The 260,508-nt window shown below is 43.8% G+C and overlaps 2 protein-coding genes across 6 annotated transcripts; one reads left to right on the plus strand and one right to left on the minus strand.

Annotated features, from left to right (window-relative positions):
- The first annotated feature begins 75,498 nt into the window (after positions 1-75,498).
- PHYHIPL (phytanoyl-CoA 2-hydroxylase interacting protein like) lies at positions 75,499-141,984 on the plus strand. 3 transcript variants are annotated; one of them, XM_020998238.2, is made up of 5 exons: positions 75,499-75,824; positions 127,634-127,830; positions 129,247-129,421; positions 134,502-134,619; positions 140,861-141,984. In XM_020998238.2, the coding sequence occupies exons 1-5, from the start codon at positions 75,716-75,718 to the stop codon at positions 141,393-141,395; spliced, it is 1,134 nt and encodes a 377-aa protein (XP_020853897.1). In that variant the 5' UTR covers positions 75,499-75,715; the 3' UTR covers positions 141,396-141,984. The 3 variants fall into 3 exon arrangements, with proteins under 3 accessions (XP_020853897.1, XP_020853898.1, XP_020853899.1); XM_020998239.2 differs by lacking the exon at positions 75,499-75,824 and adding an exon at positions 117,189-117,446; XM_020998240.2 differs by lacking the exon at positions 75,499-75,824 and adding an exon at positions 120,660-120,735.
- On the minus strand, positions 141,965-242,648 carry FAM13C (family with sequence similarity 13 member C). Of its 3 annotated transcripts, none has more exons than XM_020998236.2 (14): positions 242,382-242,648; positions 232,465-232,521; positions 228,601-228,778; positions 204,367-204,485; positions 188,267-188,330; positions 174,203-174,287; positions 159,710-159,920; positions 159,058-159,190; positions 156,762-156,843; positions 154,517-154,731; positions 151,405-151,500; positions 148,972-149,171; positions 147,883-147,984; positions 141,965-143,655 (listed from the first exon to the last, which is right to left on the minus strand). In XM_020998236.2, exons 1-14 carry the CDS (start codon positions 242,441-242,443, stop codon positions 143,532-143,534), a joined length of 1,728 nt encoding a protein of 575 aa, XP_020853895.1. In that variant the 5' UTR covers positions 242,444-242,648; the 3' UTR covers positions 141,965-143,531. The 3 variants fall into 3 exon arrangements, with proteins under 3 accessions (XP_020853895.1, XP_020853896.1, XP_078006841.1); XM_020998237.2 differs by having other exon boundaries at positions 148,972-149,168; positions 242,382-242,647; XM_078150715.1 differs by lacking the exon at positions 242,382-242,648 and adding an exon at positions 235,251-235,325.
- Between the last annotated feature and the right edge of the window lie 17,860 nt (positions 242,649-260,508).

Consider the following 260,508-nt stretch of genomic DNA (forward strand, 5'->3'; position numbering starts at 1 on the left):
AATATTTATTGAATTGAATTGAGCATTGCCTCTCAAAAGATAATCCTATAATGCAGTTGCTTCTTACTTCCATATTTCCTACCCTTGGACTGCACTGCAGCCTAGCAGCCTTTAACCTGACACTGTAACAGCAATATAGTGCAGCCCTACCCCCAATGGATGATTATGTAAAACTTCTCTCTCATACCAAGAGAGACAACAGTTAATCATTTCCATTAGGTTTTTAGTCCAGTCACACACTCGGTATTTCCAAAGCCCTCACATGACAGAATTACGGGGAAAGTTTGGTGATCCATAGAAAAGATCTCCTGAAGTGTGCAGGCCACCTGCCTTCCAAAACCATGATGTTCCTTGGTGTCCTGAAGGTATGACTAATATCCTTGGCTCCCCACTGGTTATCCAGGGCCCTTCCCTTGGCCAAGCAAAGGTCACATGGAGACATAGCTGAGGAAGCATTAGGAGAGTGGTAAGCAAGCCGGGATGTCAGACAGAAGGAAGTGGAGTGAAGGATGACAGATGGAAGAGGCTGGAGAGCAGAAATGAGCAAAGGTGACCAGAATAACAACGAGGCCAAGGAACAGAGGGTAAGGAAGAAAGAAGCAAGGAGAAAACAAAAAGAGATGATAATAGTAACAATAAGAAGGAACCAGGCTACATTCCCTCACCTATCTTTTTCTAACTCTAGCTTCCCTACATGGGCTGTATTCCACTCTTAGAATGTAAGCTCCCTGAGGGCAAGTACTGCCTTTGACTGCTTTTATATCGCCAGGAATTAGCATCATGCCCTGTATATGTAAGTGCCTCAACATTTTTTTCATTCATTCACTCTTGAGCACTTGAAAGCTTGCAAAATGCTTGATATACATTTGATATACTCATTTGATTCTCACAGCAACCCTGGAAGGGAGGATCTATTATCAACTGCATTTTACAGATGAGAAGGTTGAGGCAGCCTTGGTGAAGTAACCTGCCCAGGGTTACATAGCTGCTAAGGGTCTGAGGCTGGATTTGAACTCAGCTCTTCCTGACTCAAGCCAAAGGATTCTATCCACAGCATCACCTAGCTGCCACAATTCTCACTTTACATAAAACCAACACATGCTTATTAAGAGCTTCTTACATAGACAGGATTGTGCTAAGTACTAGGAAAGATGCCCAGCTTAGGTGAGATGCTCCTTGCTCTCAAGAAGCTTGCAGTTTAACATAAGATATAAGTACAGACAGGTGTAATATTCAAGGTTATATAATAATATGGTATATATTTGGGAGCTGATAGTTATCCAGGGTGCCTGGAAGGTAGACATGGGATATGTGATATAGTAAGTTGTTACTGGGTAGCAAATGGTGTGGTGGATAGAACACTGGGACTGGAATCAGGAAGACCTGAGTTCAAATTTGTCTTCAGGCACTTACCAGCTGGGTGACCCTGGGAAAATTACTTAACCATGATTGCCTCAGTTCCTCATCATAAAATGAACTGGAGAAGGAAATGGCAAACCACTCTAATATCTCTACCAAGAAATCCCTAAATGGAGTTAGAAAGAGTTGGACACAAGTGAAACTATTGAATGACAGCAACAAAGGTTGTTATTAAATAACCCACTTCATGTTTGCTTCCAAAGACCCACTTTGGTGCTTTCACCATTAACACAGATCTGTTCTATACCTTTGTGTAGTGGCGTCTGAGGCAGCTAGGTAACATGCTGAATGGAGCACTGGGTCTGGGGTCAGGAAGACCTGAGTTTGAATTTGACTTCAGACATTTTCTAGCTGTGTGATCCTAGGTAAGTCACTTAACCTTTGCCTCAGTTTTCTTCGCCATAACAAAGGGATCACAACAGCACCCTTCACAGGGTTGTTACAAGGATCAAATGAGACATCTGTAAAGTGCTTAGCACAGTGTCTGGCATATAACAGTTACTTAATCAACGGCTGTTTCCTTCTTCAGGAATTGTCTTTGCCCAAAATTTCATCACCCACCCATGAGCCAGGTTCTCAGTGATGAACCTCTCCATATTTGGCTAAATGTCAGAGCTGGTTGGAAGTCCAGCAGCTTCCTAATCACCCTTTAACTGAGGACGATTTCCTCTCCTATGTCCCTGACAAGTAGCTACCCAGTTCCCACATAAAGGACTCCAACAGAGAGGCACCTGTTATCTGTCAATATCAGCCTTTACACAAGTCCAATTGTTAAGAAGATCTTCCCTGAAAGTTAGTCTAAATCTGTATCTTCTTACCTTCTACTCAGTGGACATGGTTCTTGGCAATGAGCTACCACCATGCCCACACTTACTGGACATGGTCTTTGAACAATGGTCTCCCGCCAAGCTCACACTCAAGCCTTTGCTGCTGAGTAGGTCTTGGAGTAGGAGCTTGGGTAGACTTAGAGGACCCAGGTTAAGTTCCATTATATCAAGAAGCATTGGAACAGGACTCCCCAGTTCAACTCAGCAGGCATTAATGGAGCCTCTACACGATGTAACACATGGTGCTAGGTCCCTGGAATACACAGATAGAAGAGAAGCTGTCTCTATTAGAAGATGGAGTACCGGACTCCCAGAAAATATTAAACTATTCCCCCTGCTTACATTACAGTCCAAATTAAATGTAGAATTAGCAGAGCTGCCAAATTGATCTGACAGCCAGCAGCCTATGTGTTTTCTCCAAAGGCCTTAAGCATTTCTGAGAAAGGGAGGGGCTAAAAATTCCGGCAGAGAAGCTTTACCTCGGTTACTCTGGTCTCCTGAATTGGGCCTGTGAAGACAGGAGGCCTGGGAAGGCCACAGAAATCCCTCACACTCAGTGTAGGATGGACAGAGGATGATAAAAATCCCCAACTCAACACAATATTGAGGAAAGATCATAATTCTGGAAACATTTCAACCCATCAAAAAGACATTTATGAAGCTCCAGGTCACTAAGGCTAGAAAGAGAAAAGTGACCTAAGTCCAGCCCTCAAAGAGCTTACGCTGTCTTGGGGAAGACAGCATGGATGCATATAGGTAGATGTGACGCATTTAAACATGTGGTTCATGGTGATGGAGGTGGGAAGGGAGGACGCCAGCATCCAAGGGTCAGGAAAGGCCTCATGTGGAAGGCCCCTGAGCTCAGTCTTGAAGGAAATGCAAGAAATAAAAACAGACAACCTGTGAGAGATAGCATTCCCAATCTAATAATCAACAAGCATTTATTAAATGTCCACCATGTGCCAGTCACTGTGCTGGGATGATAGCTGAAAGTTTGCCAAGTCCTTGACATGTATTATCTCAAAGGAAGAAATTAAATGACATGATGAGGTCATGCAGCTAGTAAGCAAGTAAAGGTGGGATACAAACATTAGTCTCTTCAGCGCTTACCTCTGAACCACACTGCCTACACTCTTACCACTATACCACGTAATCAAATAGGGATGTGTTCATTAATCATGCCCAAAAAAGACATAATGATTTACCAGCTCAAATGGCTAGGATGGCACCTATGAAGTCCTACATTCCAGACCTCTGTGACCACCTCTTACCTTCCAGACTACTGCCATTTTAGGAAGAGAACAACACCCAACGCCTTCCTCAGTAACTCACTCCCACTTTCACACCCCTCTACTGTCAGGAGTTCAGCCTAACTTCATCTGCTTCCACAGAAACCTATTTCTTTGAATGGTCATGGATAACCAGTCACGGTCCCTTCAATAATAAATAACTTTTCACACTTACAATGACATATAGATAAGAAGTGAGGTGTGGCACCTCATTAAGCAGACATATGCCCAGAAAAGGAGGGAAGGCCATCATGGATCAAGAATGGAAAATTACCTTCCAGAAACTACATTAGGACCCCTAAGAGGTCATAAGATCTGAGAAAGAACCCACACATATTGGGGGGGGTTGGTAGGATTTAAGGAAAGACATGAATAAGAGCGGAATGGGGAGACTTTGAAGATTTGCAGTCTGCTTGGAGGGAAGGATTGCACACACCGATGAAAGCTCTGAGCCATCCAACTCAAACCAACTCAACCAACATTACTTAAGCACCTACTATGTGCCCAGGGGAATCAGAGGACTCTAGATCTACAGCTTCCAGGGACCTCAGAGACCTTCTAGTGACTAGTGACTAGAGTCTAGTCCAACCCCTTATTGTATAGGTTAGGAAGCTAAGACCATAGGAGAGGAAAAGACTTGGCTAAGGTCACAAGCATCAGAGATCTCAGAGGCAGAATTTGAACCCAGATCTTCTAACTTCAGAGCTCATGATCATTGCACTGTACTATACTGCCTCCAGAAGAAAAAAAAGAAACAGTCTCTGCTTTCAATCAGATGGTCAGTTAGTACTTATTAAATGACTAATATGGGTCAGGCACTGAACAAAGTACTGGGGATACGAAGAAAGTCAAAAAGTCCCTTCCCTCATGGAGCTCGTGTTCTAAAGGGGGAGATAACAAGTAAACAAACATGTGCAAGCAAAATATATCTGGGATACATGGAAAGCAGTCAACAGAGGGTAAGTAAGAGTTAAGGAGGATTGGGCAAGGTTTCCTGTAGAAGGTAAGATTTTAACTGGGGCTTGAAGGAAGCCAGGGAAGCCTGGTGATGGAGATGAGGATGGAAGAGCATTCCATGGATGGAGGTCAGCCAATGAGAATGCCCAGAGTCTGGGGATAGTGTCTCATTCAAGGAACAGCAAGGATGGCCAGTGTCACTGGGTCTCAGCATATGAAGTAGTGGGTAATGTGCAAGAAGCCTGGAAAGGTAGGAGGGGCAGCTTGTGAAGTGCTTTGAATGCCAGAGGATTTTAGATTTAATCCTGGAGATGACTGGGAGCCACTGAGTTTATTGAGGTGGGGGTCAGGGGAGGTGACCTGGTCAGACCTGCACTTTAGGAAGATTAATTTGACAGCTGAGAGGAGGATGGACTGCAATGGGGAGAGGCTTGAGGCAGGGAGATCTTTGGTAATTTTGCAGCATCAATTGAATTTTGAAGTCAGAAGCTTATGTTCTATTAGGGAGAGATGCATCCTTGATATTTGAATTTCAGATAAACGTAGAACCATAGCTTTAGAAGTAGAAGGGACCTTAGAAGAGGACACTAGCCCAGCCATTTTATTTTATAAGTGGAAATACTAGATCCAGCAAGATTAATAATAATTCCAAGGTCATAGAGGTAGTAAGCAGCACAGGCAGAATTTGAACCCAGGTCCTCTGACCCTCCAAGTCTAGCATGACACCAAGACACACTTAGAGCTACTCTTCAATAGTCACCCCCCCCCCCAACACACACACACTTCTTTTTATCTTTTTCATAGGTCTAATTGAACATTTAAATGATCCGGTGCTGCTCTTTTCTGTATGTAGCCTAAGTCTGGGTTGAGCCTACACCCCAGCAAAAGTGGACCTATCAGAATGGCCACTGGCTCTTTTTCACCCTAGCAGAGTTCTCTTTTTAAAGGGCTGTGTAGACTGGCTTCAGCCCCTGAACTATGAACACCCTGAAACTTCCCCCAGGCTCAGATGGAGATCTTAGACCCAGCTCTGGCTCTGGCATACATTCCTCCCAATTGCCAGCACCAGAAAATGAACAAACAAAAACCAGGTTCTTTAAACGTCTGCCCCACCTGGTGTGTTTCATTCTGAAATGCTCTTTGCTGCACACAAAGGGCTCTGGGATTGTTCTGCTAGTCACAATATGGCTTGCCATTCTCAGGGAGACACATGGTTACATTTCTGTCAAACATGGTGTTTTTTCCAATGACTATTTATCATCTGCTCTGTGTTCATCTGTTGAACAAAAACGAAAGGCAACATTGTCAGCTTCAGGAAGACAATGAGCAGTGCCTGTGCATTACTGCTTCGGTAGGGGAGGTGAAAGGAAGGGAGGGGGCACCAGCTCTGACGAGCTCCTGAATACTCAGAAAGAGCATCTGTGTTTTTCCACAAGTTAATAGCGCCAACTGTGCCCACTAGCTGGAACCACCCAGTGAAACCAGCCAGCCGGCAGAACAGCCAGTCATCCCACAGAAGCATTCAGGTGCTTCCATGGGATGCAGTCAATCATGGCACTCACAAAGGACCACGATTAGATTCCACAATTCATGGACATGCAGACATTTCTACCACCTTCCATTCCTCCCCCAACACGTTCCTCTAAGGGAAAGAGTTTAATATCTGAACACTCTCCCAAAAGAACCCGGAGATGAGGGAAGAATATGAAATGATTCTGGAAAACCAAATGAAAGGAAGTTACCTACATACTCTGCTGCCACTCTCTCCGCCCCCCCCTCCCCACTTTTCCAGCTTCCCTTTATGTGTTCATTAGAATGTAAGCTCCTTGAGGGCAGAGACTATCTTATTTGCTTGTCTTTGTAGCCCCAGAATTTAGCACAGTGCCTGACATACACTATATACTTAATAAAAGATACATCTAACTATCTAGCTAGATAGCTAAGAATATATTTGCTGGGTGGATTTTTTCATAAAACAATGCCAAATGCAGTAACTTTCCTGGAGATCCCAGGAGCCACGGGCAGGACTACCAAATGTCAGAATGAATCAGGAACTCTGGACAACCAGCCAATTCCCTGTGATGGGAACCAATGTCAGGTGGTGGCAGGGGAAGTTCAAAAGGGAGATATGGTTCCAAGAGAGAATAGTCAAAATTAATCCTCCCCTAGCAGAAGTTTCACAAAAACAGAAAGTGACACCTGGCTCCACTCTGATCGGAATTACAATGACAGGGGAGTCACTTTTTGAGAGTGGATTTGAAGTTCTTTGGAAGGCATATTAAGAGAAGCCAAAACACTGGAAATGGTGGGTGCTCACTGACTGGGAGATGGCTGATGAAAACTGGTGGGTGAGTGGAATGGATTATTATTGCACCTGAAGAAATGATAAGTATGAGTAATTCAGAGAAATGTGGGAGGCATATCAACTGATGAGGTAACTAGAATCAGGAAAACAATTTAACAATGGCCACAATACTCTAGAGGAAAACAATACTAAATGACATCAGACTTCAGGGCAAATGCAATAAAAAGAAATTATTGGGCCTAGAGGACCTATGCACTCTCAGGAGTGAGGCAGTGGGCTGTGGGTGTTGAATTAGGCATAGATTGGCAGGCTTGGCCAGGATGGCATCTTCTCTGAAACTTTCAGTCTTCAAGGGTCACCTAGAACATCAAGAGGTTAAGTGACTTGCTCAGGGTCACGAAGTCAGACTGTGACTAAGGCAGGGCTCAAATCCATATCATCTTGTCTCCAAGTACAATTATCTATTCATTATGCCATTTTTGTTGTTCAATCATTTCAGTCATGTCTGACTCTTTGTGGCCCCATTTGGGGTTTTCTTGACAAAGATACTGGAATGGCTTGCCATTTCCTCCTCTGACTCATTTTTACAGATGAGGAAACTGGGACAAACAGAATTAAGCAACTAGTCCAGGGTCGTAGAGCTAATAAGTGTCTGAGGCCAGATTTGAGCTCAGGAAGATGAGTCTTCCTGACTCCAGGTCCAGCACTATTCACTGCACCACCTACTTGTGGGTAGGTGGGTGTTTTTGCCAAATTAATAAGGAAGATTTACTTTTGAAAAAAACATTATATTAAACAAATACTAGTGCCAGATAAATCCAGCCCACACATACCTGCATTCCTGGAGGGGGGGCCACATTTCCAAAGGAGGGGATGACTTTGGCCAAGTCATTTTATCTCTTCTTGCCTTAGTTTACTCATCTGGAAAATAATGGAACTGGACACAACAATCCCTAAAGTTCCTTCCAAAGCCTAAAATATCATGATTTTATGATTTATCCTAATTGAATGACTCAGTAGGAATCATTATTTCACCAGCTCCTTCCTTCCACATGAGCTCCACCTTCTACTGATGTTAAGATTCCCAAAGAACCTTGAGTACTTTATCTAATCCTCATAAGAGCCTCATAAATCAGGTAGTCCTGGGATCATTCAGTTCAATTTCACTTCACAAGCATTTATTAAACTCTACTGTGTACAAAGTAATAGTCTAGGTCCTAGAATTACAAATATACAAATAAAGCACTTACTGTGCTTGGATTCCCTTTGGGGTTGAGAGAATGGCAGGGATGGGCCAGTGGTGTCCATACTGAGTGTGTAAGGAAGGTTGAGGAAAGATCTCAAGGCAAGAAGGATCTCACAGGCCGTCTGGTCCAATTTCATCATTTTACAATTGAGGAAACTGAGGCCAGCAAGATTAAGTGAATTGCCTGAGGTCACAGAAGTAACAACTACAGGACATGGGATTAGACAAGGTTTCATAGAGGAGGTTAGCCCACATTTTACAGATGAGAAAAGTGAGGCTCAAGGAGGTAAAATGATTTGCCTATGGCCAGATATCTAGCAAATGCCAGAGCAGAATTTGAATCCCAGTCTAATATGCTGCACTTTCATATACAGTATGCACCTGTCAAGCAGTACATGTGCTCTTATAGACAAGGATTTAATCCTAGGTATCTCTATCTATCTACAATAGTTTTATTTGTTGCACTCATACACTTGCAATGTCTACCCTGAACATTCAGATTAATTCCCTCATAGACCATTTATTAAGCACCTACTGTATGCTTGTATAACATGATTGTTTTTAACTCTCTATCACATTGGACACCTTCCAAGGAAAAGTTTCAGTGATTATGAGGAAAATAGGAATGCTGATGAAAAAAATAGTGATTTTTGATGATGAGAATAAATATTAGAGGGAGCTACCCCAACACAAGCTGTCTCCGAGCCATGAGGGATGGAGGAGTCCTCAAATCTGCTTTCCTTTGAGCCAATCTGTCAGGGTTGAAAAGTATTAGTCTAATTACTGTGATGGATCTTTGATGTTGGAGTCTGAGCTACCAAAGAGCTAGGCAGATTTAGGAGACAGAAGCTGATATTTCACTTCTATCACTAACAAGACACTTAACGTCTTATTTGGAAAGAGAAGGCTAGATTTCTCCTGACTTTATCCAGAAAAGTACCGAGACTTTGTCAGTCCTACCTAATTATATAGGGCATGGCTTCATAATGTCAAAATCAACAAGTCATCAAACTGTTGTCAAGCATGTGCTATGTGCCAGACACCGTGCTAAGTTCAGTCTAATATAAAAACCAGGCATTGTTGTATCAAAGTAGCATCCATTCCTATAGCCCTTTAAGGGTTATAGGATGTTTTCCTAGGTGACTGGCCAGCTCAATCAGTGGGACTTGAAATGCCACCAAGGTCTAGAGGTTTGAGCTACACAGTAGGCACAAGAGATTTTCTTTCATTATATGAGTCAATGGCGTAATATTACAGCCAAGAAAGCTAATCCCAGGCCTCCAACTGACAGCATCCTGTGTTAACCATTCTTATTGAGTGCTGAGTTCTGTTATTTATTATGCTGTTCTGAAGGATTACAAATGTTGTTGGTGCCCTCTAAATTCATCACCCTGAGCCCAAACACTTATTGCCCCACCCTAGTTACACTCTGGTGCCAGTGAAGTATAAGCTATGGCCGGCCTTACAAAGTTAAGAGTGTCTGAGAATACAGGCCTAGTGATCACTCTCTGTCAGTCATTTGAGAAAAGGTCTGGCTCCCTTCGGAGAGTCTCATCACCGGTTTGGCAGCAGGGTTTGGCAATGGCATCTTGGGGCACAGTGACACTGGATGACCATCTGCTAACACAGAGACAGCTTGTAATCTGTTTTGGTGGAAAAAGGAATTCAGGAGAAATCAGAGATCTCTGGTGGCTTGAAGACTCATTATTATCCCATCAAAAGGGTGTAGAAGATTGAGATTTAATGAGAACCTTTCCAACTAAAGCCCTTGTTTCAGCCCCAAATACATTAGAGTATTCGCAATGCCCAATAACTGGGAGGAACGGTGCTAGATCACAGTCTGTGCTTGTTGGGTTTCTCCCTAAATTTCTGTTTTGTTCATAGAGGTTCCCAAGACACTGGAGGTTCATGTATCCTTGAGTTTAATACCTCCTTCTCAGGAATGCAGGAGAGTGTTTATTTTAGGCACAGGATGAGCTGTGCTTTTAAACCCACTGTAGTTTCTAGAGATACAGAGGTTTTAACTAAGTCGTTCAGGTCAAACCAAAGCCAGCCTCCACGTGAATAAGATTTTCTATTTACAAATGTGCACAAGCACAGCTATTCATCCCATGCAGAGACAATGAAGTCAGAGGCTGAGATCATTCTCTGCACAAGTAGCACAAAAATCTGCCTAAAATAAATTACATTTGGCCAACTGGGTTTCATTATACTTTAATTAATTAAGAATCCTAACGCACACAGTATTCTGGTTGGGGCTAGCCTTTTCCTTGGAGGGTGGGTGCAAGTGGGGGTTGGTAGGAGAGGGGTACTGTTACGATTTCAGGTATCAGCCCCTCTCCCCTCCCCCAAGCCACTCTAGGTTAATGCTTAAAATTCAACTTGGAGTTTCATTCATCTAGCTCAAGGCCCTGATTCATGTAAAAATGCAAATATTCTTGAGAGAAGCAATATTTGCAATCTTATCAACTCTGTGTGTGTGTGTGTGTGTGTGTGTGTGTGAGTGTGTATGAATTAATCACATTTTTTATAAAGAGTAGGTTTTAGAACAAGGGAAGAGAGAATTACAGAGCAGGGTAAATGCTTTACTCCCAGAGTATTAACATTTTACAGATGAGGAAATTGAGATACAGAGAGATAATTTGACTTGTCTAAGGCCACATAGGTAGCAAGTGCAGAGACCAGATTGGAACTCAGGTCCCAGGACTCCAAGGTGAGCAATTACCACTTAATGGGGGGAGGGCACTTTCTTCAACTGGGGAGTGAATTTCCTTCCAGGTAAGACATGTTTCTTCCTCATAGCAACTGCCACTCCCATGCCTCTCCAGATGGCCCATACCATTATATGACATGACTATCTCTCAGATCACTGTCTCTGAGGTCCCTTCACCATGATGTTTCTTTTCCAGGAAATGCCTCCCTCCAAGGCATGGGTCAGACTCTCTGGACCTGAGCTGCGCTCTCCCTATTCCTGACATAGCTTCTCCTGTAAATAGATTGTGCTCTGTGTCACTCCTGCTGTGGAATCTTTCCCTCCCTCCCCTATCAACTGAATCTGCCCTGAGCATCAGAATTCTAGCTAAAGCTCTGGGAGGATGTGCCAGGACTGATTTTCCCTCACATGAGAGGGGAAAGGGGGGGACTACTAAGGAGGAAAAGAGCACAACAAAACAGAATCTTCACAAACCCTCATCTCTATGTGGTCAGATGATTTTAAAAATAAGGAAATAGCAAAGAAAGATGGTGTTTGTGACTTTTGGCTAATACCTTCCCTTCCTTGAACCTCACAGAATCATAGCTTTAGAGCTGGAAGCATCCTAGGTGTGTGTGTGTGGGGGAGAATCAAGTCCTCTCTGAGGGCCAGAGAGCTCAAGGGACTTGTCCAGGGTCACACTGCTGCCACTAAGTGTCTGAGGCACCTGACTCTTCATTCTAGGTCCTATTTACTGCACCCAGAAGCTGCTCAGTTTCCTTCGCTATTCAATAAAGAAGTTGATTTGATACTCTGTCTCTAAATCCTTTGATGCTAAGCACAAGGTCAAATTCAAAAATCACCCTCAATATTCTCAAAGTTTCTGGGGTTTATCACAGATGGCTTAAGTACAGAACAATGTTCATAAATACACAGTCAAGGAATTTGTTGTCAGATGTCCTGAGTTCAAATTTCATCTCTGCTCCTTTGTCTTTCTAGACTTGATCTCTCTAGATTTCAGTTTCTTTGTCTCTAAGCCGGGGAGTGGATGGTGCATAAGGCTATAGCTGAGACCCCTGAACCTATGAAATATTTCTGGTTATAAGGAATCTTAATGCAACTGGTCTGATCCCAGCATTTCTCAAACCTGAATCTGGAGACTGGAGCCAAACCCTGCAGGGCTTGCTGCAACACCTGACTGATTACATTTTATTCTCACAGAAGATAGCTTGAAAATTAAAAAAAAGGAAAAGAAAAGAAAAAGAAATGTTCGGAAATGATTGATTGCCTTTGAATACAAAAGGCTTCACAGCAAGACAGAAAGGGAGAAATTCTCCTAGACCATGACCACACAAGGCAAAGAAGGCAGGTGGAGGAAATGTCCTACTTGTTGGCAGCTTCTTCTCCCAGATGTCAAGGCATGTGTAGACAATTCCCTCTGAGGTGCTTCTGTGTGAGTGTACTCCCAGAAGGATGCCGCCACTCCCACAAAACCCCATGCTGAACATCGGTCACCTCTCCTGGCTGTTTTGCTGACTGGCTGAACCTTCTCCCCTCCCTTCTCCTCAGCCTCCGTCTTGTTCTGAATCAGCTAAAGAAACTTGGGTGCTGGGGGTTACTCACAGCCTTTGAAAGGTGGGAGTCAGGAGCAAAACTAACAGAGGAGAAATAGATAGGCCAAGTGTCTTAAAACTATGAAAGAGGAAAACAAGCCAGACAGGAGCTACACTTGGGTAAAAATCCCAGCTTTACCATTCTATTGGCTATGTGCCCTTCAGAAGCTTGATAAGGTCATGGATGCGAGGATCTCAGAGGCCATCTATTCCAACCTCCTCACTTTACAGATGAGGAAACTGAGGCCCAGGAAGATGAAGCAGCTTGGCCAGAGTCCCACAGGTACTAAGAATCTAGTTTAAGCCTAGACTCTCTGACTCCAGAGCCAGAGTGCTCTTCGAACCATGAAAGTAAGTCTTCTGACCCCAAATCTAGTGTTCCATTCCCCGCACAACCCTTGCTCTACCTAACTCACAGAGTCTATGATGAAAGCACTCTGTAAACCATGTTTCTATAGAAACATGAATTTTAGGGCTTTATTAGTTTATAATGAACTGAACATGAAGCTTTTTAAAAATCTCCCTTCACCAACCCTTCCTTCTACATCAAACTGCCTGTGCCCATCGTTCTGTATGTATTCCCCCTAAAAAGTCCTACCAGACCCTCAATTTACTTATCTGGTCAGAAAGAAGTGTCACGCACACTATCCTCTGTGTGTGACTCAAGGGACTCTTGAAAATATAAGGGGATTCGGCCCCTTCTTAGGTGATCCAGTTCAGCACATGGACTGGACATTCCCTGGTCTGTTCTCTCCAAAGAGGACCTACCCTGGATAGTTCTAACTGGAATATTTGCCCATCCAGGTACTAGCTTCTAAGTTCAGATTGGCTGAAGTTGACATCTTTCCTTATGGGCAGCCAGAGTATCCTAAAGGAAGCAACTAGAAGAAAATGGGAAATTCAGCAATGATCACATTCTCCTAACACATTCTTCCAGCCAAGAAGAATGATGGGGGTCACAAACACCCTCTCCCTTTCCCATTCCCAGGACCAACCCTTCTTCCGGACCTTTTTGATCCAGCTGTGGAATTGCAACACTTCATATGAAACATGATTTCTCACTGCTGCTCAGTGCTCTCCTTAATACACACTGATTTGAAGCACCCAAAGGTCAAGCAATTAGGACCCAAAGGTATCAAGAATATTTTCTTTGCTTCTGATTTTGTCCAAAATTGCCAGAAAAGTTAAGCACATCAAGGTGTCTGTCCTCTGGACGTTTATAATCTAAGACAGATGATGCTGATGCAACCAGTGAAATCAAGGTCATAGATGAAATGATGAATATATTAAATGAGGGAATTTTTATATGCAGCAAAGCCAGTGGTGCATGTCAGTGAGTGGTAAGTGAAGAGGAAGGTACCACAGCCTCAATGAGATCACATTTAGGGATGCCATCCTTGACATGGATGATAGATGATCCAGACAGAAAATACTGATGTGGCCAGACATGCAAATGGGAGAGAAAGGATAAAGGAAAATCTTTAGTTCCATGCAAACCTAGAAGGCCAGGTATTCAGACATGAAGAGAGATCTGTGATCTCAGAGATGTGGAAGAGCCTTCCAATTATGCAGCTCTTAACCTAGCTTCATCTGCCCATCTTGGACTATGCCCGTTTATGCAGTCTGACAGTCAGTCAGTCCATCAGCAAACACTTATTAAACACTTGGTGTGTGCCATAACTCTACTAATCCTTGAGGACACAAAGAAAGGCAAAAATGCAAGCCCTTTCCTTAAGGAGCCTGCATTATGACAAGGGGGACACCATGTCAATATTAGGTAAATACAGAATTAATGGAAGGTAAAAAGAGGGGAAGACACTAGCAAGGATCAGGGTGGGGGATCAGAGAAGGTGTTCTGTAGGAGGTGGGAGTTGAGTTGAGTTCTAAATGAAGCCAAGAAAGCTAAGAGGCAGAGGGTAAGAGGGCAGAGTATTCCAAGGATAGGGAACAATGAATGCAAATGTGTAGAGTCGTGGGAGATGGAGAGTTGTGTTCAAATGCTCCAAGTAGGCCAGTGTATCTAGATCATCAAATGAATGGAAGGAAATTAATTCTAAGAAGATTGGAAAGGCAGGAGGGATGCCAAACAGAGAATTTTATATTTGATCTGGATGATAATGGGTAGCCTTTGGAACTCATTGAGCAAGCATGATGTTGGAGTTTGAGGAGGAAAGGGGTGACATGGTCAGACCTGCATTCTAGAAAAATTGTTTTGGAAGTTGAGTAGAGGGTGGATTAGAGTGGGAGAAACTTGACAGAGGGAGACCAGCTAAAAGGCTTTTGCAATAATCAATGTGAGAGGTGATGAGGGCTTGAACTAAGGCTGTGCCAATGGAGAGAAGGGGGTAAATTGAGAGATGCTGTGAAGGCAGAAAGAAAAATACTTGGGAAGGGACTGCATCTCTGAAGCAAGCACATGAGAGGCATCAGAGATGACAACAAGGCTGTGAGCTTGAGAGAAAGATGCTGGCCTCTTCGACTGCAATAGGGAAATTTGGAAGAAGGTGGAAGAAGGGGAAAGAGAACAATCCTGTTTTGGACATGTCGAATTTGAGATTCCTATGAGCCATCCATGACAAGACGTCCAAAAGGCAGCTGGTGATTAATGGAATCTCAGGAGAGAGAAGAGGGCGGGATCTATAGACAGGGCAATCATATGCATGCTGGTAATAATTGAGCTCGCGGGTGCTGATTAGATCACCGACCAGGACAGTGTAGAGCAAAAAAGAGAAGCAGGCCAAGGGAGTCTTAGGGCACACTTACAGTGAGTGGGTGGGGTTTGGATGAACACTCAGAAAGGGTGACAGATTGAACAGCTGAGATGAAACAAGATAGAGCAGTAGCACGAAAACCTAGAAAAGAGAATTAAAAAAAACCCCATAATCAACAATGACAAATGCTTCAGGAGGAAAGAAAAAGAATTGAGAAAAGGCTATTAGATTTTGTTCTTTTTTCCTTAAATGACTCTTCTCTGCCTTTTCACCCTATCCTTCAACATCTGTCTTAAAGCCACCTCTTCCATGATGCCTCTCTTTATTCCTTTTCGGCAGGAAAAACCTGTACCACTCGATCCCATATAGCACTGTGCTCTGCATCTCTCAGTTACAGGGATTTTTTTTTTATCTAGGGTCAACTAACTTTTTAAAAAATTAGATAACTATTTCAATATATTTTTCTTTTGCAGTCCTATGTAGTTTATTTCATGGATTTAAATGCCTGATTTTAAGAAAGAGCCTGTAAGCTTCACCTGATACTGCCAAAGGATTCCAGAACACAAAAAAGCTGAAAAGCCCTTGGGCTATTACATTTGTGGTATAATGTAATGAAAGGGTTGACTAAATGACTTCTAGGTCTCATTTCATAGAGGAAGAAAATGAGAGCCTGAGATTTGCCCAAGGTCACTTAGCTGGGTGTAACAGGTCTGGGAAGATCTGAACCCGGCTCTTCTCATCCCAGTCCCAAAGTTCTAAGATCCCAATTGGTAGAAAAGCTTCACTTCTGGCCTGAAGGTCTCAAGCAATCTGGTACTTTTCATGGAAGCACTGCCTCTGTCTCTGGAGTATTTTCCCTGTAGCAATGCTGTCATCATTTTTGGACCTCCCAGTGGAAGCATCCATTTATACTGGACACTCTGGTATCAATTGAATGTTCACAAAGAGGGGAGATGATAAAGTGAGGTTCATTTTATCTGTGTTCACCTTGTTGTGTCCTTTGGCTGAAAATCTGTAAACATGAAGTGATGAGGGCACAGGAAAAAAAGAGAGGGAGGAGAAGCAAGGAGACAGTGAGAGAAAGAGACAGAGACAGAGACAGAGAGACAGAGAGAGAGAGAGAGAGAGAGAGAGAGAGAGAGAGAGAGAGAGAGAGAGAGAGAGAGAGAGAGAGGGAGAGAGGCCCTGGCCATGCATGGCCTGTCCCTGATGCATCTTGCATAATGTCACGTTACATAAGAAGAAACTTATGTAATCATTAGCCAGATCATATTGTGGATGTGTATTTGCCATGGAAAGATCTATATCCAGAGCCTGAGGGTATGAAGTACTGCTTTATGCCTGAGAGGAGTCAATTAAGGAAAGGAAGGGCTCAGACTTGGGATTCATAATTCATCCTGATGAAAATGTGTAGATGTGGTTGATTTCCATTAAGCTCTTTGAAAACAAAAACAAACTGCCAAAGGCAGCTTCATGGACACACTGTTTTACCACCTCCAAAAGAGGAGGAAAAGCATCTTGTTTTGTTTCAGGCTGTTTAACATACCAAAAAAGGTAACTATGATCTCTTTTATTTAACAGACCTATATTTTCATCCTTTGTTTTATAGGTTGAAAGTTGTAAGGATCTATAAGAAACTTTTTTTCTGCTCACCAAGCGGTCTTCCCTCCTCCCTTCCTCCATTTCTTTCCATCTCCTTCCCTTTCTCCCTCCCTCTCTTCCTCCTTCTTTTCCTAGAATGGTGTCTAGGTCACCTAATAGAAAGCTTATTAAATTTGAATAGTAATCAACTGAGACAAGACAACAAAATAAAAAGGCAAGATGCATTTATTAAGTCTTTTTGTATTGCCAGGCTCTGTGCTAAGGGCTGGGAAAATAAGCACAAGCAAAAAAGAAAGAAAGCCCCTGCCCTCAAAGAGCTTGCATTCTGATGGGTGACTTCAACACGCCTGAGAGAGGTGGAAAGAGGAGGGGAAAAGGGGGATGGGAGAAGGACAAAGGTAACTCCCTAGGGGGAAGATGTTGAAGTTCTGAAAGTTAGAACATCTTGGAGGGGAAATCAATAAATCAGTAAGCAGGTAAGTTCCTAGAGAGCAGGGACTATCTCACTTTTTCTCTGTATCCTCAGGGCTTAGCACAGTACCTAGCATATAGTAAATGCTTAATAAATTCTTTGTGATTGATTAATTATAAATATTGTCGAGTCATCTCAGGCATTCCCACTCTTTGTGACCCCATTTGGGGTTTTCTTGGTAGAGATACTGGAATGTTTTGCTATTTCCTTCTGCAGCTCATTTTACAGATGAGGAAACTGAGGCAAACAGGGTGAAGTGATTTACCCAGGGTCATCGAGCTAGTAAGTGTCTGAGGCTGGATTTAAACTCAGGTCTTTCTGACTTCAGGCCTGACACTCTATCCACTCTACCGCCTAGCTGCCCTTTCATGATAATAACTCACATTTCCATAGTGCATTAAAATTTACAAAGTGTTTTCCTAAGGTACTAACTATTGAATCCATCTTGTAGATGAGGTAACTAGGGCTCAGAGATACTAAGTATTTTACCCATGGTCAGATTGTTACTAAGTGTTAATTAAATTGAAGTTTAATTACATTGTTTTAAAAAAACAATCTGTTCTATAATACACATGCTGACCTGCCCATTTAAGGACTGTTAGAATGTCCTTTGGAGAACAGCTCCTGGTAATTAAGATACCAGGATGTCTAGCCTGAGTTTCAGGACTTGACAAACAATCAACAGTGATAATAAGAGCAACAATAATAAATGACATTTATATAAAGTCTTAAAGTTTGCAATGCACTTTACATGTATTATTATCTTATTTGACAAAAAGCAGTAAGTCTGAAAAGGAGAAGTGTAGAAAGGGCTCCAGTACAGTTAATGGGTGGGGACACTGTGTGGAAGATAAGTTGGATGAAGCAGCCCCAGGACATAGGTCAAGACCACTTATTAATCACCAATTGATTTATCAAGAAACATTAAATGCCTACCATGGGCCAGGCAGCAGTTCATCAGCACGTATCCATTATGTCCACTAGGAGCTAGGTTCTGGGAATTCCAAGACAGAAAGCAGTTCCCACCCTCAAGGATCTTGCCTTTGAATGGGGTAAACAGAATGTACATACATAAGTATATGCAGAATTTTAAAAATGTAATTAAATACAAGTAAGGTGGGTGATAGAAGAGCTGATGGTAAAATTTTCGATGTGAGCACTTACACCTGAAAATCAGCAGCAAATCAGGGCTGGGCTGATTGTGTTGTTGATTATTTAAACTGAAGAAAGTAATGAAGAAAATGCTAATAATTGCAAATTAGACTTAAAAGTGTGTCATACTTAGATTTTTCCCCAGAGAAGCTTTTAAACATTCAGCAGCCCATCCCTGGAGGGACGGCTCCAGCTTCTGGAGGGACAGCTCCAGCTTCTGGAGGGGCGGCTCCAGCCTCTGGAGGGGTCAAACAAGGCTTCATCTAGGAAGTGGTGCTTGAGAAGAGTCCAGAGGGAAACGGGGCGCTCCTGTGTGATAGAGGTGAGGAGGAAGAAGATGCCAGGAAGAGAGGACAGTCAATGAAAAGAGACAGGGATGGTATATGAAGTGTTGTGTGTGAGGAACCACGAGAAGGCCATTTTGGCTAGACTCTAGAGTGAGTGGAAAGGGATCTTATGTCAAAGACTGGAAAGATAGCATGAAGTCAGGACCTGATGAGCTTTAAAACCCAAACTGAAGACTTTATGTATTTATCCCAGAGATAATAGGGGCCCATGGGAGTTTATTGTGTGTAGTTGGAGAGAGAAAGTGTGTGTGTGTGTGTGTGTGTGTGTGTGTGTGTGTGTAGGGGATATTACATGATACCAGATGTGTGCAGGATGGATTGGATCGGGAGAGACTTGAAGCAGGGAGATCAATTAACAGGCTGTTCTAATATACCAGACAAGAAGTAATAAGGGCCTGATCTGCCTATGCAGAGAGATAGGTCTGCTTGTGAATGATGGTGTGTAGATATAAGTGGCAAAATTTGGCAATTTATCACATATGTGGAGTGGGTAAGAATGAGGAGGTCAGGGTGACCCTGAGGTTTTGAACCTGAGAGAATAGAGGAATGATGGTGCCCTCAACAGAACTAGAAAAGTGATTTAGAGTTAGACTCAAGAAGAAAGATCATGACTTCTATCTGGAGTTTGTTTTTGGAAAGTAAGGCTTATAATTATGCTTAGTTAAGGTGTCAGGGTTAGGAGAGAGGAGAATAAATTAATTGGGATGGAACATACTTATTTTCACTTTCAAGATTAGGTCCCAAAAGTCATTGCTTTTAAAAAATTCATTCCTCAAGTCTTCTGAAGTGGCATCAGAAGAAGGAGAGTGGAAAATGTATAAGTGAAAAAACACGGTATTATCTACTTGCTCCACACTCTGTGCATATTTTCTCCTAGACTTCTTTTTTGAATTTCTGATGTTGCTCCTGTAGAATTCAAGTTCCTTAAGGTAAGGAACTGGTTTAATTTTTTGCCTTTGTAGCCCCAGCATGTACTATTGTGCCTGGAACACAGCAGCTGCTTAATAAATGTTCATTTGCTTAAATTCAATTGATCTTGAACTTTAAAAATATGTGATGAGCAGGGGCAACTTCACCAAACTCAGTTTCTCCATGCTCAATTCTATTGCCCAGCCCCTGAACGTTGACTCCAGCAAAGAAGCTATATGACAGTGGGCTTCATGTTGGGTGATGGGGAAGGAACCATACAGGGTATCCTCATGGATCCCTTTCAAGGGCTGCTGTCAGGCTCCTCAGCCAGCCTGTGTAGAGACTCATTAATCGTTGCTTTTCATTTGGAGAGAACCCAGGGCTTAATGAAGCAGGAAGATGTGCACACAAAATGAGGATGTTCTTTGGGGGACCATTTTCACAATTCGGGATAGGTACCATTTCTCCAAGGTTTTCATTCAGATGGAGAGTGCATATTTGGTGTTACATTAAAGGACTGCAGCTCTTTGGGTCTCAGTTCTCCACCTATAAAATGGTAGGTAGCAATGCTTGCAGTACCTAACTCATGAATTTGTCACTGGTAAACACTTTATCAGCTGAAAACTGTGCTATAAATGTGAGCTAGCTTCTTAAAATTTCTTAGAAAATGTCTAGAGTTTTATAAATTCAAGTGTGATTTAAAAAAAAAAAAACTAAATAACTAACACACAATATATTCACAAAACAGCCCAAAGCAAGAGAATAGATATGATAGAGTAGTCTACAAATCTAAACTTGTGTGTGTGTGTGTGTGTGTGTGTGTGTGTGTGTGTGTGTGTGTATGTTTAAATAGTAACTGCCTGACGGTATCTGCCGCTATTTAGACAAGGCCGGGGCCTTCTTTAGTTGGTTGTCTGCAGAATCAGGGAGCTGTCCAGCAGGAGTGAGATCAGAGAAAGCAGGTAGGGAAAACCAATGTCATCTTCACCCCGATATAAAACCCAGAATGATAACCCCAAAAGATATCAAGTATGCAAATTGGTAGGAATACTGTGTGGTGCTCATACCTCTTTTATTTTTTCATAGAACCCTTCATTCTTTAGACTGTTTAATTTGAATGCTACTGCCTCTGACTCCATTTGACCCTGCCCAACTGAATCCATATTTCTTGCCCTCACTCTCACCTTTCCTTACTCCCCAATCCAGGAGGGTTTCAGTCTGCTATGTCAAAGACCTCTATACCTAGTCCATGACAGCTTGGTGTTGGCTCATAGCCAACAGTGTCACAGCCTTTCTTAACTCTCGCTTTTCTGATATAGACCCAGAATGAGCTAAGATTCCTGGGGTGATGTCAGGCATATAAAAACAAAACTTTGGATGTATTAATTAGCACATAGAAAAAATACATTTCAAAGAAAAGCAGCAGTAGGCCACTGTATTCAGAAGCCCTTTTAGGAAGCCTGTGTCTAGAAGCAAGCTTAATTTCTGTTTCTGCTTAAGACATGTTGAGTGTTTCCACTGACCTCCCAGTGTTTTGGTTTCCTATTTGTTCTTATCAACTTGTGCCATGAGTTTTTATGAGGATTAATTGGGAGACAGTGTAAGGGATTTGATGCTACTTGGGAAGGAAATGCTCACCATAAAGAAAAATAATAGGCATCCTTTTAGTGTTATGTCCCTAGAGTAGAGCTGGGATGGAACTGAGAGATGAATTCTTCTTTTCATAATCAAACTTCATATGGATAAGTAAACTGTGAGTTCAAATCATATATGGTTGTAGTCAATTATTTAGCAGGCAAATGGAGACAAACATGGTGGACAAGAGTAGTTTTTAGTATATTATGAACAAGGAGTTGTACAGGAAAAGATGTATAGTTGGAAATGAAGGGCAGCCAAGTAGAATAGAATGAGGAATCTCTGATAGGCAACTGACACTGGTATCTATAAACTGTTAATAGATCAAAAACTGCCTCACCTTCTCTCAGTGCATAATGGGTAGACCATCTAGGGAGGATTTGTACAAGGATTTGGAAAACAGTCATGCAGGGTAAGAAGTCGTTTATGAGTTGTGGTCCACATTGCCCAAATCAAGAAAGTAAACAGATTGAAGTGTGAAGATAATAAATACTTCCTTTTTTGTAAGAAAATAAGGAAAGAGATCCCAAAAACCTAGACTGGTTTTAATCACCTAGTGCCTAAATTCGCTGGAAGGTCTGAGCCATTTTATGATTAGAAGAAAAAAAGAGTCAATGAGGAATTCAAATGAAATAAAGCTTTAGAAGACTGATATGGTGCAAGTGGATCTCCATGCAGCCATGACACTATTTGTTGTTTCTCACATGTGACTCTCCATCTCCTATGCCTTTGCACTGACCATGCTTGGAATTATTTTCTCACCTTTATCTCTTGGATTCCCTGGTTTTCTTCAAAACTCAACTCAAACTGTATTTTTCTCATGAAACTTTTCCTGAGTCCCCAGATGTCAATGAACTCCCTTCTCAACTCTACCTTGTATTCATTTTGTACATATTCTTTATATGCTTGTGTATGTACATGTTACCTTCCTTATTAGAATGTAAGATCCTTGAGGGTAAAGGCTATTCCCATTTTTCCATTGTATTCCCAGCACTTAGCACAATGCCTGGAACATAGCTGGTGCTTAATAAATGCTTATTGATTAATTGATTTTATGCATACACACACACACATATACATGTACAGATACAAACAGACATATGTCTGGTGGAAGAAATAAGGCAAATGTGGATTTGGTGATGATATTGTAATCATCGTATATATATCTGGTAGGAGTACTAAGAAGAATGTACTAAGAAGAGCTGTGGAGAGAAATGATGTGAATATCTGAGTATGTATTTAATAGAAAGAGTGGGAAACTATGCTATCACTCTTTGCGGATGATATGATATGCTTAGAGAATGCTAGAGAATTGAGTAAAAAACTACTTGAAATAATAAACAACTTTAGCAAAGTTGCAGGATATAAAATAAACCCACAAAAATCATCAGCATTTCTATATATTACTAACAAAGCCAACAGCAAGAGATAGAAAGAGAAATTCCATTTAAGGTTACTGTAGACATTATAAAATATTTGGGAGTCTACCTGCCAAAAGAAATGTAAGAACTATATGAACACAGTTACAAAACAATTTTCATACAAATAAAGTCAGATCTAAATAACTGAAAAAACATAAGTTGTCCATGGGTAGGCTGAGCTAATATAATGAAAATGACAATTCTACCTAAATTAATTTACTTATTCAGTACAATACCAATCAAACTAGCAAAAATGTTTTTATAGAGCTAGAAAAAATAATAACAAAATTCATCTGGAAGAAAAAAGGTCCAGAATATGAAGGGAATTAATGAAAAGAAATCCTAGGGAAGGTGGCCTAGCCATACCAGATCTAAAACTATATTATAAGGTGGCAATCATGAAAACTATTTGGCACTGGCTAAGAAATAGGGTGATGGATCAATGGAATAGGTTGGGTATATAAGACACAGTAGTCAATGACTATAGTAATCTACTGTTTGATAAACCCAAAGACCCCAGCTTATGGGGTAAGAACTCATTACTTCACAAAAATTGCTGGGAAAACTGGAAAATAGTATGGCAGAAACTGGGCATAGACCAACATCTTACACTGTATACTAAAATAAAGTCAAAATAGGTACATGATTTAGATATAAAGGCTGATACAATAAGCAAACTGGGAGAGCAAGGGATAGTTTACCTGTCACATTTATGAAGAATGGAAGAATTTATGACCGAACAAGAGATAGAGAACATTATGAAATGCAAAATGGATGATTTTTTTATTACATTAAATTGAAAAGCTTTTGTACAAACAAAGCCAATGCAACCAAGGCTAGGAGGGAAGCAGAAAATTGGGAATTTTTACAACCAATGTCTCTGATAAGGCCTCATATCTAAAATATATAGGGAACTGAATCAAATTTATAAGAATACAAGTCATTCCCCAACTGATAAATGGTCAAATGAATAGGCAGTTTTCAGATGAAGAAATTAAAGCTGTCTATGATCATATAAAAAATGCTCTAAATCACTACTGATTAGAGAAATGCAAATCAAAACAACTCTTAGGTACCACATCTCACCTATCGGATTGCCTAACAGGACAAAACAGGAAAATTATAAATGCTGGAGAAGATGTGGGAAAATTGGAACACTAATGCATTGCTGGTGGAGTTGTGAACTGATCCAACCATTCTGGAGAGTGATTTAGAACTTTGTCCAAAGGACTATAAAAATGTGTATACCCTTTGACCCAGCAATAGCACTTCTAGGGCTATATCCCAGAGAGATCATACAAATGGGAAAAAGACCCACATGTACAAAAATATTTACAGCAGCTCTTTTTGTGGTGGCAAAGAATTGGAAATTGAGGGGATGCCCATCAGTTGGGGAATGGCTGAACAAGTTGTGGTATATGAATGTAATGGAATATTATTGTGTTGTATGAAAGCAGGCAGACTTCAGAAAAACCTGGAAGGACTTATATGAACTGATGCTGGGTGAAGTGAGCAGAACCAGGAGAATATTGTGCACAGTAACAGCCACATTGTGTGATGACTGACTTTGATAGACTCAGCTCTTCTCAGCAGTACAAGGATCTAAGACAACTGCAAAAGACGCGTGATGGAAAATGCTGTCTACATCCAGAGAAAGAAGTATGGAGTCTCAATGCAGATAGAAGCGTATTATTTGCTCTCTTTCTCTCTTTTTTTGTTTTGTTTCTTCTTTCTCCCATTTGTTCTAATTCTTCTTTACAACATGACTAGTGTGAAATTACGTTGAATAAGAATGTTTATGTAATGGGCAGCTAGGTGGCGCAGTGGATAAAGCTCTGGCCTTGGAGTCAGGAGGACCTGAACTTAAATCTGGCCTCCGACACTTGACACTTACCAGCTGTGTGACCTTGGGCAAGTCACTTAACCCCAATTGCCTCACCAAAAAAAAAAATGCATATGTAGAGCCTATATCAGATTGCATGCTGTCTTGGGAAGAGGGGAGAGGAGGGAGGCAGAGAAAATTTAAAACTCAAAAGCTCATCAAAGTGAATATTGAAAACTAAAAATAAATAAATTGATTTAAAAATTAAAAAAAATAGCAAGAATGGAGTCTGCAGTGGGGAAGGAAGAAGAGAAGCAAGGATTGGCCTTGGTAATGTGGTGAACTAGGTACTATTGGTATTTGACATATGCCTTTGTTTTAAGGGGAAGTCCCTCCCCCCCCCCAACATACCACCACTCTCTAAAGCACTTCATTTGTGGTCTTATTTTCAACTTTTAAATTTTACTAAGCACCTACAAAAATCATTCTCTTATGGCTTATCATGGAATCACAGTGAAGCTACGTTCATGAAAGTAAAGAACATGCCTTGGCAGATCCTGCCTGGAAAGGCTTCAAGGTCAAGTTGATGACAGGTACAGAGTAGCTGCCTATTTCCTGAGGACCAGCCTCCTTCCTAAATTTGGAGATGCTTATCACCAAAAAGTTGGTCATCAGAAAATGACTATTTTTGGCTACAACAACTCATAATAATGTCAGTCAGTAAGTGTTTATTGAGCACCTACTATATTCCAGGCAATGTGCTAAGTGCTGGGGAAATGGAAAGGCAAAAGACAAATCCTGACATGCAGGAACTCACAATCTAATGGGAGTGACATATATTTACAGACAAGTTATATTCAGGATAAATGGAATATAATTTATCAAGGGGAGGATCTTGAATTATGAGAAGCGGAGAGAGGCTTTCTGAAGAAGGTAGGATTTTAGTTGGAACTCAAATGAAGCCAGAGAATCCAGGAGGTAGAGATAAGGAGGGAGGGCATGCCAGGCATGCATGAGGAACAGCCAGTGATAATGCCTGTATTCAGGAGATGACATGTCTTTTTGTAGAACAGCAAGGAGGCCAGTGTCACTGAAGCTTTAGAGTGGCTATGACCTTTGGATGAAGTTCCTATACTGATGGCATTGTGGATCCTTGAAGTATTGAAATCAATCATTTATTAGCTAATGTAGCATCAAAAATGGTTTAAAACACCTGATACCCATTTCTAGCTAGGGTTAGAGCACTGGGCCTGGAGCCAGGAAGACTGGAGTTTAAAATTAACCTCAGCCATTTACTAGCTGTTGTGACCTTAAATCATTCACTTAATCTCTGCCTCAATTTCCTCAACAGTGAAAAGGGGATCATAAAATCACTTACCTCACAGAGCTGTTGTGAGGGGCAAATGAAATATTTGTGAAATGCTTAGCAGAATGCCTGGCACAGAATAGGTATTTAATAAATGCCTTTTTTCCCTTCCTCTCATCTTTTTCTATGTCTCTTCTTTCCTCCTTCCTCCTTTTAGCCATCTCATCTGTCATCCATGTCAGCTTTCTTCTTTCCATTCACTCCACTATTCCCTCCAATCCACTCAATTTCTTGGAGCCAAATTATCCTCATTGGTCACAGGACTCTTGGCATCTAGTTGGAAGGTAACTTAGAGGCCTTTTAGTCCAACCTCCTCATTTTATAGACGAGGAAACTGAGACCCAGAGAAGAAAAGTGATTTGTCTAAGGTCACATGGGTAATAATTGAAAGGCAGGATTTTAACTTAGATCATATGACTCTAAGTTTAGTATTCTTTCCATGCTGCTTCATCTGAATGAATGAGTGAGCAAAACTCACATGGCTCATGATATCTGGCCAGCCCAGACCTTGCTATTATATTTCACATTCTATATGCCCCAGTTATTTTTCTGTTGTCTGTCCTACATGTTCTATGTTCCTCATGTACATTCTTGCTTCTTGTCCTTTATGGCTCTGAGAACTCTGCTCAAATGAGTACTACCACTGTTGTTGGAAAGAGCACACCAATCAATTACCTGTGGTTTCATTCACCCCCTCCCATGACTTCCAAGAACGAAATACCCTTCCTTAGATGTCACTCCCACATATATGTTGTCTCCTCTCATTAGAATACAGTAGAGACTATGCCTCTTTTGCATTTGTATGTTTAACACTTGGTGTGGCAATTGGCTTATGGTTGGCACTTAGTAAATGATTTTTATTCATTTATTCTATTCCTCCTTTTCTTCCTTCTAACTCCACTTCTCATTCTACCCTTACCTTCTTTTTTTAACCTATGCCTCTCTTTCCCCTTGATTTATATTTCCTGAAGTGAGAGGTAAGGAGATATAATGATGACGACGATGATGATGATGATGACAATAATGATGATTGTGATGATGGTGGTGATGGTGGAGGTGGTGGCTGGTGGTGGTGAGAGAAAGAGATGCTGGATGTTGAATCATGTCAATTTTTATTTTGTGCACTCTGTAGTATTGGCCCATTGAGTGCTTCATGTTTAACAATTTAAATGTGTGCTCTCTGAGGAAATGTTCTCGGGCTCAGGATTTAGTGTGCCATGTATGGCTAAAGACCTTGGGGAAGGCCTAGTCCAGTACATTGGGTATAGCCTCCATGAGTATTTATTGGAAGATATGGGTAAAATTGCACAGGACAAGAAAGCATGGATGGGTTGCAACTAGAAGGAGTGTAATTGATTCGTTGAAATATTAAAGAAGTACATGATCATCCTTCTCAGAATTCCTTGTTCATTGTTCAGGGGAAACATTATGTGTTGTGATTTCTTGTCCATCCTTTTCCTTGTCTTGCAATCCTTCAGAATTGAAGTGGGAATCAAAGAGAAAAGAAGACTGGAAGTGAGGTGGGTTCACTCAGTTCACAAAACCTTTATTAAGCCTACATTTGTTAAGACCTACTTTGTTCAGGTACCACACCAGTCTCAAATACAAAGACAACAGAGAAGAAGAAGAAGAAGAAGAAGAAGAAGAAGAAGAAGAAGAAGAAGAAGAAGAAGAAGAAGAAGAAGAAGAAGAAGAAGAAGAAGAAGAAGAAGAAGAAAAACTACCATACCTGTCTTTACTTACATACTCCTAGGGAAAGTGATGTGTACATAACCAAATGATTGCAAAAACACATGCAAATTGAACCAAAAGCAAAAGATGGGGGAGGCTTCTAAGAACTGGGGGAAGAGGATCTGGAAAGGTTTCATGTGGGAGGTGGTATTTGAAATGAATCCTAAAGAAAACTAAGAATTCTAAGAATCTGGGCCAGGATGCAATGCACATAGGGACGGGAGACAGTCTAGCCAAAAGCTCAGAAATGGGAAGAGGGAAGAATGGACAAGTGGACAAGAGGAAAGAGAAAGCCACTTCCCTGGGACTTGGCTTCTAGGCCACCTCCTTGGTAGCCAGAGTCCAGCTACAGCCCGTCTCATTAGGAAGCCACTCTCTCAATCCTCAGTCTTACTCTTCCTCATCAGCTTCCCCTTCCCAGTGACCCAGAGTCAATGAAATGACCAAGCTTTCAGGCTTCTCCTCACCCAGAAGAACCTTGATTTGAGCTGTTATCTCCACACTTCTGCTGGTCCTAAGAATGTTTCTATGTGCACAAAATAGCAACTGTAAGAATAGCAGAAGAGCTTTGAGGAAGCAAGGCCTTGATGAACCCCTTGAAGCCTACATAAGTGCATGAATTTAAAAGAGCAAATAGGTTAAACACCATGCTCAAAGCTCAGCCTCTAGTGAGGTGTATTTAGTAATTCACCCCCATTCTCTCCCTCCAACCCCATGACTTACAATGCCAGCTCATAGGAGGTTTTCTGACTGGAATGGTAATGGGTGTATCACAAGGACAGCTTTGCCAAATCGTTGGGCAGTGCTGTGAAATTTCTGCTTCCAGCCATTAGCTTTCAGTCCCCTTCTCTCATTGGCTCTAATCAACAAATCGGGAGTGCTCAGAGGAGCCGGAGCAGAACCAGGACATCTTCTTACAGTGGTTGTAGATAAACCTCAGGCAGGACAACCCCAGCCCAAGGAAATTCTCACAAACTACCTGTAAATATTCCACTCAGCTTTGTTTTTTTACCTGATTCTTAAGCATTAACCTGAAATAGTTTTATTAATCCAGTTCATATTTAGGGGGAAAGAACAAAATCAATTTCTCTAGGAGCAATCTTTTATTAAAACAATTATAATGGTGCTCTGTGTAGTAATTCAATTCAATTCACTTGGTTAGGAAATAGACCCATTCTTTTCAAATTATAATTATGCTTGCCAAATTCTGCTTAATCATAAATCTTCCCAGGCCTTCAAGATTAGACATCAAGCTCATAAATTTACAAAGAATGATGATGGAAATCCAAGATTATCACCATTTTGCAAACAGAATTTTTCATTTGTTCAATTTAACGTCATGAACAACAGGCCTGCTCAATACTGACCAGATCAACAGGTTTAACAAAACTGGTCACTGGTTGACAAATCATTGATTCTTTGCTAGTGAAAAATAGGATGAATTTTTCTACGACAAAAATCACTCCAAAGAGCAGTGAACTTTCCAGAGACCTTATCATGTCTCTTTTTTTGTGTCACTTTTTACACATTTCATTTATACAGCACCCTGCAAATCCAAAGTATCTTTTGAAATACAAAATTAAGCATCTTCTTTTATGGATGAAAGTTCTGAGATTAAAACTGATGTTTTAAATAAGCCAACCAAAATGCAATATCATGTCATTAAAAAGTAGAGTTCAATGTCAGAACAATCAGACGAGATAGCTTGGGATAACAGAGCAAGTACTTATGTTAGGAGTCAGGAGACCTGCATTCTAGGGTGACCTTAGCTAAATTATTTAAATTCTAGGCCTCAAATTCCATAACTAGAAAATGAGAGTTGGCCGGGATAACATACAATTTCTAAGGTTGTCTAAGTCTAGATGACCTCTAAGGGCCCTCACAGTTTTAAAATTGTATGAAATTACATTATAAAACAAGCTCTCTTCCTAAAGACCTGCAGACATAGAGACTCCAAAACATAAGCAATGCACTCATTCTTTTTTCAACCAGAAAGAGTTGCGGGATCTTAGAGTTGGAAGGAATCTTATATAAACTCTAGTTCAATGTCTCATTCAATGAAAAAAGTTCCTCCCTTCCTTCAAAAATATTCAGTCCTTCTCTATCACTTCTAAAATATAGCTCTTTTGTTTAGCATTTAAAATCCTCCACAAATCGGCTCCCATCAACCTTCCCAATCTCCTGCCCCTGACACCACCTATGTGCTCACTGTCAAAATGGCCTGCTAGTTGTCCCATATACAAACCTTTCCATGTCTGAAATGTATACTCTCTGCCTCAGTAAGTCACAAAATCCCCATTGCTTGAAGTCCACTCAATTCATCAGTGATTTATCCAGCACACTTGGTACAGTCAATGGCTTCCTCCAAATCAGAGCTCAGGTCCCACATCATACATGAAGCATTTCCTCTTCTAGTTATCCTCTTCTCCCAGTAGAGTTTAAGCTCCTTGAGGGCAGGGACTGCTATATTTTTGTCTTTGAATGCCTGGATTCTAGTGCACTGTCTTGCACATAGTAAGTCTTTTGGAGACATTTGCTGAATTATTTTGAATTCAAGGAATAGGGATTTTACCACTTATCCATTTTCAATAGTCTTTAATATTTAGCCATTTCTGAAGCATTCTTTACCCTAAGAACAAACAAACAAACAAACAAACAAAATCTTTCCCTCTGCACTTCTAAACCTCCACATATTATCTCTACTCTTGCTTCTCCTCTGCTGCCAAATCTCTAGAAAGAATAGTCTCCTCACAACATAACCACCTACTCAGGCTTCACCCTCTTGAAACCTGGCTTCCATCCTCGGCACTCCACAGAAATTGCTCTCTTGAAGGTTCCCACTTATTTTCTAAATACCAGGCCCAAGGGTGTTTTCTTAATTCTCACCTCCTTGAACTCTCTGCAAATAATTGATGTTCTTTCTCAAACCGTCCTTGGTACACTCTTCATCTGGCTTCTTTGACAAATATGCAAGCTCTTCCTAACCTGGCCCCTTCTTGCCTCTCCAGTTTTCTCACACCTTACTCCCATTCACATACCTGCAATTTAGTGATGCTGGCCTTCTAACTGTTCTTGAACATAACCCTCCATCTTTCGACTGAATTTTTCACTGGCTGTCCCCCATGTCTGGAATTGTATCTCTCCCCATTTCTGCTTCCTGACTTCCATGACTTCCTTCAAGCATCTTTAGTTCACATTTCTGGCTTCAAGTAACATTTCTATGTGAGTGACTCCTAAATCTTTATCTCTAGAGCCAGCTTTTCTCCTGAGCCACAGATCTATATTTGTGACAGTCTGTAAGATCCCCGCCCTCCCCGTGTTCTACTAACACCTCAAATTCACTATGTTTAAAATCAAACAAAATCTAATCTGATCTAATCTTGGATCTAAAACTTTCCCATCTACCACTTTTCCTGTTTCTATTATTGACACTATCATTGCCCCAGTTACTCAGGCTTGGAACTAATATTTCTTTTATTGGTCTCCTTTACATTCTCACTATCACCTTTAATGGACCACCATAATAACCTCCTACTTATTTTCTCTGCTTTTTAAAAAGTTAGTATTTATTAAGCACATACAAAGTTCCAGGCAAAATGCTTTGGCAAATATCTCATTTGATCCCCTCAACAACCTTGAGAAGGGGTAAATGCTATTATTGCCTCCCATTTTACAAATGAGGAAACTGAGGCAAATAAAGATCAAGTGACTTGTCCAGGATCATACAGCTGATAAGCATCTGAAGTCTGATTTGAATTCAGGTCTTCCTGACTCCAGGTCCAGTGCTCTGTCTACTGCCTCACCTAGCTTAGCAGCCTCTTAAGTTATTTCAGTTTATATCTACAATCCATCTTCCACATAACGACCACTATAATCTTCCTAAAGGGTATCTTGCTTTACCACTCCTCTGCTCACAAATCCTGAAATGGATCTTCAGTGTCTATTCAAAAAAGTTGGCCTGACCTTCCACAATCTGGCTTTAACCATTTATCAGACTACTCCTTTCAGGTATTATGCAGTCAAGCAAAATTGGACTACCCACTCATTCCTGTGCTTACCAGGCCCTTTCCTATCAATCTACTTAGTTCCAAACATAAACGTGGCAAACTGGCATGTCTCCAGATGAGAGTTACCAGAAAAGTACAGAGTCTGGAAAAGATGGCATTTAAGGACAGATGAAGAAAGTGGAGATGATTAGTTTGGAGAAGATTTGAGGGAAATTCTATTTCTCTTCAAATATATTGAGCCCATGACAAAACAGGAAAATGATAAATGTTGGAGAAGATGTGGGAAAATTGGAACACTCATGCATTGTTGGTGGAGTTGTGAAATGATCCAACCATTACGGAGAGTAATTTGGAACTATGCCCAAAGGGCTATAAAAATGTGCATACCCTTTGACTCAGCAATAGCACTTCTAGGGCTATATCCTAAAGAGATCATACAAATAGGAAAAGGACACACATGTACAAAAATATTCATAGCAGCTCTTTTTGTGGTTGCAAAGAATTGGAAATTGAGGGGATGCCCATCCATTGGGGAATGGCTGAGCAAGTTGTGGTATATGAATGTAATGGAGTACTATTGTGCTATAAGAAATGTGAACAGGCTGACTTCAGAAAAACCTGGGAAGACTTATATGGTCTGATGCTGAGTGAAGTGAGCAGAACCAAGAGGACTTTGTACACAATAGCAGCCATGTTATGCAATGACTAAGAATGTTAAACTGAACCCTTCTCAGCATTATGAGCATCTAAGACATCTCCAGAGGCCTCGGGATGGAAAATGCTATCCACATCCAAAGAAAGAACTATGGAAGTTGAATCGCTATCATTTTTTTCTCTTCTGTTGAGTTTTGTTTCCTCTTTCTGATGGTTCCTCCTATTGGTTTTAATTTCTACTTCCAACTTCACTAATGTGAAAATATGTTTAATAGGAATGCAAATGTATAGCCTATATCAGATTGTGCGCCATCTTGGGGAGGGTGGTGGGGAGGAAGGGGGAAGAAAATTTTAGACTCAAAAGCATATAGAAGTGATTATTGATAAATCAAAATAAATTAATAGAATTAAAAACAAATATGTTGAGCCTAAATCCAGAATTTAAGTTTCATCCCCATTGAATTTCATCCTGTTAACTTAATTCATTGTAATAACATGTTGCAACACTTTGAATCTTAGAATAACAGAATCCAAGGACTGGAGGGAACTTTGCATGTCAAACCTCTCACCAGATACAGGAATTCTTTCTATAACACAATGAGGAGGAGGAGGAGGAGGAAAAAGAGGATAACTTACATAGCATACTTTATCCCTTTGACAACATGATGGATGGAGTTTGGGATTTGGAGTCAGGAAGATCTGAGTCTCAATCTTGCCTCAGACAGTCACTTCATCTCTCCTAGCCTCAGTTTCTTTATGTGTAAAGTGGAGATAATAACAGTAGTACATGCATGAGCTGCAATGCTCAAAGTGAGATAATGTATTTTAAATACACTTTACCAACTTTAAAACCCCATATAAATGTTGGTCTTGGTCACTTCATTTTCTCAATGTTCTCTTGTGATGCCTAGAACTAAAATCATGCTCCCTTTGTGCTCTGACCGGTAGAAAACACTGGCGTTTCCATCATCCTTATCTTGGACATCACAGTTCTGCAAATGCAGCCCAAGATTGTAGCAGCTTTTTAATATACTATTGACTCATATTAATCTTTTAATGTACTAACCCCCTCAGGTATTTTCTTTATGAACTGTCCTTATACCACATTTCAGTAACTTGTACTTAGGGACCAAAAAAAATCATGTTTACAAGTAATGGTTTTTTTCCTATCAAATTCTAATCTATTTGATTTCCGCCCTTATACCGGGCTATCAAGATCCCTTTGAATCCTAATTCTGCTGTACAACATGTAGACTACCTCTTTCAGCTTTGGATCATGTGTAAATTTCATCAGTGTGCCTTCTTCGTCTTTGCTCAAGTCAGAAATGTGAACCAGGGCAAGAATGAGGTCAGAGCCTTTATATCCCTCCCTGGAAAACTCCATCCAGGTCAACATCAAACCAATAGCCACTTTTTGGGGATATGTTCATTCAACCAGTTGTGACTCTACTTACCATCCAGCCCTTGTCTTTCCATCTTGTGCATCAGAACATTATCAAAGACCTTCCTAAACATCAGATACACTGCTTCCATTGCATTCCCCTCATCTGCCAGTCTAGCAACTCTAGGAAAAGAAATCTGTATTCTGTCAGTCTATGTATTAGCTATCACTCTTGGCTGTGTGCCATCCACAAACTTGATCAACTGTCCATCCATGCCTTCATTTAAGTTAATGCCAGGCTTGTTCATCTGTAGTTTCTGGGATCCTCTTATCAAAAATTCAATTTATTTATGAATTCTATGTCAATTTCCTCTTGAGGAACATTAAACAGCAAGTCCTCATCCTTCTCAGAAAGGACCTTCAGATCCTTGAAAACAATAATTATCTCAGCCTTCTCTTCTCCAGGCTAATTACTCCCTGAGTCAGGGCAGTACTGTTAAAAGAGTGCTGGATTTAGAGTCAGAGGAGGTGAGTTTGAAGCCTAGTTCTATTACATACCAGCTGCATGATCTTGGGCAAGTCATTTAGCCATCTGTACCTCAGTTTCCTCTTTTGTAAAATTAAGCTAATCTGGGATATAAAGAACTGAAACACTTCAACTACCTGGTAGCTTTTTCTTTTAGTTAATTCATAGAAACATCCAAGACTGGAAGTTGAAAGGGACCCTATCCATTATTTAGTCCAACTTCCATTTTAGAGATGATAAAACTGAGACCCCCTGACTTGGCCAGGATTTGAACACACACTCTCTGACTCTAAAAATCATCATTCTTTCTACTGAACCATGCAGGCTATGACAGGCTATTGTACCACATGGCTTCTCAAAGATAAAAGCCTCCATCCTGTCCTTCTAAAATCAAATGTTTCTTCTCGTGTCTTCCATTGGTCAAGGAGTACAAGCAAGGCATGGGGTCTTTGATAAGGTCTCTGACATTCTACAGCATGGCAGCATCACAGATCATAGATTTAGAGCTGGAAGAGCCCTTAGGGGCCATCAAGTCCACCTCCCTTATTTTACAGATGAGGAAACTGAGGCACAGAGAGGTTAATTGACTTGCCCAGGGTCACACAGCTAAGTCAATATCTGAGGTGGGATTTGAATACATATTTTTGTGACTCAGTGTCCAGTACTCTATGCCCTCACATAAGTGCTTGGGTTCTTAACCTTTTGTCTGTGAACTTCTAGAAAATTTTTTGATAATTTTATTTAATAGAATTATTTTCCTTTGCAAACCTGTTATTTTATTTTGTGAATGCAAAATGTCATTCCAAGAAAGGGTCCATAGGCTTCAGCAGACTGACAAATGAGCCCATGACACAGAAAAGGTTAAGATGCCCTGCATTAGTGGATGGAAGCATGACTCCCCAGCACTGGTACACTAAGTGAGCCATTTAGTCATTATCTACTGCTGGAGGGTATTGCCATCAGCACTTTTTGTATTTCAGCACACAAGGGCAAAATTCTAGCTGCCCCCAACTATTTATATTTCATTTTCTTCTTCATATCTCTTAAAAAGGTACAGTGACCAAAATTCGACCCAGTCACTCTGATGAAGTTTGATTAATACTGGGTGATTTTAAAGTATTTTTGTAACTTTCCACCTCAATAACTTTAGGCTTACTTGTGAACAAGGTACACTGTAACTGGCATACAAAAACTGAAATCTTAAAGTCTTAGAAATAATTGAGTTTAGTTTTTTAGCTTTCAGCCTAACTGTCAAAATTCATGACACATTTTTCAAACCAATTTCCAACTCATTGAAAACATTCCTTGTGTCACTTAATAAAGAAACAATAATTAACCTGTCCAATACAACACGAATACTTTAAAAACTTTGAGAATTCACCTTTTATATGTCTCTACAGCATATTTAAGTTATGTGTTATTAAAGGTTTAAGTTACACAATGACTTTATAACCACATTGTATTTGGCACAGAAGATTTTCTTTGTTATCCTTCCATCGTCCCAATCATATCAATTTCTGTAGTCGTTCTTGATACCCAAGCCCCAAACAAGCTAAAATCACTGAGTCATTAGTTTGCAGTCAAATGAAATGACTGGGTATTTTCCCCACTAATATGAGCTTTCTTTTTCTTTTTTTGCACTTAATAGTATTTTATTTTTTCCAATTACATGTAAAGGTAGTTTTCAGCAATCATTTTTTGTAAGACTTTGAGCTCCAAATTTTTCCCCCTTCCTCCTTCCCCTCCCTTCTCCCCAAGACAGCAAGCAATCTGATATAGGTTATACATGTACAATCATGTTAAACATATTTCCACATTAGTCATGTTGTGAAAGAAGAATCATACCAAAAGGGAAAAACAATGAGAAAGAAAAAAAAACAGAAAAAAGTGAAAATAGCATGCTTTGATCTGCATTCAGACTCTAGTTCTTTGTCTGGATATGTATAGCATTTTCCATCATGAGTCTTTTAGAATTCTCTTGAATCATTCTACTGCTGAGAAGAGCTAAGTCTATCAAAGTTGGTCATCCTATGATGTTGCTGTTACTGTGTATAATGTTCTCCTGGTTCTGCTCACTTCACTCAGCATCAGTTCATGTAAGTCTTTCTAAGTTTTTCTGAAATCCACCTGCTCATCCTTTCTTATACAACAATAGTATTCCATTACATTCATATACCACAACTTATTACTGGGTCCTTTTCTTTAATACTGTCCCTATCATCTGTGTATATATTTTTATTATTCTGTCATCATCTTCCTCTTCATCATGAGCAGTTAGGTCCTAATTGCACATGGCTGAATGTGTCCCTATTGAATTTTATTCTGTTTTTGTTGTGCTGCGTGGGGATGGTCTCACCCAGAGATGCCCATGTCTAAGGGTGCTGTGTGTCTCTGTCAGAGTCTGCCAGTATTATGGAGGGAAAGTCAGTCCTGAAATATTTAACAAGTAACATGTGGGCACCAGGATATCTTTTCATACCTCGCTCCTCAGATGAGCCATGTCTTCCTCAGGACAGGGAAGCATAAAAGATAATCATTAGATGTGTGAGTGTAAGGAGTGTGAGGATGGGGTGGGGGGGAACTTCAGAGAGATCTATAGCCTGAGAAAAATACAGAGAATTGTAAGATGATATGGGAATAGCTGAAACACTCCATGAAAAACTGATAGATACCAAGATAAAAACCATGAAACGTCCCTCCTCAGAGATCCTGGGTCCTGAACACTCAAGTCCTGATTTGGCCAAGGTCACATTCCAGAGTCCCAACCACCCTGACATAATGTCATCTGCATATTTGATGAGCGCATTCTCAGTTTCTTTATCTAGGCCATCAATAAAGATATTGAACCAGACACTGTTAAGAACTTTTCCCTTTGGAGTATCACTCAATCTGTCTGCCCAGAATGACCCTGAATTTGTGGTCTTCTGTGAGTGTGATTTGAGTCAGCTGCTCTCCTCAACCTAACATCACATACACATAAGAAATAAAAATAATAAGGTAGTTGTTATAGCAAATTGAGAAACCACTCAACCCTTTGATCCTGCCATATACAAATGATAGAAAACCAGTACTAAATTAATATTAAATGCACCACTAAAGCAGTAACCATAATGGCTATTGCTTACACGGTGCTTCAAAGTTTGCGATGCCCTGGGGACAACTTGGGGCAGCGGTAAGAGCCTGGACTCTGAAATCAGAAGACCTTGGTTTGAATCACGACCCTGACACTTGCTCCTGAATCACCTGTGTGACCCTAGATACATCATTTACCTTCCTAACCAATAAAAAGATGGGGTTATACCAGATGGCCTTGGAGTTTCCCTCCAATTCCAAACTTATAACAATACAATGCTTTCCATGTGTTATCTCACTTGAGCCTTACTGTTATTACTTTGTGACATGGATAGAGTGAATTAATGAATGAATGAACAAAAAGCCACTCAACTGGTGATTACCACATGTGAAGCACTGAAAGTGGAAAAGCAGACAGAACACAGAAGAATTGATAACAATAAAAGCTAATGATTATTAATTTTAAGGATTATAAAATACATATTATTCCATCTCATTCTTACAGCAAGGCTGAGAGGTAGGAGCTATGATTATCCTCATTTTACAGAAGAGGAAAATGAGGCAAGCAGAGGTTAAAGGACTGGCTCAGTGTGGTCATCTGCTCACAGTCACCCAGCTAGTAAGTGTCTGAGACTGAATTTGAACTCAGATCTTCCCGACTCCCAGCCTAGTGTTTTATCCTCTATCTGTGCCACTTGCCTGCTTATGATAATGTATGGAGGTGGCACACATAGAAAGGACATGTCAGCACATGGTGGATAGAAAGGCCTTATGGTCCTTAGGGTACAGTGGCAAAGCAAACAATAATGTGTCGTCTTGGACGCCATGTCTGTTTTTGGTGTTGAACCATTTTAGAGTGCCTTTTACAAGGACTTTGGGGGCAAGAACTTTCTTCCCTGGGTCTTTGGGAGCTATGGCCCAAGCCCCAACTCTTCAAGGATCCCATGGATCTACAACAGCAGTCTGGGGCTGCTGCTCTTCTTTGGGCTCTTGGCTTCAGAATCTTGGCCCTTCTCCATCAAGACCTAAAGGTAGGGCAGGGGGTGGTCATGGTGACTTGGCCCATCTAATATATGTCCCCCCTCCCCCCATCTCTCCTTCCCAGTTTATGGATAAGGAAACTGAAACTCAGACAGGTTGTGATTTGTTCATGGTCATATGGCTGGCAAGAGGCTTTGAACTAAAGATTTCTTAATGCCAGGTTTAGTCCAGCATCATCACTGCCTCCCTCTATTTCACATCTTTTGTGTCATTTAGTTTTCAAGTTTTCAATCTTTGGTTACATATAAAATCTCAAGTCAAATTAGTTTAAGCGGTAATTATAACCAAATAACTAGACACAAGGAGAAACGTTAAAAAAAAAACAGGAACACCTCCACTGGGATGGCATACATTCAATCCTACATTGACTATGTTAAACATTTAAAGGTCTATAATCCCATTTTTAAGAATTAACACAGCACATGTTTCTATCTATAACAATCCCTCTCATTCATTTCCTTGGGGGTAGGAGAAACAATAGGCCCACGTGGGGGCCCTGTCCACAGCTTGTCAGAGGTTTGCCTGTTTAGCCATTTTGGGCAACTTAATTCTCAAGTGGCACTTGAGAATCCACATGTTTTGGATGTGAATTTAATACCTTTCCCTCCCCCTCTGGCTCCTGACTCTTCAATAGTAGCCCCTGACATGGGCCCTGTGATTGCCCCGTGTTTCAAAACTGACTTTCCTCATAAAAAGGGATGCCCACACTGGCATTCATCTCTGGCAGAGTTTGGAATGTAGAAAGTCAGATCCTGCCTCCAGCGTTAGAGGGCAGAAGTAAGCAGTCTAGATTCTAGCAAGGAGAGATTTAACTAGGAACATGGGACTGGGTTAGAATGGGAGTTGTAGAGGAAGGAAAGAAGAAAGGAAGAAAAGAAGGGAGAGAAGGAAGGAAAGGGAGGGAGGGAGGAATGAAGGAATGAAAGAAGAGAGAGAAGGAAAGGAGGAAGAGATGAAGGAAGGAACAAAAGGAGAGAGAGAAGGGAGGGAGGAAGGAAGGAAGGAAGGAAGGAAGGAAGGAAAGAAGGAGGGAAGGAAGGAAGAAAGAAAGGAAGAAAAGAAGGAAGGAAAGAAGGAGGGAAGGAAGGAATGAGGAAAGGAAGGAAGAAAAGGAAGGAGGGAAGTTTCTTCATATGTAAAATGAAGGGGGTGGGAATTGACTAAATGATGTCTAAGGTCCTTTGCAACTCTCCTATAATCACATTCCTATGGTCATCTGCCCAACCCCTTACCCATCTTTAGAAATTGTCACTTTATCAAAGATTAGTCTCACTGATAGTTGTTGAAAAGATTCTTATGACACAGAGACCCTCGGCCCTAAGCAGATGGGGGTGGCTGCCCTGGTGCTGTTAGTGGAACAGCCAAACATCCCTGGACTATGTGATTCAATAAAGTTCCACAGCTGTAAAGGCCTCTCTGGCTTGTGGCCCAACGTATGTGTATGTGACATCTCCACCTGCATCCAGTGGGCAGCTACCACAGTACACAAATGCACCAGGCCCATGGGTGTTTTTCTGGTGTTTATATTATAGATCATCTAAGTGTAAGACTGAGAATGGTGACATGGGGAATTCACCATGCTCACCTACAAAGGTAAAACTGCCCTGTGAAGGACCATGTGGATCATTTCACCCATTCATGTCTTCAGCCCTTATCCAGCACTATGCTAGGGGCAAGGAAATGGGATGACCCTGGAGGGGGGGAGGTGCAGGGATGAATAATGACTAAGATACCATTCCTGCCTTCAGGAAGCTTACAATCTAGTATTAGATAAGACCTGTAAAAATATAGACAATGCAAAGTGCAATAATGATAATGATATTGATACAGCACTTCAAAGTGAGCACAACACCTTTTATACAATAGTTCATTTGGGCTTCCATCTCACCCTGTGAGTCAGGTAGTACAGGGCCCCACTTACATTTACCCACATTTACCAGAAAGTAAAACCGAGGCTCATAGAGTTGAAATGACCTATCCAAGATGACATAGCTAGCATCAGAGGCAAGTTTTCCTAATTCCAAGCTGAGCTCTCTATCCATTATGCCACCCCACCTCCCTTTCAGATACTTAGTCTCATTTGATCTTCACAACAACCTGGTGAGGTATCTTAAACAAATGTTATGCTCCCCTTTTATTACTTATTTGTTACTAAAATCCAGACACATGCAGTAACTTGCCCACAGTCACCCAGCCAAGCAGTGGTAGAGTTGGAACGTGAACCCAGGGCTTCTGACTCCAACTCTATTGATTGTTCATGGTATCACATCATTTATTTTAGTGCATTAAGAAACCTGTGTTGATGTCTCCATTGGCTACCACAAAAATAATTTTATCTGTTCTTTTTTACAGATTATTATCAATAACCTTTAATCAACAGTGCTATCTTTCATCCTGAGGATTTCCTAAGTAGTATGTAAGGACTAAAGTAGTAAGGAGGAAAAGGAATAAAAATATAAACATTTTCCTGCTAAGTGGTACTCAACGTGAATCTCATCTGTCGTTACTCTTACCCATGGTAGGTATACCTTTGAGGAATGGAAATAAATTAAATAGAATTACTGGAGGGACATGACCTGTAGCTGACAGCCAGCTAACCTAAAAATAATGGGTCAGATCTATTCTTAGCAAATAATTGATTTTCTGGAATCTTTACTCTGTAGACAACTCTCAAGTATTTGTGTTGATGAGGAACAAGGATGGTGTCGATTAATGAAATCCACAGGTAATAAAGAACTTCATTCTGTCAATTAGTTTGGGTCTGTGTATGTGGAACTGACTGGTCGGAGACTGGTTAACAAGTTACTATGAGACAAAAGCATGAGAAGTGAAAGCGAAGCTGATTTAGGAAGTCAGAAGAAGGAAACAGACAGCTTTTTTGGGGGGGATGAATGTGGGGGAAAGGAGAGATCAAGGGAGGTTTCCTAAGGAAGTAGTGATTTTTTTACTGTGTTCTAACTTCTTTTAAAATTATGATTCTGTTCTCTTCATATAAATATGGTCAATCTAAACACATACATTTGACTGTGTTTAATTGTGGTCAGAGAGTGCAAGCTTATTGAAGCTCTGTTTGATTGATGTCACAGAATATAACTGGCTAGGATATTTCCTTTCTGGTTTAAGGTAAAGACTTCTATCTCTGGCCAAGTCTTAGAGGCTTATTTTTTTAAATCAATAACTCTATAAACTCAAAAGAACAGAAGTAGTATCAGCTGCCTAACAGCTGTATAATATATATCAATGGTAGCTGCTAGACTGGTGTTTGTAAAGTGCTTAGCATGGTGCCTGGCACATCGTTGGCACTATATAAATGCTTATTCCCTTCTCTTTCCCTTCCCCTTCCCTCTTTAAAGGGGCAGAGAAGGGATTACAAGGATCTCGGATCATTGTCTTTGAATGTATATGAACCTGGGCATGGCTGATAAAATCTCCAATTCTGACTCTAGTGAAAGAAAGGAAAGAGGAGGAGAAGAGATCGTGGTGCCCAGTCTCTGAAGCAAACAAAGTCTCTGCCCTTTTTCTGAGGTGGTTGTGCAAAGGGAAGGCCCTGACTTGAGCCACCCTCATTAGCTGGTCTGGGAGCATTCAGCCCTTCTACCTTTCCGTTGAGAGAGGAAATGAAGACCATCACCATTTAGTCAACTTGCCACGTTGATACCTATAGACTACATGAGCAGAGACTACATGCAAAGTAGGTAGTGCTAAGCATCCTCAATACTCTTTTTGGCCTTGAGAGAGAGATAGCAATATGCCCTTCTGGGTGCCAAGAGGTAAAAATCATTCATTTGCTTCCTTCTTGCGTCTTTCCCTTCATTCAGTTAAGGTTACTCTGTGACTTTTCAATAGACAGTCCCCAAACTCCTACCTTTCTTCAGACTGTCCTTCCCTACAGAAGAAAAAAGTAAAAGGTAGAATCAGGTAAGTGATTGCCCCCAAACTCTTTCTAATGATTTATTGAAAAGAATCAGTAAGTAGGGAGAAGAACTGGAGATAAATTTAAGGCCAAGTTTTGTAGAGTAGGCTAGGAGGAAAATCTCTGAATTTGAAAGGGAGTGAGGAAGGCAATTTTTCTTTCCCAGGCAACAGAATTAAGGTTAGAGGCAAAGATCAGGAAAGGGAAAATCAACTGTTTTGTTCTCCATTCTCATCTTTAAATGAGGAAATGGGAGTTGAACTAGACCAGAAAATTTCTAAGGTCCTTTCCAGCTCCAGATCTTACAACCCCATAATAATCTATCCTCTTTATTAAGATCTCGGAAAAGAGAGTATACCACAACCTCCCTTAGCAAGCCATTACAATTTCTAATAACCCAATAGTCAGGAAACTATTTCTGATACTTTAATGAAATCCACCATGTTTCAGTTAAATGATACCACTAGGGTACAGACTCATTGACAGTATGGGAGAGAATTAGGCAACTTGCCAAAAATGTCCATATTACTTTGCAGACCACCAGGCAAATGCCCTTTAAGAGAACTCATTTCTGGCATAGAGTCAGCAATCATAATCTGTGTGGTATTTCACATCTCTCAGATGTTTGACATTGATCTTCCAAAGGCAAGTTCTATATTCCCAGTTTAATCATGATGTTTGCTCAAGTGGAAGGCAAAAAGAAAGCATTTCAAAAGTGTTCGTTAAGACCAAAAAGAAATATACCCAAAATACCAACTTGTAGCCCAGGATGCATTCACCGTTACCCAGAATTTCCTGAATCAAAAGAAAAATTACAGATCTTTGTAGTATTTCAGTGGTTAGAAAAACGTACTATAAGTAACTACTTGGAAATTCTATAATATGAAATACCATAGTCATAAGTTCAAATCTGGCTTTAGATACTAGCGAGCTGTGTGACCCTGAGCAAGTCACTTCACCTTGTTTGCCTCAGTTTCCTCATCTGTAAAATGAGCTGGAGAAGGAAATGGCCAACCATTCCGGTATCTTTGCCAAGAAAATCCCAGATGGGGTCACGAACAGTCAGACACGATGGAAATGACTCAACAACAGTAAGGTTCTGATCACTGTTCCTCATCAGAGAAAAGAGCACCCCAATCTTTACATCCCAGGCTTGCCCCCTTCCTGCCAGCTGCCAGCTCCACAATGAGCATGCACAGCAAACAGCAAAGAAACCCAATTATCCCAAGCTGGTCACAAAACAGGAATCGGACAAAGTCTACATAGGAGAACACATACCGGATAACATAGATTGAAGCAACTTCCTCACTGGGAATTAATTGACCCAGTTCCATCTAGAGACAGAGTCGCAAATCTTACCCAAGGGGAAAATTTCCCAATGTCTCTAGCTAATATATCGAGCTGAGGATAGGGACATGATAGAGATTTCCAACTCCTCACCTATTGGCTTCTTCCCAGAGTCTTTCTCTCCCTTCAGTCACATGAAGATCCATTTGCATCAAAAACCTTTTCTCTTAAATCTGGAAGTCAGAAGACCCAGGATCTCTCTTCTATAGCACTCATTAGCTCCACCCTGACCCTCACAAGGGCACTGGACACAGATCTCCACCAAAGAGCAGAGAGTCCTTTATCAACGGGCCCTCTCCCAGTGGGAAGACAAGGTATCCCCAGAAGGCTTGAAAGCACCCAGTGCCCTTCCTAAAGTTCCTCCTCTCCATAAAGCTCTAATGTATAAGGAAGCACATCATTATCCCTGGAACAACTCGATCTCCACTCCTGAATAGTCAGGGACCCAAAAGTTCCCTGTCTTCTTAGCCTAAATGTGGCACAGAGCTGTCCAAATCCCTCCTCAGAGAAGCAAGTACCATGAAAGACCTGTACTCTAAGAATGACAAGTCGCCAAAGGGACCTCGCCTCCAGTGGACGACTCTCAGACCTCGTCACTGAGCCCTGGTCTGCCCCCTGAACATCACTACTGCATCACCAATTGAGTACTGGATATTTCAAACTGGGTAACCCGGAGGGTTCAAACTCAGTTTGCCTAAAACTGAATTTACCTTTCCTCCATTTCCCAAACAGCCCTATTTCTATGCAGAGTGCTGTTATCCTTCTGGCTTTTCAGGTTCATGATCTTGGCATTGCCTCGGATTCCTTACTGTCCCTTACCCCCATATCGGGTCAGTTGTCAAATGTTTCCATTTCTACATTCACAATATCTTTTGCACACTACTCCTTCCCTCCGCCCCCATAGCTATCGCTCTAGTTCAGGCCCCATCACTTCTCATCTAGGTTATTGTGACAGCCTCTAGTTGGTATCCCTGCCTCCAGTCTCCCCCTACCCTTCACACTTGCTGCCAAAATAATTTTCCTTAAATGTAGATCCTACATGTGTCTCCTGTTCTCAACCAACGTCATTGACTACCTGTTGCCTCTAGGATCAAAACCAAACTCCTCTCTTTAGCTTTTAAATCCCTATAAAGCCTGGCCCCAACCAATCCTTCCAGCTTCATCAGATATTACTTTACATGCTACACTGTGTGATCCAGCCAAATCAGGCTGTAAACCACTCGTAACACGCCATCTCTCCTTTACGTGTCTTTTCACCGGCCATCTCCCATTCTTGAAATCTGCTCCTTATTTACCTATACCTTATCGAGTCCTCTTCCTTTAAGGTGGGGATTCTTAACCCAAAGTCCAGGGCCCCCAACAGGTCTGTGGATAGATTTCAAGGAGTCCATGAAATTGGATGAGGAAAAGCTACGTATTTATTTTCACTAACCTTCGGTTTCATTTGTAATCTTATGTATTTCATTTTATGCACTTAAAAACATGATTCTAAAGATAGGCTCACAGGTTTCACCAGATTGTCAGGAGGTAGCTGACCCAAAGAAGAGTAAGGCCATTTGTTTCAAACATCATCAGCTTCATGAAACCTTTTGTGCCCTCTATCTCAAATTGCCTTGTATTTAACTACTTTGTGTATGTGTATGTGTGTGTGTGTGTGTGTGTGCGTGTGTGCACGTGTGTATAAACTTTATAATTATGAAAAAAGTAAGTAGTATGAGATGGAAATTTGTGATTTCATATAGAATTCTCTTTTGTGTGTGTTGTGCTGTATAAAGAAATGTTCTTTTTTGGTTTAAACATCCAGAATAATATATTTTTTTAAAAATTTTACATTTATGGTGTACATTTTTTAATATACTTATTGTCTCCTTCCACTAGAATGTAAGCTTCTTGAGAGTAGGAATTTTTTTCAGTATTTTCATTTGTATCTCCAGAGCCCAGGACAGAACCTGACCCATAGTAGATATTAATAAATACTTACTGATTAATTAATTAATTGACTGATCTCTGCACTGCTTGGAAGCTGCATTACCCCCTGACTGATATGACCAATAGGAGGATGATCTTAAAATCAGACAGATCTTCCAGGAACACTGTGAGGAATCATGTGCTCTAGGATGTTGGTGTCTGGGACAAAACCCTGATGGCTCCAGCCTAGTGACGGCTCTGCTATTTCCTCTTGAAAACACCCTTGTAGATGACTATAACAGCTATCTGCTTATCTCAGCTGCTCTTGGGCAATAGGGAGCTCTTGGAAATGTTCCCTTTAGGCCTGCTTACCTTCTACTTCTCCCCTCAACTAGGTTAGCCTTCATTTTTATCAGCCAAATATCAAAACCAGCCTTCTTCAGCAAACACAGACTCATGGGCTTGTAGACTTAAAGAGCCAGCTCCAGAAGGGACCTCACAGACCATTCAGACCAAAGCCCACATGTGGCAGATGAGAAAACTGTAAACCAGGGAAGTGACTTGACCAAGGTCACACAGGTGGCAGAGGCACTTACTGCCTGGGATCTGGGGACACCAAATTCCTCACTCCACATTAAACATTTCTCTCTCTAGCTCACATTCTATCCAGCCCGGCCAGGGCTGACGTGAATCACATCTTCCTTACCCCTACAAAGCCTGCTGAAGCATCATCTGGTGTGTCAATATAGGTTCAAGAGGGAGGGAATGTAGAACTGTTTGACCGTATGTCATGAGTCTACCTTGCCGTGCTCTTTCATACCTAGACACATGTCGTAGGAACGATACATCGATCAGTCTTCAAACTTTATTTCTAATCTACATTTCATAGCTCATGAGGAGACATAAGGGCCATGCTGCTGCACATGTTTAAGTTACGTTTCTGTGCCTGCAAATGGCCATAAAATTAAGCAATTCCAAAGACTAATTGCCCATTATCCTGTGAAAAAGACATAATATAAATAGCCATTAAGTCCCTATCACCAAGTAATTTTACCTATGCGTCTGAGGACACCAATCTGTGATTTACAGGGGAAGTTTAGCTCTTTTACTCACTGAATATCTTCAGCCCTTTTAGTGAGAATAACTGCAGGGCCACCATTAGCTCACTCTGCTTGTGAATTTGATGAGGCAGGCAGCTGAGAATGCAGCCTAATCTGAACCTAAGCTGATTTGCCCAGAAGGATCAATCAGAGTTTCCAGAAGGTTCCTTCTATCACCCAGAAGACCTGGGGATGATGTTTTCTTTTCCCTATAAAGACACATTTAATTCCAAATTAAACTGCCAAGTGGAAAGAAATGGTCTTCTAACAATATGAATGGAATCAAACCACTGAAGTCTCTGTGAGAGCAAGATTCTGGAAGGGCAAGTCCCCATAGCCTGTTAGCTGTTCCCAGAGCCTCGAGTCTCCCATCACTGTCAACATCGATAAGAAATTGCCTAGCAATGGTTTGCATCAAGCCAGCATATACAAACAAAACAAAACAAAACAAAAAAAACCCACCAAAAACAAATAAACCAAAAAAACCCCCCTACAAACCGAAAATGAATATGTATTTGGTGTTTTTCTTTCCTCAGGAGGTAAGAGAAGTATGAAGTGATTCTTTGTGAAATGATAATTACAGAAGAAAGTCATCAAACTCTTACCTATTTTCCCCTTTCGCTTTTTAGAAAATGGAGCATCAGTCTCTGCTTTGGAAACATTTTCATCAACATGGCCACGTGAGACCAAAACGACCAATTGAGTTGATTGATTCATTTTAACACACACACACACACACACACACACACACACAAACAATCAATTCACTCTAAAAATTAATTAAATGAATTGCTTGCTATTTGTTTGACTGAATTCCTCTTGCCTTAAGCAACTATATTGTCCTGCAGGTACAAACCAAGAGAGAAGGAAAGAATAAAGTCAGAAAAGCATGGGGTTGAAGCCCAACGACCTGGGTGTCATTGGTTGTGTGACCTTGGCCAAGTTATTCTACCTCTTTGAGCCTTAGATTCCTCATATGTAAAATAATGGGTCTGGATTAGATGATCTTCAAGCTCTCTTGTTATTATAACATTTAGATCTATTGAGTATGAAATATATTAGAGTGTGCAATAGACATATTTGAGTATGAAAATTGAGATATTGGAGTATGAAATACTCCCTTACTCAGACACCTCACTATCAGACTCCTCACAATTGTTTTCTAAATACTCTCCCTCCCCAGTGTCTCCCTGTTCTAATCCAGCCTGTGCTCAGTTGCTGGATTAAGCCTCTTTATGACTGTATCACTCCTCAGAGCAAAGGCTGTCAATGGTTGTCCACTAACCACCAAATGAAGTCTACCTGTAGCCTAACTTTCAAGGTTCTCCACAATCTTGATGCGACCTGTGTTTCCAGCTTTTTCTCACATGGCTTTCTTTCATGTACCTTGTGCGTCAGGCAAATGAGGCTATTAGCCACTCTTCAAATTCATCTTATATTTTCCTACCTCCGAGGCTTTGCTCACATACCTCCCTGTGCCTGAATTGCTCTCTCCTCCATATCTAGCTGTTGAGATCCTATGTACTCTTCAAGACCCAGTTCAAATAACATTTTCTCTAGGAAACTTTTCCTGGTCCTTCTGGCTAGAAGCAGCCCCTTCTTCTCTCGACCCTCATAACAAAATCTTCTGAATTCTATGATGAACTACGTATTCTCCCTTATATGTGTATATGCCATATTACTCCTCTTAGGGGAGTTAAATTACCTAGTGTATGTAAAATGCTTTGCAAACCTTACAGTACCATACATAATATCATATGTAATATGTGACATGATATTATAATATATAATAATATATATTAACTACTACCACTGCCATAATTATGGTGCAAACTCTTTAATGTCAGGAGCTGTGGGTTGTTGGGGGGGGGCTTCCTGAGTGGGGGAATACATTTTTGTATTTTCCTCAGTACCTGCTTAGCAGAGCATCTTGTGCATAGGAGGCACGTATTCAGAGAATGGAATGGAATTGGATGACATCTGAATTTGGTAGCGCATCCGTGATCAGTCAGTAAATTTGCCATGCCTGGTGCCTCCTGGGTAAGAAGGAGTGGATCTCATGCTTTTGCTTTAAAGGGTACGTACATTTACCCAGACAGGTTCTCATGTAGCAAGTGTCATGGGAACACACCCTATTCACAATTATATTTTAGCTGACAATTCATCTGGGCTGATCATAACTTTCTTAGGGTAATAAGGCTTCAAGATGGAAGGGACACCAGAGGCCTTCTGGTCCAACCCCCTCATTCCACAGAGGAAGAAAACAAAGATGAGACATGGTTTGTTTCACATCCAAAGTCATGCATCGCAAATGTCAGAGGCCAGATTTGAACACAGATCCTCCAGCTCCCAAGGTGGTGCTCATTCCACCCTATACACCTCAAAGTTAAATGGCCTCCAACTTATGTGAATTCTGAATTCCCCACCTCATGATGATCATCCTAATTTTCTTTGTAGCAGACTTTAATTAGAAAAGAAATGACCACAGATATGTCCAGCATCTAATCAGCAGAAGATTACCTGCAAGAAGATTTGGGTAGTGGGGGAGGTGCACAGCAACCCAGAAAACCTTTTCCTGTGACAGAGAAGGACTGTGGGCTAGACTTAGGCAGGAAGTACTCACACCAAGGAAATCCCAAATCATTTGGGGTACGAAACTGTCAAAGAATTTTACCTGCAAGCCTGTTTCTTCTGCTTCCAAATTGACCCACTGCAGACCTCAGGAGAAGAATATTTTCATCATCTGAAAAAGAGTAAGTAGTAATCCTATAATATACTTTCTGTGATTTATAGGCTAGTTTCTATGTTATGAGGTGGCTCTTAAATCTACATTATAGATTATTGGTCAATAACAGGTACATTTTATGTCAGTAGAAATTGGCTATCTTCACTATTTCATGGATCTGGGAGACCACTGGGGTGCTTTGTTTACCACGACAAACCCCCTTAAAAGCCTTTGTGAGTTGGTGAAACCACTTAAAGCTTGTCTTCAAACAACAATCTGTTACTGGGCCTGTATTCAATCTCAGTAAGACTTGCCAGGTTTGTTGTCTGTTAGCAAAGTCTTTGAAAGCCCAGGGTCACCTCCACAACAAAATGAAACACCAGGAGAATGGCTTCAGTGGAGGCAGTAATGACAACATATGCTCACATCAATTCAAAATTATGGGTGTGATTAAGGAAAGTAGTTCTTAGAGCTGAAAAACCCATTGAGGTAAACACTGAAAAATTGAATAAAATTATTTTTATAGAGCAGTGACTTTAGTATAAAGTGTTATTTCATCAGAAAAATCCAGGATAGCCTACTTGGAGCACAGACTAGAGGTCTCTTGCAAATCTTTTGTAGAGATGATGGGCTTTGGCAATGGAGACAGGACCCATAAGACCACCAAGTGTAGTTGTTTTTGTCTTGCTTTGTTTAAATATGTGGACAGAGACATGAGTTATTAAGGTCAAAAATGTGAAAATAGCCCTGGTTTTATTTCAGAGAAACAACATTCTGATGTTTGTGGGAGGATAAAGTGCCTGAGGCTCTCTAAATGTTAATAGTCATGGATTTATAAATGGGTGGTGATTGATAGTAACTTTAATTTCTATCCTTTTGGCAAATGAAAGTAAATATTTAGAGTATGAAATGCAATAGCTCAGAAACAAACAATGCAGGTTCTACATTTGGAAGTAGAGATTTTCCAAGAATAATTCTGCCAGATGTACCTGAGGGCTCCATTAGCCATAGACACAACTATAAGATGAAGCATTTCACCTTGATGTATGTGCTAATATTGAATCAAATTAGAATCATAGGATTTAGAGCAAGAAGAGACCTTGGGGCTCATTTGGTCCAACTACCTCATTTTGAAGATGAGGGAATGAGGTCCAGAATGTGTAAGTGACTTGCTCAAGGTCACACAGCCAGTAAGTGGCAGAGGTAGGATTGAAATCTAGACTCTCTGATCCCTAATTCTGTGGTCTTCTCATTGTCCAGAGATGCTTGCCTCTGTTGTTTATGGAAGGGGAGACATCCTAAACTCCTGACAATATTTGATGCTGAGATATAGCTTCAGATCTACCTTTTTGGTCTCCTAATATTGATGATGGATTAATGGGACTGATATCAGATTCAGGCCAGTATATGGAGTTTTGAAGAAGAAAGGACAGAGACTGTGGCACAATGGTACCTGCAGAGTGTTCAAGGGGCACACAGCATCCATGCCAATTCCCATTACTAGGCTCTGAGCTGTGCTGTGCTGGCCCGAGTATCCTTTCAGTAAGTGCTCTTGGAAGAAGGATTCAAGGATAGACAGATCCTCCAGGCAGAATGATGCACAATTGAATTCCAGACCCAGGAGCAGAGTCCCCAGAGCCTTGTGTCTGGCATCCTGGGCTCCTATTCATCCTCGCAGTGGTGACCACGAGAATCACTGAGAGCTTTCACAATCGAATCGTAGTGGAGACATAACCAGGTATGTTCCACTCTTGTTTTACTGGAAGGTGGGAGGTCTATTATAGGACACCAACTTATGGGAGAGTTGACTACTGCTTGGGTTCTGCAACTGGAGAGAGGAAGAGGGAGAGAAAAGATTTTCACATGGGAGGGGGGTTATTGCCTAGAGGGTTGAAACTTGGAAGGAGAGAAATGTTCAGCTCTGCTCTTCCATTTACTGTCCTTTTATCCCATTTAATTCTACTGCTCCATGATTTGAGCTGTACATGCTGCTTCTCCCGGTAGAGTGTAAGCTCCTCATTTTTTGCCTTTGCATAGTGCCTGGCATAGAGTAGGAACTTAATAAATGAATGTTGAGTAATCGAGTGATCGACCTTGAGTGGTAGTTGGTGACTAAAGTAACACTAAGTCTGGAAAGAAAGGAATATGGTTAGTCCGTGGTGCCCTAGCCATATGAGTGAGATGTCATACCTAAAGTATACTCTTTCATCAGAGCCCAGGATATAACAAAGAGGAGTAGATTACTGAGTGTTTGACAGCTACTTTTCATAGGCCCCAAACAGGTTAGTGATGGAACTTGCTTAGTTCAGTAACAGTTACTGAAACCCTCAACCCTTCCCTTTGGAAGCTCATACTATAAGACCAAAGGTATTGGGTATATCGACATGGAATTGAACAATCAAATTCACTTTGACTTAGATGGTGTTGTCACTTATATGCAAAGCAGGGGAATATAGTTTCCAGGGACAAATGAACGATTTGGGGGACCCATCTCAGTCTGTTTCATTGTTAACTCAGCTCTCCTTGTATAAGTATATCAGAGAGCCTGGGGAATCAACCTGAGGGTACTTAAGCATGCATGCAGTTCTTAGGCTAATTAAGATGAGTAATTAATTTTCATGGGGATCAATTATAGCAAATTCTCTGATCAGATACCATGGTAACACAGCTGTTCAAAGTAGTTTATATTTGTATGGGCTCTAGTCATCAGCCAGTTAGATGATAAACACTGAAAGTTCTCTCTGCTTAGGCAAGGGGCATAGGAGAGAAAGTCAGGCTGGTTGAACTCTTTTGAAAGATTCAATCATCGTACAATTATTAGTTGGGTGATGGAGAGAAGTAGAATTAGTCAAGGCTGAAGTTAAAGGTTTTAGCTGTCCTAAAATGAGAGTGTTGAAGGAGAACCCTAAGCTTCCTTCTGTCTCAAAATCCTATGATGTTACAGGCGTAATAATCACTGAATCCCTGATTTCACCTTTTTAAAGTGTCCAGCCATTTTGAGCATGTTTATGGACACTGCTCTTCTCTAAAAGAGTTTTTTAGTGTAATAGAAAATAGTGTACCCAAAGTCCAAAGAAAAAGAGAAAAACCTGCCAGTGAAGAGGCTCTCCAGGTGATTACTTGGAGTCCTTAAAACGCTACAAGGCATCCCCAAAGAGATTCATCATCATTGAAAAGACACTACATGGAAAAACATAGTAGGTGAAGTACACTATGCCTAACCCGTCCTCCACGCTCACCTATGAATATGACATGCAACTGGATATCATAATCCATTGAGTTAGGCCAATAATATATAGACAGTGTACTTCAGCAAGGAGTTAGTCTTTCTCAGGCTCCTCCTAGGCACAACCTCCATAGAAACATTTATCTTCTGTAGGTATAACAGATAGGCAGCGATGCAGACTCATCTCCAAATCGAATAAGAGGACATTAGTTAGGAATTATTTGGGAAAATGCATTTCCCATTATCCCAAGTGAACCACTTGGGATAGTATCTAGAATCCCAACTTCTTTTTTCTAAAATAACATTTCATTTCCACCCAATTACATGTAAAACAATTTTAACACTTTTTAAAGTTTTGAATTTTAAATTCTATTTCTCTCTCCATCCCTCCCCACTCCCTCATTCAGAAGGCAAACTATCTGATAAAGGTTATACATGCTCAATAATGTAAAACATTTCCATATTAGTCATTTTGTGCAAGAAGACCTAAAAAATAAAGGAAAAAAAGAAAAAAAAAGAAAGAAGGGGCAGAGGGAAGAAGGAAAGAAAGAAAGAGAAAAATAGCATGCTTCAGTCTGTATTCAGATAGTATCAGTTCTTTCTTTGGAGGGGGATAGCACTTTTCATCATAAGTCCTTTGGGATTATCTTAGATCATTGTATTGCAGAGAATAGCTAAGTGATTCACAGTTCTTCATCATAAAATATTGCTGTTGCTGTGTACAGTGTTCTCCTAGTTCTGCTCACTTCATTTTGTATCAGTTCATGTAGGTCTTTCCAGGTTTTTCTGAAATCATTCTGCTTGTCCTTTCTTATAGAGTAATAATATTCCATTACAATCATGTATCACAACCTGTTTAGCCATTCCCCAATTGATGGGCATCCCTTTGATTTCCAATTCTTTGCCACCACAAAAAGAGTTGCTATAAATATTTTTGTACAAATAGCTTCTTTTCCTTTTTTTAATTTCTTTGGGATATAGACCTAGCAGTGGTATTGCCAGATCAAAGGTTATACACAGTTTTATAGCCTTTTGGGCATAGTTCCAAATTACTCCCCAGAATGGTTGAATCAGTCCACAATTCCACCAACAGTGCATTAGTGTGCCAGTTTTTTCACATCCTCTCCAATGTTTATCATTTTCCTTTTTTTGTCATGTTAGCCAATCTGATAGGTGTGAGGTGGTACCTCAGAGTTGAAAAAAATCCCAATTTCTTAAGAACAAATTTTCTTTTTCCCAGTAAGAGTACAGGGATTCAAACTATTAAAGACCATGGTCTCAGAAAATCAGAATTTCAGGTGAATCAAACAGTCATCAAGACACTCATGGTGTGCATAAGTAGGCTATGGCATATTGAGAGAGCTGTCTTGCCACAAGAGTGGTCATCAAAGACATCATCAATGACCCATATGACGGGAAAAAGAGTATATATCAAGCATAAGATACAGCAGCTAGAAAGCCTGTCTAATGCACTGCTATCCACAAAATACTAAAAGCACTAGACAGGTGCCTGTTGTAAGTTGCGTGGGTGTTTTATGAAGGATTTAAAGAAATAAATGGTCAAAATCATCCACTATTACAAGAAATGGATTAGTTTCAAGCTGTACTTACAAATGGATAGAGAAAACCCATACTTATGAGTTAATGAATGTGTGGCCTATGGGTTACATGACATGGTCTAGTCTTAGCAATACTCAGTATTGTTTAAGCTATCACAGCTTCAAGCCCCCACCAAGGTATCTTTTCACTCCAAATCAAGGCAGATAACCCATGAATTAAGCAAAGATATTTAATTAAAACAGAAATGTAAGGTAATGAACATCCTATACAACTATTCCCAAATGGCAAATCACACATTATGTCTCCCAAGAGTGGGAGTTAAGTCCAAAATAACCCCCCATTCTTCCCAACACAAGGTCATAGCAGTTTGCTCACTAGATCACTAAGGAAGAAATTCAAGGAAATCTCTTTGCAGTGGGAGTTTTAGGAGCAGTTATTTCACAGAATGGCAAATAACGTTGCAGAAATGTCTGTGGACTTCTCTGGGAACAGCAGCTGAAGTCTAGGATATGTTGAGCTCTCTCACAGTTTCATTTAAGTCTGCCGGTTGTGACAGCCCCAGAGGTCTAGATGTGGCTGTCCCAAGGCTAAATAGTCTGCAGATAGAGTGCATGCATGCCTGTTGATGTCCCCATGCTCTAAGGCTCATGGTAGGCTGATGGAAGAGGCCTCTCTTCTCTAAAGAGAATTTCCTCCAAAAGAATGAGGATCTCTGGGGTCCTCTGTGAGCACAAGCTTTGTACACATACCCATACCTCACCACATTAGTATTAATTGGATAGAATAAGCCCCTGGAACCTCCAGATGAATTTGAAAGAAGAGAATGTCAAGGAGGGCACTAAATGTATCAACACTTGTCTGCAAGTGAGACTGTCAAGTCATTGCAGTCCTATTTCTATTAGGATGACTTTTGCTGACAACGTACATGACAGCGACAACCAGAAGACGGATTTGAACAAGTTTCAGTGCTAGGCATATTAGAAGATTCACGTCTAGATATGGCCAAAAGAAAATGGCATTGGGCAGTACTTGGGGGAAAAATCATTTCCTATATACCAGCAAAACGATCATTGGAAAAGTACAAAATCAATTGATTGCTTTGTTACGTAATTCCAAACAAGAATGGCTGCTTTTCACTGACCTGACAGATTTCTGAAAACTGGCCAGTTATTTCAGTACAATATTTATAGCCACTGTTTTGTAGAGAGAAATTAAGCAGCTGCCTCAGAGGTACAATGGTGTGACGGAAATACAATGTAGATTCCTGGGTTGGAATCTGCATTGCTACTTCTGTGTGAACTCAGGCAAGACACAGCTCTTCTGTGAGACTCAGTTTCCTCATCTGGACTAGATAATCTCCAGAATCCCTTCCAGCTCTAAATTCTACAGTCCCATGATAGCATGTAGGGAAGAGTTTGGGAAGATGTTGAGATGCGGGGGCTTAGTCTTTGCTTTTACTCTACAGCCTGCTAGAGTGTGAGAAAGGAGACAGAACAAAGGGTGGGGCTGCAGGTTAGTGAAATGTATGTGTGTAGCAAAAAGACTTAAGGGTGGGGACTCCCCTGTGTTGCTGGGAGTAGTCCAACTGTACCTGAATCATGTTTCTATTCTGCACTATTAAGCAAATTAAGGTATTGGAAAGAATTTCCTACCATGTTGTTTTGGACTTGGTCCTTGCTGAGCTAGAAAACTTTCCACAGGCTCCAGGTTGGAGGGAGGTTCCTTTTGCCAGATTTTATGAGGATCTTAATTTCTCTAAGTCTCATATTCTAAAGAGTTCAGTCATTTTCTGGCTGTATTTCTGTGTGTGGTGTACTGGGGTCTGGGAGGTGTTCAGGGAGGACCAGCACCCCTGGTATGAGGGCTTGCCAAGCCCTTTTCAGGGCCACTCATCCACCTTTGGTGTCCACCTTTCCCCCAGCTCTCACCTAGGGCTCCAAGAAGCTCTAACGTGCGCAGCAGTCACACCCTGGTAAATCGTGGGCTAAACCAGGTTGAGGGTAACTGACAGACCACAGACCTGTAGGTGAGGTAGGGGATATCTATCCCAAGCATGTGAAGACTTCCCCCAGCAGAACAATTTGTTCCAATGGCCATGAAGGTCACTGAAGGAGCCACTGTGGAGTGCTTAGGGCTTGGGCAGACATCAAAGATGCCAAGGTTATCCACCGCATCCCCAGCCAGTGCCATCTTGACTCTGTCTGCCACTGGACTTTGATGACTCTGGAAGAGAGGGTGAGGCTGACGACTTTGTGCAGCTCTGCCTCACTTAAATCAAATTCATGTGCAAGTCAAGACATCACCATACTATTTTATTCTTTGACTACGTAACTATTTCATTATTTTGCTATGTTGTTATTTTACCATTTTACTGACCGTGAAGTCCTGTGGCAAAGGGTGAGTGACAATGCAGCAGATGCTGTAGTCACAACCCTGCACACACCCGGCCCAGGCCATAGGATCATCTTCTCACTAGGCTGAAGCAGCAGTGGGATTTGGCAGCCCCCTGGGTGTCTGAGCAGCTCTTTTAAGGACCAGAGCACTTACCTCCTGGCCTGAGGGAGGTACTAGAAAAGGTAGCCTAAAAATTGCTTGCTTTACCCAAACCTGGCCTGCTTACTGTAGCAGGGAGTAATTCCACCCTGTGGTTGAAACATACACACACACACACACACACACACACACACACACACACACACACACACACACACAAAAACTTTTGCAAAGATGATTCCATTCACTATTGGTATATGGAATGTGTCCCCGTTTATGGACAACATGAAATCCAGTAAATCTGAAAGATAACCAGCTCTTGTTGGGAGAGAACTCAGCAGGTATCACATCCAAATAGCAGCCCCGAGTGACACAAGGCTGGCAGATGAAGGCCAGAGTATTTAAGTCAAAGCTGGAGTGGCCGCAGTGAAGGGCAGCACCATGAAGATAGCGTAGGTTTTGCAGTCAACACTAATCTAGTCAACAAGCTTGTACGCCTCCCAAAAGGAGTGAATGACAGGCTCATGAGAATGTGATCACCACTTGTGGGAAAGTGCAACGCCACCATCATCAGCCCACGTGTTCTCATATGCACATATGAGAAAGAGGTCAAAGAAAAATCTTACGAAGGCTAGGAGAGCCTCATCATCAATGTGCCCCAAGAGCCCAAGCTCGTAATTCTGGATGACTTTAATGCTAGAGCAGGCTCAGCCTACCAGACATGGCAGGGAGTCCTTGGGAAGAATGGAGTCAAAAACGCCAAGAGCAGTGATCACTTACTGTGGAAGTCTTCTGGATCTCATCACCAATACTGTCTTCTGTTTACCCAAATGCAACAGAACGTCAAGGATACACGCTTGCGGAGAGCACTGGCATTTAACAGGTTCTATCACTGTAAGGAGAAGAGATCCGGTGTGAGAGTGCCTAAAGCCGTGTGCGGTGCAGAGTGCTGGACCAATCCTAGACTTGTCATCTCTAAGCTAAACATTTGCATTCAACAAAAGTGGTGGTTCCAAGGCATGATGACTGCCAGAAGACTTAATGTCCACAGATTAGAGTGCTTCTCTGAGAGTGCACAGCTTGTGGTTGTCTGGGAGGGAGAGCTGAGCCAACACCTTTGGCAATAGAGGAGCAGAAGAGGAGTGGGCGGCTTTCAGAGATTTGGTGTATAGCACTGCATTTACTCATCTGGGCCAGAACCCTCACAAACATCAAGATCAGTTTGACAAAAGAGTGATGGGAAAATTCAGAAGCTGTTAAACAAAAACCAACACCCCCATAGGGTTTACCAGCAGGACAATTTGTCCATCTCTAAGAAAGCAAGCAAAGCTTAGACAGATGTAAGATTCTTGGCTCAGTAAGAAGGCAAATGAGATTCATTTTTACACCAACAGCAAAAATCCAAAGTGCTTTTATGAAGTGGTACGAGGACACTCTCAAGGTCTCTCTGAAGAACTTTGGAATTGATTGTGAGACATGGGAGATATTGGCGCAGGACCACCCAGCATAGCATGCCCTCATCAAAGAAGATGCTGTACTCTATGAACAAAGCAGAATTGCAGTAGCTCAAAAAACATGTGTAATGCACAAATTTAAAGATATCCCCCATCCCAAATATTCACACAGACTATTTGTGCCTGACCTGTGGTGGAGCTTTCTTGCTCATATTGGTCTGATCAGCCACAGCTGGACACTCTCTACATTGACTCCAACATAGTGATGTCATTTCGGTCCTCTTCGAACACAAAGGACAGACAACAACAGCATCTCTGTGTGTGTGCGCAGTGCACATATGCACATGTAAGTGCAAGGCAACCCTATGCTGTAATGAGAGAAGTATCACATTAGAGACCAAAGAAAGAATCTCCTTTATCCAAAGCCTTGTGAGACTGTCATATTTGCTCAGTGACTCTCCCAAATTAGACTTCTTCAGAGCTTTTCAAGGCTTGTCATCACCTTCCACGCCATCAATGATTTGCCCAGGATCTGACCCACCAAATGTGTGATTCTACAGACACTTTGTCATTCCCTGGCACTTATCATACATAGACAATCTTATTGTTGAGATTTGTGATACTGCCGGAGTGAAGGTCTTAGGGATCACAGAGCAGCCAAGAGCATACAATGCAATGGGAGTGCACAGCAGCAGTCATTTTCATTTGTGATTTGTCATGCAAAATTAGCTTTTAAGGCAATCCGTGATTTTGCCAAGGGAACCTGTAGGCATTTATTTCAGATTGGAAATAGGAAATTTCAGAAAGGTTTCTTGTCAGGAATAACAAATGCCAGTAATTGCAAAGGGCTTTTCAGAGTTCTAAACAAATGTCTGCTGATAATGGAAAAAGAAAGAGAGAAAGGAAGGAAGGAAGGAAGGAAGGAAGGAAGGAAGGAAGGAAGGAAGGAAGGAAGGAAGGAAGGAAGGAAGGAAGGAGGGAGGGAGGAAAGGGAGAGAAGGAAGGAAGGAGAGAAGGAAGGAAGGGAGGAAGAAAGGAAGGAAGAAAGGAAGGAAGGAAAGAAAGAAGTAAAAAAGGAAGGAAGGAAGGAAGGAAGGAAAGAGGGAGGGAGGAAGAGGGAGAAATAAAGAAAGAGAAAAAGGAAAAAGAAGGAAAGAAAAATAAGGGAAGAAAGAAAGAACATTCCTAAATGTGAACGAACCAGCTATTAACTCACGATAGAGAATGGTAAGAGTGGGTAATTTGTAATCAAACAATTCGGAAAGATAAGACATTTACTTTTTTGAGAACTGTTTAGAGAAGGGTTGAATTCAATTCAGCCAGAATGTATTAATCACCTACTGTGTATCAGGCACTGGCCAGAGTGCTCAGGATTTCAAGAAAAATAATGCAACACTTCCTGTCATCAAGGAGTTTGCTTTCTAGATCTCCAATCAAAGCTAGAGCAGACACTGTTGGAGCAGGAAGGTCAACAACAGACTGAATTTTTTAAAATTGTTTTTGTATTAATAAGCATTTATTTTCTCTCTCTCCTTCCCATTAGGAAAAAACAAAGAAAATCAAAACCTTTGTAACAAATATGTACAGTAAACCAAAGCAAATGCCTGTATAGGCCATGTCCAAAATTGTGTTTCTCATTATGCAACCTGAGTCAGGAGAAAACTAACTTTTTAAAACAAGTACTTATAAAGTGTCTGCTATGTGCTAGACATTGTGCTAAGTGTTTTATTAATCTGATCTTATTTTATCTGTACAACTGTGGGAGGTAGGTGCTATTTTTAGCCCATTTTACAGATGAGGAAACTGAGACAGACAGAAGTAAAGTGAACTAATGAATATCTGAGGTCAGATTTGAACTCAGATCTTTCCAACTCCACGTCCAAGGTTCTATCCACTGTGCGATCTCTTCATTATCAGCCCCTCTGGAATCTTTGTTGGTCATTGCATTGCTCAGACTTCTTAAGTCCTTCAAAGTTTGTTTTTACAGTGTCACTATAGTATACATTTTTTCACCTAACTCTGCTCCCTTCTCTCAGCATCACTTCATACAAGTTTTACAAAGCTCCACTGATACTGATCTTTTAATAATTTCTTATGTCATAGTAAGTATGCCATTACACAAATATACCACGATTTATTGACTCCTTCCTCAATTGATGGACACTCCTTTAGTTTCCAGTTATATTCTGCTGCAAAAAGAGCTAATATATGCATATACATAAATATGTCTGTGGAGAGAAAGAGATACAGTGAGAGAGAGAGAGCAAGAAAATAGGAAAAAGACCTAAGTATAAAGATAGACAGACAGATGGACGGACGGACGGATGGACAGAAGGATGGATGGATGGATGGATAGATAGATAGATAGATAGATAGATAGATAGATAGATAGATAGATAGATAGATGATAGATGATAGATAGATAGATAGATAGATAGATAGATAGATAGATAGATAGATAGATAGATATCTGCCAGGGTTCTTGTGAGGACCAAATGAGATAATAATTATAAAAGCACTCAGCACTGTTCCTGGCACATAGTAAGCATTATATAAATGTAAGTTTTTATTATGATAATTTTTGGGGCCAGTTCCACGTTACTTTCCAGAATGGCTGAACCAGTTCGTAGTTCCACCCACAACTTTGTGTCTCTATGAAGAGATGGCAAGAAAGCATTGAAAGCCTTCAGGGAATTCAAGTCATGAGATTTGCCAGAGAGAGGCAGCAAGGGGGCACAGTGAATAGAGTATTGGGCCTGGAGTCAGAGAGACTTGACTTCAAATCTAGCCTTAGATATTTACTAACTGTGTGACCCCAAGAAAGTCACTTTAATCTCTACCTCAGTCTCTTCATCTGCAAAATGGGAACAATAATAGTACTTACCTCCCAAGGTTGTTATGACGATCAAATGAGATGATATTTGTTACGTGCTTAGCATGGTGCCTGGCACATAGTAGGTGCTTAATAAATGCTTGTTCCCTTGTTTTCTTCTTTTGGAGAATTGAAAATACCAGAGGTTTTGATTTGAGCCACTGTCAGATATCATTAGGAAATCACAAGGGACAGGAGAGACATCACAGGAAGGGCAAATGTATCGATATTCCAAGAAAAAACAAAAGGAAGAGGGGAAGGAGATAAATCCACCAAACTATAGGCCAGGAAGCGTCACTCTGATTCTTAGCGAAACTTCAGAATGTGTTATTAAATGGATGGTGGGTCAGCATTTGAGAAGAGGGACAGTGACGAAGCCAGCATCCAGAACAGGTCACGCTAGACTAATTTCCTCTTGGACAGGTGTATGAGACTGGCGTCTCAGGGAAGTGCTGTAATCATAGGACGCCAGGATTTCTGCAAGGCGTTTGACACTGCCTCGCTGCAATTCTCTGGATAAGACAGAGATGGGGGCTAGATGACAGTGCTCAGGGAGGTTCAGGACTGGACGCACAATTGGACTCAGAGTAGTGATCACTCACCCCAAGGACTGCAAGTAAAATTCTGGGGCATAGAACCTAGGGGAAGAGTAGTCCCAGATTTTCTAGAGGTACATCCCAGGAGTTGCTTGTGTGCTCAGAACCTTTAAGGTCACCTTAGATGCTATTATACTCTCTCTCTCTCTCTCTCTCTCTCTCTCTCTCTCTCTCTCTCTCTCTCTCTCTCTCTCTCTCTCTTTCCCTCCCTCCCATCCTCCTCTCCCCTCCCCCCCTCAAATCACCATATATGCACTCTCTCTCTTTCCCTCCCTCCCATCCTCCTCTCCCCTCCCCCCCTCAAATCACCATATATGCACTCATCTACTTATATGCCCCATCTCTGCATTTAAATATTTGTAAGCTCTTTGAGGGCAGACTTCTTCAATCCTTGCATGCGCAGTGCCTGACACGGCATCTAGTACGCAATAGCCATTTAACCAATGCTTGTTGAATTAAATTGAATTGCTGGCTGAATTGTTGAGTTTAAGCAGCCTCAAGGAGGACTACAAGAAAATAAGACTGACTTTACGAAGTCTAAAGGACAACACAAAATTCAGTTCTTGTTATTATTGTCAGGAGTAAGTGAGTGAACTCAGCTTTGGTCCTAGTGCACACCCTAGCCAGACAGAGTTTGTATTCCAACCCTAACCATACACACACGCGCATGCGTACACACACACACGCACATGCATACACACACACAGAGCCACATTGTGGCAGGCCAGTTGTCCACCAGAATCTGTTAAAGCTGTGATTGAGTGGGCATGGAGGAAGAGGAGGAAGAAGAGGAGGAGGAAGAGGATTTATTGAAGAAGAGCAAGTCAGGTAAGGTGATTGATTTCAGGTGGCCAGGGCCGGTCAGGTCTTTATTCACCCCTAACATACTCATTAGTAGCAATAGAACATTATCCAAAGCAAGAGAATCGGTTAGGGGTAACTGTGTTAATTAACTAATTAATAACTAACATTCCTTTAGACCACTGAGATTTTCAGAAGTATTTTAATATGCATCACTTTCTTGATTTACCCTTGCAATAACCCTGTGATAGATGTGAATGGGCAGCTAGATGGTACAGTGGCTCGAGTACCGGGCCAGAAGTCAAATCTGGCCTCAGACACTCACTAGCTATGTGAGCCTGGGTAAGTCACTTAACCCTCAATTTCCTCTGTCTGCCTCAGTTTCCTCATCTATGCAATGAGCTGGAGAAAGAAATGGCAAAACCTCTCCAGTGTCTTTGCCAAGAAAACCCCAAATGAGGTCAGGAAGAGCTGGACAGGACTGAAAACAACTAAACAATAACGACAAACACTTATTGATTGATTGTTTACTTGTTCAGGCCTCCCCTCCATTTACAATATAGATACACTAAGCCCATTTTACAGATGAGGATGCTGAGACTCAGAGAGATGAAGGCTTGTGCCTGTTAGCCCAGAGCTGAGAAGTATCAAAGGCAGGAGCTTCACCAGGCCTTGATGATGCCGAGGTCAATATTTGATCCCGGGCCCCGCGGGCCTTCAAGTCTGAGAGCTGCCCTGCTTGAGCCTTGTCTCAGTACAAACCATGCAGGCAGAGGCTGGCCACTGCTTCATCCCCATGCTTACACTAGAGTACTGACCACCTTTGGTCTTTCGTGGTGTAAGGGTGTGTACACCACCACGTCCTTGGCGTACACACGCCACATTTTGCCATTTCCATCGTTGCTGTGCGCAAACATTTATAGCTCCCCACCATCAAGTACACGCTGTTATGGAAGCAAATGATTTAGTGCTGGGAAACATTCAAACATTGATGGATCTTTCTCCTGCCTTCATCACAAAGGGTTGTATGGTCTTACGAATACCCTGGATTTGTGTCTCACACAGCATTGCTTCTTTTTCATTCTAGTGGAGACTGTCTTGATAGTAGATTTCAGAGCTAGAAGGAACTTTGAAGGTCTAAGCCCCTCATCTTACAGGTGAGGAGACCCGACAAGGAAAAAGACTCTCATAAGGACTCAAAGGAGTAAGTAGAAGGTTTAGGCTTCAACCCCAGGGCTTCTGTTCCAAATTCCTGATCACCTAAGGGCTTTCTTCCAACCATCCGCTTTATTTCACACATCTCTTTCCCCTCCCCCAACACACATATACACACACACACACACACACACACACACACACACACACACCCCACACACAAATCCACCCAATAGATCCAGTAATTCCTTGAAAACAGGGGCCATTTTGTTTTTCATCATCTCCCTTGCACCCAAAACATTGCCTTACGTTGCCTAGTGAAGGCTTATTGATTTTAATTTAATTGATGGGAATAGTAACTGAACTTGTGACTTCACTGACATAGGGAACTCCCAAATGAGAAGACTTCCTTTGCCAATTTTGGTTTGGCATCCATTTTGCAACTTAGCATTTTAGAGAACTTCCAAGAGTATTGAGAGACTAAGTGACTTGCCCAGAGTCACACAGACACTATGTGTTAAAGGCATGAATTGAACCTAGGTCTTCCTGGCTTTGAGGCAATATGCCATATTGCTCCTTGAATTGTTGAATTTAATAGGGTCCATACCCACGTGGGTAGATATGGGTTCAAATATGCATGGTATCTAGAGGGGACAATAAGGAGATTGATCTCACTATAAGGAAGGAATAAAGTTTGATAGGATATGGACAGATTTTGGAAGACTTTGAAATTTAGGTAAGAGTTTAGTCCAGACGCAATAGGTGACAGGGAGTCATAGTGAATTCTTGAGCAGACCAGTAACCTGATGGAAAAAATATATATATTTTAAAATTTTTGGTTAGGCAATGGGGTTAAGTGAGTCGCCCAGAGTCATACAGCTAGTAAGTGTTATGTGTCTGAGGCCGGATTTGAACTGCGGTCCTCCTGAATCCAGGGCCAGTGCTCTATCCACTGCACCACCTTGCTGCCCTTAGGAAACAATATTTTAGCAAGATTAATCTGCTAAATAATTAACTTATTAATTTATAATAATAATAATTATATTATAATATAATAATAAATTAATTTGTAGGATGAATATTGGGAGGAAGAAAGGGTAGAACAAATAATTAAAATTAAGGAATCCAGGTAAGGAGAGATAAGGGACTATACTGTGATGTTAAGAATGAAAAGGAAAGGATAAATCTGACAATCATTGAAAGTAAGAATCCCCTTAGTGACAGATTCCATGTAGGAACAGAAAGAAAAGATAATGCAAAGCCGATTAAAATAATTTGAGCTAAGAGGTAGAGACAGTTTTGATGTCATAAACAGTTTCATATTTAGAGTTGATTTTGAGGTGATAATGAGATGTCCAAGTGGAAATGTTCTTTAAGGAGCTAGAAATAAGGGATTTGAGGCTGAGGAAGAGGTTGAAACCAGAATTAAAAATATAGGAGTCATCTCTTAAAGATGATGGTTGAAATCAGAAGAGAGTACAGCCTCTCGGAGGAATATAAATACTTTTGGAACAGATACAGTTGGGTTTTTTTATCTTTGTATTTCCCATGCCTAGGACAGCATTTTGCCCATGCTGAGTACTGATCACCATGCTTGTTGGGTCAATTTGGAATGTAAAGAGAAAATATAGCAAAGGGTAGAAAATGAAATGAGCCTCATAGAGCATTCATAGTTGGGGTGCAGGAGGAGAAAGGGTTGGCAAAGAGATGAGAGAACCAGAATAATTCCTTGTCACAGAAGTTAAAGAAAAAGACATTTTCAAATAGGTGAGGTGGGGCGTCCGGCAGTGTCAAATGCTACTGATGAGCCAAAGAAGATGAGAATGAGAAAAAAGCCTTAAGACTTGACTAAGGAAGACACCAGTGGTGATTGTTAATAGTGGAGTGTCTGGAAAGAAATAGGAAGAGGTTGAAGAAGATTAAAAAGTGAATGGATGGCAAAGAATTGAAAGCAGTGAATGTAGCTCTCTCATTTGAGAAGTCTGGCCGAGAAAAGGAGAGAAATAAGACCATCGTTAAAAGGGACAGTCAGCCTAAATGATGGGATTTTTTAAAAAGATAAGTGACATTTGACCATGTTTGGATACAGAAGGAGACAGATTGCAGAAGCTAAAGAGGGGACAAGTAGAGAATGAAAGTCCCTTGGGAAGAAGAACAGGTAGGGATGAAGAGCAAAGATAAAGAAGTTAGCTTTGGAGAAGAGAAATTTTTCTTCCTCTAAGACTGGAAATAAGGTAGAGAGGATAGATGGTGAAACATATATTTTGGAGAGAATGAAGTCCAGCTTGTGTCTGATAGCCTGGATTTTTTTTCAGGAAATCCACTGAGAGTGAAGATGAGGGTAGGTAGGTCTCTGAGTTTAATGAGAGAAGAGATGGCCAGAAATAATGATTGTGCAGGCAGTAATCCTGAGAGTGCACATGAAAAATATTAAATAATTGGCCAGCAGCAGCAAGGGTCAAACTGAAATTGCAGAGGGCCAGATCTCCACGGTCCTATGTTTTCCTCTAGCTGCACTTGTCAGCCTGGAATCAGGAGCAGAAGAGTCAGTGTGGATGATCCAGTGCAGGGAGTTTACATGACAGGTCCAGCAAATGGTCAAATGAATGTCCTGCTAAATGAAAACCAAAAGCCCAATGATCTGATATATACGCATGTGAAACCAAACCAAACCCAAGCACAGGGGAATTCGAAATATGGAAATCCTCTGTGTTCAAGACACCATTTGAGATGTTTCTGAAGATTTTTCTACCTGTGGAATAGACTATTTCCCCCTAAAATTTGTCAGCTAGCCCTGTGTGATGAAGTTACTGATGCCTTTGCCTCAGGGGTTAAGTCATTAAATCTTTACTTCAGTTTAGCAATTTAGAGGCTAGCCTAAGATAATCCCAGCAGTGGGCAATCCAGGAGCACCTTTCCAATTTTCAGAACCTAGGGCTAAATTCAATTTAATTTTGTCCAGTGAGTAATTGCTCCTGGTGGGAGCTTTACCATGGCAGACCGAAGCACAGAATTCACCATGATCATGATGGAGTGGCCTTTTAGAAGGTGTCATGTGGTCAATATCCCCATTCTGAGTTATTCCCAGGAGGCAGAGTAGAACTAAAAAAACTCCTTTACTTACTAGTTCAGATTTATGGAGGCATATGAAAATGGAAACTGTTTCTGCCACATAAAACCGAAACAACTGGCTAATTTGACCAACCAATTCATTTCAGTGAGTCAGTGAACAAATATTTATCCAATTCAATGCACCAAACCTTTCTCAAGCAACCATTCTGTGCAAAGCTCTGTGATAGAGGCTGAAGACACAAAGACAAAATGGAAAGGCAGAACCTGTCCTCAAAATTTGGGATAGAGGGAAGGGGCTGTGGCATTTATACAGATCAGTAAATGCAAGGTCATTTGAAGCATGGGAAGACACTAACACCTAGGGGAGTCAGGAAAGGCTGAGTGAAAAATATAGAAACCAGTCATGTTATTTGAATTAAATACATAGTTGACTAAGTGAACCAGTCAGTTAAGGCAGAGTAATCAACTCCAATTCAGATAAACATAATCTTATAATAATCTTATTTCTCTCTTTTTTATTTTAATGAAATTTCTTGCTTGTATTATCTTTATCCCCCAATATAGTCCTCCCTCCTCCCTTTACCAGTGAACCATTCTGTATAATAAGGAATGAAGAGAAAGAAAAAAAAAAACAGTGTAGCAAAACGAACCAAGCTATCTATCAATCAAATCCAACATGATACTCTGTGTTCACACCCAAAGTCCCTCCCCCCTACAAAAGAAGGGGGGGCCTCATATTTCTTCTTTGGGCACCAAATTTAGTCATTATAGTTACATAGCACTGTGTTGCTCCTTTGGCATTGCTGTCCTTAATGATATTTAATGATATTTTAAGTATGGGTATATTATTTTCATTGTTTTTTTCTTCTTTTTCCCCCAATAAAAGGTCAATGTCTCTTTTTTTAACCCAACTTTTAAGTTGAATTAACCATGTCAGTAGGAAAAAGAAATCAATATTTACTCTCTTTATTTGGTGTAATTATATTCCCTATTCAACTAGAATATAGGCCAATGACTTTTTTGTCTTGGTTGAAGTTCAGATATAGTACTATATATACTAAATATGGACTGGAAGCAAAAGCATACCTAACTGAAGGCTGGGTTGGGATCAACGACAAGGAGTATTTGAGGGCTACCCTTCAGCTTCATTTCGTCGTACTTCTGTCAAGATTGATGTCATATGGGATCCTCCAGAAAGGAAGAGGTAGATGGGAATGTCCTACTTTTGAAAAGTCATTGTGGCATGGCGGTAACCCTGGGTTATCGATGAAAATTGATAGGAGTACAGGCTTTGACAAGTTCTGCCATATTGGAAAGACTTCAAGTATGGTTCTGATGACAATATAGTCTGCTTTCTGAGGCTCAACTTGGCTACAAATAAGACAGATTTAGTGTCAGCAGTCTGGCCTCTAGTTGATGATGAAATGCTAAATGTTCCTTGACCCTGTGCCATTTTCTGCTACTTTGGAATGATGGCTACAGACAGGTGGAAAACAGAGAAGAAGGTGCTCAGAATCACCGTGTGAGAAAAGCATCTGGATTGTGCCAAATTCACAAATAAGGTCTATATTGAAGATGACACAGTTTTGAGATCATTTAAAGACTGAGTCTCAAGATATCTGAAAGAAGGAATAATACTGAATGCTTAAGAAAATTCCTGGATGTTATTCAGGGATGTATTACCCCTAGAAGGCAATCAAGAAAATATGAATAATACTAACAATCCATCTACCTATTTTCTCACCTCTATGTAATCTTTGAGAACATTCTATATGTATATTAAAGGCATCTTTAAATAAAAATATGTGAAACAAGCAAGTATCTGCAAATTATATTCTATGGCACCCAACTTCACAGTCACACACCTGACAGGACTGAGAAGGCAATACAAGATTCCATCACAAATTATCCAATCTTCATGAATCAAAGGGATGTAATGCTTACTCTTGCCTTAGGGTCCATATAATTATCACATAATGAAGAGAACTGTATTTGGATCCAAAGAACCTGGTTGAATCCCTGGCTCTCTTACTTGTATATGGCCATAGGAAAGTTATTTAATCTCTGTAACCCATGTTAATTTTCTTATGTAAACTGACGTTGGGTTAGATAGCTTGCAAAGTTCCATTCAGGTCTCGATTTTATGACTTAATGCAAGCCCGAAAGATATAACCAAACTGGTTTAAAGTCACCGAGGCTGCCTTGTATACAGATTCATTTTGAAGTGTGAGGAGTACTGAATTGGGGACCTGGTCTAAGACATCAGTTAGACAACTAAACAGCCCTATCAGGAGATGCAATCTTGCTTGAAAACCAAAGTACTTATTAAGTACATTTCACTTTAAAATGTATAATTTCTAACATAAATTTAGTCAACTCGTAGCTGTGCCTAGTTGTCTTGCCAGCTCATTTTAGCTAGTCTTTAAGGTTTATGGGGTTTCAATTAACTAGATTTAGTAATGTTATGACTAAATGGATGTGACCAGAAAATGTGGCATGCAGCACTGTGTACGTAAATTTGTGCTGTATTGTTTAACATTTATGTTCCAAATTGAAAAATCAATAAAAAAAGAAACTTAAAAAGAAATCAATGGCCAGAATTTTTTCATTGAAATACCAACCCTACAACTACCTCCCCTGGGAAAATAGCTCAGAAAAGGAAAAAAGGGGGGGGACATCATTCTTGAATTATAAGGTAGGAGTGAAACTTGGATATTTTCCCAATGAAACCATAAGATCATAGAATAAGAGACTCAAAGGTGGAAATGACTTTAGGGTCATCTTATTCAACCCTCTCATTTTACACTTGAGGAACCTAATGCCCATGTAAGTTAGTAACATGATGGAGGTTAGATAGAATGAATGACTGAGCATTTATTAAGAGTTTGCTACATAGGTAGTGATTTGAACTCAGGTCCAGCAACTTCAATAATTTACTATTTATTTCATAAATTTAGGAAATGCCCAAGCACTCACCAATTACATAGCAAAGGTTTCAATGTCATCAAAGAAATAGGTGTATTATTTAGCTCCTTTCACATATTCTCCATTTAATTACACTGGTCTGGTAGTATAATTGTTCAGTCCTGTCCAGTTCCTCATGATCCCAATCAGGCTTTTCTTGGCAAAGATATTGGAGTGGTTTTCCACTCCTTCTCCAGCTCATTTTATAGATGAGGAAATACAGGCAAACAGGACTAAGTGACTTGCCCATGGTCACATAGCTAATAATATCTGAGGCTGGATTTGAACTCAAGTCTTCCTGACTCTGTTATGCCATCTCTGTGTCTTTATGTGAATGGCTGTTGCTGTTTGTCCTTTGTTCTCAGAGAGTATCATGACATCATGGAGGTGATGCCATGACACGCAAGTGGAATTGGATTGAAGTGAGGAAGGACCACGCAAACACTCTCTCCTCTGGAGCCACTGAGTCCAGTGGCCAAATATAGATCAGGACGACTGCAGATGACCCAGGATACAGCCTGGATGGACGTCATGTCTGGAAAGCACCATCTCCTCAGTTTTCCCTCTTCTCATGCCTAGCTTCCTTCACAGCACAACTCAGGAAGGACCTCATGCACAAGACCCTTCCCAGGCACTTCACGGAGTTAGTGTTTTATCCCTCTTGAAATGAGTTTGTATTCATATTTACTTATTTATATACATGTACCAGGGGGGCAGCCAGGTGGTGCAGTGGATACAGCACTGGCCCCAAAGTCAGGAGGATCTGAGTTCAAATCCGGCCTCAGACCAAACACTTGACACTTACTAGCTGTGTCACCCTGGGCAAGTCACTTAACCCCAATTGCCTAAAAAAACCAAAAAGAATATATATGTACACAATAAACTGTCCCTTTAGGACAAGGACTAAGGTTTTGTCTTCGTATCCCCAGTGCCTAATGAATGTTTGTTGACTTGAATTGAGTTTAGAGTAGCCTATCCTACAAACTTAATTCAGAAAGGTCAAGGTGCTGGCCTCTTCATCCCAATAGGTCCTGCTTCTCCCTACAACTGAAAGTGACCACCCTTCTCTGATTTCTCCTGGCACTTTGTCTAGACCTCTTCTCCACACTTATTTCAGTCTCCCTCCTGCCATATTTATTCAGCACTCCCTCCATGCATGCAGATACCACACTTCTGATCTTTCCATTTCCTTCACAGAGAATCCGTCCAATGCACTGCAGCCTGTCTTCTGGGTGTCTGGATGTCTTCTTGATGACCATCTCCTCTCTCTTCCTTTGTTTTACTCTCCCACTTAGACATGTTCTTGATGATCCAGGCAGCATGGAGTAGTGGGGCAGACCACTGACATTAAGGATGACCCATCTTAAAATCCTGCCTCTAAAACTTGCTAAAAGCCTTGCTCTACATCTCTATGTTTCAGTTTTCTCGCCTGCAAATCAATTAACAAGCATTTCATAAGCATCGCTGTGTGCTGGCGCCATGCTAGGAGCTGGTGATAAATACAAAGAATGAAGCAATACTCTACTCTCAAGGAGTTGTGTTCTATCAGGAGGGATAGTATGAACTTACATAAGTATATATGGAATAAGTGCAAGGCAGATGGATACGAGGTCATTATGGAGGCACCAGAAATTGAGGAAAACCAGGAGAGGCTCTGTGGAGAACAAGGGTTCTTCATCTGGGGCTTATGGATCCTTAAGGAGCCCATGGATAGATCACTAAGTGATCTATGAACTTGAATGGAGAAAATAATTACACTTTTATTTTCAATAAAAATCAAAATGTTTACATTTCCGTCAATTATGAAAGTTAAAAAAAATTGTTCTGAGAAGGGAGGAGTCTGTTGGCTTTACAAAACTGCCAAAGAGGTCCATGAAGTAGAAAAGACTAAGAATTCCTGGTGTAGAAGGTGGCATATAAGTTGGGTCTCTAAGGAATAGATTCTATGAGACAGAGGGGAGAGTGTATTCCAGGCATGTTGTTGTTCAGTCATTTAGTTATGTTGTACTCTTTGTGATCCTATTTGGAGTTTTCTTGGCAAATATCCTGGAATGGTTTGCTATTGCCTTCCCCAGATCATGTTACAGATGAGGAAACTGAGGCAAACAGGGTTAAGTCACTTGCCTAAGGTCACACAGTCCATGTCTGAGGCTGGATTTGAACTCAGGGAGATGAGTTATCCTGACTCTAGGTGGGCGCTCTATCCACTGTGCCATCTAGATGTCCCATTCCAAGAATCAGGGATGGTCAATGCAAAGGCACTGAGATGAGGAATACGAATATCATGAGTGAGACAGAACCAAGGAGAGCTCAGCCGGGTCATAGGATACAGGTAGAGGAGAGATAGTCAGGCTTCAAAGATAGGTTAGGGCCAGGCGGTGAAGGGCTTTAAAATGGGATTTCAATAGTTTATATTCAAGAAGTAATAGGGAGCAGCTGAATTTTATTAAACAAGGCAGTGACATGGTCAGATCTGTGCTTAAGGAAAGTCACTGTGGCAGCTACATAGAGGACAGACTGTCGGGGAGATGCATTAAGAGGTTAATGTTGTAGTACTAGATTACACTATGATGGGGGCTTAAACCAAAGCCCTAGCACTATGCATAGAGAGAAGAAAAAAATGCAAGAAATGTTATGGAGGTCAGACTGGAAAGATGTGGCAGATGTCTGGCTCTGTGAAGGGGGTGAAGGGGAGGAAAGGCTAAACGGTTCTACCAAGTGGTGGAGAGTATTCTCAACATTCACTTACTACCAGATACCCCAGGTAAGAGCTTTACCAATCCCAGGTATTGGGCCTCGCACCATGTACCCTGCCATTTTTCCCTTTGGATGAGCCAGAATTGTGGCTTTTCTGACATTTTATGCACTGGAGCCACTTGGAGAATGTTTGGTCTTAAAGAGATGTTCATTCAATGGAAATGAAGCTGTCTGCAGAAAAATAAACAAACAAACAAACAAAAACCAAAGGAGTCTTTCACTAACCTCTGAAAAGGGAAGGGAGAATGATTGTCACTCTTTGGTTCCTGTAGAATTGACCCATGGTTTCTGGGGTAATTTTTCTGAGGCATTTGCCTGGTTCTAGGTCCCTGCTGGAAAGTGTGGCTGCTTTCTCCTCCTTGGAGGGTGGTGGAGAAGGACAAGTCTATTGAGCCTCAGGACCCTATCCTTACGGGCACCCCAGCCTACCTGCTCTCCAACCTCTCTAGAGCAGGGCAGCATATGGGCTCCAACTGCAAATCTAGTTACTTCTCCCTCACCAAAATATTATTGAAGGAAGTCCAAAACTGGGAAATGATCTTCCTTCCTTGGAGAACCTCAGAAACAAGGTGGTGCTTGTCATAGTGCCTGCCACAGAGTAGGCCTGACTGCTCACTGACTTACTGAGCAGAAGAGCCTTGCCCAGGAGAAGAGCTGAGAGTCAGGAAACCTGGGTTGGAGTCTCAGCTCTGGCACCAACTTATTCTGTGACTTTTGGCAAGTTCCATAACCTCCCCAGTGTCTTCCACCTTTAAATGAAAAAATGAGAATGCTGGATTCCATGATCCTTTCTCCTTCTTAATAATCTGTGAATTTATAGACTTTCCCCTAATCCTTTCCAATAGAATTCAAGACCTGGGATCAGGAACCATTTTTACCTTTGTACCTCTCATATCTAGAGTGGTTCCTGGTTCCCCTTTTGGAGGGGGGGGGACCCAGATCTGTGATGTCAAAAGTGTAAGGAGGTCCTGGGAAAGAACTTCCTCTATCAAATGCAGACTAGCACTTACCTGAAATTTAATATTTTCATTGAGTTGCTCAGGGCACAGAGAGGTTAAGGGACTTCACTATGGTCTTCCAAGGCAATTTGTCTCAGAGATGAGATGTGAACCAAGTATTTCTGATCCTGATCCTGAGGCTGGCTCTGTATTCACTGTAGTATGCTGCCTCTTCTTCACCTGGCTCATTGTAGGGTCTTAATAACTGTCTTGACTATGTATTTTTATGGATATATCTGTAGCTTTTTATGTCTATCTTCATGCAGATAAAAATTGAACTATCCATATATACACACTTACCTATACATGCACATATTTTATAATGAATATATGTTATATCTATAGTAGGAAGCAAGTTCCTTGAAGGCAGGAATTCTTCTGTTTTTGTCTTTGTAACCCCATGCCAAGCACACAGTAGGGGCAGTGAGGAGAGGTCTACAGGTGTCAGAAGACCACCAAAACAGTTGAGGCAAAAAGGGTTATGAATTCCTTATGTAGAAGGGGGTGTAGGAGTTGGGTCTTTAAGGACAGAGGGATCATATGAGGCAGAGGGGAGGGGAGGAAGGGAATGCATTCCAGGCATGGGAGAAGACATAGAGATGACTATAACGTTCAAGGAAGAAAGACAAGGCCAGTTTACCTGGACCAAACAGGCCCATTCATTGCGCTTGTTTTAATGAATTTCATCAGAGTATGAAGCTGTCAGTGGGGCAATGCAGGCAACTGGTCCTTACCACTCCTTCTGTAACTCATGGCTCAGAGAGCTGCCTGGAGCATGTGGGGATTAAGAGACTTGGCCAGGCTGTGAGAGGCAGGGCTGGAACTTGAGTCTTCCTGATAAGGTTTATAAGCTTTGTGGAGCATTTTCTTTGATCCTTACAACAACCGCGTGAGGTTCCTGCTGTTATTATCCCCATTTTACAGATGAGGAGACTATGGCAGAGGGCAGATAAATGTCATGCCCAGGGTTAGTGAATCTCCAAGCCCTGACTTGAACCCATATCACCCTGACTCCAAGTTCAGTGCTCTCTTTCCACTGAGCCACCCAGGTGCCTCTATATGCTGTGCACATATGAGGACCATAGGATTTCAGAGCTAGAGCTGAAGAAGACAGCAGAGGCCACTTAGTCAAAGTGCCCGCTAAGAGAGACAGAGACAGAGAGAGACAAAGCCAGAAAGAGAGAGAAGAGAGAGACAGAGAGACAGAGAAAGAAGGAACAGAGACAGAGAGCAAAGGAAGAGAGAGAAGAGACAGAGAGACACGGAGACAGAGACAGAGAGAGAAGAGAGACAGAGAGACAGAGAAAGAAGGAACAGAGAGACAGAGAGAGAGAAGAGACAGAGACAGAGAGACAGACACTGAGACAGCAAAGGGAGAGAGAGAAGAAGAAAGAGAGAGACAGAGAGACACAGAGAGAGAGAGAGAGAGAGAGAGAGAGAGAGAGAGAGAGCAAAGGAAGAGAGAAGAAGGAAGAGACAGACAGAGGGACACAGAGACTGAGAGAGAGAGAGAGACAGCGAGAGAGCAAAGGAAGAGAGAGAAGGAGAGAGAAGAAGAGAGAAGAGAGAGAGAGAGAGAGAGAGAGAGAGAGAGAGAGAGAGAGAGGAGAGATGGGAAGACAGACAGATGGCTACAGGGACAGACAGATGCAGATGGAAAGATAAATACAGATAGATAGTAGAGATAGCTAGGCAGACAGACAGACAGACGGATGGATGAATGGGTAGACAGAGAGAAATCTGCACAGGCAGACAGCGGGGTTCGTGCACAGAGGCACAGAGGTCAGTCAGACACAGGCACCAGCAGCACAAAGACATGGACAGATGGGTCCGACATGCAGAGACAGACACACGGACAAAAAGACACGCACACCGACAGACACACACAGACAAGGAGGGCACAACGTCAGCCCGGTGAGGGCAGGCGCTGCCCCGGCTGTACGGACCAGCGCCGAGCGCCCAGCACCGGCCCGGCCCTTAGGGGGCGCTCATTCACCGCCGCAGCAAGGGTTGGGGGGGGCATTGGCTCCTCCGCCGCCGTCCACCCTGGGCTGTGCGCGCGGGCGGCCGTTTTTTATCGCCCCTCTCCCATGCCTCCCCGACCTGTCCTCCGCCCCGCCCCCGCCCCCCCGCCCCCGCCCCTGAGCCAGCGCTGGGGAGCCCGACGCTGTTTTCCCGCGGCGGTTGGCACCGGCACAGGCCGGCTGGCGGGCAGGCGGGCGCGCGCCCCTGCGCCCTCCCGCGGGCGCCCGGCCGGCCTGGACGCTCCCTCCCCACCCCCAGCCCTCGGGCGCGCGCGCCCTCGCGCCCTCCTCCCGCCGCCCCCCTCCCGCAGCCTGGAGCCCTCGCGCCCCCCTCCCGCTCTCTGCGCACGCGCGCCCACTCTCGGCCGGGCTCCTCCGCCTCAGTCGGTGTCAGACGCTCACACGGCCGGAGCCGCCAGAGCCGCCGGAGCTGCCGGAGCCGCGTCGGGCCCCGGCGCTGGGGGAGAGCGGAGCGGAGCGCAGCGGAGCCGGGGAGGGAGGGACAGAGACACAGAGAGACAGAAAGAGAGAAAGCCGGAGCCGGAGCCGGAGCATGGACGTGCCGCCGCGCCTCGACCCTGCCCTGGGCAGCCCGGCCAGCCCGTGCGAGGACGTGATCAAGAACCTGAGCCTGGAGGCCATCCAGCTGTGCGAGCGCGACGGTGGGTCCGGGGGGCGGGGAAGGAGGGGCGCGGCGGGGGCATAGTCAGTCAGCGGGGGGCGGAGAGGGGAAGCACAGCTGGGGACAAGGGGGGGTCAGGGAGAGGCAGGTGCAGAGAGGGAGGGGGCTAAGTGACAGGAGGCCACCCCGCGGGGGTGCCGGGTACAGACACTGACCCACAGCGCGGGGGGGGGGGCGGTCGAGGGTCTGGGCACGGGTGGGGAAGGTCCCGGTGGTCAGCGGGCTTTCCAGGGGCACAAAATGAGGGGACCCGGGGGGGCAGAGGAGGAGGTCCGAGCTGAACCCGGAAGGGGGCGCTGCGGCCCCCCTTTTGTGGCTCCCCATGGCCCGAACTCCGAGCTACCCCGGCTGGGCACGCGGACACACTCACACACACTCGCTCACACTCGCTCACACTCACCCCGTCGGAGAACAAAAGAAAAGCCGAGCTCGCCCCCTCGGTGCCCTGGACGAGGCAGCCCCCTGCCCCTCCCCGCTCCTTTGCCGTCCCTCCTCGGGGCAGGGCAAGGGTCGCCTGGGGGTCTGTCCGTCCCGGAACCTTCCTAACTGTGCGACCTTGGGCGAGTCACTTGGCCTCTTGGCCCGGGAGCCTCCCTCCTGTGCCCGAGCAGGGCTTGGGCGCCGTGCCCCAGCGGCCGTGGGTTCGGGTGCCGACTGCGGCAGGCCCGATTGCTGCTCGGCCTGGATGTGGAAATGCCCACCAGGACCGCTCCTTCAGTTCCGTGTGCATAAACTTACCCTTTGTCTAGGAAAGAGTTTAAGCCGTGAAACCCATTCACCTATTTCAAATCCTCCTTCCCTGCCACCCAAGTGCATGGCCCACCGTCCTGGTGCTGTACGGGGGTGCAGACGAGAAAGCGTTTTAAGAGGCGGCCGCAGGCTTTCAGCACCACGGACAGACACAGCCTCCATTCTCGCGGATGTTCAGGAGCTGTCAAAGCCTCGAGCACGAGTGGCCTGGCCCAGCTGCTGGGAGTCAGGGTGTCCTTTGTGTGTCCGTGCCGAATCTCAGCTCCCCTGACAAAGTTTGTGTCTCCTCAAGGGAGGAGGATTGGCAAACTGTTACTCTGCCCAGTATGGCTAGTGATGCTATGTCTGCCTTAAATAGATGGGCTGGGCAGTCAGGGCTGTTTCAGCAATGCAGAGCAAAACTTTATTCATTTAAGAATCATCTGGCTAGTCAGAAAACTGTGAAATTGGGCATTTGACTCAGGAGAAATCCTTTTTGTGTTGTTATGAAGATAATGTTGTCAGTTATGAATAAATTGAATATTAATTGTGGATAGCTGAATATTACTTTGAACAACTTCTAGCCAAGGTAATGCACAGATTGGAAGTAGTTAACATTTTGATCGCCAAAATTATTTTGATATATGATCCTCGTATATAGGTGAGCAGAGGGTTCTTCTGGCCAAGTAATTGAAAGGGTGATAAATTGGTTAGACATTTCAATTCAGTAGAGGGTTTAAGCAATTTAGGACCTTATGTTGATAAAAGGAAATAGATAAACAAGATGATCATTGCTCTTGCAAAGGGTATTTGTATTTTAAAGGTTTTTTTTCCTCTATGCTTTGGTAATATTTGGTCACATTGTAGGATTCACAAGTTGAAATTTTCATCCTTTCATTTTTTTTTATTAATAGTACATTATCCATTCTGAATGACTAGATTTATTTCACACAATAAGGCTTTCTGATTTATTCTGTGCTACTCGTGAAATGCTCTTTTTATGCCACCATATCAAAATACACTTCTTTTTGTTCTGTGTATATATTGGTTTGAGAGAGAAAAATTTGGAATTCCAGAAATATGGATTTCATTTTTATTTACTTTGATCATTTATCAAATGCTTATAGCTGTAGCAACTGAAATAGACAACTCATTATTTCACTGTGTCAACCCATTAATCTCAGCTTGAAAGAAACTGAATTTAGCATATTCTTCTATACATTTCAGGAAATATGAAGGAAAACGAAGCTTTGGTTGAATGTTTAAATCCATGATACCACACTATGTGAAAATTATGCTTCCTTTTTTTTCTGAAGTAATAGATGTATTGTTTTGATAATGCAAGTATGGTTGCTTGAACATGATATAGACCTTTCTAATTGGACAAATCATATAACATTTAATTTTTTTAGAGTCATTCCAAGGCAATGCTCAGAGAGAGTCCTAGTTGTTGAAGATTTCTAATTGATTCAATATAGACTAATGAAGTAATGTTCAGCTTTATATTAAAAAAAAAAAAGGCTTTTAATCTTCCAATCCAAAAAGTTGACCTATTTGAAAATTTATTAGAATTAAGGAATAACCAATGCAGAAAATTTACTTGAAGATAAACAACTACTCTTGCCATTATGCTTTACAAACTAATGCTCAGGAAACTGAATGTACTATACCATCTGTATTATTTTAAAAATAATAAAATATAATACATTTTAAATAGCAACAGTTTTTGTTGCTTGTTGAAACTATCATTTAAATACCTCATGTTAAAACATAGTTTTTATGCTAGTACATTTTTAATAGGAATTATTTAAGGCTTCTACCCTCCAGCTATCTTCATTTCTTCCAGTCTCCTAATTCTCTCCCTCTCTTTTTTTCATCTATAAATCCATAATTTAGAAAGGGCCAGTTGACAAAGGCATTGTAACTGTGTTTTTGATTGGTTAAATTAACTACTGAATATTTTTATAGGTTATATACAGCAAAACACCTCTGATTTATTTGCCCTTTACATCATCACTTTTCTTTTACTTCATCACTCTATTACTATTCCCTCTCTTTTACTCCATTAATCTGGATGTTTTACTATTCACACTATGAAAGTAAAGCAGAGATTAAAAAAATACTCATTAGAATTTGAACAAAATATCTGGGGAATAAAGTTAGTGCAGTTTAACAGCTGTGTGTGTCTTTCTTTGCACTATTTTTACTCATATGAATATTAGACAGTGTTTTATATACTGCCCATCAACAACAGCCATAGTTTTATGTGTTGTATCTCTGTGTCTTATGCTATCCTTTCTCTTGTATGTCTATTTCTCTTGTTTACATGCCTTTTTCGTTGTATACTACAGATTATTCTAGAGATTAATAGTAGGAATTTACAGTGGTTCCACTTTTTAATATTTTCTCAATGTCTTATTTTTAATATTCTGTAAGATAAGACTATAGAGTCTAGGTGGTACCATACTTGAATAATTATTTCTTTGAGCAAAGGGGTTATTTTACCTATCATTCTTTTGTATCAGTCCTAGAGTCAACATGTTTCTAGTGTAATGGATTTTCTTTTTCAGTCCTATGCATCTTTGTTACTAATATAAAGCCATTCCTTACCTAAGTCTTTCTGACAATTTCGTAAAGTCTAAATCAAAAGTTCTTTACCTTTTTGTGTGTTATGAGTCCTTGAAAAGTCTGTTGAAGCCTATGGACCCCCATCAGAATTAAGTTTTTAAATGCATAAAACAAAATAATATGATTACAAAGGAAACAAATTACATTGAAAGACAGTCATAAAAATATTTTTAAGTTACCAGACCCTATTTTAAGAACCCCTGGTCTAGGGAGACCTTTGGTGGGAAGTTACCACAAGGGGTTACCAAATAGGTCTTCTATGTCTCTCCTTTAATGGAGATGCCTGTTTGTCAGTATTTTCTAAAGGCAGAGTTTTCTACTGACCTAAAATGTGTACTTTTTTCAGATTATATACGTGATAGATTTTAATTAAGTTCCTTTGAACAGAAATAAAGATAATCCACATCTGGAGGCATCAATAAAATGGAACCTACTTCTAATTCATTTCTTTCTTTAGACATTTATTCCCCAATGATGGGACAGATATCTATCTATATTTTCTTAATCCTTTTATCATACATGTACACAATTTCACTGTTATTTTTCCTTCCAGAAATGAAAGAATTTTATCTCTGTTTTTTTTTCACTTGAATCCAAGTTCTTTGTTTTCTTGTGAAACCATTTAGAAAGAAAAGACAAAATTAATTTTTAACATAGAGCACTGGAGAAGTACATGCTATTTTCCCCAACGCCAGACTTTCCAGGAGGTGTTAATTCTACAATCCAGACATTTTTGTTTGCCTAGGTCTACTTTATCCTAAGGGTGAAAGCTCAAGATGCTAGTCAGCAAAAGAACACATTTTAAATGAATTGTATAGCCTGAAGCTGAGAGGTTTTTTTCCATCTGTGATTCCAAACAAAGGTGTTCAGGGTGTTGAGAGGAATTTTTAAAAGATGTTCTAGCCTTTAAACACAAAAAGAATGGATGGTCTTTTAATTTGGCAGGATTCCCCATATTGTAGGGGCTTCCTATCTGATGGTGATTTACATGAAAATGATTTAGTATAGATTAACCAAATTATAAATTTTAAAATCTAAAAGGACATAAACATAATACAATACTGTTAAATTCAGCACTATATTATTACAGCTCCATTCATGAGGGCCAAATGAGATAAAATGTGTAAAATGCATTGCACACGTTAAGTGTTGTGTGGACATGAGCTAATGAACTAATTGTCCTACTTCTGCCTGTTAGAAGTAATCTCCATTAAAATAATAGGATGACAGACCAAAGACAATCATCACTTACCTGGGAAAATTCATTTTTCATATCTCTCAAGATGAACTAGTCCTTTTGTATTGGCAGTGATTGAATCCTCGTGTTTCTTTTCATTTCTTCTACCAGTTGTGGTTTAGATAAATTAATTTTATCATTTCATTTCAACATCCTTACATGGTTAAGTGGATCTGTATATCTCCTAATATGAGAAAGAATAGTGTCATCATACACATTTCATTTCTCCTAAAATCTTCTACTTTAGTATGCTATCAAATAAAAATAACCTGGAGAAGAGGCTAGAGAGTCTTCCTTGTAGTCAAAATGAGCTGGATTCAAGTCCAGTCTTTGCACATAATGATGAGGGGAACTAGAACAAGTTATTTAACCTTCCTGAGCCTCCCAGCAACCCTCCAAGACTAGAAGTTGTAGAACAAGTTCTGCTTTGGAAGAGGAGATTTACTGACCAAGAGATCCTTGCAGGTGATATCACAGGTCCATACCCTCCTTCCTACCTCCCTCCAGTACCCTAAATCCTTAACTGACAATATCAGTGTGAACTTTATTCTCAAAAGCTATTTTCAGCTTCCAGTTGAACAAATATAATGTCTTGTAAGCTATTTGCTACATGTTGTCAAACACATTATTTTATATCTATATTTTTTAAAAACTTGGTGAGCTCATTATAAACTTCCTTTGGCCCTGCTTTACAATTGTATTTGCAATTTCCTCTGAGTTGCTCTATAGTAGCTCACTTGAACTCTCAAATCACTTCTTTGTCTGTGCTGTGTATAAAAGTGCATTGAGGTTTCATTAGTTGGTATGGGGAAAAAACCCACCTTGAACAATGTGAGATCATGTTAAAGCAATTTCTATTCCTAGTAAGAGTTCTAATTTGTTCTGAAGGTAGACCAGAAAGCTGTTTGAGCAAAAGGCACATCAAAGTAGATGTAACTTGGCTCCCTCCAGTGGCAGGAATGATTCAAGTCATTATTGGTAACACCAGCAACTTGTTTTCCAGCTAGGCTGAAGGGTCAGAGAGCCTCACTTTTTGCAAAATATTATCTAGGAAGCAAACATGAATTTTATATCCAAGGCACTTGGATTTATTTCCAGTAATATTTGCCCCTAATGTGAACCTAGTTTTTCTCATTTTTGGCTGTGTGCAGTATGGTTTCTTGATCTTTTATACACACACATATACATGAATATGAGTACATATATACAAGAATATGTGTGCGTGTTACATGTATATATGTGGGTGTATGAAAGATCAAGAAACCATACTGCGTAGTCTAAAAAGGAAGAAACTTATGTTCTGTGTGTGTGTATAAAGATAGACGGACAAATGGATGGAGAGATACATAGTTGTGTAGAATTCTCACTCTCTTCCTCAGTGCTAGTGAAAGATTCTCCTCTATCAATAGTTTTAACACCAATTATAGTTTGATTCTTTTTTTAATTGTCCTTGTAAAACTTTTTTTCCTACTGAATTGTTTTCTATTTCACATTCTGTAATTCCCTTCCTATCTTATGCTTATTTTTCCTTTCTGCTGAGTTTTTAATAAAAAGGCTTTCTTTGTCCTCAGTTGATGATGTAGATTTCTTTTTCCTTTTTTTTTCCAAGTTGTATACATTACCCTTTGGCTATAGGAAATATTTTAAGATTACTACTACTGGCTATCTGTAGGATTTATTGAACACATTGTATGCAGAGCATTATCTGTCTGTATGTGTAGATGAGGGATTTGAAAGGGGACATTATACTTCATTAAGGTTAGTTGAGGACATACATAGTGCATCTTCACATGCAAGTATAGATACATATAAAGAATGATTTCATAAAACAAGAAATAAACACATGACAAATAACATTCAGAAGTACTGGAAAGGCCTGGTAAAGTAAACATCTATTCAGATAGCTTCAGTTGTGGAATCCTGACTAGAAGTTTTGAGTTTTGAGTGGATTTTGAAAGTGAGGGCCATAGACTTGGAGGGACATGGAGAGGAAGGAGGCAAATTTTTTTTTTTATTATTTTCAGGCAGAACAAATGAGATGTGTTAAGACAGGGGTTCTTAGTTCTTAGAGATTCATAACCAGATTTTAAAGGGTCTATGAATTTGGATAGGAAAAAATTACATCTTTATTTTGACTAACTTCTAACTGAGATTTAGCATTTCCTTAAATAATGTAAAAGCATTATTCTGAGAAGGGGTCCATAGGCTTCACCAGTCTTCCAGAGGGGCCCATGATATGAAAATGGTCAAAAATCTCTGTGTTCTTAACATCTTTGCATTGAGTGTTAAGAACACCCATGAGACACAAGTGTTCTTATAGCCTCTTTGAAATGGAGGCAAAATGAGCGTGCAGTATAATGGCAAGCAGATTAGCTGGTCTGGAGTGAGGAAAATCCAGAAAATAATATTTGTTAGGGCATGGAATTTGTGGGCCAAAAGATCACGGAATACAGAAAAGTCTACAGTCGTAAATGGGTAGTCATATTTTTTAAATGGAGTTAGCATATAAACGGGGCCACTAGGTTGCTAGGTGAATGGGGAAATACATGTCATGCACATTTAAGTCTGATACAAGAGAATTTGAATAGAGGGAAAACATGAACAATTGGTGGGATGAGGGGAAGACTTCCTGAAGGAGATGGCACCTGTGCTCAGTCTTGAAAGAAAGCAAGGATTCTGAAAATTGGGAATGGTGAAGTGCATTCGCGGCACATTCAGGGAAGGGATGCAAAGACTGAAGACAGAATGCTGAGATCAGGTGATAGCTAGTAATATGGTAGAAAGAGTACTTCCTCTGGAGTCAAAGGACTTGAGTTCAAATGGCGCAGTGGATAGAGTGCCCTGGAGTCAGGAGGGCCTAAGTTCAGATCTGGCCTCAGATACTTACTTGCTAGGTGACCCTGGGCAAGTCACTTAACCTTGTTTGTTTGTTTCCTCATCTGTCAAATGAGCTGGAGAAGGAAATGGCAGATCACTCCAGTACCTCTGCCAAGAAAACCCCCAATGAGGTCGTGAAGAGTCAGACACAACTGAAACAACTCAACAACGATACCTCGGTAACCTCCCTGGGCCTCAGTCTCTTCATCTGTATAATAAGGATTGGACTGGATCATCTCTGAGAGCTTTGCTAGCTCTAGTCAGAGTAGCTGTTTTGACATGAATGTAGAATTTTTGAAGGTGGGGAACATACAATAAGCCTGGAAAAGTCATGGGCAACTGCTGAAGATTTTTGAGTAGAGAAATGGCAGGGTTAGAGCCATGCTTTAAAGTTATTTTGGGACTTATTTATTTGGAGGTTGAATTGAAGAAGGGAAAGACTAGATCCAAGGAGTCTGTTGCAGTAATTTAGCACAGAAGGCTATCTTGGCTCTTCTTCCACCTGTCCGATGACTCTTCCTTAATTTTCTTTTCTGTGTCTTCATCCAGGTCCCCCTTCGTAACTGTGGGTGTCCCGTGCCCCACCCTCCGGGCTCTGTATTGGCCCCTCTTTTCTTCTCCCTTTATACTGTTTCATCTCGTGATCTCATCAGCTGTCATTGATTCAATTATTATCTCTGTCCTGATGATTCTTAAACCTATTTATCCAGGTATGACCCCTCTTTTGACCTTCATTCTCACATCTTCAGCTGCCTACTGGACACCTCAAACTAGATGTCCTGTAAACATCTTAAACTCAGCATATCCAAAACGGAACTAATTATCTTCTCCGCTTCCATTTCTTAAACTCATCAAGTATAAAATACTCTGTTGGCATTCAAAGCCCTTTATAGACTGGCCTTCTTCCACCTCACTCATGTATGCTGTGACTCAGCCTTCTTACTATTACTCAAGCAAGACATTCAGTGTCCTAACTCTGGCCATTTTCACTGGCTGTCCTCCAGGCCTAGAATTCTTTCCCTCCTCATCTCCACCTGTTGGCTTCCCTGGCTTCTTTCACGTCCTAGCTGAACTCCTGTCTTCTCTAAGAAGTAGGTCCCCCTGAATGCTAGTTAGTGCTTTCCTTCTGTAGATTATCTCTGCTTTATCCTTGTATATAGTATGCTTCTACATCATGTTTCCATGTTGTCTCCCTCACTAGATTCGGAGTAACATGGGAACAAGGATTTTCTCTTGTCTTTCTCTATATCTCCACCATTTCACACAATGCCTGGTGCATAGTATGCACTTAGTGAGTGTTGAGGAATTGACTAACTGAACTAGGGTTGCATCCGTGATGAATGAAAACATGCCCTACGTTTAAGGAGCTTAGGTTCTATTGGAAGGATATAATATACAAATAAATTAGTGCATAAACTAAATCATCCTCAGAATCATAGAGTTTTTCTGGAGGAATAAAATATGTAAACAGGTTAGGGTTTATATGATAATTTGAGGAGGAAGGGTAGAATACTAACAATTATGGGAAACAGGGATAGATTCCTACAGGAGATGTATATTGAATGAAGCTGAGATGTAGAGAAGATGAGGAAATATATTCCAGCTAGGGCGGATAGTATATACAAAGTCATGGAGGCAGAAGGTGAAATACTAAGTTTGCAGAATGTCAAGGAGGCCTGTTTGGTTCAAATACAGAGTTTGCTAAGTTTACTGATAATTCAGTAAGCTTGAAAAGAGAAGTTCGAGCCAGCTTATAAAGGGCTCTAAATATCAAACAGAGGAAGTCATATTTTTCATGGATGAAATCAAGAGCAAGCGAACCTTCTTAAGGTTTTAGTGACATGGTCAAACTTGTGATATAGGATGGTTAACCTGGCAGCTATGGGTAGATGAATTGAAGATAGAAGAGACTGAAAGCCCACAATCCAGTTTGGAAGCTTTTCTGATAATTCTCAGCCTGAGATAAGGTGATGGAAGTGTCAGGAGAGGTAAGGGGAGATCAGATGAGAAAGCATCATGAAAGGAGAATTGACAAAACGTGGCAATTTCTAAATATGGAGAGTGAAGGAGCATCAAGACATAATGATGGCACTAGTTTGCAAACCTGATGATTGGAAGCATCTGTTTGTCCTCAAAATAGAGAATGTTTAAGGTTTAAGGGGTAAACTGATATGAGTAGTTCTGTTTTGGAAATAATGTGGTTGACGTCAGTTGGTAGGATGTTGGTAGGAAATGATGTGGTAAGGTATTTTGTTGGAGATGTCCAACAGGAAGTTGAGGATGTGGGATGTGAGCTTAAAAGAGAAAGTAAAACTGGATATATAACTCTTGTAGTCATATTACAACAGTGAAAATAACCTGTGGGAGCTGATGAAATTTTGAAAAGAAAGAATGTAGAGGGAGAAAAGCAGAAGGCCTAAGGAGAACCTTGAGGGAAACTAGTTTTTAGGGGGTAGAAAATGGTTGATGATTCAGTGAAGGAGACTGAATAAGCGATTGAATAAGCAGGAGGGGAACAGGTAAGAGCAAGGCCGTGAAATCTAGAGAGGAGACAATATTTAGGAATGGGGGTGTACATCATTGTAAGATGTTGCAGAGATGTCAAGAAAGATGAGGAATCAAAAAAGGTCATCATACTAAGCAACTGATAAATCATTGGTGACCTTGGAGAGAGCAGTTTCTTTTGATTAATGAAGTAGGAAGCCATATTAGAAGGGGCTGGAAAATGAGAAATTAGAAGAGGTAGAGAGAGCTTTTCTGTGAATTTGGCTGTAAAGGGGAGGATTGCTCAATCGATCAACAAACATTTATTCAGTTCTTTCTATATGTCAGGTGCAGAAAAAATGGAAGATAACCTGCTGTAGCAGTTGGGACCAGGAAAGGTCTCCCACAAAAAAAAGGTGGGATTTGAGATGTCTTGAAGGAAGTAAAGGAGTCTAAGAGATGTGGGTAAAGAGGGAGAGAGCGTGGAGGAGAGCCAGGGCAAAGACCCCTGGAGAGGGGATATGGAGTGTTGTTTGTGAGAAGGGGCAAGTCGGCCAGTAGAGCTGGATTTTAGAGAGTATGGAGGGCAGCAAAATGTAAGGACTGTAGAAAGGGAGGCAGAGGCTAGAGCTTGAAGAATTCTCTCTTCAAAAGGATTGAACATTTTGTCCTGTAGGTAATAGTCATTGGAATTTGAAGAGGGGGTGATGTGGTCAGATTTATGCTTTAAGAAGTTCACTTTGGCAACCAAGTGGAGAGTAGATTGGTATGAGTAAGGAATTGAATCATGAAAACCAAGTAGAGAGCCACTGCAATCATCCAGGTGACGGGTGGTGAGGATAGATAGACAATGGTAGCTAAAGAAGATGGTGTTTTTCTTTTTCCTTTTCTTTTCTTTTTTTTAACTAGGCAGTGAGGTTAAGTGACTTGCCCAGGGTCACACAGCTAGTAAATGTCAAGTGTCTGAGACCAGATTTGAACTCAGATCCTCCTGACTCCAGGGCCACCTCTCTATCCACTGCGTCACCTAGCTGCCCCAAGGAGACGTTTTTTCAAGTAGAGATTTTTAAGGATTTTCACCAAGTATTTTGAACAAAGGCTTTTTAAACCTTTCCCCTAATTTTAAATTTAGTTAAGCATATGTTTAGCTCTTCTTCTAACACTGCCCCTCCCCCATTAGATTGTAGATTCTTTGAGGAGAAGGACTTTTTTTTTTCATATTTGTATTCACAGTGTCTATGTAATACCAATCTACAAAGAATTAATGTTGTGGATAACAGAAAAGAATATGATAGGGGTGAGTAGGATGCAATGCTTTGCCAATGAAGAGTTGTTCAGGAGGAGGAGAAGTATCATCATCAGATATATTCGGGAGTATTGTCATCAAAAAGAAGTATGAGCAGAAAAGAAGGTGGGCTTGTCCCCAGTCAGAGCAATAGCAAATCAATGGAAAACCTGTGTATTCTACTGGTCTCCTTGCACTGTTGAGAAGTCTAGATGAAGACATATTGGCGGAGTATCCATGGAGTATTTATGGAGAATAATGGGAAGAGGGTCACATCAGATGAGAAGTTTGGATGGTTTGTGACCAATTTTGTTAGAAAGAATTACACATAACAGTGTGATGAATTGATGAATGAATGTGTGAGTAAGTGAAAAACATTTATTAGTTACTTACCATGTGCCAACCTCTGTGATAAGAATTGGAAATACAGATACAAAAGTGAAGACGGAGCAGTCATAGAAGGCTCTGCCTTCTAGCCTAGTGTCTTGCACTAGGAATTATGTACTAGTGTCTTGCTTGTTGAATTGAAGTTGAAAAGACTCGGTTGACCAGAGGTTCTTCACCTGTTTTGACAATCTGGTGAAGCCTATTGACTTCTCAGTCATATTTTTAAATGAATAAAATCATAATTTACATAATTATATAGGAATAATTATAAAGGAAACCAATTATTTAATAGTTTTCAAAAAAAATTAATGTTCCCAGATTGTAGTTTAAGAACACCTACCTTAGACCATCTGCCATGATTCTTTCTCTCCGCCATTCCTTCATTTCACTATATTATGCTTATTCTATAATGTTCCTGAATTCTTCAGGACAGTATAATAAATATATGGATTGATTAAGCAGGGAGACAACAGAACCTAGGACAGTTGATACAATATCACTGAAAAGGGAAAGGGAGAGGACAGACTTTGCCATATGAACACCCACTTCACTTTACTCCTCCTTCCTCCCAGCACACTGCATGAAGTTATTCACATGTTCCTCCACCACACCCCAAAACCAGATGGCCATACATACGTGTGTGTGTGTGTGTATATATGTGTATATATATATATATATGTATATATGTATATGTGTGTGTGTGTGTGTGTGTATGTGTGCGTGTCTGTGTGTATATGTGTATGCATGTGGCAACTAGGTGGTACAATGGTTAGAGTGCTGGGCCTGGAGTCAGGAAGAACTGGCTCTGCGCAAGTCACCCACCCTGTTTGCCTTAGTTTCTTCATCTGTCAAATGGGGATAATAATAGCTCCTACCTCCTAGGATTGTTGTGAAGATCAGATGAAAATAATTTTAAAGCACTGAGCACAGTGCCTGGCACATAGTAAGTACTATATAAATATTATTATGCATATGTGTATAATACATACAGAGCCTTCTCAAATAGATGAGGAGCTCAATGACTCCTCAATCACCCATTTTCCTGGTCCCCAAGGTCTTAATGGTTGCTAATACATGTAGAAATTCTGAACTTGAGGCATAACGATGCACACATATTTGCCATTTACCTGTATAGAGGACATTGGAAAGCATCTGAAAGGCTGAGTTTCTTCCCAAGAGAGAAGGTAAACAGCAGTGAGAAGTTGAGTTCTGTTGACATTTGGAAGCTAACAGAAAACGTTGTCATGGACATTCAGGATAGAAATGGCCCATTTCCTTGCAGATTCTTTGGTGGGGAGTTTGAACAGAAAGAAAGATTCCTTTTAGCAGTGAGTCCTCCACTAGGGGGTGACGGAGCTCAGGGAAAGCGGGAGAAGACTGAGCTTTTACTTCACTGTGCAGAGTCCTGTGTCCAGATGCTCGAGGGGAAGGGAAGGGAATGGAATAGAGCTCGTTGCCAAGATTCCCCTTTCAGGGTATGAGCATTGGGTTAACTTCGAGTTCAGGTTTGTTCAAGATCTAAATAAAAGCCCAAAGCAGTGCCTGATACATAGGAGGCACTTGGCAGCAATACCCTTCTTTTTACTTGTATTTGTATTCCTAGCACTTAGCATAGTGCCTGGCATATAGTAGGTGCTTAATACATGCATATTGACTGGCTGAATAAACATTAATTAAATGGATAAATGATCTGGGAATTCTGGGGAAAGAAAGAGAATTAATTTTGTCCATTGATATTATTATCTAGACTAAATTTGTTTATATTAAAAGGGTGGATCTGGGGTTTTATTTGTGTGTGTGTTACTTGTTCTAGTGTTTTGAAAACTGTGTGTAAATGAATCTGTCTTTTTTTTTTTTTGGTAACCTGTGGGAGTGTTGGTATCCAGTAATAGCATGAGAGGCTTATAGGCACCCTTTAGGCACATTCCAATAAAGAGGGAGTTCAGAGAGGATTGTAAAGGTACTTGTACTTTAGCCTATCTGAAAGGTTGTTGAATAATCATTAGTCCCATTTCCCCCAGGCTTCAGTGGTTGTGGCATTTTACCGGAGTAATCTTATTCCAAAACTTAAAGATAGACAGGAAATAAGAAGTTGCCCCTCAGATATCACATAGTAAGTTTTGCAGTTTTCTAGTGCATTTATAACATAATATTGTATATTCTAATTTTATGTGTTTATGTATCATGAGGCAACCTAGCACAGTGAACAGAGACTGGGCCTTGAAGCCAAGAAGATGTTGATTTAAGTAGCCACTTTGATGTGGACTGATTGTAGGACCCTGCTGGACCTCTTGGGCCCCCTGGGCTTCGGCAGAAGATGCTGATCTTCATGGGGGAGAGGAAGTTTCTTCAACTGAGAGTCCTCAGATCAGTGCAATCCCAGGGCCAGCCCCTGTCTCTGGCCTTACACCCATCAGCTCCATGGACCAACATACATGTATTGAGTGAACACTTCTCACTTTGGTTACCCCTGTAATCAAGATGATTAATTACGATGATTTAGTCATATCTGACTCTTTGTGACCCCATGAACAAAGTCCGTGGGGTTTTCTTGGCAAAGATACTGGAGTAGTTTTCCATTTCTTTCTCCAGTGTGTCCCCATTTTATGGATGAGGAATTAAGGCAAATAGGGGTTCACTGGCTTTGATAGAGATAATATGATTATGTGAAAGATGGTTCTCTGAAATAAATTTTTCTGTGATGTTTGCTCTTCTACATCAAGCAAAACTACAGAATTTTGGGAAACAAAGTGGATAGCCCAGCCCAGTGGGTATGTAGCTGTCTCAGGGATGGGGAACATCTCTGAATCCCTTAATAAAAGGTTTTGTTCTGTGAAGTTTGGATTCAGTCAAAGGGTTGCACTCAAGGACCTAGACAGCCACATGTGGCCTCAAGGTCGCAGGTTCCCCATACCTGTCAGACAGATAGGTGGTCATTTCAAACTGGGAGATTATGTTAGACAAGCCCATGAGGCACAGAAGCCTCAAAGCTGTGACCAAAAGGACAGTGGATTTTCTTTCTATGTTGCTTCTGGGAAGCATGTGAAATGTATAATTTTCAGCATTACTGTGTAAAGAGTCTGTATCAATTTTCCCCTCTTTAGCAGCATACACACAGTAAACCACATACTGGCATTCAAAACAGTGGGAAAATAATAGTACTGAGATTAAGGAAAGACAAAGATTCAGCAAATTTAGTTTGAGGATGTTTTCACTGCATGCAGTTCTCTACTGCCAGAGGTTTTCTTTAACCTTGAAACTATTTATTTTTAAATGTTTAATGAGGCAAATATTTGTTTGTTAGTATCCCAACTCAGCCATATTCTTTTCAAAAGTTCACCCATGTCCTTGAACAGTCTTGCTGTGTTTATGCTATTCACATTTTTATATGAACATTTTAAAAAATGAGTATTTGTTGTATTAGGTATTTTTCAAACTATACTGAGACTTGGCAGTTAGGACTTCTATGATATATTTTTTATGATGCTGTCAGTTAAATAAGCCAACTCCCCTAGAGTTTGACATAAACATCATATATATATTTATATGTGTGTGTCTGTATTTTTAATGAGAAAGCAGAAAAAAATGTTTATAAATCTCGTGGCCAAGAAGCAGGAACTCTGTAATTTGCATCTCATGTTCTTCTAAGGAATCTTTTCCTCATTGAAATTCTAGAAGTACAATTTATATAAATAGTTTTATTTTGAAATATTGGTAAATATTTGAACTATTGTCTAGCAACACTTTCTTCACTTTTATTTTGTATTATGGTATAGTTTTTTATGTAATTCACTATTTTCAAGTAAGATCTTTTTTCACATTATGTTGACCCTTTCATTAAGCATTTAATTCTGTTGTATAATGCTTTGAGGAAATTGTTTGTTTGTACTTTAGCTTTTAGTTTGTCCAACTTTTCCACTGAAGTCCTCCCTCTCCTCCAGCCCTGTCCTCTTCCCCAGCGTGTTAGGCTCTAGAAGGTCATGTTAACAAACCATAAGCCCTGGGAGGTCCTACTGAACTGCAAAGACATTGAATCAGGAGCCAGCCACTGGGATCATCTGCTGTACCCCAAGCCATCACCAGTTGCCTTGACTTTTCTCTTGTCGCTGGACTCAGATGACTCTGGAAGACAAAGTGAGGCTGACAACTTTGCTCAGTTCTGCCTCACTTAAATCCAATTTATGCATGAATCAAAAGACATCACCCATACTATTTTTACCCATCTCAAAGGCCTGTGGCAATGGGCGAGTGACAAAGCAGCGGGTGCAGATACACTGGAGCTGTAGTCACAACCCTGCACATACCCAGCCCAAGCCATGGGGTCTTCTTCCAGGCCTGAAGCAGCAGTGGGATTTGGCAGGTCCCTGGGTATCTGAGCAGCCTTTTTGAAGGACTCGATTGCTCACTCCCTAGCATGAGGGAGGAGCTAGAAAAGGTGGCCTAAAAATTGTCTGCTTCACCCAAACCTGGCCTGCTTACTACAATCCCACCCTGTGGTTCAAACACACACACACACACACACACACACACACACACACACAATACAAAAACTTTTGAGATGATTCCACTTACCATCAGGACATGGAATGTGCACACACTTATGGACAACATGAAATCCAGTAGACCTGAAAAACAAACAGCTCTTGTTGTGAGAGAGCTCAGCAGGTATCACATCCAAATAGCAGCCGGCTGGCAAATGAAGCCCAGTTTACCAAAGTCAGAGATGAATACACATTGTTCTGGAGTGGCCACAGTGAAGGGGAGCACTCTGAGGCTGGCATAGGTTTTGCTATCAAAATTCATCTTTACTAGTAAACAAGCTTGTACGCCTCCCAAAAGGAGTGAATGACAGGCCAGTGAAAATGTGATTGCCACTTGCAGGAAAGTGCCTCACCACCATCATCAGTGCCTCTACTCCCACCATGATGAAACCTGATGAGGTCAAAGAAAAGTTTTATGAAGACTTAGAGACCCTCATCATCAGCATGCTGAAAGAGAACAAGCTTATAATTCTGGGGGACTTTAGTGCAGAATAGGCTCAGATTACTAGACATGGCAGAGAGTCCTTGGGAGGAATGGAGTTAGAAACAGCAACAGCAGTGTTACTTACTACTGAAGACTTCTGCATCTCGTAATGTTCTCATCACCAGTACTGTCTTGTGCTTACCTAAATGCAGTAAAACTTGGTGGACAGACCCTAATGGCAAACATTGACATTTAATAGACTGAGAAGAGACAGGATGTGAGAGTGCTGAAGGCCATGTGTGATGCAGAGTGCTGGACTGATCATAGACTTGTCCTCTCCAAGCTAAATAGTCTCATTCAAGAAAATCGGTGGCTCCAAGACAAGATGACTACCAGAAGGCTTGGTGGCAACAGATTAGAGGGTTTTCTGAGTGGGAACAGTTTGTTGCTAACTTGGAGGGAAAGCTGAGCAGTTGTGGAGCAGAAAAGGAGTGGGCAGCTTTCAGAGGGGTGGTGTACAGCACTATATTTACTCCTGTAGGCCAGAACACTTGTAGGCATCAAGACTGGTTTGATGAAAATGATGGGAAAATTCAGTAGCGGCTAAATGAAAAAAATGAGAACTCCCCAGGGTTTACCGGCAGAATAGTTTGTCCTTCTCTACAAAGTCATTGTTGGGAAAGTTCTTGCCAGAGTCTTCCTTAATAGGCTGATCCTTCACCTAGAAGATGACCATCAACCTGAAAACCAGGGTGACTTTACAAAGGACCAGGGAATGGTTGAAATGATATCTGCTGCCTGACAACTCCAGGAGAAATGCCAAGAATAGAATAGAGGTCTGTGCACAACGTCTGTCGGTCTGACCAAGGCTTTTGATGCCATCATTCATGAGGGTTTGTGGAAAATTATGTCAAAATTTGGTTGCCTAGAGAAGTTCATCAGTATTGTAGGTCAGTTTCATGATGGCATGCTTATATGGATTCTGGATAAAGGACAATGCTCTCTCACTTTCCCAGTCACCAGTGGAGTGAAACAAGACTGTGTGCTTGCCCCCATGCTTTTTAGCATGACTTTTTTTAGCAATGTTGTCAGATGCCTTCAGAGAGGCTGAACGCAGTCAAGGTCAGCTACTGCTCTGATCGTAAATTATTTAAGTTAAAAAAGCCACAAGCCAAGACTAAAGTGGAGGGAGAGTTGGTGCATGATTTTTTTTTTTCGTTTGCGATGATTGGGCGCTCAATGCAGCCTCTGAAGCCGAAATGCAACAAGGTAAGTGCTGCTTATGCTAATTTTGGCCTAACAATTAACACCAAGAAAACACAGGTTCTCTACCGGCCAGTGCCAAACCATCCGTACGTGAGCATCAGTTACAGCAAATGGAGAAATTTTGAATCCTGTGGATAAGTTCACTTACCTTAATAAACTTTCCATGGAGGTACACATAGATGATGAGGTTGACACATGCATTGCCAGAGCTAGCTCAGTGTTTGGGAGTCTCCAAAGGAAAGTATGGAAGAGAAGAGGTATTAGACTGACTACCACCCTGAAAGTCTACAGAGCTGTTGTGCTGACTTCATTGTTGTACGTCTTTGAAACCTGAGCAGTATACCAGTGCCGTGCCAGAAAACTGAATTGCCTCCATTTGAATTGTCTTAGGAAAATTCTGAAGATCACCTGGTGAAATAAGGTACTGAGGTCCTTTCTCAAGCTAAACTGCGGAAAGCACAACTCCAATGGGCTGGTCACAGTATATATCTGCCTGAAAGACTCCTACAAAGAACACACACAAGGCAAGCACTCACACAGAGTTCAGAAGAAGCGATACGAGCACACTCTCAAAGTGTCTGAAGAACTTTGGAATCAATTGCACTGGCAAAGCACCACCCAGCATGGCATGCCTGCATCAAAGAAGGTGTTGTGCTCTATGAACAAAGCAGAATTGCAGCAGCTCAAAAGAAATATAAGATGTGCAAATTTAGAGAGTCCACCCCAAAAGTTCACATGGACTGTTTGTGCCCAACCTGTGGCAGAGCATTCTGAGCTCCTACTGATCTGATCAGCCACAGTGAGACACACTGTACCTTGACCACAACTTAATGATGTCATTCCGGTTCTCTGCAAGAAAGAAGGACAACAACCAACCAGTTGCATTTGGAAAAGCTCATTTGCAACAGGGGGCTACAGTTGCTTTTCTTTCTGTAGATATATTTCAGTAACATCAACTCATAAAGACATCTTTTATTAGTATTGCATCGGAAATTCTCTCCTGGATCTGATTCTCACCAGCAGGGAACAACTGGTTACCGGAGTAGAAGTAACGTGAATCCTGTGAGGAAGTGAACATACTGGCCTCAAGTTTGTGACAGAGAAGAAGAAGTCCAACGTGCATCGTAGATTTGGGAAAAGAAGATTTCAAAGTGTTCAGAGGAAAGTTAGGTATATTCTCAGGTTAAATCAACCTTAGAGTGGTGGCAGATGCTCAGTAATGACATTCTGAAGGCATAAAGGGCAACAATTCTAATGAGGAAGGCTGGGATTTTTGTCTACAAAAACCAATGTGGATACACAGGGAGCTTGCTAATCATCTTAGACTTTGAAACAGAAATGTACAGACATTGGAATCAGGGTACAGTCTGGTAACGACCCAGAGTGAAATAAGGCTGAGAGGGAAACTAAGGGCAATCAAAAGTGGTGGTGTTTGTTGTTTGCTTTGCTGTGTTGGGAGAAAAAAGGAGGGTCCAGTGAGGGGGAGGCCTTTGTTAGGGGCAGACAGGGCGATGACAAATGTCGACAGAAATTCTTAGTTCTTCCTTGGTTTGTTTGTTTCTGTTTTCTCTGTAAAGTAGAACAGCTTGTTTACTAACAATGACAGGATAGAATTGACCAACAGAATCGATACCCAAAATAAGTAAAGAGATAGTGAGCAGGTACCTCGTCACCCTTGATGAGTAGAAGGCACCTGATCCAGATGAACTGCATCGTCAGGTCCTGAAAAAACCGGCAGATGCTGTTGCTTAACCACCTTTGGTGATGTGGAAGATCATGGAAAATGGGAACGGTGCCACACGAGTGGGAAAGGGCAAACTTCTGAGTTTTCCAAAAAGAGAAGAGAACAGAGCCTGAATACTCAAGGCCTGTGAGTCTGACTTAAAACTCCTGGGAAAATTCTAGAACTCATCGTGAAAGAGATTATTGGGGATCATCCAGATAGGGAAGTGATGGTTACAGAAATCCAGCTTGGCTTCATCAAGAACAGATCAAGGCAAACTCACCTCATTTTCTTTTTTGACATGATTTTTAAGACTAATAGGGGATAGGAATGTTATGGATGATGAAAATAATAATAATGATAATAAGCAGCATTTATATTGTGTCTATTATGTGCCAGGCACTATGCTAAGCACTTTACAAACATTATCTCCTTTGATTCTCACAACCTTGGGAGGAAGGTTCTGTTATTTATTCCCATTTCACAGTTGAGAAGACTGAGGCAGACAGAGGGCAAGTGACTTGCCCAGGGTCACACAGCTAATAAGATCTGAAGCTGGATTTGAACTTGGATCTTCCTGACTCCAAGCCCCTGACTCCCTGATCACATACCTCTTCGGTACATCTTGAGTTCTCTTGTGTTATTTGTTCTCGCTCATTTGTTTTGTAACTTGTTGTGCATCTAGGTTGTCTCATCAGCTGGATTTGTGTACCCATCCAAAATTGTGGAGGGGGAAGGGCATGAAGAAAAAAAGTGGAAATCCCTCTTGATCTGCATTTCAACCCTATGGAGGAGGTATTGATGGGCTTTCCAGCGTTAGAGTACAGGACTGGCTCTCCTACTCGGCAAAGGGAAGTCAGAAAATGGATCCGGGGTGAGGCTTTGTAGTTGCTCCACTGGATATAAGTAAAGAGGCAGCATAAGCTGGCTTTCAAACTGATAGAACTTGATTTCTAAATAAATTACTGCAATATAGACTATAGAAACCTAGCAGGTACAAGTCATTAAAAACCAAAAGAGAATAAAACTTGGACATTATTGACACAGGGCCCTCCTGCACCCTGTTCTATTTCCCTAATAAGCTCAAAGGAAATGCGCTTTTGTAAAACTTTCTTGTGATACGGTATTGGTATAGAAAGACCAAGTGATTCTGCTCCAGCCATCGAGGTCAGAAAAGAATCCTGAAAAGTGGTGGTCACCTCTGGCTCTGTAGGGCAGGTTTCTAATGGTTCATTTGTCAAGTTACCCTGGTAAGAAGGCTTTCACAGTTACCCAGTTTCTCTCTGGACCAGCACCACTCTGGGCATTTTATAACACAGGCCCAATGATTGCAAGTGTAGTGGCAGCTACTATATAATTATTATCAAAGATTTACCTTAGTGACAAAAAGGAGTAGAGGGTACATGTGAATATGTATGCTTCTGGTATCTGACATATGTTTTATATGTCTTGCAAGTTTCCTAGTAAGTTTTGATGGAGATAGTTAGGACAAATCTTATAGCATTATCCCATTAACAGTTTACCAGAATTGACTCTCCTTGGAGATGGAGTAACTTGTTGAGCCATGAGACACTTGCCAAGCCTTGGTGGTCACTGTCTGCTAACAGTCTACATGAGGTACGTCTCTTGTACTAGGCCTTCTCATTGGGGTAGTTCAGTCATTTTAGTCACACCTGACTCTTCGTGACCTCATTTGGCTTTTTCTTGGCAGAGACACTGGAGTAGTTTGCTGTTTCCTTCTCCAGCTGATTTTACAGATGAGGAAACTAAGGCAAATAAGGTTAAATGACTTGCCCAGGGTCACAGAATTAGTAAGTGTCTGAAGCTGAATTTGAACTGAAGTCTTCCTGACTGCAGGCCCCAAGTTCTATCCACTGTACCACCTAGCTGCTTCACCATTTCTGGCCTCACTGCTCCCTGACTCTCCATATGCCATCACTCCTCTCCTTCCCTTTTCACCTCTATCTCTGGGAATAATAATTAAATCTATGCTACAATTCCTAGAAAAGACATGTCAATCAATTGTTCTATGACTCTAGTCACAATCCCTGCAAGCACCTTGAGGGCAGGGAGACTTGGATTTGTCCTGTTTGTATTAACAGCATAGTACCTGGCACATTAAAAATACTCAATAAATGAGTTTCATTCCTGCACCATCCTTGCAGCCTACGCATTTTCTATTGGATAATAAGTATGACATTGACAATTCATATGAGGTCCACAAACTCCTTAAACTCAACTGAGACAAATGTTTTGAGTCCTAGTCATAAATGATGATGTATGGAAATTGTGTGTTTTCAACTATCGAAGGGTTTTGAGTCACATTGACAGAGTCACAGTAGAGGTTTGAGATGGAACTAGGAGCATTTCAAGCAAATTTGAGGAGCCAAGCAGGCCTAGTAATTCTGAACAATCAATGCAAATTCTTGATCAAAGCTTCTTGGTCACTTATCGTGGAAAAATAGATCCTCTTGCCATATTTCCTTAGAAATTAGAAACAACCTAGGGCCACCATATATAACTTGTAGTAAAGGTTTTCATGAGACTGATTCCTAAGTATACTATATTTGTCATCAAAACAATATGCTGTAATACCTCATATCCCACCTTCTGTACAGCAACATCATTTTCCCACAAAATAGGCATTGGTTATTGCTGCAGGCGCCTGCATCCGCAGCCGTGGTCTGATGCCGGCAGAGTGTGAAGAGAGAAAGAATCACAGGTCAGGTGGGAGCAGTGAAGAACAAACTCCATTTATTGATCTGAGGGCTCAGGCTTACATAGTCCTGGATCAATCAATAGTAACATTATTTTCCATGAAAAGCACTAACCTAATTAAGTAACTTCCTTACTTCCTTGTGCCTTGTCTGTTACTTTCTTTCCTGCATTCTGTCCTGTACCCCATCCGTTTCCTCCCTTCCCGCATCCTGTTCTCAAGAGACGGAACAGGGGGGTGGTGAGCCTACATCCTGAGTTTCACAGCTGTTGGGCTTAGTACAATCTACAGGTAAGACCCGGGCTGGCCTAAGCCCTCCAACTCCCCAGAGCCGGCCCTCTACAGGTTATGACCAGACACTCATTTTCATGGGCTGTAAAAAGCTTCAGTTTATTAGAATGTTACTCTGTTGGCTAATTCCTTTATATCTAATTCAAGGCACAAACTAACCTGTGTGATTTGATGAGCCTGAGGCTGGGAGGGTGAGGGAGATGATCTGAGACCTTTCCGCAGAAGTGCCAAAGCATTAACTAGGTCTCTAGTGGCAGGTTGTTCAGGGCTCAGCCTTCCATTTTGATCTTACAGGCTTGTAGACAAATCATAAGCATGAAGCTCAAGACTCCAATACTGTGCACCTTTTTGCATCATTAAGCATGTAGATTTAGCCTTTGATCACTACAAATCGTAATGAGAGGGCTAAAGCAATTGCTGTGGAACTTGTTGGTTCTCATATAACCAGCAAAGGTGTTTTTTTCATTTTTTCTATGTAAGTATATTCTAAAGACAGCTTTGTTCCTAACTAGTAAATATTTGGTGCCTTAGTGTTATATGGCATTTTGTGACTTACCTCCAACACCTCCAGATAAAGTCAGTGGTAGGCGTAGGTGAGTGTTCATCATTAAGAACTAATAGATCAGGAAATTAACAACTCTTGAAACCACAGAAAGAGATTTTGTGCTACTTGATTGAGTCCAAGATCAAGAATGACTCCCTGACCTCTAGGCCCTTCAGAAAATGACAAAGTAGATTAAAAGTAGGAGGAAAACATGTTAGAAATTGAGTAGTTCCAGGAAGACCTGAAATTCTTGTGTGTGTGTGTGTGTGTTCATGTGTGTGTGTGTGTGTGTGTGTGTGTGTGTGTGTGTGTGTGTGTGTGATTTGTAAAAGTAATAGGTACATAATGGATTTGCATATACCTTGTCATGGATAGAATGAATAAGTATTATTGATGAGATAGACAAGAGAATGAAAGCTATGGCAAATCTGCAGAGCATACTAAAAAGCAGAGACCTCACCTTGCTGACAGAGGTCTGTATAGTCAAAGCTATGGTTTTTCCAGTAGCAATGTATAGCTGTGAGAGTTGGACTATGAGTAAAGCTGAGTGCCACAGAAGCAATACTTCAAATCAAAGACTTTTGAGAGTCTCATGGACAGCAAGGAGATCAAATCAGTCAATACTTAAAGAAATTAATTTAGTCTATTCACTTATTTAGTCAAATAAGCCTAAATACTTTGGCCACATGATGAGAAGATGGGACTCATTGGAAAAGACCCTGATGCTGGAAAAGATTAAAGGCAAAAGAACAAGGGGACAGCAGAGGATGAAATGGGTAGAAAGTGTCATGAACATGAATTTGGACGGACTGCTGGAGGAATTGAAGCAAATCCATGTTGCCATTTTGCTGTAAATAAATTAGAAGACACAAAGAAATAGTATCTAAGTAGAAGGGCAGTCTGAAGGCTCTCCAGGGAGGTGGTGAATGGAAGAGGTGGTAGAGCTGGTTTTAATCCCACACCTAAAGGCAAAAGAAACATCCTTTCATGGGACATTTGATTGTTTTGCCATAAAGATTTTCATGATGATCACAAGCAAAGAGACCACCAAAAAATGTTGTTATTCTAAGTTATGGGCCAGCATCTGTTACAGAGGGTGAAAAAATAGAGAAATTCTCTGTGGAAAAGATCTTTATCTTTCAGATGATGAAACTGTGGCTCAGAACATAGCCAAGGTTAGACAGTTAGGAAGCTTGGCTTTTTGTTTCCAAATCAGATGTCGTCACTGAATTGCTACCATATCTTTTAGAAACCAGGTACTACCTCACACCTATCAAATTGGCTAATTTGACAGAAAAGGAAAATGACAAATAATGGAGGGAATATGGGAAAAAATAGGGACCCTAATGCATTGTTGGTGGAGTTGTGAACTGGTTTGAGGAACAATTTGGAACTATGTACAAAAGGGCTATAAAACTGTGCATACCCTTTGACCCAGCAATACCACTACTAGTTCTATACCCCAAAGAATCAAGTTAAAAGGAAAGAGACCCATATGTACAAAAATATTTATAGTAGCTCTTTTTGTGGCAGCAAAGAATTGGAAAGTAAGGGATGCCAATCAATTGGGGAATGGCTGAACAAGTTGTGGTATATTATTGTGAAGGAAAACTATTATGCTTTTTTGTAGCATGACTAATGTTAGTTCTAAGATTGTATGGAGTAGGCTGTAACCCTGAGGATATGATTTGAGGGGTGCCAAAAGACCCACCTATTCCCCAAATCTTTAGCTGCTTATCTTTTTTGTAAAGAGTCAAAACATGTAATTTTGTTGGGTACAGGGAGCTCTTGAGGAAGAAACTCCTTCACCAGAGCAGATCAGCAACTGTTCTCCAATTTAGAGTTAGACATTTTCCTTGGGCATTGCAGAGTTAATTAAGTAAGTGAGTTGCCTAAGGTCACATAGTCAGTATCAGAGACAGGCACTGGTCATTTCAAATTTGAGACTGGTTGTCCCTTAAGATGCTACCCTGCTTTATATCAATTAGTCTGCCATAATGCTGGATATTCTCACGTTAGTCATTCATTTAAATTGTGGCAGGAAGAGGGAATTTTTTCCCTATCACACTACTGGTTCATAGAAAAAGTCATTTGTAAAACATGCACAAGTAATAAGCAATTAAACTTTTTAAAGAGAAATTTTAAAAATGTTTAGTTCTCCATTTTAAAAAAATAATGAAGAGGTGGCATAAAATATTATTAAACTAAATCTATATATTTACACCTACAATTAACTATAGTTTGATCAACTAAGGAAAAGAGGTCAGTATGGAAGGGGGAGGGGAGAAGAGGGAAGAGAGAAAAAAGGAAAGGCAGAATGAAAGCAAGAAAGATGAGATGAAAGAAAGAGAAATAGAAGGAAATGAAATATCACAAACAGTAAAGAGGAGGGGGGGAGGGAGGGAGAGGGAGGGAGGCACAAGTGAGGGGAGAGAGATCCTGAGAAGAGGGAAAAAAGATGCTCAGGAAGCTACAGGAGCATTGGGATCTTACATGGGAAATTTTTTTATATCCATTTTATATCCTGCCTTTCAGCTTAAAGTGTCACTTTGAGTAGCTAATTGCTCTGAAAAGGGTTTTACCTTTTCTATACTGGACCATTTAATATTGGAAAAGGGCTAATTTTTTCTTGGAATTCCTGAAATGAAAAACATTGAACCAATGGGAGGTGATATATATAGATATGTTTGTTAAGGCATAGTCAAATACTAAGAATGGGAGAGTATGACTTAGCAAAAAAAAAAAAAGTGAGCCATTTGGGGAGTATCATCCCCAAATAGTCAACTCACTTTAAAAAAAACCAACTTTTGTTTTTTGCAAAAAAATTAACTCAAGCAAGCTATTTGGTTTCATGTAAGTAATCAGATATAGTTTAAAGGGAATTAACCAAATCCCTAAACCTAGAGACTTGTGTAATATATGGAAATTTGAAAAAAGAAATCTTCCTTGGTCTATGTCACTTCTTCTCAAGAAGTACCAATAGTTCCTTGATGCTTGCACAACCACATATCGACTCCTTGGTTTGGAGTCTGAAGCCTTGTATCATTTGGTCCTAATCTATCTTTCCAGATTAATTACGTGGCCAAACTGATCCCTTCGGTATTCTCTATCATGTGACATTCCAGCTCTCACCTTCCCTCCTCACTACCACCTGTTGGGCCTCTTGGAAGCCCTAGTTTTCTTCAAAGGTCAGCTTAAGTCAATCTCCTACAAGAGACATTTCCTATTCCTCAAGTTAAGAGTCCTCCCACGCACTCCATCCACACTCAAAGACAAAACAAAACTTTCTTGATGTATTTTGTATTTACCTACCTGTGTATACGTTGTTCCCTATTTGCCCCACCTCACCCCCTCCTGTAGAATGTAAGATCCCTAGGGGCAAGGTCCATTTTTTTTATCTTTACAGCCGTGGTGTTCACAATGATGCTGAAAGGATAGGAAGTACTTAATGTGTGTTTTTTTGCATTGCAGATAATAAAAATTATTATAAATAAACCATAAAGCCTTTAACTTAAATATTAGGTTATACACTTTATCAGACAAGACTCAAGCAAATTTTATCGAAAGTAAGGCACTGCACTGGAGTCAGAAGAAGCTGGATTTTACAGAAGGAGAACCTCTATTAAAAGTGTCCCTTGGCTGGCTTCCCTGCCTGTGTGATCTTGGACTAATGTAGTCTTCCTGGCCCTGAGTTTTCTCCTATGTAAAATATGGGAGGGCAACTAGGTGGCACAGTGGATAGAGCACTGGCCCTAGAGTCTAGAGGACCTGAGTTCAAGTCCAGCCTCAGACACATAACACCCACTAGCTGTGTGACCCTGGGTAAGACACTGAACCCTGATTGCCTCAAAAAAAAAAATGAAAGCATTGTTCCTCTTCCCATCTTGTTGTAGTCTGGAGAGGGCAGCCAGAAGAACAGGGATGATGAGTGTGTTTTAGTGCTATAGACTCCTGTTGGAGATTGTTGTAGACTTGCTGGCAGCATGTGACATGCCACCTGAGTGGCTGACAGTACATACAAAGATTCTCAATGTTTTTGAGCAGGTCTCCTCCAAATGCCACACACGAAAAATGCGTAGAAGAGAGTATAACTGAAAGATTGAGTGTGGTAAGAGCACAAGCGGGTCTTTAAAAACTAGAGTAACAGCTTCAGGCTGGTCAGCTAGTGTGGTGCTGTTGGCTGTAAATTAACTCTGGCAAGAAAGATGGTGACATGATGCCCTCAGGGGAGCAACTAGCAGAAATGGCCAGTATAATCAAAGTGCCCTATCAATGGTGTCTAATTGCTTTAAAAACTCATTAAACATCTGCTTAAATACTATTGAAAAGTAACATGAGGGGGCTGGACTAGGTGGCCGGGGAGGTCCCTCATATCTCTAGATCTGGGATCCTTTCATTCTTTTAATTAATAAGAAACTTACCAAGGTTTCCTCTGGACTTTGCACTCGCTCATCTGTGAGATTAGGATAACAAAATCTGTGCTCCCTACTCCACCAGTCTGCCGCAAGGAAAGCTCTTGGTAAACTTCCAAGCATTAGACAGAGATGAACTCGGGTAATGCTGTTCCACATGTGGCTATGCTGAGTGGAGATGGGGCATCACTGCTGAGGAACCAAACCCTTAGGATTCATTCCTTCCCGTTTTCTACATTAGCTTTTAATGCAGAAAGTTTGAAATTAAAACATAGTCATCAGGGATTTCTTAAAATTGGGAATGCAAATAGAAGGCAAATCAGAAGCTTAATTAATAACTATATTTTGAGACTATTGGTTCAGTGGAAGATTTCCAATCATCTGCCTGAAGCCTTTACATCTGTACGTGAAAATAGAACTGAAGAAATTAACTTGATCATACTAGCAAAACCAGAAAGACCTTTTGTTTCAATTGCAGCCATGGAAAGTCAGATCTGAGCAAATGCCAAAGCAAAATGTCACAGTCTATGGAGTGCTCAAGTTCATGGATAGGTTTTGGGGGACATTTTCAGGGGGAAGTACCACCCCTTCTTATTGGCTTTAATTGTCCAAATAATTCTCTTCCTTACTTTACTTTTGTGTGTAGCTAACCTTAAGGTTGCTTAGTGAATGTTAGTTGTTCAAAATGTATACTTGGCAAAATCAAATGGAAGAGTTGTATCAAATAGAAGTAATTGCAATGTGGTTCTCCAGCTTACATGTTTTATTTTTTAAACCGAGGCTTAAATCACTATGATTGTATAAACTCACATAACTATAACGGGTTCTTGCTATCTCTAAGTTAAAAATTTGAGGGAAATAGAAGGTTATTTTGTTACCCCTGGGCAGGAAGATTTAAAGTCTAATTGTGTACACTTGAGCAAAGCTGAGTGATTAACGGACTGGCCACACATCACATGCAAATTCCTCGAATTGTTCATGTAGTAGAAGGGGTCTAAGGAAGACTTCCCAGCATCCCAGCTCTGGTGCTAAAATCTGTATGAAGGTGTATCTTGTGAAAAAGGAATTAGGCCTGTTCTGTTTGGTCCCGGAAGCAAAAATTAGGAGCAGTGGGTGAAAGCATCAGGGAGGTAGATTTCGGCTTAATGGAGCTATCCGGTTAGAGCTACCCAAAAGTGGAATCGGCCTCCTGGGGATAGAATGAATTCCCCCTTGCTTGATGTCTTCAAGCAAAGGCTGGATGTTGACTTGTCAGCTATATTGAAGTGGGGATTCCTGTTCGGGTGCATTTTAGACAAGACGCCCTGGGAAGTCCCTTTGACTCTGATATTCTTTGATGTTATATGCAAGGCCTGGAACAACCTAAGAGGTCCAGGGCACCATTTGGTTATCTGGGAAGTTATGGATTCCTCCAGAGAACTCTGTAAAACTCAGAGAAAGACCTAGAAAGACAAGTGAGAACTATTTCTTGAACCTCTTTTCTCTTCTCTCCCTTCCCCCCTTCCCACATTGGGTCAGTTCATTCAGTTGTCTTCCGGATTGAAATTCATCACCAATTTGGCATTCCCATCTCCTTTTGCAATCTCCAGTTCTTACTTAGTTAAAAGTTTAATAAATCCTGCATTGCAACCTAACAGGGTCTTTGTGAGAATCAATGTAGGCATAGAAAAGTGGGTAGTGGGTTCAGTAAGCATACTTTAGTCTGGGCCCCAGCTTACTAATAGGCCAGGATGGCTGGATGGCAGGAAGTGTTTATTGCTATTTTTGTTATTCTAGATTCTTTTATTTGGCTGTGCGTTCGTTATCATGAAAACATGGCCATGCACTTGAGCGCTTCACAAATTGTGGCATTTTGCTTTGGCATTTGCTCAGATCTGACTTCCCATGGCCTCAGTAACTGAAGAGTGCCAATGGAGAGTGACGTGGGTCTGCCATTTAATTCTAAATATAAGAGAGCTGGAGTGTCTATGGAATTTTTCCAATAATAGACTATGATATTGACTGTAGATTAGGGATTCACATCTGTAAAGCATATTGGAAAACATCATAGATGTTATTGTTCTCTGCAGTCTAGGGCTAAGGTACTGCCATACCTTATCTGTCTTCCAAATGATGTGGTCACTTGTGAGATACAGGATGTTAACTCTTATTCACTTGCGCATCATTTGCACAAATCGTGAACTACTGATACAGCAGAATTTAGTCACTGTGATTGTATTTGGATTCATTAATGATCATTTTTTGCTTGCCTGTATTATTTTGAAATGGTGGTTAATAAATCTCTTCTTTCTTATTCAGACTCACTATTAGCTCCTAACAGTTTTCTATTGTGCCTGACAATCGACAAAATTCCAGTCCATGTTCTACTCACCCATCCAAAGGATCAGCCTAAATCGCAGCTCTGACCATGGCACTTTCTACTCAATCAGCTCCAGTTACTCTGCCATTTTCAGGATCAGATAGACTTTCAAAGCCCTCTATAACATGCCCCCTCCCACTTTTGTACTTGCATCTCTCCCCTCTCCCAACACACACACACACACACACACACACATTCTAGCTTCTTTTTACTGTTTCTTGAACAAAGCACTCTATCTCCTCACTCTGTGCATTTTCTCTGTCTCCCTCCTTATCTCTGCCTCTTGGTCTACTCCAGGAGGGATGCCTTTCCTGATCCCCCTTAATCCCAGTGTTTTCCTTCATTTCCAATCTCTCCTGAATACAGTTGTCTGTGTTCCACAGTTGTTTGCTTGCTGTCTCCCTCATTCGATTTGGAGCTCCTTGAGAGCCAGGACTGTCTTCTAAATCCTTCCATTCTCCGGCTTCTGCAAGTGCCCTGTCTTTACCTGGCCTTTTCTACCTTTCAGTCACACTTTTTTTATCCTATTCTTTTCATCTTTATTTTTATTTAAAACATTTTCCCCAGTTATGTATAAAAACAATTTTTAACATTTGTTTTTAAAGCTTTGATTTCCAAATTCTCTCCCTTCCTCCCCACCTGCCTCCCATTGAGAAGGCAAGTGATTTGATATAGGTTACACGTGTGTAGTCATGCAAAACGTATCCATAATAGTCATGTTATAAAAGAAAACATAGACAAAAAAACTCAAGAAAAATAAAGTAAAAAAAAAGTATGCTTCAGTCTTTATTCAGACACCATCAGTTCTTTCTCTGGGGATGGATAGCATTTTTCATCATAAGTCCTTCAGAGTTATTTTCGATGGTTGTATTGCTGAGAATAGTTAAGTCATTCACAACTGATCATCTTACAATAATGCTGTTACTTTGTACACAGTACACTTCACATCAGACCGTACAGGTCTTTCCAGGTTTTTATGAGAGCATCCTGCTCATCATTTCTTATAGTACAATAGTATTCCATCATAATCACATACCATAACTTGTTCTGCCATTCCCCAATTAATGGGTATCCCATCAGTTTTCAACTCTTTGTCCCCAGAAATGAAGTCTTATAAATATTTTTGCACTTATAGGTCCTTTTCCCTTTTTTTTGGGGGGGGGAATACATATCTGGTAGTGGTATTGCTAGGTCAAAGTCTACTTAATGGTTTTGTAGCCCTTTAAACAGAGATCCAAATTGCTCTGCAGAATGGTTGAATCAGTTCACAACTCAACCAACAGTGCATCCCATTCTTAACTGGGGCATCATTGCTCAGAATCCAGGTCTTGGTACTTCCCTTTCAGGGTTACAGCTTCCCAAAGAGAAAAGCAAATCTTTAATTTTCCAGTAAGGTTAAATCAAGAAGCAATTAACAAACACACAAAAATCTGGATCTCTTGGGGAACTTTTACTCCTCCCAGGTAACATGGTCTTTCTGGGCTAACTTTTTCACCCAGATGACTCTGATTTCAGGCAGATCATTGGGAGAAGTATTTTCAGATGGAGACTTACAGTGGCCTTCAGACGCAGGAGCAGCTCACTTACTGTCTTGCTTATAGGGCCAAACCAGTCTCTGAGCTTTAATGAGCAACAAAGGACAAGGCAGGTAACTAGGGAGCATTGGCTACGAGGAGAGAGACTGGAGAAGGACCAGCCTTGCACTGAGTTCCAGTCTCAGGAGGGAGGCGATAGAAAGGGTACTATTCTGGAATAGTCTGAACTTTGTCGATTCCAATGCTCTTAGCAAGGGTAACTCTTTACAAATTATTTAGACTAACTGTATGCTGCAGGAAATTGAAGAGTGTTTCTGTGCTCACCACAATGTGCAGCATGGGAAGCCTACCAGGGAGGCAGGCTCCAGGCTATTACCAACTTCAACTCCAACAGCCACGACGTTCTTCCTACCAAACAGAGTTCCTTTGAGTTAGGGGGAAAAATTCCTCTTAATTCTTCCTCTTTTTTTCACTGGCCATTAAGAGTCTTCTACAGAAGCAGTACTTTGAAGCTGGGAGATTTCTTGGTGGGCTGCCCACCCTGCTCGCAGGCCTGCTAGCTTTAACAACTCGGATTGTTTAACTCATAAGGATGTGATGAATGGCTGCTAAAAAGATCAAAGGAGAAACTGTTTGTAAGAGGAATTCCTAGGTGGCAGGAGGAGCTAATGCTCAGGACAAGGTGAGCTGAAATCATACACGTTCAGAGCCGAAAGGGACCTTGGAAATCAGTTGTTCAAGCCCTCATTGTGTAGATGAAGAAAGGTCTGAGTCTGAGAGCAGAAAAAGCAGCTTCTGGAAAGAAGTGAGTTAGAGGCACAGCTGGAAGGAAGAACTCTTTCTACTACTCCGTATTCCTTCTTTATATAAGGTGTCTATTAAAGTCCAACATCACTGGGAAAGGGAGAAGCACAATGGGAGCGGTAACAGAATAAGTAACTAAATAAGCAGTAACTAAAGCATGAACCGGGCGGCTAGGTGGCGCCAGAGTGCATAGAACGCCTGGCCTAGAGGCAGGAAAACTCATCTTCCTGAGTTCAAATCCAGCCTCAGACACTTACTAGCTGTGTGATCCTAGGCAAGTCTCTTAACCCTCTGTGCCTCAGTTTCTTTATCTGTAAAATGAGCAGGAGAAGGAAATGGCAACCACTCCAGCATCTCTGCCAAGAGGATCCCAGCTGGGCTCACAGAGAATCAGATGTGATCTGAAACAACTAAACGACAATAACAAAAAGAGTAAACTGAAGCCAAGAGTATTCGAAGTAAGTGAGGTAACATTACAATGGTAGTAAGGCTGTGACGGAGAGGCAGGGTGGTGTAGTGGAGAGAGAAGAGGCCGGAAAGCCCTACCTCTGACGTAGTGATCCTCGGTGATCAGTGTCTTTGGGGCCACTTTTCAAGACCTGATGATGAAGAGAGGCCTGCCATGGTGAAAGGACTTTGCTCCTCCAGGAGTTCCCACTAGCAATGCTGCCATGTCCAGATCCTCTCCCTGTCCTAAGGCTGTAACATTGAAAGAAGGCCAAGAGAAGAGACAGCAAAAGGACTTGGTGTATGCTTTATATTTGCGTGTGTGTGTGTGTGTGTCTGTGTGTATGTGTTTGTGTGTGTGTGGTTTTTGCTGTAGAGCAGATATCCTTTGAGGGCCGAGACTGTTGTATTTTGTCTTTCCAGCACCAACCACAGTTCCTTGTGAACACGTAGTTGTGAATACAGGCTTATTGAATTGAGTTGCATCTAATGAAGGCAGTTGATTCTGGGAATCTGAACTATGCCTTAAGAAGAATCTTTTGTCGGCTGCATGGAGGATGGGCAAGAGAGAGAGGGGCTAGATGCAGGGAGACCTCTTAGGGTATTAGAGTAGTGCAGGTGAAAGAGGGTGAGAGCTTATGCTAAGATTGTGGCTGTGTTTGTGGAGAAAACTAGGTGTCAGTCAGCCATGTATCCAGTGCCATCTATGGGCCAGGCATTGTGCTAAGTGCTAGGGACAGAGATACAAATAAAAACAGTCTCTGCCCTCAAAGATTTTATAATCTAATGTGGCAACTGAAAAGCTCAGGGCTGGGGGAGGTGGAAAAGGTGCTGGGAAGCATGAGGAGACTTCCAAAGAAGTCCCAAAGTAGGGTAGCTTATGGGAAGTGGGGAGAAAAACTGGGCTGAGTAGAGGCCCTGGAGCCTATGCCTCTGCTTTCCTATCAAAGGATTCAGTCAGAAGGGCCAAGGGGACAGAAGAGATGGGGGATCTGTCATGGAGGCAGACTAAGTAAAATGGGGCAACTGACTGAAATTGGGGGATGAGGTAGAGAAAAGTTAAGGATGATTCTGAAATCATGGACCTGAGTGATGTCACATGGCGGTTCTCTCAACAGGAGGCAGGCTTTTTGGAGGAGATGTGTGTTTCAGGAAAAAGATGTTTAGACATGTTGCTGTCCCATTCATAAAGCAGCTGGTTTCTACCTTGTTCACTTCTAGATGTTTCCTTCCATCCTTTGGGTTATAGATTGGTGCTTTTGAAACCTCTGAAGGTGCCAGTTTACCTTGTTGTAGGTGTTGCCCCAGATACACTATTTACAAGTCAGTCTATCGAAAACTAAGTTAAACTTAATAAGCCTGATTATCATGAAATAGTGTATTTCATTTATTAAATAATCTCCTTTATTAGGTCACAGGCTTTAACAGGTAACAGGACTACTCATTGAAAGACATCAGTTACCTAGAGTAGAGAGATTATTTGTCTTCTACCAGAAGGAAATGTGGAAGCCTCTCCTTGCAAGACACAGTGTGAGAGTCAGTAAAAACTTAAGATGCAAGACTATAACCCTTCTTTGCTGCTATTGAACTCTCAGCCAACTTCCAAACAGTATCTAGCCAAATAGCCAGACACTCTTTGTTCTGTTGTTCTTACAGGAAAATCCCCATCTCGGGAGCTCCCACATTTGGCTCATGAGAGCTGCTGTGAGCTGCCAGAAGCCTTTTGTGGCAGATGATGGAGTACTACTACTAAAGATTGGACTATCTCTTTGCTTATTTTTTTTTTTATTAAAGTTGCTTTTTAGTATTTAAACTCTAAAAGTAGTCTGAGGGAAGGAGAAAAGAGTCACCCATTCTGGTGGCTATTCTCAAGGATGTACTTAATTGACATACTGGAATTCTGTGGTGTGTCAGTAGCTTGGATACTTTGGATATCCTTTTTTCATCTTTATCTGAATTTCATGGGAATAAACAGATTTATCTTTGATTTAAGAATAAAAACGTTTCCATGATTCAGGCAGATTCTCTGGTGTCGGCCGGAAGTACTTTACACTTGCAAGTAAAAATGAGACCCTTAAATGATGAAATGTTTCTTTTCAGGAGGAACTATTATGACTCATTTAAACATTCAAGTTATTTTCATCTTAAATATAGATATAAATGCACATAGTTCTTCCACAAAATGAGCATTTTGTCTATAATATGGGCCCAGGCTGAAGCAGAATTATGATGTTGGCACTCCCGAGGAGCGTTCCCTCTTACAAAGTATCAGCTGCTTTGCTGCAGGATAACGTTGGCAGCAGCAGTGTATGGAGGGCTCTCAGCCACTTCAGACATTGCAAGATTGCCTCCTGCATGCTTGTGAAAGGCAGATATCCAGAAAGCTTCTCTGGGGCATAGGACCCACCCTTTTCAAATAGCCATTGTTTGCATAGCTTTGAAAGACGCAGCTGAACCTGGTGCTTCTCAGCAATGATTCATAAGCAAAGTCGGCTGAAATGAACTGAAGGTCTTTTCCCCTCAGTAGGCACAGCTTACACAGAAGTAGATTTCCATCTTCCCTACTCTCATCTGATACAGAATTAAAAAGCAATAGCAACCTGTCTCCCTGAATGGTCAATTTATCTTTAGTGTTCACTGGACCGATTGAAAATGGTAGCTGTGCAGCCAGATCCGATATCATCAGGCTATTTTCCTGGGCAGATTTTTACTCCATTTTGCTCTTCAGGTGACCTTCAGAGCAGAGCAACTTAGTCATCATTTCATTAAAACCCATAGCAACCTAGAGGGAGCCAACTCAATTCTCTGAGTCATCGTAATCCCTCTGCTAGAATCATTCTCTAATTTCACTAGCTGCTCTGATTTTTGTTATTGTAGCACTTTGGTATCTTTTATTATTAAAGGAGTACTCTGATTTTTCTTCCTTGAGCCTTTTGGGAAAGATAGACCAGTTAGCAGTTCTACTGTGGTCATTTGTAAAAACCATACTGGCTTGGCTTGGTGATATGTGCCAAGCCGCATTTTTCCCCTAAAGTTATTTGAAACAAAGGTTGATCATGCAGGCTTGCAATAAGAGATATGGTTTCTATCAGTGGCTTCCTACGTACAATAGGAGCCCACTTTTCAGACTGAATAAGTAATTCAATATATATTATTCTCTGTGGGAAGATGCTAAAAGAGTAGGACATTATGCCATCATAAACTCATTTGCTATTCAAGGTTTCTTTGCTATTCAGTTGTATATTCTCTGTATATTTCAATGCCTTTAGGATCTGTGGTTTTTATTGGTTTTCTCTATCTCTCTCTCTTTCTCCCTCTGTCTCTCTGTTTCTCTGTCTCTGCCTCTCTCTGTCTCTCTCTCTCTCTCTCTCTCTATCTGACTGGATCTCCTTATCTTGTCCAAGCTGGAAGTACAAAAGCTACTCATGATCTCAATGCCACTACAAATCACCGTGGGCGTTCTCACCTGCCCCATATCTATCCTAGGACCTTTCGTTAGGCACCCTGGTAGCCTCCTGCTCCTGGGAGCTCACCATGTTGAGTCCAGACTTACTGCAGACACCCATTCAGCATAACTAAATGTAGCTCAGAACTTCTGAGTTCAAGAGATGTGACTGTTTGGACTTCTTCAGTCCTGGGATTGCAGGTGTGTGCCAGTATGCCTTATAGTGGGTACTCCTTCCTCCTTTCATCAACATAGATCACAGCCTCCTATGACTTAGAAGCAGGTCTTTGAGAGCTGCAGTGGGAGGAGGGGACAGTCATTTTTCTGAGCAAATGTGATAATGATCTGTAAATGTTACCAGACTGGCCTTTAGATAGTAGTCATACAGTTCATCATGGGACCTTGACTCGAAGCCTTTGTGGTTGTATTAGAGTCTTGCTAGAGATTGTATGTGTTTCTGTCATAACATAACATAACATAACATAACATAACATAACATAACATAACATAACATAACATAACATAACATAACATAACATGTCCCTCCATGCTACAGTAATTTAGGAAGGGAGACTTGCACACAGGACTGATGGCTGGCATCGCCACAGTGGTGGGTGAAAAATAATTTGCACCTGAAGGAGCTGAAGAACTTTAGCAGATAGAACCCTGTCTACTCTTCCTCCAAAGGCTTTGGAATCTTCTTCCACAGAGTCTAGGATGCATGTTGGACAATGCCTAGCCTTCCTCTCTTCAGTCACAGTCAGTGATCCCTTCCAAGACTCCCCTCACTGACCATCTCATTAGCCAAATTTCTATTAGTGAAAATCAGATCCAGGATAGAATTTCCCCTTGTAGGTTCCTCTAACTTTTGAAGGTGAAATTATCATTAAAGTAAGTCAAGATGTTATCAGCTAATCTGATTTTTTGGAGGGGGTGGTGGTGAAGGGACAGAGACAGAGAGAATTCCAGCATATGTATGGTAAGTCAAAGTCCCCCATCACTACTATACGCTATTTCTCTGGGCCAGGCTTGTGATTGGCTGATTGAGCTGCTCTGTTCCCTCTTTCTTTGCAGATGGTTTATTGTACACACTGATGCCAACATAATCTTTGTAGTTCTTCTTCCATTGGTCTTTGGCCAAATGTTCTCTACCGTTGTTCCTCTTCTGGTTTCTGTATTTCCTTACATGAGTATTTTTTGCCTTTCTTTTTGTGTTATGTTTGTTCAGTCCTTCAGTTGTGTCCTACTCTTCACAACCCTGAGTAGGATATTCTTGGCCAAAGATACTGGAGTGGTTGCCACTTCCTTCTCCAGAGGATTAAGGCAAACAGAAGTCACACAGCTAGTAAGTGTGTAAGGCCAATTTGAACTCAGGTCTTCCTGACTCCAGGCCCAGTGTGCTTGAGAGCCATCTAGCTTCCTCCTTTCTTTTTGTAGTAAGCACTTAATAAATGATTGTTATTGGAGAGGAACAGCATTATGTATGTGTTTGTGCACCTACGTGTACATATATACATAGACAGATATGGTATTACATGTGTATTGTTATATACGGGTATATACATACATGTATGTATTTATCCATTCTTTTTGTTTTCGTTGTTGTTAAGCCATTTTTCAATCATGTCCAATGACCGCCTTTGGGGTTTCCTTGGCAGAGATACTGGAGTGGTTTACCATTACCTTCTCCAGCTCATTTTCCTGATGAGGAACTGAAGCAGACAGAGTTAAGTGACTTGCCCAGGGTCACACAGCTACTAAGTGTCCAAGGTCAGATCTGAACTCAGAAGATGAGTCTTCCTGACTCCAGGCCCAGTACTCCATCCACTGTGCCACCTAGCACTTGATAAAGGATTATTATTGGTGAGGAAGAGCATCGTGTATGTGTGGATTGTATATATAGATGTATGTGTTTGTATGTGTATGGCTCTAGACAGGTATACCATCCTCAAATGAAACAAAAATGGAAGAGGATTAGCAGTGGGTGTGCATAATGCACACACACGTGTGTGTGGATGTGTATGATATATGTGGTATGATACATAATCTAGATGAGATGTCAATGTATGTGTATAACGTATTGTATTATACATGTTGGTCGTTATCCGTCGTTCTCTAAGAGGACCGAAATGACATCGCTGTGTTAGAGTTAAGGTACAGTGTGTCCGACTGGGGCTGATCAGACCAATGAGAGCTCAGGATGCACTACCACAGGTCACCTACAAATAGTCCATGTGAACATCTGGGGTGGATTCTCTAAATCTGCATAGCCTTTTCCTTTTAAGGCCTTTTTCTATCAATCAATCGAAAATATTTATTATATGTCTGTTATACACCAGCACTGTACTATGAAATGGAGGCACAAAGATAAAAAAAAAATCAAATAGTTCCTGCCCTCTCTATTGGACAGAATACAATGGACATCCAGATCAGTAAACCTATAAAACATGCAAAGTCATGGGAGGGTGGAGGGGTGGGGTCAGGAAGCACTAACACATCTCTGGGATTAGGCAAGGCCTCCCGTGGGAGATGGCTTTTGCTCCTGGACCTGGACTTCACTGGCTGACTGTGGGCATACCTACCTTTTCGCTTGCTGCGTTTCAGATCTCTCCGCTGTAAAATGAGAGGATTATACCATATGACCTCTAGGAGTCTCTTCCAGTATCAACACCATAACCCCTCCCTCTCCATTTACCTTGAGGTAGTGTGGTATAATAGACAGTTTTCAGAATCAGGAGACCTGGTTTTGAATTTCATCTAGATACTTATCAGCTCTGTGACCAAGCGCAGAACGTTGGATTTCCGAGAGCCTCAATTTCCTCATCTGTAGAATGGGGATAATCATACTTGCACTACCTAAACCAAGGGTTTTCTCAGGAAAATGCTTGCAAACCTTAAAGTGTCATACAAATAAAAGGAATTTTTTTTCAATGAAATTTATTTTGATTGTCATCTAAGTTTCAGTGGAAGGAGCATATGTTAAGTGAGACTCACCAATCTGTCGTGGAAAAAGGTACTCACTGGTGGTGAATTTCAGCTCCAGGGATGGCTCCATCCCACAAAGCTGCAGATTTAAATGATATTGTGCTAATCAAGCCCATCCCCATTTGAAGTGACCAAGTTCTGTTTTTATTGAAGAGTAGGCTTAATGGCCATGACTGTGCAGGCAGAAGTCTTGGGTTTGATCATTTGTGCCCATTATCCTGCTTCATAAAGTAACTAGCATGTATGACCATTAATTTTGAACAATTATTCAATGCAGAGTGAAGCAGTGATTGAGACTGAATGACCAGGAATGAAAGAGGAAGGTGCCTGCTAATAGAACCATTTAGCAAAACTTGATGGTTGGTGTTCCTACGGTAAAGTGTGTGGGACCAAGCCAGCCAAGGGCTCCCTTTTAGGAGGGAAGGAGAGGATGGCCGAGGTCACCTTGGCTGGGGAAGGAGCTTGGGCTGGGCCACCATTCCTGGACATGGGGATCCTTCAGCCTCTGTGATGTGCAGAAAACTTTTCTTCTGTTACAAGGTCAGGTCCTTAAGGATAATTCAGACTCAGAATTCCTCTCTGGCAGCCCTGTAGCTCTTCTCTGCACAGATGTCTCAAATTCTTCTAAAACAAGCAAACAGAAACCAAACCAAGCCCCATGCTGCACAGTAGGGCTAAAAGGACAGCTGTGTGAACTCGGGCAGATCGCAAATCTCATCTGTAAAATAAGGGGAGCAGACTGTAACCTCTAGCTTCAACTCCATGATTGTATTAGTTGGAAAAAAAGAAGATTTCTCCTTATTCCCTCTCCTGGTGATTCTCTACGGTAATAGATAACAGCAGCAGGTATGCTGGACTGGTACTTAAGAAGATTCCCCACAGTGTCCTGCCTAGTGCCCTGCACATGGTAGGAAGCTAGTCTTTATTTAGTTAAACGCATGAATCAATTAAAACCCAGAGCCTCTTTTTGTTCCTGAGTTGCAGCATTCTTTAGCAACATCTTTGCGGAGCTTCTTAAGGACAGGAAGCCAAGTTGGCCAATGGTTTTTCTTCCCCGCCCCCAGTGGAGGTGCTAATACCAACATCAGCTAACACCAGCATTGGTAGGCCCCTTTAGCTAAGGCCTTTTCAGCTCTCTTTTCTGATTCCAGCCTTATGAGTTGTCTTTTGGAAAAACAAACTTTACGCATCATAGAAATTAAACTTGCTAAGAAGCAGCTTCACCTCCCCGTTTACGATTCCATCTTGGCCACATAAGGAGAGATGAGAGGACTCTCTTTGCTCTCATGCAACCCCCCCAAGCATTCACACGCGCCTTCCGAACTAGAACTCAGCAGCGGCGGGCACCGAGTGAGTTTCACTTCTTCATTTCCTGCTCATTTGCTGGTGCTTCAGTTGAAATTCAGGGGGGACAATCACATCCATTTTAAAATCGATTAGACAATTTAATTTGGGATTTAACTGCGGCTGTGGCTGAGAGAGATAAGCCTCCGAATGGGAGCACGGGGCATTAATCTTGTGGTGCTCCAGCCGGTGTCAGTGAAGCCGGCATTTTGGGTTTATTCTGTGACTTGGACAGGCTGCAAAGCTGAGTGTAAAGTGTGAGCAAAGCAGAGAGAAGGGCTTGTTTTGGCTTCACACAAAGGCTCAAAGCTCTTCAATCCATAGACTTTATATGTGAACTAAGTTCAGATTCATTCAAAAACTGGGGGCCTGGGTCTTGGAATTTCTCATTTCAGTGTACTCATTCTCCACCACTTTTCATACGGTAGCCTGGCTTTGCCTTCAACATTTGAATTCATGCATTCAGTGACTATGTCATAAGTGTCTGCTGTGTGTAAGCACACTGTTCTCTGATGGAAGAGATGCAAGGATAAACTAGTTAGAGGCCTTATCCCCAAGGAGCTTGCCATCTAAGAGATGCTGGAAGGGCCAAAGTAAAATAGATTCCCTTAATAGTGCAGGAGGATTATATTTTCATATCTCTCAACAGTTCTCAGCTCCTAGAGTAGGGACAGATTATGAGAGAGATGTATTCTTGGGGGTGGAGTTACAAAGCATGTCAATGATCCCTTGGCAAATAACAAGAGTAACTGGAGTTCTCATTTATAGAGCACTTACTGATTTACAAGAGATTTGCAACAGCCTGGGAGAGGGGGAGGTAGCGAAAGTACTATTACCTTTTTATAGATGTGGAGATAGAAACGGTTTGAGGTTAAGCAGGTGGTGCAGTGAATAGAGTACTGGGCCTGAAGTCGGGAAGACTCATCTTCAAATCTGGCCTCAGACACTTATTAGCTGTGTGACCCTGGGCAAGTCATTTTACCCTGTTTGCCTGAATTTCTTCATCTGTAAAATGAACCGGAGAAGGAAATGGCAATCACTCCAGTGCATTTGCCAAGAAAACCTCTAATGGGGTCATGGAGAGTCCAGGACGACTGAAATGACTGAGCAACAACTGTCTGCCCAGAGTCCCTTAGCTGGTAAGTGTGCAGTGAGTGTGGACCTAGATGCAAAAGCTGAGTCTCCAGACTCTGCTCTCTTCAGCTTGACAAATAAAATGGGATTTCCTGGTCTGGAGAAAGGCAGTGTGGTTTATTGGTCAGGGAGCAGGAGTCAGGAACCCCTAGGTTCAAGTCTTCTTACCAGCTGGGTGATCACGGGCAAGTCACTTCACAGTTCGGTGCCCTAGACAACTCTCTAAAATTTGCCCTCCCTTGTGTGTAGAGGAAATTTCCACTAGGGTTTGCCTAAACTGATGAAATCATAGATTCTTCCCCAATAGATTAGGGTCCTTTCCTCAAAGGGGGGGAAATAAAAGGTACAAGTGCCATCCCGCAAACTTAAAACAAGCTTTGGTATTGGTGAGCCCAGAGTACTTCCAGACTATAGCAGCTCTGGTGATGGGGTCGGTGTTCCCTAGGGTGGGAAAAGACATTAGCGTCACTCGTGCTTTGGAGGAAGAAGGGGCATGCTGTGAATTTGCAGGTGATCAGGAGGTGTACAGTAAGCGTGAGTCCAAGAGGAAGGTCACGCATAGAAGGGGGAACAAACCTAAAGAAAAGGCTGCAGGAAAGAAATGACAGGAGCCACTTCCTGGGGGAAGAGGAGGGGGAAGGTCACCCGTAAGGACAAAAATGTACTGAGAGAGTGGGCAGGCCCTGAAGTCAGGAAGGAAGAGATTTGGGACCTGCCGGGCATCCTCACTGAAGAAAGAGGAGAGGGGGAGGAGGATGTTGGAATCCGGGAGTCGTTTACAGAAAAGTGGCATGGCACATCAGAGATTTGGGCCTCTTTTGGCGTTTTTAAAAATAATCACAAGAACACCTTGAATAATTCTGGACACCTGAGTATTAAGTGGATGTCAGCAAATTGAAGGAATCGCAAAAGAAAAAAATCAAAATAACTCTATAGAATTGAGTAAAAGGGCCAGATAGATGTCGTTTTTCCACTTGGCAGGCTGAATTGATGATACCGTCATTTAAGTTGGTCCGGTGACTTTAATAGTGATATTAATCTCAGTTATTCCTTTAGAACCATACACTACCAGAATTGTAAATTTAAGAATTATTGGCATTTTGAAATAGAAATAATAACAATGGAAATGAAGTATAATAGGGCAGAATCAGATTGAGCAAAATGAAGATATACAATATATTTCAGGACTAGGAGGTCAATTGGAAGTGAAACCTACTTGTTTGGTCATCTTTAGACCAGCTTTAGTGTCTGTTGGACTATGAATGAATCATTCCATCCTTATCCCTTCCTAGGCCTGTCCTACTAGCTATTCTGGGTACTGTCTCCCTTCCTGAATGATTCCTCCATTCTAATAGTCCGGAATCACTTCTTACTTTGAGGGGGCTCCCTTCATACTTCTTCAAGTCCCAGCCCCATGCTTTTTCCTTTAAATTTCTCAGGTTTTGGAAAAGATCCTCACTGTAGTATCTTTCTTTTAGTATCTGTATAGAGCAAGCATTCTTAAACATTTTTTTGTGTCATGGATCCCCTTGGCCATCCAGCGAAGCCTATCTATCCTTCTCTGAATGATGGTCAAATACACAGAACACATAAGATTTCACTAGAAGCCAATGATATGAAAATAGTTACCAAAATGTTTTTTTAAAATGAGTTCATGGACCCAGATTAAGGACGTCTAGTCTAGCAAGACAGTATAAAAGCACGCACTATTCTTAATATGTAATCTAGACTCGATGGATGCATGGATGGGATGCCACTAAGCAGTACATCTGGGGACACAAAGCCTGCCAAAAATGGAGCATTAGGCTGTTTTCATAAGGTCCAAACAAATTTTAAGTTCATTAAAAATTTAGTCAGTGAACTGATATTTTGACTAAATGTCATTTTTTACTAAATTGAATGGATGTTTTAGTGCCATATAAAAAATAGGTTGTAGGTCACTGAACCACAAGAGAGATTTATATGGTGATACAGGAGACAAAAAAAAAAGTTAACCATTCAAATGCATCATGGAATTATGCTAATATGTAGAAAAATAAGAATAATGAGGTAGTATAATAAAAATTTTGCTGATTTGGAGGAGAGATAAAGTTCATAATAAGTAGCTCTAAAGATTACTGGAGGGGCAGCTAGATGGTGCAGTGCATAGAGCATGGGCCCTGGATTCAGGAGGACCTGAGTTCAAATCCGGCCTCAGGCACATAACACTCACTAGCTGTGTGACTCTGGCCAAGTCACTTAAACCCAATTGTCTTTAAAAAATGAATTTGACAAATATTAACAAAAATATTACTGGAAACTACAGGAGGTAAAAGCCTCAGTATCCTTTTTTGTTGTTTTTTTGGTCCTACTCAATGTGTTGTGAGCCCACAGCAGCGAGGTTGATTTTTGGAATGGAAGGAAGTTGAGGACATGGAGTAAAATGGACTTTAACCCAGCAGGTTTTTCTCTTTTTGGCAGGAGCAACGCTCAGTTGGCAAGATGGCAGCCAGGTCCTTTAGAGAAGGCAGTGTCTTATACCATCTCCTGAAGTGCCCAGCTCTCCCAACAAATGCTTGGCTTGTTTGAGGAGCCAGTTGGAACACTGTGTCTGAGAGGAAACTGTAATGAAATTCCACCTTGAGTCTATAGTTATTGAGTGTGGGGGAGGAAAGGCACTGAGTCAAAGGCAAAGATGGTTATTCCTCATACACCATCTCCCTGCTATCTCATCTTCATGCCTTTGCTGGTTCTTTTCTGTCTTCCAGGAAGGCCCACCAAGCCCTGCCTTTGTCTGTCAAAACCTGACCTCTCCTTTCAAAGCCTAACATAACCCAAGGCTGGTGCTGTTGTGAAATCCTTGTCATACTACCTTAGACTACTCAAATAAGAGAACATATGTACTGTCTGCAGACTTAAAAGGCCATGTAAATGCTAGCTGTTTTTAGTAGTAACAATAATAATAATCAAAGACTTTAATTTAGCTTTGTCCACTTATCTCACACTTTAGACTAGCAGCTCTTTAAGGGGAAAGAAACTGTCTTATTCATTTTTATGTCTCCCAAAGCACTGCGTTTGGTAGGTGCTCAATAGACATTTGCTGAATGACTTGAGTCTTCAAAGGCTTGGTGGTTGATCCAATGTAATGTCAAAGTCTGTAGAGTAATAGCCTTCACCCTCTTGTCAACAGGGCAGATTCCTTTATGTGATCTGTCACAATGGATTCATAGAATCCTGAGGCTAGAAGCAAGCTTGAGAAGCAATCTGATCCTCTCCACTCTCACCTCAAGTAGAGGCCTACCTAAATCTTCCCAGGTAAATGAAGAAATCTCTAGGGGAAAATGTTTCAAATCCTTCATTGGAAACCTATGCTGGTTTTTAATAACCTTTTACCATTGAAAGTGTAAAAATGGAACATAAGTTGTTCCTGCTATAGTTTAAGTAAGATGAGTTGAGATTTAAAATACAAAACCAATTTGTCAACAAAAGACAAAATTAACCTGAGGGAAATCAAGATGTACCTATTTACTGACAAATTTACTATCTAAACATCACTGGTTTCAGAACACATAGGTCTGGTTGTCCTTTCCTCGGGCAATTTCAGTTCCACAGAAAACAGGAGCCACATGAAGTGCTGTTAGTCAGCTTCAGTCATGCTTGCAGCCTTATTTGCAGTAATTGCTGTGGTTCGAAAGGGTGTGTTTGAAATGTTTGTTCCCTAAAACCATTTTTGTCTTCTAGATGGTTTCAAAAGCATTTGAAGCCACCATTTATACTGACATTTGTGGACACCTCAGCCGCTAAGTTTACATTCAGTACTTTTGATTCTAGAAGTGTATCTACAGGAGTCAGAATCATACATCAATGAATAAAAATATTGTGGCTACAATTATGCTTGAAATGAAAGTTTATTAATGGAACAGAAATGAATAATAATTGATTATATAGATAGTGAGATACTAATATTGGAATTCCTGTTTCATAAATTTTATAGCTTGAAATACAGATTTTGGTTGCTTCTATCAGTCATAGATGATCTCTAAATATCAAATATTGAGCTACATAAGCTATAGATGAGTTTCCTCATCTGTAAAATTGGAAAAATAATAGTCCCTACCTCCCAGCATTGTTCTGAGGCTAAAATGAGATAATATTTATAAAAACACTTTGAAAATCTGAAAGCACTATATAAGTACTTATTATTATTATCATTATTTTTATTTTTTCTTTTTCTTTTTTTTTATTAATTTGTTTTGATTTATCAACAATCATTTCCATATGCTTTTGAGTTGAAAATTTTTCTCCCCCTTCCTCCCCCACCCTCCCAAGACAGCACAATCTGATATAGGCTTTACATTTACATACCCATTAAACATATTTTCACATTAGTGAAGTTGTAAGTAAAAATTAAAACCAATAGGAGGAACCATCAGAAAGATGAAACAAAACTCAACAGAAGGTAAAAATAAGTGATAGCGATTCGACTTCCATAGTTCTTTCTTTGAATGTGGACAGCATTTTCCATCCCGAGGCCTCTGGAGGTGTCTTAGATCCCTGTAATGCTGAGAAGGGTTCAGTTTAACAATCTTAGTCATTGCATAACATGGCTGTTATTGTGTACAAAGTCCTCTTGGTTCTGCTCACTTCACTCAGCATCAGACCATATAAGTCTTTCCAGGTTTTTCTGAAGTCAGCCTGTTCATCATTTCTTATAGCACAATAGTTTCCACTACATTCATATACCATAACTTGTTCAGCTATTCCCCAATTGATGGGCATCCTCTCAATTTCCAATTCTTTGCCACCACAAAAAGAGCTGCTATGAATATTTTTGTACATGTGGGTCCTTTTCCCATTTGTTTGATCTCTTTGGGATATAGCCCTAGAAGTGCTATTGCTGGATCAAAGGGTATGCACATTTCTGTAGCCCTTTGGGCATAGTTCCAAATTGTTCTCCAGAATGGTTGGATCATTTCACAACTCCACCAACAATGTATTAGTGTTCCAATTTTCCCACATCTTCTCCAACATTTATCATTTTCCCGTTTTGTCATGTTGGCCAATCTGATAGGTGTGATGTGGTACCTCAGAGTTGTTTCGATTCGCATTTCTCTAATCAATAACGATTTAGAGCATTTTTTCATATGACTATAGATGGCTTTAATTTCTTCATCTGAGAACTGTCTGTTCATATCCTTTGACCATTTATCAATTGGGGAATGGCTTGTGTTCTTATAAATTTGTCTTAATTCTCTATATATTTTAGAAATGAGGCCTTTCTCAGAGAGACTGGTTGTAAAAATTCCCAATTTTCTGCCTTCCTTCTAATCTTAGTTGCATTGGCTTTGTTTGTGCAAAAACTTTTCAATTTAATGTAATCAAAATTATCCATTTTGCTTTTCAAAATGTTCTCTTTATCTCCTGTTTGGTCATGAATTCTTCTGTTCTCCATAGATCTGATAGGTAAACTATTCCTTGTTCTCCCAGTTTACTTATGGTATCAGCCTTTATATCTAAGTCATGAACCCATTTTGACTTATTATTATCATCATTTTTAAATCATCATGGAAGAAGGTTTTTCCCATTCATCAGCCTGGTCTGTTTTAGCATTCGAAATTAACCTTTCAAGCAATAGCTAAAAGACTCTAGTTCTTGACATAATCATCTCAAAATGAATGGATTTCCTATTGTGCTTTGGGTAGGATAGCCACTAAATACTTTCTGTCATCAAAATACAAAAGTGTCTCATCTAATGTTAATTGATTCAGTGAAAAGAGGGTATTTATTAAAACCCAGGGGAGGTTAGTTCCGTAACAGCAATGTTGTAAATGGACAGTTGGCCAGAAGTCATTACACAGAGGGTTTCTGTGTGAGGTGGGGTTTGTTTATAAAATAATTAGGATAAAATTATGTGAGCTATGCCCTTATTCTAAAAATGAAGAAGGGATCATTAAATTCAGAGTTGTTTCTAAAGTTTTTTAGTTCAGAATGAGTTTACTTAGGGTATCTTATCCTTTGTTTGCCTTAACTTTTCTCTGCCTACATCAAATTAAATAAGCCAAGCCCTAGGGCATTAGCTGAAGCTGTATTAAGGGAACAGATGGGAATGGGGTATGGAGGAAGGAAGGTTCTGGTCAAAACCCAACCAGATGGACTCATCTTTTAACAGACAGTGCTTTCAGGAAGAGATCAGGAAAAGGTTTCACTGTGTATTTGGGGGTTGGGAAGCACTTGTCCTAGTCAGAATATGGGGCAACCACTGGCCATTTTCTGTTATATGTATCCAACTACGGAAAACTCACATTGGAAATGCAGTGCTAATGAGGACTTGCCCTCAGTTCGGACTTTTATTGTATATGTGATCTAGTACAGGTCATGTCACTGTAGCTAACTCTTCCCCCTCACTCATGGACAGGTTTGGGACCTGTCAGTTACCCTCAGCCTGGTTTAACCTATCTGCTAAGATGGTTTTTCCTGGGGAGTGGCCACGTGATAACAGCTTCTTAGAGCCACTCCAAGCATGTGAAGACTTACCCCGGCACAATGGGTGGGTTAGAGCAATTTGTTCCAACGGCCATGAAGGCAGCTGAAGCAGGCACTGTGGGTCACTGAGAGCTTGGTCAGACATCGAAGATGCCAAGTGCCGGCAGCTGGCATGGGTGCAGGACGTGGCAGTGGGAAGAAAGGAGGAGAAAGGAGAGTCAGGCTAGGCGAGTCTTAGAGGTTAATGCTCGAGGCTACTTTATTTCAGGCGTTTTCTTATTATATACTCATAGAAAAATAACTTTGTATCTTAAGAAATGATTTACAAATTCTGCGAAGCCCTATTAATAACATAAGCAAACTAAGCCGCCAAAGATCATCTTTTTCTCAAGGGAAAGTCGTTCCAGTGCCAAAGTTCATATCTATTGTTATTTTCCTTCTCAGTGTTTAGTATTGTCTACCTCGAGTCAGCCTCCTGACTCCAGAGCTGGTAAATAATTCCTCTTTTATGTACCGAAGATGGAAAGGACATTGCCCTAGGGGGAGGCCCTGCGTGCCCGCTCTGGCACTAGCATTGGAGCCCTGCTTAGAAGGCTCTCCAGGTTAGACGTGGTCCTCTGCAGCCAAGGCCATCCACTGCATCCCAGACCGTCGCCAGCCCTCCTGACTTTGTCTTGCTACCAGACTGGGATGACTCTGGAAGAGAGAGTGGGGCTGACGACTGCGTAACTCTGCCTCGCTTGAATCCAATCCACACACGAGTCAAGACATCCCCTGTGATGTCACTGGTCCTCTCTGAAACGAAGGACAATCAACAGCAGTTAACTCTTCGGTCACTTCATGTATAAAGTAAAGCATCAGGCGTGGAAGTTAGTTACTTGAAATTAGAAACATTCAGATACCTCACACACAGCCAAGGGCTTTGTCTTCTGAAAAAAACCACAAGCTTCAGAAATGTATTTAGACTACAATTCAAGTTGTCAATTTGCTGTATTACGATGAAAGTAAATAATGGAAAAGATGGGCTGCTACACCCTGGGCTGTCAGGTAAAGTAATACAATACCAGGGAAGGAGGAGTAGGTGGGCATGTGGGCTTCCCATATAGGTAGGCTGAGGTATTCTTTCTTTAATCTCCTTGCTCCCTCAGCTCTTGGAAGTATCACTTTGTATAAACTGAATTAGGACCATCTGAAACTGACACACTGTAGTAATTGGAGAATGAAAGCCAGGCTACATCCAGCCTCCTTTGAGTCAAAAAAAGGAAATACCCAAGAAAGAAAACGCTTGTCTTCTTCTTGCTCAGGAATTTCTTTCCATTTTGTTGCTAACTTTTTTCTCCCTCTGCTGTTCTTTGCCATCCTTTTTCCTTCTTATTTTCTTTTGGTCTTCCCCTTAGGCCTTCTTTGTTCATCTCAATTGGCACGCTTATCCTACTGGACTGCCTCTTTATGGTGCTCTGCTGTCTCCTTGGTGCCACCCTTAGGGAGCCCTGGAAATAACACCAGCTGGCATTCTCTTTGCCTAGAGTTCTTTCCTTTTGGCATGGAAAAATCCTGTTGTTCATTTATGTCAGGAAAATTGTTCAAATTTAGTAACCATGTGGAAATTAGAAGGCAAACTTTCCATTCCATGGACTGTAAGAATAATTTGAAAACAAACTGTTGAAAACATTTCATTTTTTAAAAGTAATGTGTGTATGTTAAAAGTTAAATATATGTTCTTATTTATCATCTATTATGCAGGCAAATGTGTGTCACTCTTATGATGTGCAATAAACATGGGAACGGTGAATATTGGAAGAATCATGTTTCAAAGATCAATCTTTTAGTTTGGATTCCTGGGCTACGTATTGGTAACTGGAATGGCAGAGTAAATAAAAGTCATGGCTGCATTCCACTTTTATTGCCCAGAAGCATTTTCTATTGAGAATGGTGAAACCCCCACATTTGGGTACTGACGTCACAGCTCCAGTGGTGTTTCCTAATGGGACCAAAGAAAATAAAGATGGACAAAGGAATGGGAACAGACCAGTTGTATCCAGAGGGCAGTACTGGAGGCAGCGCAATGATGAGAGCGATGAGAACTGATTCTCAGGTTATCTGAAAGAAAAGAGAAGGGCAAAGCGCATGGGGAAACATCTCAGACCTCTTTTTTATTAAGGATCATGACTGAAGAAAACATCTGACTTATGACCCAAATGTCTGTTTTCCATCTATTTAAAACTCTTATGAGAATAATTTACGAATGTAGCAATGAGGGTATTAGAAGGGAAGGGGCAAACATTGACAATAGACCACTTTTTTGCCATTGTGAAAGTGACTGAGCGTGCACACGTGTGTGTGTGTGTGTGTGTGTGTGTGTGTGTGTGTGTGTGTGAGATATACAGATTAGTTCAGCTCAGAATTGAATAGGACTAGAGCAGGCTGAATTGCCTTGAAAAATTACATCATTCTTTGAATGGCACCAAGCTTTTCCTCAAACAAAGAGCCACCTTTTCAATACAAATATTGTTCCAATGCTATATGGCTATGAGCCATGGAACACTGCAGTCACTAAAGAATTGAGATTGAGGATCACCCAAGGGGAGATGGGTAGGCACATAGAGGGTGCCAGTAGGTGACAGCCCATTATAAATAAGGAATTTCTCAAAAGAGCTATAAGGGATGTCATAAAAGCTCATCAACAAAGATGTCACCCAAGTGGTATGAATTAGGGATAACCAGTGGGACAGCATGGTTGTTCTATTGGTAGCGTCATGATGTCAGGAGAGCATGAGGAAGTACCCCGGCCCGCTGGGCAAGTCCCCTTTGACAAACTTTTGGGAAGACTCCAATGAGAGGTATACAGGAATGGCAGGCTTAGATGAGTTGTGATCTGCATTGTTGGAAGGAGGGGGTCAAGATCTGTTGGAGAATTGGAGTCCAACCTAGACCTGGCCAAGGCTTCTCCTTTAGTAAGCACCGGTCATTAGTGAGTCCTTGCTTATACATTTGATTCCCATATGGGCCAGCTAGTTCTGCAGGGAGAGAAACAGTTCTGAGTTCACAAACAATATTCCTAGCTCCATCTATCTCTTTTTTCACTTTTAAATATCAACATTTTCATATGAAATGAAGGGCAGAAAATGGGGATTTGCATGAAATTGCAAATCATCTATGTACAGCTTGTGTTTTATCATTCCATAAATGTTACAGGAGAAACAAGCTAAGAGAAGGTAGATGACTAAGTGAAGCCCGCCCCTCGTTGTGGGCATCATGCGGGGGCTTCTTGTTCAGGTAAGCGTTGGCCTAGATGGTGCTTCAGGCACACCTTACAGCTCTGAGCTTCTGGATTTGGAGACTTATTCCTGCTCTTCTGGAAAGAATCAACTCTAGCTTTAAGGCCTACAGATGGTTAAGGCTGAACTTACTTCGGGAGGCACTATGGCACAGTGAATAGAATGAGGGACTTGCAGCCAGAGAGATGAGAGTTTAAATCTTGTTGTGTTTTTTTTTAAATTTATTAGCTATATTGCCAGGGAATGTCACCTAATCTCAGTGAAGTTCAGTTTTCTCATCTACAAAATGGCGATAATAATAGTGATGGTACCTACCTCACAGGGTGGCTGTGGGGCCCAAATTCTAAAACCTATGTAAAGTACTATATAAATGCCAGTTACTGTTATTTTCCAAAACTCTGCCTTTGACAAGTGATGCATACTTAATGACTTTTATGCTTATTGTCCTACAGGAAACAAATCCGAAGACAGTGGCATAGCAGAAATGGAGGAGCTTCCAGTCCCACACAACATCAAAATTAGTAATATCACGTGTGATTCCTTCAAGATTTTGTGGGAAATGGATTCCAAATCAAAGGACCGGATTACACACTATTTCATTGACCTGAACAAGAAAGAGAACAAAAATTCTAACAAATTTAAACACAAGGTAAATAGATGCCAATGGATCTCAGCCATGCAAAAGCATGTGCTGTTTTTCAAATGTAAACAGTAAATGAATGTTAAATTATCAAAGGCTTTTGGAAGAATGCTTTCTGAAAGGAGAGTGGCTCTTAATATCTGGATGGATCTGACATATCATTGAGAGGGGGAGAAATAAGCAGAATGCGTTAAAAAAAAACAAGCAAGGGGCATATTTTTAGGATAAAGAAAAACTTGTTGATTTGATTTTCCCTTTTATTATGAAGGTGATATGTGAACTGAAAGTAGAGAGGAGAAAGAGGGTCAGATTCCCAGTTCTTCAATAATCATGGTCACATAGGAAATATGAAATCAGCAGGTTCAGCCCCTCACTACCCATATATTTGTTTGGAAAACAGAAGCTTGGTTTTGTTACAAATGTACCCTGTTGAACAAAGGTGAGAAAATTCATTTTACCATACTTCCTAGGTTAAAAAATGTTTCCCATAATTAAAAGATATATGCTTTTTTAAGCTGGAAGCATGACCCATTCTCTGTGCAAAATATTCACTGATGAAGTTTTAAAAACTAAGGTTAATTGTTTTTACTTGTAATTGGTAAAATAAAAATACTAAATAAATAATTTTAAAAGCTAAAAAAGAGTAGCTAAAAATAGAAAAAGAAGAGATATGCAAAGACACCTCCTGCTCCTTTGCAAAGGTGAAGATCTCAGATATGAGACATCAGAAATTTTAGGTATTCATCTGTTTCACTGATCTTTTAAAATCTTATTTTTTAAAAATAATTTGTTTGTAAGTGATAGCTCTCTTGAAGAAGGAAAAAATACGGAAGTGTATTTATACATATGTGTATGTATGCAGTATAAAAAGAAAAGATATCAACGGCAATTTAGTTATAAAAATAAAATTTTCGAAACCTTCAGAACATATTCTTTGATGACCTGTCATGATGTCATTGGATAATACAAAGAAATGCTGTGAGCAGAGAGATGATTTTATTTCAGCAATTTAAAGATAATTTACAAAGTTGTACAAATTTTAAACTCAGCGACCAAATGTCTTAATTATCTTTATAGTCGGGATAGTGGATAGAAGCTAGTAGTAGAAATCTAAAACTGGCTTCTCGTTCTTACTCTGCCAATGACTCAGAGAAGACCTCGGCCTTTTTGAAGGGTCAAGTTCAGGTTCTTTCTGATGCTGAGCATCTTTCATAGGCTGGTGTTTCAATATTTCCTCCTATTGGTGTGGCTCCTCTTCTTAACTTGATGTGTGACTTTGGCTAAGTCACAGCCTTACTGGGCCTCAATTTCATTATCTTCCCAATGAAAGCATTCTAGGTGATTTTGTGAATTCTCTCACAGCTCTAAACTTCTAGACCTCTTGGGATTCATGTGATTTTTACGATGTTGTCTTTCTTGTCATAGGATGTTCCCACCAAATTGGTGGCCAAAGCTGTCCCTCTGCCCATGACTGTGCGTGGACACTGGTTCCTGAGCCCAAGGACTGAATACACAGTGGCAGTGCAGACAGCCTCGAAGCAGGTAGATGGAGATTACGTTGTGTCGGAGTGGAGTGAAATCATCGAATTTTGCACAGCAGGTAAGAGGGTGGGGAGGGGAGGAGAAAGCAGATGAGGCCAGAGAGGCCTCAGGAGTTACTAAAAAACTAATTACAGAAGAAGAAAGAGATTCCCTTACCTCCAGCAAGTGCTGGTAAATATTGCAGTGATTTTTTTTTTTACCTTAACAGCATTTTACAGCAAGGTGATGCATGTTCTCTTGATTAGAGGGTCTCAGCAGTAAGAATGTGTATAAAAGAGCTTTGCTTTTTAGCCCTGTTCTTCCTTTGGCTTTTAGGTACAAAATGTTAAAATATTTTGCAAAAAAAAAATAAACTGTTGTAAATGAAACTGTTTTCAGTGTATTTGCTGGATTTCATATTGTAGGGCAAATAAGTTTCTTCAGTCTTCAGTTTCCTCTGAGGTCTCTCCCTTAATATCTGTGAGGCAGCTCAGGGGTGCTGCAGTGCACACAGTGCTGGAAGATCTGAGTTCAAATTCAGCCTTCGACATTTACTTCTGTAAAATGGGAGTGAGAGTGACGGCACCTGCCTCCCAGGACTGTTGTGAGGATTAAATGAGATCATGTTCATAAAGTGCTCAATACAATGCCCGGCACATAGTAGGGGCTTCACAAGTGCTCGTTTCCTTCCTATAACCACTGCTTCTTGATAGCCACTGTAGAACGAGGGAGTTTGCCCAGGTCTTTCTGGCTTTTAAATGGAAGGCCAGCTCCCACCAAGCCAGTGACAAAGCAGTGATCTGCCAGTCAATGGGTGCTTATTAGACACCTACTGTGTGCCAGGCGCTGCACTAGCCATTGGGGGCACAAGTACAAAGAATCCAACAACCTCTTCTTGAAAGGTTTTGATATTCCAGCAGGGAAGACAAGTCCAGTAATCACGTGAATAAGTATGTACAAAGTAGTGTCGTGTGATATAGTTTGGAATGGAGGACAAGAGAAGGCAAGGAGAGAAGAACCCTGGGAGGTGGAGGTGAAGAGGGAGGGCATTCCAGACATGGGGCACAGCCAGAGCAAAGGTTTGGAAGTGGGAGAGGGAGTATCATGGGTGAAGAACAGAGAGGTCAGGTTGGCTGGATAACAACAACAATCAGAAGAATAACATTTGTGAATGGAAGAAATATCCAGTGAGGCTGGAAAGCTAGATTGGGATCAGGTTGTGAAGGGCTGGAAAAGCAAAAGAGAGGAGTGCATATTTGATCCTTGAGGCAATAGAAATCCCAGGGTCAGAGCTGTGCATAAGGAACGCCTGTTGCTGCTATGGGTAGGATAGACTAGGGTTGGGCAAGCCTGGAGGCTGGAGGCCACTGCAGAGGCTTTTGGGATAGTTGATGTGAGAGGTGAGGAGGGTCTAAGGGAATGGCCACAAGTGGGATTAGACGTGGTAGAGATAGGTAGAGATAGGGAAGTTTGAAGTGGGGGAGGAGAGATGGCTTGGGGGAAGATAATGAGCTCAGGTTGGGATATGTGGAGGTTAAATTTTCCCTAGAACACCCAATTTGAAATGTTCAATAGGCAGTCGTTGATGGGGGTCTACAGATCAGGGTGAGACCAGGCCTGGATAGAGAAATCTGGGCATCGTCTACACTGAGAAGAGGGCTAACCCCAAGAGAGGGAGAGAAGGCGCAGGATGGCGCTTGGGGAACCCTGAACCCAGGGGCTGTGATGCGGATGATGATGCCAGCAAAGGAAACCCAGGCCCGGTCACCCAGCATTGGGAGACAAGCCTTTCTCTAGTGGAAATAATCCAGCCCCTTGAGGATAAAGAATGCCACCATTTCCTCCATTTATTGAGTTAACAGATATTTTTGAGTCCCTAGTAAATGTAAAGCATTATGTTAGCTGTTATGGGGGATGCTGAGATGCCACTCCCTGGAAAGTGTCCGTTGTCCTCTTGCGCTGCTTAATTGTGAGGTTTCCCTCATCATTTCTTTGTCCTGTCTATTGTTTGCAATATGGAACTGTCAAGAGAGGTTGTGCATGTATTTAAACATTGAGGAGCTTGTAGAAATGCCACTAAAAGCACGCCTTTTGCCAATTTCAGGTTGCCTAGCAACTTTCTCTAGCTGAGCCCTGGTGCTGAACAGAGAAAAACTAGCTCTCTCCCACTGGGGTGGCCTCATATTTACTTGCATAATTCTGGGCCCAGTGCACTCCTGCTTCTCCTTTATTCCAATGTAGTCTACTCCCTCTGAGCATCCAACTCAGTAACTGCCTCTTCAGTTTGACTGACATTTGCTAAACAGTCCCTTCCTCGTCAAGATAAGACCTCATGTCTCATCGCATTTAAGCTCTGGGTTGAATTCTTACAGGCGGACTGTTGTTTTTTCTCATACTGTTTTGACCTTAAGAAAGCCAGAATTTAGAGCTGGAAGGAACCCCAAGAAATAGGTTTTATGTACAGGTTTTGGGGGAGATTGAATGCACAGCAGACTGAATTCAGTAAAGAGAAAATATATTTTGTTTTTCCTTCTTTAAAATGAATTTGTCAGTCACTTAATATTAAGTTTTATTCCAAACCAAAAATTACATCTTTGGCCCCCAGGTTTTTGGCTTGCCAGCTCAAAACATGGAACCTGCGGATCTGAAGTGATTCTGTTGCCTCTAACTCAGTGTGCTGAGTCTGCGAGTGACTCAGGTTGGATGGGTTACAAAATCAAATCAGTTACTGCTTGACTTGGTTGAATGAACTCATGATTTTTAAATAGAAAGGGTCTGCCATTGAATCAGATAATCAAAGAGGATGTTTGTAGACATGTAGCCTTACAGGTGTGTGAGGACGCAGTGGGTTTGGTTAATCTGTTGTTCCCCAACCTTGGGGAGCCAACCAATGTTGGGCAGATCTCTCACATGCGTAGATACATTAAGACGTGGTGTAGATTTCAGGGGATAGAATTCAAGTGCTTTGAATTTTGGTTTATTTTATTAATTCTTATAAGGAAATTGTTAATCCTGGAAATGAGTAGAATGATCATCTTTGAATAGAAAAAATATTTCTTTTATATATTGTCCTTATTTATGTACATATGCAGAAAATGATAACTTACTATTCTTTTATCTCTGATGAAAGAAAAAGGAAAAATAGCTTTTATACTCATTTGAAGGATTTTGGTCAATGAATATTTGTCAGTGAGCTGCTCTGTGATATGTGCTAGCAATGGCTTTATAACCTTGAGTTGTTGATCATCAAACAGCCTATCAGAGGAAGTAATGATACATCGTTTCCTAAGAGGTCAGGAAAAGAATAAAGATGTCTCTGTCTGCAGGTGTGCAAACACATACTGCTTAAAAAGCATCAAGAGAGGTGGTGTCCTAATGCCCTTTTGAGCTCCGAAGGTTTAAAATGTCATTTGAGTTCATTTTCTGGAACATAACAGTTTACTCTTTCCAACACGTCAGGTTTAACCCTGAAAGTTTTGGGATAGAAGTCTTCCTGGAATTGTGTACCTCCTGTAAAGCATGCCCAGTGCTAATCAGAACATAAATAAAAGTCATCCATATAGAAATGGAGCACAGCTCTCTTAAGTTGGCCTCAGTCCTTCCTGAATTCCTAGGAAGAAGACAGTTTCTCCGAGGGAGGCTTTCTGTCAAATGTACTGATCAGTTTCCAGATCATCATTGGTGGGATACCCATAAGCACCATTTCTGTGACATCTTGACCCCTGTTTTAGCTACTTGGTACTGAGTTTGGACTGTTTTGGAATCATTAAAAATTATTTAAATGAAACCACATCATTCCATTATGTTCAGCTAGAGTTTATCAGATGTAACTGGTATCTGAATTTTAGTCAAACACTTTGTCCCTCTTGGTCTTTTTTCCACAATCCCCACAACTATCTTGGGGAATTTTGTTTTGGAAAAAAGTCTAAAATCTCAAAGGACCAAACTGTTCCTTATTGTTCATCAGTACAAGACTTTGATTACTACAGAAAGGCTCTCAGAATACTGAGTTGGTGAACAGAACCAGACTGTTTACCAAGGACTTTAGCTCTTCAGGAATCTTGAGGACCCAGAGAATCAGAACAGGGTTCTATTTCTTAAGTACTCCTGACTGTTGTCCAGGGACAAGTGATTCTATAAGATTCAGTTTCTTCTCTTAAATTGGAATATTATCTGCCCCACCTATCTATCTCATAAGGTTGTTAAAAGAATCAAATGAGATCCTTTAATTATGAGAAGGTTCTTGAAAACCCATAAAGTTTTGTAAGACTGTACTGGAAAGTATATAAGAGATGATGATGAATCAGCTCACCTCATATCACGTTTTTTAGCTTTTCATTTAAATTAGCAACTCAGTAAATGGCCATACGTGACCGGTTGCCATGAGTTAGATTGCATGAGGTCCCTTTGAGCTCCAAACCCGTGATCCTATGAGTACCTTCCCTAAACTCTCCTCCAGATTTTCATTTGGGGGTCTTTATATCTCCATGAGTGAAAATAAAGACAGTCTAAACAACTCATGGGAACAGAACATAATCGTAGAGTTGGAATGAACCATAGGGTTTACCTAATTCTCCTCTCCCAAAGGGGCAAGTGACTTGTTCAGGGTTGTCTGTTGAGGGCAGTGAAGTGTCCTTGCCATAGCTGTATTCTTAACAAAGCCATTGTGGATGGATATGCAGACACGTGTGTGTGTGTGTGTGTGTGTGTGTGTGTGTGTAGACACATATAGATATGTATATTTATGTGTGTATATAGACATGTATACACATGTGTTTATTGTCAAGTAGTTTTCAGTCATGTCCAACTGCTTGTGACCGTATTTGGGGTTTTCTTGGCAGAGATACTGGAGTAGTTTGCCATTTTCTTCTCCACAGATGAGAAACCTGAGGCAAATAAGGTTAAGTGACTTGCCCAGGGTCACACAGCTAGTGAGTGTCTGAGGCCAAATTTGAACTCAGGAAGATGGGCCTTCCTGCCCCCACGCCGGGTGCCTTATCCACGGTACCAACAAAGAAATAGTGATTTTTTATTTCCTACCGAGTATGTAATGATAGTTTTATTCTTACTCCCTAAGGGTGAAATGGAATTTTCCTCAGTTCATTAAAGTCTAAGTCTCAGGCCAGAGTTTTAATAACATACTGTCTTCTCTTTTGCAGATTATTCCAAAGTTCACTTAGCACAACTCTTAGAAAAGGCTGAAGTGATTGCAGGACGTATGCTTAAATTCACCGTTTTTTATCGTAATCAGCACAAAGAATACTTTGACTACATTCGGTAAGAACCCAAGAGTATCATTTTGAGAGAGTAACTTACATGTCACCTAATTTAGCACTTATATAATTCATGCACAAGAAAAGAGCCTGCCTGGTCCAAAGTGTGAACAGAAAATTATATTCTGTTTATTTTGAATTCTGAAAGGAAAAAGACTAAAACAAAACCATTTCCTCAGAAGTTCCATTCAGCAATTTAATTAGCATGGAAAATAAAAGCACATGTGAACTTGAACTAGAATTAAATGAATAAAATTGCATTTGAAATTCTAACCTGATATAACCCGTTGCTAGTATGATTAAGTGGCCTTTTACATTTTATATTTTCAAATACCTAATTCTCTTTGGACTTGTCCATCTGTAAAGGCCTCCAAAGTGTGTGGTCTTTGGGTCCCTGGCCTGGTTACCATCCCACAAGTGCTGCTGTGTGTGCTCTGGGTCAGGGAGCATCTGTGCTCCCTGTGAGCATTAGCCATCTCACGCACCCCTTTCTTGTTTTTCTTCTGCCAAACATTTAACCTTTAAGCCTTTTTAAAGTCTCTTATAGACGTTGAAAACAAGAAAATTAGATGGTCAGTTCTGGGCTGCAGTCATGATGAAATCACGTGAAAACTAGGTTTCTTGGCACCTTGAAATCCCTTTCCTTTCCTTCCTTCCATACCTGTGTTTTCTACAGGTCATGCCCCCTTGGCTCCTTCTGAACCCTCAAACATCCATTTGATTCATGTTCCTAAAGGTTGACAATGGCTAGTTACCACAGAAGCCAAACAAATCCTTAGAAAAGCAGGCAAAAGATTTAATCCTTTGGGCATTTTCTAACGTTTTTAGTGATTAGTTCATCTTGGGAGTGAATTGCTCCCCAGTATTTGAATATAGATTTTCAAGTGGAAACCAGGTTTGGAGAGTGGGGAAGGAACTTAGCCCATGATCCCAACCTGCAGCTAGCAGAGCTGCTTAGCCCAGCCTGACCGCGGCCTTGCTCTGTGTCCTCAGCCAAGCGTCTGTGTTCCTTCACATTTCTTAGCCCAATCTGAATGATCTATGCCAAGGGTGGGGAACTTGCAGCCTCGAGGCCACATGTGGTCTTCTAGGTCCTTAGGTGTGGCCTTTTGTCTGAGTCCAAGTTTTATAGATCAAATCCTTTTATTAAGAGAATTTGTTCTGTGAAGTTTAGATTCAGCCAAAGGGCTACGCTTGAGGACCTAGAGGGCCACATGTGGCCTCGAGGCCGCAGGTTCCCCACCCCTGATCTTTGCTTTGTGGAGCTTGTATTCTAGTGGGTGATAAGGCACACATGTGACTATCACACATGATTAACAGACAGAATATGATTAGTAATGGTAGTAGCTAGACTCCTCCAGGATCTTTGAGTGACAGACCTGTAGAGATGAACTGTCAGAATCCCCAAATGGCATTTAACAGAGCCTTGTAATCATGGGGCATGTGAGGGAAATTAGAAAAGCAGAGGGACTTAGTCTTCAGCTCTAGGGCTTAGCAAATTTCTATCAAAACTTGTGTCAGATGAGTGTCACTGCAAGGTTGGCACCATATTTTTACCTGCTAAAGGTTCTCCCTTAGAGTGTGATGAATGGTAAATGCCAAAGAGTAGCTAGTGATGTGTTTCAGTTATGAAATCTGGCCAACAGATGGACCAGGAATGACTCTAAGTTAGGAACCATCTTGTTTTTATACAATATACCTCTTAAAGGAGTTACTCTGTATGTCTATTTAGAGTCAAATTTATAAAATCAGTCTGGTCATTGCTGTTTCCTTTAACAAGGAATATACTTGGAATGACAGGCAGGATAAAGAAGAATCTTTGGCATAGAACTGAATTTTGACTCCTTGCAAAATAATGCAAATATAGAATTATTTTTGCTAGCCACTGGAGGGCAGTATTACTCCACAACATATACCCTACAGCTCAGTTCTGGGTGTGGTTTCTCTCCAAACCTGTTTCAACCCTTTTCACAAGCCAATATCTAATATGTGGCACATTGCTTAAGAATATGAGAAAGAAAACTGTAGGAAAGTTTATCATTTGTTACAAGCTGTCAGTCAAAAGGATCCTTCTACTACTGGGTTAAGCTTACATAGCTGGCTTTCCCATGATAGCTGTAAAATTGATGTAAATCACGTCTCTTGCAATATACTGAACATACTTTGCACTGTTAAGGGAGCTTTAAAAAGGATAAAGAGATCTAAGATGTGAATTTTTTGGAGGGGAGGGGCTCACTTATTGAGAGCCTGAACAGAATTCACTTCAGATGTCATCCATGCCCATGTTGTAGACGATGGTTCTAGAAAAATCCATCACGACCCACAGAGGCCTTCACCTGCCCTTTCGACTAAACTTGTATGCCAGAACAGCTGACAAGTGTAGCCCAGGGGGCAGGCTGACCCTTCTGGAAGCTCTGGGCACTAGGATGGCGGATAAAATGTTTATGCCTTAAGAACTGGCAAGCATTCTGTCACTCCTCATGAATGTGATATATAAAATCCCAGAATCAGCATCATTTTTGTTATTTAACTTAAATATGCTTGAGGTAATCTTCCCGAAAATCTAGGTAGATCACGTGTCATCTAGATTTTTACCTTCTGTTAATATCATTTAAAACAATAGATTTTTTTAGGCCAAAAAAAATAAAGTGCTTAGGGCTGAGGAATTAAGAAAAAGCTAAGGAATGAATTCACTTAGACAGAATCTATTTTCTCTAGCCTTATTTTCTGGGCAAACAATTTGTTTACACCTTTGGGACTTAGGTTATTCTAGACAATTAGGGTAGAAGAGGCCTTCTGTTCTTTTGGATAACTCCCTAAGCCACCACCTGACAGAGTACTGCACATACCCAGGACTGGCCCTCGCCCGATTATGAAGTGAACCTCAAAGGCTACTTAGTGACTCTGCCACTTGATGGTGGACTAGGAGAGTTAGGGCTGGAAGACCTTAGAGACCCTCTGGTTCCCCTCCCTCAGGGTCAGTGTGAGGATGAAATGAGATGAAGCCCCTAAAGGATTCCACAAACCTAAAAATGAATAATGATAATAATAGCTAATGGTTACATAGTGCCTACTACATGTCAGGCACTGTGCTCACAGTGTTACAATTATCTCATTTGATACTCACAACAACACTGGAAGAAGGAGCTATTATGCTTCCCATTTTACAGATGAGAAAACTGAGGCAAAGAGAGGCAAAATGACTTTCTCAGAATCACACAGCTGGTTAAGTGTCTGAGGCTGGATTCTGAAGAGAGGCCTTTCTGTCTCCAGGCCCAGCTCTCTGGGCACTGAGGTGCCCCCTTGCTGCGTGAATGCTAAATAGGTAGCTGGTGGCCCAGGGGATAAGGGTGTAAGGGCTTGGTGTCAAGAAGACCTGAGTTCAAATTCTGCCTCACAACCTCAATTTCCTTATTTGTGAATTAAAGCCAAGAAAAAGGTTCTTTCCAGCCCTAAACCTATGATCCAGTGATCCATTAGTTATTATTTAACCCTTTCATTTTCCAGATAAGAACATTGAGGCCCGAGGAGGTTAAATCCACAGCCAAGGACCTAGGAGTCAATGGCCATAAGGATTTGAACCCAGGCCTTCTGACTCCAAATCCTGTACTCATTCCCCCTTACTGCGGATTAGACTGCTCCCCAAATCAGCTTCTTCCCTATGACTTCTCTGCGTGTCCCTGCTGCCGAGGCACACGAGGCAATGGCATGTCCTGGGGAACTTGGCCTGGAAGTATTGTTTTAGTTCTGAAATGGGAACAACGAACAAGGCCAGGCAGGCAGGGTTCTCCAAAAGGCACCAGGGCGGGAGTGTGACGCCCTGAGAGTCTGCCAGAGCCCCCTGCTTAGCTGAGCTCAGGCCGCACACCCCCAATACAGCGCAGGGAAGCTTCTCCTGCTGCCGCTTAAAAAGCAACGGAAATGTGTTTAATGGTCTGATGAGAGAAGGAAAATGAAAGAAAGCGTTTTTGCCTCTATGGGATGTTAAACTAAGTTATTTTCCTTATTTCTTAGTGGATGCTGGTTATAATAGAAAATCCACCATGTGCTTTTTATGCATATTTGTCCCATGTGATCAAGCTGATATTTTAAAAAGGAGTGAAGCTTCAGGCAGAGTTGTAAACAAGAAAGGCCAGTTTGGATTGGCTAACTGCTAGAAAACCACTCCGTATCCTCTTTCAAGTCAGCGCTTAGCACAGTGCCTGGCCCGTAGCAGGCACTCTATAATGTTTACAAATGATTGAGTCAGTCTATATTGTTCTAGTCTAGAATCAACTAGAATTTAGAGACTAAAATTACCTAGACTGTTAGTTAAGACATGGAACAATTAAAGAAGATAGTTGTGAATAACTTTGTTCACCTATTCTGTAATTATAAAAACCTGAATGTCAAACAGGCTCCACTAAATATTTAATCATGTCTTATTTTTTGTTGAAAGTATGGATTTTTTAAATGTAGATTGAAAACTTGATAATTTCTCAAGTCTCCATCCTCATTTAACCAACTAGGATAGCCTGATTTGAGTCAAAGGAGATGCCTTTTTTATTCTGATTGACTGAGAATTCTGGTGAATTTGCAATTAAAACAGAAAGAATTCACACATCTCCAATTTCAGAGAATTAGAATCTACTCAAGTACCCATGGTGGAGCCACTACCAAACATAATTTCATTTAATGGTGACTCGGATGAGACTTTGCCCCTGGGTCAATATAACCAAGGGAAGCCTACAAAGTAGTGATACTTTGTGTCTAAAATTCAGCAAATAGTCATCACCTACTGTATGCTGAACAGATCACTGAAAATGAGGAATCACCCCCTGTGTATGGAGCTTTCACCTCAGTGGGGGAAAAAGGCACATCTAGATGTAACAGACCAAGGAGCATGGAGTTTACAGGATCTTTGAGCCCAGCCCCTTCATGATCGAGTTTGGAGCATTCGTCTTACGTGGGAGGGAGCCAAAACTCTGAGAGCCAACGTCACTTGATTTGTCCGATCTTTTGGCACGCCTCAGTCCCTTGACCGTCCCACTACTTATATGAGGTGTCCCATCAGTCTGGGTGCCATGTGAAGCTATGAAAGCTATGGCGGGCTGCTCAGTGGTGCAGGGACTAGAGCACTAGGCCTGGGTCAGGAAACTGTGCCTCTGACGCTTAACTAGCTGTGTGACCCTGGGCAAGTCACTTAGCCGCTCTTTGGTGTAAAATGGTGATCCTAACAGCCCCTCCTTCCCTCCCAGGGATATTGTGAGAATCAAGTGGGATAATAATTGTAAAGCACTTAGCATAGTGCCTGACATCTAGGAAGTGCTATAATTAGCTATTATTACTACTGTCATTATTAAGGCTTTCAAGGGCACAACACTTTTGGTACATTCTATGTGTCTAAATGGGTGATAGCCTTCATACTACTCACCTTTTGATTCCACTGCTCCAGATATTTCTGATGCTTCTCTTTGGATTACTTCCAGTGCCACTGAATGTAACACCATTCTTTTTGTACTCGATTTCATCATTCTAATGTTAATCCTTGTTCTACCTCACGTAGTAATCGCAAACCTGATCACCCAACTTAGTGAGCTCTTGGTTCCAGATTTTACTTATTTGAAAAAACATAATAAACTACACTCAAAAGGAAAAGACTGGCCCCCATTCTATCCTAAGCCATAGGAGCAGTTCCAAAAAGGATATTCCCAAAAGGTTTTTTAAAAATCCGGTCTACTGCGTTTTGGTCATATGTTACACGACTGATAGGAGATTTGGTTGAGTCTGTGGTGACCCTACGGTGTCTTGAGAAGTTGTGTTTTGATCAGATGCTGAGATACACAATGGACTTGGCCTCGGTCTCTTATCTGACATTTGTCATTCCAACCAACTAGAGTTTGGTGGTGGCTTAGATTCCAGGTAAATAGAAATAACCATATTAAAGGTCTTTCCATTTTGCAGTAGGGGATCTCTAGCTTTAATAGTAAAGTTGAATTCTACTAACTATATGATAGTAAAAAAAGTTTTATTCTTGATAATCAGCACAAAAATCAGAATAAAGAGAGTTCTTTGTTAAGACTCACAACAATCTATCAGTTCTTGATATTGTTACTGTGACCATTCCAGCTACATACACACTAGGAGAATGGCTCAACTTGGTGTCTATAGCAATCATAGCTATATGGAGCATTATGGGGAAAATTACTGCTAAGTGGTGCTAGCAGCAGCAGACACTAAATAGTGCCCTGTACTTTGCCTTGCAGGGAACAGCACGGGAATGCCATGCAGCCCTCCGTCAAGGATAACAGTGGGAGCCACGGTTCTCCCATCAGCGGGAAGCTGGAAGGCATCTTCTTCAGCTGCAGCACCGAGTTCAATACAGGGAAGCCCCCCCAAGATTCGCCTTATGGCAGATACAGGTTCGAGATCGCAGCAGAGAAACTCTTTAACCCCAATACCAACTTGTACTTTGGGGACTTCTACTGTATGTACACCGCGTACCATTACGTGATTCTCGTCATCGCCCCTGTTGGGTCACCAGGAGATGAATTCTGTAAGCAGCGCCTCCCGCAGCTAAATTCTAAGGATAATAAATTTCTGACCTGCACCGAAGAAGATGGCATGCTGGTTTACCACCATGCCCAGGATGTCATTTTAGAAGTTATTTACACTGACCCTGTGGATCTCTCCCTTGGCACCGTGGCAGAAATCACTGGTCACCAGCTCATGAGCTTGTCTACTGCAAATGCAAAGAAAGATCCCAGCTGCAAAACCTGCAATATCAGCGTTGGACGTTAATGCGCTCCTCCTGTGCTTCCTTCTCGGCCCTCCTCAGCCCTCCCCTCACCTCCAGCCCTTCCCTAGGAGCATCTGATCCTCCGTCGTCCATTCTCTTTGCCAGGTGTTCTCTGAAGCATGTCCATGCCGTTGTCACCAAAAGCAGTCAGCTACGTTTCACAGTTTCTTTAATAGCACTTTTAGTATTTCCCCTTCCCTTCCGTTCCCTTCCCTTCCCATTGCTTAGATGATAAAAGATCCTGAGTTTTCCTTCCGGCTCACTCATTTATTGCCTAGATGCTGCAATGTCTTTTCTTTATCCTTTTCTGCCGAACGTAACAAAACGAATCTATATAGGCAGCTTTAGCGGAATACAAATTAATGGCTTACAAATGTTGTTTAAATATGCATTCATTTTAATCTACTGAACAAATATTGGGATAACTCCAAACAGCATGAGAGGTTGTAATTGCAGCATGAGTTAAAAATCTTGAAGCCTAGAATCGTCAGCACTTCCAACTTGTTGTTTGACAGTGTTATTTATGTTATTTATATTAGCTAACAGGAAACAACTACTGTGTTTCAACATAATAAATATAATAGAAAAATATTTTATTTGTACTGTTATATAAAATATTTACAGTCATATAGAATATATAGATTACATTTTAATAGCAATTGTACACATCATGAAACCATTTCCCCTTATCAAAGACATGACCTGTAAATCTCAAGTAAGTAGCTGTGTATCTGTTCCTGTTATTATTAGAGACGGATTTCAATTAAACATGTTTATGGAGATTATTCTGATTCATAAAAGTTATAAAATACCAAGTCAACACACAGAAAACAACAAGCCAGGGAAATGAAAAAGTCCACTTGTGGAGTGCTCAACATGTTTCTCATCCAGGCTATGAAAATGTGAATTTTTTCAGAACCATGCTTAAACATTACCTACACTATAAATGCAGATGCGGTTGGGACCAAAGGAAGCGTTGCCATTTTGCATACTGTTGACCAAAACAAAAATGAATGGCAGTGCGTCCTTTCCTACAGAGTGGCATGGACAACATATACTCAATGTGATGTGACAGGCCTCCTCCTCTCTGGTCTTCTCAAAAGCCTCCACTGCCCTCAAGCATTTCCTGTATTTTGTTAGACAATTGGACAGACAATCACAAAGCTTTAAAGGAACTTTTGCCCAGAGACAAGAATCACAGCTTGGGAGGAAATGCTTAGGTCTCACCAGCTTAGAGCAATTACATTGAGAACATTAAGAAAAATGCCTATTTCCAATGGAAAAAGAGTCATGTAATCTGAGTTCCAGGAAGCAAAAAGCTTAGCAGTCATAACCAGCAGTTCAGTTGTATGCTACAGACACTTCGCTATCCAAAATACCTATTTTCAAATTTGAACGCAATATTTTTATTTTAATATAAACATCTGGCAAGTATAGACAAAGAATACTTGATAATTCACAAAGTGCATGCCGTCAGAATGAGCTTTGGTAATTGAAAACACAAAATTTCAAATCATAGGCAAAAATAAGGTGCTAATTTTAATAGAGAAATTAAAAATCAGCAGTCACCTATTCTAAGGTCAGTTATTTTAAGGTACTGGAGACATAAAAGGACAATTGAATGTCTGTGGGCTTTTTGCTTATCTAAAAAATAATTTCTAGTAGAAGCTTAATTAACTATTTTACTACCAACGTTATTCCTTTCTATATTGCTTTCTTATTCCCCCAAAGGAGTTTTAACTTTAACGCCCTCTTCCTCCTTATGCTGTCAATGTCAGCTTGTCTTTAGAAAACTGAATTGGATTTATTTCCTACTGAGTAACCTCCCTCAACAATGGAATATGTCGTTACATTTGTCAACTGAAGTCAACATCAACCTTAAAAAATATTCAGTCGGCTGGGAATGTTCTAAATCATCCTTGGGGATTCCTCTCCCACTGGCTGCTTTTCTTTGACCACTGGGGCCCTTCTCAATTTCTCCCATCCATATAATATCACGATTGCCATCCTTTCTCATCCACAGCTAATTCTGTGGCTTAAAGTGCTTCTGAATACAGCGTTCAAATGTCCCAGTAGGAAGGAGAGGGCCAGAGAAGTTGCCTCGGTTGAGAGAATTCAATCAGGACTTTTCCGCAGCCTCAGATAGTTTTAGACACGTCTTGTTTACTGATGAGAACCTCTAGTAATCGCAGTTTGGCTTTTATGTGCTTATACTCATAGTACTCATCTGCCATGGGAATGCGATCTTCCTTCTGGGGGCTCCTGGAGGGGGAGAAAGGGTGACATGGCGTGTCAGTTCACAAAGGACTCCTTAGGTCAAATGATTGCTTTGGGGTGGCTACACACAGGACAGGGAAAATGTGATGACGACTCAACCTACGAGGTGACTGCCCTGCCTTCTTTTCATGCAGTCCTCCTTGGGGCTTATTTATCTTGGTTTACTCGGGGGATCCTCACAGGCCCAAGGATACGGGGATAGGGAAGTGGAGCAACTGAAGGCCCTGCCCTCAAGAAGGAAACGGTCCTTCAGGCCCTTCCTTGTTGTATTCTGCGCTATGCACTAAAATTCTGTGTTTTCTATACAAAATATTTTGTGCTGCAGTGATAGGGCATTAAAGTCATAAACTAAAAATAAAGACGCGTTTATCTACAGAATCAAAAAAACCTAATTTGACCATTTAAAAAACCAGCTACAGTCACCTAAGTTTAAGCTGTCTGGTTTCAGCAGCCCAGATTTTTATTACCTGGTGCATCAGTCTCACTGTATGGTGTTTTGGGTGAGGTCATTTCCAAAGGTCTAAGTTGTTATTTTTTTCTTTCTACACAGCACTTCAGATAAAGATAGGTGTGTGAATATGCATGAAACTTTCTACTCCATATGCCCAGGTTTATATACTCATGCTTCCATTCACAGTAGACTTGGGTAGTAACATCTGTTGGCAAAATTATTTGCTTTCCCCTCGAAACATTTGTGTTGTCAGGAAATGTTTTCAAGATTCAAACAATTGCTGCATGGTCCCAGAAGGCTAGAGTTCTAACAGTTGCTATGATGGTAAACCGTTTGCAAAACATTTTATATTTCTGACCCGGAAATGGAGAACAGGGATGACAGAGAACCACTCACTGCAACCAATCAGGAAAATATATAAAAAGAGCTATCAGTATGGTTAAGAAAGTTCAAACAGCCACCAGGAAATGCTTCTCTATCTCTGGCCACTTCTATTTTTCCTATTGACAGTAAGAGACATCACCAATTCCCAGCTTTGTTCATCCACAGCTAAGAGAATTAAAATAATATCCCAAATAGATTTATGTTTTTAAAGTATCTAACCCTCTACTATGGAAGAGTATCACTCACTTCACTGAAATCTGATGTACCACAAGTAATATAGGGCAGCAACTAAAAGGAAAAATTAGGTAGAAAGGTTCCTCATTTCTGACTCGTTTCTCTAAATGCAAATTGTCTCAGGTCACTCAGCTTAAATTCTGGCCTCTAGACGAAGTCCCCTGGAGCCAGGAGTCCGAGGGGCACAGTCTGAGGCTGAACTAAGAGAGCTGGTGTAAGAGACCCGGGTAGAACCCGGGAGTGGCCACTATTCACCCGCTGCCAACCAACACTTCTGATGGGTTCCTGGTATCTCTAGCCTCAGTGAAAACCTTTCTATCTGCCCCTATCCCATCAAATGAGATGATACGGTAAAGTTGCCTCTCCCCCTCCCCTCAACCTGGATGCTCTCTTGCCTAACAAGCAAGAGCATTCTGACCAAAAGAGGACCCAGACCTAGAATTCTTGCGGCTTGCAGGGAACAACTCCCACCAGTCAAGCTGGCATTTATTAAGCACCTTTTGTGTGCCAGCCAGTCACGGCTAGGCAATGGTGACACAAAGACAGAAATGAGACACTCCCTGTCCTCTGGGAGCTTACATTCTACAGAGAGACACTGTCCATGTGTGTACGTGTACACGTATGTGCACGTGTGCTCTGGCAGAGTACATCTTCATACGAAATTATACTGTTTTAAACTTTACAGTAATGCTTTGTTAGGGCTAACTGCCATCAAGGCAAACCCTTCCCTTCCCTACAAAGTTGCCAGTGAAAGCAAACCTCAATACTATCCCCTGTTTTTCCAGTCACCCACAAAGGCCCTGTGATGTGGTGGAGAGCCCTGAGGAGGCAGGAGAGACAGCCAAGCCCTGGCTTAGGCTGGGCTCTGGGCCCCTTGGGAAATGTGTACAGCGTGTCCCCCCCCGGGGGGCCTTAGGGGACTCGTGTGCAAGATGAGGACCGTGGCTCTTCCTTCTGTAGTCTTTGAAAGGGGGTCAAGTTCCATGATGGAGTTTAAACCTATTACCACCAGGGGGCCAACAATGCCGTAGAAATCAGCTCCAATGGTGAGTCAGAACTCGAGGACACACTGAGTACCATGTTGACAACATGACTCAGACGTGTGCAGCAACACACTAGCATGCACCCTGCGGCCATTTCAGCAAGGATATTCTCTCTCTCCCTCTCTCTCTCCCTCTCTCTCTCTCTCTCTCTCTCTCTCTCTCTCTCTCTCTCTCTCTCTCTCTCTCTCTCTCTCTCTCTCTCCCTCTCTCTCCCTCTCCCTTCCCCCCCCTTCCCTCCCTCTTTCTCGTTCTCTCTCAAATTGGAATGGGCTCTGGCTTGGGATCTTAACTCCGAGCCCCGGGACCCTGGGTACACCACTGAACCAGCTGCCTTGGTCTCTGGCTCCTCTTCAGCCCAATCAGAGCGTTGGACCCAATGCCCTGCGGGTCCCTCAGAGCTCTAAACCGACCCTAGTACGGTGGAGCGGGAAGAAGAAATCCTACTTCACAGCTGGTGTGGTTTGGGCAAAGCAGGCACTTCCCTGGAGCTCAGATTCTCTAGATCTGTGATCCAACATACTACTAAGTTTATTAAATTCCTAATCAACTTCTAAGAAAGGATGACTAGAATTATCATCCTGTAAGTAACGAGCTTTCTGCTGCCTGCAGATTCAGCCTTATACACCCTTGGAACAATTATAAGGGTTGACACTTTTTAGGCAAATATACTAGAGCGGGGTCTCCTTTGACAGTAACTGACATTAGAACACTTTAAAGTCGGCAAAGCATTCTGCAGACATTATCCAATTTCAGCTTCACAACAACCCTCTGAGGAAGATACCAGAGGTTTTACTGACCCCAACTTACAGAAGAGGGAAACTGAGGCCTAGAACACTTCTGACTTGCGCACAGTTACATACCAAGTGTGTGTCAGGAACAGGATCTGAACGCTGGTCTTTCTGACTCAATGTCAGGCGTGCTGTTCTCCCTACCATGCCATCTCTAGCCAGTGGGGAAACTCTTCCACCTTCCATTGCCTTTGCCCGTTCCCTCCCAGACTTCACTGGGGCCCGGCTGAGCAAGGCTAATGTGGCCACTCATGCTTCTCGGATGAGCCGCGGGTCACCAACCATGCTCCTTCCAGCGAGGTAGAGGACCCGCCAGGCTTACTCTCCAGACTCCGGGACACTGCCACCCAACACCCAGGTGCTAACGCATCCTAAGGAGCCCTGGGTCTCACCATCCGACCTGATGCTGAACCTTTCACATTTTGGGGCTTTTCTGTTCAACGTGCAAACATCATCTATGCTGTCTCCTCCAATTACAGCGTGAGCTCCATGAGAGCACAGACAATCACTTCTGTATACACATGACTGAGCACAGTGCTTGGCACACAGAAAGCACTTAGTAAATGCTCATTCACTCAGAGGAGAAGTGTGAAATACTTCCCGCCCCTATTTGTAGAAGGAACTGCTTTAGCATCTGCTAAACTGTGGAGGGGCTGAGGCATGGGTGGGCAGTAGGAGCACGGACCTATGCCAGTCTAAGTATTCAATTAGTGCTTGATGCATGGACCTCATCTTCCGGGGCTAGGTGGGCTGAAAATACTAAAAATGGACAAGAAAAGCTCAACTCTACCACGGCCATGGCTCCAGAGGAGTGATGGAAACTAAGACGTGTGGGGACGTCCCTAGCCTTTGGAAGGTGGTGGTATAAAAGCTACACCTACTAGAATCGTCCACTACACATCCTGGGGCCATTTATGAGGCAGATAGGCAGTACAATGGAGGGAGCGCTGGACTTGAAATCAGAAAGACCTGATGTCAAATCCAGCCTCAGTCACTTGTTAGCTGCGTGACCTTGTACAAGTCCCTTAACCTCTGCCTCTTCCTCATCTGTAAAATGGGGATCATAATAGCACCTACCTCTTCCAGGGTCATTGTGTGGATGAAAGAAGATATCATGTGAACAGTGCTTTGCCACACTTAAAGCCCTGTAAAATGCTGGTTACTACCACCACCACCACTGCTACTACTACCAGGGAGTCTGTAATCATTCTGGTTCTTAGGAGAACTCTGGTTCCCTACAGCTTCATTGACTCATCCTCCTTACATGTTCTGAACATGTAAGGATGCTTGGGTGCACCTGCCAGGATCTTACCGTCCAGTCTGCTTAAAAAACTGCTCTTCAAATTCTCTTAACGCCTTGCGAAGCCTCTTCTTGTCAGCCCTGGTTTCTCGAAGATGGTCAAGTAGAACCGGCCTGTAAAAGGCAAATACAGATAGGCTGACTCTGAGAAACGGACCGAGCAGAACAACTGTAGGAAACCTGTTCATCTGGTCCATAAAAGGCCACAGAGACTTCAGATCCCTGCCCACATATCACCCTGAAAACGACTGTCTGGGGGAAGAGCAAGGACAGTGGCCTTGCTAGAAGGGGGAGTCACAGAGAATCAGGTCGGTCAGTGGGATGAAGCCTTAAATGCCAATCTTTTGGCCCCAGGGAGCCATGACAACTTCTCAAGCAGGGGAGGGACGTGAGTAAAGGTGTTTTTGGAAGCTAAGCCTGGGCTGAGGCTAGGTGACGAGCGGTAAGGCATCAGGGATAGAGAGAAGAACGGCGATATCCAGCGGTCACTTCCTGGCCGAAGTGGCCTGAGATGGAGGCCAGGGCAGAACACCACGGTTTCTAGCCATAACATGGCGGTAAGAACAATGATGACTATGTTTACTCACTAGACTTCTCTAGGCAAGGCAGGAAAGCAGAGTGGCCCAGAGCCAGCAAGGCTTCGCTGCTTACCAATCAGGGACCATTAATGCAGTCATCACGCAGAATGCTGCCTCACATGCATTTTCATCAGCTGAGTTTTACCACGAGATGTGACTAAAGAGACCTCGGGTCGGCTCCACAAACTGCGCTTGAAAACAACCTTCCTCACTCCACAGCTGTCATGGACTGGCCAGCTTCCAGCCACGCACCTCTGTCTGTCCTTGACTGGTCGGTCAGCCAGCGGTCAGAGCAAGCCAAAGAGGCAGCTGGACACAGAACCGCGACGGTGAAGCCCCCAAACTCTCTCTGGCTCAAGGAATGATAGACTGCCATGGGCTCATTCCACTGATGGGAAAGCCCTCCGCGTTCTGAGCCATAACAGGTAAACTGAGGAAGGCTAGCCAAGAAAGAAGGCGAATGCCTGGATGGGCAGTTGCTGCGGCCTCCTAGGGCAGAGATACCCCAAAATGCAGCACTCACATGGTGGCCTCGTGCAAGTTGGACATGGAAAGGGCGGGATGTCTGACTTCCTTCTTTGCATCCAGAGGTAAGGCTGCAGCAGGCTCGGTCTCGTTGGGGAAGGGAAGGGGCTCACCCACGGGCAAGCAGGAGGCTGGGTCGGACAAGGAAGGCTGGTGGTAGCCCTGGGGACCGTCTTCATCAGAGTCTTCTTCTTCCTGCTTATTACATGGAAGAGAAAGGAGGGTAGGAAGGAAAGCAGGGGAAAGGTGGAAAGGGAGGAAGGGAGGGAAGGAAGGGAGAAAAGAGGGAAGGAGAGAAAGGAAGGATGAGGGAAGGGAAGGAGAGAAGGGAGGAATAAAAGAAGTAAAGTAGAAGGGAAAGAGAAGGAGGGAAGAGAGAAAAGAAGGAAGGAAGGGAGGGAGGGAAAGAAGAAAAGAAGGAAGGAAGGGAGGGAGGGAGGGAAGGAAGGAAGGAAGGAAGGGAGGAGGGAGGGAAGGAAGGAAGGAAGGAAGGAGGGAAGGAAGGAAGAAAGGAGGGAGGGAAGGAAGGAGGGAAGGAAGGAAGGAAGGAGGGAAGGAAGGAAGGAGGTAGGGAGGGAGGGAGGGAAGGAAGGAAGGAAGGAGGGAGGGAAGGAAGGAAGAAAGGAGGGAGGGAAGGAAGGAGGGAAGGAAGGAAGGAAGGAAGGAAGGAGGGAAGGAAGGAAGGAAGGAGGGAAGGAAGGAGGGAGGGAAGGAAGGAAGGAAGGAAGGAAGGACGGAAGGAAGGAAGGAGGGAAGGAAGGAAGGAGGGAGGGAAAGAAGGAAGGAGGGAAGGAAGGGAGGGAGGGAGGGAGGGTTTCCAAACACTAAGTATCCTGAAGAGAGGCAGTGAATGTGTGCACAGGGGACGCTGGCTTTGGAGGCAGAGGACCTGGGTGGGATCCAGACTCATCACCTGGAGGGCAGTGACTGTCACCTCACAGCATGGGCCTGGCACACGACAGTTGCTAAATGAATGGTTGTTAATTGACTGACTGACTGACTGCTCTGGTCCTCAGTTTCCTTGTCTTGTGAAGTGAGGGGGTTCTGCTAGCTCATGTCTAAGGTCTTTTCCCCAGCTATCTTTGAAATAAGACAGTATTGGGACCATCCTTGAAGGACTATCCTTTAAGGAAAAGGGAATCTCTCTTGGGAGCAGCTGAGTCACCTAAGGGATGGTCATGGAAGAAGGTCAAGGGGGGGCAGCTGAGATGACCCACAACTTTCTTCCACACTGCTGAAGCCGAGTGCCCCTCCTCACAGGCTGGCCACGTCAGCCTCCCCTTTTTCGGTTCACCCCTTGTGTACAAGGGTTCTGAGGCCCCTTGGTTATGGCCAAGGATGCAGATTGGGGCAGAATGAGCTTGGGGCACTCGTATCCAATGATGCCCAAAATTTACATCTAGGTTCTGGATCACACGGGTCTTATGTGAAAAGCCAGGACTTGAGTCTAGACCAGTCCTTTTGCTTCCAATACGATATGACCGCTAGTGAATATCCCCTAGGGCACAGCCTGAGGAGCACAAAGCTAGTAAGTCAGGAGGTAAGACATAAACCCAGGTGAGAGGGTAATGGATTTGCTCAAAGGAGTGTCAGAGGCCATCTGATCTAACTCTCTTGTTTTAGAGATGAGGAAACTGAGGCCCAGAGTGGTTAAGTGACTTGATCAAAGTCACATAGGTGACAAATGACAAAGGCAGGATTTGAACCCAGTTCTCTGAACTCCAAATCCAGGGCTCCTTCCCCTCCTACCCAGGTCTTCCTGACTCCAAGTGAAGCACCGGACCATCTCCCCCCAGCTCTCCCTCAAAGTGCTTTACACTAAAAGAAAATACAAAGAGGACATATACATCTGTTCAAATATTTAAAATTTATTGTTAGGTGCTAATACTTCTTCATTATTTGGACTTGTGTGCTGCATTGAGCATTTCTTTCTTTGCTGCTGATCAAAGAGGATGTGTCAGTGTTCTTAGCTGTTCGCATTGCAATCTATTACTCTTTTTAAAAAAAAAAGGCCAGTCATAATTTCCAAGCTCCTAGTCTGCCCTCAGATAATGGTCAAAACATGACCCAAGTATGTTAAAAAAAAAAAAAATTCTTCCAACTTTCTTTTTAAAGCAGATAAATTCACCCACATGCACAGAATAAGAAGGACCTACTTCACCTGGCCGAAGGGTAGTGTTTGCAGTCAATGACAACTGGAAAACTATGGCCTCCCTCCCTCCCCACAAAATATTAACAGTGAACATTAAAAATGATCCTTAAAACAGAAGCACTCTGTCCTTGGTGCTCGCCATCCCCAAGGACTGACCACTGCCCTGGGGGGATGCGAGAAGCTGCCATGTTTACCCCCTCAGCCCTGGGCCTGGTCACCCTGCCATGGCCTGGATCGCCATTACCTCCTTTCGGATTCCTAGAGAGCCCTGAGACTTACGATGGTGGGGATCAGGGAAGGCGTGGATAGGATCTGCTTGATAATTCTGTACCGGTCATAGAGGGGCTTGATCAGGCTCCTGTCTTGTTTCATTACCTGAAAAGCAAGACATTAATTACTGCTCCCCTTGTAAACACGCATAGTTTGGAAAAAGCCGAAACAAGCCCGGGACCCTGACGATCAGAACCCTGGCCGACTGCTAATTAATTAGACCAGCGAAGCGTGCAGTTTTTAGAAGTACTGAACAAAAACCCTGCCAATGTTCTTAAGACTCAACCTGCTGAAAAGGGATCCTGTCTATCTTAGGGAGGTGGAAGATCTTAACTTTTAAAGTCCTATGCTGAAAAAGGAAGATTGAGCCAATGAAGCCCCAAATCCCCACCTCATTTCACTGTCTTTGCATCAACTCTTCCTCCACTTCATCTCCAGGATGCAGCCAGGGACCAAATCTCACTGATCTTTCCTCTGATGTATCTACACCTTCCTTTCCACTCCCACAGCCACCATCTTCATCCAGGCTTTCATCATCTCGCATCTAGATTATGGTGACCGCCTTCTAGCTGGCGCCGTTCAGTGCACGGCTTCCTTAAACACAGGTTTCACATAGCCAACACCCCGACTGGGGAAGAAAAAAAAGGCAACCCTCCCTATGGCCCACCCACATAAAGTCCAAACCCCTTAACTCGGCTTTCCCAGTCCTCCACAACCTGTCCTCTATGCAGACACTGATATGGACTTACTAGCTTCATGCCTTTGGGAATTTAATGAATGATTCTCAGGCTGTGCCCTAGGGGATATTGACTGGAGGTCATAGTGGTGTGGTGAGAAGAGCGCCATATTTGAAGCAAAAAGACTGGTCTAGACTCAAGTCCTGGCTTTTCACATAAGACCTGTATGATCTAGAACCAAGCAACTCAGATTTTTAAAGGATACATCCACAAGATGGAAACAAGGACAGGGAACTGAATGGGCCTGACAGCATGTCTCAGGATTGTGCATCAGGAGGGCTAAAGATCAGAAAGAGCTGGGAAAACCCAAGACGACCAAGAAGGGTGTTCTTAGATCAGGTGGGGAAAGGATTTCTGTGCAGGATAGATATAAAATGACTCCTACCCACAAATAAAGCAGAGCTTCCAGTACCTATGGTGCTGTTTTCTCTGCCTCCGGCCTAGAAATAATAAAACAAAAAAGGCTAATGGAAACTGAGAGCCCATTGGAGGATGAGGAAGAGGCCGCCGGGCTGCCCAATGAGATGAACCACATTCTTGGGTCTAAAAGAACTGGCAGGTGACAAGGACCAGCCACCATCAATGGCACAGGGGAAAGGGTTCTGGATTTGGGGCTAGGCTGGGAGTCAGAAGCCCCAAGTTCTCCTCCTGGCTCTGACACTTACTCCCAAACGTCTGACTCCTCCTCTGGAGAAGGACAGACCTGGACAAGATAACCTTGATGTCCATCCAATGCTAGGTCTCTGGTCATGAGGACATTTGAAAGTTCACAGAGAACAAGAAAGGCCCTAAGGACTAGAACAAATGTTCTCCTCATTTGTTTCTTTAAAAGTGAAGAGTCTGTAAATTAGAGACCAATGAATGACTTTGACTCTGATTCCTGGCAAAAGTCTAGGTTCTACAACTAAATACAGGATTAGTGTCTCTCTGGAAAAGGAAGCTGGAATCCCAAAGACCCAGCAAGACCTCGCCAAGAATAGGTCATGATGGGTGAAGGCACTTAATAAATATTGACCGACTGATTAAGTGTACTTCTTTTGTGGACAGGGTCACTAAAGTGGCAGGTGAGGAGAATGCTGCAGATGGTTTACCTCGTGAACAAGATGGCCAGATGTCAGCTGGTCAGCAGTATAATTAGGTTCAAAGGATGGTCAATAGTGATTGCAAGTCAACTTGAAAGGAGGCCTCCAAGGGTATGCCCCAGCAGTCTATGCTTAGGCCAATGCTGATTTACATTTCCATCAATGACTGGAAGAAAGCCATGCTTCCCCAGTCTGTAGATGGGTAACTCACACTGGAAGACAGAGGCAGGGTTCAAAAAGATATTGACAGGATGCTATGATCCTCCAAACATTGGGCAGAACCCACTAAGATAAAATGTAATAAGCATAAATATAAAGTCTGACATTTGAGCTCCAGAAATCCACTTCACAAGAACAAGATGGAATAAGGAGGTGAATCCCAGTGCCCTCTCTTATGGTCGGACTACATGGTTTTCTGTTCTGGCTTCACAATTCTGGCGAGAGATTGGTAGAATGTTCTGAGGAGAGCTATCAGAACAAAGAATGCCAGGAGTGTGCAGTGCTACCTGGAAGATCCTTTCCTTAGGACAAAGGCTCCTGGAGAGGGATCTTGGCAGCAGTGGACATCATGATGGCACTGGGCTCTTTGGGAAGGGGATGGGCAATGAATGTGAGGGCAGAATACAGAAAGGGGAAGGGAGCGCTGAAGACCAAGCAATTCCATTTCCTGAGTTTGGGCTAGGCTCCCTAGGACTGAAGGATAGTAAACATCAGTGGTGTCAAATTCCCATGCCCAGCAAAACTCTTGGCTACCAAGCAAACCAGATCAAAATATGATTGGGAAATGTTTAACCAAATAAATGAAAATACAGTATGACATAAATAATGTTAATTTGTGGTTTTTGAAGTCAATTTGCTGACCATAGGAATCTATTTCTATTTGAGTCTGACACGCTGTTATAAGGGATGTGCCAGAGGTTTGGGGGATGAGTACTGGGGGATCTGGTAGCACCATTTTTCCTCCAAGAAATAAAACTGGGTTGCTACCATCACCCTTTGGTTCACTTCCCCAGAAGGCATCTTGGGATGGAATCAGATTGCCCTACCTCACAGCAGTGCAGTGACAGCCTTTCTAGACTAATCTTATCATCCACAAGAAATGTCCCCAGTGTCACCAGGGACCCCAATCCAACTCCTGCTTGCAAACAAGCCTTCAGCACCCTCAGTCTCTGATGGATGGGATGCCCAAGCAGTCCATTAACTGGAATGCAAATCCTCAAGGTGCCAGCCTCCAATGACTGATGAATCTTGGAGTGCAGTGAGAGGTGGACCTGGCATCATTCAGGGCACTTCCCGACATACCTTGGTATCTTCCTGGGCAGTCAGCAGTTCTCTCTGCTCCTTGGGCTGCTTGACCAGGGCATCTGGCATCTCTTCCCCAGAGGAATTTGGCTCGGTGCCTGCAGCTTCTGGCTTCTCCCTCTCTTTGGGAATGGCAGCTGGTTCCTGATGCAGGGTCTGGTGCGGCATGGCTTTGGGCATGCTCCCCTGCTGCTCTGAGAGCTTTAGCTTCAGCTCTGTGGGAAACACCATCAGTGAACACAAATGACCCGCCATCATTCATGGCCTTTCAGTGATCACATGAGCAGTGTTACAAGTCAGACCAGTCCCACACAAGGGACAGGCCTGAACGTGGAAGGAGAGCCGACCTTCCTGAAGCAGCGTGGACAGCCCCCTCAGGAGGGGGGCCCGCAAATGTCTCTCTCACCACATGCAGAGGTGCTTGGCAATCCTTCCTTCAGCCTCTAATGACTTTGAGGGGCTTCATAAACATGCAGCTCCCCCTAGGAAGGGTACACTTATTAGCCAACATTGGAGGGGCTAGGGGAGGCAGACGCCTGGAGGGATTCCAGGAGACAGCAGAGAGGGGCTGGGCCCAGGCCAGGAATGCCCAAAACGAGCTTTGCTGGAGTCAGAGCCATGTCAGGAAGTCATGGCCCTGCCATATGACTTTTAATACCATTCTTGGTAAACAGACTGTCTGGAACTGGACCCTCAGCACCCCAGAATGACCTGACAGACTTTATCGACCTCCAAGCAATTCATTTTTATCACATCATGCCTGTTAATTACAATCTGAAGAATAAAGAAAGTGATTAAGCATTTAAATGGTGGACATTTAAGGGAGAGTCACAATTGTATTTTTCCAATCCTGTGCATTTTCTGTTAAAAATTTATTAAAGAACTTTATTGTTCTGTGGGACTTATGATGAAAGGTGCTGCCCATCTCCAGAGAAAGAACTGGTAGAGCCTGATTGCAGATCAAAGATAACTTTTTCTTCATTTTATTTTTCTTAGTTTTTTTTTTTGTCTGTGTTTTCTTTCACAGAATGACCTACATGGAATTGTGTTTTGCATGACTACACATGTATCACCCATGTCAAACTGCTTGTCTCCTCAGTGGGGAGGGGGGGAATTTGGAACTCAAAATTTGAAAAACAGATGTTAAAATTGTCTTTACATGTAATTGGGGAAAAAATGTTAAATGTTAAAAAATGTTTAAAAAATTTTTAAATTAAAAAATAAGATAAATAAATGAACAAAAACAAACAAACAAATAAGTAAATAGATGAGTGAATAAATGAATGAATAAATAAATAAATGAATGAATAAGTAAATAAGTGAATGAAATGAAAAACTTTATCGCTGCATATTGTTTTTACTTCAGTCATCTCTGGCCCATTGAACCCTTTCCTGTTACAAAGAGTAACAGCTGGAGTCACAGCCAATCTGCCTGCCCTTATACTGCTCACCCTACATCCACAGTCCCCTTTCCCTTCCCCCTCAATGAGAAGAGGAAGGAACGTTTCCTTCTCACAGCTCTATTAATTGGACAATACTCAGCTGACTTGGTGCAGCAGTTTAATAAATCAAAGCACCCCAAAATGCCTCCCTCACTGCTTGTAAGGATGCCTGAAATTCCTCCATCATAAACACCATTCTTCAGAGAAGTATTAATATCGACACCTGCTGTACTGATAATTCTAGCTCAAGACAGTGTAATTAGCATTCCTTCAAGGAGAGACTTACCAAAAGTTGAAGAAAAATGTTACATCTCAGAAGAAAAGTAAGAAGAGGAAGGTCTAGAATTAGTCAATCCACCAGCATTTATCAACACTTCCTCTTGCTAATCAGTGGGGACACATAAAAAGGGCAAAAACATGGCTCCAGGGGAAGATGGATAGTTATCAACCCAAAGTAATCCCTTCCAAGTGGCTCTTCTGATAGAAATGTGTCAGGCCCCTGCTCTGAGCTGGTCAGTGTTGGCTCTCCACGGGGCCCATTCACACCCAAGTCGGTGTGCCAGCTGCCAAAATGGCTTCGTTGTGAGGGAGGGCCCCTTACAGACCAGAGGATCAGATGCCAGATTCCCCAGGTTCTACCAAGCGGGGCAGATGTGAGGCGAGCCCCCAGACATCCTCCCACATCCTCCCCAAACACAAAGGCAGAAGGCAAGGTGAAGGCCACTACAGCCCCAGGACCCTTAGACACATCAGATGAGCCCAGGATCCTCCCTGCCCCGCCCGCATCCCCACCTGCTGGTTACCTTTAAGTTGCTTCCGGCCTTTGGCCAAGTCATTCATCCATTTCAGGACTTCAGGATTCGAAGTCTTGTCTCCATGAGAAGGCTGCAGTAGAGAAAGTGAGTCAGGGGAGACGATGTAATTAACAGTTGCTTCTGCGCAAGAAAAACAGGAGCAGCCTGGCAGCCTCCCCTGCCTGCTCGGAGTGGCTGGGCCCTCTGCACCAAGTTTACACACCTGGGCTGGGATCTTGGCTCTGCCCCTTACCAGCTGTGCAGCCTCAGAAAATGTGGCTCCCCTCTCTGGGCCTCGGCTTCCTGCCCTGTACAATGACGGAGGGGGATCTCCTCCAGCAGAGCTGTGATGCCCCCAAACGTGGAAAGCTTCCCCCCAGTAGGGTGTGGGCTCCCTGAAAAGAGGGACCCTCGAACTTCTGTTTGTAACCCCTGGGAATCTGCACATGCTAAGCACCATATCCACCCCCCTCCCCTGGAGCCCTCTCCCTCCTCTGCTGTCACTACCGACTTCTCTGGCTTCCTTTACGTCCCGATGAAAATCCCACCTTTTACCAGAAGCCATCCCTAAATCCTCTGAATTCTACACCTTCCCTCTCTTAAGTGTTTCTGATTTATCCTGCAGATAGCTTGTTTATCCATATGCATAACCTGATTCCCCCATTAGGTTGTAAGCTCCTTGAAAGCAAGGACCATCTTTCGCCTTTTCATATTTTCATTTTTTGGTATCCGCAACACTTATCACAGGTCTGGCACATAGCAGGTGCTTAATAAATGTTTATTGCCTGATTTCCTCACTTACAAAATAGGGATAACCATGTACTACCCACATTCCATAGTGACCATGAGAAAAGTGCTTTGTATCCCTTAGAGCTAGGTGGTACAATGGACAGAGCATCAGGATTGGAGTCAGGAAGACTCCTCTTCCTGAGTTCAAATCCAGGCTCAGACACTTACTAGCTGCGTGACCCTAGGCAAGTCACTTCACCCTGTTTGCCTCAGTTTCCTCACCTGAGAAGAAAATGGAACACCACTCCAGTATTTTGGCCAAGAAAACCCCAAAAGGGGCCAGGAAGAGTCAGACATGATTGAAACGGCTGAACAAAACTGGTACCTGAGAGCGCTATAATAATGTGATCGCTTAGTATAGAAAACAGGGGTTCTTAATCTGGGCCTCCCAGTCTCCAAGGGAAATCACACCCTTATTTTCACTCGCCTCTAAAATGGTGCATTTCCTTCAATCGTTTAAAAGCATGATTCTAAGGTGGGGTCCCCAGGTGTTCCCTGCCCACCAACGGAGGCCCTGACCCCACAGAGGGGCAGTTGTGGAAATGGTAGAGGTGCGTTCAGGCTTGAACCACTGGCCAAACTCCCCAGTGTCAAGAGCGGTCCCCAAACAGCACGGCCGCCTCGGGACCACACGCACCCCCCTGCCTGAGGGCCTCCAAGCCCAGGCTGAGTGGCCCCTGCCTTCAAGGAGGTTTCTGTTCAGATGAGGCTTGGCCAGGATGGCCTCCGGGGCCTCCCCCCAACCCCCCACCGCAGCCCCGACACACACTCTGAGAGAGTCCTGTGCTATTGGATGACCTTATTCCAGCACCAAGTACCAATAGGCACAGATGGACGAACTGATAGGACCCGGTGCCGATAATGAGGACAGCCTCGTTGGAGCTACAATCTCAGGTTTCCTTCATGAAAACGCGTTCTGAGGAAGGACGGCACCGTGGACCCAGAGGCACTAGAGCAGCGGTGTTCTTCCGCCGGGGGGCCCTCCCCAGGGTCGAGCACGTGGATGGGTGGAGCGGGCAGCTGCGGCCTTCAGAGGCAGCCAGCTGGCTCGGTCCCAGCCAGAGGGATCGATCACACCCACCCTCGGACTGCAGGGCCTGATCTCTGGCCTGAGATCGCTGCGTCCTAGAGCCTTCTAGAGATCCTCAGTGCCCGGTAAGGTGAGAGGAGGGGGTAGAGGAGGCCAGGTGGAGGAACCCCGGGGCGGCGAGGGATAACACGACAGCAGAGCGCATGAAGGTGTGTGAAGCGCCCAGCACACAGATGCTCTCCCCGGGTCCTCAACCAGCCTTGTGACCCAGATAGGGCTGGTGTTGTTATCCCCATTTTACAGAAGGGAAAACTGAGACTAGAGGTTAAGGGACTTGAGGTAGCAACTGCTCCAGGTGAGATTAGAATCCAAGTCCTTCCCGGGTAGAGGCCTCCACTCTGCCCTCGGCCACCTTTTCCTTCATGAATGAACAGAGAAGGGAGGGAGGGACAGAGGACAAATGCCACCCGCTTCGTGTATCCTTACCCGGTATTTCTTTTCCTGCTCAAACTTTTCTTCGAATTTCCTGATTTTCCGCTTGAGGCTCTGGATGCGCTTGGTCAGCTGGGTCACCGTCTGGGGCCCTTTCCCATCCTCGCACCTTGGAGAACTTCTGGGCCTGCACAGGGGACAGGGACAGAGCCTGAGGAGGAGGCTTTCCAAAAGCCAGACCCTCCCGAAAGCCGGGTCGACCAGAAGACCAAGGTCCCTACGTGGGGAAGGTCCAACACGGCAACCCTTTCAAGGCCGTCTGGCAGGTCCACAATGGACTATTCATGAGGAATTGAGGGGTCTTAGGGCAGCCCTAACCAGCGTGCATTCCGACAATGAATGGTCTCACCTTTCTGTGACAGACAGAAAGCCTCTGGCCCCATACAGCACGTCTACACTTTCTACGTTCCCAATGACACTTCTGTCATTTCATCAGGAACTTTCCAGATGAAATGTTCTGCAGTGCACACCTGTCCCCACACCCCCAACCAGGGCATGGGGGTGCCTCGTGAGCCTTCCTTCCAGAAGTGAGCTCCCCACAATATGAAGGGATGGACAGGGAGCACATTCAAAAAACAAACAGCAAACGATCAACATGGCACATGAAGAGAGAAGAGCAGATCAGGGCTGGAAGGCGTTTCCTTACATCATGAACTGCTGAGTGCTGGGTGGAGAAGGGGCAGATTCAGGGTCTAAGTTAAATCTCTGGCTTTGGCTAAAGAGGGAGCATCGTGGGGACAGGAGGGGGCGGTCTCCGTCTGTGATGTGATGCAGCAGGCGGCTGGTCCCGAGGGACGGCGGCTCCTCAGAGCTGCTGTCAGCTTCGTTACGCCAGTCTTTGTAGGCGGGCACCGGGTCTAGGAGGATGAGAAGGCTTGTTACTGACACGTACCCAAAGAGGGAACATTATATTCACAGCCCGATCTCGCATTTCTGGTGCTCCCTTGTTCTTGGGAAGCTGAGGGCTGGGTCAAAATATTATGTTAGTTCCCCCCCCCCCAAACCCAGGTGAGGTGTGGAAAGTGTTTTCATCCCCAACTCACTGACAGGAAAACTGAGGCCCAGAAAGCCTCAAAAGGAACCACTAACTGCCTCTGTCTGTATGTCTCTCTCTCTCCCCTCCTCCTCCTCCTCCTCCTCCTTTCTCTCTCCTCCTCCTGTTCCTCTCTCTCTCTCCCTGTCAGTCTCTCTCTCTCACTTGCTCTCTTTCTCCCTCTCTTTCCCCTCTCCCTCCTTTTCTTACTCTTTCTTTCATTTTCTCTCCCTCTTCCCCTTTCCCTTTCCATATGTGTGTGTGTGTGTGTGTGTATAATGAGGAATATATATATCTATATCTATATCTATATCTATATCTATATATATATATATTATATATATATATTATGAGGAACGAAATCTAAACTTGGGGTGACTAAAGAGGAAATGCTTCCAATTTCGGCGTATCTAGATCTGCATGAAGAGAAGAAATCAATCCACAAACATTTCTTAAGCACCTACTGCATGCCAGGGGCTGTGCTGGGTGCCAGGGATGCACAGCCTGCCCGTGAGGAGCTTATAGTCCTTCCAGGGAACACATCTACAAGCCGGTCCATCCAAAGGTAGGCTCAGGATGGACATGAGGGGATGGGGGCAGGCACCGGCAGTGGGGCTGGGTGTGGGGAATTGGAAAGGTTTCTTATGGCTGGTGATGAGTCTTTGTCTGAAGGACAAACCACTGGTTGTGGGATTGGACCCCAGAGGCCCAAGCGGGATCAAGTCTAACCCCAACACTCGCAGCAGCGTGGCTGGAGGACCAGAGGCTCCCTGAGCAAGGGAAGCCAGGTCCGATTGGGAAAAGCTGCCTTCCCGACTCCCTCTGGGACCCTGGGCAAGCCAGGAAACCTTGCACAGACTCAGTTTCCTCATTTGGAAATGGAGATAATAGCCGCACCCACTTCCCGAGTTGCTGTGAGAATCAAGTGAGTGAACCTAGGTGTAGAGCTCAGGAAACCTTGGAGTGCTACAGAAGTGTTAGTGATAACAATAACTGTTATTCTTCCTAGTTATTCAGACGAAAGTGAGGAGGGCCAGGAGGAGATGGCACACAAAGATGACAAATGAATGAGCCAATATGCTCAGGTAGCCCAGCCGCCATGACTGCGAGGACCCCTCGTGGGCCCAGGGAGCAGAAGGCAAAGGAGGTGGGGACTGACAGGGGCCAAACATGGCAAACACCATCAGACACAGTCACCATTTTAGGTAGAAGTGAGGCTTCAGTTTGGGCAATGGCTACAAATCAAAGATCATGGAATTTGCAGACGGAAGAAACCTTGAACAACATCTGATTTAATATTTTCTCATCATCTTAAAGAGAAGGAAACTGAGGCACAGGGCAGGGAGGCACAGGGCAGTGAAGGGACTCGTCCAGGGTCACACAGCCGGCACAGCCAGGATGGAGCCCAGGCCCTAGACTAGGACTTGTCCACACCCCACCTGTGCCCCACCCTACCCCACCCTGCCCTGCCCTGTCTTCCCTAGAGGCTTGCCCCTGAGCCTTAAATGCCAATGCCTGGCGCCCTCACCGTTTCTGCAGAGGACCAACCCAAGGTCTGGTAGAAGGAGGGAGGAAGTCACTGAAAGGAGGAGATGGCCCCATCCCCAGGCCAGGCTGTCCGGCCAGGCCTTCTCGGGCCAGCGTTAGGCCTAGACATTCCCGGGCTGATAAGCTGTTTATTCCAGATGAGATGGTGAAGTAAGTTACAGAACAGTGAAAGCCTCAAGCCAGTTATTGGGTGTCCACAGGGGAAGAAATACAAGGGACAAGGCTGAATCCTCGTTCTGGCAGAAAAGTCAGTCCTATGTGTGCAGAGACAATCATAGGCAGTCGGCGGGTGGGCTCAGGGCCAGCCCACCAGTCATGTCCACATCACCCAATCTCCAACGAACCAGCACTTATTAAGCACCTACTGTGAGACAAACACTGAAGACACAAGTAGAAAGAATGCAATGATCCCTACTCAGCAGGAACTTGTATTTCCATGGTGCTGTTTGCCCACCCTCTTATTCCCATCAGCCTTAGAGGCCTAGGGGCAAAACCTGATACAGGTGGCTCCAGAGAGAACCTATGGGTCTGTTGGATTTCTCTTTCAAAGGAGGCTAGCAGGAAAAGCTGAACGAGGCAGTCTGGTAGAGTGGGTAGTGCTCTAGGCCCTGGTTCTGAATCCTGGCTCTGCCCAGTACATAGGAGCACCAGTATGTTATTTCAACTCTCGGAGCCTCAGTTTTTTCATCTGTAAAATGAGCATGATGCCAGCAATACTTACTCTCATGCAGTTATTCATAGGATCTAACAAATTACTGTATATTAGTAACTTATACAGAAATATATGGACAGCTAGGTTGGCACAGTGAATAGAGGAATGGATGGATGGATGGATGGATGGATGAATGGATGGATGAACAGATGGATGGATGGATGAGCAGATGGATGGAGGGATGGATGAGCAGATGGATGGATGGATGGATGAGTAGATGGATAGATGGATGGATGGATGGATAGAAGATGGATGATGGATGGATGAATGGATGGATGAGCAGATGGATGGATGGATGAGCAGATGGATGAGCAGATGGATAGATGGATGGATGGATAGATAGAAGATGGATAGATGGATGGATGAATGGATGGATAAGCAGATGGATGGATGGATGGATGGATGGATGGATGGATGGATGGATGGATGGATGGATGAGCAGATGGATGGATGAGCGGATGGATGGATGGATGGATGGATGGATGGATGGATGGATGAGCGGATGGATGGATGAGCAGATGGATGGATGGATGAGCAGAGGGATAGATGGATGGATGGATAGATAGAAGATGGATGTATGGATGAGGGAGATGCACTGACTGAATATAATCAGCTGAGTAAATAGGATGCCATATGAGTCTTTATGGCTTTCACACAGTGTTTGGTCCCTGCTAAGTGCTGTCTCTAAGTCTTGCTGACCCAGATCACCACCCTCATTCATCACTGCTGGCTGCTCGTAATAATAATAACAATAATAATATGTGTAACGTCATTGCTAACTATCATTCAATAGCACCTGCCGTGTGCCAGGCGCTGCACTAAGTACCTTACAAACATCGCCCTATCTGATCCTCACCACAGCCCTGGCAAGCAGGTGCTCTTATTATCCCCGTTTTACAGATGAGGAAACTGAGGCAAACAGCTGTTGAGTGACCTGCCTCCAGCTAGTAAGTGTCTGAGGTGGGATTTGAACTCAGGTCTTCCTGACTCCAGACCTAGCGCTCTGCATATTGTGGTGCCCCCCAATGGCCCGCCTGCTGCTCCCCTCACATCACGCCTCTGTCAAACCTTTGCTGGGCTCCCTGCATCAAATCCACTCTTCTGCCTGATCGCAAGGCTCAGCGTCAGCCCACCCACTCCTTTCCACTTCGCCGTGCTCATCTCCCCGACTCCCTTGCCTGTAATTTTAGTCAAAGAACTTTTTTTCCTCTCTTAAGAAGAATGCAGGCTTTAACCTCAAGATGCTGTCTTCCCCCTCCACACATCTGTACGAGCATGAACTAGTCTCTGCCCACCCCCACCCTGCCCAGAAGCAGCTGCTTTCTCATCCCTACCCCGCAGAACCTTTGCCCTGTTTTCAAGGCCCAGCTCAAGGTCACCTCCTCCATGAAGCCTTCCTGATGACCTCCAGTTGACATCGTCTCTCCCTTGGATTTACCTATGCACATGCTGTATCATGCTCCACCCTCTACTTTTGCCATTAGAATGTAAGAAAAGAAAAGGAAAGGAAAGGAAAGGAAAGGAAAGGAAAGGAAAGGAAAGGAAAGGAAAGGAAAGGAAAGGAAAGGAAAGGAAAGGAAAGGAAAGGAAAGGAAAGGAAAGGAAAGGAAAGGAAAGGAAAGGAAAGGAAAGGAAAGACAAGACAAGACAAGACAAGGAAAGGAAAGGAAAGGAAAGGAAAGGAAAGGAAAGGAAAGGAAAGGAAAGAAAAGAAAAAAAAGAAAGAAAAGAAAAGAAAAGAAAAGAAAAGAAAAGAAAAGAAAAGAAAAGAAAAGAAAAGAAAAGAAAAGAGAAAGGAAAGGAAAAGAAAGGAAAAGAACAAAAGAATGTAAGAGATGTGGCCCCGGCACAGAGCTCTGAGGTCACTGGGTCCAGCTCTTCACAGACTGATCTGCCCCAGATCACACAAGTCGTCAATGACAAAGCTAACCCTAAAGGTCAGTCAACTTGTCAATCCTGTGGGAAAACAATAACACACCTGCTGGAGATGAGCACCTTGTTTCTACTGAACTGGCCGACCCCTTCAGTCCAAGCCAATGAGACAAAAGCCCCGCGAAGGCACAGCCGCCCCTTTGTGGACATGGCCTCCTCACCGGCAGCCTCCCCTCCCTGACGCCCTCCTCCCCGGGGCTTTCCGGCTCCCTTTTTTAAGGCGACTTCTCCCATTAGAGTGTACGCTCCTTGAGGGTAGGGTCTGTTCTGCTGTATTTGTATCTCCTGTGCTTTGCACAATGCCTGGCATGTAGTGATTGCTTGATAAGTAAATCATAATAAATAATGAATTGATAAATGTATAAATTACTTAATAAGCTGTCTATCCATCCATCCATTCATCCACCCACCCATCCATCCATCCACCTGACTCCTCAATGATAAAGCTAGAAACTAACTCCCATGATCCTCAGGTAGAACCCTGGGCCTTTTGGATAAAGACTGGACCAGGATGCAGGAGGACTGAGCTGAACTTCCGAATTAACATGAGCCACTGTAATTGACCACTTTCTATCACTGTGACAGCTCACTCCACCTTTCTCATTCCAAGTTTCCTTGATTTTCAAATGCCTTTATCTGAGTCATTCATAAAGATGTTAAACACAGCAAGGCCAAGGAGAGAGACCTGGGGACCTCCACTGTAGACATTCCCTTGTACTGGCAACTATCCATGAACCAAAATTCTGGTCTTTGGGTCAGTTACTGAGCTTCACACAGGCCTCAAAGTACTGCCACCCAGGCCACATCCCACCACCTTGGCATCAAAGATGCTATTAGGAACTCCTGTCAAATGCCTATAGGTGCAGCATTTCCTTAATACCCTAGGCTGGAAACCCTTTCAAGAAAGGAAATTGGCTGCCTTTATTCTTAACAATACCAATGTCTGCAATCACTTCCTTTTCTAAGGGCTTAAGAACTGCCTCACCCTTAACAACCCACTCTAAAATGGGACCACGAGTCAGGGTCAAGTCGAAGAGCCACAGGCTGGGGCATCATCCTCCTGACCCTGAAACTCAGGCGATGTTGTCCTCAGCTCCCACGGCCCCTCGCCCTTTTCTCATGGTTCCACAAAGGTCACTGACCGAGATTTACCAGTCACAGCCAAGCGCTCACAGCTGCCCAGCTTCATGTACACAAAACAATTAACCATTTGCTCTGGTTCTGTTTCTTAACTGTTGCTTTGGGGTCATGTAGACATGGTCTGATAAGAGCTCTGAGCCCAGAGCAAAACCCAAATCTCTCATTGCTTTGCTTTTGAGTCTGATATATTTCATTTCTAGTTTGACCTTTTCAAGTTCCTTATAACAAAGTGACCATGAAATCCTTCTTATCACGGGCTGTTTTCCTTGTGCCCACTCACAGCACAAAGAGACCCTTCCTTCACAGACCATCCTAGACCGCAGCCAGCGGGTCAAGAGCTGTACTCACCCTCCAAAACCACCTTGTATAAACTTGCATTTGCTCACTTGATATTCCCAATAAGCATTTACTAAGCATCTGGAATGTGCAAATGAGATCTGAGCACAATGTGCCCAGCCCATAGTAGGCACTTTGGTGAAGTAGATAGAGCACTGGGCCTGCCGTCAGGAAGACTCACTTCCTGAGTTCAAATCTGGCCTCAGACACTTCCTATCTGCGTGACTCTGAGCAAGTCACTTAACCTTGTCTGCCTCAGTTTCCTCATCTGTAAAATGAGCTGGAGAAGGAAACAGCAAACCACTCCACTATCTTTGCCAAGAAAACTCCAACGGGGGTCACAACACGTCAGAAATGACTGAAAACGACCAAAAAGCATCCGGTATGTGTCAGGCGCTGTGCTCCTAAGAGCTGGGGAAACAAAGAAAACAGAGTACTTAGTAAATACTTGGTGATTGTTGACTTGGTGTCAGAAAGACTTGGGTTCAAATCCCCCTTCTGAAAAGTATACCTTTCTAAGCCTCAGTTTCCTTAAATGCAAGATGGGATAATAGTACCTGTCGCAGCACAATGGAGCAGTATATAAAGGGCTGGACTCAGGACCAGATGGACCTGGGTCTGAATCCTGCCTCAGATAGCTACTAAGCCACGTGATGCTGGACAAGGCATCTGTATTCATCATCCTCAGTTTCCTCATCTGTAAAATGGAAGTGATAATAAGAGTCCCCGCCTTACAGGGTTGTGGTGACAGTCAAATGAGATAACATTTGCAAAAAGCTTAGCAAACCTTAGACTGCTCTACAGGTGCAGGCTGTATGTGCAGTGGGAGACAGGGCTGCCTCGTGCACAGTGGACCGGCCTCTGAGTCAGGAACAGGCAGAGCCCCAGGCCCCTCTGCAGGACGTGTGAGTTGGGAACCTGGTGCTGATCTGCATCGGGAGAGGGCCCGCCCTCCAGGGAGGTCCCTGCACCAATGAAGTCATGGGTCCAGACCCCTCGTCTCCTCCCCCACCAAGCACGTCTTGTTTCTGCCCCAACAAGAGACCATATGTGAAGCACTCTATAGACAGTGATCATTTGCAACCATTTAACATGGCATTCAGCACCTTCTAAAAGATCTTCCCCAGCTATGGGATGTCATGGATTAGACACGTAATAGATATGGATACGGCTCTGGTCTGAAGGGGGGATGCACTGAAGCTCCATTATGCCACCAGGTTCCCCCAGGTGGCCAATGTCCAGAGGATTAAGAGAATGCCAGTCCCTTCCTTCATGTGGGCTTCAGAGGTGGGCCTGGGGAACAGGGAACCTCACGCCCATTCCTGGTGGACTGGTCTAATCGACAATGAAGTGCAGGACCACTGAACACAAATGAGGCAGGACCTTTTAAAGGAAAGTCAAGGCGATGTGTATTTATTAGGCACCTACTGTATGCCAGGTACTGTGCTCTGTGTGTGTGTATTTAAAAAAAAGGGCAAAGAACAATCCCCGTTCTCCAGGGTCTCACAGTGGAATAGTGCAAACGACTACATATAAGCAAGACACAGATGGGACAAACTGGAGATGTGAGAGATGGCCGAGTTCTGTTAGGGCAATGCTACAATCCTTTGAAAAATCAAATAAATGAGGGCGTGGATGAGTCAGAACCAACCGCATCGATCAGTTAAACTTTCACCAAGTCTGTGGAAAAATTCTCAGTCAAAAGATGTAAAAACAACCCAAAACAAGACAAAAACCCAACCCCCACTAAATGAAGCACCATCGGGATGGGGAAAATGTTTGATCACAGAGGGGAAATGGGTTAATTAATGAAAGGCTACAACTGAGGGTTAAATTAAAGGGAAATTTCTCTAAAAGACACGTCAGCTCTCCTCTCCCAACAATGTCCCCCCAGAGACTAGGCCTGGGACCCGTTCTATCTAATATGAATGGTGGAGAAGGGGCGGCATCCTTACGTGAAGATGGCCCAGTGAGCCAAGGACCCTCAGCTTTTCCAGTGAAATGCCGGGGCTCACTGGTTTCCTTGACTCTGGACAGCTCCACGCCAGGTCAAAAAGAGCATCCTGTAGGCTTCACTGCAGGCAGGAGGGCTGAGTGAAACCTCCACATGCATGCCGTCTTCCACATTCCCATCCTGCCTCTGTGGGAAGACCTCCAGGGAGGAGGGAAGCTGGACACTCAGAAGGGTGATTTACCAAACCTAAATGGAGGATTTTACATTTATCTCTGTCAAATTTCACCTTCTTTGCCTGATAATCAAGCACATTGATTTTGTCATCCAATGTGCTAGTGACTCTTGTGCCTTCTGGTTATCGATCTGTCTTTATCCAGTGTAGTACTAAGAACAGTAAAACATTAGAAAAAAATAATTCAAGCAATCTTAACAAAATCTCAAGCTCCCTGGCATCAATAATGCTAAGGAAAGGGATCTAGTCACTATTGATCACCCCTTGGTAGCATCACTGTGGCCCAAAAGAAGGAAGAAAAAATCCTGAGCATCGTTCACGAGCGTTTTAGAAATAATCTGGAAAAATGACAACTGTAGCTCACCCCTCTGTGAAATGCGCCGTGTCCTTTTTGTGACGGCCCCTCAAACGGGGCCCAAGGACCGGAGAAGAATGAAAAATCGTCACTCGAGTGACCAAAAGGTCAGTCTCCTCAGCCTGAAAAGACAAAGGCTAGGGGAGGATGTGATCAGACTATGAAGTCAGGTTAGACATGGAGAGGATGAACACTGTTAACCCCAAATCCGGAAATGCCAGAGCTATGGGAAACTCAGAAAGCCCCCAAATGAAAACACAGGGCCATTTAAGGCAGTGGGGAGGAAGCTCATGGAACTCATTATCTCAAGGAATGAGAGAGGCTGAAGAGGGAGGAAGATGAAGAAGGCCTGGGCAAAGCCACAGAGGACGAGGACCAAATCCCTGAACTGTCATCCCCCGGGGCTACTGCTAGGGACCGAGCCCCAGCCCGGCTGGTGTGAGGGAACAGTTTCTAATCACGCCTCTGCGCCCTTCCCAAGTGCGGCTTTAAAGAGCTCTTTCTGCTCTGTTTCCCACTCCACGACAGCATAATACATCCTCACCAATGCGCCCCAAAGCCATCCATTCCAACCATCAGTGACGGTCCATCCACTTTCAGAAGTCTTGTCCCAGTTACTCTGTTTATACGCTTCTCCAGACTGTTTACAGAAAGCAAGCCTGGGACGGCTCTGTAGTGCCTCTTGATACCAACCCTTTGTGTCTGCTACCAGCCACTATACAGAATTTGTTCCTATTGGTTTTAATTGTGGAAATAAGTTTGGTCTTTCCCCCCCGGCCAACGAGCTGCCTCCTGAAGCCTCCACCCCTGCCCCTGGAATAACACCCATAGTACAATTACTGATGCACTAGAAAAGGTGCTGGGCAAAGAGCCTGCAAAGATCTGGGTTCAAATTCCACTTCTCACACACAATCACTGTAAAGCCAGAGGCAAATCCATTTCTTTGAGCCTCGGTTGCTCATCTCCCAAAGGGGAGGCTGGTGCTCTCAGTACCCACCTTTCAGGGCTGCCGCAAGGCTCAAATTACAAATGTACGTATTCTGTAAACTTCAAAGTGCTATAATAAGTGAGTCATTATTACTAAGGCATGACTTAAGCTGCAGGCTCAGTGTTGTGATCTGAAGACCGAGGAAATACTGCTCTTTGCCCTGCTTCCATTTCAGATGCTCGTGTGCCAGAAGCCAACGGGGACTGGTTAGCTCTGCGGATGCTACACGTCACAGGGGCCATGTTTTGGTTTCGTCATCTGAACTAAGACAGGAGACTTTAAGTTTGCCTGAAATATTCACTGGGTCCTCCAGCCCATGGATCACAGATGGATTTCCCCCAATCACCCCAGTCTGGACCACAGTAACTCTCAAAAGATCGTCTACCACCAAGTCTTAAAGGGGTTGAAAGGGGCATCTGTGGGAAAAGAAGCCACATCAGAATGTCACAGGTCACAGGAGCATGGGTGCCAAGGTGGAACGAGCCCATTTCACAGATGAGGGAAGTAAGGCCCCGTCACACAGGGAGCAGGCGGCCAAGCCATGACTGGCACTTACAGCCAACTCTGAATCCAGACCCAGAGCCGTCCCTGCTGGTGCACAAGATGGCGGAAGTCCTAAACTGAGCTCGGTAAACTTGAGTATCATACAACCAAGCCAACAAATATGTAAATGCTCCTTGTGGGCAAAGCCCAGCAGTAGAGAGAGTGGCTGTTAATTTTAATAGTGACTCTAAATCAGGAAATAATGGCTTTCCTTTATGGGCCATCCTGATGTGAAAAACAACAACAACAAATGATTGTTTATGGCCAGTAAAAGGGATACTTGGAGATTTCCACGTGGGCCTCACAGCCTATATTTGGTTTCATGCTCCCAGAAACCACACAATGAGCAAGCATTTATGAAGCTCCTACTATGTGCAAAGCACTGTGATGGGCACTAGGAGACATTCAAAGTTCAGATGATAATCACATTCGCTGACGTTTCTATAATCTTTTAAGGTTTTCAAAACAGTTTACATAATTTAATTCATTTCTTCCTAACAACCCGGTGACCTTGGTACTACAGGTATTACCATGCCCATTTTACAGACAAGGAAATTGAAGCTGAGAGGGGAAGAGGTCTGTCCAGCATCACCCAGCTTGTAAATGGCAGAGGCAGGATTTAAAGCCTGGTCTTCTTGGGTCTGAGTCCGTTACACTCTCCACAACCCCATAGCCCTCCCTGCCCTAATGGTGCTTACGCTGTAGGTAGTGGATACAGTACAAACAGGGATAAATAGAATACACAAAAATATACAAGAACACCATGAAATGGCTTCCTTTTACACGACCATGCTTCGTCAATCCAGCCAGCCAGCCAGCCACACATTCATCCATCCACTTACCCATTCATTCGTTCATCTATTTTTCACTGTTCAGTCATTTCATTCATGTCTGATTCTCTGTGACCCCGTTTGGGGTTTTCTTGGCAAAGATACTGGAGTGATTTGCCATTTTCTTCTCCAGCTCATTTTCCAGATGAGGAAACTGAGGCAAACAGGGTAAAGTGACTTGCCCAGGGTCACACAGCTAGTTAAGTGTCTAAGGCTAGATTTGAACTCAGGTCTTCCTAACTGCAAGCCTGGTGCTCTATCCACTGTGCCACCTAGCTGCCCCTATCCAACCACCCATCCATTCATTCACTTATCTCCATTTGTTCATCCCTTTACTCAACAACGACTAAATACTGACCCTGTGCAGAGAGCCCTGTGAAAGAGGCCATGTTCACAGAAGACAAAACGCAGTCCCTGCCCTCATGAAGACTTGCCTAGTATATAATGAGCCCAAATCACTATAATCTATAACTTAGAGTGTGCCATTTTTTTCAGCATGGGGTGTTCCCTCCACTGATGCAGATTGCAGCCCCTCTGTGAGAAAGCAGACAGGCTTTGAGCAGCTGTGGCTGAAAGGCCCAATACCCTGTGCCCTGTGGCCAGCCTGTTGTCTGTACATACACAACTCCAACAGAGGGAACAGTCTACATAGTGACAGACAGAAGTGGCCAGATGTGCACTCGGCCAGAGGCTGGAAGCCTGGTCCTGAACACAGAGTTGTCCTAACTCAGCTGGGCTGATCTTTGGCCAGCAGCTGCTCAATTTGTCCCTAGCCTTGCACTCAGAGCCTTTCTGTCATGGCTTGTGCCCCACTGCCCTGAAAAAGCAAAACGAAGAGACACATGAGACTGCCCAGGGTAATGATGTGGGATTCACATGGAATGCCATCAGAGATCATAAGGATGCTAGAAACTAAAATAGAACCCTTATTTTACAGATGAGAAAACTCTGGCCCAAAAAGGTGAATCATACAAGTTCACACAGAAAGCTAGAACTTGACCCAAGTCTCCTGATTCCTAGCCAGGTATAAAATCACGTACATACACACACACACACACACACACACACACACACACACACACACACAATGTAAACATGTGTAATTTAACACCATAATTATAGGGAGACAATATGTTCCACTGAACAAAGATCTGGCCTTGAAGACAAGAAGTCCAAGGTTCAAGGCTTACCATTTATACGTACTAGCTGGACAGCCATCTTAAGACTTTAAGTGGCAGAAAAGCTGCCAATCTGTCCTAGAGGAGAGAGTTTCCACACCAGGAGTTCCCTCTACCAAGGACTTCGTGCAACAGAAATAAAAAAGCATTATCTGGGACATCTCACATATGCATGCATTCTAAGCTCAGGTGCCTGAGAACTGAGGTGAGGAGCCCCTGGTCACACAATTAGTGGGTGTCAGAGGCAAGACTGGAATACAGACCTTTCTGATTGCAAGGTTGGCCACTACATCATACTGATTCTCATATGCATATATTCTAAGGAAGATGTATAAATATACAAAATTTAAACTGAAAATGATTTATAAATGTGAATTTAATGCTTTAGGCAGTCCACCCTCAATCACCATCTTAGAGACAATAATTTGTTACCTTGGGAATGCAAGCAGTGTTTATAGGAAGTGAGGGAAAGGAGGTCAGATCCCTCTCTCCTCATTAGGTGTGAGTTAAGCTCATTTCTAGTCTCGTGTGCCTTTCACGTCTACAGATGAACCACTGCAGGGCCAATGGCCCACAAATTTCTGAGGAAGACTACCATCCAGCTTTGGCCATACTCATTCACAAGGCAGATTAACCCATGTGAGGATAACAGAAACATGGCTGTCAGTCAACAAGTCAATTAAGTTTCTACACTGCGCTAATCACTAGGAAGATGAAGAAAGGCAAAAGATAGTCCCTGCTCTCAAGGAGCTCACAATCTAATAGGGGAGACAATTTGCAAATAACCAGGTGCAAACTGATATGTCCTGATAATTTGGGGATGAGTCAACAGAGGGAAGGCCCAGCATTAAGGAGGCCTGGGAAAGCAAGCCAGGGAAGCTGCACTACAAATGCTTGGACAGGCCAATGGAAGAATCCTAAGGGAGAAAATCACAGCTTCGAAACGTGATCTTTGCAAATCACTCCAGGGGATCTGACACTGCTAGTTCTTTTGTTAGTCCAGGGAGAAGGAGAGGGAGAGGGAAAGGGGGGGGAGGAGAGAGAGAGAGAGAGAGAGAGAGAGAGAGAGAGAGAGAGAGAGAGAGAGAGAGAGAGAGAGAGAGAAAGGGAGGGAGGGAAAGAGAGAGAGAGGAGAGAGAGAGAGAGAGAGAGAGAGGAGAGAGAGAGAGAGAGAGAGAGAGAGAGAGAGGAGAGGGAGAGAGAGAGAGAAAGAAAGGGAGGGAGGGAGAGGGAAAGAGAAAGAGAGGGAGAGAGAGAGGACAGAGAGAGAAGGAGAGGGAGAGAGAAAGAGAAAGGGAGGGAGGGAAAGAGAGAGGAAAGAGGAGAGAGAGAGAAGGAGAGGGAGAGAGAGAGGACAGAGAGAGAAGGAGAGGGAGAGAGAGAGAAAGAGAAAGGGAGGGAGGGAGAGAGAAAGAGAAAGAGAGGACAGAGAGAGAAGGAGAGGGAGAGAGAGAGAGAAAGAAAGGGAGGGAGGGAGAGGGAAAGAGAAAGGGAGGGAGAGAGAAAGAGAAAGAGAGAGGTGAGAGAGAGAAGGAGAGGAAGAGAGAGAGAAAGAGAAAGGGAGGGAGAGAGAGGGAGAGAGAGAGAGAGAGATGAAGAAAGCTGGAGGACACTGATGATTTTATCCTCCATCAGATTAGGCCACATTATCAATGGACCAGGGTTTTAAGCAGGAGAAGCTGGTCCCTGCCTAAGAGTCAAGCAGCTTCCCGTCCCTTCAGTATTTCCATCAGGCTCACTGATAGTGACCTACTTCTTGAAGGCAGTGAGCAACCCTGCCACCCGCCCCTGGATCAGATGCTAGGAGTCAGACAGACGAGGGCCCCACTTCCCCAGCCAGTTTCATGCAGCTATTGATGTGATGGGTAAGAGATACCCATTAGGATGGAGGAGAATTAGGACCGAGGGCAGCCCTCAGCCCCCTTTACCTCTAGCCAAGGAACCCAATTTCAGGCTGTTAGAGAGAAAGACAAAGAGGAGGTGGAATCCCCAACCCCACCCCACTCCCCAACATCCAGGAAGGGTGGGAGCTGTGAAGCCACCCAGGATAGGCCCAAAGGACTGAGGACGAAGCACCCCCCCACCCCAAGAGACCACCAAGCGAGGCGGGCCAATGAAGGATGGTGATGCCATTCTCGTGCCAAGCAGTGACATCTAACATCTCCAGGGCAGAGTCTCGGGGCCTGGGACGCCGGCCCCAGGCACTGACGATGCCCAGCTCTCATCCCCCGGCTCTTCTGCCCGCCTCACTCGTACTTTCCCAGGACCCAGGCTCTGCTCCCCAGAGGGCTCCAGAGCCATCAGACAGAGTGGACGCCAGGGGCACACAGCTACAGCCCCCCAGCCCCAGCCCCTTACCTCCAGCGTGGGCTTCATCGGCCGGTGTGCTCTGGAGGGATGACAGAGCCGGGTCCTTGACCCCCTGCAGCGGGGCAGCTTCTTCCTGGTTTGTGAAAAGGGCAGAGCAGAGATCAGATTCCAGCGCGTGGAGCTTCAGCAGGGAGCTCTGCCAGCAGTAGCAGAACATCGGGCTGGGGGAGAGGATGAGGCTGCAGTCCAGGGAAGCCCCCTCCCGCCCCTGGGATCTGCAGGAGAGGGGGATGGGCTGCCTGAGGAGCGCTCGGAGATGCCTCCCGGCACATGGAGCCCCAGGTTCTGCAGGTACTTAAATCCCAGCGTACACAAATCAACCACCACACGTGGGACGGTGATTTTGTCAGCAAGGGGCTAAGTGCTCCGGGGACCAATCTGAGGAGGCGCCTGATTGCCCGGTCCCCGGCTTTTACTCTCTGAAAGGATTTCATTCATTGTGCTGACATCAGGAGCTGATGCTCTGAGGCCCCGCCCAGCCTACCATTCACAAAATCCCCTCTCCCGGGCACCACACTGCAGAGGGCGGCCCGACCTAGGCACGATGCTCCCAGGGGGCCCGGCCTCTGTCCCCTTCCACACAGGCTTCCTAAAGTCATTCATCTCACACTGGCTGGAGGCATTAGCTCTGTGACGCCAGCTCCTGTCATCGGGAGCACCAGCAAAGCTGCAGATCTCTGTCCCTCACACCAGGCCCGGCAAGGGAGGGAAGGGGGCTTATCTCAAACAGTCCCTTGCCACTCCAGCTGCTCCTGCCTGCCAGCTCCAAATTTCATTTTCTTCTTCCCCCATGGTGGGCACCCTCTATTTAATTACACAGTCGGGCACAGGCGTCTTGTCGGGATATAAAAGCTCCAAGAGGCTTAATCAGCCCCAGATAGCGCTGGAGTGAGTCACGCGTGAGTCCTGGACAGTCAATCACCCAAGCTCAAGGGGAAACCCAGCCTGCAGGGAGAGGATGCGGAGGAAAATGCAGCTCATGCAGCCAGACAGCCAGCCAGACAGCCAGCCACACACACACACACACACACACACACACACACACACACACCACACACACACAGAGCCAGTCAAAGACGCTAGGGGCAAGAAACGTGGGCACCTATGCCCTGCCTGGCTCTTTTCTAGAGGAGAAAGAGAGAGAGAGGAGAGAGATGGAGAAAGAGAAGAGATACTCAGAGACAGAGAAGAAAGACAGAGACAGAGAGAGAAGAGGAGAGAGAGAAGAGAGACTAGAGAAAGAGGACAGAGAAAAAGAGAAAGAGAAGAGAGAAAGAAGAGACACAAAGAGAAAGAAGAGGGGAGAGAGAGAGAGAGAGAGAGAGAGAGAGAGAGAGAGAGAGAGAGAGACAAGGGGGGGAGGGGAGGGGAAAGAGAGAAGGAGGGAGAAGAGAGAGATTAGGAAAGAGAATGGGGGGAGGAGAAAGAGAGTATGTGTCACAGTGCCATAGAGACCATCTGCCAGCAGATGAGAAAACTGAGGCCCTGTGGGCTACCCGACCTCCTAGTCAAAGAGGCCATAGTAGGAGCAGAAGAGCCTCTTTCTTCCGAGAGATATAGATCTAATCCAACCCCTCTCTGAGCCAGAATTCGCAATAACAATGATGATAGGGAAAACAGCTCACACATGTCACCCCAGCAACACGCACAGTACCTCATGTGAGTCTCATGGCAACCTTGAGACATAAAAAGCACAAGTATTAGGATGCCCATTTGACAGATGAGAAAACTGAGGCTCAGAGACAGGCCATGCCTTGCCACAGCTAGCAAGGGTCTAAGGTGGGATTCAAACCCAAGACTTCCTATCTCTAAGTCTATTACTCTACTCCCCTCATCACCAGAGTATTTATTTCTACACTAAACTCCTCCAACTGCAGCTAATAGTGACTGATATTTCTACAGCACTCTAAGGCTGGAGAAATGCTTTTCCTTCATTCTTTCATTTAATATTCACTCGAGCCTGGGGAGATGAGGGCTGCATACATGATTTCCCCCATTTTGCAGATGGGGAAACCAAGGCAGACAAGTGAAGTGACTCACTGGGCTCACACTGCTAAGTATGGGTCTGAACTGGGGTCTTCCTGCTTCCAGAACAACATGCTCTTTCCTCCACACACAAGCTCACGCCCCCAGGTGCCAGAGCCTTTCCTGAGATTATCTGCAGTTCACTGTATGTGGGTCTTGTACTTTCACGGGTTTGCTTATTGTCCTCTCCATAAGAGTGGGAGCTCCCTGAGGGCAGGGCTTTGTCTTAGCCCAGTGCCTGGCATACACGAAGTGCTTGGTGACTAGCTGACTGACCCCCACCCTGACCACGTCCCTGCCCTGGACTCCCTCCTGCTCCCATTCTACAGACAGTCAGCTAAGGGATGAAAGGAAGCTCTGCTAACAAACAGTCACAGCCAGGGCTGTGTGTTGGGCTCCCTGAAGGAGCTGATCAAGGCCCACTCCTCACTGCACAAATGAGGAAACTGAGGAACAGAGAAGGAAGGTCACTGGCTAAGGTCCCTGGTCTTCCTGCCTCTGCTGCCATCCCTGGGGAAGCCCTGTGCCCTCTCCCATCTCAGTTGCTTCTGGGAGTGAGCCCCAGCCAGAGCCAGGTGCTGCATGGTGGGGGGAGGGGGGGAGCCCAACGTCACCGAGCCACGTCCGAGACAGCAGCTGCTTGGCCGTGCTCCAGAGGAGTCCCCATGCAGCCCTCCCAGAGGTGGGGCTCAGCCTCTCCAGCCGTGACTCAGAGAGCACCTGGCTGGGATGTGGCCGATCCTCCCACGCTCTCCGGCTGCCTGTGTCTCTGTGCCTGGCTAATTGCAAAAGCCAGCCTCCCTCTGTCACTGAGGAACTGCAGACCCAGGCAGTCTGGTCTGGGGAATGGGCTGACTTGCACGTCAGAGAAGAATCTGAAGGCTTAAGGGGAGAACCCTGGACAGTGACACACCCACGCCAGGAAGCCAGCAAGACAACCTGAGCCCTAAAGTCAAGGGCGTGGCTGTCTTCCGATCTGCTTTCTTCTGGTTGTACTTGGGCCCTGATCCCTGGCTCCAATCTTCTAGGTTGGAAAATTCCTTCCAATCTGAGCCAAAACCCAGTAGTTCTTCTGCATCCCTTCAAGACAGCTGGGAGACCCACTGAGCCGTGGGAGGAGCAGCTATGTGGGCCCTTCAGCTCCTATGATAGCCCTCTGCCGCCCTGTAGATAAAGAGCAAACAGACCTGGAGGGGCCTGAGCGTATTTATCGGGCCTGAGGTCCTTCACGGATGAAAAAATCACTCAACTCCCCAGGAAGCACTGCTTCCCCCCCTCCCCTCCATGTCTCCCCTTTCTGGGCTGCTCAGCCAGGACAGAGCCCCTCACTCCTACGTCCTCTAGCAGGTCAGACCCGGAGCCAACAAAGAATCTGGCTGCCACCACTTATTCACTGGGCACAGGGCTGGGGAGGCCCACGGCATTCTACCTAGGCCCCCTGTTAATGGTGTGAGTGGCTCCAGGCAAGTCAGTCAGCCTCTCTGAGATTCAGTTTTCTGACTGATCAGTAATGGCAGGTGGTGTTATTATTTGCATTTCACAGATGGGGAAAAAGAGGCAGATAGAAGTTCAGCGAGTTGACCAGGGTAGCATAGCCAGTAAGTGTCTGAGGCTGGATTTGAACTCAGGTCTTCCTGACTCCAGACCTGGCACTCTATCCAATGTACCACCTAGCTGCCTCAAGTATTTATCAAGCACTTACTGTTTGCCAGGCACTGTGTTAAGTGTTGGATATGATACAAGAGAAGCAAAAATGACAACCCTGCCTTCAAGGAGCTTTCTTGTTAATGGTGGGAAGACAGCATGTAAAGAGGAGCTGCAAAGTGGGAGTGGGGCTTGGCATGGTACCCACCAGGCTGTGGGAGACAAGCTGAGAGTCAGGAGTGGAGCAGGGAGTGGACTGAGCATGGCCCAGGCCCCCTCAGGAGCTGGTGGCCCTGCTGGGGATTCAGCAGTCAGAGTGCAGGCACAGTACCAGGTCATGGATTTCAGTACAATCGGGTTCCTTTACAATTCTGTGTATTCTATTTTGTGCATTCATACTCATTATTCCCAGAAGGGGTCCACAGGCTCCACCTGACTACCAAAGGGGTCCAGGACACACAAATAAAGTTAACTCTTATCTTGGAAAGTTACCTGGGAAAATAAGATTAAGTGACTTACTGTGCCAGAGGCAGGACCTGAACCCAGGACTAGGCTGAATCCCAGGCTCGCCTGGTGTTGTAGATTGAGAGCTGGGCTGCAGCCAGGAAGTTCTAGGTCTGACTAGTGCCCCAGTCTCTTACTGTGACTACTGTGCCCTTGGGGAAGTGACCACACCCTTCCCAGCCTTAGTTTCTTCATCTGTAAAATGGGGACCTTTGCAGGGTCTGCCTAGGAGGGTTGTTGTGAGGCTCAGATGAGATCAATGTACACACAGCACTTTGTAAGTCTTAAAGTATTCTATAGAAATGTGAGGCAGGCCTGTTATCATTGAATCCTTCTGGGTAGATAACATATGGGGGCATTCAGGCTCAGAGGAGGTAATGATAATAGGTGGCATTTATATAATAACCCTATAAATAAAGACTTATGAGGGCAGGTCACTTTGGTTTGCCTCAGTTTCCTCATCTGTCAAAAGAGCTGGAGAAGGAAATGGAAAACCACTCTAGTATCTCTGCCAAGAAAACCCCAAATGGGGTCAGATATGACTGAAATGAATGAACACCAACAAAATAAATGTTTCATCTCTCAATCGATCAATCTGAGTAAGACAAGCTCGTGACATCAGGTTAACGAAGAACTGCATCAGAGGAGGCATTTTCCATCCCAGAAGGTGCCTGATGCCAGTGAAGTTACAAACCTTGACCAAAAAGCCAACCGCACAAAAAACCCAACCCCCCAAAGCAATGAAGCATTAAGAAAAACTCTCCGACAAGACTCCTAGAAATCTGCACTCAAAAACTCTTTTTTTCCTCTCCTTAGAAAATAACATCTTAAACAAGAAGGCAAGCATCTCATTAGAGTCCAAGGCTATATAACATTTACACTATTTTTCAAAGGCAGCAGATTATATTTAAAAGTATCTATAATTTTCCCAAATTCCAATTTTTGTTTAAGACGCTGGAACGCTCACCATATTAATTAAGTTAATTATAAATTAATTAATTAATTAAATGGCGATTAAAATCACCATCTCACAGAGCTGAGAAAGCAAATAATGACCTGGAGACTGGGAAACCCAAGGGGCCCAGGTGTCCAGTCTCAGTGAGATGCTGGCCATTCCTGCCTACGGCTCCTGCTTCAGCCCTCCTCTCTCCCTCCCCTTCTCTACCCACTTCTTCCGTGAAGCCATCCTGGATTACTCTAGTCTCCCACGATATAGCAGAATGAGAGCAAGAGAACCGGGATTCGAATCCCTGCCCTGCTGGAAGTCACTTGGTCAAGTCTCCCTGAGTTCCTGTTTCCTGCTCCTCCAAATGGGGAAGCTGGCCAAGGTCCTGTCTCAGGCCCTTCCCACTCTGAGCCCATAACCTCTAAGGTCCCAGAAGATACTCTGGTTCAAGCAGAGGCTGGTCTCCGAAGTCCCTCCTCCAACTGTGCGCTTCTGAGGTCATGCTCGGACAAGGCCTTCTGGGCTTGTCTAAGGGATCTTTAAAATCCTATGACTCTCTGATTTCATGTTTTCTACGGGAAGAATCTGTCTTTTCTATGCAGAACGATCTGAGTTAAGCTGATAGGCACTAGGGAAAAAAGATGCCTGGTGTTTGCTGGAGGGCCCATCCACAACAGTAGAAGGACTGCTCAATAACCAAAGAAATCCGTCTACCATGAATACAAGCCAGATGCCGCACCCCAGATACTAGGAACATAATTAAATCAATAAAGAGATCCAACTCCATCAGCCTACAGATGCAACATTGCATCCAACCAGGCTGGGTTTCCATCAAGAGACCAACACACCACTTGTTGATCCTGGAAATGTTATATGATAAGACAATGTTCCCTCACATAAGAAACATTTCTTTAAGGAGGAGATGAGCCTCTAGCTTTCTATCATGTCTTATTCTGAAGGCTAACATGGTGAGGAACCAGGATGCCAAAGTGTCTGTCTCTGAGCCTACAAATGGGGAAAAAAAATAAAAGAATGAATCCAATTCTCTTAGAACCAAAACAGATTTCCATTTCCCCCAAAAGGGACACTGTGAAATGATCTGTTCCATTAAAATTAGGTTATCCACTACCATCTCAGCGATATCTGAGCTTATTAATTTCATTGCTCCCCATCTTGGACTTTGAAGATGAAGCTAGCTGTCACATTGAGCCAGAACAGCAAGAATGGTCTCCATTAGTCCTCCAATGCTTGATGGGCAGCAACAGTATAAACAACAAAAAGCAATGACCCTCTAGGGTTCTGGGGAGAAATGAGTCTTCGCTGAAGTCCTCAGAACCATCGCACTCTCCACTGAAGTCCTCGCCCATGGCCTCACCTCGCCATCTTGGCGACCCATGGGCCTGGGGGCTGAGCCCACCAAGCACGAGCTCTGGCTAGTTCTACCCAGCTGGAAAGGCCATGAGTCCACTGCTGGACAATGCTCCTCATCACTGGACCACTGGACCAGCCTCACTAAGTCTGGGGAAGAGCCTCACCAGGCCAGCTTCAGGACGGTGCATTTTTCAACCCCACTGCATGTCCTTTACATGTGTGAGGGAGCAAGCCTCCTCCCTTCCTTCAGAGCCCAGGACCAGGAAGGGCCTCAGTGGATAAGCTGCGAGAGGCTGGCTGACAGCCGTGTCAGGGCAGAAAGCACCTCCATCAAAGAAAGGAATGCCAAGGGGATCTTGTCGGCCAGTGGGCCTGGCCTCCTCCCGGAGCCCAAGACCACACGGTCTCACGTGGCAGAGCCAGGGATGCAAGCCAGGTGCTGAGGGCCGGAAGCATTGGGGGGTGCAAGGGACCCCCCACTCCCATCTGAGAAGCTGGAGGACGGCAGCAGGGTCTGGTAAGCATAACTTGTCATCCAGAATCCTGGTGAGGAGGAGAACCGTGGAGTGCCAAGAATGTCTCTACCAACAGCAGGCAAGCTTTTGAGAGTACCAATGGGAGATGGGGAGGTTTTACTCAGTGTGGCAGATGCTTGGGCTGACCCTGAAATCAGCAGTGCTGGTCAGCTCCCAGACCAACAGGCTGGAGCCCTGGCCTCACCATGGCATACCTCACTGACCCTGGGGGCTCCAGCGTTCGGCCAGTCTGGTTACAAGTACACACACGCGCACACACACACACACACACACACACACACACACACACATACACACACACACACACCCAAGAGCTCCCAGACACTCAAGACAAAGACGCCCTGGGAGGTCAACACCTACAGACATTTCCTGAAAACACCAGTGACAGAGACTGAACCCTCCCCTCAGAATCAGGGAAAGTTGGAGTCCCATGGGAATGGGAAGAGGGCAGCCATCCAAAGTGCTTGCTGTAGAGCTGAGGAGACCACGGCCTGAGACAGGTCTGAATGTAGGGCCAATGGGATCCAGAAACAGACAAGACTTTGGCAGCGACCTAGCCCAATCCCTCCATTTTACAGATGAAGAAACTGAGGGTGGGAGAGATAAGCATCACAAGATCAGAGATTCTGAACCTGAAGGGCTCAGGAGTCATAGCAAAGCCTCCTTTTTAACAGATGAGCAAACTAAAAGCCAGAGACTGGGAGTGACCTGACCAAGGTCATACAGGGAGTGAGAATCTGGGCAAGATTGGAACTCAGGTGCTCTGAATTCAAATCTTCCATCCTCTAGTCACGAAGGAAGCCAAAATGAATTGGATTCATTCACTTTGTCTTAACAATAGCTCACATTTATTTACTCACTGCTTTCCCCTATAATCCCATGAGGGAGAGCCCAAGTATTACGATGCCCCTTTTATAGATGGGAAAACTGAGTCTCGGCAAGATAGCCATTAAGTGTCAGGGCTGGGATTTGAACTCAGGTCCCCAGATATGTGGAAATAAGAATCTTTTAAGGCTCTTTGCAAACATTTACTCTGGCTTTCACCATTGCCCAGGAAGCTTGGCATTAAGGCTATGATTTTCCCATTTCACAGATGAGTAAACAGAGGCTCAGAAGGGGTCCGTGACTGGCTCTTGGGCACTGATTCTGGGTCAGACCCTGTCCTTGGACACTCTGTAGGTGATCTCTGGGCCTCAGCTTCCTCATCTGGGGAGGGAAAGGGCCCTGATAAGTTATCCAATCAATCAGTTGAGCCAACGTATTGAACAAGGAGCGAAAGGCCTAAATCAACGAATGGTGAAGGCACAAGCTCAATTGCTCCAAGAGCCAGGGACATCAGTAAGGATTCGAGCAGAAGGCCCACGGGGAGGAAGCAGCTGTAGCCTGAGAGGGGATCCAGCCAGAGGAGAAAGGCTGCCTGCTCTTCCTCCACACCCCTGACCAGGGGAGGACCTAGCAGAGGTCAGAAGATGCTGTGATCCCCACGAGCACCCTTGCAGCGTCCCCAGACCAGCAGGGATGCTGGTATCATCGGCCTGGGAGCTGAGGACAAACCAGACCCAGTGAATAAAGGCATCTTCTGGACCCTCCAAGTGACAGAGAAGAAGGTGAGAGCGTCCCTGAGGGGAACACCAGGAGGACCCCACAAAGGGGAGTCTTCGGGAAACCCCTTTACCCAACCAGGGCCTTCTAAGCCTGAGGCAACCTTCCCCCGGCCTCTCTGGGTACCGGGGAAACCTGTGCCCCTGACAGGCAGGGAACACTGTGCCAATTATTCTTATGATGCCATCTTAATAAAGCTAATTAAGTAGGGATCACTAATTTATATCAACTGACCATCAGTGGGTGAAAAACCCTGGTGTGGGGCTTGTGAGCTACGTAAAGCACTACAAGATTACCCCTCAGCCCCTCGGAGATACCCCTAGAGGAGAAGCAGCCAGCAGACCCCTAAGCAGACCCAACCTGCCCATGTGAGAAGAGGAGAAGGAGAAAGGAGAGACAGAGATACAGAGAGAGAGAGGAAGGAAAAGGAAAGGGAAGGGAGAGAGAGACAGAGCCGGAGAGAGAGACAGAGAGGAAAAAAGAGAAAGACAGACAAGGACAGAAGAGAGGAAGGAAGGGTGAGACACAGACAGACAGATTGACAGACAAGTGCTCAAAGTCTGTGCCTCCAAGACCCTTCTGATCCTAGGTCGGATCTTATGTCTCCTGCCATCCCTTCCACAGGTCCACATCCATTGTCTCAGAACAGCTAAAAATAACCCTCTCTTTTAGGAACTACCTCTGATGATCAAATGAAGACTAAGTGTTTTCTGGGCACCTTCTGTCTCTTGAGGCCCCGACATTTTTCTGAAGGCACACTGCCTCTGCTGGCATCATAATGAGGCTAAATAAGCTCAGTCTGCCCAGAACGATGCCCAGGGCAAGAAGCAGAGAGGACGAGGATGAGCCCAGGGCGTCTCTGCCCCTTCTGATCACTGATTTATTTTGGGATTCACACTGACCCATCCAATTAGTGACTGATGGTCAGAACGGTCAGTACCGCTGCTTCTCACCCCCGCAGGGGTCAATCTGTGAATGCTGGCCCCAGGCGCATTCTCCTTTGTTATCTCAGCTGCAATGGTGGGGCCCTGAGTATCTGAAAGGACCCAGCTTTGTTCCGAAGCCAGGAATCTGGGCTGCTTCTGCCTCCATCCTCTGGCAAAGCAGAAGCCGATCATGAGTCCCCTCCTGCCCTCTCTACATCCTAGCCCGAGGCCTCCTCAGTGTCCCCCATATGAAACATTCGCTCCTCCGCCTGTGGGCTCGATTCTGGGAATTCCATCCCTTCTCCCCGAAGACCCTCGGAATCCCAGGCTCAGTCCGGGTTCCACCTTCTACGCGAAGCCCTACCCACCCCAACTGACGTGCATCCACTTTGTAGATATTTTATGTACAAAAACATATTTTAATATATTTACAGTCACCTATCTATGTATATGTCACCCTCCCACTGCACCCCACCCCCAGAGATCAGCTCCTTGAGGGAAGCAACAGTTCCATTTTTGCCTTCTGTCCCCAAAGGGGAGGAGTTAAGCGCTGTGTCCCCAGGGGTTACATAACTGGTGTCTGAGGCCAGATTTGAACTCAGAGCCCTCTATCTACTGGGCCATCTGCCTCTGTAATGTGTTGGGTCTCAGTTTCCTCGTGTGTAAAACAGAATACTGGGCCTAATGAGCTTTCAAGGTTCCTTCCAGTTCTACACCTACAATCCTATGCTCCTATGGATCAGAGACAGAGTCCAGGCAGACAGGGGCCAGACAGTACAATCAAAGAGCTCTGAATGTTGAGTAAGAAGGATCTGAGGTCAAATCCTGCCCCATACTTATGATCTCTGAAGAGTCACTGCACCCTTTTCAACCTTGGGTGTCTCATCTCTAAAATGAAAATAACAACACTTTCATGGTGGCATTATCTGGCCTGGGGCACTGAATTTGGAACCCAGACCTGGGTTCAAATTCTGGCTCTGACATTTGCTCCCTGTGTGGCCTTTGGCAAGTGATCCCCCCTCTCTAAACCTCAGTTCCTTGCCTGTCTAATGATGAAGCTGGACTAGGTTTCCTCTAAGGACCCTTCCAGCTCCAAATCTACGACCCTCTGATCCAACCAGGGCTGACGGGAGTCCTCAAGTGCCCCGGGGATGGGGCAGCTATCACAGCTTCTACTTCTCCTCCTGGGTGAAGAGAAAAAAGACCAGGGAAGGGTCCTGAACAAGCTGTGCTGGAGGAAGGGACACCTGTTTGTGATCTCCAGAAGGGTCCTACAGGATAGATCTGATTTTATTCAATCACATGGACACACAGGGTCCAAAATCCAGGCCTGGGAAGTGAAGTGAGTCAGATCCTGCCAAGATCCAGGCTCCAAGGAATGGTTTCAGGTAGTCACTTGAGCGGTCCTGCTGCAAGGACATCCTTCAGGACTGTGGGGGGAAAGGCCCTTCAGGGGTGGGCCACAAGAAATGACCAAACATGGCCACTCTCAAGGAGATGGGAGGGCCCAAGACCAGACAACAAAGGCCCCAGTGAGCAGGGATGGCAAGAACGCGGGGTAAAATCACATTACAGGCCAGGAATATAATAGTTAATTACACTGTAAGAGACAATGAACTCTGAGAAACCGGGGAAGGTTTATACAAACTGATGCAGAGGAAGTTAAGCAGAACCAAGAAAACAATAGAGAGATTCAATCAACAACCACAATAATGTGAATGAAACAACACCAAAAAAGGCCACTGGATTCAGATCAGTTGTACTTCGCACAATCTCGCTTCTGGAGAAGAAAGAACAGGACACATGTTCCTTCTCTCCGTAGGCAGAGGGAACGTTCACGTGCTCAGGGTTGTAACCACAGCAAGACATGCTTGGCTTCAGCTAGATTAGCACATGGGGAGGGTTCATTTTCGGGGGACATGCCAAGAAATGATGCAAAAATGAGGGCACCTGATAAAGACATAAAGGAGAAGAAAAGGAATCAGAGAAGCTCAGAGACCCAGCAAGGCATGATGGGATCTATAGATACAGATATATGTGAGTACATGTATATGCGTATGTGTATGTGTGTGTGTATGTATATATACACACAGGTGTGTACACACTCATGCATGTATATGTATCTGCATATGTATGTATATGCATTGTGTGTATAAGTGAACACACATAAATGGAAGTATGTATATATACAAATATGTGTGTTTTGTTTTTTAATTTGGGGAGGGGGTAAGTCAGGTCTCCCTATCTTGCCCAGGTGGAAGCGTGGTGACCACTCACCACTCACGCCTGACCCCACCTCATTGGCATCACAGTTCTGACGGACTCCATTTCCGAGGTGGGCCAGTTTGTCCCGCCTCAGGCCACTCTTCCAGGGCATCGCCATATTAGGGTCAGACTAGGTGCAGACACCCAATTGCCTTTAACCTGCTAGGGCTCAGAGCTCCAGAGCTCAGCCAAACCCAGCCCCCGCCCCCAGGAGCAGCGATTCCAGCCTCACCACACCATGCCCGGCACCCTGCCTTTCTCAAAGAAAGCATTTTATAAACCTCAAAGCACGCGAGAGAGGAAAATTCCAAGTCACCCTCAGAAGGAAGAGCAAAACCAGCTTACTCCAGTCAAACCAGCTTCGTTTGAAGCCTACAATTGATGCAAAAAGGCAGGTCAGCTGAAATCTCAGCTTTTTACCAGCTGGCTGTGGCACTCACTAGGTCCTCAGCGCCAGGCTGCTTTGGGCCTTTCTGGCATCTCAGCCCATGCCTTGCACCTGATAAATGATCCTCAGACTGGAATGCTTACAGAGTCCAAGTCAGTGGGTTTTATTTGCTACAAAAGGATCTTCTTTTTCCCTGCCTATAATGGGAAAGGCTTATAAAATGACAGTCCAGACACTAGATTGGATCTACAACTCCCTAATTAAACACTGAGAGGAAACAGAATCAGGCAAGGCATTCTGGGTCAAGGTCCTCACTAATGGACACGAGAGTCATGGCACCCCAAGGCCCAATTCGAGTATATTGATTTCTGTCAAGCTAATTAAATAATATATTCAAGAGTAAAATCTGGGACGAGCTAATTAAAATTGAGATGTGCACCTAGGAGTGAAGAAAAATGGGCTCAGGCATGATCGTACTACATTTTAAAAGACAAATGGATTTGAGTTCCAACAGGCTTGGGTTCAAACCCCATGTCTGTAACTTCCCCAGTTGTAGGACCATGGCCAAGTCCCTTCCCTCTCCAAGCGTCCTTTCCTCTCCTCTAAAATGAGGGACAGAACCAGATGACCTCTAAGAGCCCTTCCTGGTGAAGTGACCTGCTAACGACAATAGATCTGTAAGCCCTGATGGCTGTGATGTCAGCAGACAGAGCACAGGCCCTCGGTGTGGTCATACTGACCTGGAGAATGTCAGCCCCTTTTTAAGAAGTACAAAGCCAGAGTGGATTTTAAGTACATTAAATGTCACAGACATGATTATTGTAATGACACAGAAGTGGTGAACTTGGCTTGGGTCCAAGACATGGAAAGCAAGGTCCTGAAAGCATCATCTTTGTCTGCTTGATCTTTTAATGGATCAAAAATGTCTTATTGATGCAGGCACACTCTCTCTCCCTCTGTCTCTCTGTCTCTCATTCTCTCTCACTTTCTCTCTCTCTCTCTCTCTCTCACTCTCTCTCTTTCTGTCTCTCTCCCTCTCTCTCTCTCTCTCTCTCTCCCCCTCTCTCTCATTCTCTCTTTCTCTCTCTGTCTCTGTCTCTCTCTGTCTCTGTCTCTCTCATTCTCTCTCTCTCTCTCCCCCTCTCTCTCATTCTCTCTCTCTCTGACATTGCTGTTGATTCTCAGTGATTTCTCCCCCACAGAAGACCCCAATGTAACCAATGCACTGCATTCTTCATACCACATCCACAGTCCACCATCTCTTTCCCAAGCCACAGGACGCCATGTTTTCAATTTACAGTTTGGACCTAGGATTTTGCTGATGCAGAGAACCCCCAGTGAGGAAACATCTCCTACCAGTGAAATTCCAATGCTGGTCTATGACTTGGTAGGAGCCCATCTCTTGAGCTGGCAGGGACCTCAAAAGCCACCTAGTCAAACATTCCCATTTACAGATAAACTGAGGCCCACAGAGGAAAATGACTTACCCATGGTCACACACCCTGTACTTATCTGAGGTCAGCTCTCTACTCACTGAGCCTTACTATCTCTTTCTGAACTGTACTCTTAATATGGACAGGTGATGATTAGATTTAGAACTGGACAGGACCTTAAAATTATCTCATTCTAATCCCCCATTTTATGCAAGGTCTCTGAAGCTCAAAGAAGTAATTTGCCCAAGGTCACAAAAGAAATAAGTGACAGAGTCAGCACTTGAACCCAGATCCTCTGACACCAAATCTGGGGCTCCTTCCAGGACACCACGCTAGAAAGGGAAAGACCATTTCCCACACAAGAAAGGCCAGGTAGGTGGGATTTTCATTTCACAGCATTGCGAGCACCTACCTCATTTAAGTCCCGCAAAGGTTCTGAGGCTTCCTTTGGCCAAACAGCCACCCTCTGATCTGACCTGAAAAACAGAAGGAAACGCATCTCACTTCATGCCTACTTTGGCTATAACACACATGCCAAGAGGACCAGCTTCCCTTGCCCCAGGGTCTAGTGTTACACATCAGACTGGACAGAGGAGTTTAAATGTGTGGGCAGTTGTGAGATGTTTGACTGGACAGCCTTTTAGAATCTCCCCAATGAGTGACACACTCTGATTTCACATGCCAGAACCTTCTCCCCATCTCCATAGCTTTCCCTGACTCTCAATGGTCAGTTGGTGATGAATGAGATCTCTGAGCAACCCATCTTGGTTCTGTTGGTCACAATCAGAATTACTAGACCTGCCGTCCTCAGTCCCAGTGATCATAATGATTCTCTGGACAGGATAAACACATGACATTTGACAGTCACTGTCAAAAAAAAGGGCCCAACTTATGGTACATCCCACCTGCCATCTCCAGATGATAATGCTAACATCCATTTCCATGACATCAGACGTTGGTTTTACTAAGCACTCTCTTCAAAACAACCCAGTGAGGTATTACAGCTGGAAAAGACCTCTGAAGCCATCTTGTCCAAACCCTTCCTGCAGAAAAGTCCCTGCTATAACACACTCCAAAGTGGTTACCCAACTTTTATTGGAAGCTGCAGAGAAGCAGCCCACTATAACCTAAGGTAGCCCATTCCCCTTTCTCATGCAAGCGTCTACTCCATCAAATTTCACTTTGTCCTTTGCAATTTTCACCTATTATTCTTAACTCTGCCCTCAGGGGCCAAAGTCCCCCTCCTCTCCCACGTGAAAGCCGTTCAACTATGGGAAGATACTGACCGTGTCTGCCATGACCACGTCTTCTCTGAATTAACTGATTAACCATTAACCACTTCCTCCACCTGACACAGGTAGAGTATGAACTCGCAGCCCGTCCCCATGCTAGCTGCCTCTTTGGCATGGCCCCCGGCCTCCCAATGCCACTCCTAAAATCTAGTGCCCAGCCCTGACCTCGGACCTGCCCCTGTGCTCTGACCCGAGTACTGCGGGATTGTCCTCTCCCTAGTTATTCCTGGATGCTGCTCAGCCTCTCTCCAGAAAACGGAAGCCTACAGTCGTTTCTTGGGCTGATTCATATTGAGTTCACAGTTCACTGAAACTCACAGACCTTTTTATCCATTACACTGCGTTTAACCCTCACCCTGGCAGGGCCTACCTCCTGGGCATCCTGCTCACGTGGGGATGCTCTACCACAAGGACCACGCCTTGCTCCTCCGGGAGCACCCCTGGGAAGGGCCCGGGCCAGCCTGCCACTGGCCTCTGCCGGACCTTGCCCCTCATTTTCTGGCCCCTCCCTGCCCACCCCTTCCCTCTTCGTCCAGCTTCGATGTGTAGTCTCCCCTGTTAGAATGTAAGCTCCTTGAGGGCAGGGACAATCTTGCTTGCTTCTGGCTTCCCAGCATTTAGTACAGTGCCTGGCACCTAGCAAGTGTTTAATAAATGTTTAAACAATCACTTCCTTATTTTACATGTTATATCATATATAGATCTGTATGTATGTCATACAAATGTGTTCTCTACGTATTCCTATCACATTTCTCCCTCTCAGAACCAGCCCACTGCTCTTGTCTATTACCCCATTTTATAAATGAGGAAACTGGAGCCTGGAGGGTCAAAGAGACTTACCCAGGGTCACCCAGCTAGGAAGTGGCAGAGCCGAGATTCTCTACATTATTTGTGACTCCTCCCCCCCCCAAAAAATTAAATAAACTAACCTGTAAAATCATTTTTCATGTGCTATATAAAAAATTAAAGTCAAAGGGCAAAAGGCATTTAAAAAAACACTTGCTTTCCCAGATGTGATCATCTAAATATAGTAAATCATTTGCTTCGGTTCAGATGCAATGAGGAAGGCTCACAGATTCGGCAGGTGGCCATCAAAGCCCGTTCTGGATTTCCAGCGGTGCCCCATCAACTTCCCTGTTCCATTCCTGGGCTGAGTGAACACTAGCCACAGGAGGAGAGTGGGTAACCATGGCAACCGTTTACTTCTCCAGAGGATAACGACCCGCTCAGTAACAGCCGTGTCCACACAGTTCGATCAGGACCCACTGCTGGACTGAGATGCCCGGCCCACATAGAACAGATCATCCCCCTCCTGGAAGCCTGTGGCTGCCTGCCATTTTCAGCGACTCCCTCCCCCAAACTCAGATTTTACTGTCAGGATGGGCCCACTGACCTCCTTCCCGGCTCCACCCCATTGCCAATCATGCCCCCAAACCAGGGATCTGGAGTCCTTAAGGCATTTTTAAGAATGGTCCCTCCCCTATGGAGCCTCCAGATGGTGGTCCATCTGGACGAGGCTTCTCTGTTAGGGAAGAATATTCAGTCCTACCTGGTCACATCCCCCTCCCCAAGAAAAGTATTAAATTGATCCAAATGCCTGCGCTAGCAGAACTCAAAGAAGCAGGGCATAGTAACATTATACACAGCCCCCCAAATATGAGGAACATCGGAAGGGAGGGTTTGGTCTGGAGGACATGAGAGCTGCCTCCAGACGTCTGAAGGGCTGCCACGTACGTGCCCTGTCCTCTGCAGCCAAGACCCCACAGTGGATATAAGGGGCAATTTTAAGCTGGACATCAGGACCACCGTGCACATGCCACACAGGCTGCCATGGGAGGGAGCCCTCTTTGGAGGTGGCCTCCAGGCATACACCAGATGAACCCGTGTTGGGCACGTGACAGAGAAGACTCCATGTCAATACAGACTGGACAGCTCGGTGGCTGCTGAGCTCCTTACACATCTAAAATGCTGGGGTCCTGGGCCAGGGCACCGAAGCTACTAGCTCTGGGGCTTTTCCACCTCTCCTCCATAGGAAAAGCTAAACAGTCTTCCCCTCAACCCCCTGCTCTTCTGCTCCTTCTCATGTGCTGTTGTACCCCCCCCCCCATAAGAATGTAAGACTCCCAAGGGAGGGGACTGTCTTTCTGTTGGTATATGTATTCCCAATACAGTACCATACTGGGTATACAGTAAGTGCTTCATAAATGTTCCACCCAATAAAATGAAATAACAGAAAAACATCAAGGCTCACACATGGGTTGCAAAAAATAACCTCGTATTGTTTCTCACACGATCTTCCTAAGAGACGCGTGAGGTCAAGACCCAAAACACACGAATGGATCAGTGATCTCATCCAGGTGGACGTTTCCTCCAATAACGCGGAGGGCAGCCCCTCCATGCATGCCCATCCACGGCACCTCCCGTGAGCTGGCAGAGGGAGTCCACCCAGCCTGCTGGAGGCCATCCTGACCTTCCCCGTCACCAGTGGAGGCCAGGGGTTGGCCGGCATCCATCCCTCATTCTCCCCCATCACAGGCCCATCTTCTTTTGTGGATCCCACATTACTTTGTTTCCTCTGGTTCTTAGACCTATTATCTCTTCTACTGTCTTGGAATATATCTGGGGTGTGTCTATTTGTATCATGTATACATTTACGTATTTATATGTACATATGATATATATGTTGTAACTGCCATTTCATTTTTATCAGTGCCTTAAAAAAAGCTTGTTGATTAATTGATTGGCTAATCCCCATATTACAGATGAGGAAACTGAGGCTCAGTGACATTGGCTGACTTGACTCCTAAGTGCCACCTTCCCATCTGCATGACCTTAGAGCACAGGCTCTTAGCCCTTTCTGTGCCATGGACCTCTTTGGCAATCAGGTGAGGCCAATGGCCCCCTTCTCAGACTGTTTTTAAAGAAATAAAATACACTGTACAGGATCATAAAGGAAAGTAACAGTTACTGGAAATAAAGATGTCACTTTTTCCAGCCCAAGTGTATGGACCTCCGATACCTATCCACAGACCCTCTTGGAGATCCGTCGACCCCAGGTTAAGAAACTCAGTCTTCAGTCTGGGAATAGTCGGTAACTATTGACTGATGCAGTCCACAATGTGCTCTCAGCCCTCCTGGGGATCTTGACTTAGAAGGAATCAGGGCCACCACTTCCCCCCGCAGCAGAGAAGAGAACACATCCTGTCCTGGGTCCTGTAATTACTCCTGGGCTCCAGTCAGAGAGGGGCGTAAGCCCAGCTTCTGAGAAGCTGCCAACCGTTGGTGAATCATCTTCAGTTTATGCCAATCAATAAATCAGCACTGATTTAGCAAGCCCCTGCAGTCACTGTGGGGAGCCCAAGAACCAAGGCTCCAATGCCCGCTGGGCTCGCATCTCTGGCTCTCGGTTTCCCCAATGCTTCTCATAGAAGGTGAGCTCCCTAAGCTCAAAGACTGTCTCATTTTGTCTCTGTATTCCCAGGCCTGTCACAGTGCCCAGTACTAAATGCTTGGTGACCGAGTGAGCGATCTATACAGTGAAAGGCTTGGATCAAATGAACTTTAATGTCCCCCATGGCTTCTAAGATGCAGCCTGTTCTCTGGAGAGCAAAGGATAGAAAAGCTTAAAGCCTGGTCCTTGCCCTCACAAAGCTTCCAGGTCAGCTGGGGAGCTCAGACCAGTCCACATGAACTTCTAGAAGACCAGCTATAACTGAGTATTAAAGCATGCCCTCAAAGGCTCCCAAGTGTCATGGAAACTGAGAAGGGACAGACCTGTGCAAACAGAGGAGACTTCTAAGAAAGACATATAAGTGTCAGCCTAGTCTTGAATGATGAATAGGACTGGGATGGAACAACTAACTGCACCTTTCAGTAAGGCAAAGGATGGAGTGCCGCACATGATGGCAGAAAAGACCTGTGTTCAAATCCAGCCTCTGGCATGCTGTGTGATCCAGGGCAACACACTTGACCTCTCTGGTCCCCAATGACCTCATCTTTAAAATGAAGGGATTGGACTTGATGGCCTCAAAGATCCCTTTCCAGCATCAAATCTATGATTCTACGAATGGGTAAATAATGTGTCAAGTTAAAAAAAAGGAAAAAGAATTTTGGAGAACAATTTGGAACTATGCCCAAAGGGCTACAAAAATGTGCATACCCTTTGACCCAGCAATAGCACTTCTACGGCTATATCCCAAAGAGATCAAACAAATGGGAAAAGGACCCACATGTACAAAAATATTCATAGCAGCTCTTTGTGGTGGCAAAGAATTGGAAATTGAGAGGATGCCCATCAACTGGGGAATGACTGAGAAAATTGTGGTATATGAAAGTAACGGAACACTATTGTGCTATAAGAAATGATAAACAGGCTGACTTCAGAAAAACCTGAAAAGACTTATGTGGTCTGATGCTGAGTGAAGAGAGTAGAACCAAGAGGACTTTGTACACAATAACAGCCACGTTACATGACGACTAATATTGTTAAACTGAACCCTTCTCAGCGTTACGAGGATCTAAGACATCTCCGGAGGCCTTGGGATGGAAAATGCTGTCCACATCCAAAGAAAGAACTATGGAAGTCGAATCACTATCACTTATTTTTACCTTCTGTTGAGTTTTGTTTCATCTTTCTGATGGTTCCTCCTATTGGTTTTAATTTTTACTTACAACTTCACTAATGTGAAAATATGTTTAATAGGAATGTAAATGTAAAGCCTATATCAGATAGTGCGCTGCCTTGGCGGGGAGGGGGAGGAAGGGGGAGAAAAATTTTCAACTCAAAAGCATAAGGAAGTGATTGTCGATAAATCAAAATAAATTAAAAAAATTTAAATTAAAAAAAAAAGATATAGGGATTTTAAATGGACTGCAAGTTCACTAAGTTAACACCAGGATATTCTCCAAAACAGAACAAAAAAACAATGAATGTAACATTGGGCTGTGATAAAGAGGAACACGGTGCCATGGGCGGGGAATGGGAAATCCCTTGGCACTCTGCCATGGACATGGCACTCTACATAGGGAGAGTTGCGTATACAGATATATTGGGGAAGGAACTGCAGCTTGTGGACATGACAGACATCATCCGTCCAGGATTTAAGGGTGATCCTGTGGAAGGAGACTCCCACTTGCTCTGCTTGACCAAGAGGACAGAGGTGGAAGCCATGGGTCACAGGTGTGTACAGGCAGATTGAGGGTCAAAGTGAGCACAAAATGCCCAAAGCTCAGAAGCGTGAAATGAGCGTGGCTAGAAGGCGCTATCTTCCCCCTCCTCTCCCTGGAGGTTTCCAAGCAAAGATGGGATGACTGTTTGGGGGCTGTTTTGTTATGGAGGGTCCCAGTCTCCTTTGCTGGCCCCTCATCCACATCAGTAATCTCATCAGCTCCCCTGGGTTTAATGAGCATTTCTATGCCCGTGACTCCCCCATCCAGAGCCTCAGCCCCACATCCACCACAGCCTATTAGACATTTTGAATGTCACGGCCTCGAGGCATCTCACGTAGACGATGTTCCAAGCTGAACTCATTATCTTTTCCCCCCAATCCCTCTCTATCTTCCCATTTTCTTTCAGATCCTCCGGGGTTTATAACTTTGATGCGATCCTCATTTCTGCCTGCACAAAATCTCTTGCATCCGACCCCTTCTTCCCACTTCCACGGCTACTCCTGGTGGGCAGGCCCTCCTCCCCTCACCCAGAAACTGCCGCACCAGCTCCTCCTCGTTCTCATACTCCCAGGCCATCCTGACTACACCACTGATGCCCGAAGGACTTTCCTTAAGCACAGACTGACCCATCTCACTCCCCTCCCCAACCAACACCAAAGGGTAAGATACTTAGCCTGATGCGCCCTGAAGCGCTTCCCCAGGCGGCCCAATCCCCCCCCCCGAGCCTCCCCTGTAGCCCCTGTGATCTGGCTGTGGCCTTCTCTCTGCTTTTCTCATGTTCCTGCAGCCCTCATTCCCAGGTCTCACCTCCCTCCCTCTCCCTGTCTCCCAGTTGCTGGCCTCTTCTCTCTCACACTCTCTTGTAATTAACTATTTTCTATCTCTGGTCTTTATATCTGTGGTGGCTGTAAGAACGTGTCATCTTCCCCTTTGGCATGAAGGCGCCTTGCAATTAGGGACACGTTCTTTGTATTCCTGTCCCAACCCCTGGCAGAGTGCCCAGAACATAGTAGGCACAAATTTAATTGATTGTTCATTGATTGACGGATCGATTAGGGCGTCAAAGGTCCCCGTTAAAATGTAAATGTGCGATGTAAAAGAAATGATACCGTTCAGTGAGTCAGTTTATCTTATTAACCTGGGCCGCTCACAGGGCCGTGGGGGACACTGCAGACGCAGTGCTGACGGGAAGGGAAAAGCTGAGGCGTAAGAAGATGCTGGGGTGGACAAGCAGAGGGAGGGGAGTGAAATCACTGCAGACACTGGGGGTAGGGGTGGAGAGGGGCTGGAGGAATTCTGGGATACCTGATGGAGAGGAAATGACAAGAAACAGGAAGGGGGGGTTCAAGGAAGAGGATGTGTGCAGGAACCCCGAAAACAGTGTTCATTCTTTCCATCCTTGACTCCCGTCCTAGGCACCTTTCCCTGAGGAACAGACAAGCCCAGCATCCCAGCATCCTAGGGTTCAAAAGGACCAGAAAGGTCATTTATTGAATCCAGTCCAGCCGCAGGCACAGCAGGCAGAGCTGGCTTGGGGTCAGGAAGACCTGAGTTCAAATTCAGTCTCAGACACTTACTTAGGCAAGTCACTCAACCTCTGCTCGCCTCAGTTTCCTCAGATGTAAAATGGGGATAATAATAGTGCAAACCTTGCAGACTTGTTGTGAAGAGCAGAGGAGATAGCATTTGTAAAATGCCCTTGGCACAGTGCCTGGCACACAGCAGGAACCACATAAACACTTCTTCTTTTGTCCCTCCCCACCCAATATACACCTGACCACAAATCTGCTTTACAATACTCCCACACATTGTCCAGTCAGCCTCTCCTGAAGACCTCTGATGAGGGGAGACTCACCACACCTCAAAGGGTGGAGGAAGGAGGAAGAGGCAAGGAATTAAGTATTTCCATAGCACCTATGTGTGCCAGGCACTAACTGCTAAGTGCCTTACAACTATAACCTCCTTTGACCCTCATGGCAATCCTGGGAGGCAGGTGCTGTTATTATCCCCATTTTACAGATGAAGAAACCGAGCAGACAGCAGTTAAGTGACTTACCCAGGGTCACACAGCTTGTAAATAATGGAAGGTAGGTTTGAACTCAGGTCTTCCTGATTCCGAGCCCAATGCTCCACCCACTGCACCACCCGGACTACCAGAGGAACCCGTTAATCTTCTGGCCAGTTCTCATTGCTGGGAAGAGCCTTTCCACCCTTTCACTTTACTGCTTACCACGGGACACAGCATCGTTTCCCCCAAGAAGATGGCCTCGTTCTGCCAGCCAGGACCGAGCCCTGCTCTCTGCACTTGCTCTGAGTCAGCAGCTCTGAGGTGCTGACCCTCCAGATCTGTGCCAAGATTCCCCCAAGTGACAGGCAGTGTGGGCCAACGGAAAGAACCCTGGCTTTGGGAACAGAGCATGTGGATTTGGAACTGAAGAGACCACCAGAGGTCTTGTAGCACAACCCCCTTTCTTCACAGATGAAAACGCTGAGGTTCAGAAAGGATAACATGCCTGCCCTCAGAGAGCCGGTCCGAGAGAGTCCTTTGCTGTTCCTCCTACAAGCTACTCCTCCTTTCCCACCTCCACACCTTTGTACAGGCTGTTCCTCCTGCCATGGAATGCTCTACCTCTTCAACATCACTTAGAAGAATCTCTAACTTCCTTCAAAGCTCACTGCAAGCAGCACCCCTGACGTGATTCCCCTACTTCCTGGTTCCTCCTCCCTCACAATTACTTTGTACAGATATTTTTATTTTTTTATATCTATTTATATCTATGACACCAGAAGCTCTCTGAAGGCATGAGGGCAGCAACCATGTCAATGCTGACTTAGTAATCACAGTACCTGTTGATTAAGTAAACATTTATCAAGCACCCACAGTGCTGAGAATTTGAGAAGAAGCAAAAGACAGCCCTTGCCCTCAAGGAGCTTACAATCTAATGGAAACATGCAAACAGATATATACAAAGCAAGCTCCATGCAGGAAATAATTAACAGAGGGAAGACACTGGAACTAGGTAAGGTCCGGCAAGGCTTCCTGAAGAAGGTGGGATTTTAGCTGAATAGTGAAAGGAAGCCAGGGAGGTCAGCGGTCAGAGGAGGTCAGTGCTCCAGCCATGGGGGATGGCCAGAAAGAATGCTTGCAGCTGAGAGATGGAGGGGCTTGCTTACGGGCCAGCCAGGAGGCCGGTGTCACTGGATAGAAGAGGGAGGGAGGGAGGTGTAAGAAGCCTGGGAAGGCAGGAGGGGATTGGGGTATGAAAGGCTTTCAGTGCCAAACAGAACACTTGTTATTAGCTCCTGGGGGCCATAGGGAGTCTCTGGAGTTCATTGGGTAGGTGGGTGACATGGTCAGACCTGTGCTTTGGGAAAATCACTTTGGCAGCTGAAAGGAGAACGGATTGGAGTGGGAAGAGATCTAAGACAGGCAGACCCATCAGCAGCTGATGTAACAGTCCAAGCATAAGTAGATGAGGTTCTGTACCACGGCGAGGGCAGTGTCAGAGCAGAGAAGGGGGCATATTCAAGAGATGCTCCAAAGGTGAAATCAACAGGCCTTGGCACCATATTGGATATGGGGGGGTGAGAGATAGTGAGGAATTCCAGATGACTCCTGGGTTGGGATCCTGGAGAACTAGGAGGATGGTGTTGGCCTCTACAGTAATAAGGAAGGTGGGAGGTGGGAAAGAGCATGAGTTAAGTTCAGGTCTTGCAGCCAGTTTAACTGGACATCCAGTTCGGTATGCCTAGTAGGCATTTCGAGATGCAAGATTGGAGGTCAGCAGAGGTACTGGGGCAAGATTTGGGAGTTATTAGCATAGAGATGGTAATTAAATCCATGGAAGCTAATGAGACTGCCAAGTGAAGGAGTCGAGAGGGAGAAGAGAAGAGGGCTGAGGAGACGACCCTGAGGGACCCCTATGGTTAGAGTGTGATGTGGAGCAAAGGAGACAGAGGAGGGAGAAGAACCAGGAGAGATGGCGACCCCACACTCTAGAGAGAAGGGAGTATCAGGGAGGAGGGGGTGATCGACAGCACCCAACAGGGCAGCCGAGGGTCAAGGAGGAGATCTGAGAAAAGGCCCTCGGACCTAGCTGATCAAAGGTCACTGCCTGGCACACAGGAGGCCCTTAAGTGTTTGTTTGTTTAAATTGAAATGGATTGGCGTGAAATAAGCTGAAAAGGGACGTGCCCAGGATTAAATCTCAGCTCTAATGCTCACTAGTGTAGACTCCTGGAAAACTATTGGCCAAACCTCTTCTGGCCTCGGTAGAATGGGAAGTTGGAGCCACATGGAGTCTAAAGGCCCTCCCGGCTCCAAAAACATGACCCGCCACAAGGCAGGCGCCTGGCCATCTTTGGCTACATAACACAAGACGAAGGCGTAACTGGGTTTGGAGAATTCCCAGGGACTGCTTAGCCTCAGACCTGCGTTGTCCAGCTTCTCACACCTGTTTCAGCCTCAGCTGTGTTTGTTTTTAATCCCATGAGAAGGTGCCTTGATGTCATTGGAAGGGGCCTGGCAGCTGGAGCCCAGCTGGAGTCTGGGCCCTGGAGCCTCAAGGCTACCCCACCTACCGTCCCCAACTCCCACTCAGTTCCACTGTCCAATGACAGCCCCATCTCAAGCCAGGACCTCAGGGAAACATCTGGCTTTGGGATCCCAATCAGGGCCATGGCCTATTCTGACAAAGCTCTAGCCAGGAAACTTGGATGACGTGGAAGGACAGGAGCCCTCCAGACCAGCATTGGTGGGAGGGGTCCTGCAGAGCATCAGTCAGGAGAAAGGGGACAGCCATCTGGGAATGTGCAGGAAGGAGAAAGCTTCGAGAGTGTATTCAGAGGCTCCCAAAGAACTCGCAAAGGTGGCAAATTTCATGCAGGGTGGGGATGCACTACGAACCCCTCCCTCAGTCTTTACTCTTATTTTTAAATATATTTTTCCTTTTTTATATTTAGGCAATTGGGGTTAAGTGACTTGCCCAGGGTCACACAGCTAGTAAGTGTCAAATGGCTGGTCTGAGGCCAGATTTGAACTCAGGTCCGGTGCTATATCCACTGTGTCACTTAGCTGCCCCTGTGTCCTTAGGACCATGAACACAATTGCCTGTGGGGCCAGTGTCTGTAATCCCAAGTAGGAGCTAAAATGGAAACTGGAAATCTCATCCACTTCTGATTCTCCCAAAGAGAGTCCTTCCCTTGGCCAGTTTCTGGCTTACCCTTTTACCTGCTTCCACAGAAGCCACCTTTCCCCCAATAGGTCAGAAGACAATTGGAGGAGAGAAAGTGATTTAAATTTCAATCCACACCATGCTTAACTAGGGAGCCCAATTAAATTCAACAAATCACAAGCATTCATCCAATTCAATCAGATCTAACAAGCATGTGTTAAGTGATTACTATTCATTCAGTTGGCATATATTAAGCAAGCTTGAAATGTGGGCCGGAAATAGTACTAATGGTGGGAAGAAACATGGCGTCACAATAGCTAGAAATCTGGCCCTCCCAGGATTATTATGAAGATCAAATAAGATAATATTTTCACAGTACTTAGCATAATGCCTGGCACACAGTAGGTGATCAATAAATGCTTATCCCCTTCCCTTCCTCCATCTCTACATTGAAGTTACAAACTCTAAATCACATGAATCATGATCTATCATTTGGGGACCTTTTGCCCCTCTGGAATCATCCACGCTCACAGCGTTGGCCATGGAATTAGGAGGAGTTGGAAGCTACGCACAGGGGATTGGGAACCACCAGACTGAAAGGATTTTCTTCTCTGGTCTCCTGCTGGACCGGACATTGAGAGCATGGTTGCCTGATCCCTCTCAGTGCCCAGGGAGGGCTGACACATTAGCAAGAATGAGGGCTGTATCCCAAAGAGATCATACAAATGGGAAAAGGACCCACATGTACAAAAATATTCATAGCAGCTCTTCTTTGTGGTGGCCAAGAATTGGAAATTGAGAGGATGCCCATCCATTGGGGAATGGCTGAGCAAGTTGTGGTATATGAATGTAATGGAATACTACTGTGCTATAAGGAATGATGAGCAGGCAGACTTCAAAAAAACCTGGAGAGACTTGTATGGTCTGATGCTGAGTGAAGTGAGCAGAACCAGGAGAACGTTGTACACAATAACAGCCGCGTTGTGCAATGTCTAATATTGATAAACTTAACCCTTCCCAGCAATACAAGGATCTAAGACATCTCCACATCCAAAGAAAGAACTATGGAGTTTGAATACAGATCAAAGCATACTGTTTGCTATTCTTTTTTCCTTCTGTTGAGTTTTGTTTCCTCTTTCTGATGGTTCCTTCTATTGGTTTTAATTTTTACTTACAATTTCACTAATGTGAAAATATGTTTAATGGGAATGTAAACGTATAGCCTATATCAGATTGTGTGCCATCTTGGGGAGGGGGAGGGGGAGGAAGGGGGAGAAAAATTTTAAACTCAAAAGCATATGGAAGTGATTGTTGATAAACCAAAATAAATTAATTTTTAAAAAATTAAAAATAAATAAATACAATTAAAAAAAAAAAAAGGATGAGTGCTGACTCACCACCACCATGGTTAGGCAGAAGCACAGGGTTTGGCGAGCATGGCATCCAGGATTGCTAAGGTTGGACGGGGCTTGAAGACCTGGAGTTTGGCCATCTGGACAAGGTCACTTCAGAGGCTGGCCTCTGGGCTCGCTGGAAGCAGCATCATATGACCAAGAGTCCGACAAAGAAAGAAGGCTCTGTCCTCTTTATTTCCTCCACTCTCTGGCACCCACCTCCCTTTCCGGTCTTCCCTTACACCACCCTTCTTCAGAAGCACTTGGGTGCCAAGGTTACCATTCTGACCTCCTGCTGCCCTCTCCCACCCAGAATTGTTGTTCAGTCATTTCAGTTGTGTCTGACGCTTTGAGATCCCACTTGAGGTTTTCGTGGCAAAGATACTGGAGTGAACCATTCCTTCTCCAGCTACCTAGAGGCCACCCCTCTATTCTTCAAATGCCTGAAACCTGCTGAAATCCTTCTCTTCTTCCAGCTCAGCCCAGGGGCCACTCCTTCTGTACTGCCATCCGTGACTCCTGCCTCCTTGAATATTTCCCAGGGAGCCATCACTTGCTTCCCCCTTGCCTCGGTCACACCCCACTTTACATCATATTCGTTTGTGTCATCCCCAAAACTGATTATAAGTTTTCTAAGGATAGCGACAATGCTGTGTTTTGTTCTGTTTTTTAAGTCTCCCAGGCCCTGGCACAAGTCTCATACGCAGTGGGAACTTGTGGGAGAGACAGTTTAGCCAAGTGGAGTCAGAAATCCCTGGATTCCAATCTCACTTCCAATACTTACTAACCTCGTGACCTCAGGAAAGTCTCCTAATCTGTCTCAGACTCAATTCCCACAGCTGAGGAATGGTGGCTTACATTAGCACCAACGCCACAGGGCTGCTGTAAGGACCAAACAAGGTCATGTCTCTGAAGGGCCTTGTCAAAAAAGCAGCCTGTGAATGTCAGCTGCTATGACTGTGCAATGTTCAATTGAACGAATTGATATGAATTAAAAGCACACAAGGTGCAGAGGCAGTGGGCTCCAGGTGACCATAGAGGACAGAGGCTCTATCTCCTGTTTCTGGGGCTGTGCTCCCCAAGTGAAAGCCACTTCCCCCTCACCTCCACCTCTGGGGACCTCTCACTTCCATCCACACCCAGCTCAGGCATCACTTCCTACAGGAAATCTCACCTGACACCTCACTGGTTGCTTTCTCCTCCACAAATTTCTTTACACACACTTGCATTTATTTTGCATTTTTGTGTGTGTGCACATTCTTGTATCCCCAGTGCCTAATGCAACGCCTGGCAAATGTTGCTATTGGGTTGTTTTTCAGTTGTGTCTGCCGTCTGTGACCTCATTTGGTGTTTTCTTGGCAGAGATACTGGAGTAGTTTGCCATTTCCTTCTCCAGCTCATTTTACAGATGAGGAAACTGAGGCAGACATGGCTAAGTGACTTTCTTAGGGTCACACAGCTAGTATGTGTCTGGGGCTGAATTTGAACCCAGGAGAGAAGTCTTTCTGACTCCAGTCTCAGCACTCTATTCACAGCACAGCAAATAGTAGGTACTAAATAAATGATTGCCAAAGAAATCAGAAATGAATGTCAGACTTTTCCCATTTGTTAACTTTTTTTTTATCCTTTGCTATCAGATGGCTCTCTGAGAAGCGCAAAGAAGGATATGCTGGGAATGTAGATAAAGAGAAAACAAATATTTTAAAAGTTTTTTTTTTTTAATAAAGCAGTCAGATCAGCCAGATGAACTCCACCAACATCACAATTTTGCCAAGGGCCAATCCTATCCTCTCCACAAAAGAGGGTCCTTTCCATAAGAAGGGACAATTAGAATGGACTCTGGCTTCTCTTTAGAATAGTATAACCTGTCATTTCCAGAAACAAAATGGAACAGCTAAACAAAGTCCATTGTGCTGCTTTAGGATATCTTAAAGAATGCACAGCTCTGCAGCACACCCAGCAGTGAGACATTCCCCCGCACCAGTGACACCATTCAGTCTGAGTTGTTTCAGACATGGTCAGAGGGACAGAGGGAGACAAAGACAGACAGACAGACAGACAGACAGAGAGAAAGAGAGAGGAGAGGAGAGGAGAGGAGAGGAGAGGAGAGGAGGAGGAGAGGAGAGGAGAGGAGAGGAGAGGAGAGGAGAGAGGAGAGGAGAGGAGAGGAGAGGGGAGGAGAGGAGAGGGGAGGGGAGGGGAGGAGAGGGGAGGAGAGTGTGGGAAAGAAAAGGGAGGGAGAGAGGAAGAGAAGGGGAGAGGAGAAAAGAAGAAAAGAGAGAGGGAGAGAGAAGATATGCGCAGGTACTGAATTTTTCTGTTTCTTTCCAGAGACAGAAGGCACCCAGACAGATGGCCTGCTCCCATCAGAGGATGTGATGGCCACAGGACACACTGCCCAGCCCAGCCCTGCCCCCACCCCCAACACACACACAGCTCAGGCCCTGGCCCTGGCCCTGGTCTCTTCCCACACGTCTCCACAGCAGCTCAGGGTAGACCTGAGGCCAGGTAAAAGGCAACAGAATCTCAGAGTTGAAAGTGACCTCACCACCCATCAAGCCCAGCTCCTCTCTGAACCAGAATCTCTTCTACACTATCACTAATAAGTGGACATGGGGCCTTTGCTCAAAGCCTTCCAGCGAGGGAGAACTTACGGCCACGTTCTCCAAGGCAGCTCACTGCACTTTGGCATGGCTCCGGTAATACTAGGAACTTCTTCCTTACATAAGATTAAAATACACTTTTTTCCCAGTTCCATTTATTGTCCCTGACTCATCCCATGGGCCCAAGCAGAATAAGCATAATCCCTCTTCCGCATGACAATCCTTCAAATACGTGAGGACAGACACTATGTCCCCTATTATGATGAAATAATGCTGTCCACTGGACACAGATTAAGACTGATGACTCACCACCTCAGCCAGAGATCTGCCGTCCATGGTACAGTTTACCCAGGCTCGCTGGCAGTCAAGCAGGTCTGGCGAGCAAGGGCCCATTTTTACTTGTAGTGGGATCAAAGGAACACAGGATCATAGGAAGAGACTCGGAGCAAGAAGGCAGCTTAGAGGCCATCTAGTCCAACCCCTCTTTCTGCAGGCATCAGAAACCCGAGGTTAAAAGCTTTGCCCAAGAATCCCATCATTAATAGGCAGGCCACAGAGCTGAGAGATTCTGCCAGGCTGTGGAAAAGACTCTATTTCTCTCTCTAGATCTTCTAGTCAGTTTCATACTTGCCAGTTTCACACTCGCCAGTTTCACACTTGCAAGTTTCACACTCATCAACTTCACACTCATCAGTTTCACACTCATTGGTTTCACTCATCAGTCTCATACTCATTGGTTTCACACTGGCCAGTCTCACACTTGCTGCTTTCACACTTGACAATTTCACACTTGCCAGTTTCAAATACAGGCTTCCACTATACATGTTCACATTTCTGAGACAGAAGGAAACCACCAGTGGGGGCCTCACAAAGAGCTTACCTTGGCTGATGCCGCACCACGTCTTGGCAGTGGAAGGTGACGCTCTGAGGACTCTCATTAGCTGGGGCTCCTGCTCTCCCCTGCCGTTCGGATGGGTTAGGAGAGACATTTTCTGGCTCCTATGAAAAGCAACAGAAAGAGAGAGTAGGCATGGTCAGTGGCAATCAGTGGGAACAGAGAGAGCCTTCAGCTGGCAGGAACATGGCAGGGCAGGTGAGGATTACAAAGGATCCTATATCCAGAGCCAGACAGTACCATCAAGGTTATCCAGTCCAACTTGCTCACTGCAGAGCTGAGGAAAATGAGGTCCTAAGAGGTGACAGAGGCCAAAGGCACACAGGGAGTTAAGTGATGATGTCAACATTTGAATCCAGGTTCTCTGACCTCAAACCCAATGCTCTTTCTACTATCTTTCTGCATCTCCTGTAGACGTTTCTATAGTCATATGTGAATAGAGGAAGAGTACAGTTCCCTTGACTAGAAAAACTTCAAAAACATTTTTGTTTCCCTTAATAGCACAGTGTGAAAAATGTTGGCCTGGGAACCTCAAACAGCCATTGTCCCCAACCTCCAAATTACTATTTAATCTCAAGCCTGAGTCAGTCTACAAAAAAAAAAAGCTGATAGGGCAAATGTATGTGGACACACACACACACACACACACACACGCTACTACTAATGACAACTGATATTTACAGAGCACTTTAAGACAATCCCTTAGGGGAAACACTGAAAGTATTATAACATTCATTTTTACAAATGAGAATACTGAGCTTCAAAGAGAGGCAGTTAGGTGGTACAATGGATAGAATGCTAGGCTGAGAGTCAGGAAGACCTGACTTCAAATCTAGCCTCAGAAACTTCCTAGCTACATGACCTTGGGCATGTCACTTAACCTCTGTCTGCCACTGAAGAAGGAAATGGCAAACAACTCCAGTATCTTTACCAAGGGAACCCTATATGGGGTTACAAAGAATCAGACACAAATGAAAACTGCTGAACAAAAAGAGCCTGAAAGAGCTGAAATGGCTTCCCCAGGATCACACAGTGCACAGCTGGTAAGTGTTCAGAAGCAGAATTTGAACTCAGATCTCTCCTGATTCCAGGCCCAGTATTCTATCCATACTCCACACTGCCTCTACTCCTGTGTGTGAACTCAAGGAATCGATGTCCAAGATAGCCCTGTGTCTTAAGACAGTGCAGCTTACACTCATAGGCAGACATATAGCATGTTCTACCTCTCTCTCTCTCTCTCTCTGTCTCTCTCTCTCTCTTTCTCTTACAAACACACACACACACACACACACACCACACACACACACACACACACACATGCTCTCAAATGAGATAATACATACACTGTGTGCTGCTTTGCAAACTTTATATAAATACTAGCCATTATTATTACGCTCTACTTGTACTACATATGTATTATTACACAAGGAAGCTTGTGTCATCCTTCTAAGGACAGTGCTATGCCTTAAGACAGCTGAGCTCACACTCACATACACACATACACTTGCATCTCCACACACACTCAGGCTCTTATACATACAGAATTACAGCAAGCAGCCAGACATCCAGTAACATCCCCAGACTGGCCATTTCCTGGCATGGATCTGATAATACTAGGAACTTCTTTGCATTATAGGAAAGTAGGAGAGACAGAATAAATGTATATAAATGTAAACAAATGATTGAATGAGCAAATTTTTAAAATTTTAAAATTACAAAATTTAAATTAAATTAAAAATTTATTTAATTTAAATTTTTTTTAAAAGTGAATGAGCAAATAAATAAATAAATGAGAAGGGGAGGGAAGAATGTATGTATAGTGCTTTTCAAACCTTGAAATACTATGTAAATTCTGGAGACCATTATTGTCATTGTTATGATCATCACACTACAGGTATATCCTTGGGATTATACATTTCACACATATATGTACACCCTACACACGGGATCATCTCTAACTTCACATATACATATCTACACACCCCGGACAACCCTACTTTTCTCACAATTCTGAGACACTCAAATATCTAGAAATTGGCCCTGAACCCCAAAGTCCCTCCCTTTCAACAAAAAAGACCTATACTATCTAGGAAAACAAGGCCTACTAAATCCTGCCTTTTATCAGCATAAAAAATGGTGCCACCCTCAGGCCAGAGGCCAATGGATTAGTTCATTTGGTTAATGAAGGGCTACTTGATATTGATTAGAAAAATTAAGCTTCAATCTCAGGCTTCCCCGTCTGCTTTCAAATCTGCCTCCTCTGAGAGGGGATGACCATTGAGAAGACGAGGAGGCCAGCAAAGAGAAGAAATGCCCATTAGCAAAGGGGAGCTATCAGGGTCCTTTGGGTGGAGGGATGAAAAGACCCAGAGACTAGAGCTGTGCAGGGGACATTTATGAGGCTGAGCCATTCAGAAAGAATCCAGTTTTATTTAACATATTTATTTATTTGAACTGTGCAAGTATGGGATAAAGAGGCAGCCCTTGGTGCTGAGTGGGCAGGCTGGCCTCAAGGTCAGGGAGGCCTGGGCTCAAGGCCCAGCTCTGACACTTACTGGCTGGTGTGGTCTCTCTAAAGTAGGGGGTCTTCATTTCTGTGAATTATGGAGCCCTCTGGGGAAGCCCATGGACCCCTTCTCAAAATGTCTTTAAATGCATAAAATAAAACACAGGATTACAAAGGAAACCAATTACAATTATAAAAATATATTAAAAGCAAGTTCACAGACTCTGGTGAAGAGCCCTCCATCTAAGCAATCTCACACTGGACAAGAATCGTCTCTACCACATTTGCATCAGGTCTGGGATCGGGGGAAGGGACCTACTGCTTCCCGAGGCAGCTCATTCCACTCTGGCCAGCCAGAATGATCAGGACGTTCCGGGCTTGCGCCAGACCAGAACTGGCCTTTCTGTAACTTCTGCCTGTTGCTCCTACTTCTCCACTCTGGAATAAACAAACAGAACCAGTCTATCCTCTCTTCCCTATGGAAACTCTTCCAGTATTTGAAGTCACCATTTAAATCCTCAGTTCTTCCAACCAGCCCTTGTAGGCCGTGGGCTCTAGCCATCCTCTCCCTAATGGGTCAATGCCCTTCCTACAAGGTGACCATTGGCCCAGGGGTCTCTGAGATTCCTTCTGGCTCTGAGCTGTCATGAATCTGGTGGGGAGGACTGGAAAGATGGGGGGGCAGGGTAGAGTGGTGTGGGTCCTAGAACATCAAGATAAGGATTTTAGACTTTCATTGGAAGGCAATAGCGAGACATCAAAGGGATGCCTTCAGCCTGGTGGGGAAAAAAAGCAGTCCTTCACTACAACCATCCTTATTTGGTTGGACTGAATGGGAGGAAAGCCAGGTTGAACTGACGTAAACTGTGAATCATAAAAACCTTTGAAAATACATTCAGGCTTTATTACTTTCATGTACACATAGTAACTACAATTGGGCCAACTGATAAATTGAAAAGATCTCTGAGCAGCTGTTTCAGCACAACAATGACTTACAACAGCACTTAGCACAGTGCCTGGCACACAGTAGGCACTTAATAAATGCGTATTGATTCATTGAACAATTATAATTCCGGGCACTGCTCGAGTGCCTCCAGCTCTTCAAACAGCTTTGACCTGTCTTCTCTCTCTCTCACTGCCTGTCAATTCTTTTGCATATAAACTAATGCACTTCATCGCCCAAGTAACAAGGGAGGGATGCACAGTGAATCGGAGCAGGATGCAGCATATTACCAATTAAAAGTATGCTAAAGAAGAGGCTACATGTTAGCAAGAATACTGAAATTCAGTGGCAGCAGGATGGCTCAGTGGGTAGCACACTGGGCCTATAGTCCAGAATCCTTGGTTCAAATTCAGCCTGGTTGTGTGACCCTGGGCAAATCACTTAACATCAGTTTCTACATCTGCAAAATGGGGATAATAATAGGACCTACCTACCTCCCATGGTTATTGTGAGGAATAAATAAGATATGTAATCTTTATAATTCTCCACTGCCCTTCATTCTGCCCTTTGGGGCAAAGCAGATCCCTTTGTAATAATCCATTTTCCACATGATACTTCAGAAAGCTGTTGAGACCCCCTTAAATCTCCCTACCTTCAGGCTAATTGTCACCAACCAGTCCCTTTGGCCAACCTACTAATGGTACCATCACAAGCCCAAGGGACCTTTCCTGGACACCTTCCACTTTGTCTACTTCCCCTCCAACAGAGGGCCCAATAAACTGAACAGGACACTCTCTCCATGGTCTGACCAGGGCAGAGTACAACCAGGTTATCACCCTCCTTGATCCAGGCCTCTGGGCACCTCTACAATGATATCAGCTTCCTAGGAGCCACATTAAGCACTGCTGCCTCTCAATGAAGCCTTTTCTATAAAACTCTCTCCATACCCCTCCCCCCACTGTACTTCTGAAGTTGATTTTTTGAACCCAAGGGTTGGACTTTACATTTAAACAAGTCAATTTCTCAGTTAAAGTGCTGGGGGGGGGGGGAGGAGGGAGAGGTTGAGAGGAAAATTGGAGTGGATGGTTTCTAAAGTTTCTTCAAAGATTTTAAAGCATCAAACACCCAGAAAAGGGAACCCCTCCCCACCAAACACTCCCATGGACATGCAAAGTGTCCATCTGTTTTCCATTCAGTCACACCCTTCTCACTGTGATGTCTGGCAAATCCCTGTTTCTTTTTTAACATCATTCAGATGGTAACCTAGAAGGTCTTTCAGTAACCATAAAGGTCTTTGTAGAGAAATCTCTTTCAGGAAATATCTTACACAAGACTCAGGGGGCTGGGATTTGGGAGACAGTCCTGAAAGCTAGCACACTCTTTCTCTTCATCTCTGCCTCTTAGAATCCATAACTTTCTTCAAACTCAGCTCCAGGGCCTGTCCCAACACCTTGGTGAATGCTCTCTTCATTTCCAAAAACTAAGACAAAAACCAACAAAATTACTTTAAATTTACTCGGACTATACTTGTACTCGCTTATTTTCTTCTATGTTCTTTCCCCGGGTAGAATAAAAGCTCTTTGAAGGCAGGAGCTGTCTAATATTGTATTTCAATCCCAATCACCCAGCACAGCTCCAAGGCATTTAATAAGTCAACAAGCATTTTATTCAGTGCTTACAATATGCCAGACGCAGCACAAAGCACCAGGGATATAAAGAAAAGCAAAAACAAATTTTAAAAAGCAGTCATTGCCCTCCAGAAGCTCACTTTCTAAAAAGGGAAAGAATGTGTAAATAAACTGAGAGAGAGAGAGAGGGATGGGAGGAAGGGAAGGAGGGAGAGAGAAAGAGAGAGGAAGAGACAGACAGACCAAGAGATAGAAAGGGAGAGAGGAGGAGGGAAGGAGAAAGGGGAAGAGAAAGAGAGAGGGAGGAAGATGAAAGAGTCAATAAAGGTAGTCTGAAAGGGGATGAGGAGGAACCCAGAAAAGCCTATAATTAAGTTGAACTGTGCTGGGTGGCCCAATGGATAAAATGCCAGGCTTGGAGTCAGGAAGACTCTTTTTCTTGAGTTCAAATCCGGTCTCAGACAGTTACTCATTTACCAGGTGTGTGACCCTGGGAAAGTCATTTAACCCCATTTGCCTCAGTTTCCTTATTTGTAAATGAGTTAGAGACAGAAACAGCAAACCACTCAGTATCTCTGCCAAGAAAATCTCTAAAGGAGTTGTGAAGAGCTGGACACAACTGAACAACAAAGGAGTGGAATGGACTGAATTGAGAGGTGAAAAACACTCAGGTGGTCCTAGCAGATTCACTAAGGTTGACTTGGGCTTCTCTTCCCTCAAGGTGCTGTCTCCCCTCCCTGACATCCAGAGTATGGGGGGGAAAGGCACAAACCAGCTGGGACAGAATGAGATTAGCCCCTTAGGATTTTAGACAGGGTCACGGTTTGCAATTCCCCAGATATAGGGCAAAAGTTGCAGTTCCACTGGTTTCCAATCTCTGCCAGGCTAAGGGGGGAATAAAATGAACCTACAAATGGACATTGAAAATAGAACTCCTAAAGTACTTCGAGGCTCTAGGCAATCTGTCTACTTACTGCCAAATCCTGGCTGAGATCTCTCAACTTCTTGAATTTAGCTCCCTCTCACTTTCTGCCTCCTCATTTTCTATAGCAAAACATAAATTCAGAATGCCACCAGAAACCCTTCAAGATTAGAAAAGAGGAAATTACTGGTGGGCAAACCATTCTAAACACCAAGGCAACCCTGAGTGATTCACCTGAGCTTTGGGTAATGGAGCGAGAGGGAGCAAAGGAGAGCAGAGAAAATTCACCATGGCCCGGAATTCTGTCATTGCTGGTCTCAGAGAAGCCAGATCTCTGCTCACTCCCTCTCTGCTAGACTTGCTTTCTAAACCGAGCTGGTTCCAGAGGAGAAATACCGCCTGAATCTCCCAAGAACACTCCTTCATTGGCCACCACAGCTGCTCCTCTCTGCTTTCCCTAGAGAGTTTTTTAAAATTCCCTCTATCCTGGAAGCTCCACCCTTCAGCCCTATCTAGATAAGAGTTCCCACCTCTCCTCTTGAAAGAAACAGCTCCAGGATCTTTAGAGACAATTAGGCCAGGCCAGAAATCTTAAACTCACTGTGCAGAACTGAGCTCACTATCTTTCCCCCTAAACCCCCCCCCACCTCCTAGTTTCCCTGTTAAGATAGAGGGTATCACCATCCCTCCAGAATCTCAGGATCCAACCCAGGAGTCTTCCTTGACTTGCCAACATGGTGGCAAGGCTTGTGGATTTCACCTTTGCAGCATCTCTCAAACACATCCCCTTCTCTACCCTTGACATTTACTCCCTCCCTGGTTCAGACCCTCATCACCTCACTCCTGGACTACTGACTGCAGTAGATGCTGGTAGGTCCGTCTACTCTAGCCTCTCTCTACTCCAATCCATCCTCCATTCAGCCATCTTCCTAAAGCTCTGATCCTTTCTCTCCCCTACTCAATAAACTATAGTGGGTCCCTATTGCCTCCAGGAACCAATACAAAATGCTCTGTTTGCTGTTCAAAGTTCTTACCACCCTAACCCTCTCCTACCTTTCCCGGCTTCTTACACCTGACTCCCTACCATATACCCTTCAATCCACTGGTCTCCTGGTCACTCCACAAAGAAGACCCTTCATCTCTGGGCTCTGGGATTCTAAGCTGTCCTCCATGCCTGGACCACTCTCTCTCCTGTGTTCTACCTACTGCCCCCCTGGCTTCTTCTAAGTCCTACCTAAAATCCCATCTTCTTCAAGTAGCCCTCCCTCAACCCCCTCAACTCCAGTGCCTTCCCTCTGGTAATTATGTTCTATTTCTTCTATTCGATTTTCTATCTATGTACATAGCGTGCTTCGTATATTTTTGTACCCGTGTTTTCTCCTCCCTTAGATCGTGAGGTCCAGGAGAGCAGGGATTGTCTTTCATCTCTTTTTGTATCCCCCAAGCTTATTACCTGACTTTTGGAAGGCACTTAATAAATGCTGATCGACTGACTGATCTTGTGATTAGAAAAACTTTTACCAAAATATAGAGAGAGCCACACACACACATACCAACAATAGGCAGCAAACTTTTAAGAGCTTACCAAGTTCTCACGTTGGAGCACTGAGAACACCAACACGTGCAGAAAAACACAGACCCTGCCCTCAAGCAGGTTACATTCTAATGGAGGAGGATGACAAATAGAAGGGGAGGAAGGGAGGGGAGATGGGGTCCATTCTGGGGCACAAGAGGGAGAAGTCACCAGGGGTGTCTGTTCACTTTTCTTTGCTGGGACAACACTTTCCCTTCTAGGTGGTAATTACTCAATGATGCTTTCTTAGATTAACTGCATGTTAATGCTTTAAAAGCTCAGATCTTGGGGGCAGCTAGGCAGCAGTGGATAGAGCACCCACCCTGAAGTCTGAAGGATCTGAGTCCAAATCCGGCCTCAGACCAAAACACTTACCACTTACTAGCTGTGTGACCCTGGGCAAGTCACTTAACCTCAACTGCCTAAAAAAAAAAAATCTCAGAGATGCTTCACAGATGACAAATGTCACCACCTTCAGAGGTCACAGCACCTCTCCCATGATCAGAAAGGGCAGCCAGGTGCAGACACCAGGAGGGTCACACCTGAACAGGTACAGGGGCTACCACACCAGATCCCTGCCTCTGCACACTGACTTAGAAAACCACAGGTTAGTGTTATTTACGTTCTACCGTCTTTGTATTTATTTGGTTAGATAGTTCCCAATTACATTTTAATCTTGTTCAGGCCACACCTTACACTGGACACCTCTGGGGCACAACCCCTACGATCCTCTCTGCAGAATCAAATAAGCTAAAACAATTCAAATTAAATGCTTTATACAGTGGAAAGAACACTGGACTCGGAATTTCACTGTGGTGGTTCTGTTATTTCAGTCGTATCTGACTCTTTGTGACCCCATTGGGGGTTTTCTTGGCAAAGATACTGGAGTAGTTCGCCAATTCCTTCTCCAGCTCATTTTACAGTAGAGGAAACTGAGGCAAACAGGGTGAAGTGATCTACCCAGGGTCATATAGTTAGTAAGTGTCTGAGGCTGTATTTGAACTCAGGTCTTCTAGACTTCAGGCATGGCGCTCTTTACACTATGACACTACCTAACGGCCCTAGAGTCTCAAGTTCCAAGTATTCCCCTAATTTATTATGTCCTCTCCCCTCTTAAACTTCAATTTCTTCCTCTGTGAATCAGGATTTGGACTGACAGCTGCTCATCAGATCACGGGATCACAGGAGCAGAAAGAAGATGGCACCTCAGAAACCATCCCCTCCAAAACCCTCATTTTACAGATGAGGAAACTGAGGCCCGAGGAGGTTTAAGTGATGTGCCCAAAGTCATACAGGTCAACAGCACCTGAGGTGACGTGGGCTTTAGCCCAGGGCCAGTGTTCTTTCCAGCGAATAGAGCTGCGTGACTAGGCATTTCGCTGTTAAGGACCACTCAAGGACAGCTCACAGCGATTGCTGATGGGACTGGGCTTTTCTTGTCTGTGCATGGGTAAAGATCTTGTTTATTTCCTGGCCTAACTGTCCCCTACGAGAAAATGTCAAGGTTCTCCTTGAACAAAGATCTCTGTTGGCTCAGGGCTTGGCCACCTGAACTACTGGCCACCACGAGGCAATGACTAAGGTGGGGACAACTGGTGTCTGAATGAGAACAGGGAATTCACACGTGGCTCACTTCAAGGGAGCTGGAAATTGAAAAAACAAACAACAACTTTGTGGCTATCTTTTGCTTTTCTATCATCTTCATTTCTGAATATATCCCTCCCCTCCCAATGACCCACTCCATCTAACAAAGACTTTTTAAAATAAAGAAAAAAGCAAAGACCACATCTAGTGAATTTGATAGGTCTACAATATTCCACAACCATACTCCCCCTCCCCACCCACACACATACACTTTAGACAGAGAATTGCTAAAGATGGTAGTGGGTGGGAGAGGCCAGGAGAGGTCTTAGTCATTTACAGGGTTTCCTTTTGGAGTGAAAGGAGTAATGAACCGGAAGCCAGAGGACCAAGGATAAAAGTCTGTGTCTGACACCGCTTAGATGACCTTGAGCCAGTCCTCCTTTGGGCCTCAGTTTCCTCATCTGTAAAATTAAAGGACTGAGGTCTCATCCAGCTCTAAGGAGGTAGCACCTAAATTAACAATTCAATTAAATAAAAACATATACCTGCTGGAGAATCCTTGGGCAAACAACCTGGCCTAGACAGCCACTGAGTCCCTTCCCAACTCCCAAAATTCTGTGATTGTAAAGCATCTGCTAGGAATAAGACAATGAACTGGACCCAGAATTTAATGAGAATAAATGAGGAGTGAGGAAGGATTCCAGGTGAGGGATGTGGAACATTATGCAGTGCTTTCAATGATGCAACCTGTGCCAGAAACAGAAAGCCTACCTTTTCCTTAAGGCCAATATCCGACTTGAGATCATGACATCATAGGAACAGATCAAAAGGGAAATAGTACCAAAGGAAAAACAACAGCTTTGCTTCATATAAAGTATATAACTGTTTAGGGATAGATGAAAGTGGCGACGATTTGGAGAAAAGTTGTTAGAAATGCCTGGAGTGAATGAAAGCACCATTACTGTTTTGAAAAAAAAATGCTGAACATCGTTTTAGGATGTCTGGTTCTGGTACAATGTTCCTCAGTTTATGGAATGGCTCACTCTGGGTCACACAGCCAGTGAACTTCCAAGCGGATCTGCTCCCAGGTTTTCTGAATCAAGAGCTCTTTCCCCTGCAGGAAAAGCTGCCTCCATGTATAAGGATGCAAGTCATTGCACACTAAGGTCTAGGAAGAATCAAAATTCCAGCTCAGCAGAAAACGCAATGGATTATACTATACTATACTGTACTATACTATACTATACTATACCATACCATACCATACCATACCACACCATACTATACCATACCATACCATACCATACCATACCATACCATACCATACCACACCACACCACACCACACCACACCACACCACACCACACCACAACCACACCACACCACACCACACCACACCGTACCGTACCGTACCGTACCGTACCGTACCGTACCGTACCGTACCGTACCATACCATACCATACCATACCATACCATACCATACCATACCATACCATACTATACTATACTATACTTTGCATGCAAGGGGAAGCATAGGGGAGGGGAGAAAGGGAGAGACAGGGAGATGGGGGGAGAGGGGGAGAGAGAGAGGAGAAGAAGAGAGGAGAGGAGAGAAGAGAAAAGGAGAAGAGAGAGAGGAGGAGGAGAAAGGGCAGAAGGAGAGAGAGAGAGAGAGACACACACACACACACACACACACACACACACAGAAAACTACAAAAGGGAGACAGCCAGTCATGTAGGAAAAGTGAGGGAGAATCAATACATCTTCCTCCTTATGCTACCTTGGTACCTATGTAATAGACAGGAACAGCCCTAGGTAGGAGGCTCTACAATACACAGCGGTAGGACCTGGAATCAGAAAGACCTGAGTTCAAATCCAGCCTCAGACACTTACTAGCTATACTTACTAGCTGGGCAAGTCACTTGATCTCTACCTGCCTCAGTTTCCTCAAGTGAACAGGGAAAATAACAATATCTACCTTACAGGGTTGTTGTGAGGATAAAATATTTGCAAAGTGATTCCCAAGCCTCACGGCACTATATAATTCTAGTTGTTGTTGTTATTTGTGGGAAGACCACAGACAAGGATCCAGATGAGAAATAGCTGATTTGAGATGTACATTGTCAGAGGAAGTACCAAGACTGGGGGGAGGAGAAGGAAAAGGGAATGCACATTTCTACAGCACCTACTACGTGTCAGGCGCTGTGCTAATTGCTTTGACTAAATATGATCTCATTTGATCCTCACAACCACCTTGGGAGGTAGGGGCCATTATTATCCTCATTTTACAGCTGAGGAAACTAAGGCAAAAAGGGGTTAGGTGACTTTCCCAGGGTCACACAGTTAGTAAGTGTCTGATGAGATCTCCTATAGCATGGTTCTCAAAGAGTGGTCTGGTTTCAGGTGGTGGTCCTCAAAACCCTTCGGGACATACTCAGACATTTTAATTTCTAATATAGTAAATAATGATGGCTATAGCACACGTAATGGACAGCTAGGTGGTGGAGTAGATAGAGTGCCAGGCCTGGAGTCAGGAAGACTCTTCTCCCTGATTTCAAATCTGGCCTCAGATACTTACTGGCTGTGTGACCCTGGGTAAGTCACTTCACCCTGTTTGCCTCAGTTTCCTCATCTGTAAATGAGCTGGAGAAGGAAATGGCAAACCACTCCAGGATGTCTGCCAAGAAAACCCCAAATGGGGTCACAGAGAGTCAGATACAACTGAAAAAAAGACTGAACCACAACACAGCACATATAAAGGAAAGCTGGGGGGTGGGAGGGTCACAAAAAATGACAAGAGTGCAGAGGGATCTTCCTGATAGCAAAAGGTTTGAGAACAGCTGACCTATGACATTTAGGTAAAAACAAAGCCCTATTCAAGGTGTGGGGGATATAAAGACAATCTATTAGCAAATGTGCACTAAGCCAGGCATTGGGCTGAGCCCTGGAGATACAAATACAAAGGTGAAAGGGGCTTTGCCCTTGGAGAGCTTACATATTACATAATACAGACATAATATATAATTGTGTGATATGATTATATATCCTACATGACATAATCCTATCACATGATATATAATTATACACGATATGATTATATACATAATATAAGGGAAGTGAGACATCTAAGGTTGGGAACATGGCAACTGGAAGGACAATGGTGCCTCAACATTAATAAGGAAATTAGCTTACCAGCTGTGTGACCCTGGGCAAGTCACTTAACCCTGATTGCCTCACCAAAAAAATAAAAAAGAATAAGGAAATCATAAGAATGGGTTTGGGGAGAAAGAAAATAATTATTGTGTATGTTTTCAGATGTGTTAAGGAAGAGATGCCTGCAGGACAACCAGTTGAAAAGGTCCAAGAGTCAGCTGGACTACAGCTCAGGAGGTAGACTAGGGCTGGGTATATAGATTTGGAAGTCCAAATTGCTTACACTTATTCGGTGATTTAAGACCTACATGTAACACGCTTTACCAAGATGTACACATAACATGCTTAACAAAGAGCTCACTTGATCCTCACAACCACCCTGGGAGGTAGATACTGTTATTGTCTCAACTTTACAGATGAGAAAAGTGAGGCAGATAGAGGTTAAGTGATTTGCCAAGGGTCACACAACTAGTATTTGAGACAGAATTTGAACTCAGGTCTTCCCAACTCCTAGTCCAGTGCTCTATGAGACTAAAAAGAGGGAAGAGAGCCTGAGACAGAACCCTGGCATATCCCTATTCAAAATCAAGAGGAATTCTCCTTAAATAGTGAGAAATTCCTCTTTAAGTGAGCTGCTGCTGCTGCTGTTACTGCTGTTGTTACTGTTACTGCTACTACATATAGACTAAATTGAATGCAGGGACACTTAGAAGCCTGTCTCCATGGAACAGTGTTCCCACTGGACATGCCCTTGCCTGAGGTGAGGGTGTTCCCACTGTGGCACAGCCTGCCTGAGATCAGCATGTTCACACTGTGGCAGACATCCTGTCTGAGGTCAGAGTGTTCCCACTGGACACACCCTTGCCTGAGGTGACAGTGTTCACACTGGGCACAGCCTGCTGAGATCAGCGTGTTCACACTGGACAGCCTGTCTGAGACCAGACTAGAGAGGGTTTTGAATTCCAGACTGGAGGCCAGACCTTATCCAGCAGGTACGAGGGGGTCCTGCCTGCCAGACAGACCACCCATGGGAAATGAAAGTGCTCCTGACTGCACCTGGGTGGAAGGGCTATGAACGTGACCGACTGCTAACTGCACATTAGCCATCTTTAGCCTGGAGAAGACTCCCGGGCCATGAGAGCCGTCATAAAGATCAGCCTTGGTTTGCCTGGCCTCAGAGGGCAGAACCAGGAGCAAAGAGGCAAATGTAAGCAAAAAAAGAACATTTCCTAATGGTTCAGGCCATCAAAAAGGCAAATGTTTTGCATCACAAGGTAGCGAGTTCCCTGTCACCAAAGGTCTTCAAGAAAAAACTGGATCATAATGAAGGGCTGGAATCATCCAAAAAGCATTTACTAAGTATTTTTGTTTGGGCTAAGAGCTGGGAATGCAAAAGCAAATCGGGCCCTGCCCTCAAGAAGCTCCCAGTCTAATGGGGGAGAGTATACAAGCTATAGATGGAAGATGATCTTAGAGGGGATGGCCCTGGAGAGGCCCCCGGGAGAAGGGGTGAGGGAACCACTTTGTAAGTTGGCTACCTGGAGCTGGGGGACCATTCCTCCAGAATCTGGCCCCAGGGCCATTCCCGCCTGCATAAAAGGAAATGTTCCCCACTAGTTTATGTCCCAGGGCTGCGAAGTTAGCAAATTCCTGTCTTCTGTCTCATCTTCCCTGGAGTCATTCAGGTCAGAAGCAGAAAAGGGACAAAACTCAGACAAACCCGCCTGGGAGACATTTTCGCCTAGCTCCCGACTGCAAAAGGCACCCATGACTGGTTGCTTCTACCCTGGGAAAAGCGACTGACATTCATGTAGTCAGTGGGATGAATGCCCGCGCTGGAGCCAGAGTCCCCGGGGGAGCATCCTGGCTAGCCATTGGCTCTCTCTGGGCCTCGGTTTTTCCCCGCTGTCAAACGAGGACTGAGTGGCACTGAGGGCCTTCCAGTCCCAACTCTCAGCACTGATGTTTGCATCATTCATTCGCGCACCTGGGGTCGAGGGAGGAAAGGAGCCCAAACTTCCAGGCTAAAAGTGGAGAAACACTGGCTCTCAGTCCAAGAGCGCTATTTTTGTCATCTTTGATACAAATTTGGGTTGGCAACTCTGAGTCCTCCCAAATGTCAACTTCTTATTTTTCGTGCTATCTACACTTCCAAAACAGCTTTGCCTCCAGCCTCGAAAACAGGCCAGAAACATCCCTGTGAAGCTGTTTTCTTTGCCCAAAGCACACACCGCCCATGGATAAATATCACCAATCACTCAAGCACATGAATCTGAAAATCTGTGGTCTCAAATATGCTAATGGGAGGCAGCGCTCAAATGGTCCATCCTGTTTCCCTGGGGAAGCATTTTAAGGTGTGTGTTCAAAGTGTTGACCAGCTGCCCCTCAGCAGGCTGACAGGGTATGGCCATGTCTGCTGCGGTCACCTGGAGGGCACAGGAAAAGAGGGACATTGTCAAAATGGTCCTCCTCCGGGAGGACGCCAAGGATGCAGGAAGCTCCAGAAACCACGGATTGTCAAGCGTTCCTTTCTGACTCCAACTTAGCTTTCCAGACTGGCCACGTATCCCTCCTCCTCTCCAAGTCTCTATCCTAGGATAGAGACTATTTACTGATTGTTCACTCCACATAATGTTGCAGCCCTACCTTTACACAGGGTATTTCCCACACCTGGAATGTTCTCCCTCCGCACCTCCAAGTCTTGGAATCCCCGAGTTCCTTCAAAACACAGCTCGGATGCCACATGAACATAACCGGAAAGTTTCACTTCTGAGACAACACTATCCATGTTAGACATAAGCAGCATAAAATGGACCTTCCAATCAATTTTTTTTAAGGCAGGTCACTGTAAAACCGCTACTGAGGAGGCTGCCCTGGAGTATGGGGGACATATTAAAAAGAGGGGAACCTGGGGATAGCCTCACAGGGTACAGAAAAAAATGGTAAAACAATTACAGGCTCCCTCTATTTGGCAAACCTAGTCACTAACTAGGGGCTAAGGGTAGTTGTTTCTACCTTGTTAAATTCTACATTTTCCAGGTTACTCAAGATGGTAAGTGCTATCTGCACCCTATAAATTCACTGCCCTGAGACGAGGCACCAGTTGTCCCTCCCTAGTAATGGCTCTGAGGCTCTGGCTGATCTCCCCAATTGTTCCACCCCCTAGAATTTACTTTGTATTTATCTCATACCCAGCAGCAGGGTAGGGATTGTCTCTCCCTACTGAATGTAAGCTCCCTGAGGGCAGAGACTGCTTTTGCCTTTGAATTCTCAGCCCTATCAGAGTGCTTGGCACAAGGGAGGTGGTTAATAAGTGTTTGGCAAACTGAACTGAACCATGGGGAATGGTTCTGGGAACTGGGATGTTCGGGGCCCAAAAGAGAAGACTTGGGCGGAGAGGGGTTAATTACAACAGGCTTCAAATGTGAGAAGGGCCCCCACAAGGAAAAAGGCTGGGACCAATTCTGTGTGAGTAACACTGAATTAATAACAATTAATAACAATTTGTGTTTACAGAGGGCTTTAAGATGTGCAAAGCACTTTACAAATATTATCTCATTTAATTCATTCTCACAACAAGGCTGAGAGGTAGGTGCTATTATTATACCCATTTTATAGGTGAGGAAACTGAGGCAAACAGCTGTGAAGTGAATGGCCCAGGATCACAGAGCTACTGTCTGAGGCCTGATCTGAACTCAGGTTTTCCTGACTCCACAGTCAACGCTTTGTTCCATGCCCCACCTCACACTCCTGAGTAGAACATACATTGGACTGAGAGTCAAGAGACCTGGGTTCGACTCCAACCTTGGCTATTAACTAGTTCTAGGAACTCCGCATGTCACTTAAGGAGTTTAGACATCATCAAGTCATCAGTCACTCAACGAGCATTTATTAAGCACCTACTGTGCGCCGGGCACTGTACCAAGCATTGGGACACAAAGAAAGACCAAAAAGGAAAACCAAAAAAAACCTCAGTCCCTGCCCTCAGGAGGCTCACAGTCTAATTAGGGACACAACATGGAAACAATCGTGTACAAATTAAGAAATGTCAAAGATCTGGAGAAAACCAAGAGAGAAAGGACCCTTCATTTCACAGATGAGGATACTGAATCCTAAAGAGTTAACATACGGGCAGCCAGGTGGCACAGTGGATACAGCTCTGGCCTTGGAGTCAGGAGGACCTGAGTTCAAATCTGGCCTCAGACACTTGACACTTACTAGCTGGGTGACCCTGGGCAAGTCACTTAACCCCAATTTCCTTGCCAAAAAAAAAAAAGAGATAAAACGATTTGTCCAAGGTCATACATGAAGTAAGCATCAGAATCCTCTGGGCCTCAATTTCTGGAGGTCTGAGACCAGCATGGATGGAATAGTGTAATGAGCCTGGAGTCAGAAGACCCGGGTTCAAATCCTGATCTCTTGACCTCTGCAGAAATGAAGAGTTTGGAACGGGGGATCTCAAATATCATAGTGCCCAGCATACAGTAGGCACTTAATAAATGCTTATTGACTGGCTGGTTGATGGCTCTTCTAGCTCTACCATTCTGTGGTTTCAAAGGCAGCAGATGTGAGCCCAATATAAAAGAAAGCCTTCTAATAATTAGAGCTGTCCCAATGGGTAATGGGGTGCTTGCTATATGGAGTCAGGGAGCTCCCTATGACCAGGCAGACACACGTCTGGTCCTAGCCTGGGCTGCATGAACACCTTGTCATGGACGTTGTCAGAGGATTTGTGTCTGCAGCCTGGGGGTGTCCTGAATGACCTCTAATGTCAACTCAACAAACATTTATTCAGCAACACTTTGTGCTTTCTACCAACAGCCTGCAAGGCCCAAAGACCATTGCACTGGGCTCTATAGTGATAAGAGTCATTCACCACTGATTTGGTTCAACCACAGTGAGCTCTTCTAGGCTTCTCTCTCTCCTCAAGATGAAGTTTTGTGTTATGTACTCTGTGTGTGTGTGTGTGTGTGTGTGTGTCTGTCTCTGTCTGCCCGTAAACCGATAGCATCCTTATTTAAAACACCCATTAGGATGACCTATCTTTAATTTATGATGCAAAGGAGAAGAAAAAACACTTGGAAGCATAAGAGGGTGTGGATATTGTAATACAGCTGGTTATTTGGGGGATATAACTGAGCCAAGAGTTTGAAGGTTAAGCAGCTTTTGCTATATAAACTCTGGGTTTGAGCAGACATGGCCTCTTAATCCCATTAAGACAGAAGTTCCCATAAGACAGAGACGAAAGTTTTGGCATTTTCTACCAGAGGTTCTTATTCTGGCATCGAGGAGCTTGTTTCATACACACATATATACATGTGTACCTGGATGTATTTCATCTATTTTAACATAATTGGCTTCCTTTGCAATCCTATGTATTTTACTTAATGCATTTTAAAATGCCCTTCTAGAAGGGCTCCACAGGCTTCCTCAGGCTCCATGACAGGTTAAGAACCCTTACTCTGAACCATGTTTAATGTCCAATGAGAAGCTAAATGAGACAGAATCTCCCAGCCCTTCAGCCTCCCTGACCCGTGAATCCTTCCTCATGCTTGGATAATCTCACAGCTGGAAAAGCGCTCTTCCTAGCTAAGTGACCTTGGTCAAACCAGTTAATCCTTCACCACCTCTGGATCAGATGGCCTCCCCACTCCTTCCACCTCTGTGCTGGGCCTGACCCAACCCAGGCCAGAAGAAGAATTCCCTTTCTGACATCCAACAAATGGTAGGTCGTGCGGCCTTTGCCAGGAGACCACCGACGAGCTGCTGTCTGCCCCGCACGGCAGCCCCTTGCACTTAGAGAGAATTCTAATCACTAGGAAGTGCTCCTCACATTGAGCCTCAGTTTTCCTCCCTGTCACTTCTATCCATTACTCCTAATTCAACGGAGCCCAGATTGACAGCTGAAAGGGACTTCAGGGGCCCTCCAGTCCAGTCTGACCACTCTATGGATGAGGATCCAGAGGTCCGAGTGACCTGCCTGTATTCACACAGGTCTTTAAACACCTTCTGAGGCCAAGCAGAGAAAGCAGAATCCCTCTCCACATGTTCTTCTTCAGCCACTTTTCAGTTGTGGCTGACTCTCCATGACCCTATTTGGGGTTTTCTTGGCTGAGATGCTGGAGTGCTTTGCCATTTCCTTCTCCAGCTCATTTTACAGATGAGGAAACTGAGGCACACAGGGTGAAGGGATTTGCCCAGGGTCACACAGCTAGGAAGTGTCTGAGGCCACATTTGAACTCAGAAGTCTTCCTGACTCCTGGCCCAGGGCTCTGTGCACTATGGTACCACCTAGTTTCCCTTCAAATGCTTGAAGACTGCAATCACGTCTCTCCTGAGCATCCCTCTTGTAAGAAACAGTGTGGTCCAACGGAGAGTGAGCTGGCTTGGAGTCAGAGGACAGGGGCTTGACTCTGGGTTCTGCCCACCATCTGGGTGATCTTGGGACAATCCCTCCACATCCCTGGGCTTCCCTTAGCTCATCTGTAGAATGAGGGGGCTGGGCTACCCAGCCTCTGAGGTCCCTCCCGGCTCCCAGTCCAGGCTCCTGCCATCTTCTTCAGGTTAAGCATCCCCAGTGCCTCCCACCAGTCTGCCTGATGCATGAAGTGGAGGTTCTCCACCACCCTGGCCCTCCTCCTCTGTACCTGAGGTGCCCAGAGCCGAGCCCTCCTCCGGCTGGGCTCTGACCAGGACAGAGAACAGTGGGGACTATCGCCTCCTGAGTGCTCGGCGCCCTGTGTCAGCTGGTGCAGCCCAAGCCTGGGGACTCCTGGGGACACTTCTCAGAAGGATGCTGGCCTTATCACATCACCAGAAAGACAAGAGGGTGGCACTCAATGGTCTCACCATCTTTTCCAGCTCCAAAGTCTATAATCTCCAGGGACCTAAAGAAAGCCTCCTCCATCTGACATATTACCTGTCCTCTTCACCCCTCCATCCCCCAGTGGAAATTCTTTTGAGGGAGATTTTAGTTTTTGCTTTTGCAGCCAAGGCGATGCTGAGTAATTGAATATAACTGAACCCAATTCAAGCAAACTGAATTGCTTGAAATGCTATCTAATCCTACCCATATTAGAATTTTACAAAAATAATCATAATACCTAGCATTTATATAGCATTTTAAGGTTGGCAAAGTGCTTTACATAAGTTAGCTCTATTCCCTACAACAATCTGCTGAAGTAGGTGTTACTATTATCCCTATTTTACACATGAGGAAACTGAGTCTCAGAGATGGTAAGTGCCTTGCCCAGGAACTAGACACACAGCAGAATTCAAACTCGGGTTTTCCTAACTCCACCATGCCATCCATATGTGAACAAGAACTCCCTCCCACCACTTACAAAGTCCCTAAGAAAGGGTCACTTAGCCTCTGCTTGAAGACCTTCCCTGAAGGGAGACTCATTACCTTCCCAAGCAGCCCATTCCACACTGGGATGATTCTACTAGTTAGGAAGCTTTTCCTGATCTTCCTTTTTATTAAGGCGACACTCCAGCCACACTAGACGGCTCTATCCCAGGCTGTCCTGCTGTTCATTGAGAGACAGACACTCTTTGTTCGCCTCCTAAGAGATCTCTCCCTACTAGTTCAAAAACAGTTGTTCTATTAAACTCCAGACCCGAAAGGGTGCTCGGCCAACACAAGAGGGGAATTGATCTGTGCCTTGGGGCAAGCTCCATCACCCACCAACGTCCCCTAAGGGTGGGAAACAGGGCCGGCCCTCCCTCTGCTCCTCTGCACACTATCCACCAGAATCTGGGAGAGGCAAAGAGTGTTCACAGCTTCAGGGGTCTCAGACACCTTGGGGATCCATCCATTCATTTACAAGAGAGGAAACTGAGACCCAGGCAGGTTAAGCGCCTGACACACAGTATGCACTTAATAAATGCTTACTGACTGTCTAAACTTCAGAGTGCAATATTTTATTAATATTTTTTCTTGAACACCTAGGCTCTGTTTTTGTTTTGGTCATTGAGTATTGATATATTGTAACTCTGTGCATTCTATTTTATCCATTCAAAAGTATCACTGAGCTTCACCAACTTGACAGAAGGGCCCACACCACCAAAAGACCCAAGAACACCCGGACCAGATCACCTTCAAGGTCCCGTCAGTGCTGAGATTCAGATCTCTGGGGTTCTCATGAGCAGATCTCATAAATCTGTTCACTGCACTGTCGAGAAGGGACAGAGAGGCTGAGTAACTGGCCTGGTCAGGAGGGCAAAGGGAGCTGATTCCATTTCAAACTGTGATTCTAATTCCCATTTGGGAAAAACTAATATGTGACAGGATTACCAACTCCTAAAAATAGCAGCAACCTGCTCTTAATACTGGGCCAACTACAGCCAGAGAAGTCAAGAAATCTGAATTCTCTGAAATCAGAACCCCAGTGAATCCATCAGCGAGGTGCTTTTGCCAGAAGGTCTTTGGGAGTATTGATTGTAGTGAGAGAGAAACACGCCCGTCTTGGACCTTTTAACCTCTTACCACAGCTGCTTCAGGCAGTACAAGAGCCTGGAAACTGCCCTCCTGCAGAGCCAGGACTGGGGGTTCCCTGGCCAGGGATCAGAGGAGCCCCCAGAAGAACACTGACTTTTCCAATCAGCCTGAAGCAGCCCCCGGAAAGGAGAAGGCTGTGACCTCCTGGAGCTCAGGGCCAAGGGGTTAGAAGTGGGGATCCCAGCTATCACTGCTTCAAAACGAAGTCCGGGCCCAGGAAGGAGGCCGGATAAGAAGCAGTGTGGCCCCGTGAATCTTCCCTTTAACAGAATGGGTGATGTCACCGAGGGATACCTTCTCCACCAACAAAGACCTTGACTCCTCAGCATCTTAACAGGAGGGTTCTGTGAGGAGCAGGGGTCAAACAGCAAGAGACTGCCAATGTCCTAGTGATAAGATCAGCCTCGGAGAGCAGACACGTGGCCCACTGTGAGACCCTTGACTGTGGGGACCATCTAACGATGGAAGGAACCGAGTACAAGAAGAAAGAAAAGGCCATCTAGTGCAGCAGTGACAGAGAGTCAGAGACAGAGAGAGAGAGAGAGAGAGAGAGAGAGAGAGAGAGAGAGAGAGAGAGAGAGAGAGCAGAAAGTGAAAGACAGAGACAGAAAAAAGTAACAGAATGCCAGACAGAAAGTGACTGACAGGAGAAAGACAGAGACTGAGAGACAGCAGAGAGTAGCAGAGAGAGAGAAAGAGAGAGGGAGGAGGGGGCTCTCAAAATACAAATATTTGCAAACAAGACAGTTATAAAGATAATTACACCCTTTGCTCCAATAATTCCACTGTGGGGAGAATATATCCTTAAATATTTTAAAAACAAAGAGCTTCTCTGTTCAAAAATGTTCAATAATACATAATGAAAAAAAGAAAAGGGAAGGGAAGGGAAGGGAAGGGAGGGGAAGCCCAAGCCTGGAAATTACCTAAGTGTTCACCAACAAGGGGATGGTTAAATAACCTGTGACCCATTAATGTAATGGGCCACTCCAATGCCATTAAGACAACCCCCGGGAGGAAGGCCAGCTCGTGAGGCAAGAGCTTTATGCAATGACGCCAAGTGAAAAACCGGGAGCAGGAGAATGGATGGCACCTTATGGCCACATAAGAGGAAAAGCGATTAACAGTGGACTGGCTAACAAAGAATCCCACTGCTGACTTAGAGGAAATGAGTGAAAACTATCATGTTCCATCAGCCATTGAAATTAATTAATTTAAATGTAAATAGTAACCAAGCAAGTTTGGATTATTACAGCAATGCCCAATAAGACTTTAATAAAAGCTTAAAAGCCTTGACCCAACAGAATCAAAACAGGCATTGGGGCCTCAGCTCATCCTGCCTCCCTTTCCAAGATGGCAGAATCTTTACTGAATAATGGGATGCTCGGGTCAAGCTGACCCTACAGTGGTGGGTTCTGCCTTCTAGAGGGGTCTGCAGAAAGCACAAACTTCCCCCGTAGGGTAGTTTTACTCTGAGTCTTATACATTTCAAAGGATGTTGAAACAACGTCAGCAATTATATCAGGGTCCTTCAAACTTGGACTTTTAAGAAGCAAGTGGCAGAAAAAAGCAGCGTGGTCAAGGGCCTTAGCTGCCTCAGCTGGAGGCTGCAGCAAATGGCCTGTGGTCCCTTCTGGCACTAAGAAACAAGAGCTTATGAACCCCAGGCTCATCCCCTCCTGGCTCACTCCACTGGGATGCTGAGCAAGTCTCATGTCTAATTAAACGTGCTGCTATAAAGACTCTGAGTCTCACAGAAATGCCCACACATAGACAGTACTGGAAGATAGAGCTAGAAGCTGGACCCATGATTTCCCTGGGAGAGGGCACTCCCAGGTGAGGGAATGCCTGCCAGCAATGCAGGTAGCACCCTCCTGACAACCTCAAGTCTTGGTAAGTGTCATACTGAGTCATCCAGTCAGCAGGTACCAGGGTTAGGACTTGATCCACATCTCACTCACTTGTCGGCCAGCTCTCTACCTCTCAGGAAGACACCTATGTGAAATAATCCTTTGGCACCTTCTGCTACTGCAGAAGGGTAAAGATGCAAAGGGCTTGAATGACCTGGGTATGAGCTGGCGAATCAGGGGTTCAGAGCCAGAAGCCAGGACCAGAGTGACGAGCCCAAACGCCCAGAGTGCCCAGAGACTGGCTGACTGTCTAACAGCCTGATTCCCCAACCATGGCTTTCCCACCGAGGCCTCCTGGCCAGCAGCATGGGCATGGGAGGCCCCCTGACTCAGCTGCCCTGCTTCCCCCTCAGGTCAATGGTGCTTAAAGCAAACACTGCCTCTGTGGCCAGTCTGCCATCACAACGCTTGTATCTGGCACTCCAGGGTTCCACTTCTGTCTTCCCTTCCCCCAAAAGGAAGGGCACTGCTAGGTAGTCATCACATTCATTTGTTTTTCCCATGCTTCCCCTTTCCCAAGGAAATGTTAGAAGATGGAAGAGGGAGCCCAAGAGCCCCAAGGACTTGGTTCAGAAAATGATCTCCCAGAAACACCAGCCACACCAAATGCAAATGGCACAAAGCACGAGGTTGTGGGGGGAACGAGGGATGAGTGCACTCTGCGTGGTGCTGCCCTGGCTCTCAGGACAGTGGCTCAAACACTGGGACAAGCTACTCAGGGTCACTTGTGTGGGAAAGCACGGCAGTGAAGCTTGGTGTAAATGTGTATCTGATTGCCCAGTCCTCCAACCAGCGGATCAACAGGCATTTATTAAGCACCTACTAACACCAGACACTGTATGTTGGGAATACAAAGAAAAAGCATTCCAGGAACGGGGGGTAGACACTAAGGCCTGGAGATGAGAGATAAGCATCCCATGACATTGAGTAAGCCAATATGGCCAGACTGTAAAGCGTGTGATGTCAAACAAAGCCTAAGAAGACCAGAAAGGCAGAAGGAAATGGGAATCAGGATTTTATCTCTGACCCCATCCAGTAGCCAGTGGAGGGGGCGGGGGTAGGGGGTGGCCTATATTTTAGAAAAATCACTTCGGCATCTGAGTGAAGGATGGATTGGAATGGGAGAAGACTTGAGGCAGAGAGTCCAATTATAAAGTTAATTCATATAGTTCAGGGAGAAGTCATGGGGGCCTGAACTAAGGGGGTGGCCGTGAGTGTAGAGAATCAGGTATCCTGGTGGTCAAAACAACAAGTCCGAGATGGATTGGCTGTTGGTTCAGGGAGTTAGAATCAAGGCTGGGCACCGAGGTGACCAGAGGGGAAGTGAGAACAAGCAAGGCCCCTCCTCCCTCGGCTTCTAGGACGTTTTCCTCTTCTGGTCCTCCTCTTCCCTGCCCACCGTGAGGGTAACTACAGAAAAGCAAGCCTGCCCCTTGGGCTGACAGCAGACAGAAATGCAGAGTTCTCGGGAAGACAAGACCCAAGGCTTCATCCCCTACCTGGTTATCTCCATGGCCCTTCCCAACATCCCCTTTGATGACGGATTTGGGTTTCCTGGACTTGAAATTGCCCATGGTGAATCGCAATGCTCCATGGAACAGGGTCTGCTCTACATGCTGCTGACTCTCTTCTAGGAGGGCAATGTTGTCAGGGTAGTTTTCTTTATTATTTTCATCTCTAAAATGGGAAACACAATTAGGAAGATGAATGAAGTAGCGATAGAGTAGAAGGAACAGAGAATCACAGCCACACGTTGATGGTAATAATAAGAACGCCTCGAATTTGTGGATGAATTCCTCTTTTTTTGCTTTAATTTTTGGTTTGAACACATGATCTTATCAGTCTGGGATATTCCCAGGAAGGAAACTCCCTCCACCCCTACAAACTAGCAGTTGAACTTTCATGTCAAGGCATAATCAGAGCACTTAGAGGTTCCCTGACTCGCCCACGGTCCCACAGTCGGCAGGCGTCAAAGGCAGCACACGAGCCCCAGTCTTCCTGGCTCCCAAAGACTCCCCCGCTATCTCTCATCCACCCTATTTCTCTTATAACTCGGCAAACTCCCTTCACCTCTATCAGCTCATTTTAAACTCAGAGCAATCCTGTGAAGGGGGCTCAAATGTTGCTTAGCCAGCCAGTTCATTGATGAGAAAACTGAAATTCAGAGCAGTTAAATCACTTGTTAGAGGTCACAGTGAAAGGAAGCATCAACTATTGTCTGGTCCTTCTTCCCTTAAGCCAGAGGCTTTTAACTTGGGGTCCCCATCAGCTCATTTCTGTAATATTTTGATAACTATCTCAACATTAGTTGATTTCTCTTGTAACCCTATATGTTTTATTTCATGCATTTAAAAACATTCTGAGAAGGGGCCCATAGGCTTCACCATACTACCCAAGGCATCCTAGACACAAGAAAAGGGTAAGAACCCTGCCTTGGGTCATTCTGGCATTGACTGATGAATTTGCTAAAGCCACCCCCTCATAATGTATCACAGCCAGAATTCCAACCAAGATGCCCTGACCCCAAATGAAGAGCTTCTGGTGAATCTAATAGGCCGTCAATTCGTCAGTATTCATAAGTGTAAGAAAAAAAAAATCAATGTCCTTGAAAATGGATGAGAATTTGAGGGGGAGGGGGGAAAAATAGCAATTAGTGCCAGAGACTTTTTTTTAAAAATGTATTTAAAGACTCCATTACTAATAGGCTGAGGAAGCAAAATCTAAAATCTGAACTAAAAACATCATCAGTTTATTTCACTTTATTTATTTAAATTAAGAGTAACTGATATGCTTCTATACTTTCTCCTTTCATTGGGGAAAGGGGAGAGAAAAGTCACCTCTCTGAGTCACCTCTGGTTGAGTCTCACGCTAGCACTCCTCAAAAAAGAGGGAGGGGAAAGAAGCCCACCCCACTCAGTGCTCTGCAAATCTGCTCAGCATCCTTTGATAAGATCAATCCTAAAAAGCACCACACTGGCTCTTTGTTGTTTGACCCAAAGCCTGCTCTAAAGAACTCCAAAGATTTTACAAACATTCTCTCTCTCACCTCCACAACAGAGAAGGCCAGAAAAGGCCGGCAGAAAGGCAGAGAACGTGTCGCATTTCACTGCTGGGGAGAGTTACAGCCCCTCAAGCATCCTTAGCAAGGGTCAATGGTATTGACCTGTTTTCTCTTTGCTCATTTTGGCCTCGGTCAGAGGTGACAGGGGAAGCTAGGCAGACAGTGCATCTGCAGACCTTCCACAAACCTACTACACCATCCTCATCCACTGAGAGTGAGCTCGGAATAATAACATGGACAAGCAAGCTCAGTGAAGAAGGCATGCAGGAGGGGCAGCGAGGTGGCACAGTGGATAGAGCACCGGCCCTGGAGTCAGGAGGACCTGAGTTCAAATCTGGCCTCAGACCAAATACTTGACACTTAGCTGTGTGACCCTGGGCAAGTCACTTAACCCCAATTACCTTGCCTAGGAAAAAAAAAACAGAGGGTATGCAGGAAAAACCCAATGGACGTAGGGGGAGGAAACAGCCATTAGGGGGATGGATGTTAGGGGAGGGAGCTCCGGGTCTACAGAAGATCACAGGCCACGCCAAGAAACTTAAGCTATATCTAGAAAGAGAAGCTGAAGGGTTTTAACATTCGGAAGAGGCTGAAACTGGGCCATTTTATTTTTATATGTCATTAAATTGCTATATCACATCATATTGTATTATGTTATTCTATTGAAGCCATAGGGCATCATGGAGAAAGCATTGACTTCAGAACCAGGAACATGAGTTCTAGTCCTACCCCTGACATATCCTGACTGTGTGACCTTGGAGAAGTCACTTAACCTCTATGTGCTTTAGGAAAACTCTCTGAGTCTGTCAGTGGCAGAGGAGATGCTGGCCTGCACTGATGGAGGGCACTCCCTTACCTGGAAATTCTCTATACTTCTACCCTCATATTATTACATTATGTTATGCTGGCATGCTATATGATTATATTACATTATACCATATTGTATTATGTTAGATCGGATTCTATCACATTATGTAGTCCTATATGATGTATACATTATATTATACTATATCAACGCTATATGGGTATGACATATTGTTATAGTATGACAGATCATGTTATGCAATATTATGTTTATTGTATCATATTAGTGTATTTTATCACATTACACTGTGTTCTATTATATCATATTACATTTTATTTACCACATCATATTACATTATTTCATGTTGTTATATATGTCTATATTGGGTTTCAGCTTGGTCTATCATTTCTAGATTTGTTTACTTGCCTGCCTCTTATAAAGAAACCCACTAAAAAGCCAAAAGAAACAAGTTCTGACCCCAGACTGCCTCCTTCTTCCCACAAGAGGTACACAGACCACATTAACTCGCTGCACATTTCATCCCAACTTACTGGAACAAAGCATGAGCAGCCGAGGGCAATTGGCAATCAGCGAGGATGACTTGAGTAGCTAATTTTAGGACGTGCCATGATTCAGGCGTGGGCGAGCAACAAGTCTCAGGCTTTCCATTATTCAGTGATGATTTCAACTGACCATCAGGCTCAGAGCTGTAACTAGGGTGGGGCAAAAAGGCCTCTGTCCCAGGGCAACATATGGGGCAAAGGGCCATCAGTCATTCAACATTTATAAAGTACCTAGTAGGAGTCAGATTCTATGCTAGAACTTGTTGATAAAGAGTGAAACAGTCTCCCAAAAAACTGATAATCTAGCTAGGAGAGACAATATGGATCTATGTAGTTACATACAAAGAAGTGATAGAACCAGCTTCAATCAGCTCTTAAGAACCTATTAGTAAATTTTAAATGAAAATTAAATTAAATTTGAGGCAAGCATTTACATCTTTGAAATTGGCAAGTGCTGCAAATTCCTCCAGTATGATAAGTATACGCACTCTACTCATTTGGAAGGTTGACATATAAGGTCCCGTTAGCTGGAGATTTTTCTATATAGCCTAGTTAGCACATAAAAGCCCTTTTTTCCAACAATTTAGGAACCTGGATAGCGTACTATTTGGATTCCTGCTAAGAGAAACTCTGCTGGAGGGTGGGTAGAGTTGGGCTGGGTAAGGCTTGTAAACCCCCCTTCACCCTAGACTCCAAGTGAGGGGCACTGGGGTGCCTGGGGTACACTTCTTGACACCACACTGGCGAATGCCATTTCCTGGACCTGCCCTGCTGAACCAAACATGAGCTGATGGCTCTAGGATGCAGAACCACCTTTGTCCTTGAAGCCTTGTATGGGAGCATTGAGATAAATTAAATAGAAGGGAAAAGAAAGAAGCCTCCAGCCATTCCCTGGCCGAGGACCTAGGAGGCCCCGACATCTCTGCGTCCATACCTGAGACTGGCCCGATCAGGCTGGTCTTCATGAACGGGCACGGTGTCTTCGTCACACCTGGGGAATGAAAACAGAATGACATCGTCTCCAACAGCCTCCTGAGCGTTGTACTCAAACACTCCGCCATTCCCTCCAACTTGGGTTCAACCCTTAAGCTTTCTTCTCTCCCCAAACTGGATTCCCTTCCCCCACCCCAATCCTCCTCCCTATTCTGGCCAGTGACAAGAGCTCACATTTTCTCTAGGTGCAGTGGAAAAAGCATGTGATTTGGGTTCAAATCCCAGCTCTGCCATATGCTACCTGTGTGACTGTAAGTCTCGGCCTTGGTTTCCCCATCTGAAAAAATGAAGTGGATGATTCTAGAGAATAATTTGGAACTATTCCCTTTGTCTATACTCTTTGACCCAGATATAATAATAATCATTGTAGATTTATTATGTTAATTATAATTGTGATTATTATAGATGTACCATATTAATTGTCATGTGTAACATATACATTATACATGTAATCATAAAATATATTATGTTGATAACTGTATATAACATCATTGTATTATATACAATGCTACAAATTAAAATCTGCTATTATAATAAAGATAACGTATTGTAATTAGCATCTACTAGATTATTATCACTACCATTTACGTAGCTCTTGCTAAGTGCCAGACGCTATGGCAAGCACTTTACAGACATGACGTCATTTGATCCTCAACAACCCTAGGAGATAGGTGCTATTATTAGCCCCATTTCACAGATGAGGAAACTGAGGCAGACCACGGCTAAGGGACTTGCCCAGGGTCACCCATCTGGTAAGTACCTAAGGTCAGGTTTAAACTCAGGTCTGCCGCACTCCAGGCCCAGTGCTCCATCCATTGCCCCACCTTGCTGCAGGCCACTCTATCAGGCCCATACCCCAAAGAAATTAAAGAGGAAAAGGCTCTATCTGCACAGAAACGTTTACAGCCACTGCACTCGTGGCAGTCAGCCCCTGCAAAGTAAGGGCGTGGGCATCCTCCTATTGGGAGACGCTGAACAAAGTGTGGCCTAGGAGCAGACCGGGCTATCCTCGTGTTGTAAGGAGCAGTGGAATGATTTCAGAGGAAATCAGGAAGACCTTTGGGAACCGAACACAACCAGGAGAACAATTTCCACAATGAAAACAACGTTGACTTTGCTTCACAATTGTGAGCCACGCATGTCCACGAATGGCACCTGCGAGGACCTCTCCTCTCCTGACTGAGAGATGATGGACGAAAAATGCAGAAAGAGACCTACATTTTCCAGCACGGCCAGCGTGAGATTCTGCTTTGCTGGATTATCTATTGTGGGCTTTATTTTTCCAGGTCTTTTTTTTTCCCCTTAATTTGTAGGGCTGTGCGTATGGGCAAAGAACAGATTACTTTTTTTAATGCTTGCAAATTGAAAAAATAAGAATGAACTGAAACCTCAAATGGCTGGGCTGGATAGCTTTATCATCCTGTCCTGCTCTATGACCCCTTCACCTTGCATGTGGACAAGGCAGCTTCTTCACAACAATCCTGTGAAGTAGGTAATGAAAGTCTTAACATACCCATTTTACAGATGAGGATACTGAGGTTCAAAGAACTTTAGTGACTTGTCCGGGGAGGATCACAGGACTAGTGATCCCGTGGAGGCTGGGATTCAGATTCGTGTCTTCTGGCTCAAAGTCCAGCTCTCTTTCTAATACATCACACCACTGGCCCCTGCTACAAAGCCCAAGAGCTGCAAGGGGTATCAGAGGCCATTTAGACCAATCTATGAGATGGCTGAGAAAACTCACGAGCCCAGGTGGTACAGGGAGTATAAGTAGATATCCAGGTAGTATAAGTAAGAGGCAGAATCTGAACCCAGGTCCTTTGACTCCAGATTTAATCTTCTTTCCACAATTTCCTATAGCCCACCGAATAAGGAGCAAACTCATCAACTTAGTCTAGAAGACCCTCTAGTTTCAAATCATTCCTGGCCATGCCATTGGCTAGCCGTGTGTCCTTGGAAAAATCTTTCTGGCCTTTGGTTTCCTCAGCTGTAAAATGATATGGTTGGACTGAAAGATTCCCAAGGCCATTCCCAGCTGGCTATCCCATCAGCTCTCCTCTTGGTCCCCTCACTACACTCTGGCAAAGGTTATTATAATACCCCAGGGTCCCAAGAACCCAGTACTTTCACAAGTGCTTATGTCCGGCCCATTAAGGCCACCACAATTTCCCCAGGCTCCAGCAAAACCTGAAGGTCACCTCTCTTTCATTTCCTCAATCAATACTGGGTGTGGAAGGCCCCATCACAATGATGCACCTATACCTCTCCCCCTTTCCATTCTTACTGTCACCATATTTAAGTGATGTTTCTGTATTTTTGAACAGACAGAAATGGTCAATTTATTTGCCTAAATATATTTTCACCTGAAAAATATATTTAGGCAAGTAAACTGGCTAATAACACCACTGTTTCCACTGTGAAAAGCAGCAATTAACTTTCCAAGGCATACCCTCCCACCCTATTGGAACATCCCAATTAGTAGAGTATTCATGTTTTGGAACATTAATGGAAGATATTTCTAATAAGAGTTAACTTTAGCCAAGTAAAGAAAACAATGAGAGTCTCAGATCTGGCATCATGGCTTCAGAAACGGGGCGAATTTAAGCTTGATATCAAAGAAAGACTTCCAAAGGATGACAGAGATCCTAAGTGGCTGGGGGCTGCTTCGGGAAGTAACGAGCTCCCTATCACTGAAAGTCTCCAAGCACTGGCCAGCTGATCACTCACTAGGTAAGTTGTAGAGGGGATTCTTGCTCAGATACAGGCCGGACCAGACGGCGGAGGGGGTCACTTCCAGCTTGGCAATTCCAGGATGGTCAATGCTGAAGCAAAACAATGACCAGTGTTCAGATTTTGGCATCGACTTCCCCCGCCCACCCCAATAGAGTTTATCATTCTTCTCCCTCCTGGGACATTGGGTTCCAGTTGAAAACACAGCAGCAGAGCCTTCAAAGTGACCTTTGGCCTCTGAAGTTGGGGGCCGGCCCTCCGCGGTGAGTCTGGCTAGTGAGGCCTGAGGCCGTGAGGTTCCTGTTACAGCCAGGCCAGGAGCACTGTGATTCCTCCAGTTGTGCCAGGGCATGCCTGGCATCTGTGCTGCTGGGGGGCTGAGACCAGTGAGCTGAAGTCCAGCTAAACCCAAATGGGTGTCTGTGCTAACTCTGGGGCCAGCGGGGTGAGAGGAGGGGTGACCAGCTGATGTCTGGGGGACTGAGGGGATGCTCATCTAGAGACACACAGACAAAAATGCAGCAGTACCATCCCAAAGAACCTTCACGTCTAAGGAGAAAGCCAGGGCAATCAGGATCCCGAAGAGTGGTGACAGGAAGAGAATGCAAATTAGTGAAGGCAGGGATTTCCCTAAGTTGTCAAACAGGGCGTGTGTCTTTTATCTTTGTCTTCCCCTTTTGGGGGCCCTCTTCCTCCACCAGGGTGGACCCTTGTCGTGGCCTTATTGCTCCCACCCCTTTCTTAGCCATCTCCTCTCTTCACTCTCCTTCAAGCCAAAGACCAGCGCCATCCAGCCCTCTTCTGGACAGCTGGCTATCTGAGTGTGAAGGAAATTAGCTGATTAACTCACATAAACTGAAAACATCAACTGAATGTGGGACCAGAGGAGAAGGCTTCCCTCCACTAAGAGGAACATCTCTGGATGAATCCACGTGAGGACCCTTGAAGGTCCTATCAGGAGACGAGGGCTCCAAGCACAGCTGTCGGGGGACAGGCTGTCCAGCTGTCTCAGGAGCTCCAATGCAGCTGTGTCCAGAAAGGCTCAGCGGCCACAGCAGCAGGCTCACTGTGGCATGGTGATGGGTGTGCTTGGTACCATCGGAAGGAGTGTGCCCTCCCGACAGATGCTCCGTGCATTAAAGCACCAGGAAAAGACGGGGCTGAGTTAGAATCCCACCTCTGCCTTTAGCCACCTAGGTGACCTTGGGTAAGTCATTCCTACTCTTTGGGTCTCAGGCTCCTCATCTGTAAAATGGGGATAATAATAAATAGCACCCACCTCCCAGGATTGTCATGATGATCGATGAGATGTTTGCAAAATGATGTGCAAACCTCAAAGCAATACATAAATGTTAGCTATTAAAAAGAAGAGGTGACCCAGACAATGATGAATATTAAAAGTGAACAAGAACCATGCCAAATTGTCTCTGGTGTTATCATCATTATTAATTTATTCTTTATAATAACATATTTTTTTATTATTATTATTAATTATTATCATTATTACTAGAGAGGAGAAATACTCCTGTAATTTCATCCATTTGGGGAATTCCCAATATGGAAACTCCCTCCAGTCATCTGTAATTTGTGCCCTTAGCAACCAGAAGCACTGAGAAGCGGGCTTGCTAGTATGCGTCAGAGGTAAGATTTGAACCCGGGTCTCGATGAACTCCAGGCCGGCCCTCTAGTGGTCATGCTTGACACTCTCTGGGCACTAATGATGCGTTCTACATTTTTTACAGCGCCCAGATGGCATTCCAATTGGCACTTGCATTTTAAATGTAATCACAGTTACATTTTTTGCGGTTAGCAACACAGTTGTGGGCAATCAGATCTCCCTGGGCCGGGCACAAGTAGAGGATTTTGTCGTCAATTATGTATACACACACACACATATATCTACATATCTACATGAGTGCATGTATACACCCACAAACAGGCAGAACAGATAACAGAATTGGCCTCAGGGCCAGGACCACCCGGGTTCACATACTGTCCGGCCCCAGGCAAGTCTCTTAACCCCTCAGGGTCTGTGCCCCCCCCATCCCCCCACCACACACACACACACACACACACACACACACACACACACACACACGCACACACTCTAAAACTGTAGGCTGTAGAGAAAAGTGCTGATCAATACTGGTGGGGAAAACTTCTCCCCATGGCAATGAAATCCTGAGTCCAGACTTGGGATCTCATCAGAAGGAAAAATTCTTCAGTGCAAATTCCCTCATCGGGACACAGTCCGTAACTTAGTTTGTGAAAAGCTAATCAAACAATAACAAAAGTCTGCATTTATGAGATTGGCAAAGTGCATGTTGTCTCAGACCTTGGGGAGGCAGGTGCTATTATTATCCCCATCTTACAGATGAAGAAGCTGAGGCAGACAGAGGAAGGGACTTGCCCAGGGTGATACAGCTAGTTAAGTGTCTAAGGCTGGAGACAATCCCAGGTCTCTGTGACTCCAGCTCTAACCACTGCACTACCAAGTGGACTCTTGAGCGATGCTTTCATGGGTGGTTTTCTTTCCCCAACTCTGAAGGGATGCTGCCAGTGAACAATGATCCTTGGCCCAGAATTACAAACAGGAAGGAGCCAGGGACAGTATCTGGAAAATTTCACTGAGATTCCCAATTGTTCTCTGCCACCAGAACCCATTTCTTTCACACCAAGAGGGGCTCCCAGGGACGCTCTCTGGCTGCAATCACAGGGTTCCACCATCTCAGAAAAATCCCCGAGAAGGATCCTCATGACCATGAAAAGCATGAGCTGAGCACACGCAGGCTGGGGCATCCTGCCAAACACAGCACCGCAAGGACCTACCTCTGCCCGAACAATTCATGCACCATCACCGAGCCGGTAAATATCTGAGCCACAGCACCTGAACTCAGATCTTCCGGACTCCACGTCCGGTGCTCTCCACCCCCTGCTATGCTGCCTCCACTTCCCCAAATGGAAACCAAAGAAAGGGGGCACAAAAAGTACTCTGCATGGGTGATGGCAAAGGAGGTAAGCCAGGCATGGGGTGAGAATTTGAGGAGGATGCCGAGAAGCCCTCACAAAAGAGCCAAAGGAAAGCATCCAGGCATCACACACACACACACACACACACACACACACACACACACACACACACACACACGGTTCCTATGTAAAATACACAACTTTACATACTGAGGTATACATATTATATATGAAATGCAACATCTTATATATTTATATTTTATATATAACATTATTTTAGATGTATATATACATTTAAAATATAAAATGTATACTTTATATATGTATGTGTATGTGCATTTATACAAACATAATTTTCTATTTATACATATATATTTTATATGTTAAATTGAGATTTTATAAATTTATGGATATATACATATTTACATAGAAAATACATAATTTTATATATTTGTATACACCTACTATATATTTTATATATAAAATGTGTGATTTTATACATTTATATGTGTGTATATGCATTTATATATAAATGTATAACCATATATACACACATATACATTTTAGATGTAAAATGTATGATCTCTGGTGTTTATATGTATGTATGTACATTTATATTTAAAATCCATCTTATATATTTCTATACATTTATATATTCCTCTCTACATAGAAATTTTTCTATATTTATGTATAAATGCATTATATAAAATTTTATATATTTGTATATACATAAATACATGTATTTATATAGACAGTATATACTTTTACATATTTATATACAAATAAATACATTTCAGATGCAAAATGTATTTTATATTTGTACATACATGTAGATTTTAGATGCAAAATCTTATATATTGATATATGTACATATGTATTTATATATAAACTGTATAATTTTGTATATTTATGTGTGTATATTTATAAAATCTGTAATTTTATCTATTTCTATACAAATACATGTTTTAGATGCAAATGTATAATTGTATGTATTTATGTGTATAAACAAATTTCTATATTAAGCATAAAATGCCCTATATTTGTATACAGTATATCCTCTGTGCCACTTTCAATGTTATCTTTCTAAAGCCTCGTTCCAGTCTCGTGGCTTACTTACTCTAAGTTTCCGTGGCTCCCTCTTGCCTCTGGGAGGAAACAAACTCTCCTTTGATATTCAGAGTCCTCTGCTCTCTGGTTCCAAACTGCCTTTTCAGGTCGGTTTCACAATATGTCGCTTAAGAAGGTGAACCTTCCCGCTGAACCTTGCTGTTTTACTTATTGCTGCCTAAACTCAGCATCCCATCTCCAGCCTGTGAGCCGTTGTACAGGCAGTGACCCACGCCTGGAATGTGAGCCTTAGCTTCCACACAGCTCAGCTCTGAGGTCACTTCTCAGGGAAGACTTTCCTGATGGCCTTGCTGAGCAAGTCCATGGCCCAGCGGATCCAGTGAGAGGCCTGGAGTCAGAAAGACCTTATTTTGATACTGGCCTCAGACACTTAATAGTTGGTGTGATCCTGAGCATCACTTAACCTCCGTCTGTCTCAGTTTGCTCGTCTGTAAAATGGGGAATGATCATAATAGCACCTCCCTCCCAGGGCTGTTGTGAGGTTCAAATATTTGTAAAGCACTCAGCATAGGAGCTGGCATGTGAGTCCTTAATAAATGGTCATTTCCTTCCTCAGGTTTTCTGGTGCTTACTTAATATATTCATGTGTTGTGTTCTATCCCCAGGCAATGAAATCACCTTGTAGGTGCTTTAAGAATTGTGGACTAAATTGAATAGCGCGGAGGTGATGTCATACACACACTATATATACATTCACATCTATATGCACACATAGATGTATATAAACATACACATACATGTATATACACATGTGTATATACATGCATGTGTTATATATATTTTAAAACAGTCACTAAGGTCATGAGATATCACTAGCATACATACTTCCTGTGAAACAGAAGGAGGCAGCTTGAAGACAGCATAGGTCAGTGGCTCTCAAACTTCCTGGTCTCAGGATACCTCATACTCTTAAAAATTACTGAGGACCTTCCAAAGAGCTTGAGTTTGGTTTTTATCTGTTGATGTTTATCATATTTGAAATTATAATATCTTAGGATTATTATGAAAATAGTAAAGGATCTCAGAGACACCCCTCCCCCACCTTTCCCTGATAATCCAATTCCCTCATTTTATAGATGAGGAAACTGAGGTACAGAGAGGAGAGAACATGACTCAGTCACACCCTGTAAGGAAGTCCCAAGGCAGAGATTTGAACCCAGGTCTTTGGATGTGTGCATGTAATATAGTGGCCACATAGTAAAACAGAATGTGGAATGTGGAATTAAGAAGACCTGGGGTCATGAACGGCCTCCAACACACATTACCTGTGTAAGTCCCAGCAAATAACTTACTTCAAAGCCTCAGTTTTCTCACCTGTAAAATGGAGACAATAATACTACTTCCTTCATAACTCTGTTTTGAGGCTCACATAAGACAATGTACATAAAGTGTTTTACAAGCCTGAAAGAGCTATAGAAAGGAGTTCTTACCAAGGTTCCTGTTATCATTTGATTGAGAGGCAGCCAGTGACGGGGAGAGGAGGGCTAACTTTGCAATCAGCCGTCATGACCTGAAGAAAGTCCCCCAGCTGTGCAGTCAGGACCCGTAGGTTCACCTCCCAGCTCTGTTACTTACTAGTGATGTGACCTGACCACAGGTGAATCTCTTATATGGGCCCTCAATTTCCTCATCTGCAAAATGAAGGGTCTGGACTGACTCCTACTATCCCTTCCAGGTTCTATGCTCCTATGACCTGCTAAGTGCTGAGTTCAAGTTGACCTACCCTGGCAGAGTGATCCCACAGGCAGATCTCCAAAATGGCAAGAGACAGAGGAGGGTTGCTGGTGCACCTTGGTGGATGGGTTTCCATTACCTCTAGTTCACTGCGCTAATGAAATCGCAGGTGTAAACCCCCTACAAGGGACAACCTCGCCTGCCTATGTGATTCCTCCACGGGCATCCGAGTTCCAGTGCATCCCTTCTGGCCGCTGCTCTCTCCCTCTCTGAGGGGGTTCAGCCTGGACAACTGGCCGCTCAGAGGAGCACCGGCCCCAGCGCCCGGAAAGCAGCCCCGAGAGGCACCCAGAAAAACCTCCATCTTCGCACCCAGGCCCCCTCCCTCGAAGACAAAGTTTGCTTTCGACTTTCCCTAATGCAAGCAGATTAAAGCGCCGGGGTTTGACTTGGTTTGTTTTGTTAAACCACCACTGAAGGAAGGCTTCACGACCGGCCTTTTAAGGACAAGCCAGTGTTTTGAAGGCGCACAGCTGATGCAAAGCTCCGGGCGGTCTCTGGAGAGCAGCCCATCAACACAGACAAACAAAGGCCCGGGGAGGCTCAGGTGCTGGGGAGACCCGGCGCAAACCACGCCAGGCACCCCCGCCCCTTATCCCCACGACGCTCACCTTTCCGCCTTGGAGAAAGCCCCCACCCCCACCCCCGACCCCGTTCCCAAGACAAAGCTGCTGACACCGCACGTCTCCTAGAACGACTCCCCCCTCCCACTGGTCTATTTCACCACCGGCGTGGTCCAGGCAGGGAAGACTGGGCGCTTACAAAGTAACCACGGCAGCAATCAATGAAGACGCGCTTATGTAACGGGACCCCGGTCTAAGAGGAGGTGTCGGGCCTGGACAGCCCTTCGAACTTCCCAGAGTGCTAACTTCTCCCGGGGCCAGCCTTTTGGGGGAAGATCAGAAGACAAAAGGATCCAAGGTTTGCCAGGAAAGTTGGCTTTGCAGCATCCCCCGAGCCAGAGATGAGAGCCGCAGTGGGGAAGCGGAGCCTGTTTATCCCAGAGCTTTCCTGAGCATCCCCCTGGCCAGGGGCCGAGCGAGTGCACGCGCCGTGTGCTCCCTGAAAAGTGACGTGGGCCGTGGCCACACAAAGAGATGGAGGAAAGCCGGCGTGGAAATGCCAGCTGCCCGGGGGCCGGCGCGGGCTCCGACCTTTGCCTCACCCTCCAGGGCTGCCCACTGGGTTTCCTGCACCACGGAAAGGGTTCGGCGCGCCCCCCTCCCATCCATCCGCGGCTTCCCCGGGAGTCCGGGGCGACTGGGGCAGGGATGCTGCGCTCTAGGGGGCACTTACTCGGTTACCGCTGGGCTGCTGAAGGACTTCTCCTGCAGGCTGAAGCAGAAGCAAGAAAACATGAGCTAAGGCCTGCCAAGCTGGCCCCCATGCACTGGCCCGGCTCCGCCCGGCGCCCGGGACCTGCACGCTCTCCCGCCCGCTCTGCACACGCCCCGAAGGCAGCCCCCGCCGGGATTAGCCGCTCTAAGGACACGCGCCACCAAGCCCGTCCCCCGGCTGCGCTCCCTGCGCGTAGCCCGGCCCAGCCCGGCCCGGCCCAGCGCCGGGGATCCGCGTGACTGGCAGCCCGTGGGCAGGAGGGGGAGGGGTGGGGAAGGGGGCCGGGGAGGTGGGGAGGAGGAGAGATGGGGAGGGAGTGGAAGAGGTGGGGAGGACAGAGGGAAAGGGAAGATGGGGAGGGAAGAGGGGGAAGGGAGGATGAGAGGGGCGAGGGAGATGGGGAGGAGGAAAGAGGGGGAGAGGGAAGAAAAACGGAGGAAGGGAGATGAAAAGAGGAAGGGATGAGGGAGAAGGGGTAGGGAGGATGAAGAGGGGGAAGAGTAAGAGATGGGAAAGGGGAGATGGGGAGAGATAGGGGAGGGGGAAGAAAAGATGGGAGAGGGGTGATGAGGGAAGAGGGGGAGGAAGGAAGAGGATGAGGGAGAAGAAATAGGAAGAGAGGAGGAGGAGAGAGTGGGGAGGGAGAAGGAAAGTTTGAGTAGGGAGGGATGAAGAGGCATAGGGATTGGGGAGAGGGGGAGGCCTAAGGAAGGACGAGGAAAAATGAGGAGAACGAGGAGAAGAGAGATGGAAGAAGGGGAGATGGAGTATGAGGGAGAGAAAATGGGGAATGGGGGCGGAGGCCGCTCCAGATTCCTCCTCGAGGCACACACCTTCCCATTTTCACCACAAGTCTGTCTGTGTAATCAAGAAGTTGCTACTTCTTAGGCTTTTGATCTGGGCCTTTTCGTCCCCACCTTCAATCCCTGCAATCAGTCAACAAGTGTGTGTGTATAATCATATACATATACATACATGTATGTACACATGTATATATACATATATACGTTTGTTGATATAGAAGATGTAAAAATTGTGTGCATATGTGGCTACATATTTTTATTTTATATATTTTTACATATGACTATACATATTTATATGTAACATATTATAGTGCTATAGCCATTGTCCCCCACCTCTGCAATGAAGGGAGGTGCGTTTTCTCCTTCCTTTTTGGAGACCAGGTCAACGCGCACTTATGAAGTGCCAACTATGTTCCAGGCAAAAATGAAACAGCCCGTGTTCTACTAAAATAGAAAAGGAAGTTTCAGTGTTTACAGCCAAGCACCTGAATTCCCCGGCGATCCTGGGTGTGCGTGCGTGCACGTGGGCGTGTGCTTTCCAGGAGTCTCATTACTGTTGCCCTGGGAGCTAGACTGTTCTTCTCCCCTCCCCCACCTTACACCCAGCCAAGCTCTGCGTGGTTTGTGCCCCCTCCCCACCCTGGCATTGAGGCAAGGCAGCTTAGTTCCAGAGGTCAGATCGGCTCCCTCGTGCCAGTTTGAGACACACACACACACACACACACACACACACACACACACACACACACACACACACACGGGAGGCAAAACAATGGCTCCTGCGTTTTCTCGCCTGCTCAGGGCAGGGAGGATTCCAGGCATCGGGGGTGTGGGTGTGTATTATAATGTGTGCGTGTCACAATGCGGGTGCTGAGGACAGGAGCTGAGCCAGGGAGGGATGCTGGATGCTCGAAGGCAGGGGTGGGGCCTGAGCAGGCTTGCTTTAGCAAGGTGCCTGAACTCAGTCTCACTAACACCTTTAGCGGGAGAGCGGAGCCCCGGCCACAAATGGCTTGGAGGCAGCAACGACTCTTCTCTTGTCCTGTTTGCCTCCCGATGCACATTATGATCCCCACTTCCTCTGCTCCCTCTGACACCCCGCTCCCCATGCTTCTCCCTCTGATCCCCATTTCTCTGGGCTTTATCCTTGTACTTCAGGTCCCAGGATTATAGATTTAGAACTGAAAAGGAACTACCAAAAACAACGACAAAAAAGAAATCCAATTCCCTCCTTTTATGGAGTGGGAAACTGAGGTTCAGAAGGGTGAGCAGGGATTGGCCCAAGCCACAGCCAGAGGAGAGAAGCAACAAACAAGCCCAGGGCCTCTATCTCTGAATACTGTCTCTTCTAGGCTAGGAGTTGGGCCTAGAACAGGACTCAAACCGCCTTTGTCGACCTTACCTGCCCCAGGTTTATTAAACCCTGTTCCAAATCCTATTTGAAATTCAGTATCTTCAGGGCAGAGATTAGGGAGTGAGGGACAGATTTCTTGCCTAGGAAGACTCAGTTTTTCCTAAGACTAAATCCTGAGCATTAAAAAATTTTGTTTGACATTCTCTAGGACTCTTCTAACTTACTTGACAAATCTCACCAGTACTGAAAATAAATACATTGAAGAAAGAACTGACAATTAAATTCATGGGATCATAGACTTCAAGATAGGAGGGACCTCAAGGTCAACTGATCCAAGCCTCTCATTTTTTTTTCTTTTGCTTTTTAGTGAGGCAATTGGAGTTAAGTGACTTGCCCAGGGTCACATAGCTAGTGTCAAGTGTCTGAGGCTGGATTTGAACTCAGGTTCTCCTGACTCCAAGTCCCAAGCTCTGTTTACTGTGCCACCTAGCTGCCCCCCAACCCTCTCATTTTACAAAAAATTAAGACACAGAAAGGGAGAAACAACTTAGCCAAGGTCACAGCTCCTAGGGCAGATGATGGAGTGAGCACTCAGCTCTACCTCCTGTAACTCCCAAGGCTAGGACCCTTGCAACTGACAAAAGCCACCTCTCCCAGACGAGAAAAACTTAATGCTGGAATTTAGAGGCTTTATCTAATGCTGAATGTGACATCTTTCAATAAAACGATATTCCTCAAATGGCTAAACATTGGCAGCACCAGCCTACAGAGAGCTGTGAGTTTTGCAATATGCCAGGAGGACTGGGCCAAAATTTTTGGCTTTTCTGAGAAAAGTGAAGGATCCCACTGTCTTTGCCGATGGAGTTAATAATCACCAATTAGTGAGAAGTCTGTTTTGCCAACTTCATGTGTTCACCCATCCATCCACCCATCCATTCACAGACTCTTTTTTAATCTTATTTTATTGATACTGTTTGTTTTTATAGCATTTTTTATACTCCTCCTCTGCCCTTTCCCAACAAGCCATCCCTTAGGACTAAGATTTTAAAAGAAAGAAAAAAAACATTAGCCAAGTCAATCAATATTACATAATATCTAATACCTCTACTCTTTCCACTTTGCAGAAATAAGGAGCTCCATTTTCTCAACAGCAAACTTGACCATTATGATTGCACAGTACTCAGCTTGTTGTCTGTTTTTTGCTGCTGTTGTTTCTATTTGTCTTTTTAATTATCATATATATCATTTTCTTGGTTTTGCTTACTTTATTCCGTATCCATTCAGATAAGTCTTCCCATGCTTCTCTGAATCCATTAATATTCATCATTTCTTTTAGTTCAGCAGTATTCTATTATATTTATGTACCATAATTTGTTTAGTAATTCCCCAATCAATGAATAGGTAGCTAGACATCAAAGTGGATAGAGTATTGGGCTCGTAGCAGAAAAATTCATCTTCATGAGTTTGAATCCGGCCTCCAACATTTAATAGCTTTGTGACCCTGGCCAAGTCACTTAACTCTGTTTGCCTCAGTTTCCTCAGCTGGAAAATGAAGTGGAGAAGGAAATAGCAAATTGCTCTATTGTCTTTGCCAAGAAAACCCCAAAAGGGGTGACGGAGAGTCAGACACAGCTGGATAACAACAAATCAAATGATATCTACTTTATTTTCAATCCTATGATAACATAAAATGTGCTACTACAAATAGTTTACGGTAAATGGGACATTTGTGTCTTTGATTTTGGGAGGGGATGTATTAGCAATTCAATCTCTGTGTCAGGGGCAGCTAGGTGGTGAGGTGGATGGAGCACTGGCCCTGAAGTCAGAAGGACCTGAGTTCAAATCTGGCCTCAGACCAAACACTTGACACTTAGTAGCTGTGTGACCCTGGGCAAGTCACTTAACCCCAATTGCCTAAAAAAAAAAACCCTCTGAGTCAAAGGGTAGAGACATTTTAGTTATTTTTACATAATTTCAAATTGCTTTTCAGAATGGATGAATGAATTCACAGTACTACCAACAGTGTAGTAGAGCACCACACTCCCCTCCAACATTGACTATTTCCAATCTGCTAGGCTTGAATTTCTTTTATTATTAGTGATTGGGAGCATTTATTCAAATGGTTGTTACTAGTTTGCCACTGATTGGAAAACTGCTCGTATCCCCTTATCCACCAGGGAATATCCTTTGGTCTTAGCTATCTGATTCACTTCACAAATACTATCAAGTGTATATTCTTTGAAAGTCATTGTGCTAGGCACTAGAGACAATAATAATAACTCACAGAGAATATTATCAATTTCGTTTGCAAAGTACCATGTTTTTAAACATAAAAGCAGAAATTGGTCAATTCAGTTAGAAAAACTTGTAATTTGCATGTGCATGGTGGGGAAAAATCATCAGATAAAGAGTTAGAAGTTGTCGTTGAGTCTTTCTTCGAATTTTATAGATAAGGAAACTGAGTCCCAGAGAAGTGAAGTGATTGTGTCCAAAGTTAAACAAATGCTGAGTGGACTAGGGTTAGGGTTCACATCTGATCCTGCTGTCTACTTTTACGAGGAGGAAGCTAAAGCCTGCACACACAATGAATACATAGAAGAGTCAGAATTTGAACCCAGGTCCGCTAAACCCAGAGTCTTTCTCCTATATCATGTTGACTTCATTTTCCAACAAGTTTTTATTATAGTCAGTCGACAAGCATTTATTAAGTGCCTATATATACCAAGCAGGGTGCTAAGCATCAGTTTTAGTTCAAACCTAAAATATGTGTAGAAATTAGGTATATTTTCAGTATCGGTTTTTCCATTCCTAAGTTGTTTAATTGTGGATAATCAGCCCTGTCAGATCCCCTTCATATCCTTAAAAATGTCCCAATCATTGGGCATATTAAAGTCTTGGACAGCCAATACACTGAGACCATTTGTGTATAAACAAAAAGAGAGTTGGAATAAAATGAAGATTTGAATGCTTAATTTAGATTTGAATGCTGGATATTGTCAGAAAAGGCGATGAGAGGAGGAAGGTAAGTAAGCCAGTAACTAAGGTCAGGGCTAAACATTTCAATATGGAGAAAGTTAAGTTGTGGGGAGAGGAGAAAGAAACGGAAAGGAAGAGAACCCAAGCTACCCCAAGGCCACTGCTGGGAAAGGCCATTACTAAGACACAAGACCTGAAGGTGCAGATGTCATAGATCCTGGATGCCCCATTTGGTGCAGATCCCGAGGACAGCCAGTGTACCCTAGTCCAAAAATCTCTCACTGATAGAGCAGGGAGGGTCCCGAGAGAGTGGAACCCTTGGATAGATGTCAGACTGTTTCTGAGTTAGAGCTCAGGACCAGTTGAGCAGAAGACCACCATGGAACAGCAGGATATGCCCCTAGTGCCCTGGTATTAAAAGCCCAGCAGCCCTTACCCTAGTTCCAGATCTACTGATATCCAATCTTACTTCACAGTAGGCTAAATGCACAAAGTGAGAAGAAATAAAAGGAGTATGTTAAATTTCTTCTCCAATACTTCAAGCCTTGCTAAGTATTCACTTTATTTAGAGTTTACTTACTTTTGTGGTCACTAATTCTCACATTTTGATTATTTCTGTTGGTGGCATTTTTTTTTTGTGTTGTGTGTTTTTTTATTATTTGGTTTTAGCCAGGACTAACCTCTGAATTCCAAATTTAGTACAATGAATTGTTCTGTTAAAAGTTTTCTTATCACCTAGCAAGGATGTTAAAAATAAATAAATAAAAGGAAAAAGGAAATCTTAGGAAAAACTTTGTTAAAAAATGTGCTAGCAAACCTTGACTCAAAGTGTGTGTGTGTGTGTGTGTGTGTGTGTGTGTGTGTGTGTGTGTGTATTGGGGGGTGGGGGGAAGATGGTCGCTGCTGCCCCAGAAACAGTACAGACTTTATCTTAGTCTCTGTCTGTTTTGCACTCCCTGAGAAATACTTTCATTTCAGATACATCCCTGGAGAAATAGACAATTCTGAGAAATCACTTTCAATGAAACTGAGGAAAGGAGCCAAATACTTGACAATGCCAGGAAGTGAGCAGATGTATGAAGAATGGGACTGGACACTGTGACATGAAGTTTCCTGTGAATATATCTGAGCAAGGAGGAGGAGGGTTCACAGGGTGGGGAGGAGACTTAGGATCACACTATATGGGGATTGGCTGAAGGAACTGGGTAGTGGTCTTTAACCCGGAGAAGAGAAGATTGGGGGGTGAGGCATGATGGCTGTCTGAGTATTTGAAGGACTGTCCTAAGGAAAAGGGATATTAGTGCTTTTCTGCTTTGCTCAAGAGGCAAGAACTAGGAGCAGTGGAGAACATTGCAGAAATTCAGGTTTGATGTCAGTGTAATGAGAGTCTGGCACATGGCTACTCCCCACATAGAAGTGGCTGGAGACGCTGCTTCTGGGAGAATGATGGGACAACAGGTAACGAAGGTGATTGGAGAGACGTCTGAGCAGGCATGGTCATTTTGTCCTGGCTCCGGTCTACTCACCACGTGGTTAGGAGAAGCTTTCTGCACTGGCCTGGGAGCCAGAAAAGCAGATGCCTTCAAAGGCAGACCAGAGCCTGGACCACTGTCTTGGGATTCTCTCTTTTGGTGGATGTCTCATCTTGGTTTGATCCCCCTACCTGATGCCGGTCAATAGACAGTGCTATTGAAAGGCCATGGGTGCTCTCCCTCTGAGGCCAATACGCAGCTAGTGAACACAAAACTCTGTTCTTTGCCTTCTGCTGTAGTCACTCTTTTACATCTCAAGTGAGGGAAGCTGGAAGCTAGGACAATGTGAGTGTGGCAAGGTCAGACGAGCGGACCACCCGAGGCTACCTGGACATCGGGGCATCCAGGAGTCTGGGGACTCTGAGGATCCAGTTGTTCTGTGGCCAAGTCTATGCTTGGTCTTACAGGCAGCCCAGGGTCAATGCCACAATGCCACAATGCACTAAGTGACCGCCTGCAGTCAACCTAGCGGTAGCAGAGACAGGGACTCGCCTGGCACCAGTGCTCCATGAGCTGGTGTGTACAGTGCACTCACAGACCAGTGTAGGCTAGGGGAGACTCTGGAGGGGTAGCATTCAGATGTTTGTTCTTGCTGCCTCTCCAAGATCTGGTGATTAATTGGAGCTGGGGCACTAGTTACTCACTGGTGGCTCACAGTGGAAGAAGACAATGGTGGGGGCTCCAGATGATGTCGATAGAGCAGAGATGCCTAATCCTACAGGGTAGCCCCTGGACACGTGTGGCTGGCTAAGGCTCCAGGAGAGTGTGCTCACTGCGTTCGGAAGGACCTTCCTAACAGAGCTGTCCCGAAAGGTAAGGAGGTTTCTCTGGAGGTTTCCACTTTCCTGTGACTAGAGATTTTCCAGTGAAGGCTGAATGATAATTTGTCAAGGATCACATGATCAGAAATCTGAAGCTGAAAGGGGCCTCAAATCATCTAGACCAACCCCTTCATTTTATACTTGAGGAAACTGAGGCCCATAGAAGTCAACCCAAGGTCACAGCAGACAGAATATGCAGGGAGATCTCTTCTGATGGAGACACTGGAGGGAGATTGACCAGGAACAGGTTGAATTCAATGGGATCAGATTATTTCCAATTCCCAGATTCTGTGAACTCTGGGCAGTTATTTACCTACACAGTATGATTTGTGGGGCACCTATGACATGTATTCTCCCTCAAAAATGTACCCCCTTCACTGTTCCTATCTCCTCTAAGGATAGGGAAAGGACCTATGGTGTCTTTGGTACAGAGAACTCCCAGATAATGGAAATCCCTCTACAAATGCAGGTTTGTGCTGTCTCTGCTCTGAGAGGTTAAATCAACCTTCCTCGGGCCACACAACCAGATTATATCAGACACAAGTCTTCCTGGCTCCAAGACAGATTCTCTGCCCACTCTGCCACTCTACCTATTCCAAAGCTCCTGGAATTTCCTCAGCAGAGAGTCATTCCATAGAGTTCAGTAGGAGGTAACCTAGGGTCTCCTTTAAAGTTGAGTAACTTGGGGAGGAATGTCTCAGCAAGTGAGTCATTAACACTTTATCTGGAATTAGAGTAATTATTGAAAGGAATGCTTATGGCTTTGGATAATCAGGACAAAGGACAGATAAGTTTGCATTGCAGCAGGAGGGGAAGGCCTCAGGACAAGGGGTGCTGCTGGAAAGGGGGTGCCACAGTGGGAGAACCTTAGGGAGCAGGAGCTGGTGGGAAGCATGTGCACATGGAAAACCTAAAGATGAGAGAGGCATAAGGTGGTGGGCACACCACATCAAATCCAGTGAGAAGCCTGCAGAAAGTGGACCACAAGTCCAGAGCTGGAGAACCCGGGGTTCAGATGCCAACTCTGCTGCTTGGTACTTGTTTGAGTAAGGCAGCCCCCTGCCCCTCTTTAGGCATCAGTTTCCTTATCTGTAAAACAGACAAGAATATGGGGTAGGAATTTGGGTTAGATATTTGAGATGAAATGAAACTAAATTAGGGTTAGAAATTAGAATTAGGGTTAGAAACAAAATTAGAAATCTAGCACATGAAGGGATGTCAGAGGCTAGATGGTCTAACTGCCTCATTTTACAGAGGAGGAAACCTTGGTGATGTCCAGCATGGTAAAGTATCCTAACACGGCATAGTGGAAAGACTGATGGACCTAGAGTCAGGGAGTCCTGAGCTCAAATATGTCCTCGTATTTTTTACTAGCTATGTGACCCTGGACAAATCCCTTAACCTGTCTGCCTCAGTTTCCAAATCCATAAAATAAGGATAATACTAGCACCTCTCTCCCAGGATTGTTTTATATACAAAAAGAGACAATATTTGTAAGGGACCTGGTAAAACCTAAAAGCTCTGTAGAAATGCTAGTGATTATAACAATAATAATAATTATTGTTGTTATTATAGCTTTCAACCTTGCTCTCCTAAGCTATAAAATGGCACAAGATTACATGCATTACCTGCCTCTCCAAGTACAATATGAGTGTGAGATATTATCACTAGCCCACTTTCAAATCCTATAGCCCCAGGCTGTAGATGAGCAGTGAAGACATGGTTGATCTTATTTTTAATGTTGTTTAGGGCAAACTCCACCTGTGGAGAAGATAAAGGTTCCCTAAGTGGAGATGGAACTAAGGTGGGACAGCCAGGGCACAATTCTTTAATAGCTGCACTCCTTCAGAAGCATAAGTGCGCCCATGACAAATTAGTTCCCCTTCCATTCAGATGGTTTGGCCTCAATGTCTTCCGGGGCTATTTTCACGCCATGAAAGACAAAATGGGAGCACTATTTATACTTGTTCGCCCCCCCTCCCCCGTATATTTCTTAGTGCCTTCCCCAGGCACCAACATGGTACTGATGGCTCTCTGAGTTCTGGTCTCAATGGCTTCCAGGGAATCATCAAGAAAGAGGATGAGATCTGATGGCAAGGACCTGGGATCGAATCCCCATTCTGGTCCTTATGAGCTGGGCTATTTCATCTCCCTGGGCCTCAGTTTTCTCCTCTGAAAAGTGAGGAAATGGGACTCTTAGCCTAGGGTCCTTGGATAGATTTCAACTTGGGTCTAAAAAACTTACATTTTATTTTCATTAATCTTTCATTTCTGCTGTATTTTGTTTTACGCATTTAAGAATATTCTTCTGAGAAGGGGTCCGTAAGTTCTCAGACTGAAAATGGGTTCCGTGATGAAAAAACAAGACGTTAGGAACCTGTGAATTCGGTGTTCGTAATGTATCTTCCGGCTCTAAGTCCTCATATGATGTTAGAAATGGCTTTTGGCAAAATGTTGGCGGCCTTCTTCCCTTCTCTGCAGGCCACTGGCTTCTCTTGCCAGCACCCACCACTGGGTACCGCCACCTTCCTCTCTTGTGGTGGGTGCCTTTAATAGGCTAGCTTATAATGCATAGTGTGACTGCTCTTCTTCATCTGATAAAAGAGACCTCTCGAAGACCAGAAAACCTGCAAGATCTAATGGGGTGCATTTCCAGGGAACCTCAGAGACTACGAAACGTGGTGAGAGAAGGCTATCTGGGAAGCCCCCAGCATCAGGAAGGGCTGCTTGTGCACCCTTGAGGCAAGGTGGGATGGAATGGAAACTCCTGATGAGCAGGGATGGTTTCATTGTTTGATTCTGTATTTGCATTGCACATAGTAGTTCCCTTTATACATAGTAGGTGCTAAATTAATGTTTGACAGTTGATTGCAACTGGCATTCCTGTGTGCTATTCTTCCTTAGAGGGTTGTTTTCTCCCCTAACACAAGATTTCACACCACTGAATGGTTGGAAGGGACTTCGGGAGAAGACTCATCTTCCTGAGTTCAAATCTGGTGTCAGACACTGACTAGCTGTGTAATCCTGGGCAAGTCACTTCATCCTGTTTGCCTCAGTTTCCTCATCTGTAAAATGAGCTGGAGAAGGAAATGGCCAACCACTCCAGTATCTTAGCCAAGAATGCTCCAAATGGGGTCATGAAGAGTCAGAAGTGACTGAACAACAACGACATTGGGGAAGGGGAACTGAGGGAATGGGCTTACGGGAGTGGTCAGCCAGGAATGGAGAATGGGATTTGAACAATGGTAACTGGGGGATCAGAGTCACTGGGATGGGGTAGGTCTGATGTTAATCATGGAGGAATAAGTTCAGCTAAGTTATTGATGTCTGAGGTCCCAACTGTTCCCCAATACATTGTTCCTGACAAGTGGTCATCTGGTCCCTCCTTGAAGGCCCCATGTGAGGAGGATCCCCCTGCCTCCCAAGGAAGCCCATTCCACTTTGGTTCACTTCTAAATAAATGTTCAGAAGGTTTTCCAAACATCAGGCCTCAATTCACCTCTGCAACGCCCACCTGTTAATCCTAGTTCTGTCCTATGGGAGTGGGAAGAATGAGTCTACTTCACCTTTCAAGCCCCAGCTCTTCAAATCCTTAAAGACAATGATCTTGGTCCCCACTCTTCCCTCCCCTCAGCCTTCTCTTTTCCAGGCTAAACATCTGTACTTCCTTCCATTGACCTTCGTGGGCAAGATCTCAATGTTCTCTGCCATTCTGGGTGTACTCCTCTGGATACTCCTCTGGATACTCTCTGGTTTATCACAAAATAAATTGACTTATCAAAAATAAATACTGGCCTTCAGCTGAGAGTGCAGTTTCAGGGTATTAAAAACATGTGCATTTATAAAACATCTCTTCTCTCCCCATACCTGAAAATTCCCAGAAATGTATTCCTCTGGGACTTGAAGGCTTTTTTAGTCTTCAAGAATTATGTTCCCTACATTGAGCACAGAATCTTCCACATGGTAGGAGGTGCTTAATAAATGTTGACTTGAATATTTAGTAAAAGACAGCTTGTCTGCCAGTTCCTAGCCCTTTGCCTCCACTCTGCTTGGGGGCTGTTCTGGAAGTGCTCTGTTCAGACTTTTCTTCAGCAATCCCAATGTTTCAGAGGAAGACTGTGGAAGAAGGGAGCCGAAGACCTTTAGCCAAGCGGGACGAAGGACTCCTGGCTGGTTAATGGGTGATCTTGGGTTAAATAAGGAAACCTTCATCCAAGCCCAGATCTACAATTTTGATTCATCCCATCGAGCATTTATTAAGTTCTTGCTGTTTGCCAGACACTGTGTTAGGTGCTGGGGATAGAAACAAGAAAAAGAAACAGTCTCTGCCCTCAAGAAGTTAGCATTGCACTGTGGAAAAACAATAGGCATGAACACAATATGCAATATCATTCATAAGTGTGTGTACACGCCTGTGTCTACATGTATGTATGTTAGTGTATATATGTATAGAGTGTATATATGTTTATAGTTTATATGTGTATGTATCTGCATGTGTGTATAGGATAGTATATATGTATACATGCACACATGTATACATGTGTGATAAGTATGTGTGCATATGTATATGTCTACATGTATGTATGCTAGTGTATATATGCATATAGTTTATATGTGTATGTATCTGCATGTGTGTATAATATAGTATATATGTATACATGCATACATGTATGTATGATAAGTACATATGCATGTGTATATGTCTATATGTATTTTATTAGTATATACAGTGTATATATGTATATTTGTATGTATGTATAGTTCATATATATGAATACATATGTATGATGGTAAATGTGCATATATGCATGCATGTATGTATATATAATAAGTATATATGTATATATATCATATATATGTGATAAGTACAAAATAATTGATTGGGGGTGGAAAGAGGAGGGAAGAACATTATGGCTGCTGGAATCAAGAAATGGGTCATGGGAAAAATGAGCTTGAACTGAACTCTGAAAAGAGCAAGGGAAAGGAGAATTGAAAGGTCATTCCCCTTAAGCACAACCTCAGATGTATTGCAGTGAGAAGAAGGGAACTGGTCTCTGGGGAGATCTGGGTTTGAATCCAGCCTCTGACGTGCACTAGCTGAGTGATCGTAGGCAGGTGAATCGGCCTCTCTGATTCTACTTTACAGGGAGATTGTGGGCATCAAAAGAGATAATGTAGGTAAAGCACACTGTAAACCTTAAGACCCTGCCTAACTGCCATTAATGATTACAATAAGCTCTTGATTCATGCTTTTCATCCTTCTGTCTATCTGTCCATTTGTACATTCACTGAACCCAACCTCCTCCATTTGCAAATGAGGAAATCAAGGCCAAGAGAGGGAGGGGTCACAATTTGCCCAAAGGTCACCCTAGAACCAGACTGGGTGAGTTACTTGACTTCTCTGGGCCTCAGTTTCCCCATCTGTGTGTAACATGGGTCACTGTATTCCAAACTCCTGTTACTTGTGATCAGGGTTGGCCTGGTTCACCTCAGAAGTCCTTTCTGGCCCTCATTCTATGGTGTTCTGATAGGGACTCTGGTCTGCTGACTTTCAATTCAGTTCTCTTTCCATTAAGCCATCCTGACTTTCTCCTAAGCCCTCATTCACACTTGTGTTTCCAAGATTGCTTTCCAGTCCTTGGCTTCTGTTGAAATAATCCTGCCCTGTATATCACAATAATCTCTTCTTGTTCCACAAGAAGGCTGAGCTTCCACCACTGTAATGAAAGCATAAATCTTGTCTAACAGCCCACCTGTCATCATCTTCTCCCCAAGTGTCCATCATCTTTTGTCTGCTTACTTGGTAAGTTTCCTCCAAGCCTCTCTCTTTGCTGGCTTAAAATCCACTGTGTATTCCTCTCTAGGAATAATGGCTATTGGTCTCTGGGGCCTTGAAGCCGCTTGGGAACAACATCTGAGCCAATCAGTTGCGTTTATTGTTGACCTTTCCCAAGCAGAGGGGCAGAGCTAGCCACTTCTTCTTTTAAAAAAAATATTTTTATTGACACTTTTCTTACTTCACTGTAGTATCCCATGTATCTTTCTCCTTCCCCATCCCATATAACAAATAGTATTTTTTGAAGAGGAAAAAAAAATCAAGACAATTTAGCAAAACATTGAAAAAGTCTAGAGACCTGTGCCCAATGGGTCTACACCTTTGGACCTCCTACTTTCACTAAGGGGTGAGTTTGGGCTGTCTTCTTACACCTCTTCACTTAAGACAGGCTTGATCTTACCGTTTATTACATTCACTTCTGATTTTTGCTATGTCATTGTTATTTCCATTCACATTACCATGGTCACCGTGTATATTATTTCCTTGAATCTGTTGATTTCACTCTGCATCAGTTCATAGAGAACTTTTGATGCTTCTCCACGGTCATCCCATACATCATGTCTTACAGCACAGTAATATTCCTTTATATTCAAGGACCACAATTTGTTTAGCCATGCGCCAACTGATGGGCATCTACTTTGTTTCCAATTCTATGCTATCACAAAAAGTGCTGCTATAAGTATTTTGGTATAGATGAGGACTTTCTCATTGATAGCTTCCTTGGGGCGTAAGCCCCGTAATGGAGTCTCTGGTTCAAAGGGTATGAGAATCTTAGGTCACTTGATCTGCATAATTCCAAATGGAAGGTGGAATCAGTTCCACCGATAATGTATTGGCACACCCTTCATTCTACAACTCCTCCAGCACTGAGCATTGCCATTTTTCATCATCTTTGTCATTTTCAGGGTGTGTGGTAAAATCTCAAGGTTGTTTTGATTTGCATTTTTCTTATTAGTGATTTGGAGCATTATTTCATGTGGCTGTGAAAACTTTCTTTGTTCATATCCTTAAGTTACTTATCCACTGGGGAATTAGCCACTTCTTTTCAATGTCTAGTAGGGGCTCCCTGAAAAAATTTCAGCTACTTAGAAGAAATGCCTGTCAGGGAAATGCTAGAGCCAGCTCAAATCAAGTGGAGGAAGCTGATTGTTAAATTTTCAGTTTGAGCGTTGACCCCTGTGAAAATGGCAAGATACAAACCATATTTGATTTATTATTTTATTGATTGTCTAGACTTCAAAAAGTGATGGGGAAAATGTTAATACTGCAGATTAAACTTACAAGTATATGCTCACACATTTTTGGGAGGAGAGCCTGATGTCAAACATTTACCAACACACTACTGCCTGATAGGTATCTATAAAGAAACCACTGTAGGTTAACTCATCATTTCCCCAGTTAGAGCTAGGATTAGAGCTAATTATAGGGGCATCTAGATGGCACAGTGGATAGAACACTGGCTCTGCAATTAGGAGGACCTGAGTTCAAATCTAGTCTCAGCTGTGTGACCCTGGGTAAGTCACTTAACCTCTGTTTGCCCCAGTTTCTTCATCTGTAAAATGAGGGTGATAATAGTACCTATGTCACGGGGTTGTTGTGAGAATCAAATGAGATCATAAAATTGCCTGGCATATATTAGGTGCTATGTAAATGCTAGCTAGGAGGTCTTAGACCAAGAGAAGCAGAAGTCTGGTTACTGAAGGGAGGTCACCTCAGGGGTTGAGGTAAGGGGTTCTGCAGGCCTGAGGGTTAGGTGTTCTTGGGACTGTTCTGCAGAGTGAGAAGACAGTAAAATAAGGGCTGAGGGGAAGAGTCTTCTGGATACTGCTGGGGCCTAGGGAAGAAATTCTAGGGGCTGAGAGAAAGGGAGGCTTCTGTCTGTTCCAGAACCAGTGAAGCCTGACTCCTTCTCTCTGGACCCCCAAGGCTCTCATAAATAGGCCACACAGGGGGCCTGGCTAGGCTGGCTGGAGCGTGCCAATGTTCCACCAACCTCACGAATGGCCTACTTACAGTGGGTTCACAGCAGCCTCTCCTTATGTAGAGGGCAGAAGCCTGGTATATAGACAGCACCAAAACGCCATGTCGTCAAGATAGCCTTAGGCAATCTCCAAGGCCCCGCTGTCCATCTGAAGTTCTTATGAGCTGCTGCTCGTCACCAGGCCCACTTTTAGATACTGAAGGTGGATCTGTGATTTCATCAACACAGAGCCTCTAACGGGTGCATGGCACAGAGTAGGAAGTTTATATACTTATTGCTTAATGGCTTGACTGACACTCACCTCATGCCAAAATGTCAGCCCCCTTCATTGCTTCCCAACCATTCATGTTCTCCCATAAATTCTTCATTGAGCACCCATGGATCCTGTGAATACTCCTGCATTTCAGAAATTACCATTTACCCTCATCTTGACCGTGGGAGAAGGACATGCCTCTCTCTTTCCTCCCTGGGACTGGCACTCTACTTAGCTCTGCCCTTCAGAAAAAACTTACATGCATTCCCGAGAGGGAAGAAGGCAGGATTCCCTGGGGCCCAGGGCCCAGCTGCTAGGCACATTTCTATATTTGGTATTGATCACTGGATGCAAGATTCAGCTCGGATCGGGGCTGTGCCTGCTGCCAGAGCTGAATTCGATTTTCCACAGAGCCCAGTGATCTCACTTTAAAAATGCCTTTCAAAAGTACCTGAAAATTGGCACAGCGTGGAGGCAGTCAGACAAAGAACGCCCAGATCCAAACTGGTAAAATCTCAGTGGTCTCCAAATGGATTATAGGACCACAGGTCTAAGCCTGGAAGGGAATCCAACCCCCTTTATTCTAGAGAGGAGCAAGCAGAGCCCCCCCCCCAAAGGGAAATCACTTGCCCCTGGTCATGTGGTTAGTAAGAGGCAGAAGCAAAACATAGAGAAATATCAATATTACGTAGACACCAACTGTCAGGCATCCTTTTCTTTTAGCAACTAAAATGTTAATGTTTTCATCACCAAGAAGGCAGTGTTATAGTACCAAAAAAAAAAAAACAGTTCGTTGAGACTCAGGAGACCTGATTGTTAGACTATAAGCTTAATGAGAATTAAAGTCAAAGACATTGTAGCCTAGTGGATAGAGAGTTGACCTCAAAGGCAGGCCGACTTTCGAGAGCTCGTGTCATGCCCCTAACACAAACCCATTGTGAGACCGTCTAGGCACCCCCTTAGACCATGAGCTGCCAAGAAAGCGCCAACTTGTGTTTGTAGAGGAATGTTCTCATCCAGAAGTCTCCTATGATAATAAGATCCTAGGTTGTGTCCCTATCTCTAGGGTCAATAACTCAGATTATTCCCCTTTGCCCTCAGCATAGAACTCTGCACATAGCAGTTGCTTGGTAGAAGTTTGTGGAATGGAATTAAATATCTCTATTATTCTAGTTCCTTTTGTAAAATAAAGGAGAATTACATTCACATCTGAATACCCTATTTTTGGAAGGACATTGACAGATTAGAATGCACCCAATAAAACGGCAAGTGGGATGGTGAGGGGCCTGAAAACCATGGCCTACAACGGGCACTTGAAGGAATACTGTGTTTAGCCTGGAGATGAGAAGTCTTAAGGGGAGTATGTCACGTGCCTAAGGACAGTAGAACCAAGAACCACAGATAGTAGATGCAACAATCTTTTTTTCTTTTTTATTAAATAATCACTTCCATAAGCTTTTGAGTTTCAAATTTTTTCCCCCTTCTCTCCCCAAGATGGCGCTCAATCTGATATGGGCTCTACATATATATTCGTATTACACATATTTTCATATTAGTCATGTTGTAAGGAAGAATTAAAACCAACAGAAGAAACAAAACAGAAGAGAAAAAAAAGAGCAAATAGTGTGCTTCGATCTGCATTCCAACTCCATGGCTCTTTCTTTGGATGTGGAGAGCATTTTCCATGGTGAGACTTTTGGAGATGTCTTAGACCCTTGTATTGTTGAGAAGAGCTAAATCTATCAAAGTTAGTCATTGCACAATGTAGTTGTTACTGTGTACGACATTCTCCTGAATACAAATATCTAAATATTGGGTTGAGGTTTTATCTTCCTCTGGGCCCCTCATGGAGATACTTCCAGAAGACCTGGTTTGTACTTGTTACCAGCTGCAGTTCACTGCCATTTATTAGTTCAAAGGCCCTAGGACAAGTCACTGAACCACTCTGTTTCCTCATCTGTAACATGGGTACGTAGGGCAGCCAGGTGATTCAGAGGATAGAATGCTGGGCCTAGTCTTCCTGACTCATCTGCCTGAATTTAAATCAGTTCTCAGATACTAACTAGCTGTGTGACCCTGGGTAAGTTACATAATCCTGTTCACCTCAGTTTCCTCATCTGTAAAATGAGCTGGAGAAGGAAATGGAAAACCACTCCAGTATCTTTCCCAAGAAAACCCCAAATGGGATCATGAAGAGTTAGACACGACTGAAACAACTGATTAACAACCCAGATAGGTATCACTAATGCACCTACCACCCAGGGTTGATCAGAAGACAAAAGAAGATAAGGTAGGTAAAATGTTTTGCAAACTTTAAAATACTACATTAATTTCAGCTAGTAGACATTATTTCATTCTTTGCTTTTATTCTTCTATTCCTGGCACGTAGTAAATGTTTATTGATTATTACTATAAGTGTAACGAGCTGTAAAAAAAGTAAAGGCTTCATACATCTCTGACCCCTTATAATATTGACAGCCACGTCTAGAAAATAGGTATAATAATACTGTACGTACCTGAAGTCAGGGA

This window comes from Phascolarctos cinereus, unplaced genomic scaffold (genome assembly GCF_003287225.1).
Source record: "Phascolarctos cinereus isolate Bilbo 61053 unplaced genomic scaffold, phaCin_HiC Scaffold_3;HRSCAF=262, whole genome shotgun sequence".
Lineage (NCBI taxonomy): Eukaryota > Metazoa > Chordata > Mammalia > Diprotodontia > Phascolarctidae > Phascolarctos > Phascolarctos cinereus.

Excerpts from the sequence above, each read along its gene's own strand:
- PHYHIPL (XM_020998238.2), top strand. The coding sequence starts at position 75,716 with ATGGACGTGCCGCCGCGCCTCGACCCTGCCCTGGGCAGCCCGGCCAGC. Across the intron at positions 127,831-129,246 it reads CTAACAAATTTAAACACAAG|GATGTTCCCACCAAATTGGT; the intron begins GTAAATAGATGC and ends TTCTTGTCATAG. Across the intron at positions 134,620-140,860 it reads GAATACTTTGACTACATTCG|GGAACAGCACGGGAATGCCA; the intron begins GTAAGAACCCAA and ends TTTGCCTTGCAG.
- FAM13C (XM_020998236.2), bottom strand. The coding sequence starts at position 242,443 with ATGTTTTCTTGCTTCTGCTTCAGCCTGCAGGAGAAGTCCTTCAGCAGC. Across the intron at positions 174,288-188,266 it reads CTTTGCGGGACTTAAATGAG|GAAGAAGCTGCCCCGCTGCA; the intron begins GTAGGTGCTCGC and ends TTCACAAACCAG. Across the intron at positions 159,921-174,202 it reads CGATGAAGCCCACGCTGGAG|ACCCGGTGCCCGCCTACAAA; the intron begins GTAAGGGGCTGG and ends TCATCCTCCTAG.